The sequence below is a fragment of the Lissotriton vulgaris genome, chromosome 4_1 (genome assembly GCF_964263255.1).
Source record: "Lissotriton vulgaris chromosome 4_1, aLisVul1.2, whole genome shotgun sequence".
Classification (NCBI taxonomy): Eukaryota; Metazoa; Chordata; class Amphibia; order Caudata; family Salamandridae; genus Lissotriton; species Lissotriton vulgaris.
Genome location: NC_141691.1, coordinates 1,531,338,347 through 1,531,626,704, shown reverse-complemented (window position 1 = coordinate 1,531,626,704; position 288,358 = coordinate 1,531,338,347). Strand labels below are relative to the sequence as shown.

At 44.4% G+C, this 288,358-nt stretch overlaps 1 protein-coding gene across 1 annotated transcript; it reads right to left on the bottom strand.

Annotated features, from left to right (window-relative positions):
• Positions 1 to 92,732: 92,732 nt before the first annotated feature.
• LOC147724200 (uncharacterized) lies at positions 92,733 to 239,039 on the bottom strand. The gene is made up of 5 exons (XM_086966971.1): positions 238,503 to 239,039; positions 205,749 to 206,300; positions 204,878 to 205,035; positions 97,817 to 98,057; positions 92,733 to 92,998 (listed from the first exon to the last, which is right to left on the bottom strand). Exons 1-5 carry the CDS (start codon positions 238,735 to 238,737, stop codon positions 92,850 to 92,852), a joined length of 1,335 nt encoding a protein of 444 aa, XP_086823097.1. The 5' UTR covers positions 238,738 to 239,039; the 3' UTR covers positions 92,733 to 92,849.
• Between the last annotated feature and the right edge of the window lie 49,319 nt (positions 239,040 to 288,358).

Below are 288,358 nucleotides of genomic sequence, written 5' to 3'. Positions count from 1 at the left end.
TTTTGAAAAGAGGCCATGCCCCTCAGGAATGGGTCACCGGGGCCAAAAGTGGCTCAGGGAAGGGGGGGCAGGCGGCAATCCCACTATGTGGGGCTTACTAGAGGTAAGAGTTAGGCTAGGTGGCACTTAAGGACCCCAGCATTGAAGGGTACTTCAATCCCCATCGAAAAGCGTGCCAGGGAGCACGTTTGCAGAGTTGTGGACAAAGGGGGGGGTGACCTGTTATGAGAACTTAGCAATCCTACTGTGTGGTACTTACTGGAGGTAATAGGAGGGGTAGTTGGCCACACGGATGTCCTTATGGGCCAAGTACTCCTCTTGTCACCTCCAGTAAGTCCCACACAGTAGAATTGCTGAGACATCTTCGGAGGCCATGCCCCCTTTCTCCACCACTCTATAAATACGCCTCCTGGAAGACTACGTTATGGGGGATGAAGTCCACTTTACTCTTGAGGGACTTTGGGGGCCAAGAAGTCCTCCTGGTACATCCTGTAAATCCTATGCTGCGGAACTACTGAGTGCTGGTCGGAGGACTAGCACCCTTTCTCCACCAATCTGCAAACACGACTACTAGTTAAAGAAGTGTTTGCACTGTAGTAGGTTTCGCATTTGGGAGAGTTAGAGCTATTGGCGTTGTAAATGTAAACGTTTTTTACTACTATTTTTTGGAGTGGAGTGGATGTACGTTGTGTGTAGTGGAATATTTTGGTATGTTGTACAGTGAAATTATGTGGCTAGTAAGTATATGGTATTTAGTGTTTAGGAATTATGTAGAGTGGGATTATGTGTTATGGAGAGTAATTATTTTGTACGGTAATCTGTGTTGTGGAGTGGTAACCTCAGGTTTTGTGTTCCTTGTTTCCAGAGAAGCTCAACTATGAACTCAGTGAGACAAAAAAAGGAGGAGTCACTGAGGAGCACTTGTGGACCTTGTCAGAGGTATGAGCAGGGCCACTGGAATTATTCGACTGTTTGGCTTGCCTGACTTTCCCACAATTATACATTTTCTGCATTAGCCACATAATTCATCATCTGCTCCCTAATCTGCAGATCTGAACCAAAAAAGCCTTGTTTCTAGCTCAAGCGTCTCAAACGTTACCAAAAATGCAGCAACACGTGTTACAGCGTGGTGGAAGGCCCTTTGCAAACCTAGAATGGTCACCTGTTACTTATTGCTAAATGTGGGTGTTAAATTGGTACTAATGGTGTGCATGCCACTCTTGCTTCCTTCTGCGCCTCTCTTGCATCTTTCTGCATTTCTTTTGCTTCTTTTTGCACATTTATTTTTCTGCACTTCTCTTACCTATTTCTGCAAATCTCTTCTACTTTTTGCACCTCTCTTCCCTCTTTCTGCACATCTGTTGCCTCTTTCTGCTCCTCATTTGCCTCTTTCTGTTACCCTCTTGCCTCTTTCTTCCCCCGTTTTCCCTCTTTATGCACCTCTCTTGCCTTTTTCTGTATCCCTCTTACGTCTTTCTGCACCCTTTTTGCCTCTTTCCGCACCTCTGTTACTTCTTTCTGCACTTCTCTTCCTTCTTTCTGCACCTCTCTTGCTTTTTACCACAGATCTCTTGCCTGTTTCTGCAACTCACTTGCCTCGTTCAGCACCTCTGTTGGTTCTTTCTGCACCTTACTTGCTTTTTTCTACACTTCTCTTACTTCTTTCTACACCTCTGTTGCTTCTTTCAGCGATTCTCTGCCTCTTTCTGTACCTCTCTTGCCTCTGTGTGCACCCCTCCTACCTTTTTCTGCACTCCTCTTGCCTCTTTTTGCACCTCTGTTGGTTCATTCTGCACTGTTCTTGCTTCTTTCTGCAACTCACTTGCCTCTTTCTGCACTTCTCTTGCTTCTTTCTATACCTCTGTTGCTTCTTTCAGCAATTCACTTGCCTCTTTCTGCACTTCTCTTCCTTGTTTTTGCTCCCCTCCTGCCTCTTTCTGTACCTCTCTTGTTCATTATGCACCTCTCCTACCACTTTCTGCACCTCTGTGGACTCTTTCTGCACCTCTGTTGGTTCTTTCTGCCCTGCTCTTTCTTCTTTCTGCACCTCACGTGCGTCTTTCTGCACTTCTCTTGCTTCTTTCTAAATCTCTGTTGCTTCTTTCAGCAATTCTCTTGCCTCTTTTTGCACTGCTCTTGCTTGTTACTGCACCTCTCCTGCATCTTTCTGCACCCCTGTTGCCTCTTTCTGCACTTCACTTGCTTATTTCTGCTCCTCTCTTGGCACCTCTGCTGCTTCTTTTTGTACCCCTCCTGCCTCTTTCTGCACCCCTCTTCCCTATTTGTACAACTCTCTTGCCTCTTTCTACACATTTCTTCCCTCTTTCTGCAGCACTCCTGCCTCTTTCTGTACCTCTGTTTCTTCTCTCTGCACTTCTCTTGCCTCTTTCTGCACCCTTCGTGCCTCTTGCAGCCCCTCTGTTGCTTCTTTCTGCACTCATTTCCTTCTTTCTGCACCCCTCAAGCCTCCCTTTACACCTTTGTTGCTTCTTTCTGCATTCATGTTGGTTGATTCTGCATGGCTCTTGTCTATTTCTGCATCCCTCTTGCCTCTCTGAGCACCTCTTTTGCTTCTTTCTGTACTTTTCTCTCCTCTTTCTGCACTTCTATTGCCTCTTTCTCCACCTCTCGCTTCTTTATGTACTTCACTTGCCTCTTGCAGCACCTCAGTTGCTCTTTTCTGCAGACCTCTTGCCTCTTTCTGCACCTCACTTGCGTCGTTCAGCACCTCTGTTGCTTTTTTCTGCATATCTCTTTCCCCTTTCTGCACTGCTCTTTTCTCTTTCTGCACCTCTCTTGTCTCTTTCTGCACCCCTGTTTCCTATTTCTGCACATTTTCTGCCTGTTTCTGCACTTCTCTTGTCTCTTTCTGTGCCTCTGTTACCTTTTTCTGCACTTCTCCTGCTCTTTCTGCACCCTTCGCACCTCTTTCAGCACCTGTTTGTTTTTCTGCACTGCTCTTGCTTTTGTTCTGTACCTCATTTGCCTCTCGCTTCGTTCTACACCTCTGTTGCTTATTTCAGCATTTCTCTTGCCTCTTTCTTAACTTTACTTCCTTCTTTCGGCACCCCTCTGGCCTCTTTCTGTACCTCTCTTGCATCTTTTTGTAGCCCTCCTACCTTTTTCTGCATCCCTCTTGCCTCTTTTTGCACATCTGTCGGTTCTTTCTGCACTGCTCTTGCTTCTTTCTTTACCTCACTTGTCTCTTTCTGCACTTCCCTTCTTATTTCAACACCTCTGCTGCTTCTTTCAGCAATTCTCCTGCCTCTTTCTACACTTCTCTTCCTTCTTTTTGCACCCCTTCTGTCTCTTTGTGTACCTCTCTTGCCTCTTTGTATACTGCTCCTACTTCTTTCTGCACCCCTCTTACCTCTTTTTGCACCTCTGTTGGTTCTTTCTGCACTGCTCTTCCTTCTTTCTGCACCTCACTTGGCTCTTTCTGTACTTCTCTTGCTTCTTTCTAAACCTCTGTTGCTTCTTTCAGCAATTCTCTTAGCTCTTTCTGCACTTCTCCTGCTTGTTTCCGCACCTCTCGCATCGTTCTGCACCTCTGTTGTTTCTTTTGGCTCCTCTGTTAATTCTTTCTGCACCCCTCCTGCCTCTTTCTGCACCCCTCTTTCCTATTTGTGCAACTCTCTTGGCTCTTTCTACACCTCCCTTCCCTCTTTCTGCACCACTCTTGCCTCTTTCTGTACCTCTGTTCCTTCTTTCTGCACTTCTCTTGCTTCTTTCTGCACCATTTGTGCCTCTTTCAGTACCTCTGTTGCTTCTTTCTGTACTTATCTTGGTTGCTTCTGCACTGCTCTTGCCTCTTTCTGCATCCCTCTTGCCTCTCTGTGCACCTCTTTTGCTTCTTTCTGCACTTCTCTCTCCTCTTTCAGCACCCCTCATGCCTCTTTCTGCACCCCTGTTGCTGCGTTCTGCACTTCTATTGCCTCTTTCCACACCTCTCTTGCTTCTTTATGCACCTCACTTGACTCTTTCAGCACATCTGTGGCTTTTTTCTGCAGATCTCTTGCCTCTTTCTGCACCTTGCTTGCGTCTTTCAGCACATCTGTTGGTTTATTCTGCAGATCTCTTGCCCCTTTCTGTACCCCTCTTTTCTCTTTCTGCACACCTTGTGCCTCCTTCTGAAACTCTATTGCTTCTTTCTGCACTTCTCGTGGTTCTTTTTGAACTTTTCTTGCCTCTTTCTGCACCCTTCGTGCCTCTTTCACTACCTCTGTTGCTTCTTTCTGCACTTCTCTACTTTCTTTCTACACCCATCTTGCCTCTTTTTACACCTCTGTTGCTTCTTTCAGTGATTCTATTGCCTCTTTCTGCACCTCACTTGCCTCTTTCAGCACCTCTGTTGCTTTTTTCTGCAGATGTCTTGCCACTTTCTGCACATCAATTGCCTCTTTCAGCATCTCTGTTGCTTTTTTCTGAAGATCTCTTGCCTCTTTCTGCACCCCTCTTTTTTCTTTCTGCACCTGTCTTGGATCTTTCTGCACCCCTGTTTCCTGTTTCAGCACCTTTTGTGCCTGTTTCTGTACCGCTGTTGCATCTTTCTGCACTTCTCTTGCTCTTTCTGCACCGTTCACCCCTGTTTCAGCACCTCTGTTGGTTCTTTCTGCACTGGTCTTTCTTTTTTCTGCAACTCACTTGCCTCTTTATGTAGTTCTCTTGCTTCTTTCTTTACCTCTGTTGCTTCTTTCAGCAATTCTCTTGCCTCTTTCTACACTTCTCTCCCTTCTTTCTGACCCCTCCTGCCTTTTACTGTTACACTCTTGCCTCTTTGTGCACCCCGCCTACCTTTTTCTGTAGCACTTTTGCCTCTTTTTGCACCTCTGTTGGTTCTTTCTGCACTGCTATTACTTCTTTCTGTACCTCACTTGCCTATTTTTGCACCCATGTTCCCTTTTTCTGCACCTTTCCTACCTGTTTATGCACCTCTCTTGCCTCGTTCTCCACCTCTGTGTTAGAGGTAGTTTTAATCCCCCTGCCTTATTAGCTACTAGGGCCTTACAGGAGAGGTCATGCCAATCACAGGAATACCCCAACCCATAGTGTACCCTAGTGTATGTAGGTGTTTTCTCTGTATTCTAAGTGTGTTTCAGCATATCACTGGCTCCAGGCCAGGTTAGTCAGAAGCAGTTACCACCAGCACCAGTCAGTAAAAGGTTGAAGGCACAAGATGACTTTCAAACAAGGCCTCTTTCTGCACCTCTGTTGGTTCTTTCTGCATATCTCTTACTTCTTTCTGCACTTTTCTTCATCTTTCTGGACTTCTGTTGCCTCTTTCTGCATTTCTCTTGCTTCTTTCTGCTCCTTTCTTCCTCTTTCTTCACATGTCCTACCTCTATAAGCATAGTTAGAAATGAGCATTTTAAAAAACCTTAGAAATTCACTGAAAAAAACATAGGTTTCAGGGACGTTATAGTTAGAAATTAGCATTTAAAAAACCATAGAAATTCACTGAAAAAAAACATCGTTTTCAGGGACGGAAAAGTTAGTTGGACATTTCAATCGTACAAAATCTGAGAAGTTCGGCTGTTATAGTTACTTTAGCTAACTATAACTTGCGCCCCCGCAATGCACTGATGATGACGTCACATATTACATCATTCATGACATGGTCATATATAGTATATATATATATATATTACCTACTGGCAGTCGCCAGTAGGTATATATAGTTAGGATTTTTTTCCTATGGGATTTTATTGCACATTTTGTTTCTGAGCAGCCCCAGAAAATTTGGGGGGGTTTCGTCAAGGGGGGGCCGAGAAAAAAGGGGGGACCCAAAACGCGTTTTTAACATTGAGTTTTCCATAGGGCGGTTGGACTCACTTTTAGCTCGAACGGCTGAATGGATTTACACAAAACTTTGCAAAATTGTAGATATGGTTTGCCCGACGTGCCTTTGCTATGTCTCAATATATGTGCTCCAGTGGATTTTGAGAAATTAACATTTTAGAAAACAGATATATCTGTGACAGCGTCCCGGTTAGCGCCCCGGTTCGCGGACCTGACGCGTAACAGAACTTCGCGAAGCGAAGCTGATTGGCCCTCGGGTGTCTGTAAACATTCTAAACAGTCCGGAGCGGCCGCCATCTTGTGTCTTGGTAGGATCGAGACACAAGAGGTGGCCAAAACAAAGTGGGAAATGAGCATAAGGGGGCAGAGTACATCCTCCCTGACCCCCTAGGTTTGATGAGCGGGCTTTAAAAGGGCCTCGCGGGGTTAAAAAATAATAATTTTTATATCGGTTTTTTTGCGGGGCGAGCGCTCGGTACGCGCACCGTGAAGCGGTCCGGGAAGCGTAATATTGGGAAAATAGGATGAAAGAATGTTCAAATATTGTATGTTTATTGATTGTTATTTTTGGTTTTTTTATTTATTTTATTTAACCCCTTTAGCGCGTCGAACATTCCGCCCCAGTGCGGACGTTCGATCGCGCTAACGGGATTCGGACGTCCAACGGTCGTGAGCAGCACCAGCGAGGTAGCGCGTGCGACGACCGTTGGACGTTCGAAGCACGGAAGGGGTTAAGTACCAACATGCAGGTACCAATGCAGAGTCTAAAAATAAAAATACATTGTTTCCTTTGTAGCTATCTTGCATGTTGTTTCAGAAGTTATTGTGGTATATGGAATTCATAGTGTAGTCTGTCAGGAAAGCAGAAACACCATGGAGGCAGGAGATGATAAAGAGATGTTAAATACACATTGGTGATGATATAGTGGAAGAAAGGAAGTAACTATGAGCAAACTTAAAGTTGCACAGTATATTTAAAGTCTGATTTTACATTAAAATCAATTTGCTACTAGTTTTAAAAATACGTATAAAAATGAATAATGTCTCAAACAATTTTTGAATTATTATATCTAAATTTATTATTCTGATTTATTTTCAAAATTAAAAAGAACTTCTAATAATTCTTGGTCAGATTTTGACTCATTTTCAATTAAGAAATCCACAGCTTCAACACATTGCAGAAGTTCTATGTCCATTGATTGATCAAAGAATTCTGAATCATTTTCTTTTTTCTTGGTTGCATTCTGCAATTTCCACGTTATTTTTCTGCTCTCCTTCCATTTCTATGCTGGAAAATGAATTTAAAAAAAATATATCAGTACATATAGGGCACTGTTGGGTTTAAGTACAGACAGGTAGTTTGGTTTTTTAAACAGTGATTTTTTCGTTGGGCAGTGTATGGTATATCAAACTGGAAGTAGAAATATGAAAACATTTATGAAATAAACTCTAAGTCAATTCTTAATTATACAAGACAAGTCTAACTCCATCCATAACTAAAAAAGAGAATTCTATTTCATTCTATAAGTATTACAGAGGGATAGTATATAACTATAAGAAAATGTTTACCTAATTAACTTACAGTACAGAACATACTTCAGTTTTTAAAATACCATCTTACCTTTCAAATAGAACTTTAAGTTATCAGTTGAAATGTACTTGATATGTACTTCAAGAAGTAGTAGTCAAAATGGCTGTGTTTCTCTCTCTTTCTTTATATATATTCAGGTACATAACCAATCAAATGTCATGAAATAATAGAAGATATTGAAAGTACCATTTTGATTGGTTGTCAATTCTAACACTTCATAAGTGTTTTGGTTAGGTAAGTTACCTCAGGATATTTAATCAGGCTTCAGCATAATTTTCACAATGAAATTCCATCAAATTTGGGGAAATGGTAGGGACTGCTATGTAGTAGGGGCTATTCTATATTTGATGAAAGTGTCTGTAGTGGTTTTTCTGTAAATTACTTTCTCACCTTTTTTTATCGAGCGCTTACCGGTGCGCTCCCCGGTACGCGAACCGGCAGCGTTACGGGAGTCCTCCATTTTGTGTATTGGTAGAATTAAGACATAAGATGGAGGACAAACAATGTACAGAATGGGTAGAAGGGGGCACGGTAGACACTTTGTGACCCTCTAGGTTTTCGGAGGGAGGATTAGGATGCTGATACATGCAAAAATTAAGAAAAAAAAAATTCGTGGGGGGAGCGCTCGGTACGCGCACCGGTAAGCTAACCGGGGAGCGTACTTTGGTGAAGAAAAAAAAAAGAATACATTTTACATCTTTTGATATTTGCTATTAAAAAACCATTGAAAGTCACTGAAAAAACCATAGGTTATAGACCATATATAGTTAGGAATTAGCATTTACAAAACCTTGAAAATTCACTGAAAAAACCATAGGTTATAGACCATATATAGTTAGGGATTAGCATTTACAAAACCTTATTTTACTCGCACAAAACCATTGAAATTCACATATATAGTTAGTTGCACTAACTATATATCGCGCACCCGCAATCCACTGCTGATGATGTCACATATTACATCATTCATGACATGGTCAGTGACATCACTGATGGCAACTCAAATGACATCACTGATGACATTATCCAATGACTGTATGTTTCTGTAAAGTTAAAATATGTCTTACATATTGAAGAATGAGTGGATGTATAAGTGTCTGGATGAAGGATTTAGTAGATGAATGACAGACTGTATGAGAGAGTGTTTAAATGTGTCTCACTGAGTGCATGGGTTAGTGACTAAACTGTCTTAATTTGTGCATCATTATGTCTGTTGTTCTGTAAACTGCTGCATGTGTTAATCAGTAGCTATATGAGTAACTATATGGGTTATTCATTGGTTGCCCAAGTATTTGTATGGGAGACTGAGTATGTGTGTGAGTGGCTGGGAGGTGTATGACTCTGTGCATAGATGTGTGAGCAGTTGATTCACTAGATGTATGGGTTCAAAAGTGCATGTGGAAACAGCTGCATGGGCAGTTGACTGTGTGCATGAGTGTATTGGTGAGTGAATGGATATCTCAGTGCTACATATCAAAGTAAGTACATATGTAAAACACAGTACATGTGAGAGTTGACATATATAAATAACTGTGCATAAGAGCCAGTGAAAGTGTGATCATTGTGAACTTGTATCAGGGATTGTATAGGAGAGAAAATATGTGTTAGAATATGTTTGAATTAGTAAGGTGTGTGTAACTGTATAGTTGAGGAAATGGAGGTGTGATTGATTCTTTGCATGACTGACTAGATGTATGAGTAACTCCATGGATGAGTGACAATCTGTGAGTGTCTGTTTACACTGATTGTATCTAAGGTTATATTAGAGTCTGAAGAGGTTCATCGTATTATCACATGAATGACGTCATCAGTGATGTTGTCAGTGATGTCATATATATATATTCGAAGATCCTGCTTTTATTAGCCAGAAGGAAAGAACACTCGCACACCAGGGTTCGTTTTCAAAGGTGTATTAGTGGAGACGCGTTTCGAGCAGAAGCTCTTCTTCACAAGTCAAAGTTGCAAGTTGCAATCAACCATTAAAAGTGTATTGACACAACATAAAAAAGGACCAACAGCGTTCTTAACCTCCAATAGATCTGGAAGACAGACTTTGCCATACAATATGCTTAATGCACGTTTTGAAGAACCAAAATAGCGGTGAATCACATTTCACATTTCCACACAATAATAAATCAATATTTCATCATTGTTGATAATAAATATTGGTGACTCCAATGTAAGATAGACTTTACCATACAATCTGCCTGACGTCAGTGTATGGAACCAAACATCGCGGGGAATCACATTTCATATTTACTGACACTGTGCAGCATGAGAGGATAACAGGGCCAAAGGATCTTGTACAGCAGTAAATATGACTGTTTAACTGCAAGCATGTGAAGCAACAATTTGGGGTTACCAATATTTATTATCAACAATGATGGAATATAAATGTATTTGGTGTAAATATGAAATGTGATTCACCGCGATGCTTGGTTCCATACCATTTACCATTCAGGACTTCCTTGGGGAAAATAAAATGAAAAATTGATAGAAGGGGTCAGGGTAGAGGTACTTTGACCTCTTGGGACTGATGGAGGGGTCTGTGAGAGACCCCTTATGGGCAACAAATTGTCCAAAAATGTTTTTTAGCATGTGAAGGCCTGCAGATTCATCATGGCAGTCAGTGTGGCCCCCTGTGTGCTCTGCAGTGGATCCAGACCAAAATTTAAAAAACTCATACACTCACTCAAAGACCCACATACCTACTCATACACTCACATGCCCACTTACACACCCACACAGCCACTCACGCACCCATGCACACAATCACTCACAAACTCCAAAAACCACTTACACACCCACTCAGAGACCGACACAGCCACTCAAAGGCCTACAAAACCACGAACACCCACTAACAGATCCACACAGCAACTCATACATACTCACACACCCATTAAGCCACCCACATAACCATGCAGCCACTCACACACCCACAAAACCACTTATAAAGCCACTTACAGCCCAACACAGTCACTAACACACACACACACACCAACTTACACACCCACTAAACCACTCATACACCCACTCACATACCCTTACAGCCACTCGCACTCACAGATCCACAAAACCACTCAGAGACCCGCACATCCACTCACACAGTCAGTCACACACCCACCTACACTTCCACACACCCACTCAAACACCCATACAGCCACTCACACACCCGCTCACAGACCCATTAAACCACTTATACACCCAGTCACAAACCCACTAACATAAACCCTACAGCCACGCACATGGCCACACACATGCCCACTCGCAAGCCCACAAAACCACTCACCCACCCACTCACAGACCCACACGGTCGCTCACACACCCATACCCCCACTTCCACACGCACATAACCACTCAAACACCCACTCACATACCATACTGCTACTCACACACCCACTCAGAGACCCACAAAACCACACACACACCCCTATAGCTACTCACACACCCACTCAGAGACTCTCAAAACCACTCACTCACCCACTTACACAATCACTTACACACCCACACAGTGACTAATGCAGCCACTCACACACCCAGATAGCCACTCACATACCCATACATTCACTCACAGCCACTCACACACCAACACACAGGCAGTTATACACTTATATAAACTGCAATAGGATATGTTTGTATTAAATGTGTTGATGTTTTATCGATGTGTTGAATGTGTGCCTTTGGTTTGGAATGAATATGTGAATCCATAAAATGTATACAAATAAAGAAAGACTTGGTGCATTGCATTTATAGAAATACCAAACTTATAGGTCCAACTGAAGTACAATTTATATTAAAAAAACTGTGAAATTCTCTAAAAAACAAAGGTTATAGGGACGTTATAATTAGGAGATGCCATTAAAAAACTGTAGAAATTCACTGAAAAAACAATGGTTAGAGGGATGTTATAGTTAGGTTCAGATTGTACACACAAAAACCATAAAAATTCAGCAGTTATAGTTACCTGAGCTAACTGTAACTTATGCCTCCCTCCGCAATGTACTGCTTATGGCCTCACATATTACATCACTCTTGAAATGGTCATGTCTGTATATACACTGAAAAAGTAAAGACTAGGGTGACATTAAAGTGAGGTATCTTAATAATGTCTTACTTTACATTTCAAAAAACTCTCAGAAATGTACTAATAAACAAAGGTTTTAAATACAACATAGGTGAAAATGTTAGTTAAAACATAAAATGTTTAACAAAAAAATGTTTTAAAACACTGAAATTACAGTTAACTCACGTAATTGTAACATACACTCTTGCCCTTGGGCCTACTCTTACCCCACAAGGTTACACCATTTTGGTTCAGGTGGTAGCCAGCCAATCAGATCACGAGTTCCTGCAGGAGCATTTTGCTCCTTTAGTAGCAAGACAGATTAGCAAAAGAGATCTCTATGCCAAACACAACCCTGTATTTATTTTTAATTTACGTATATGTGAGAGTCCCCATCTGTCTAAATATTTATAGATTTGGAACCTCAATGTCTCCAAAACAACTGTTTTACACTAAATCACAAAAGCACGCTTTCTGGCCAAAGATCAAGCATTCTGCCAGATTTAGTTTAATTCTGTTAAACCATTTTGCCTGTAGCCCTGTTCAAAATTTCCTAGGGAAATTGTGTTTTGACACCCCCCCCCCTTTTTCTCAGGTCCCCCTTTGCTGGATCAGCCTGAAACTTTCCTGAAAGGAGCTTAGGTCTTTGTTTTCTGAATTGTTTTGAAGATTTGTCGAACTATGCCAAAATTATTAGCAAAACATTATGTTCTTTTGGAAAGTCTAGCCTAAATAAGGATACACTGTAGAGACCCTCATATATATAATACAAAACAGGATAGATAGATAGATAGATAGATAGATAGATAGATAGATAGATAGATAGATAGATAGATAGATAGATAGATAGATAGATAGACAGACAGACAGACAGACAGACAGACAGACAGACAGACAGACAGACAGACAGACAGACAGATAGATAGATAGATAGATAGATAGATAGATAGATAGATAGATAGATAGATAGATAGATAGATAGATAGATAGATAGATAGATAGATAGATAGATAGATAGATAGATAGATAGATAGATAGATAGATAGATAGATAGATAGATGGATAGATGGATGGATGGATGGATGGATGGATTTTTTGGGAACACATAAGGCTGGCGTGACCCGCAATATACATACATATAAGCATACAAGCATAGTTAACCTGTTTACCGCTGCGGCAATTCCGCCGCAGTGCGGGCGTTCTAAAGGGTGGGCGGACTGCGTCGGCCAACGGTCATTCGCAGCACCAGGGAGGGAGTGCTTCCGTCGAGCACGGAACGGGTTAAACATATTTATAGATGCTTACATAAATGCAAACATAAAACGTACGCATGCTTGTTTACACCACTGTGGCTTCCATTTTATGGTTCAGGCCACATCCAGGCCACATACGGTAAACATCAAATTTGTAATACCCACATGACACTGGTAAGGCAGTGTCAGCATCTGGGCATACATTCGAAGTCTATGTTCATCTGTTGCTCAGCTCAAAAAGAATCATTGTCTCAAAAAAAGCATTGGAATGCCTGCAGCGACAAGATGGGAATTAGATGTTAACTGGAAGTAATCAAGCGCATAAACAGAGTTTATGCGGCTTGGCAGCTGCTGTCCAGAAAGTGAATAAGGAAGAATTAAGATATATTCCCTGCTGTCTCTTCTAAGGCTGTCTAAAATGCCAGTTTTAAATGATGCTACCGTTCAAACGCGCCAAAAACCCATCAAATATATTTTAGCCATTTTGGAAAAATGACATCTTTTTTAACTAATTTGTTATGTTTAATATACAGGAGATGTATTCTTTTACATTAAACCAACTGCTTACTTAGTACTTTTTATTCAGGAAACGATCCGTTCATTTTTTTAATGCAAATCTTACTCTTAAATTATATTTCTGTATAAAAAGAGGGGGCTCTCATTGGTTAGATTAGAACACGTGATAGGAAAGGGAAAGACGTTCGGTGGAAAGTCATACAATACCATAGGGCCAGGTACATCTAGCTGTTCGTTCACTAAAATGACATAACCAGGCCAATTTAAAATCAAGGGTTAACAGGGGCTCGGGCACTAGAACCTGGGAAATAGAAGTGTAGGAGGCATAGGCATGTTCATATATAATTGTATGGGGATCAAAAACTTAACATTGTAATCTATATTGTATACTACTTACATGAGCTTGGAACAAACTTAATGTCTGGTTATTGCAGTGGAGATATTGCTCCTGTATTAAAGCCAAATGAAGAAAACACAGTACCTGTTCCTGCAGAACAAACTCAAATGTAGGGTGGCTGTGAGAGAACTTAAGGATACAGACATCTGTTGATCTGCCACCTACAAAACATAATTTACAAGGAACATACATGTCAATGTAATGGGTCTTTTCTAGTGTACATTTTGTCCTTGTCCTTTTATCCTTACTATGAATCCTTCAGTTATCTATTAGGTTGATACTTTTGACCGATCATGCCCGAGTAGATAGACAATTTAATGAATTGTAAGGTTTTTTTTTAACATAGGTTAAAATCTTACTACCTTACTTTCGTAAGTATCCACTTTGAATTTCGTTTGCCAGTGAAGATATATCAGACAAGAAACAAAACTTTATTAAGCCACAAATTAGCAATAAACCATAACATACAATAACTAAATACGTTTCATTTAACCATTTGATGATAAAAACATTGATGCACAAAAGTAGGACTTGAGGGGACAGCTTGGGGAACTATTGCTGCCTACATAAAGGATATAGATATGAATGTCCTTTAAACAGATGTGAACAGGAATTAGGCAAACATCCTGTAAGACAAGAAATGAAAGATGCCTTAGAAGCAATAGAAAAAAAGTGAGCAAACATGAAGTAGATGTGGAAAAATGTAATACAAGAAAATTCAACTGAGGAGTCACTATGGGAGCAGAAGGATTTACACCTTCATACGAAAATATGATGCCTTAAGGAACAGAGTCACAATGGAGAAAGTGGTAGAAACTGCAGAAAATCCAGAAGCCGTAGACAGTTCTGACGCAAACTCTGTAGATGAAAATTCAACGACCACTAACTTTGATTTTTCCGGGGAGATGCAGTTAATTCAAGAAGGTACGCGACAAAGAGGCAGAGGAAGAACGCCACCCCTGGGAGAAGCAGTGGCAGAAGAAATACAAAATCCGGAAAAGTAGGGGACAATGGAAGGCCAAAAACCAGAAATGAAAATAAAAAGCATTTGCAATGCAATAGGTCTCGCTTTTTTTTTTGAGTTTGAGCTTTTGGCGTTGTGATGCACATGTTTTTTACTTATGTGAGCGAGTGTGAAAGTGATAGAAAGCAAGAGAGATGGTAGATAGAGATAGAGTAATTTGCGAATAGAGTGAAGAGAGAGAATGAGATAGAGAGTGAAAGATTAAGGGGCATATTATCAAGAACCTCGTTAAAATCATCGCTGTTTTAGCGGCAGGAAACTACCGCTAAAATGGCGATAATGGGCTTGCTAATATGCGTTACAGAATTCCAATAGAAGCCCAGGTTAGATAACCTGTGCATCTAACCTGGGCTTCAATTTGGAATTCTATAACGCATATTAGCAAGCCCATTATCGCCGTTTTAGCGGCAGTTTACAGCCACTTAAACAGCGATAATTTTAACAAGGTTCTTGCTAATATGCCCCTTAGAAAAAGGCAGTGTTAGAGAGAGAGATAGTTTAGAGGTAGGTTGTTAAAGCTGGTGAGATAATTGTGTGGTAGAGAGAAGAGAGAGAAATACATCCTGTGATTGTGGGCAAATCACTTAATCTCTCTGTGCCTACCAAAAAATGAATGTGTACTTTTTGCAATGTAACTGTGCATATTTAAAGCGCTCCAAAACATTTGGGTCGAGTTCGCGTTTCGTAATACTGAAAATAAAAAATGTATTCTGATTTGTTTTACTTTCGAGTGGACAGAAGTAACTTTGCCTCTCGTGATCGGCCTGCTCTTACACCCGTATAACATTGCTTTTCGTTTACGAAAGGTCTCTGCAAGGAAAATTACTAGGGGTGGGCGGAATTTGCGGAATTGTGTTACGCAAATCTCCGTTAACGGTAAAAAATCTCCGCGAACACACAGAAATTTCGTGAACACGCGGAATTGCTTGTTCGCAATGCTTTTTTCCTGTTCACAATCACTGGTTGCGTGCTCTGGGGGAAATAGCTTGTGAACACCCATTTTGAGAACGTGAACAAGCAAAACATTTTGTGAAGTCGCGGGACGCAGAATTTTGGGCAATTTCGCGTTCTCCGCGAACGCAAAATTACCCAAATTCCGCGAGCGGAACGGTATTTACCGCCCAGGCTTAGAAATTACCCATGTCAGGGGCACTTGACGAAAAGCTTGACATCCGTCCATTAAAAAGTTTATCCCCGTCTGCGCCTTCCTTTACAATTTTGAGAGTAAAAGTAATATATTGGATCTTTACTAAAAAGATGGTGTCATCCTAGCGAGCAGAGTCCAAAGTTAAAATGTGCCTAATGCAAGTTAAATGAATGTTAGGGGTCTTAGTAATAAGCACTGGTTAGAGGATGTTAAATGTTCTGACATAATATTGTGCAAGGAGCTCCCTGCTGTGCATGTTGTGCCAGGCACGGGGAAAACACATTCAACCCTCGCAGCCTGGCAGTGGTTCTCACTTTGAAAACCCAATGAAGGTTTGACTGTTTACAGCCGGGCTTGCACGAGCGTGAGCTGGGGTCTGTGAAACGTCAATTTGTGATGTTTATTTGCAGACAGACTGTCTAGGTTTTCCTACAAAAATAGCGAGGAAAAGCCAAGGCCAAGAAGGGCAGAGGACCGCCGTGGTTGTCAACAGTGATGAGTGGGACGTTTCCAAAACTAGCAGCTGTACTGGTGGTGTATTGCAAGTAGCCAATTTCGGATAAGGATGTGTATCTCCTTACTGTAAGGTAACACACAACACGAAAAGCCCAGTACATTTGAAGTTTATAAGCAGCCCGGAATCCAGCGAGCTTCTTCTTCACCATGGCTTATCTGCCTTACATGGACAATACCAGGGCTTTAAGTGAGCCGGGTCCTACCGGTGCTGAAGCAGTAGCAGTTCTTAAAAGCAAGCGCTGAGAAGGGTCTCTATCAGGCTCCCATTTTTCCTTCAGGGTGGGGGGAAAAAAGCTTACCTCTGCGATACCATCCGTCACTGCGTTTGATGTAGCTTCAAAAAGACGAATTTTTCAGTATTATACAGTGCAAACTTGAGCAACTGTTACATTACACAAGCACATATTACCTCCTCATCAGCCCTTCCCGTCCCAGTCCTAACTACATGAGCATAGCTCCTCCCACCAGAAACTCCCAAGCAACTAAAAACCCATCCCTTACCTTCAGGCCACACCTACACCCTGTGGCATATACCATGTGACCCCCCAATCCACATCCTGTTTTGTTTTTTCTGTGTAATGACTTCCTGGCAACTTTGTCGTTGGGGGTGCTGGACCTTTCAGATAAGTGTGAAACGGTCTACTTGGTGGCTGTTTTAAACCCCTAAGGTACCTTTCATTACATGTATGTTTGAGTCCCTGCTTTCGCGGGATGGTGGGGTTGTGGGGTACGTACTGCCTGGTTTTGGGGTGGTGACTCCCTGCTGTGGCTTCGCCTCTTCCGGGTTTGTTCCCTGCTCTAGTGGGAACTTCCGGGGAGGGAGGGGAGTTGTGTTGGGCACAGCTGGCTTCTCTGCACGCCAGAGGAGTGGCGGTTTAGCTCCTCCCTGGAGGTGTGTTGGAGGGGCTTGGTTCTCGTCTCGTTTCGAGCCCGTGTTTCCCTTCTTGTTTTATTTTCTGCTGTTTCTGCATTGATAGGTGGTGGTCTGCGCCTTGTGATACAAGCCCGGGGCCAGTGCTTTGGAAAGTCGGGGCACTGTATACCAAGGCTGCGTAGCCTTGGTTTCACCCCAGGCCTCTTTAAACTGCCACGAGTCGCTCCATGTTCCTTTTAAAGGGCTTCGTGTTTGTTTGGAGCAGTGTGTGCCCGATTGTAGTGAGGGCTGCCTGTACTTTCAAAGAAGCGTTTCTGTTTGTTAATGGGGTTTCCCAGTCATTTGAGTCCATTTTCTCTGACGTGCACTTCCTGGACAATGTGTCATTTGGGCCTTGTGGGTATGGTTTCTGACTCTTGCTCAAAAGGATATGTGTTCAAACCCAGGTGTTTCAATTGTTGTGGTTTCTGAGCTACAATTCTTATAAATGTTATATGGACGTGATCTGCATGGACTGGTTCCGGTAGCTGGGGCTTCTGGGCTCCTTTGGGTTCCTTCCGGTTGGGCCCTTTTTAGTCATTTCTTTTGTGGTTGTGTCCCAGGTGGGCTGGCCTACTGTCCTGTTGGGTTTTGGCGTTCCCTGATTGACCATTATGGATCTTGCATTGCTTGATCTGCGGTAACTTGCTGGGCAATGGTTTCTCTGTTCTGTTCACATCGTGGAGTAGAGTGGTTTGGTCATGAGTGGCCTCCGCTGTATGAAGGAGGTGGTGGTGGCTGGGTCTTCCGATGCTCCTTCCCTAGTGCATGTGCAGGATTCCTCTGTTGATATAGATCTGGACTTGGTTTCAAATTTGGACCAGGGGACGGACCTTCAAGGTGTTCTGCTACATTTTCGGGCTATTTAGGTTTCCCTAGGCTCTTAGTGGGGGGAAAGTCAGTAGACTTTTTTGCTGATCACCAGTTGATGGGGCTTGTAGGCCTCCTTATTCCTAAACTCTGTGAGTAATGTGCTAGAGGGGGGGTGGAAGGATGTTGTCAAACATGCCTTTCCCCAGTTTCTGGCAGTGCGGTATCCTTTACAGTAGTTCACTGTGGTATCATGGCTGTGGTGATGGTGGATCCCTGCTGGCTAGTGTGGCATCTCAGAGCCTGGTGGTGTCCGTGGATACAGTTCCTTCTTTCCTGTGGTCATGCGGGTTGTAGGGGCCTTGAAGCGGGCTTTTGCTGCCTCTGGTCTTGCAGTTTGGTCTGTGATTTGCCCCAGCTTTCGGGTTCAGTCGCTTCTGTATGACTGTCAGGGTATTTCTATGCAGTTCTTGCTGGATGTGGATCCTTCAGAATCTTTTTCAGTGTTGGGACTGCAATTGCGTTTCCTGGCAGATTTGTCATTAGATTCCCTTAGTACGGCAGCGGCCTCTGTGGCTGCTCGGTAGAAGTTGTGACTTTAGCCTTGGAAGGCAGTGCTGCTACGAAGGCTACTGTGATGGAGCTTCCCTTTGCAGTTTCTATACTGTTTGGGGATCCATTGGAGGTCTTGATTGGTATGACGGCTAAGGACAATAATTATTGGCTCAGTCCGATTTCTCGGTATAAGAAGTTTGCAGGCTTTTCGGCAGTGTTTCATTCTAGATTGGCGCCCAGCCCTTTCGTGGTGGAAACGGGGCCGGGGTGTCCTTCCTTCCTCATGTTCCGGAGTCAACGGGGTGCTTCCTCTTTTTCTTGTCCCTCCTTGTCGGGCTGGGATATTGGATGTGTTCTGTGCTGCCCCTTTTCCCAGTTCTCAGACGATGTGTCGCACTCTATTGCACAGAGTTTGGGACTAAGTTTCTGATGGGGCTGTGTTGTGGGTGCCTGTGTGTCAGCAGGGTTGGGGGGGTTTACTCAATCCTGTTACTGTTCCAGAGGCCATATGGGGACTACCGTCCTGTCCTGGTTATGAAGGCTGTACACTTGTGTCTTCCTCACCGTCCTTCATAATGGTATTGCTTCAGTTGTTTCTTCCCTTCCTGTCGGTGGGGGGATGGTTCCTGGCTTCTGCGGTTCTACAGGACACCTTCTTGTATGTGCCGGTACACACAGCTTCACTGTGGTTCCTACGTTTTGGTGTGGGAGTTGTTCATTACTGGTTTTAGGTTTTGCCTTTAGAACTGTCTGCATCTCCTAGGGTGTTTGCTGAGGTTTTAGTGCCCTTGCTGGTTTTGTTGCATACTCAGGGGATCCAGTTGTTTCCTTCCTTGAACGGTTGGTTGATTCTTCCTCTTCTTTCCTACTGGCTCAGACCCTTTCACTGGGTGTTTGCTGGCTCCTTCGTCAGTTTGGGTGGATTCTAAGCTTGGAGAATTCCAATCTTGCACCACTCAGGAACTACTGTTCCTTGGGGGGTTTTCAACGCCACAGTGGGAAAGGTGTTCCCCTAGGTGTCCCGCGGACTGGGTCTGTTGCGCGACCTGAGATGATTGTTGGGGGCTCAGTCTTTCACTGCTCGCTAGCGACTCAGTATTCAGGGGCTGTTGTCTGCTTCTGTGGTGATTGTTCCTTCGGCCCGTTTGCACTTGTTCCCCCTGGTGTATCATGCCCTGGGGGTTTGGGATCCGGCATCACTTGATTGTGAGCTGTTGTTTCCGGGGGATGTGGCCATTGGCCAGGGGTTGTCCTGATGGCTGGTGGTTCAGTGCCTCTTGCAGGGCTCACCCTATATGTCCCGGGAGCGGTTGGTCCTGAGACTGTCTTAAAATTGAAGGGAGTTGAAGGCGGTTCAGTAGTTCTTGATTCTTTTCTGAGGTTTGTGATGGTGCGGTCGGAATGTGCGTTGGTGGTGTGTTATGTCATCTGCCGTTGGAGTGCGTGGATGGCTTCCCTTGACTTGATGGCTCAGCTGTGAGAGGAATCTTACTTGTTGTCCTTTAGGGCTTTACATCTGCCGGGGTTTTGATCTCGGTGGAAGCTCGCCTGCGTGGGGTGTTTCCCTCCCTGTCCGAGTTGTGCCTGATGCAGGTGGTGGTTGGTGGCCTGATGGCCTGGTTTGGGGTCCTGGAGGTGGACCTATTTGCGTCTCTGGGGATTGCCTTGGGGTGAGGTTTGTTCTCTGGTTCGGTTAGAAGCTGTCTGGAGGGTGGTTGCCCTGTCCTTCCGGTAGGAGGGGGTCTACTGTGTGCTTTTCCCGCAATTACTCTGATCCTGCGGGTCCTGCATCAGGTTGGACTGGGTCGGGCCTCGTTTGTCCTGGCGCCTCTGGTATGGTCTGGGAAGCCTTGGTTCCCTCTGTTGTTGAGGTTGGCAGTGGGGCCTTGCTGGAGATTGCCAGTGGTCCATTGTTGTTTCCCCCTCTGTCTCGGCGGTGTTTGGTCCACCTGCGGCTTGCTGGGTGGCTGTGGTTTAGCTGGACCTCGTGGCTTTTGGGTGATTTCCTTCTGTGGCTGAGTTTATTCAGCGGTCCGGACGCCCTTCAACTCTCAGATGTCAGATAGTGGGTTTCTTTTCTGGATTACTGTACGACATGGGGTGGGTCTGCATTGGATTCCGGTGCGTGTCTTGGACTTCTTGGAGCTTGGCTTAAACTTGGGTCGGGCTGTGTCCTCCCTGAGAGCTCTGTGAAGAGCTGTGCGGGCCTTTCGGGTTTCGGACTTTGAGCCAGTGGTCCCCTTGGTCCCCTTTGTGTCCTGGTGGTTGTGGAGTTGTGGGTTCTCATTTGGTTTAGTGCCTGGCATGTGGCTCCTGTTGGGCCTCTGCATGAGGTGTCTTTGCAGTTTTTGACAGTCAGGGTGCTTCCTAGTTGCTCCTACCTCGGCTTGGAGGTTTGGAGACTTGGGCTCCTTGCTTTGTTCTGTGCCCTTGTTGCTTATTTTTTCTGATCAAGCTGTTCTGCGGCCTGGTCCTACCTTTGTTCCCAGGGTTCCTTCCTTGTTTCGCTGCTTGAAGGTTCTGGTTTTGCCTGTTTTCTGTCCTGATCCTCTTTCTGGGGTTTGGGTGCGGCTGCTATGTTTGGAAATTGTGCGGGCTCTGGAGGAGTACTTCCTTCATGCTGTGCCTTTTCGTTGGGTGGTTTCCCTTTTTGTGTCCTTTGGGTGGGCTGTTCAAGGTCTAATGCCTTCTGGGGCTGCTCTCAGTCAGTGGCTGAGTTGGCTATGAGGCCTGCGTTTGAGCTTGTGGTCTGATGGCGCCTCGGTTGGTTCAAGGTTCATTGACTCGGGGGTGGATGCTTCCTGGGCTTGCTTCCTCGTGGCTTCCATGGCCGTGTTCTGCATGGATGCTGCTTGGTGTTCGCCTCACACTTTTATGTCCATAATCGTTGGCTGATGAGTGGGGCTGTGTCTACTGGGTTTGGGGACGTGGTGCTGTGTTCTGCTCAGGTTGTGTGACTTTCTGCGGGTGCTAATTAAGTCTGTTTTTGCTACTGAGTGAAGCCGATTCTTGCTTTGGTATCTGCTTATGTGGTTAGGACTGGGATGGGGAGGGCTGACAAGGAGGTAATGTCCGGTTACTTACGGTAATATTCATTACTCCGAGTCGTAGCCTTCCATATCCCAGTCCAGGTTCCCATCCCTTCCTCTCTTTTCGGCTTCTTGTGCTTGGTGGTACAGGATGTGGATTGGTGGGTCACATGTAACCCTGGGCGTAGTTCGCGAAGTAGCGCTACGTGAAGTGCACTTTGCACTACCCAAGCTATGCGTAGCACTACGCGAACTGTGTAGTACCCTGTTCACGATGATTGCACAGTGCCAGATGCTTGACTGCACTGTGCAATCATTGAAAACAGCATCTTGCACAGTGCGAGCTGTCTTTTACTGCCGCTCGAGTAGATTTTTACTCGAGCGGCAGCTTTCTCAATGCGGACTGGTAGTTTCTCATCGCGAGCGGCCGCAGGCGTATGTGACCACTCGCAATGAGAAACCTGACCTCCCCGTGTTAAGAAGCTCACCGGGAGGTTTATTTTCCACGCTCGCGATTGGCAACTTGATGTTGCAGATCGTGAACAAGGAAAAAATATCGCCGGGATGTCATTTTGCTTGCTCGCGGTCGCCAACTTGACGTTGAGGACCACGAGCAAGCACAAAATGACCGCTGCACTACTCTACGCGTGTTTGCACTGTGCTACGTGCAGTTCACATAGTGCGAAGAAGCGCAAACTTCGCAAACTAACCAAGCGTAGCGTAGTGCTTTGCCCAGGGTTAGTCACATGGTTATATTCCTCAGGGTGTGGGTGTGGCCTGGAGGGAAGGGATGGGGTTTTAGTTGCTTGAGAGTTTCTGGTGGGAGGAGCTATGATCATGTAGTTAGGACTGGGACAGGCAGGCTATGACTCGGAGTAATGAATATTACCAGTACGTAACCGGACATTGATGTTTTCAATCATAGGATGTTGAGTCGATGTCAGACTCTAACCTGCTTTCTTAGCTTAAAAGTCGGCAGCTCTCACCTTACCCCCCACAACCTTGCCCACATGAACGGAAGCATTTTCAATATTATATACAACGACGTAATAGATGTTTAGTTATCTCATGCAACTTACAACCATTGACAATAGTCATGGCTTGTTGTAGGTGTAATATTACTTGTATTATAGATCTGAAGGCAATGACAGAAGAAGCACAATACCAGTGGGGCTGCACACTAGACTAAGTACAGATTTTTAGCTTGTGTTTTAATCCACACCCTTAATTACACAGGCTACGTCCCTATGAGAGACCCCCCCAGTTTTTTTATCCCACTTAAAGCTCTGGGGAATACTAAGCAGTGGGACAGCGCCTACTAGAGGAGAGCTGTAATCAAAAGCGCGATTGTAGTACCAGGAGATGGGAAATCTAAAGTATAGGAAATTTAAATTAATTACAGTGGGGGACAATCACAATTTAATCCAGCAATCTCGCCACATGGGAAGAGGCCGGTACCTGGGAAATATGATATTAAGAGCAAACACAGTCAACGACCAGGTGTGATAACTGCGGGCAGGATTCAAGGTGGGAGGTAAGGAGAATGCATACACATTCAGTATGCGACAATGAAAGGTAGGGTATGTACAAGTTGGGCAAGTTAAATTAAGGCAACATTCACACCAATTGGGGAGAGTTGCTGTGCCCGTTACCTTTGAGTCTAGGTCCGACAATTCGGAGCGTGTCCTCAGTAAAGCACCCGTTACCAGGGGAGTGCAAACCAATATTAGCCTGCCGAAAATCACAGTTGAAAACTGAAGGACACGATGGGGCCATCTGTGCATTTAAATGCTTTACAGTTTGCAAGCGCCAACTGGTTAAGGGAACGGTAATAAAGATAAAGGGAAGACTATTACAAGGGAGCGCTACTATAAGCAAGGTGCTGCTGAATAGCAAGCATTTTAAAACCTTGCTTCTTAATTAAAACAAAACATTACCCAACCTAGTGCAGTGGTCCAGGGAGTACAATTTACACCCGAATACATTTGAAGAATAACACAACCGTAGCTCTCCGACCAGGCAGCGGCATGCCATCCCCAGAGACACCGAGGCCATGGTGTCCTTCGTCCGTGTTGAAGCCTGGGGATGGGGCTAGCTGCTGAATATCCGTGTGCTTTGCCAAAAGGGCATCTCACCCCAATGGACAGCAGGGAAAACGTGAACTGTGCAATCCTTCTTTAACTTGCTTATGCTGCATTTGGAACATATTAAAAGAAGCAGCCATGGGGGCAAATTAGCAGCAGGCAAGTAGTGACCTGGGGGAGGTGGTGAGGGTGGTTTGTGGAGATGGGTGAAGGTGCTGTGCTGGGACTCAGAGGAGCCGCGAGAGCATGCACGTAACTGCCAGTAATAATAATGTACCAGACTATGCTGGCGTTTCAGTTTGTTAGATTTCCATGCGTGTCATTGACTGTGCACCGCTGCTCGTTTCCGAGACAATACTCCATGGGAGTTAACATTGCAAACAAGCAGCGTGCACATCCGTGCTTGGTCCCGAGGCAATACTCCATGGGCACTAAAAGGTGGGACTTACGCCAAGCATCAGCCATTCGCAAACTTTCATTTGTAAATGACACACAAGCAAGCAAATAAAAGCCAATCCTAATCAAAGGAGAAGTCAGACTCCACAAAGTAGATACAACAGATCACCTATAGCGCAAGCGATGTGTAGGCTTGACCTAAAAATGTAAAACAACAGAAATACTCCCTAGAGAAGAAGAAGCTTGTGGTAAATCTGTCTTCAAAAACTTTAACGATGACAAAATAAAAGTACTAACTAAAGGGCTATACTTCTTCCTGGATACAGAATAAGACCTACCAAACATGAGAATAGACCAGTACAAATTTGTACAGAAAGTACAATTTAAAAAATGTTTTATGAAGAATCCACAAGCCCCCAATAAAACTCTTAACTCTCAAATGTAAAACATCAGACATTTCTGGAAATTATATGCCAGGTCTAAGGACATTATTAGATCCGGAAAATGAAATAAGAGGCAAACAGGATGTAACATTAACACAAGAAACCTCGGACATGCAAGTTTGTGAAAGAGCAGGGGTTACAACCTGGAAAGGGGGAAATAGTAGTGTCAAACTAAAATCATAATTTCTTTACACCCAACCCCCTGCAGGCAATAAAATCAACATCTTCCAGGAGATTATGATCAACAATATCAATCATCTGGCCCGCAAAGATAAAGAAAAGAAAAGAACACAGAATTTAACCGATGATGAACACAGACCTATCCAGGAACTAAGAAAGGATGAACAACTTATAATTAAGGCCTCTGACAAGGGAAACAATATCGTCATTCAAGGTCGCTGTAATACATGGCTGAGGAAGAAAAACAACTGAGGAACAAACACATTATACTCAGCTGAAAGAGAACCCTATAAAAGTTATCACTTCTGGGTGATATGGGAATTTACAACAGCGGTTGGAGTTAGAATTTATTGATGACAATGAATACAAATATCTAAATGGAGATTCTCCCCTCATTCAGACATTCTGGCCCTCATTACAATGCAGTTTGGAAAGCAATCCAACGACTCCTTGTTGGAATCGGTTCCAACCGACTCCCGTTCGGCGAGTCCGACCGAGCCATTACGATGGTTCCAAACACCGCTCTGAATGTCTCCCATTGACTTCAATGGGAGCCTGTGGTCTGACCGACAACACAGGCTCTCATTGAAAAAACGGGGTGGTTGTGGAAAACCTTGCATCCTGTGACAGGCACCCATGGTGTCTGCCACACTGTGCATGGTTTTAAAGGGGGGGTCCCTTGAGAAACCCCAATGGGTTCCAACCGGTGCCCTCAGGATGAAGGGGGGACTGCTATGGGCCCCCAAAGTCAGTTTCCGATAGCCGTTCCATGTTGTACAGACCGATTCGGAAAGGCTGTCCAAATCCAACACCGTAATACGTTGTCCGGAAACGCGGTTAGTAGGTCCGTATGATTTGGTTTTGAAAGACTCGTATTCTCCAAATGCCATTAGAACTGAGTCGGACTGACCGAACGATTACCTTTCCATCGTAATTGGCTGGTTGGAAATGTTTCCGAGTCGGTTTGAAACATAGCTTCCAACATGGGTTAGGAGAATCCGTCTGCCGTTGGGAGCATTTCCGACCGACATCGTAATGAGGCCCATTATCTTTTTCCAATAATACATAAGAATCTACAGGAATCTCGTGGTCGCCCCACTGGTAGCTCCATTAGTTCCCTATAAGAAAATAGATCAAGATTCATTCACATCTTTCTCATGGTATATGTAACATTGCTTCCATCTTACATTAGATACTCAATGGATTTTCTTAATAAAATCTGCACAATCCCCTGGCAAGAAAACTACCGATTAGAAAAAATGGATTTCACTTCTCTTTATACATGAATCCATCATGAAGATGACATCACTGCCTGCAAATACTTCCTTCGAGCTAGATCTTTACGTTTTCTAGGACATTCTGAAATGCTTTTCGAAATGTTGAATTTATGCCTTATTGATCCAATCTATATGTTAAAGAACAATGGCACTCCTTAGGTAAAAGTGGTAAACCTGGGTAAAAAAAAGACGAGTAGGTGCAACTTGATTGAGGGTAAAGAATATGCTCAAAACTGCATTATCCCAAACAGTGGACAATGTCACCTAGATGCACTTTGTGAAGAAATGTCAATGATTGTAAACCACAGTTTTAAAATGTTCTTGAGGATTTTGTTTATTTTCTTCAAACTTCTTTTGTCAAAATAATGATTGAATTCATCATATTTCTCAATAGTATGCCCAATCCATTTCGGGCTTTCTGCCCTTCTTCAGGGGATTTAATTTCTGTAAAAAATACACAGGATTTCATTTTTGAATAACAAATCACAACGTCGCTATTGAATGATATTTGTGGCAGTATCTTCATGCGTAAACACCTTATATCCCAAAGTGATGATCACAGATTTGTTCTGACATCTAATATCTTCTCAATAAATGTAGTTTGAAATTAATGCATGCACAACGATTATAAATCATGGTATCACTCTGTAAAGTTTTGTAACAAGTGCGTACATAAAAATGGTGATGTGTGATGGAAAAGAACCCAAATAAAAAAATCGACTTGTGATGAGACAAAAGAAGTTTGAAGAAAATAAACTAAATCATCAAGAAAATTTTAAAACTGTGGTTTACAATTATTGAAATTTCTTCACAGAGTGCATCTTGGTGACATTGTCCACTGTTTGGGATAATGCAGTTTTGAGAATTTATGCCTCACCCATGACATCTTCATATTCAGCAATAACCACTATCTCCAAAATCAGGGCAGAGCTCTGGGTATGTCGAATGCCTCGACTTACGCGAACGTCCTAATAGGATTCTGGGAGGCAGAAACCTTGTGGCCAATGGAAATCAAAAATGTTACAGCATGTGAAACTTTGGACAAGGTTCATAGGAAACCTCTTTGTGTTTTGGGAGGTAGAAAAGGAAGATCTGGAAAAAATCACCCAAAACTACACATACACCATCAGTCCAGATCACATCACCTTTCTGGGTATAGGTATTACCATAAAACAGGGAAGGTTATGTACTAAAATGCACCGTAAGGCACCCTAGTTTAACAGCATTCTCCATGCCAAGAGAGGCCATCCCAAGGCCCTTAAATAGCACATCCCTTTCAGATTGATGCAACGAGCAAAAAGGAATTGCTCTGCGGACTTAGAGGATCAAATACATGAAGTGAAGGAAAAATTCTTACAAATGGGTTACCAAATGCTAGTTCTTACAGATGCAGTTAGACGTATGAAAAGTCGACCCAGAGAAGAACTACTCATAGCTCGCAGGAAATCATCAAAGACAGGGTACCAAATCTGAGTGATTATGGACTTTAATTGCAGACACAAGGAGTTAAGACAAATATTCCAAAGAAATTGGAAAATCCTGAAACTAGATAACACTATGAAAGATGCTCTAATGGAACATCCCAACATAACCCACAAGAAAGTGGCATCTCTGAGAGATCTGCTCACACAAAGCCACCTCAAATCTGAGGGAGAAAACACAATGCAAACCAATTGGCTTAATCAACAGTGTTCCTGGAAATGCACATACAAACTGCACAATGGAAGGCTGGAAAAAATATAAGAGCATATCACATGTGAGAGCAAGTTTGTGCTCTATGTCCTACAATGTCCTTGTGACGAAGTTAGAATGCTACAATATCTGAGAGCTATTAAGAACTTGGACTTCTCGTATCCAATGGCCCAGCACTTTTGGGAACATCATGAAAGTGATTCTAGGGGCCTGAAGTATTACACCATCAGCAAATCAGACCAAATCAAAGAGGTGGCAATCATGAACATACATGACGGAAAATGGAATCAAGAATGATTATTTCATTGGGGACAGAAACACCGGTATACATAATAGCGATGCAGAACTATATGTACACCTCTGATGAAAAAAAAGGAATGTAGTGAACTGTTGGAAAGAAAATTGATTTTTTAATGTGCTTGGACTTATTTGCATATTATTATGAAATCTGTTTCATATAGTTGAATTGATTGGTTTATTTTACATTTCGGTTTGCGCTGATAAGGACAGGAGTTGGATTAGGGCAACCCATGTCAAAAACCTAGGATAGATATGACAAAAACAGAAAAAAGATGTGTGACTACATATCATGGAAGCACCATGCACTTTATTTTACAATGCTATTTATTGTTATCCTTATGTTGTCAATAAGTATATTTCATCAACACTTTGAGTACTTTACTATAAAACTTGTAATTAGCAATCTCGAAACCATCTAAATTACCAACCACATGGGAATTATCTAAATAATACTCTTAAAATATCAACTTGTCACAAAAGAAATAATGCCCATATTTTAATATAAACTAAAAAACCTCTTTTAAGAGTGCTCCTTATAAAAAAGATTTTCTTAACCGCATGCGCGCTAGCGGGTTTTCCCGGTGCGCGCTGAATTTTGAAAATCGCGGCTTTTGTGACAAAGCCAGCTCGTCATCCGCGTAGCGCAGGTAACGCCCATGACGAGCTGGCTTTGTCATCCGCGTCCAAGGGGTTAAGGAATTCCTCATTTTTCTCCTCAGACTTATCTCCTTTTCCTCAAGGAACCATCTGACAGGAGCAATCTGCCAATATAAAGCTCTTTATGTTTAACATCATCACATAGCACTTTAGATTTAATGTCATACTTCTACTCATCAGAAAGTCCAAACCAGTACCATTGTGGGGCATGTGGACTTGATATGGACCAATAAAATCTCCTTAGTTATCTGCATTTTCTTCATAAATGTTCAATATAATAGTATCACGTGATAATTACTGACATCTCAAATATCATAGCGTTAAACCTTATTTATGCACATAGTCACTTTATATGAAATTGATACACACATAATTTGGGACTGTGCAGTATAAAAAAAAGATATAAAAAATACCACACTCAGCAATTTACACTTATGATAAAAGACCCTCTGTGAATTTTTTAAATCACAGAAATTGCCATATTTCCATAAAATATTTATTTTGCAGCTCAAAGTTATAGTTAAAAATGTCAGCCATTACGAAAGTGCCACTTTTGAAGAAAACTAATTGCATTATTATGGTCACTGTCTTTTTAAGAAATAGCAACTCAAATGTGACAAGTTTCGAAGAGACTTCAATACACTCTAGCTGTTTTTAATGTAGAAAGCAATGACAGACTTAATTGGTTTTGGACACTTTAAAAATAATGTCTAGGCATGGGGACTCTATGGCTCAGTTGAAGGCAAATGCCGAAACGCGTTGACCATTTTTGTTCCTGGTTGTCGGTGTAATGAAATAAACTTGGGACTTACATAATTGCTGTGCCGTTTTTCTTCTGCCTCCCACGTGGAAGGCTCGAGTCTTATTGTTTGTGTGTGTATGTACATATACTCACAGCCACTCACTCACCCTTACAGCTACTAATAGAGCTACCACTCGCCCTTTCAGCCACTCACACATCCATGCACTCATCTACAAAACCACTTACATATCCATTCAAATATCAATGCAATCACTCACGCACCCAGTCCCTCATCTATACAGCTGCCACTCACACTATTACTTACTGTGCAAAACAGCCACTCACATACCCACTCACTTATCGATAAATGCAGTCAAACAGCCACTCTCTTACCCATAAATCCACTTACACACCTGTAACTGTCCCAACTTAAAGGATATAAGATGCACCTCTTTACGTCCCTTTTTCAGGTATTTTAGTAACCGGTCCTGCCGGCAGGCAGAGAAGCTTTGCTTCAACCCTGTTGACATTCAGCTTAACTGTCGGCTAACAAAATTCTTTGAGACGGTATCCAAGAGACTCAAAAATTTGTTGTTATCTGAAGTACTTCAAAAATAAGAGTACAAGGGCATCAGAAGGGGGTCGGCAAAAATCAGAAATGAACAATAACACTTTACAGTTGTACTAGCACATTTATTTATTGCTGAAACGTTAAGGAAAACCTTTTTATATGTTAAATGAACTTAATACATTCCTATAGTTGCACTAGCATCTAACCCCTTCCATGCTGATGATGGCCCCCGGCCGTCATGCATCATGGTGGGCGTGTGCTGATGATGGCTGGGGGCCATCATGACCACGCCTGCGATCGGAATGTGCCGCACAGGTGCAGAATTCCGGCCGTGGCGGAGGGGTTAAAATTAATAATGCCCAATAGTTTGAACAATGGACTTGGTTACGCTGCGTCTTGCGGCATGAAAATCAATGGTAGTTATTGCCAGCGTAGCACTATTTGAAGTATAAGAATGTATGTGTATGGTCTTACAGAACAGCCAATTGCGCGAACTGGGAATATTTTACAGATGATGTTGTTGTTTTTAAGCTTAATAATAGGTGTACAATGGGATTCTTTTTGTTATGTAAGTGCAAAGATTTCAATTAATCAAGCAAAAATAATATTACCTTACCTTACCTTACCACGTACACACCCAGTCACCAACCATAGAGACATTTACACAGCCACACAGTCAGCCATGCAGCCACTCACAAAAACACTCATCTATCAATAGAGCTACTCACACAGCCATCTCAGTCACTGATATAACCAATCACATTCACACATTCCCCAACCCATAAAGCCCAGCACAGCCACTAACTCACCCATACAGCTACTCAGACACCCACATATTCACCCATACAACCACTCACCCAGCCACTCAGACAACCACTCCCACACTAGAACAGACAGTCACAGTGCCATTCAGATGACATATATTAGAAACAGTACCACTCATTAGAAGTACAAAAAAATAGTAATTTAACGTATGCCGTAGCTTAGTATATATATCTTTAACTTTCAGAAACTTTTACGAAACACAATCAATGGATGATGTCATCAGTGATGTCATCCTTGATGTCACTGACCATGTCATGAGTGATGTACTACACAAGATCATATGCAGTGCATTGTGGGAGCATACGTTATAGTTAGCTCAGGTAACTATAACTGCTGAATTTCACTGATTTTGTATGAGAGAAATCTGAGCCTAACTATAACGTCTCTGTGACCATTAGCTTTTTCAATGAATTTCTAAGATTTTGTAACTTTCGATTTCTTAACTAGAACGGCCCTGAAACCTTTTGTTTATTCAATGAATTTCTATGTTTTTTTAATTCAATTTACTAACTATAACTGCTCTGTAACCTTTGTTTTATTTAGTGAATTTCTAGGGTTTTTTAAACTCTATTTGCTAACTGTAACCTTTGACTTTTGAGAGTAGATGTGCGAGTGGCTGTATAGGTCAATTACTGGGTGTGTATGTGGCTGTATTGCTCTGCGAGAGGGTGTGTAAGCAGTCGTTTGGATCTGTAAATGAGTGAGTAAATGGTTTAGCAAGGGCATAAGTGGGTGTGTGAGTGGTGTATAGATCTGTCAGTGGATGTTAGTGGCTGTATAGATCTGTGGGTGGGTGTGAGAAGGGCAGAATGGGTATATGAGTGGCTGTGTAAGTGTCTGTGTGGGAGTGTCAGTAGCTGTGTGTGTGACTGGGCCAGAATGGAACTTCATCTGCCCCTTTATCCTACAAGAGAACACAGTTTTCAGCAAAATGTTTATGTAACTAGAGTACTTTCTTCTGGCTAATTACTAAGAAATACCTCATTGGTAAAATGTCCAGTGTGTATTCTACATTACATCTCCATAATGGACCACGAGCAAATTTCTCCAGTGACCATGTGTGTGTTTCTGCAATGTAATTGTTCCTTGTATACCTTTATCCATAAATGTGTGATAATTTGAATTCTCTTACAGAGAAGACAGCAAGCTACAAAAAGGTAAATCTCCACCAAACAGGGATATGTTCTTCTAACCATATGAAGTAAGTGCTTCTTTGTTTGGTAAGATGTCCTCATATACTACGGTATCATGAACGTGCTTTACCAGCACCCAGTTAGTTTTGGCCTGCTGTCGTGTCAAGCCACCCATCTCCTCATCCTCCCTTAATGCCCCTCAAGTGAGGTCACTTGCAAACTTGCACTATTTTGAGGTCAAAGGGTATTATGGCGGGGGCATGAGGAAGGTCTCCAGATCTCAATAAGGTATGGGACATATAGGGTACACTTGGTATACACAATTTTCTATTCCAACTCTTCTGGAACAGCCTCCCAGGGAAAGGAACGGGGTCAATAAATTGAGGGGACCCTGTAATATACTAGCTGATTTGGCAGGTATTGCTTCCATGGTCCACCTTACACAGGCACCCGCTGTCGGTCCTCCACTGAACATCCCAGATCAGAAGGGTACCCAGAAGTAACTGTGGTGTAAACAAATAGAAGAGAAAATGGAACATCTGCTGCTAAAGCCTTCATTTTCCATTAATGGCTCTTACATTCATGGCCTCCTGTTCTGATTGATAGTAGATGCTCTTTTAGCACTGGGTGAAGGCCCTGCTACTTTGTGCTTCGTTCTGTAGACGCGCCTCCTGGCGCGGATCCAGGTGGGAAATGGGGTCACCAGGAACAGTTGAGGTCAAAAGGGGCTAGTGACCCCAAGTCCAGGTAGTGTATTGTTCAGCACAGTGCGCACAGTGCGATAGCAGGGGAGCTTTTAGCGCTGAAGTAATGACCCGCCCCCTTGGACTCTGTTTCATAAGTGCCTTTATATTGACTTGTGAGAATTGGCAGGGTGTTCATGGAGCCTTCTTTAAATCTTATGCACATAATAAGTAGTCATGTTATCATCTGTGCACGCCCCCAGAACCTGCAACACCAAGAGGCTCATGTTCAAACAAGCACAAGTGCGCATGCTTGTTTTTTTTGTTTTTTTTTGCTAGTGTTGCTGATCTGCTCTCATTTTTGGTGAAAATGTTTTTTAAAAAATGATTTTCGCCCTGGCTGGATCCCTCGGGGACCTCACAAGCAGCGCTAAGGGGACAGGGTATTCCTATCCTGCCTCCTTTTCTTCAAGAAAACAGGGGATACTACATGTGAAGAGGTTTGCCTTGGTTAAGAAGTCCCAAATTGTCTCTCCTTCGATCTTGAAGAAATTGAATTGGCTCTGTTACTATCACCATCTAGGAAAGCTCCCTGGCCGGATGGGGTCCCTATGGATATCTTTCTTTCTGATATTCCCATCTGGTCCTCTCTTTTAACAGTGGCGTTTAACGCAATAGCTAAGACTGGTCCTCCTCTATCATGGAAAATGTCTGTCATAATTCCAATCTATAAAAAAGGGGACGACTCTGTGCTACCTAACTACCGTCCCATTTCCCTGCTCGATAGCACAGACAAACTTATGGGCAGGCTTCTGTTAAATATATTGGAAGCATGAGCACAGGAAAAGAAAATCCTTACAGAAGGGCTAGTACAGGTTTAGACAGGGCAAGGCCAGAGTTGATCAGTGACTCAATTTGTCTCTGCAAAACAACAACTAGTGAATGAGGAAATGACCTTGGTACTTGTCCCTTTCACCGGTTATATATAGAAAACAACGTGGACAAGACATTTAGCAGGTTGAGGTTACGGTTGTTCACCTGTACCTTGGTAGAGGAATGCTGATAACAGGTCGTTGTCTTATGAAACCCCTCATCCACCTACCTAGTAGGTGGCATGCTTCATCATTGGGGTCTAGATGGATTGCAGAATGCAATCCAGCTGCGCTTCGAAGCCTGATTATAGCGAAGCGGGTTGATTGTGGTAAGTGAAGTGCTATGTGAAGTGAATTTAAATGATAAAAATCCCTCTAGGAAATTCCCTTGTGAAAGTTTTCATTAAAGGGTCCTAGGGCATGAGTAAAAACATAGGTGGGATATATTTGAGGTGTAAATAAGCCTCAACATCCCTAAAAAAGTGTAGGTCAACTAGTTTCAGCCTTCTGTGCTAATCGTGAGGCTTTCTTCAGGACCATTAGTAGTATAGGTGGCCTAAAAAGGTTATGGAAGGCCACCAAAGTGTATATATCAGCACACACCCTAAAGTGCGCTGTGAGTGTGGTGGATCAGGTTACTTACAGATCCAGCGAGAAGAATATTTTGATTTCTCGTGTGTGAAGATTCATGGATCCAGTCACATGGGGGACTTCCTGTTTTGTGGACCGTTTGCCTCAGGATAGTGCCGCTGTTACCGAGGGTGTGGACCGGATCCCGCAGATATTGAGGCTTATTTACACCTCAGATGGACCCCCATGACGAAGCATGCCACCTACCAGGTAGGTGGGTGAGGGGTTTCATAAGATAATGACCTGTTGTCAGGGTTCCTCTACCAAGGTACAGGTGAACAACCGTGACCTCAATTCGTCTCTGATCATAGGAAAATATTCTACTGTAAAACAACGCCAGTATATATATGTCTTTTATGGACCTGTCAAAGGCTTTCCACTGTGGTACATAATAAACGTTGGCCCATTCTGAAGGACATAGGAGTATATAACACAATTATTAATTTTATAAGAGAGCTTTATAGGAATGCCACCAATATGGTCCGCTATGGAATTCACGGCAAATGCACTAAATGTTTTAAAATAGAAAGGGGTGGCAGACAAGGATGCGTTTTGGCCCCTTTTCTGTTCGCCCTTATACCAATGATTTAAATGATGCCTTGATTAATACCTCGAAAGACACTCCACAATTTTTGATGTCTCCCCCATCCTCCTCTACGTAGCAATGCAGTTTAATTGGCTAAGACTCCCACGGCCCTTTAAAACCTCATCGGACAATATACAGTTTTTATGCATGATTTGGATTTACATGTAAAAAAAGCCAAAACCTTCATTTTGGCAATGGGAGGGGATAAAATATCACTCAGAGGGTGAAATAATTGAGCAAGTAGATAATTTTAATTATTTAGGGATAGTCTTCGATGTTAAACAGAATTGGAAGGCGATGCGTTGAGTAACTGTAATGGCCCAAAGTATTGCTTCAATTTTTAGATTCTCCAAAAAACTGGTCTGTAAGCCAATAGTAGAAATGTCAAATATTTATCTGCCAAAACACTACCAATGGACACTTACGGGGCAGCCATTTGGGGGATAACTGACGTGACAGCACTTCAAGTTCTAGAGGACACATTTATTAAAAGGTTGCTGTCAGTCCCACCTACCTGTAATAATTTTGTTGCACATAAGGAAGCCAGTTTACCATATATCTCTGGTACCATTATATCTGTGCCACTTACTCTTTGGCTATCAGTATGGAAAAGGAGCACAGTCGGTTTGAACCAGAACATCTTGGAAGATATCCTGACCCTGGACCATGTTAATAAAGTCCCCTGACTAGCTTTAGGAAAAATGTAATTATCTTAGGAATAGCCTTTTTCTATGATACACCATCCCTCGGTGAACATTACCCCAAAGCCAGATTGAAGGATATTTATTTAAAGAAAGTGACTCATGATAGGTGGGATTGTTACAGAGAGAAACATTCTGTAAAATATTATGAAAACATACCGCTGATACTCTACCACTCTCTTTCTTATTCAGGGTTTGTTGAGAATAAGTAGCATCATTTCAAATTGACCAGATTTCGATTGAATCAAAAATTTGCTAGCATTCGCGCCAAGAATTTTCAATTCTATTAAGGACACGGAGGCGAGGATTATGCTTCTCAAACTTTACTGCATCAACACAGCAGCCAATGAAAATATATTATTTTCGCAACAAACAATAAATTACTACATGTCCCATGAACACCATGGTTATAGGCACGCCACCATAGTCCATAAGAACCCTCTGCGTGCGTTACACATCCTCTTTCTTTGAGGCGAAAGTCCATTGCATGAACCAACACGAACTCCAACATGGAAGAATAACTTCAGCTCAACAGCTTGACGGCCATCGTCTCTTAATCCGACTTTTTCTCAGCTCCTGGAAAAGACGATAACACCACCGTAATCACTGAAATACAGGGTGGGCAAGCGTATGATATACAGACATTAAGCCGGGTGGGATAATCCTCGCCTCCGTGTCCTTAATAGAATTGAAAATTCTTGGCGCGAATGCTAGCAATTTTTTGATTCTATTACAGGACCGGAGGCTTCAGATTATGCTTGGTTTAAAGCTTGATTAAATACAACAGAAGTAATATCTCCCACCGGCTTATAGTAAAACGTTTTAAAAGTCGATTCAGATGACCAATCTGCACAACGCATGATATCTTGGATACTTGACCCCAACCCAAACGATTTTGACGCCATTGCGCCTCTCACAGAATGAGCACCAAATATTCTAGTATCTACACCAGCTTCGGCCATCACATAACGAAGCCATCTATCAATCGTGGCGGCAGCCACAGGTTTGAAGGGTTTCTGAATGGCAATCAACAATTGTTTACAACCCTGCGGCCGCAAGGCCTTAGTACATTCCTCGTAAGCTTTCAAGCAATGAACCACACACAATTTGTCATTTGAAGGAAAAGCATTATATGAAATGTGACGTGACAAAGTTTTAGTACGACCTGTAATATGAAAGGAAACCCCTTCCGGGGTGAACACTCTACCTGTTACGTCGAGCGCTCTTACATCCGAAGTCCGTCTGCAAGACGATAAACACAATAACATAGCCAGTTTTGCCTATAGCTGCTTTCTGGACAGAAGAGCATCACTCGGCCATGTATTGAATAAAGAGAGCACTAAGGATACATCCCACAAACCTGTATACTTGGGCGCGGGCGGCTTGGCAGCCCTGATGCCCTTTAACAGCTTGCATACCATCGGGTGCATGCCCACCGGTTTCCCGTCTATCTGGGCATGCCCCGCCGAAATTGCCGACCGAAAATTATTAACCGACCGGTACGCTAAACCTGATCCGGCCTTTTCCATCAGGAAATTCAGAACCTGGGACAACTCCGCCCCCACGGGATCCAAACGTCGTCCCACGCACCAATCCACCCAGTTTTTCCAGGCTGAGGAATAACGTTTCCTGGTGGAAGGCGCCCATGCCTGTCTGATAAACTCAGCAGTTTCGTCCGAAATTCCCGGCAACTGCCACTGTTCCCGGAAAGCCTCCATGCCATCAGCGACAGCTTGCCCTCCAGAAGCAACGGGTGCTGTTCCCGCTGAGGGCCCTGCAGCAACCATTTCGAGTCCGGAAGCATCCGTGGGCAATCGCAGCTCCACTGCAAGAGCTTGGGGAACCAAGCCTGAGACGTCCACCACGGAGTCACCATGACTATCTCCGCTCTTTGTCTGATTACCTGTGTCATCACCCTGGGAATCATGAGGAAGGGAGGAAACGCATACTGGGTCCCCTGAGACCAGTCCTGGAGAAAGGCGTCCGTCGCCGCAGCCATTGGATCCGGTCTCCAGCTGAAGAACCGGTGAATCTGAAACGAGAGCCTGGAGGCAAACAGGTCCGTCTGAAACGGGCCCCATGTGGCCTGAAGCCACCGAAAGACACGAGGGAGTAGCTTCCACTCGCTGTAATCCCTGAGATGTCTGGAATTCCAATCCGCTACCTGATTGGCCTGGCCCGGAATATATTCCGCCACCACCGAAATCTGGTTGTGGAGACAATAATGCCTAAAATCTTTGGCTATTTGAACAAGCATCGACGACCTCGTGCCGCCCAACTTGTTGATATACCTCACCGCCGACACATTGTCCAAGCGAGGAGGATGCAACAAGACGTCTGCTTCGGGGACAAAGTGCGAATCGCAAACAACCCCGCTAACAGTTCCAAACAATTTATGTGCATTTCCAGTTCCTGCGCCGACCATCTGCCGCCTGTAGAAACTTCTCCACAGCGCGCGCCCCAGCCCCATCTGCTGACGTCGGACTCGATCACCACCTCCGGTTGTGACCCGAAAATCGCCCTGCCATTCCAGGCGTCTACGTGACTTAACCACCACTGTAATTCCGTCCGAACTTCCTCCGATAGAGGTACCGAGTCTGTGTATGAGAGGCCCCTCCGTAGATGTTGTATCTTGAGTCTTTGAAGGGCTCTGTAATGTAAGGGCCCTGGAAAGATCGCCTGAATGGACGATGCCAGAATGCCCACAACTCTGGCCAGCGTCCTGAGAGTCACTACCTGACTGTCCAACAACTTCCGAATCTCTGATTTCAAATCCCGCAACTTGGCTTGCGGAAGGAATAGTTGAGCCGACAGAGAATCTATTGTGAAACCCAGAAAATCCACCGACTGCGTCGGAACCAGCACAGATTTCTTTGAGTTGACTACAAAACCCAAGCTTTAGAGTAAAGACATGGTCATGCTCAGATGCCGCAGGAGACAAATTCGATCCTGTGCCATAATTAATATATCGTCTAGATAGATGATCAGTCTTACCCCTCTTTCCCTGAGGAAGGCGACCACCGGTTTCATCACTTTCGTGAAGCACCATGGAGCCGAGGAGAGACCGAAGGGAAGTGCCAAGTATTCGTAACATTGGTTGCCCCAAATGAATTGCAGAAACCTGCGATGCGGTGGGAAAATCGGGATAGACAGATAAGCGTCCTTGAGGTCCAGGAGGACAAACCAATCCCTTTCCTGCAGCAAATCTGCCAGGAGGTGGATCCCCTCCATTTTGAAATGGTTGTAGGTAAGGTATTGGTTGAAATCCCTGAGATTGAGAACCAACCTGTTGCCGCCTCCTTTCTTCTGGACAAGGAAGACGTTGCTGAAGAAAGACCGAGGGCCCCTCTGAACCCTTGCCCCTTTCTTCAGCAATTCTTCCACCTCTTCGTTTATAAAATTGTGATCTTGTAGGGAAAAATGGAGAGGCAGAGGGGGAGGACCCTGCTCTGGGTGGGAATAAAATTCCAGGTGAAAACCCTGAATCGTCTGCAGCACCCATGCATCCTGCGTCAAAGCTCGCCACTGCGCCATGCAATGCTGCGTTCGTCCCCCCAACGGAAGAATGGAAAGATCTGGAACACTCACCGGAGTTCTGGCTGGACTTGAAGTTGGCCCTGGTGTTTCCCGACTGGAAACGGCCTTTCGAGAATCTTTGCTTGGAAGGGTAGAAAGTCCCACCGCGGGTGGAGTCCCACTCTCCACGGCCACGGCCAAAGTCTCCACGCTGGGAGCCTTGCTGGAATCCTCGGCCTGACGAGCGGCCCCCGCCTTGTCCGGCCCTGTTGAAAACCCCCTGGCTTAGGGCTCGCTTGATACCGCTCTGGGCTTTGTCAAGGGCGGTGAAGGTGCCGACATATTTAGTAACGTCCTTCACAAACTTGTCGCCAAAGAGGAAACCCCCCGCCAGGGGCCCGGGTTCCGCTTCCGCAAGCTCGGTGAGGTTGCTGTCCATCCGAAGGAGTAGGGATTTCCGCCTCTCGGAAGAGATGGCGCAGTTCGCGTTGCCCACGAGGCAAATGGCGCGCTGGGCCCAGCCCGCCAGAATGTCCGGGTCCACTGCGTCCGGACCCTCCTTGGCCTTTAATGCCATTTCCAGAATTTTCGCTAGGGGCCCCACTACATCCAACATCTTATCCTGGCAGCCTCGCCAGGCCCTATCCAACCCCCTCTTCGGGTCTTTGGAGAATTTACGTAAGAACGTGAGCATGCTCGCGTCTATCTCCGGAGTGTCTGCTACGCCATCTTGAATCTCAGGCCGGGGACACTCCGACCGTAAACGATTGTGGACCTCCCTGCTGAAAGGCTTGCGGAGGTTCTCGTGTAGATATACAGCGACCGCCGGGGGAGGGATCCAGTCCGAGGACCGGGGGTGGATGATATCCGCCGGGTCAAAATTGAATGTCCCGATTTTCTCCTCCGCCGGATTCGGTTCGGTTCTGGTCTTCTTAAAGGGAGGAGGGCGCTCTTCCGAGGTGTCGGTGTCGGCACCCGTGTCCGTATTCGTGTCATCCGTGTCCGTATCCACAGGTATCGGGCGTTTGGACTTGGCCTTTCCGCCTACGTAGTACCGGTCCGATAGCCCTTTCGCCGGCAGGGAAGCCATAGACTGAGCATGCGGCCACTGCTGACCTGCCGAGCACGTCTTGGAAGAAGTGGCTGCGTGTTTCGATTTCTGCTTCTTCTTCTTCCCATAGCCATGTCGTTTGGCAAAACCCTCGAGCTGTTTCCGAATAGGGCGCAGAGCCTCTGCCAGCACTTGATGCACCGTCTGCGGGACTTGCGTCTCCATAGCTTTCGAAACCGAAGCCTGGACCGAGGCATCCAGGGCTTCCACGATATTGTCCTCTAGAACAGCTTCCCGCTGTCCATCCACAATCTCCTCCTCATCCTGATGTTCCTCATCTGGGTAACGAACCCAGCCCTCCATCGTGAAGGAATGTCGGCCGACTGCCGGTACAGAGGGGAGGTAACGGGGGGGGGGGTCAGCCCGGGCACACATGAACAAGTTCGACGGTAACGTTTCCCAAACCCCCTCAGCAGAGCTGTAGTCAAAGGTCAAAGACCTGGGCCCTTGATTCTGGGAGCGTGTGCACACTGTGGGCCTCACAGATTTTCCAACCAACAGGCTCAAGAGCGCTGGCAATCACACAAGGGGACCCGCCGGTGTGTGGAACGCGTGTGCAATGCGTTCGCAGAAAGCCGAGGGATCAGAACGAGGCGCCGCCCAAACGCTACCAAAACCGCCCAATTAGCCCAAATTGGTAAGCGTGAAGGTAGCGCGCGTCGGCCGAGAGCCACCCGGAAAGCGTCAGGGCGTACGAGGGAAGCCTCTGTGCGCCTTGCGGCTGCCGGTATCGGGCTCGTATGTGTTAGCGCGGCGGCCCCTTTGCCGGCCAAAGACCGTTGTCCTGAGCGCTAGAAGCGCGAGGACCGAAAGACTGACGTCCAAAGTCAACGGCTCTGAAGTGGTTCGTAAACGGACAGAGAAAAATGCAACAACAATTCCAACAGAAATAATAAAATAATTCAATTCGGAGCTAAGGCTCAATCAGACAACACATATTAAATCAATACAAATGAACCCCAAAGGAACAACCCAAACACAAGCAGAGTGAGGGGACCCAGGGGAGTGCACTTAACTCTGACTTGAGCAGCAAAGAAAGAGGATGTGTAACGCACGCAGAGGGTTCTTATGGACTATGGGGGCGTGCCTATAACCATGGTGTTCATGGGAAATTTAGTAATTTATTGTTTGTTGCGAAAACAATATATTTTCATTGGCTGCTGTGTTGATGCAGTAAAGTTTGAGAAGCATAATCTGAAGCCTCCGGTCCTGTAATAGAATTTCATCACGTTAATGCTGGGTTACCCTAAAAATACATACTCTGTAAACAATCTACTGCCTTGTCCGTGTGATAGCAAGGTGTTCCAATCTACCTTTTGCATCCTTTTTACTCTCCCCTGTACATAGTAGAGAGGAAGATTTTTATTTTTCCACTTTTAAAGGAATTCTCTCTGCGGACATCAGGCTTAGCATTATCTATATTTTACCAATTAGAAACACCATTAGTTTGGTATGTACTTGCATCCTTTTGATTGGTGGCCCTGAGAACCAGTAAGGCTCACAGTATATTATCTTCCATATTTTCCTTTGTTTTAACCGATGTACCTGTTTTTTGATAGTTATGATTGCTGACAATGGGCCCTATTAGGATGGCGGGCGGACAAAGTCCTCCTGCCACCGCAATGGTGAACGGGACCATCCGCCAGCAGTGCAGCAGTCCTGCTGTGGCCATTAGGATGCCACCGGCATCGTGGTGGCATCCTGCATATATTGCATTGTGGCGGGCGGTGCTGTAAGCAGCACCCGCCACAATGCAATATATGCGCGGTGCCTGCCACATTGTGCATGCAAATGGAGGGGGGTACCATGGGTACTCCCCAAGTGCACCTTGGCACCCCCCAACCCTGGCGGCCCGCAACGGGCCCCCAAAAGTAAACTCTGCCTGCGTTTTCATGGTGGGGTCTCCGTCATTGAAAGCCCTGCACCGCCGCCCTTCCTAATATGGATGGTGGCGTCTTGCAGACAGCGCCACCATATTGAAGCCCTTTTCCGCCCGGTCACCTGTCCAACCGGCGGAAAACCGGCGTACAGTCTTTCCATCCGCCGGGGTCCCCCCGCCATCGTAATATGGTGGGGGAAATGGTAGGCAGGCGTGGAATATGGCAGGCGGATCGCCACCACCAGATGATCCCCCCGCCATTCTAATGGCCACCAATGTTTTCATTTTAATTTGATATCTTAAACCTTCTGGCACTTGTACTGTATTCACTAATCTATAGTTTTTTTTAAATGTAATTACATTTTTCTCTATTGATTGTGTATTTTTACGCATTTCTAAGTGCAAAATAAAGTCTGTTGATTGATTGATTGATTGATTGACTTTCTTCCTGATAGGTCCATGGTAGCTAATTTCAATTGTCTGATCCAGGCCATAGACTATTTCTCGACTACTAAGACTAGAGTGGCTATAATCATGGTCGATGCAGGAAAAGCCTTTGACGTGGTAGTTGGGTGGCTCTTCCAGATCTTGAGGAAGTTTAGCTTTCCTAATCTATTTATAGACCTTTTCAAGAATTTCTATTGAGGTTTAGGAGCAACGATTAGTATGAATTCATGTGATGCAGGTCGAGTTTATATTTCACGTGGAATGCGCCATGGGTGCCCCCTCTCACTGGTTTTAATTACCATTTTTATCAAACCTATGCCTATTGTTTTACAAAACAATGTTTCTACTCTGCCTCCAGTTTTAGACAAGTCGAAAGTAAAACGTTTTGCAGATGAGGTAATCTTGTACAAGGATGCAGGCAAATCCAATTTTCAAAGAGCCCTTGATAGGTTTAATTATTTCACTTTAATCGGAGGCTATAAGATCAATCAAAATAATCAGAAATGATGCTATTCAATGCTTCAAAGGAGGATCTCCCCATTGTAATTAGAGATCAGTGGGAGACTATTTGCACTATTCGGTATCTTGGGGTATATGTAACCTCCAACACTCTCGACTTGTATGAGCTAAATTATCATGCACCTCTTTGTAAAGTCAAGAGATTGTTGGAATCCTGGAGTTTTTTACCTTTGTCAATCATAGGCTGAGTTGCTTTAATTAAAATGTCAATCCAGCCCCACTCTTTGTTTCTGTTTTCCAATGTTACTATTATAGGCTCAGCAAAAATTATGTTATGGAAGTTGATTGTTTAATTAGAAGATTTATATGGAGACAGCAACATGCACATACTAACTTGACAGCTATCCATTTAGGCAAGGACTGTATCATTATTATTATCAGGCAGCCATTGTAGAATATCATGCACGTCTATTTGCTATCCACTCTCACCTGATACATTTTTTTAAAGAAAAATGGTGCAGAAGCTCAGATTGCATTTCTCATTCTTTTTTAAATCGTGGAAATGCCCCAAGAAAACTAGGTATAACATTCTGAAGGAAATAATTTTGCACAAGAATGGATTAGGGGTAAAACACAATATATTTGATTGGCATCCACTTTTTTTTTGTACTAGATTTGAATAGTCTGGGTTTGTGAATACATAATTGCACTGTGGAATAGACTAGGCTTTTGATTTTATTATAAGTAGTAGATGGAAGACCTTACATTAATTAGCTCTCCAAGGCTATGAGAATACTTCCATATTATGGGTTAGTTTTGCACAATGTTTTGCAGAATGTTAATCTTGATATAGACCTATTTATGGCGGATTTCTTGAAATTATTTTATAAATAAAATATGATGGGAGCTGGTATAAAGTACTACACCTGAAAATTCTGCAGAATATTATTAAAAAATGTCTGCATAAGGTAGCATCATCATCATAAAATCTTTATTTCGGTACAGAAAATACCATAAAAGCACAGATTTTAAAAGATATACAACAATGTATAGTAAAAAGTTATTATAAAAACACACAATTAATTATTACGATCACAATAAAATCACAATAAAATTTAAATTTTCTTTTGAGATAGGGGGACGTTATGCACCATTCTAAAAGGCTGAAAAAACCAGGGAGAACCTCCAAGGCAAAGTATTTTGTTTAGCCCTACTTGAGGATCTCCTTATACGCCACATGGCTGCTAGGATATGCGAGACTGCAAAAACAATGGGTCCTGAGGTGTCATTTTGCATTACTCTAAGTGCTTGCATGCACTGCCGGAAACCAAGATTTTTGCAAAGTGGGAACAGCCAGTGTTTCCTTGGTTTGAGGTATGCAGGGCAAAAGAAGCAGGCGTGTTGCTCTGTTTCGCTGTCGCATTGACATGAGGGGCATTTTTTCGGTGCAGACAAGCTCCAATTGCATGTGAAGGCCTGTATAGATAAAACACCATGCCGCCATTGCACGTAGAGCTTTCTTGCCATGACGGGATAGATAACATCCAGAAAGCCTTCAAAATGGTATATATCTTTTACCATAAGAAAGGATACCATTCTGGAGCTGTGCTTAGGATTGCGCATGACCATATCCAAGCTCTCAGCACGATAACCTTTCGAGAGCGTGGTAGCCGAAATCTGATTACATCCCCTCTCAGGGTCAGTCCATAGGTTTGGAAGTCCCAATCTAGTAAATTCCTTCTTAATGAAGGCAAGCCATGGTATTTTACATACACTGCTACTAGTGAGTACTTCTTTGAGCTCTTGCCTATAGTTAACCAGCTCAGGTGTAACCCAGAGATGGCGCCAGTACCTTAGTGGTCTTAAAGCTAGCTCCTCCTCGATTGGGGTAATCCCCAAATCAAGTCTCAGTGGGAGGAGCTGGGTACTGGGCGGAAGAGCCACTCGATTCCTTAAGAACTTGTTCTCAACCCTGGCAATTTTGGATTTGTCACAATGGCCCCACAGCTCACCACCATATATACTAGCACCCCTGGCCTGTGATTTGTAGACCTCCAGTGGAGGACCCAACGGTTTTATTGTGGAGGTGTTGGATAGCCTCAGAATCACCCCGCTAATTGGGCTAGCTTTAGCTGGGATTTAGTTGCCTGGGGACCCCACGTCATGCTCTCATTGATCGTGACCCCAAGGTAAACAAAGGTGCTAACCCTTTTCAATGTTGTTTCACCCAGGGTGGGATTTGGTCTTGTGGTTCTGGGTGGGTTGAATATCATGAATTTTGTTTTCAATGAGTTAATCTCCAAACCATGTTTGTTACAAAATTCTACAAATCCATCCAGTATTCTCTGGATACCCATCGGGGATTTGGAAAGCAATAGGGTGTCGTCGTCGAACATTATCGCCGGTACCCTATTCCCATCTATCTTCGGCGCATCGTTATTCAGCACCCCGTTCAGATGCATAAGGTAGCATCAGTTACAGTGTGTACTATCTGTCAAAATGTGTGGATTTATGTTGCATTTATTCTACTTTGCTTTCTCAATGTATCCTTTCTTCTTTTCCTTTTCCTCATATTTTGTCTTTCCCTGTGGATGGTGTGGGCACTTCTCATGATAACTTTCCTTCTCCATGGGGGTTATATTCCCCGTCCCTCCTAATTGCTGTAATTTCCCGCTCACTACTATGGTGAAACAGGTTGCCCATGACTTTAACCCAATCATGGTTACTGCCCCCTGCTTGAAAATCCTGTCCCTTAACATTAAGGGGCTCAACTCTCCTAATAAACGGCACCAGAAATGGCGCTACGTCTTGCAATTGAACCCAGATATAATCCTCCTACAGGAGACTAACCTGGTAAAAGTTGAAGTCCCCTGCATGGCCCACCCTGATACCCTCATCAAATCTGGCTTCAGCCCCTTCTAAAATAGCTGGAGTGGCGATACTCTGTAGACCTGGCATCCGGCAGGGGAAACTCAAAGTATTTCACAGCGAAAATGGTTGCTTTCTTAAGGTGGGGGTTAGGGTCAGACACTGGACTCTTACTCTGTGCAATATATATGCACCTAGCCAGGCACAAGATTCCTATCTCTGGGCACTCCTGAGGGACCATATACCACAGGTGGATCCTTCACTTATTCAGGATGCTGCTATGTATCGCAGTGATGGCTCCTTCCACCGGGCAGGGGCTATGTCTTCTGCCCTCAAGAGACAACTTTCGGATCTTGGCCTACTAGATTCTTGGCACTAACACTCTCTCGACATACGTGACTATTCCTACTACTCACATGTGCACCGTTCATACTCGCGTATTGACCACATTTTTATCTCCCATGCCCTGATTGGCGAGACGATATTGGCCTCCATGTCCAACATCTTTGTCTTTCACCATGGTCATATCAAACTTCTTCTGCGGGATCAGTCTACACGCATGCCCCAAGCACCCCGCTGGCATCTACCTCCGCATATCCTCCGAGACCCTGTTGACGTAGCAGATCTATGTGCTGCCTATGGGTCTTACTTTGAAACTAATGACTCCTAAAAGCACCTTCCCTGTAGTGTGGGACGCATTCAAGGCTACAATTCGTGGTCATATCACATCTATTGCAATTGCACGGGCGCGACAAGCGAACCTTCTGGAGAATAACCTTTCTAGCTATATAAAGGCTCTTGAAAAACTGGACCAGAAGCGCCCCCATAACCACCCATAAAAAACGCCTGGCAACTATCCGAGGTCAACTGTGCACCCTTAGAACTAATAAAGCTGAACAGGCTCTCTTAGAGCTGAAGCAACGTTACTAGGAAGGGGGGATAAGGTGGGCACAGTCCTGGATAGGCGCCTGCGGTCACGGGCAGCCAAGGTACACATAGCTAACATCCAGTGTGGCGATGGCACGCGGGCTACTACGGAAGTGGCCAAACGCAACGCTTTCCATACATATTACTCGTCGCTCTATGCTAAAGCCACACCCTCTCCAGACCAGGTACAGGCTATCCTGAATGAATGCACCTGGACCCCGATTAGTCAGTATCACACCCAACAACTGGAGGACCTGATCACCCGAGAAGAGCTTGCGAGTGCCCTGAAGGGCCTCCCCCTCGGAAAGTCTCCGGGCCTGGACAGCCTTCTCCTATCCTTTTACTACATCTTCTTGCCACAGCTTCAGATGCACCTATTACGCCTCTTTAACTCTTTCACCAACACTGCCTGTCCATCTTCCTCTATGGGACTGGCGGAAATTGTCCTCATTCCAAAGCCGGGTAAGGATTTCACTCTTTGTTCTTCCTTTCACCCTACAGCTCTCTTAAACACGGACCTTAAAATGTATACTAAAATATTAGCTAAACAACTCAATTCCCACCTACCTGGCCTTATTGAGCCTGATCAGGTTGGCTTCATACGCCACTGCCAGAGGGTGGACAATGTGCGTCTTATTGCCCACCTAGTAGGTAAGGCCCATCACCGGAACATACCTGCATATTTACTCTCACATTGACGCTGAGAAAGCGTTCGATCGGGTGGATTGGACCTTTCTTCCTGCATAAAATCGGGCTGGGCCCATTAATGACAGCTAGGATCATGACTACCTATCATTCTCCACACGCCCGGGTCAATGGTCAACTCACAAATCCAATTTCCATACATAGAGGCACGCAGCAAAGATGCCCTCTTTCTCCCCTGTTGTTCGCCCTTGTGGTGGAACCCCTGGCAGTGTTGATACGATAAGCTCCTGACATCCATGGCATCCCCCTTGGTGGCCAGCAACACAAAGTGGCTCTTTTGCGGACGACCTTCTTCTCACGCTATCCCGCCCGCATACCTCTTTGCCAGCCCTCCTCTCTCTGCAAGGTCATTTGAATTGGCATCCGGCCTCAAAATTAACCACAAGAAGTCCTGGGCACTGAACCGCACGATCCCTAGGGATGAGATCTCTACACTTAAGTCTCTTCTCCCTTACCAGTCGGCGACCAACTCCATTTGTTATGTGGGGCTACAATTAACTCCCACTCTCGCCACATGGTCCCAAATTAATTAGCAGGATTGCAAGAGGGCAGTCCTGGAGGATCTGCGAGTATGGAAGCCCCTTACCCTCTCCTGGTTGGGCCGTTTACATGCCATTAAAATGTCGGTGCTTCCCAAAGTCTTATACTTATTTCAATGTCTCCCTACTCCTATCCCGCAACACCAGATCAAAATTCTCCAACGCACAATCGCTAACTCCATCTGGGGAAGACGTAGGCCACGTTTCTCCAGCAAAATTCTTATGCTCTTATGCTTCCTCTGGATAGAGGTGGGCTAGCATGTTTCAACTTGCTGGAGTACTAGTGGGCCTCCCATCTCCGCTTTATCTCTGAATGGATGGCGTGGGAGAGCGAGAAGGTCTGGTTCCATATGGACAGAGATGTGACTGGGAGATCCATTTGGGACCTCCCATGACTTCCCCGGGCCTCACACTCACGTAGTGCCTGCATTTTCCTTTCTACCAGGACAGTACTTGACATCTGGGACAAAATAGCCATTTCTAAGGGACTTAGGGCCAGATGTATCAAGGCTTTTGCGACTCACAAAGGCCGAAATTCGCAGAATGTCTGCCTTTGCGACTCGCAAACGGCCTTTTAGCATTATTTGGAATGTAACAAAAAATCGCAATTTAAGGAATCGCAAAAAATTGTGATTCCTTATTTTGCCATAGCATTTAAGGGATCGCAATTTTTGTAATTCCTTAAATGATATGTATGTGTAATCCCCCACTTCTCTGGATCGAGGACTAATGGCAGAACAAACCACGGAAACAATCGTTTTTCTATGTTCTTGTTTAATAATCACAAGTATACATAGTATAAGGAAAACAAAAATAGAAAGAGCGATTCAAGTCTCGCAACACAAGGTCTCTCATACGTTACCCATCAGCCGTTGACTCCTAATTATAAGAGCCGAGATCCAACCGTCCTCTCCATGGACACCGGTCCCGGTGTCCGGCCAACAGAGGACACTGTGCAGAGAAACGGCCGAAAATGCCGTTCGAAAACGACTGATGGGGGGGGGGGCACGATGAGGAGTCCTCTGCAATCCTAAAGGCCTCGGGAACACCAGTCCAGGTGCTCTACCGAATGGTTCAGTAACCAACCAAATACCCAAAATAGAGACGCAGCAACCACGTCCTTTGGTGGGCGTCTCTATTCCTGTCCGTCTCGGGAGCGTAGAAACCAACGCTCGACCAAGACTCCACTGCTGCAAAGTACAACGAGCAGCCGCTCGTTTCCTGGAGACTTTACCGTAGTTCCAAACTGCGATACTTACTCCAACGTCGAACTAGACTCAGCTCCTTGTTCCCGTGAACACGGAACAACAGGACACAACGGACAGCCGATCAGGAATCAAAATATTCGACAATGTCCCTTCGGCCCATGCTCCTTAAATACTCATTTCCGGGTGCGTGACGCACACGCTTGGCATGCCGGAACTTGTAGTTCCTGAGCCTTCCGGGCTGTGATCTGTCTTCTGTACTGGGGTAGAGTTCAGCGCTCACCCGCGCCACGTAGATCTTGACAGAATGTAACTTTTAGCAATTGCGATTTTGTGTTAAGAAATCGCACATTACCACCAACTTGTAGTTGGTGGTAATTTGCGATTTCTTTTAAAAATGCCCTATTCGGCATTTGTGAGGGTGGCATGTGACACACATACATTCCCATAGGGCATGTATGTGTGCCACATGCACACACATGTAAATTTCAGGGGTGCAGCAGGGTGTCTTTGAGACACCCCTGCACCCTTGAAATAATTCTCAAATTGCAATTAGCAAATTGCGAATTCGCAATTTGAGAATTATTGCACTATCATTCCTATGGGCCTCCTGGCCCATAGGAATGCATTGGAAATTATTCCTTATTTGCGAATTCGCAAAATGCAAATTCGCAAATAAAGAATTTTAAGAAATCGCTAAAAAATAGCGATTTTGTACATACATTCCATTTTGCGAATTCTAAATAGCGATTCGCAAAAAATCGCTATTTAGAATTCGCAAATCGGAATCTTGATACATCTGCCCCTTACTACTTTCCCGTCTCCCCACACTCCCATCGATGGGAACACACAATTCCCGCCTGCTCTCAATCCCCAAGTGTTCTCTGACTGGCTGGATGGTGGATGTAGAATGATTAGAGATTTGTTTCTGGGTGATGCTTTTAAATCTTTTGATCAGCGCAAGGAAGAGTTCCAACTCTCGGAGGGAGCGAAACTACAATACATACAGCTCCACCATTGGGTACACACCTCTTCTCTGTCACAGGCCGCCATTCGAGCATTCACCCCTTTCGAGCGCTTAGTAAGCCCCTTTGACGACTCTAAGGGGCTAATATCCCAGACTTATCATGCTTTGCAACACTCTCCACTCGATGCTCTTCATCCATATCAGTGTCACTGGCAATCGCACACCTCTTCTGAAATTGGCCCCGCCAAGTGGAACCGCCTGTGGCGAGTCATCCCGAAAGTCTATCGCTGCATCTCCCAGTGGGAAACTGCATATAAGATTATGACTCACTGGTACTGCACCCCCCCTTAGACTGCATAAGATGTTTCCCTCCACTTCTCCTCTCTGTTGGAGATGCTCAAACTCCCTGGGTGACTTTCTTTATATCTGGTGGACTTGTGAGCATTTGACCCTATACTGGAAAGAGGACCTTAGCCATATCAAAATGGTGCTTGGCTTCCCGCTGCCTAACACTCCAGTTACAATACTCCTAGGCCTTAAGAAAGCAGAAACCCCTCCAATTAATGTCTGGTTCACGCGTATGTGGCATACTGGGATCATGGAATTGCTTACCGCGTGCTTGCAGTCTTGCGATACCGAATTCAGCAAACTATGGCAGCCGCTAGTTGTTTACCTCTGTAAAATGGAACATGCTCATCTTTAACCTCCGAAGCTTCGGGTCCTATGCTTTTTTGATGATGCTGTGTGTCCTCCTAACAGTGAGAGATCTTCTGCATCTCCCAACTGAGCCCCCTTTGAAGCATTGTCCACACACTTTGAAGGGGGAGCTGGTCACTCTACACCCTTGATCTCCCCCCCGCCCTCCTCCCCCCTTTCGCTATTGTCCAAGGTCTGGCCTTCAGGACTTGATAGTCACTAAGGCTTTGTCTCCCTATATCTTTCTACTCGCTCTGCATCCCTCCGTCTTGGTGTCTTTCTTTCCTCCCTCCTTTCTCCTCTCTAGGATCTTCTGTCGCCTATCCTTCATCTGTTTATTTCTCTATGTTCACCGTTCTATTTCACTCACGTCGATCCTGTATTTCCTGCTCCTGCTCTTCTTGGTTGAAGGATCCTCATAATTGAGTTTTAATACTGTGTCTGCTTTACTAAGAGGCTGGCCCGCCAAGGGTTGTAGGCGACTTTCTGTGTAACATCTGTATCGGCAAAACCCACTTGCATTTTGCATGCCTATTTAACCCCTTCCACACTGATGACGAGCTCGGCTCGTCATGGCGTAGCCTCCTCGCACGCTGATGACGAGCCCAGCTCGTCACGTAACACTGGTATTTGCATTTTTCAGCACAGGAGGGGAAAACCATTAGCAGCCAAGGTGTTAAACTACTTGGCCGGCCCTCCACAGGGTTGTAGGCGACACGCTGTGTACATGAGGAAAATCCTTCTGGTTCTTTTTCAAAAATAAAAGAACAACTTGTAAAAAAACAAAATGTGTGGATTATTAGATAAAAACTGATTAGAGCAGCTAATTTTAAAATATTTAACTTTTTTCAAGATGTGCACGTTATCACACCTCACAATTTCTAAATAAATGTTTCCCCAATGTTTTAAATAAGTGTTTTAGACACATTACAATGGTGCAGGGAGACTGGGCACTTATGTTTTTACTTGCCCAGCTCTGCAATAATTTTGGCAACAGATATTTATGTTTTTTATCCCAACAATTATCTAAAAGGGTGAACTAGGTTTATTAGAAGTTCTTTATGGGATGCTGGCAAATAATGAGACTTTTGGGAGATCTGAGCAAAAGTTCATCTTCTTAGCAGTCTCAATCAGTAGATCACTCATTTTACTATGATGGAAGACTCCTAAATGTCCATTATTTGGTTAATGACAAATTAAAATGAATAGGATATGGAAATTGGAATACACATATGCCAAGAGGAATAAACAAATTGTTAATTTGAGCAGTGCTTCTTCCCGCCAAATATGGAGGAGGAGGGATAGTGATACATAAGAAAAGTGGGATTATGTCATCCATATTTGCACTTTGAGATTTTGTTTTCTCTTTGTATTTTTTTTTAGAGGTGCAGGTTTGCACAAGCATTTTTGCACATTATAGGTATTATTGCACTACGTCTGATTGCAATTTGCACTTTAAAGAATTTGCTCTGATTATGTTGCTAAACTTATTTTCTCCATATTAGAGTAGATTGGGCCTGAGTTTTAAACTTCTTCTCTAAACCTCTTGGTGAAAATTCCACTCTAATGTCATGTTTGTTTGGTATTATTTATGATAGCACTTGTTCACTTTGCACTTCAAATATGTGCTGCTTCTTAAAATTAGTTAGTTTCATAATTTTTTAGGACTATTGCAACTTAAGATGCGTCCTTTTTTGCACTAGGCATTACTACATTACCTACTGGCGCTCGCCAGTAGGTAGTTATAGTTAGGATCAAGTTTCCATAGGAAGATCATTTTTTGTTTTGCTTATAACTTTTGTGTTGTTTGATGAATCTTCATGACATTTTTCAAACGAATTATTTGTTCATATCAGCTCCTATGTTGAAAGTTTCGGGGTGGTCCGTCAAGGGGGGCTGAGATAAAAGGGGGTCCCAAAATGTGTTTTCCCCATGCAATTTCCATAGGAAACTTTAGACAAGGCTACAGGTCAAACGGGTGAACAGAATTACCTCTGGTCTAGAAAGCACACTTTTGTTTATTTGGTGTAAATCCGTTCAGTAGTTTTGGAAAAATATCAAAATTTACAGATATCGATATTTGGGAATTCTGCCATCAGATTGGCTGGGGCATTACGAGCACAAGCTTGCTGCTTATTGGTTGCGAGCGCTGCAAGCGTTTGCAACAAGGAATGGGTGGCCCCCATTTTGTGATTTTGTTGAAAGAGTAAGGGAAATAAGGGCAAAAAGAGTAGGAAAGAGGAGGATAGGAGCACTGTAACCTCTGTAGGGGAGTGCGAAGTGAAGTAGTCACTCCTACAGGTCTGAATGTGCGGTGTTGGTCAGAGTGAAATGGTGATGAGATGAGATGCTGCTACACTCTGGTATGAAACCGAGAGCCTAAACCGTGAGCTCATTGCTGTAAAGTGATGTGCTCTGGTCTTTGTAGCATATATGTGCAAGTAGTGTTAGTAGGTGTTTATACCATACAGGGAGTGGGAAGCGAACTACTGACCGCTACCGTGCGTTTACACTATACTGGAAGTGGGAAGCAAAGTACTCACGCCTACCGGTGTGAAGACTCGGGGATCAAGCCGGGCTGATTGCTGTAAAGTGATGGGTTTTGGGCGCTATAGCATACTGGCCGCTGTACACTGATCCAAACCAAACTTTAATAAAGATCAAGCCGAGATTTGGCCTACAAGAGCAGAAACATGTCGACCTAATGATTAGGATAATCTGACTCAAATTTAAAGTCTATATTGTCTTTCTCATCCTCTTTTATATATATATGCTCACATTGATTTTTATTAAAGTTTGGTTTGGATCAGTGTCCGCACCTTTTTAACTTTATCACGTTCACTATCTTCACTGGTTTTTATTCATATCCAGCTCCACTGCAACTGCAGGTGTCGCAGCACACCAGACAGATCTTTTACCTATCAGGTGAAAAATACCCAATGATGAAGCATGTCACCCAATAGTTGGGTGAGTGAGGGTAATATAAAAAACTATTGTTTCTTTTTTCCACGTTTCACTTCACTTTAGACACTCTTTTTCATTTGTTTTCTTAGTCACTCCTTTGTTGTTAGTTATATTCAGAATGGGGTACAGGAGTGTCCTTTGAGCCCTTCCTCTCTTGTTGTTGTTATATAGCACAATAATGTGAACACACACACACACCTGGGGCATCGTGTAACACACATTTGTTTTTTGATGTAATGTTTCAGATGCAAGGCCATCACACGTGGAAGGCTAATGTACAGACCATGAATATTGACAAGATGATCGTTGCATGTTGTGTGTAGTGTAATATATGTTTGCACAGCAAAAAAACTTTTCAGAAAAGCTCTCTAAGCATAAGGGGTGTGTCTAATAAAACGCTGTACAGAAAATGACGAAAATGGGTGGAGTCCTCAAACTGTTACAATGGGAAATGTTATGAACTAATCGAATGCTTTTTTTAAGGTCACATGGCATTCTCCGGTTGAGGGCGCAAGGAGGCTGCACCGGACGCGATTTTGAGAAAACATATTTATCATAATATAAGTTTATTACAGTTAGAAATATATAAATGTTTAAAATATTTTTGATTATTGCTTGCTCTCATATTCAGTTTAAAGTTATTTAGATATAGTTCTGAGACTTAAAAAAAATAAGGGAATGGCGTACCGGGCGCGGCACCATTCGTCTATGACGTAACACAGGGCCTGGCAGAGTGTATTCATTGCATACGTAACACGCAGCGGGCGCGACCCCATACGTACATGACGTAATGCGTGGCTTGGTACTGCGTACTCGTCGGATACCAAAGTAGCAGCTGGGGCGGCCTCATACGTATATGATGTTATGTGGGACGCGATGCTATGACCCGTCGGATACGAAATGTGCATCATTTACGAGTTTAGCAATATGCCCATTTGACTCATATAAAACCAGAGAAATTCGCCTGTTATAGTTAGTTGTTCTGGTGAGTTGAACTATAACTCGCGCGCCCGCAATGCACTGCTGATGATGTCACATAAAACATCACTCATGACATGGTCAGTGACATCACTGATGACATCACTGATGACATCTCAAATGACATCACTGATGACATCACTCATTACATCATCCACGTGATAATCTGATGCACATACTGATGCCCTTATATAAACTTTGATACACCCATTCTAAAATGCAGGCTACTATTTTTGAAACCATACACACAAAAATGCCATATACTACATACCACTCACTATTTCCTAGGTCTACACACACATCCAGTCACTTATACATGTAGTTACTCATCAATACAGGACTATAATATGCACTCATACATCTATACATGCAGTCACACTCTGCCACTCATCCATAGAGTTACTCACACACCTAGTCAGTAATGCAAAGAATCAATCACATATCCATTTACTCATGTATGTAAATGTAAATGTACAGGAATTTATATAGCGCAAATCACTGAGCGGTTTCTAAGCGCTTGCTTAGGGAACCCGTCCTGGTATTCCCCTGTGAGATAACCCCGGCAGGGTATCCGCAAGGTGAAAGCCAGGCATCCCGCCACGAGGGGCCGTTGTGGAGATTAAGCAAGCTATTGCCCAGAGTCGCAGAGTGTGAACCCGTGAATCAAGTAGGCACCGGAGCGAGAATTGTCGAGTCCATGGACAATTTAGGACTCAAGACCCCGTCGAGCCGGGAATCGAACCCTGGTCCCGGGCTGACCTCTGCTTTCAGGTCTGCCTCCTCTAACCAGTGAGCCACACTTCTCCACAGTTATACACACCAACTCCGTTATTTATAGACATACCACATCACTTATTTATACAGATACTAACACATATTTACCGTCCTATACAATCCCTGATAAAAGCAGACACTTATTCATATACCCACCGTTCAAATAACTTAGTCTCATGTATACTCATGTATATACACCAACACTCACATATGGTGCCTTAAAGCATATGTAGAGACATTCATTCACTCACCAATACATCCATACACATACTAACTCACCCATACAGGCCTTCCCAGGTACACTTTTTAATCCATACAACCAGTGAATAACCCACTCAGACATCTATGCACAGACTCATACAACAACCCACCCACCCATACAGACACTCAGAGACCCATACAGATACTCAGACTACAAATCAATAACCCATATAGACATTCATGTAGCTATTCAGCAACCCATGCAGTCGCTTACATACCAACTGAGAGACTAATACAGACTTTCACACAGTTTAGTCACTAACCCATGGATTCAGTAAGACACGTTCAATCACTCACTTATACAGTCAGTCACGCACCTACTGAATAACCCCTTTAGGCACTTGTAAATCCTTTAATTCTTCAATACACCTTGGCATAGATATATATGAAAAATATTTAAACTTTACAGAAACACACATTCACTGGATGATGTCATGAGTGATGTCATTTGAGATGTCATCAGTGATGTCACTGACCATGTCATAAGTGATGTAATATGTGACATCATCAGCAGTGTATTGCGGGCGCACGAGTTATAGTTAGCTCAACTAACTATAACAGGAGAATTTCTCTGGTTTTATATGAGCCAAATGTCCAACTAACTATAATGTCCCCGAAACCTATTTTTTTTTGTGAATTTCAAAGGTTTTTTAAATGCTAATTCCTAACTATAACATCTGTAATACCTATGTTTTTTCAATGAATATGTTTATGTATATGAACAGCTTGGGTTGTTAGTCGTATACCCAGAGTTTGTAAATATTCAGGATTGTTTGATTTACCCATGGCACTTTTGCAAATGTTGATTAGTATATATTGGGAAAAGAGGCAGTATCTGTGAGGCCTGCACAAATAACATGACTACATTTGTCCTTCACTGGGAAGCAAACACCCAATTGTAGCGCCTGACTCTCAGAGTGTACCGTTGCAGAGCTGTCTAGGGCTTACTCAAGGGAGGTGGGGTTGGCTAGTAATCGCCATTTACCAGTACGCAGAAATAACACTCAATAATTGATTATCCAGTCTGTACCTTGCTTTATAAAAGTAAGAGTACATTTATTAAACACACACACTACTCAATACTATGCAACAATTTACAAATATACATGAGCTGTTGGAATTACTTTGTGACATTGTATAACATTTCCATCCCTCCAAAGTGGGGTGGGGTGTAGTACCACCACTCCCATGTATGCAGATCATCTCGCCCCCTAATGCAGTTAGTTGAACATTACCTTGGAGCTAGGGCCCTGTGCACTGGCACCAACCCAGTGGCGACCCACCCCATAATCTCAACAAACATTTAAAATAGACACACCCGCCCTGGTGACACATAAACCTGACTGAACATGTCATACTGATGACCATATAGTATACACCTCTACATCTTAGTGGCTAACAGTCTGGGTTTCTCTTCACCTAACGCAGCAGCAAGAATATATGTCCAAGCATCACTTAAAATGATAGTACTTATCACAGTTGTTAACCATTATACTGCATTGCAGTACAACCCCCCTAAAAGGCATCACAGTTATAATCACAGGATTAAGCATATACAGCCAGACACCCTAGCAAGAGTGTCCAACAACTATAAATAAATAAATAACAACTCTTTACCTATGATTCTACCTTACACGGGTACTTCTCATTACTCATGTGCCTTTCAGTCCCTCTAAAAAGGAATAACATGGGTAAACACCTCTTCACCTCCAGGGGATGCCCTTCCCCAGACATCCCCAACTCAGCCCTTCACACCTTGAGGCAGTCCTGAAGGCACCCCCAGCTGCAGAACAAAAGTTCCAGCCATGGGGATGCTGACGAAGCCCGGCTGAGCCCTTGAGGGGTTATTTCTTTTAAGTCCCCCAGAGTCTAAGGGGGACTGGACTCTTTGTGCTTGGGAGGCTGCGTTGCTCCTGCAGCTCCGCCTGCTCCTCTTTCCGCAAGTGGGGGCTACCAGGCACCAAAACAGTTGATTTCCCTATGCCTTGCAAGGCATTCTGGGGAGCTTCGTGGTCAGGCCCATGCATATTCTAGCAGCGGCTTTCCTGCTGCTCCCGGGACAATCGTGCATACCCCTGCAGCCTCACACCAGATCTTCAGGCTTTGGTGGGGGGCCCGGTCACACCCGGACCCCCAGGTGAGTAACAGCAACTCGGGGAGCCCACCCCTTGCTGCTCCTGCTGTTTTTCGGAGGCCTTGTCCCACCTGGGCCACTGCAACCTCCTCCTCTTCTTCAGGAACTCGGTCCCACCCGAGCTCCCTGCATTGCCTCATCATTGGAGAGCCGGCACGTGGAGCTCACTCCCTGCAGCTCCTGCCGGCTCCCCAACTGCCCAGCACCCTCATGTGCTGCCACAGGAGCTGGCACCTCTCTTCTGCTCTGCCCGCGCTGGCAGGCAGTCACGGAGACCAGTACTGGTCTGCTGGACCTCAGGGGAGTGCGGCGGCACTCCCCACTCCTTCCTCAACATGTCAGGGTCCGGAGATGGGGTCCCAGGCCCCTTCGATTTGTCCCATGGGGGCGGGACGGCACTCCCCCGCCTCCGTTCTCTTTTGGGGGCCAGGGTGGGCTCCTGGCACCCCCCACCTGCCTAACTTCATGGGGACCGCACAGGTGCTCCCTGACTTTGGCAGGGCCAGGAGTTGGGGTCCCATGCCCCCGTGGTCTTCAGGGGGAGCACAACGGTGCTCCCCTGCATCATTTTCGGTGAGGCCCGGGGTTGGGCCGGGCCTCTGGAGCTCTGTTTGTCGGGGTCCAGGGTGGGCTCCTGGCACCCCCTCGGGCACTTTCAATGGGAGCGTGATGGCACTCCCTAACTTTTCTTCTTAGAGGGCCCCACAGATGTCGGTGCCCTGTAGGCACCTTTACGGGGGTGCAACGGTGCTTTGCGGCTCTCACTAGGCTGAATAATTTTTGGTTCCCACCAAGTGGGAACAAATGCCAAGTCTGCTCCTTGTCAGCAGCAGCTTTGACATGCTCCCAACTACTGGGAGTGGATTTTTTATCAGTTTCCCTGCCTGCATTAAAGCATAATCAGATCAAAATATTGCACTCGCCCTGAGGGATCAACTTTAGAAGCTGCTCCCTGTGGTTGAGAGCAATGCCAACACCCGCTGTATGCAGGCAGCCGACTGGGGCCACAGGGGCCTTGAGGCTCCTCAATGGCTCCCAACAAGACTATGGTGGGTGCCCTGGGAGGGCACTAGAGCACCCAACTTTAAGTAATGGAAGCTCCAAAAATGGGGTTCCTGGGGCCGAAAACGGTTTGGGAGCAGGTCCACCTCTAAACAAATTACACAGCCCTCCCGAAGAGGTTTGGGGAGGGGGGCTGCATGGTCACCCTACCCTTTTTTAGATATATGTGCTGTCCTGAGGGATGGGGTCCCCAGAACCTAAAGAGGCACGGGGAGGGTGCTGTCCTCCCCGTGCCTCCACTTTTATTTAAAGTATTGTTGGGGGTGCATATATGTATGGTAATTAAATATTACATTATGTTTAAAGAAATCTTAGAGATTCACTGAAAAAAATAAAGGTTAAAGTAATTGTTAGACCTGGTATCATTGGCGTGAGTCTCCCTTCCATTTTTTCTGATTGCCTCCTCTGTTTTTGATCTGTTTGCTGGTTTTAGATGATTTAGGCACTGTGCTACTGCTATTCAGTGCCACAGTGCAAGTGCTCCCTATGTTAAATTGCTGTACTCTTTAGTGACTCCATGATTGAGTTATTTAATTTACTTGTCAGACCCTAGTGCAGTGCAACATGTGTGCCCAGGGCTTGTTAATCAAATACTGCTGGTGGGCTTGCAGCACTGGTTGTACCACCCACAGAAGCAGCTTGTAAAGTGTGTCTCAGGCCTGCCATTGCAGAGCCTGTGTGCAGTCTTTGACTGCCATGCCAACTTGGCAAGTGCACCCACTTGCCAGTCCCTAAACCTTCCCTTTTCTTCAAATCAGACACCCCAAAGGTAGGCTGAAGGGCAAGGTGTAACCCTAGGCGTAGTTTGCGTGCTCGTGCTATGCGTAGCTATGTGAAGTGCACTACGCACGCTACGCTTACCTACGCGAACTGCGTAGAGCAGTAGGGAAATGCTGTTCACACTGATTGCACAGTGCCGGATGCTTGTCCGCATTGTGCAGTCATTGCAAAAGGCATCTTGCACAGTGCAAGCAATCGTTTTCTGCCACTCAAGTAGATTTGTACTTGAGCAGCAGCTTTCTCAACCCAGACTGGTAGTTTCTCATCGCGAGCGGTCGCAAGCATGCGCGTCCAGTCGCAATGAGAAACCTGACCTCCCCAGGCTCAGAACCCCGCCGGGTGGTTTATTTTCCATGCTCGCGATCGGCAACTTGATGTTGCTGATCGCGAACAAGGAAAGAGTCTCCCCGGGATGTTGATTTTGCTCACTCGTGGTCGCCAACTTGACTTTAAAGACCGCGAGCAAGCAAAAAGTGCCCTCTATGTTTTTATGCACAGTGCTACGTGCAATTCGCATAGTGCGTAGTAGCGCAAACTATGCACACTCTGCTGCATAGCATAGTACTACGCCCAGGGTTAGCAGGGTAAGTATAAGGTAGGACATGCCCTGGTGTGTGTGGCATGTCCAAATAGTGAATTACAGCCATTTTTGTTTCTCACTATTGTAAGGCTATCTGTTCCCCATAGGCCAGAATGGGCAATTTGATTATAACATTGTTTAATCCTAACTGACTCATGGAACATAACATGATAGAAATTCGAATTTAGTAGGCCTGAACCCAGAATGATAAGATACATATTTCAGTGAAGTTGGTTTCAACATTCTGTGTTTGAAAATACCACTTTTAGAAAGTGTATATTTTCTTGCCTAACTATCAGGGCCTGCATCTGCTAGGTGGCCTATTCTTTGTCTGGAGTTTGAGTGAAAGGGGCTAGGGGATTCCAGGAGACAGGGTGAGTCAGCACAGGGCTGAATAGAGAGATCTGCATGTAGATGGGTGGGAGGAGTTGCACCTGGGACCAGAATAGGGATGTGCCTTCCCTCCACAATGCTGGCTCCATCTCCTGTGGCTAATGTCCATGGCCTACACTGTGAAAGGAAAGAGGGAGCCTTGTCAACAAAGGGCTCCAGGACTGACCGGGAGTGGTTTGGACTAGACAAAGGCCTCTCTGCCTCCAGAGAACAAAGAGAATATGAGTATAAATATGGGGACCTAAACCCCAAGACTTTAGATCACTTCTGGAACAAAAAGACAAACCTCTGCCAAGGAGAAGAACCAAAGGAAGTTGTAGGAGTTGTACTGCCCCCCTGCCAGTGTGCTGTGTTGCTGGGTTGGCCTACAGTGGTGTCTTCAGTGCCAAGGAGAGGAGAAGGAACGTCTAAAGGACTTTCATCATCTTGCAGATTGTTACTCCAAGGGCTTGATTTGAGCTTGCCTCCTGACCGAAGTCTCAGGGATAAAAAGACTTCACCCCCTTCTGTTTGCCTGCATTTGACATTTGCCGTCTAGTGCTACAGGAGGAATCTGCAATACCGATGCCGGCGAGCGACGCCGTAATCTGCAAAGAAGTCGTGAGCACTGCTCCGACTTGCAACATAGACCCCATGCCGGCCGCCGAACCAAATCGACGCCAGCAAACAACATAATAAGCCTGCCATAGCCGTGAGCGCTGCTCCAACTTGTGACGCCGACCCAACGCCTGCTGCTGTGCCACATCGTCTCCGAAGCCGACATCATTGCGGAGCCGATCGTCGCCGTGGGTGGTCAAGAATCTATCGACATCGTGACTTCGTATGGAACCGTGGTTTCGGCGTCATCGTGACGTCACCTCCTCTCTCGACAGGAACCAATGCCTCCCCTGCCTGCGCAAGCATCCAGGTCCTGATGCATCATCTCCCCCGAAGCAAGGAACCGACGCTGCAAAGCGCCAATGGTGCCACATCTCCCAGACACCATGAGCTGTCTTTGTTTTGGCTTTTCCAAGGTACTGTTCTATGTGGGTCAGTTTGACTCCGGGCCCGACGCTGTGCATCTCGCGGTCAACGCCGTACTTTGGGATTTCTTTGACCTTCACGTCATTATGACTCCAGTTGGGGTGATTAAAGACTGCTTTTAAGTGAATAACCTACTTTTGCACTATTTCTACCATCTTTAAGTCTATTTTAAGTTCAGTATTGTGGATTTTTGTTGTTTGTGGTATCGTGTTAAGTCTATATAAAGAATACTTATTATTATAAAACCTGTGTTGTGTCCATCCATAGTGTTTTCACAGTATTACTGTATGTGCTCACAAGTGCTTAACACACTGCCTCGGAGATAAGCCTGTCTGCTCGTGCCAAGCTACCAAGTGGGTGAGCAGGGGTTATCCAGTAGTATAATCCCCTTTCCTTGACTTCGAAGCAAGGGTCTCTATTTGGTCAAAGGTGTATACCATTGCCAACTAGAAACCCCCAGTTCTAACAGTAATGTTATAATATAGTGAATATGTCATTTACATCATTAGTATTTTGAGCTCAATAAAAGGAATCCACTAGTAAATTGCGCCCGCCATGCAATTCTTCTGACATCACATATTACATCACTCATGACATGTTCAATGACACCATTTATGACATCACTGAAGACATGTATAACATAAGAAACACAGGGGGTCTATTAGCTAACTATTAAAGCTACACTATCAATACTGAGTCGACTAGATCTCAACGTGTGTAAATCACGAAGATAGTGAAAAAATGAAAAAATATATAAAGAGGAGTGGACTCAAACTGCAAAGAAGATCGATACATTATAGAATATTCATAAGTGGCTGACCAGTCCAAAACCGGTGACATAGGGTTTCCATCAAAAGAGACTTAATGATCAGTCATATCATCTGGCCAAACCCTGGTGTGTGGAAGGCTACTCCCCTGATCATAGGGACTGAACCGCACAGTGTTGATATCTTAGGATTTGGTCCACCAACATTAATGAAACATCCGTAATGACTGATCTTTGATGGTTTGAAAAAAGGTGCAACAAAACAGAAAATGTGACTTAAAATAGGATGGAATGCCCTCCATTGTACAACTTTATTTTATGGACGTGACATGCCTCCTAATTAAAAACAGAACAGTGCAAGAAGACAGTAACAAATATCTGCCTGTAAATGGGCCAACATGTTTCTGCCTAATGGGTATCCAATCCCTCGGCATTCATCAGGGCCTCTGCTCTTATACTAGTTGCACTCTTACTAGTGATAAAAGGTTCACCACCTTCACCATAAAACCAAAAATGTTAATAAACTTAAATGGAATGGTTCAATACGGTACAATCTGTAATAACCATGTATTGTCACCCTCCGACTCACTTGCGCTATAGTGAATCCTGCGAAGGAAAACACGACAAAATTAACAATATATTTAATTGTATCAATTCTCAATACAATGTGTCCACCCAAATCCACCAACAATGTGTGTAAGAGTAATATATTCAATGCTCACCCTGACTGATGGGTGAAGCTACCTCACCTCACCTGGACTCTGCTCAGGTATAGGAGGCCCGCACTGGTATAGGGAAGAAAAGAGGAATGTTGCATAATAAAACTAAGAGTTATTAGCCTATCACTATGCATCAGACTCATTTCTATATGTATTGCCCTATTTCCCAGACTCTAATACTGAAGTGACTCAATTTTAGACCCAGTGGGCCAAGCACCGTAGTACCCCAAAAATTATGACTCTGACATCAACTGGTAGGTATCCCAGAAATACTCTTATTCAAAGATGATGTTATGCTCATTATCAAACCACCCATATAGTATAATGGCAGTCAGTATTCTCATGCTCACTCACCTATCCGTCGGTGCCTCAAGCTGTCATCTGAAGCTTGGGGGAGGCACCGACCGAAGTGTGGACTCAGTATAAATAGGCTATAGAGGATGATTTGTGTAGTAACCCTCCGTCTCACTAGTATGCTGCTTCTATAACCCCAATTTCGTTGTGAGTTGTCTTGTGCTTTGTTGAGCATTCCCATGATGTGTGGAACAGTACATTCTTTGATGTTAGATTATAAGCAATGTTTGTATTATTGTATATTTTAGCTTTTGCCTCGCGCACTACTTCACGTTCAAAATAGCGATCGATATAACGCGTGAACACGCGTAAAAACTACCAGACTGCGTCATCGCGGCCATCTTAGTAGTTTGTACATGATCGTCCTCCATTCGAAATAACGCGCGAACACGCGTAAAAACTACCAGACTGCATCATCGCGGCCATCTTAGTAGTTTATGCACAATCGTCCTACGAGGTGCGGGCTCAAGTACTAGTTTCAGATGACATCACTGATTACATCATCCAAACTTCTTTTGTGAACACATTAACAATCAACCACAGATACATGAGAAACCCTCATTGCATACAGTGTTCAATCTTTATACAACAGTTCAGAGAAAGCCAAGTTCCTAAAAATACTGAACTTCTGTTTCAAAAGGAATGCCTTACTATGGGCAGCTTTTGTCTGTATCAAACTTCTGACACTGCGCCGACAATTGCGAAATGAAGTTGAAATGAGTAGATAAGTGGGTACTGTACACAATATTCACTCTACGGAGAGAGTTTACCCTGTACCAGACTCTTTGCAGATACAGAAGCTCTCATGAGAAATGCCCTACGAGTATTAAAAAGAATCTACTAGGAACAGTGTATACTTTATGCAACACTTGGCAAAGGAAGACACCATTCACATAAAATAGGCAACACAGTTGTGTGGTTGCCCAAAGCACAGAGAATACGATCTGTATCTACAAAGCCTAGCCACCTGTGGTCTATACCACCCCAAAATGAATGTTTGTTTTATATGTTGTTGAGCTAATGACTCTAGTAATGTATGTGAATTTATTTTTATTACTTGTATTGGTATATTGGTTGTGATGTTATTGTTCCGTCACTATGAATGTTAATGTCAGATTTTTCTTAAATGTGTATGAATAAAATTTATTGTTTTTAACAGCTCTATGGTAGTACACTGAGCCTGTATTTATCATTCAGTATGTATAGGACCTGACTTTTGCTAGGTCTTTAGTTGCCTAGGAATGTTATTATTATAAGAGTTGCTCAAAGCAGTGTCAGCCTAAAAACGTATTTTAAAAAAACTGCCCTTCTGGATCCACCTTGGTTCCCCCTCAGTTTTAATTTGATATGTTTTTAGGTTCTCTGCTTTGGGAACCCACACAAGTGAGGTATAATTTTTTTCAGGAGACTGAGGGAAACGCTGAGTGGTGGGAAATTTGTTCCAGTGCAGTGATCTGACAAATTTTACACCGAAATGTGAGGATAGTGTGAATTGTTAGCTACATTTGATGTTTGCACGGGATTGTGGGTAATAAAATGCTGGAGGATCCATGCAAGCCACACCGTCAGCCAAGCACCATACAAGCATCCGAATAGGTAAGAGCCATCCACACACACCGCCATCCAAGCACCATCTAAGCACATCGCCAACCAAGTGACTTTCCACGCACACCGCCATCCAAGTGACAGTCCACACACACCGCCAGACATGTACCATCCACGCAGACTGCTAGCCAAGCAACAGTCCACGCACACTGCCAGCTAAGCCCTAGACCACACACCCTTCTAGCTAAGCACAAGTCCACACACTCCACCAGCAAAATGCAGGATCGCACACAGCCAGCCAAATTTCAGTAAACACAGACCATTAGCCGAACTCCAGATCACTCACAAAGAGGAACTTTTTCTAATGTCTAGTGATTTTCTGCCCCACTTGGGAGCCGGTGTGCCTAAATATATCACTGTTTTGTCCCAACTGGAGCAGAAGCAGCCAAAATGTGTTCACAAACAAAATGGAGCAACCCTTGCCTAAGGGTCCGCTCTCTGAAATGCCCATAAACATATCTCTGGTGCCTCATGGGCTTTCTGCCATCTACCTCAGTGGTGGGGGGGGGGGGGTGGCTGTGATAGCTCCGGGAGCTTATAGACGTTGAAAGTAAAATGAGCCGATCAGCTCATTTCACTTTCATTTTCAGTGTAATGACGTCAGTGCGCCATGCGCGCTGATCGTCACCAAGCTGAAAAAAGAAATGCCTCAGGCAGCTGAGGAAGCTCTTCCCCAGCTCCCAAGGCTGAAAAAGAAAAAAAGAAACAGCAGAGGGATTTCTGACTCCTGTGCCATGGACGTAATGGTTACGTCCTTGGTACAGCAGCACTGCAGCCAAGGATGTAACCATTACGTCCTCGGCATAAAAAGGGGTTAATACCTGGTTAACAAAGTCTTCTATGTTAAGTAGAAATTGTCATGCTGGGATCATTCTGTCTGGATAATTCAAAGTTGCTTACAATACTTAGTATGTAGTACGCAGATATTTTCCCTGCTGGAAACCTTTTCTGCAGTACCAACAAAATCTTTGTGGAACATAATGAACACAAATAATCAACTGTCACCTACATACAGAGTTCCTCTTAAATACAGTGATTTATAACATGTTCGATACCTCTACACACCTATGATGCATTAGAAGCAGATGCATTTTGTGAGCTGTTACACCAATTAGCTGGACACAGAAACATAATATAGTACTTACCTGCCACTAGCACGCTCATTGGATGATGTCATCAATTATGTCATTTGAAATGTCATCAGTGATGTCATAGAACACATCATGAGTGACATAATATATGTGGGGTTATAGTTACCTGAAGTAACTATAACTAATGGCCCCCAATGTACTGTTTACGACCTCACATATTACATCACTCATGCATGAACTGTGACATCACTGATGACATCTCAAATGATATCACTGAGGACATCACCACGCAGTCCCCCCTTCCAGAACCAATTTTAGCCTCGGGATTCCATATCCCGGGTCTGGCCTTTTTTTTAAATTCATTTTTGTTGTTAGAGGAGGGGGATGGTGCAGCCCTAGTAGCGCACCAGGGGGCACGTTTGCAGAATGATGAAGAAAGGGGAAGGGGCCACTGAAAACTTCTCAGCATTCAGTGGGACTTACTGGAGGTAACAGGAGGGGTAGTTGTCCCCAAAGGACGTCTTTGGGGGCCAACTACACCCCGTTACCTCCTGCCCTTTTTTGTTTGCTTTTTAAAAAAGGGAGGTGCCCACGTGGCCCCCCTCTTGGGCAGATTTTGGCCCCTGGGACCCCACCTCCAGAAGTCTGCCCCATTTGTTTTGTTTTCTTTTTTATATAAAAGGATAGGGTGGTGTGGCCCCCCCTCCCAGGCCGAAGTTTGGCACGGGACCCCATCCCCAATGCCCCAGGGCCTGGCCTCTCTACTGGATCCCCTGATCCCACACAGGGCACCCGTTTTCATTGGGGAAAGTAGCGGGATCCTGAAGGCCTCTGTGGTCCCTGCCAGCTCCCTACGTCCTGCAGGAGCCAGCATTGCTTTTGGACAGAGGGAGCCTTTAATGTGGAGCTCTCTCTGTCCTAAAGCAATTCTGCTCTGTTTCGTGCAAGCGCTTCTGTTCTCACTTACATGAAGCGAGAAGTGTTTGCTATCCCTTGGCGAGAACCGTGCTCCCACCAAGCCATAGCAAGCTGCAATGTCCCGGGGTGGGCACCCCAGGACATTGCTGAAGCCAGCCCTTGGGGGGGGGGGGGGGGGGGGGGGGACGGTCCCCAGGGCAATCTATGGCCCCCCTCCTTTGTTTATATTTGCCCTGGGGTTGCAGGGGCTCTGGTGCTTTGGGGGCATCCATGTGACCCCCTGCATTTTTTAAAATTAAAGTCGAGAGGAGGTGTGGCCCCTGAGGCTGTGGGGTGGGGGGGGGTCATGCTGCCCCGCTTTCTTAAGACATAAAGTCCCAGGGAGGTGGTGGTCCCAGGGGCTGGGGGGTCTAAGAGCCCCTATGTATAAAAATATAAGCACTGGGGAGGTGATGGTCCCTAGGGTTGCGGGGGAGAATGTGAAAAAAGCTGTAAGGAGGTTGTGTTCCCCAGCTAATAGGCGGGGAAGGGGGGCATGCGTCCCACTCCATTATTAAAACAATGGGAACTGGCCCATCCGGGGGGGCGATAGCTTAACTTTTTTGTAATTTTCAAGGCGGGGAAGGAGGGCATGCGTCCCACTCCATTATTAAAACAATGGGAACTGGCCCATCCGAGGGGGCGATAGCTTAACTTTTTTGTAATTTTCAGCCGCATCCCTGAATCCTGCTAAAAACATTTTTAAATACGTTTTGGGGGCCTGGGTTGTTTCTACCCTGCCCCATTTTCTTTTTCTTAAACCTTTTGTGGAATTTGGGACTAGATGGCTGGTTGAAGTGGTGCCAGCCAATCAAATTTCAGTAGGGTTTCAGTAGGCGGTCCCAGATATCTATATTTTTTTTAACTCTGAAACTACTGAACCGACAGCAAAAAATATGACCAATCAGATTGCTGAGCTGGAGGTATTTCTTCTATTTTAATGCACTTGAAAGTTTATAGGTTGTGGTCTAGAGGGCAATCAGTTGGATTGAAAAAGGCTGGAAGTCAGCCGAAACGCGTTGCCATATTACCCACATCAAACAATTTAATTGCTGCCAGAATGTTTGAACCTTTTGTGCTGTTGGAATATTAAATAAGTTAATTCAACCGAACCTTTGAGTGCAGGCTTTTCCTATGAATTGGAGGAGTGTTATTTGTAATTTCAAAGGTGCAGGCAGCAGTACCTTTACTTGAACCACCTGTGGACCAACACGTCACTTATGAATTCTAGGACATATTGCATTTGCGCCTGTACATGCCTTCGGATGTCACATTCATAGTCTGTATACGTCCAGTAAGCTGCTGAATAATTTTCCAAGCTTCTTGAAGTTGAAACTTAAGCTAGTACATTGGGAGGATATAGAGAAATAATTGAAACTCTCAAAAGAGAAGAACCTTTATTTTCAAGAAACACAAATTTAGTTCAGATTTAGATCGGATGTAATGGTTTCTGTGTTGACATATTTAGGGATAATCAGCCCAGGCAGTAGCCCAGTTATGTTAAGTGTATAATTAATTTATTTTTCAAGAAACAATGGCATCCTTATCAATGATAACAAAAAATTCAAGAATATTACACTATTACCAACATTATTATACTTATAATGGCTCTTCCTGTCAATGCCATGGCCAAGATCCTTCATGCACTGATCACTTATTTCTTGTGGAAGGTCTGACAGCCATGCAGAGGATAGATTTAACTGAGGTTACTATGCCATTGATTTGTATACTTTCTCACTTGAGAAGGTACTTCTGGTCTTCTAGGAAGGAGTGTCTAAATTTTCTGATGAGCCTATCTACATTTAATTAAATCTATATATGTTAACTGCCTACTGATTGGATTGGCCATTGAATGTTTCCTTTCACATAAAACTGTCATCAGTGTTGTGACTAATGTCATGTTAACTCCTCTCTTGCACCCTTCCACCACCACTAAAGACAGCAGTTTACCAGACAAAAATCCCAATGTTGACATTTAAGTTGATTTATTGATTATTCCCTACACATTTTTTAAATTCCTTCCTATTACTCTCTGTCCTGTAATTTAGTCTCTACTAACCACCACAAGCTCACTATTCATAAGACTTTTGTGGACAATCTTGGATTCCCCATTTACACTTTTGTGCACTGTTTCAATAGAGTAACCTTCCTGACACTCATGCTATGCCCCCCACTTAACTTTAAATTTGCCCTTAACATTCACTCCCCCCCCCCCCACTGGGAGTCAAGGTTACACTGACATGGCTAACTCAGTATTACTCCCAGGTCCTCGCCCTTTCTTCCCTACAGCCTTTTCTCTGTAAACCTCCCCACTTTATATATAACATCTGCTGTATGCACCTTATTTATTTATTCTCAACACTATCAATCTTATGTAATACTGAGTTATTCTTGTCCTCATGTGCCATTGGATACGTTGTCCAGCAATTGATCACAAAAAATAAACCATACAAATTGAAATTGAACTGGAAAAACCTAAACTGAAGCTTCTCCTAAAGTTTGTGCATCCAGTGTATTCAAGAAGTTGAGAAAGAAAGCCCTCCATTCTTTAATTATGAATGATACTGGAATGGCTACAAAACTCTCACCCAATGAGACTTGGACTCTATCAATGAGAAATTAATATCTCATTTGATAAAGTAATCCGGATCCCAACTGCCCATTTATTCCATTAGGCCTTTCCACAGTGGGCTAGAACAACTGGAGGTCAGTGTTTGAACACAGGCGGCTGTTGATGGCTCCTCCATCACTTTCTGCTACTACCACAGGTATTTAAAGCAGGCAGGGGAGAGAGGTGAAAGTCAAAAAAGGGTGAGGAGAGAGTGAGAAGAGGAGAGAGAGTGAGAGAGGAAGAGAGAGAGAGTGAGGGGGGATAGAGAGAGAGAGAGAGAGATGAGCCCTGTGTCTGCGTTACAAGCCGAGCTAAAAGGCAGGAGAGGACATTTAACAACCAGTATAGACTGAGGCAGGACTACAAGTCAATTAGAACATTTCTCACACTGAGGGAAGAATGTTCTAAATTAAATAGGGAGAAACTAAAAGACAAACATTGAAATGCTGGACCAGAAGGCCCATACCAACGATTATAAGACTTAAGCACTTCATTGTCCTATATGGAGCTCCCAACATTCCAAAGTTCCAATGTCAGTTAAGAGGCAAATTTGTATTTCTTCTGCAGCAGATGCCACCAAGGGTTCTTACCTAGGTTAAGTCCCACTTGCACGCTCACAGGGTTATTTGCAGTGTTACTAACATTGTTAAGGCACTGCATTGCAGAATGATAAATGAGTCCTAATCCTAAATGTATTAAGGCCACTACCTAGTCAACAGCTCTTCCACATTCCTCCGGACTAAAAATATCTAGAGCTAAGTAATATATGATACTTGAGCAGTCACTTGTGCTAAAGGTACTTGTGGCTATCGTATCTGGTAGTTTTGTGTCACTTACATTTGCAAGACCATAAGAAAGTAATATTTCAGCAATCAAAGTATAGCATTGTCCATTAGGATTATTAGAGATAATTTCAGGTATTACCCAGGCACCCTCTTTACACTTGTCAATATCATCCTACCATTAGCCTTACCCGATTGTGGTGCTAAAGTTGTAACCTAGTAAAAGTTAGGTTTTAACAGAATGCTGTTTACTTCACCCGTATGTAAGATTTTCAGATAAACTAGACACATGTAGACATTCACCTCTATCAGTGTTTAATTTCTCCCCAGATGCAAACATTCACCAGATTAACAAAAAAGTTTGATGAGATTGCCTTCACCTTGTTCTTCAAACAATACGAAGTCTTAGACACCCAAATAAGTAAAGCACCAGCATTTGTACCTATTTTATGTCTGGGATTATTCAAATCCTCTTGATGTTACAAACCTATATGTATAATATACTTGCTTATATTGGCTTTCAAACAGATCTCGTCACCACTGGTCTGTTATTAAGCCCTCCACATTTTTCTTCGTCCACTGCAGCAAACAGCATGGTGCAGGGGGTCAGCCCACTTCAGCCATTAGCTAAAATCAATGTACATGATGCCATTCTGCTTTTTGACAATGAGGACAAACACACCCATAGTAGTTCCTTAACATACTAGGAACTACTATGGATGAGTGTGTATTTTTTGGGTCAAAAACATTTTTACTTTTCGTCTAATTCTTTTTTTATATTGATGACAGCCCAGCAGTTTGCCAAACAATGTTTTGCAAAAAGAATGCCAAAACAAAATAAAGATTAACAAAGCCAAAGGGTTCGTGGTCAATGGAAGACCCATAGGCTGTGTCAAAGCTTGTTTAAATTGTGTTAAGAAGGGACTACCATTAGTTTTGTGTTCAGGCAAACACAAAACTAATACATGTAAAATGTCATACACATCTGTTCTCTCATTTTACACAGCTCGGGCATGACTTTTTAAACTTCTCTTTTAAACTTCTCTTCTTCAAGTGACAGATAATGTTTAATAATGATGCAGAGGAACATTTACCAATTTTTAGTCTTTACAAACATTATTCAGTTTGCAATTAGTAAATTGGCCTAGAGATGAATTGTTACTGATTGAAGCAGTCACACAAGTGGGTGTGTTGCCTCAATTACTAACCGGTAATTGCATTACTTTGAGTCCTACGCCCTCGCTTCCATTACTTACACTATGAGGCACCCCTGCCTCACCAGACACCCATACCATGTGATTCTTCACGTGGAGACTATAAGTTGCCCCCACCCCACTCTAACCTCCTGTAATACCACATAGACCGAAACCATACCAAAAGGTTGGAGGGATGTAAGTAATGGAAGCAAAACAATCAAAGAAGGTATTCACAAAACAGGTTTATTAAAAAACACAGACAACAAGGAAATCCCACTATTCAGGAACCATAGAGGAAAGAACTTTGTACCCAAAAACATCAGAACGGTCAACCTCCGGCCAATCCTGTAATGAGAGGCAAAGGTCAATTGCGAAGCCCAGGTGACAGCCCGGCAAATCTCAGAAATGAAAGCCTCAGCACAAGATGCCGCTATGGACTGAGTGGAACGACCTTGAACCCCCAAAGGAGAAAGGTGCCCTGCCGCATTGTAAGCCAAAGAAATCAGAGACCTAACCCAACGACTCAAAGTAGGAGTGGAAGGACCCAACCCCCGATTCACCAGCCCAAAATTCACAAAAAGCGAACCAGAAAGACGTAAAGGAGCGACCTGCTCCAAATAGACCAGGACAGCCCTCCGGACATCCAAAGAGTGCAGCCGCACCTCAGACGCTGAGGAAGGGAAAAACAAAAAAGGAAGGAAGGACTAATTCCTGATCTCTATGGAACCACTTTAGGACGAAAGGAAAGAACCGGCCTCAAAACGATCCTGTCCTCAAAAATCCTACAAAAGGGGGGTTTGGAAGTTAAAGCACCCAGTTCACCCAGGCAGTGAGCAGAGGTAATGGCCACCAAAAATAAGGTCTTCAAGGACAAAAGACGCAGGTCCACAGAAAGCAAAGGTTCAAAGGAAGGTCACATCAAAGCATCCACAACAAGGGACAGATCCCAGTGGGGAAAATGCCGCAGAGGGGCAGGAAGAACATTACCTAGACCCTTAAAAAGGTTACCAACCAACCCATCAGGATCCGAGGGATTACCCGAAGACCTCTGGAAAGCCATAATCGCAGCCCACTGCAAACAAAGGGAAGAAACCTTCAAGCCTAACGCAGCACCCACCTGGAGAAACAACAGCACCTCAAACCAAAATGAGGAAGCAAGATCCAAACCCTTGTCACAACACCACTGACTGAAAGAATGCCAGTGCCTCAGATAAGACTTGTTGGTCGAAGGGCGCCTAGCCACCTGCAGAGTAGAGGTCAAACCAGCCGGAACTCCTTCACGCAGCAGACCTAAGCGTCCAACCTCCAGGCCGCCAAGCGCATCCAGGCCAGAACATTCTGCTGCAACACAGGGGCCTCATCTCCACCAGGAGAGGAAACCAGGAGGCACGAGGCCAAGCCGGAGCCACCGGAACCGCCGGTGCCCCCAAGCACCGGACCCTCAGAAGGAATCAGAGAAGAAGGGGGAAAGGAGGAAAAGCGTGACATAGTCCGTCCTGACTAAAACAGAACCCTGCATAAACTGGGAGAAGGCCCTCAGAGCTAAACAGACCGCCTCCAACTGGGGGGGCTAGAGGGCGCACAGCGGAATGGCTGCAATGTGACGCAGCTCTGCCGGTTGGGGGAAAGATCTGACGAATTCCAGCGACAAGCGGACGATTCGTGGACCACAAAGGTCGAGTCTGTGCATCAGAAGATGCCTGGAGCGATAAAAAGTGAAACAACAGGCTCTGGCATTGGAGTGAACAGCCAAAATTCTGTGACAAAGAACTGCCTCGGTATGAAGCTCCGGGCACGCTAAGATGGCGTGGCCCCATAGTGACTGAATATCGGACTGAACGAAGTGGCATAAAAACAAAAGAGCAGCGCATACGAGTAAGGTGGCAATTAAACTGGCATGAATGTGGGGCAAATGAGCTAACGAACAGTGGAACAGAGGCACGGGCGCTATCGTGGGGAGACACTGGGCTACGGCGGCAAAATACATTGGCTACTAACGTAAAATGGCGGGCGGCGCCAAAGCGATCAGCGGCTAAGACGAGCCACGAACAAGATGGGGAAGCAATGAGCAGAATCGTATAATGCACCAAAGTGAATTTAAAATATATAACGATTGACTCAATGCAGTGCACTCTACATAGCGCCGCTATTAACTCAGAGGCCGTGTGACATGCTCATAGTGTGTGTCTGGTGGTGGCCGGTATTGTGAATTGCCAGCCTTATAAGAAGTCCCCATATACGGAAGACGAAGGAGCGCAGTGAAACAAAAACAAAAGAGGGGTGCATACTGGTAAGGAGATAATAAAACTGGCCTGCATGAGAGGTTGCTGAGTTACCGAGCAGTGGAACATAGGCACAGGCACTATTGCCGCGAGAGGCCGGGGTACGGCAGCAAAATACACTTGCAAAATGGCGGGCAGCTGTGAAACAGTCGGCGGCTAAGATGGGCCGTGAACAAGATGAGAATGCCAAGAGCAGGATTGTGTCATGCGCCACAGTGCTTATAAAATATATAGCAATTGTCTCCGTACAGGTCAACCCTCACAGAAATGTTATTGACTGGGGGGCCGTGTGACCTGCCCATTGTATGTGTATACTGGCTACCGGTGTTGTGAATTGTGTGCATTTGAAGGAATCCTCATTCACGGAACCCCAGAATGGCTGGTGTGATGGAAGGGTATCGACTGTGGAGGGAGATGACAAACCTTCCGACTCAATTGCGTAGAAGACTAGCAGTCGCCTATAAATCGAGCAAATTGTGGATCTAGAGCAACTTACGAGGAAGTTGAGCATTACACCTTAGTATCAGTGGCTGTGGCGCTGTGCACAGGAAAACAACTTAAGGATGGCGCTGTGACCTTCAGTGACTGTAGTGACTGCGCATTGCTGTTGATGAACATTTCCACACGGGAAAATTGTCGACTACCAACAGAGACATATTGGCATACTGGTTGTCTGGTAAGGGGCTAGGGAAGTGAAATATTACACACGCAATGGGCTGAACTGCAGCGCTGCGAATTCCAGAATAAGAAGGGTGACCTCAGCGAAAATGGGGAAACCTTACAAGCAACAATACAAATTACCATTTGAAGCCAAAAAGAGCTGTAAAGGGGCAACGGCGCACTCAGATACTGAACTAGACACTGAACAGACCCCTAGTGAGAACATTGAAGGAGTATTGCAAGCAATCCAACAGAGCCTACAGGACATAAGCGGGAAATTAGATACCATCACTTTACGAGTAGATAAAATGGCAGCTAAATTGGATAAACACGAGAGAGGTTAGTTGAGGCAGAAACACGACTATCAGCAGTGGAAGATGAATCGAATGACACACCGGGGAAATGCGCTGAGATGGACAAGCTATTGGACACCATCAGGAATATAGCAGAGGATTTGAAAGCGAGATCTCGCCGCAATAATATTAGAATCGCAGGAATTCGGAGTTAACGAATACCGGGAAGATGGAAACGTATGTAGAGGAACTGATTCGAAACGTCTTTGGTGCGGAGCATCTGTCTACAGTCTTTTTGGTGGAGAGGGCAAATCGATCTTTAGCTCCACGACGGAAACCAGGCGCCACTCCCCATATCATAATAGCCTGAGTCCTCAATTATAGAGATTGTGATGTGATTCTACGAATGGCTCAAGAAAAGCAAAAGATTTGTTATCAGGGGAATGAGTTGGAGTTCTATCCGGACTTCACAATGTCGGTACAGCTTGCACGAAAAGAATTCACTCCAGCGAAGAAGAAACTACGTGAATTAGGGATCGACTACGCCATGTTATACCCGGCTCGACTAAGGGTCACGCACGAGGGCCGAGCTACAGTCCTTCAGACAACGGCAGCAGCACAAGATTTTTTAAAGAAGCTCACTCTGAGGCAAAAGGAGCAGCGAAGAAAATAGCGTAATAAGGACTCGGACTAAATAGTTGCAGAGACGTTAACTTTCGCTGGTCTACCATGGTGGAAGTTGGTAAAGTATAAGATTGTACTATGGTGACAGATAGAAATGCCACATGAAAAGTGGGGTAGCAAGAACATTGAGCCTGAACATACTGCACGGTTAATGGCAAGTGACTGAGGATAGATTGGGGGGTAGACTGAGTTAATACTAGATAGAGCATCCTTATGAGTACAATTGCCAGTGAATGTCTGCCGTACCTCTAAATATGAACGGAACAGACATTTCATATGAGAGAGTATTATGATGGTTAATGGAGTCATGCACCAAAATGTACTACAGCTGTGGATGGATTTAGGAGAACTATATGTGAGATATGACACTGTGAGCGTGAAACATTTGCTGGCAAGTAACTTAACGTATCGGTGCATTTACAAATGTTTCAACTGAGGTGCTCACCACGGTATGTAGTGTGGAAAATGGGGGGCTAACAAGAATATCGGAAATCACCATCCGAGACAGGACTCAGGGCCCGATTTAGGTAGCCCTTTACCGATCCGAATCGGCCGAAAATACCGATTTTCGGCCGTTTCCGATCGGTAAAGGGCTACCGAGATGTAGGGGCACATTTTCGGTAATTTTACCGAATCGGTATCATTACCGAATGGGTAAATATACCGAATCGGTAATATGTACCGAATCGGTAAAATATTTACCGATTCGGTAATATTTACCGATTCGGTAAAATTACCGAAAATGCAATGTAGGTAGGCAATGTACCTTCTGCACATGGCTTACAGAATCGGTATTTTACCATGGAATACAAATCCATGGTAAAATACCGATTGCACAGCACACCTATGTCATGTGACAGGCAGACCTGCCCTTAGGGCAGGTATGCCTGCCACATGGCACCTGTGCCTGTTTTGGGGGTGCCAGAGGGTGTCAAAGTGACACCCCCTGCACCCTTGTGAATTCTTTAATTACCGATTCGGTAAATACCGAATCGGTAATGCCTAATCATTCCTATGGGCTTCAAAGCCCATAGGAATGAATGGGCATTACCGATTCGGTATTTATAGAATCGGTAATTAAAGAATTGTTAAGGATTCAGTAACGAATCCAGATGTTGGGACCTACATACCATTTACCGATTTTGAAATACCGAATCGGTAGGATTCGGTATTTTAAAATCGGTAAATGGCATTTACCTACATCGGGCCCTCAATGCCTAATGGTTACTATGCAAAATGTATATAATGGTCAATGCAGAGTCAGCAATTCTAAAGTATACCTGACCACATCCATTAAGTTGGATGGAGTTGTGTGCATATGGTGGACCCCCTAGGTGGGTGTTCCCCACTGAAAAGTTGGGTTATGATGTTTGTTGATATAAGGGATTGTCTTTGGCATAATTGGGATGCTGAAGTGGGGGGAGGGGGAGGGGAGTTGTGAACTGTTTAGCAGACCAATGCACTTAAGAGAGATCGCTGAAATCCAGAAAATATTGAGGCGTATTCCACTAATAAGATATTGTTGCAAAATGACAAGGCTATAAGATGTACAATATATAGGACACTGATTCTGAATTAGAACGATGGAAATGTAAAATGAGAAATTACAATCTGCACAATTGAATCTCTTAACTTGGAAAGTAAGAGGGTTGAACAACCCGTAAAAAGATCAGGCAGGTTTTTGCTTATTTTGACAGATTGCAGGTAGATATCGCTCTTCTTCAAGAGACGCACATAGCATCGCACTCTCCCATGCACATTGGGAAACGTTGGGCAGAGTCAATATATCACTCACCTTACTCATCATACTCTCGGGTGTTATGATATTAATAAGGAAAGGTTTAAACTACCATATAGACACTTACATGAATGATGAACGAAGGCGCTATGTTCTACTGACGGGCACATTGAGGGGGCAAAAACTGGCCATACTAAATACGTATGGACCAAATGTGGTCGAGCCTGATTTTTACCACACAATATGGCTCAAAATGTATGACCTACCAGACATTCCCTTATTATGGGGGGGAGATTTTAACATGGCACTACACGATGATTTTGACAGATCTGGAGCGTCCACATAACAACACAAGCGGGCGAGGGGTAAATTACACGATATTATGGCGGATATGCCTCTTACTGACATTCGGAGAGCACAAAATCTTGACCGTCTAGAGGCAACGCATGTTTCATCAGCAAACCAAAGCTGGTCTCGCATAGATCACTGGTTAGGGTCGGATGATATACTACTTTGGACACGTTCAGTGACGCATATGCACAGGACTTTGTCCGATCATAACCCTGTGTTCATGTCCCTAACCATGCCACACTATATACCACCACCATATAACTGGAGGTTCAATGCAAAAGCATTATTAGACACAGTGTATGCTGACACTATCCATCATGATATCACAGATTACTTTGCTTTGAACAAACCAACTACTGAAGATCTAAGCCTCCTATGGAAAGCATTCAAGGCTACTATTCGAGGTATTTGTATCATTACCACGGCAAGTATTCTTAAAGACATTAGAAGCCAGATCTCTGCACAAGAGACTAAATTACGCACACTGGAGCAGGAATATGACAGTACACAGAATACAAGGATATTAGGTGAAATCAGAACTGTATTATCGGAATGCTAAAGTTTTTTTTTTTTTTTGAAGACCTTTATTAACATTTGTTAGTTGTACACAGCCAAGAGCCTACAACCCTGGGGCCGGCTGCAAAGTAAAACACAAAACCTGTCATTGATGTATACATATATTTCTTAGTGTAATAACGATAGGTCCGGCGTATCAACGCAGAGGTTGAGGTCTCACAGTTTTTTGATTTTGTAGATGCATAACTGTAAACGAAAAACAAATAGTAGAACAGAAAATAGGAGACCATTACATGCCTAACAATATACCATAACGATAAGTGCGAAGCAAGGAATGCTAGGGGCATACAGGGCCGAGGGGGTGAGCCGGTTCCGCACAGCAGTACGGATTAATGAAGCATTAATTCACTTCTTCATCTAGTGTTAGCACATAGTCAGTGAAGTAGCACCAAAAGTCTTTAGGCCTAGTTTTTGCAGGCAGTTCTTCCTCATAAGTTTGTAGTTTGTCCCTACAGCTAGTGATATCACGCATCCAATCTGATAATTTGGGCACTTGCTTGCTGTGCCAGCACTTAGCTATCAGTCTCTTAGCCAGCAATAGAGCTATGACACAGAACTTACGTCGGGTAGCTTTAAGCTGTGGCACAACACCAAGCAGGCAGGTGCGTATAGTACATTCCAGCTCTGCTTCTATCATCACGGACACCTTTGCTATCACTGCCGTCCAGTAATCGTGTATCTTGGGACAGGACCACGCTAGATGTATAAACTCCGCGCCCTCTTCATTACATCTTTTGCATCTGTCGTTGTCTTGCAGGCCAAACCTGTGCATACGCGCTGGTGTGTAGTATGCCTGATGCACAAACTTGTAATGAATGATTCGTAGATTCCCATTGGGGGTAAGTATTTGCGTCAATGCGCAAGTCTGCTGCCATTCCTTCTCAGAGAGCGGTTCCACCAGCACTGCGTCCCACCGAGCTTTGGCCCTGTCAGTGGTATGTGTTATCTCTGCTTGTGCTGTGGTGTACAGTCTTGACACCAGGTGTGTTAAGTCTTGGGTGGTAATGAGCATTTGCAGCGTTTCTAGGCTATCAGGTTCGGTGGGGAATGTTGGATAGTGTCCTTGCATTGCCCTCTTCAGTCTGTAATGTGTGAAGGCAAACAGAGGTGTCTTGTTGTGGATATATGTTAAGTCTTCCAAGTTTACAAACCTTCCCTCTTGAAACAGATCACCCATCCGCACAAGGCCCACTTGTTGTAAGAGGGACATGCCTACTTTTTCACCCGTGACCGAAAGTGCCTGGTGATAATGTAAGTGCATTGCCGGTGCATATAAAGGTGTCTTATGGGCTAGTTGGCTTAATTTCCCCCAAGCCTTAACGGTCGTGTCAATGGTGTTAATATCTTGAGCATGTAGTGGCTGCCGAGTATGTGAAATGATCGCTGTGAGCGGTATCGGTGATGCATCCCCCTCCTCTATAGCAGTGTGTGTGAGGTACGGTATGTTGTGGTACCAGTATGCAGCATATTGTGCCTGAGCGCATAGATAATATAGGAGGAAGTCCGGTACCCCGAAACCACCTCTAATGTATGGGAGTGTTAGTGTTTGGAGGTCCACCTGTGCTTGCTTGCCGGCCCAGAGAAGTTTTAACACAAGAGATTTTATACGGCGGAATACTTCTCCGGGCGGAGTGATCGGTATGTTAGTAAAAAGATACAATAGTTTAGGCAGTATGTTCATTTTCACTATCGCTATACGATCCGCTAAGGATAGTGGTAGTTGTATCCAACGGTGTATCTTTTCTTCCAATTTAGAAATGGTTGCTCCATAGTTGGACCGTATAACCACTTCTGGGTCTCTATGGTACAGCACACCCAAATATCTTATTGGCTCTGATTGCCACTCCAATGGGTAGTCAGTTTCCTGAGGAGTTGTCGCGTCCGTTAGAGGAATAATGGAAGATTTGGACCAGTTTATGGCCAACCCTGAATGACCGCCAAACCTGATATACTCGCGCAAAATGTGGTTCAAATGTGTGTTTGGGTCACGGACGTACAGCAGCATATCATCCGCGTACAAAGAGATATGTAATGGTCTGGACGGAAACTGCAATGCCGACGATTTATAATTTTGACGAATGATACAGGCTAGAGGTTCGAGAGCTAAGGCGAACAATAAAGGTGAAAGCGGGCACCCTTGTCTGGTTCCACGCTGTACGTGGAATAGGTCCGATACGTACCCATTGACACGAACCCGTGCGCATGGATTGGTGTAAATTAGGGATACCCACTGGACGAAGCACTTTGGGAAGCCCATTCTTTGTAAAATAGCAATCAAGTAGGTCCACTCAATAGAGTCGAAAGCCTTGGCGGCATCCAGCATCACTGCCACCGCCCTAGTAGATGGTTGGAGGTAGTGCGACAGGGCAAACAGCGATCTGGTATTGTGAGAAGTGGAGCGTGTAGGAATAAACCCGGCCTGGTCCGGTAGAACCAGGTTAGTCATCAGTGGCTTCAACCGTATCGCCAATAATTTTGCCAATATTTTGGAGTCTGTGTTTATAAGAGAAAGCGGCCTATAAGAGTCACACAGTTCTGAATCTTTGGCAGGTTTAAGTAAAGCGATTATGACCGCTTCACGCAATGTGGGGGGTAGTTCTGCCTTGTCAAATGCTGCGCCGTACATGCCCACCAAGTGGGGGGCAAGGATATCCACATACCGTTTATAAAATTCATTAGTGTAACCATCGGGACCCGGTGCCTTCCCGTTTGGGAGAGTTCCAATCACCTCAGTTACCTCCTCCACCGTGATGGGGGACGCCAAGAATTCCCTCTGCCCATCTGATAGCCAACCTATTGCCACATTTTCCAGATATCGAAAAATCTCATCTTTTTCTGCTACCGGACGTGATCTGTATAGATCCTCATACGTGTTCGCAAAGCATCGTAATATTTCTGTGGCGTGCGTGTGTATCGTGCCCCCTTCGGATTTCACGCGAAGTATAGCTGTGTGTCCTTTACCCTCGCATATCTTGGCCGCTAGTACACTGCCTGGTCTGCCCCCTTCCCCATAAGATCTGGCTACATGTTTTTTGTCCAGGTACTTAATTTCGTCTTCTATGAACGTTTGGTGTTCAGAGTGTAAGTTACGTAGCTCACCCAACAGTGTGATATCCTGAGTCGTCTATCGTGGTGGTCATGCACACACCCCGCAACGTGGCCTTGAATGCCTCCCACAATACACCCGGATCCTCAACAACAGGTTCATTGAATTGAAAGTATTCTTTGATTGCTTTGTGTATGGTATCCGCATAAATCACATCGGTTAGAGCACGAGAGTTAAATCGCCAATGGAAAGGAGGCGGGGTATAGTTAGGGATCGTTAGAGTTAGCAATACAGGGTTATGATCTGACAAGGACCTTGGCAGGACCTGTAACTCTCGTGTCCACAGGGTGATATTATCTGAGCCAAGCCAGTAATCCAGACGCGACCAGCTGTGGTGTAGTGCCGTAATGTGTGTTGCTCCCGGGGCATCGGGGAATCTGTGTCTCCAAATGTCAGTTAGTGACAAATCGGCAAGCATGTGTAGTAGTTTCGCCCTAGAGTGTTTGTGAGGTTCTGAAGAATGTGCGGAGCGATCCACCCCCTCCTCAAGGGTCACATTCCAGTCCCCCCCACATATAATATGCGTATTTGCGAGTGATCTCAGATGACCCCACAGTTCCTGGAAAAATTCAGGTGCCTCCAGGTTTGGGCCATAAACATTCAGAAGTGTCAGTCTATGACCACGTAGGATGCCAGTCACTATCACATATCTACCCCCAGGGTCGCTAATGACTTGATGTACTGTGAAATTCAACCCCCTGCGAACTAGCGTAATCACCCCTCTGGAGTACGATGAGTAGGTGGCCATATATGAGGACTCGGACCAGCGGCCACCTATGTGTTTGTGTGTGTTGGGCGCGATGTGTGTCTCTTGTAGCACAGCAATATCAATTTCCCATCTATTCAAATAGGCAAACACCTGTCGTATTTTTTTCGGCTGCGTGAAGCCACGAACATTCCACGTGAGGAAATTAACATGTGCTCTTCCAGTGCCTCTAGTTACCCGGGCCATACAGTAAACCAATGGATTATCTGTGTCAACCAATCACAATCAGAAACAGTGCTAAACATTGTCATCTCAGATGCAGGTAGAAGTTCCCGATCAGCCCACCGCCCCACATTCCCCATTAAAGAAACATGCAGTAGCTGCCTTGGTCTCATAACATGAACAATGTCCCAACTTTCCCTACCCTTTCCCACTCCAACAATTCTCCCCTTCCCTCCGCCCCCACCCACTCCAGCATCCCAATTCTGCCAAAGCCAATGTCCCATTGTAACCAATCCCTCAAAAAAACCAGTTGAATATATATAAACAACTTTGTTGGGGATCACCCTTTCGGAGGTCCGCCTGGGGCACAACTCTACACCCAACTGAATGAGTGCGGACTACTCATACATTCGCGATTCATACATGTGTATTGAGTCTGTCCCTCCCGGTTCCACCCACAGACCCCGGTATTCTGGTGAGCGAGCATAGATCACAATAGTAGGTCAATGTACATGAATATCGTAGGAACAGTGCACCACTCTATGTGGGGGTTGGACCCGACGTACCAAATTGATGGCGTGACACAGTGTTTTATAGGTGCGCAATGTGGATTCCCCCATTCGTGGCCATCCGCTCAGGAGAGCGACAGTGCGCTGAGTCATACTTTCCAGGACACCAGTGTAAGCTAACGGTACTTGCAGATCACAAGTTCGAAACAGAAAGTGGCCCTTATCGGTACTTTGACAACAGGCTGTGCGTTCCATGGCCACTACCAGTTATCGCCTGGCACTATGCGTAGTCAGAATCGTTAGCGTCTCTGTAGTGAACCTCGAAGGGAGCCTATGGGCAAAGCAATCTGCGCCATTATGCCATTCATGCATGCTGAACTTTGATATATGTCTTGATGCAGATTTGCTTTCAGCCCCATGTAATTGAGATTTGAAAATCCGGCCAGTGTCAATGCCTGTGAGCAACGAGCCCGTAGATCTGGGACTCCCGTGTCTATGCAAAGAGGCCTCTCGTGAGAATAGTAAAAAGGAGTCTTACCATAAATTTGCAGCTTACCACCCTCATTCTTTCTCTGCTTCGTCCGAGTCCGTGTGCTGAGCCTCTCGCGCTTGCTGCTTGTGTTGCTGTACCACCTTTTTAACGAATTCTTGGGCTGCCCTTGGGGTCGGTAACACCACTGCCTTGTCATTCCACGTCACCCTCAGCCGCGCTGGATACAGCATGGAATATCCTACGTTTAAGTCTCTGAGTTTGGCCTTGACGGACGCGAATTCCTTCCTCGCCTGCTGTACCACCATGGTGTGGTCCGGGTAGAACTCCAGGGTGTTTCCTTGGTGTGTGATCTTCCCCTTCTCGCGTGCCATTCGGAGGATGGTGTCTCTGTCGCGATAATTTAGGATCCTCGCAACAATCGGCCTCGGTGTCGCTCCCGGTTTCGGCTTGGGCGCCAAGGACCTGTGGGCTCTCTCCACTATGAAAATTTGAGACAGTGCCTCAGTCCCAAAAATGTCCCGGCATAGTTGTTCTATGTAGACCTCCATCTTGCCCGTGTTGGTAGATTCCGGCAGGCCCGCTATGCGTACATTATTGCGTCTGGAGCGGGCTTCCAAATCCTCCTCCCTTGCTTTAATGACCTCCAGGACTCGCTCCATTCCGGTACACTTGCTAGTCGTGGCACGCGATTCATCCTCCACTGTCGATATTCTGGATTCGGCGGTGTCCAACCTTTCGCCATGTTTCTCAAGTTTGTCTGACATCCCATCCATCCGACACGTCAGGTTATCTAGTTTCCCGTTGATATCCTGTACATTAGCTTATATGGACAGCAATATCTTCTCCATATTGGACGTGGGCTCCATAATCGGCGCTTCTTCCCCCTCCGTTACCTGTTCTGTGACTTTTGGCGCCTTCTTGCTCTCAAAGGAGATTTTTTGTTGATGCTTATCCGGCTTCCCCATCTTGGATGATCCAGGAGGCCCACTGATCGTTGTTCGTCTTGTTGTTCTGGTGGTCCCGGCCGCTGCCGCCGCGGTCGTACTTCTGGTCGCGATCCCGGGGGGCACCCCAGTACAGCGGTCCCCCAGCTTCCTTTGCTGTATGTCCTCGCTTCATATCTAGCAAGAGCCACAGGGGAGTACACCCGAGTGCATGCGTGATTCACTCCCCAATGGTGGGTGCTTGTGCAGGACAGGTCTGTCTGTTCGGGGCCACCCACCTCTTGTCGCCTTCGACCCTCGTTCACCTGGTCGCCATCAGATGGGTCGCGCTGACGCCCTTCACGTAGTGCATTTGCGGTTGAGGACCTGTGATCGCTTAATGCCTTGGAGACACTGAAGCGTTCCTTGCACTAGACCTTCCGTGCGTTCTGGTAATCTTACACTGACGTGGCGCAAGTCCTGTTATGCTGCGCTGCCGCGGCTCTCGCCCAGCGAGAAAACGGCGCCTCACGGGAACAGACGAGCAGCGGCTGCCCTCTCCCGGCGGCGCCGGTGCTCCGCTACCTGCACGAAGCGCTGTGCGGATCTGGGACCTCACGTGAATCGATGGGTTGCAGTGGGAAGGTGCTGTAGCTGCCCGCGTGCCCCAGCCCAGCCGGAGCACTGATGCCCGCCGTCGAGTGGCATATGTTTCAATCACTCGCGCTCAGGAGCCCGCACAGTGGCTGGAAGCCAGCGACACCCTCAATGAAACGCACAATGCACTCCGCCGTCCAGGGGATGATGGTGCATTAGTTTATAGTGGCACTCCTCCCTCTGCGCTCCGCTTCACCGATGTTCCACCACAGCCGCGATGCTTGCTTACCGCCGGGTTAAACAGCCACAGTCCGCGTTGCGACCATGGGCGCCGCCATCTTGTGGATCACCGGTCAGAAGCCCTTAAAGGGGCCGTTCGCGAATGCCTCCCAACATCCACTGGTCACCCAGCCGTTGTACACCCATGAGTTCCGTGATCCTGCGATTGGCAGTCGCAACGCACCTCAGGTTCAGGCGCTGGGGCCAAAGGTTTCTCCGTGATTCTTGGCTCCGCAGATGACCGCGGCTCCAGCCGCCATCTTGACACCTCGCGCTGGTCACTCAAGTGTTCGCCGCTGTTTTATAGCGACAGAACGCTATTTAGACTCCCGCATTCGTCGTTGTCAGGGCCAGAGGCATTCATAACCCCTAATCTTTGATTTCCGACATCGGTGGGGGCCAGGATAGACCGCTCAAGCCATGTTTTTCGAGTCGTCCGGCGGAGCTGTGTAGTCACCCAGCCATTCCGCCGTGCGCCCCCTAGCGCCTCCGGAATACTAAAGTTATGCAGAAGATGATCTCAAATATGTGGCGAGGCGTCAGAGGGTGATATCCTATGGTGAAGGTGGTAGACCAGGGAGATCACTGGCCGCTAAAATATGTTCAGGGCGTGCGCAGTAGTCTGTAAGGGTGATAAGGGATAATACTGGGACACTACACCAAGACACACCGGGAATACTAAGGGAATTTATGGACACATATGGGGAACTATATGCCTCAAAGTGTACACTCTCCGGGGAAAGCATTATGAAATACTTGGAGGACGTGGAACTGGCTTGGTTGTCAGACGGGCAGCAACAATGTTTATCTTTACCGATTATAGTTGAGAAATAACAGAAGTTATCAAATCATTACCAAATTGCAAAGCACCGGGCCCTGATGGGTTCACAGGTGAGTTTTAGAAGGCCTTCGTAAACCACCTGGTGCCCCATTTGGTAGAACTGTATGGCGATGCCTATGATAAAAACATTTTGCCACCGACGATGCAAGAGGCACAGCTAATTGCTCTCTTGAAACCTAATAAGGACCCGGAGTATTGCGATCCATATAGACCACTGTCTTTGATTAAAGTGGACACTAAAATATTGGCAAAGTTGCCTGCTGTTCGGCTGAAACCTCTGACAAATTTGATACGACCGGACCAATCGGGGTTTATTCCCTCAAGATCAACAGCACATAACACCAGAACACTCTTTGCACTATCCCACTACCTAGTCCCTAATACAAAAGCTGCAGCGATCCTTCTAGATGCTGCTAAGGCATTTGATTCCCTTGAATGGACATATTTGCATACTGTGCTACAGCGGATGGGATTCCCACCTAGTTTTACACAGTGAATACGATTGTTTTATGCAGCCCCAACAGCACGTATAAGAATTAACAAATATATATCGGAGGCCATCCTAATTGCCAGGGGGAGGAGACAAGGTTGTCCTCTGTCCCCATTATTATTCGCGATAGCACTGGAACCCTTAGCGTGTAAGATTAGACAGGGAAATCACTACTCAGCACTTTAATTTCCGCAACGGCCGCTGCATATTTCATTATATGCGGATGATATAATGTTATATGTAAGAGACCCGGAACAATATCTAAACCCCTTACTTAGAGAATATATTAATTTCGGACAACAATCTGGGTTAACAATAAATTGAGCTAAATCAATAATTATTCTCTTAACAGACACTACATGTCCTTACACTACTGACTATCCGCTGGAATGGCAATCAGAGCCTGTAAGATATTTGGGTGTTAGGTTCCACTGGGACCCAGAAGTAGTAATTCACACTAATTATGGCAGAGCAATTGATGTTCTGGAAGATAAAATTGGGAGATGGATACAGGTACCATTATCATTGGCAGACAGACTGGCCATTGTGAAGATGGCCATATAACCAAAATTGCTTTATTTATTTAATAATACCCAGCAGAGGTATTCCGCAGGATATCAACTATGGTGCTCCGGTTGATATGGGCTGGTAAACAAGCTTGCATCCAATTGCGTATTCCTACCCTGCCATATTCGAAGGGCGGTTTTTAAAGTTCAAGATTTCTTCCTGTATTATTTATGTGTGCAGGCACAATATGCACACTTTTGGTATCACAAAATACCGTATTTGACTCGTGTGGCGATTGAAGAGGGAAATGCCATGCCAATTCCACTAGATGCCATTCTACTTCACAGTAGGCCACCGCTACATAATCGAGACCTAAACACAATAGATACGACAAACAAAGCCTAGCGGATAATGGGTCGAAAAGTTAACAAATTGCAACTTTATGTGCCTGCACTACCACTGCATTATCATCCTGAACTATCAGTCACACAGGAGGAGGTGGGAATGGGACTCCTGCGTCAAGCGGGGATGGATACCATGGGAGACTTGTATTGCGATGGGGCTTTTTGGCCACTTACTGAACTTTCATATATAAGTAATCAGACGTTACTGTTCCGCTTCACGTATCATCGCTTACAGGGGGCGATACAGAAGCAATACACGTCTTATCCTGCGGAACCACCGCAGCTATCAACACTACAGCTTTTACTCACCGCTCCTACAGCTGCACACATGGTATCTAGGCTTTATGCTACACTGCAGGAAGCAACAGGGGACACGGCACAGGAAGCATGGGGTAAATGGAATGACGGCCTGGATGTGCCACTGACGGAGAAGGAATGAGCCAATACCTGTTCATTAAAAGAGTTATTGACACCAAACGGTAATTTGCATATGTTGCACTATAAATATTTACATCAAACCTATTATACCCAGAAAAAGGCTGTGTAGGTACGGATTGCGTACAGATGTAGGTGCAAGAGGTGTGGTGTAGAAGTAGCAGATTTTTTGCACCTTGCATGGCATTGTGAGGCTGTGGCAAAATATTGGAAAGAAGTCGCAGAGATGGTGGGTGATATGCTGGGTGTTTTTGTGACCTGCTCAATCCGAACATGCTTATTAGGACTTGTACCTGAACTAAGGGCCACTAAAGCAAATTTTGTGTGGTTGCATTACTTATGGCAAAACGAAGAGTATCACTATGTTGGGGGAGTAGAAAGATTCCGAAAGTAAAACAATGGATTATTGATCTAACTTATTGTAAAGAATCCTTACAAACGTATGAAGAAGAACTGCCCTCAGGTTCAAAATCCAAGAGACTATTGGAAATATTTGGGCACATATCTAGACCTACAACAAATTTACTAAAAATATGATGTATAGCTGTAATGTAATTCTGTCATAGTGGCCAATACTGTCATGATGTACTTGTTGGATGATGGATGTTGTAGTGCAACGGTCTGTAAGTTATATACAAGTTGGACATTGTATGTCTTTTTCTTCAAAATGCTAATAAATACTTTTTTTTTTAAAGGACTGCCTCCAACTCCCTCAAATTCAATGACTTCCTGCTCTGTGAGGGTTATCAGAAGCCCCTGGTCTGATGAACCCTCAGCCTGGCTCCCCACCCGAGAGTCCTTGGTGAAGACCCGAGGAGAGGACTTCAGCCTGAAAGTGGCAGTCGCCTATCGCAAAACACAGATATTTCTGATGCTCCTGAGCCACTGGAACATGCAGATAAGCGTCCTGTAGATTGATAGATGTCATGAAGTCCCCAACCCCATCCAGTACGGACGGTGCCCCCGCCTGGAGGAAGCACGACAAAGTCAATAGGATAACCGCTTCTGATAATTCTCAAAGCCCAGCGATCCCTCACATCCAGACTCCAAGCCTCTTGAAAAAACAACAGCCTGCTGCCCAGAGGCCTTGAAGCCACCTCCTCATCATTGTCAGGACTTCCATTTGAAGGCATCTGACTGATCTTTGTGACCTGCCATGTTAGATGCCTTCCTGGGCTGGAACTTGCGCCTTCGGTCTGAAAAGCGTTTCGAGGACGGTCGGGAAGACTGGAAAGAAGGAGTGGAGGAAGGAGACGGATTCCAGGAGCGACAAGCCAACGCCTTGTCCTTGTAAGGCAGAGCATGTTTACGGTCTTTAAAGGCCTTTGTGATCATACTTTCCAGCTGCTCACCAAACAGCATTTTGCCATCAAAGGGGATCTTAAGGAGAGAAGACTTCTGCGAAGAATCAGCCTTCCAGTCACTCATCCACAGATTCCTACAAGCCAGGACCAAGGAACCAGAAGCCATGGCAGACGACCTTAGCACACCCGAAGAGACGTCAGCCAAGAGCTTGGCCTGCTGCTCCATGTAGACAAGCAAGCCAGAGCGGTCTGTCTTCTCCCGAATAGCCGTGGCCAGCTTCTCAAAGTCAGACACCAATGACTGCGCCGCATAAGCAGAGTAAATGCCAAGACACATGGACAAGCTCCCAGCAGAGAAGGCTTTCTTCATCCACCTTCTTAGTTGGATCAGTTACATCAGTAGGAGAACAATCCTCTGGATTGATCGCCGTACGACCAATCACAGTGGCCAACATACTTTGACAGAGTGAGGAAGAGAGACCTCCCCCTCCTCCAGTGTGTACACCTTTTGCAAAAAGCGAGGAACCGATGAGCGCTCCAGATGGTGCCTTTACCCGGAAATCAAGTCCTTGATGCGACCATAAAAGGCATAGCGAGCACAGGGGGTTTAACATACTGTGAAACATATCATCTGACCCCTCGGGAGCCAAGAAAGGTGAAAACCCCAAGTTCTCCCTAATGTGCTGAAGAATCGCAGGAACATCCTCTCTACGAACAAACTTCCCTTTAGAGGTAGAAGGCCGGGCAGCCCCGAAGCCGAAGAGTCCTCAGAGGGCGAGTCCACTGGACCCACCACAGAATGAGAAACCTTGCCTTTGGCTGGAACCCTGGCGGCCAGAGCGTGATCCACAGGAGCCTCAATCATGACCTGCACCCTAGAAGCCGACAGCAGGGCAGAAGAATCCCTTGGATCCTTGGAACTACTCCGGCGAGCCAGTATTGGCTTATCATCTTCAGAAGAGGAGGACAACACATGTCTGCACTTGGAACCATGCTTCGCCATAATGACACATCAAAAGAAGAACAGCAGGCAGAAGTTTAAATAGGGAGGCGCCAAAACCATGGCACAAACCAAAATAGGGCAAAAACTGGGAGGAAAATACACAACCCAATCAGCAAAGAACATGAGTGAAACAGAAAATATAAAAGAAAACGGCCTCACACGAGGCACTTACTGAAAGCAGGAGCAGAAACAGCCAGCGAGGAATTCTGCCATCCCCACTGCTGCCGCTTCCCCTTCCGGCCTCCAACCCGAAAAGACAGCCCCAGCCACACAGGGCCGGTCACTCCGTCAGCCGGACCCCACCCGCTCTGCCGCCAAGAGTGAACCAGGACTCCAGACGCAGTGAGGGAAGGCACTGCGCTGGCCACGCTGGCACTGCCAGGCCTCGCAGGCAGAAAACAATGGGGAGAAGACCCCTACAAAGACATCCGACGATGAAGAAGACCGCAGCACCGCAAACGTCCAGCGCGTGGTACGCGCGTCTCAACAGGTGAGACAAAGAAAAAACAGGAGGTTAGAGAGGGGTGGGGGCTACTTATAGTTCCCACGTGAATAATCACGTTGTATGGGAGTCTGGTGAGGCAGAGATGTCTCATAGTGTAAGTAATGGAAGCGTGGGAGGGGTGAGGAGGTAATGAACGTTCGCTTCATGCATAGACTCAACCCATATGCCATGCGTCTTATCAGCTACAATGATCCAATTAATTCAATGTTAAATCATGCTGTGTTCTGTACAGACCGTTGCTAAAGTGGTTTGAGGATAAGTTCCCTTAGCCACAGTTTCGAGATAAGCTGCAATTACAGACGTACATTTTTTTTTACCAATGCGAATGTTTGATTGATAACAATGCAGGATCGGCTCCTCTGTGAGAGCGAGGAGCGCTGCCCGGCTAAATAGATGCCCAAAGCAGCTAAAAAATAAAATGGTAAAAAAAGTTTATTATTCACCATTTTCTTTTTCAGCAACCAGTCCTGAACGGAGTGTGCGGACGGGTCAGGGCAATAGCTGCTTAGCGGCAGCTTGGAGCTGTGCACTTATGTTTAAATTGTGCATGTCCCTGTGGCCAGCTGTCTTGTGAAGACCAGCCAGACATAGCATTTTAAACTTCTGTAGCCTAGTTGTCTTAGACAGCTGGGTTAGAGAAAGCACAGGCCTCCTGTGCTCTTAATAGTGCTGAGAGGGGCCACTCCCTCCAAACCTGATGCTTCTCTCATGTTGTGAGAGCAGTGGCAGGATTGAGTAGTGCAGTTTCCATGGTCCGGAGATTCAAGGAGTTATGACAACCGAGGGAGGACAACTGAGGGAGAACAACGTTGCGTGGTAAGTGCAAAAAAGGTAAGTGGCTTTTTTAAAATACATATTTTAATATCACCCGTATTTTTTCCCACCCGCCTCTGTAATTACATGGCAGCCGCCACTGTAACAAAGAGAAAATGTATTGCTGTTTCATTAAGGTAATTTTGAGGCAATTATTCCCTTCAACGCATAAGAAAGGAAAGCTCGGTGTTAAGGAGATTATGTCACGAGGTGGCAATTTTAGGTCTGGCCTTTGAGAAAACCATAAGCAGGAGATATGGGTGGAACAAGGAATGATGCAAAAAGGTTGGAATGTAGCGAAAGACCTGAGTAGAAAGAAGTTAACCGATCAACATCAGAAAGATGACAGACCAAGTCAGCCATGCTGGGAAGCAATTGCAGGAATTGCAGGCAAGGATTACCAATGGCTGATGAGTGAAGGAGAGAGAATTAGTGAGAGAGAAGAATGGCAGGAGGAAGAGAGGCAAGGAATGACAGAGGTGACATGAAGTAGGATTTAGGGATTGAGGGGGAGCATGGTGGAGAGGAAGGGCAAAGGAGGGTATATAAGAGAGCCCTGATGTGGGGAGAAAAGAAATCAGTGAGGAGTGATTGGAGGTGACTCAGAGGCAGTAAAGGACTAATTTGTGGTGGGCGGAAGAAAGAAAAAGGCCTGAGGGGAAGATAAGGGAGTAAAAACAGAATGAGAGGCTGTTGATATTGTAACAACAGTGAAGAATACTAGCTGTAGAGTCAATAATTTCCATTGCACATCAAGACTGTGATAATTTAAGGGTTGAAAAATCGATCAGGCTTTTAGTAATGGTGAGACTAGTGGGGAACTTGAGCACAATAGTCTGATTTGAAGATAACTTTGCGCTAGGGAGACACGCGTTGTCCAAGTGAATCTGGACACCTTCGTATATTTTCCAAAACTCTTTTTACTTCAATTTTTATTAACAATTTGTTATAATATAAGCTTTAAGTTGTATATTTTAGTGAAACTGTTGATGCAATTTTATTTACTTTGTATTTTAGTGACATTTGTGTAATACCTTTCCTCTTGTACTACTTGCTCTTTTGATACCTCTCATGAGGTTGTTTCTTATGATGTACGCTGTGTTAAAGGTTATGCCACATCACTTCCTTTGACATCAAGGGATTAGAGGTCGTATGATGTCACTTCCTGTGAATAAATGCCATCTATTCTTTTTCCAGGAACGGTTAGGTACCCTGGGAACAGATGATGTTTTGTAAAAATAAAAAAAAGTAATAAAGACCTTGACAAAGTCATGATATTAAGTTGAGCAATGCTGCTTTATTTACATTTGAATAATATAAAGAGGGACCGCATTCCTGTATACACTTCTGTAAAACTATCATGTTACAAACAAGACTATAAAACATATATATTATTATTCATTCAGATGTTCATCGGGGGAGAGCTGTGCCCTTAGCTTTATTTCCCTTCTTGCATTCGATACCTTATTGGAAAAACGCTTCCTAAATCCAGCTTCTGTTGGTTCCTCCCAGTTGTTTTCATTGCATATGGACCGAACAAATTCTGAAATAGAAACAAGAGTTTCGTTGAGCGTGTTGCTATCTGTGGAAAACAGCATTCACTGGCATTCAAAAACAGCATTCACTGGCATTCAAAAACAGCCTTCACTGGCATTCAAAAACAGCATTCACTGGCATTCAAAAACAGCATTCACCGGCATTCAAAAACAGCATTCACTGGCATTCAAAAACAGCATTCACTGGCATTTAAAAACAGCATTCACTGGCATTCAAAAACAGCATTCACTTGCATTCAAAAACAGCATTCACTTGCATTCAAAAACAGCATTCACCGGCATTCAAAAACAGCATTCCCCAGCATTCAAAAACAGCATTCACCGGCATTCAAAAACAGCATTCACTGGCATTCAAAAACAGCATTCACCGGCATTCAAAAACAGCATTCACTGGCATTCAAAAACAGCATTCACCGGCATTCAAAAACAGCATTCACTGGCATTCAAAAACAGCATTCACCAGCATTCAAAAACAGCATTCACCGGCATTCAAAAACAGCGTTCACCGGCATTCAAAAACAGCATTCACCGGCATTCAAAAACAGCATTCACTGGCATTCAAAAACAGCATTCACTGGCATTCAAAAACAGCATTCACTGGCATTAAAAAAAACAGCATTCACTGGCATTAAAAAAACAGCATTCACTGGCATTCATTGGCAGAGCTGCTATTTCGTACCAATGGCAGCAACACTGCAAAGTGGGTTCTAGAGCAATTTCCAACAATCAGCTTCATACATTTTTTTTTCACATTTTCACTTGTGCCCTAGTTACTAGTTTCTGGGTGAAAATCTGGGCCCAATTGCAGATCTGCCGGGAGATTGGCACCCACAATTACTGATTCCTTCGGAAATCCCCCATTGACCCCACTAATAATACTCTGGATTTTCCGTGCCTCAGAGTTACCAGTACCCCATTAGTGGTGGCTTCCGGCGTGGGAAAATAACGGCTCATCTCCTGATAATGGGGGCCAGACATGCAAGGCACATCATGACCACGAGATGATGAATCCATGGAGAAACACTTAAAAGTCGATTGCTCTTCTTAGACAGGGCCCTGTGATTCATTCAATGTGGCTTGTACCCTATGCACTCATCTCACTTTATTTACTGATGTATTCATTTTATATTTCTTGAAGTTTCTTTGAACACCAACAAGTAGTTTTTTGGCAATTTATGGGCTCTGATGGATTAGTTTGTGCCACTGTGGAATCGTTTGGCCTTCAAGATGTAGTGATGAATGCTTTGAGGCAGGCAGTGGTCTTTAAGTTAAGGGGAGGACTCGTTACAGTGACTACACAGTATTGCCTGAAAGGTGTTGTTTTCAGACTGTTACTGCAATATCGATGATTCTGTTGGGCCCCTAGTGATGAATGTCGGCCATTCCAAAGTTTTGGCGTGATTACTCTAAGAGGTCTATTCCTACGTTTTCCCAGTTTATGTTGGAAAAGCAGAGTGCAAAGATGTAGATTGAATACCAGAATCCTGGTAGTGTGTAGCATGGACTGCAAAGTTCTTGCTCTGTTGAATGATCCATTGTGATAGGAAAGATCATTCGCTATTATAATACAGGTAGCCTCTCCTTCATATCCTTAATCAGATTACTATATTGAGCCAGGCAGCAAGCCCGGAAACTACAAGATACAGATTATTAAAAATCTTGAAATAGAAACTTGTTGAGGCTCAGTCCTTCTGGACTGGACCAAAGTCTACGAGTGAGGGCCGCAAGAGGTTTACAGAGATACAAGGTGTTTTAACAAATGGCATGGTTGTAAAATGTATCTGTTGCATCCCCTTTGGTTCCTTTTAATTTCCACTTCTCTTCGGTCTTTAGATGTAGCTTCTCATAGGGTGGCTCTAGAACTCTGACGTCACCTCCCACATCTATCAAAGACATTAATATAACTCCCTTCACTGCAACCCAGGCTTGGGAATCTTGCAGGATAAGATGTGGAAGAGAAGATTGGCAATGGATGGCATGAGAACCATTACATTGGACAATAGCAACATCTGTTATTTATAGCTTTTGGAAATAACATATTTGTGGTATGAGGCCCAGGAATAGGCTCTTTAATATTACATTACTTATTATAGATACATTAAAAAAATATTTTACACAAATTCATTTATGTTTATGTTTGCTTAAGGGTCGTAGTTCTAGGCTAATTGTATGTGCTTTGCTGGAAACTGTTAAAAGCATGACAGAGGCAAGCAGTATCCCTGCATTCACATAAAGATGGTTCTTTAAGGCTGTGCAGCATCTAAGAATATTGTTCACTGGCCGAAGTTTAGAAGAAGTAGATGACAACACAAACGGCATGAAGCATGAGCCACAAAGCTTCGGCTGTCAAACTGAAATTTAACAAAACATGCTACTGGAATCAAATAGTTGTTGGTGAAACAATCAATTCTTCCTGGTTTGTATCCGCACTGGGCTTTGCAGACAGACAGGGCATTGACGTCAAATGTGTTTTGTAAGTATTGTTTTGAAATGGCATTTATCTAGCGTTTACTACCTTATGAATGGATAAAGTGCTTTGTGAACTGATATCTTACAACATTGGAGACTTTGCCATGTCTATGGAGTTAGTTTGCCATGCTATCACACGATTTGTGAGCAGTCTGACATACAATTTGTTATGTAATCACTCACATTAAGGTTGCCACAAAGTCGCAGGCACCCTGCCATGCAAACTGTCATATATCTTACAACATTGGAGACTTTGCCATGTCTATGGAGTTAGTTTGCCATGCTATCACACGATTTGTGAGCAGTCTGACATACAATTTGTTATGTAATCACTCACATTAAGGTTGCCACAAAGTCGCAGGCACCCTGCCATGCAAACTGTCATGTGAGTGGTCATGTTTCCTGTCACGCAGCTGGTGGGTGATTAAGGAGACTGCACATGACGGGGTGCAGGTGGTCATGCGGGAGACGGGCCTGTGGTCAAGCCAGCACTCATGTCTGAAGTCATGCAGGTTCATGAATGAGCACATAGAAGAAGGAGCCGCAATTCACAAGTTAGCAAGTCGGCTGGTTGAAGGAAACCCATTGAATGCAGTACTAATACCAGAGTGGGGCAGTCATGACAATATGATACTCTAATACGTCCTCTTTCAGGAGACCATTCATTTTGATGCAATCCCTTAAGTCCGATAATTACATTCATTGAGACTGTGTTTCAGTCACATCAAGATTTGCACTTTGAGCGACCTTTGTGGATGAATGTATCTTGTATTTATCTACAGCTTTTTCTGATGCCTGTGGTTTGATGATTTTAGTGCAGCTGAATCAAGCGTGCTGCACATTCTGGCTAGGACAGAGGATGGGCACTGCCGTTTTTGTGCTTAATTCTATGGACTGTGGAGGTCTGCGCAGGCTCAAGCCTCATCTAGGGAAGAGTCAGGTCTTCACCATACTCCTAACTTTCACCTTTACCTACTGGAAGCCACAGAAGGACAAGAAGGCTGCTGGATATGGTCCAGGTGCTAACTTCCCCCCTGGATGTTCATTTTGTGGAAGTATTCACCAAAACCTTTGAGCAGGGTGCTGTGTCCTGGTAGTGACAAACAGCTAAATTTGTTTTTCACTACTGGGATGCCTATTCCTCTCATAGGGTAGCATTGCGAATTCCTTGAAATATTTTTAAGCTGTAATTTCTGATGATAAAGAAGTAGCTACAACATGTTTCATTTCTTTGGAATGGTAAAAATACATTCTCTTTACTGGTAAAGTTGGATTTAACACCACTATCTTAGAAATGTCACTTTAAAAAGTGGACATTTCTCTGCTCTTGCTGCTCTATGTGCCTTGCAGCCATGCTCCAATACTCACCAAGGGGTGGATGATAGCTACATTTTGTTAATTCTGCTCCAAGGGGGCTAGATAGATAGACAGACAGGTAGACAGATAGACCGATAGACAGATCGATAGATAGATAGATAGATAGACAGATAGATAGATAGATAGATAGATAGATAGATAGATAGATAGATAGATAGATAGATAGATAGATAGATAGATAGATAGATAGATTGATTGATTGATTGATTGATTGGTTGATTGATTGCCAATTGGACCATAGAATCAGTTGTAAGATTGACTTCTGACAAAGATGGAGGTGGATGTGTTTTCCAAGTTGGGAAGAAAACATGCCCAAATTTCATGTGAATGCGGGAAAATAGATTTAATCACAGAGAAAAATCGTTTACCTGTGGAAAGAAAAGGAAACAACAATGTCTGACTTAATAGTGAAGATTTTCCACACAGTGTAAATATGCATGGTTAAACACTGCCCAATATGAGTGGGACAGCAAATATAAGCCTGTTGTAGATTTCCAAGACTACTACAGAGGATGAATGTGAATTCTCAAAAGATAGATACCTACTCCAGGCAATGAGGGAAGCCTACTGAAGGGAAATCATGACTTTATAAAGCTCAGTTTGTCAATTTGGCACTTCAGTAGAAGAGATGATGAGACCAGCTGCCAGAGACTGGTGGGGAATCATGGTGAGAGACAGTGCACAAAGCAACCTACCCATTTCTTCCAATGTCATTGTCATGGCTTCGAAATTTTGACAGCTATTGGAGTCTAGGTTGGGCACATCTGCAATAAACCCTCTGTCGAGATAACGCTCCCAAGAAATCAAATGAGGTTCCATAAAAACGGTCTTTCCCATTACCCAGGAATAATTAGGATTTCTGCATACATACTGCCTCTACCTCTCATACAGTCCCCTACCAATACATTCAAAATGAAGCTTCGAAAAATCAACATTGCTATACAAATGGGATAGGTTACCTCTGCAGGCTTGTATTCGTACAGGATCAAGTGCGTCATCCTTTCGATTTCCTCTCATACCGAGCCCTGATGACTGGGCAAGCTCTGCCGTTGAAAACACCAAATCAATTGTTTGGTTCAGAAGAGTAATGCCATGGTCCTTCGCAGCACGTGCTTTGGAAATGCAGTCGCCCACCTTAAACGAGTCAACCAAAATATGACTGTATCGGTGTGGATCCTTGGGATGCAATACAAGGGGAACCTAAGAACACACATTGTCAAAGTTGTTACAAAGAGGCATGAGATCTGACCAAAGCAATCAATTATTTGGCTCTTTTTTAAATGCTGGTGACAAGATTGTACTTAGTCATCCTATCTGAAAGATCTAAGGCCACATTCTGGAAATTAATAAAGGCACTGTTCTGATTTCCATTACCTTGTTTTCAATCAAATTGTATACAGTGAGTAATCAGACATGAAAATCTGCTGAATATCCATTCAGTAACATAGGACTCTGCAACCAACATTTTCTGTAACACGAGCTACCTCTGATCAATGTAAAGAAGCATGGAACAAGTGAACAGGTTGGCCTTGGGAGGTGAATCAACTTGATCCCTTTTGGCAGCAGCAGCAGCAGTTCTTGAAAGAACCTAGCGCCTCCCGCTTCGCGGGAGACGCGTCGCGCTCACCTGGTACGTGGACCATCAGCGGGGGCTAACAGGACCACAAGCCCCATAGTGCACCGGGCCACTCGACCAGGAAGTGACGGCCCCAGCCCCTCCTTACCGACCCAGCCACAAAAGACCTCACGCCTCCCGCTTCGCGGGAGATGCAGCGTGGAACAAGTGAACAGGTTGGCCGTGGGAGCTGAATCAACGTTATCGCTTTTGGCAGCAGCAGCAGCAGTTCTTGAAAGAACCTAGCGCCTCCCGCTTTGCGGGAGACGAGTCGAGCTCACCTGGACCATCAGCGGGGGCTAACAGGACCACAAACCTCATAGTGCACCGGGCAACTCGACCAGAAAGTGACGGCCCCAGCCCCTCCTTACCGACCCAGCCACAAAAGACCTAGCGCCTCCGGCTTCGCAGGAGGCGCAGCGTGGAACAAGTGAACAGGTTGGCCGTGGGAGCTGAATCAACTTTATCCCTTTTGGCAGCAGCAGCAGCATTTCTTGAAAGAACTTAGCGCCTCCCGTTCCGTGGGAGACGCGTCGCGTTCACCTGGTACCTGGACCATCAGCCGGGGATAAGAAGACCACAAGCCCCATAGTGCACCGGGCCACTCAACCAGGAAGTGACGGCCCCAGCCCCTCCTTACCGACTCAGCCACAGCCACAAAAGACCTTGCGCCTTCCGCTTCGTGGCCGACGCAGCGTGGAACAAGTGAACAGGTTGGCCGTGGGAGCTGAATCAACGTTATCCCTTTTGGCAGCAGCAGCAGCAGTTCTAGAAAGAACCTAGCGCCTCCCGCTTCGTGGGGGACGAGTCGTGCTCACCTGGTATATGGACCATCAGCAGGGGCTAACAGGACCACAAGCCCCATAGTGCACCGGGCCACTCGACCCGGAAGTGATGGCCCCAGCCCCTCCTTACCGACCCAGCCACAGCCACAAAAGACCTCGCGAATCCCGCTTTGTGGGCGCGCGCCGGGCAAAGCCCGGGCCAAGGGCGGGCCCGTCTGAGCCCATCCGAGCCCGTCCGAGACAGGCAGGAATAGACTGGACTGGGCCACGTCTCGAATAACTGCTGTAAGAATTTAAATTGGTTAGAAATTTAATATTGAATTGACTTATTTATTGTTACGTTTTCTGTATTGCGCACTGAACAAGATGTCGAGCAAAAATAAAAAAGTAAACAAACATGCAAACAACTGGAGGGGATGTGGGGTTACAGGAACTCTAGATGCTTTCATAACCAGGGCGGTTTCCATCCTGGAGCATGAAATTGAATTAACAGAACGCAGTTTGTCCCAGGAGCCTATGTACCTAAAGCGATCATCGTTGGGAAGTTTAGCCTTAGTTCCTTCCCCTGACCAGAAATCCATCCTTAATCCTCTTATAGAGGGAAATAGTGAGCAATCGCCCGAACATTCTTAAGGTTCAAGCATAGTAGGTCTGTCTACTACCGCTGTGCTTATTGATACATCAGTAGATAAAACTGGGGATGATTCAGACTTATGTATATCTCCCATTCCAGTACCAACACGTTGCCCAAACCCGCAATTATCTAAGGGATCAATGGTTATGGGCTCGAACGCTAAAAGGAAACGGGGAGGGAAAACGCACAAGGGAGGCTGTGCAAAGAGAACTAAAGTCACTAAAACGCCTAAAGCTGTGGTTAAATGAATGCCAAACATTACCACAACTACAGTCCAACCCGAGAAGACTGGTCCCCCAATCGAAGCCACATTAGTAAGTGTAGGAGAATCCTGGACTACTCAGGCACATCGCCTGGATGGCCTATTAGATAAAATGGAAATATTGGTTAGATCATTGATTCTCTCACTGATGGAAAGAACAAAGAGAATTGGTGAAAAATTAGAGCAACTTGAAAAAGTAATTCAAGCCAACTCTGAAGCCTTAGGGAGACTAGTTAAATCGGGATTGAAATATCAAGATTTGGCAACTGCCCCTAGCGAAGAACAATGGCCTTTACCCAGTGTTACACAGGTGTCACCTATGGTAGTACAGCTCCAGGTAGCGAAAGGCACTTCGGGACATGACTTACCCAAGGGTGCATTAAAGAATCAATATAGGGGGTTGAGCGCAGAGAGCGCAGAGTCAACTACTGGAAGGGGTTCAGGGTCTACAGATAAGAAAGGCAAGGAAATGACAGGGGATAAAGACATCCAATACGGGGGTAATGGTAAGGGCAAATATGTGAGATTAGACCTACCTCCGGATTCATACCCGTATGTAATTGTACTATCTGGTGTTCCTGTTCTGAATCATGAGTATAGTGAATCTATCCATGTTTTAAAAAAACAAAGTAACGTTCTGGTTGAACAGGAACAGACCTCTTAGACCAGATTTACATGGAGAAATCCTAAATGTTCGCAGAGTAGGCTGGGTTGGCCATAGGGCTAGGGATAGGGAGGGGGGTTGCATTATTATTAATTTTAGAGATCCAGGAGTGGTCCAATACATAAGTGACTTTTATTGTGACAGAAGTTCGGGGGGTATTTGCGCCTCTGATTTAAGTCATTTTTACCCGCCCTCTTCCCTTAAGCATAACTGCCCTAGTTTCTTGGAGAGACAGCGAGGAAGTTATATTCTTCAGTTTGGAAATTACCCTGAGACTTTTTTAATGTACCAATAGGGAACCGTTAGGATTTATTGTCCGGGCATTGGGACGTAGACTGACCAGCACTGGAGGAAGTCATTCATAAATCCTCAGTAACTGACTCATTAGGAATTGTAGGGAAAGCCCATATAATACCGACTCCCATGTATTCGATGACAACAACTAGTGTCGATACTGGGCCATCCTGCACTGATACAATTGGTGAAATACCTAGTATTGATAAAGGGGCGCATGAAGAAATTAAACAGGACTATATAGTTGAAGTCGAGGCTTCCGGGAACCTAAAAAATGATTTGCCTAAGGGTTCTTGGCTTATTTTGTACTGGAACATCGCTGGACTAAGAGCAAAAATTGATAATCCGAATTGGGTAAATGTAATTAACGATTATGATATTATATGTCTTGAAGAAACTTGGGCAGTGGAAGAATTACATCTGAATGGTTTTTTACCCTAGCTATAGGTTCACTGCGTGGCAGAGCAAAAGGCGGGTTATGCACTTTTGTGTCTAACCATTTTAATTGTGAGAAAATAGATATTGTGTGTAACAATAGATTTTATCATTTGGTTAGGATACAAATGAACAAAACATTTTGTCTGTTTATTGAGAATTTCTATAATAATGTATCATTGAATGAGATTCCGGTTGTGCTAAAATCCCTACAAACTGATATCAATAGTGTGTAAAATAGTACGAACAAAGAGACCTTGGTGGTTTGGGGTGGTGATTTTAATAGTCCACCATGTATGAGGGGAGAGCACGGTACGTGTGGACTAACATTGTAGAAAGGAATTGATCTTATGCATTTTGATCACTCTTCTAGTGGTGAACTCTTGAATGAAATTTTATTTGCTTGTGACTTGGGTTTTGCGAGCAACATGTGTCAACCCGAGAGCCCCCTTGCCCCAACGTTTAATGGAAGAGGGGTGTTTTCAATAATTGATTTTATCACAGTATCTGCACGTTCTAAGGACAATGTCTTAAATTTCAAAACACTTGGGAATTCTTTAAGTGATCATTTCCCCATTATGGTGGAAATTATCAACCCACATTCGGTCCCAGAGCGTTTAGATAAACCTGTGCAATATCAGAGCAATGTTGCATTAACGAAATTTAACGGTTATGCTCTGAAATGGACAAATGTAGTCCCTGACGATTTCTTAAGTAAATTAGTTAAAAACTGTGAACCCAGCTTCAATGTTTGTTTGGGAGAGGGAGTAGAAAATGCAGAAATAATTAAAAACTTTAAGATAATCACCACCCAAATAAAGGATAGCCTGTGGGTAGAAGTAAGAAATCCCAAACCAAAAAAATCTAGGTGGTTTGATACGATATGTTCTAAATCTTACTCTAACCTAAAATGGACCGGGCCCTAAACATCACTATTAAAGATCGGATTTTGATAAGGGATTTGCGTAAGGTCTATAAGGCTGCATTAAATAAAAGAAAAAATGTCTTGAAGAAGGCGGCATGGGAAGCCTCCCAGTTACGAGACATGACAGCCTTTTGGAAGGCGGTAAATGTGCCGTTTTTTTAATGATAATTCTCGGGCTAGAATTGAGATCGCCATCGCTGAGACGGAATGGATTAGGTTCTTTGAATCTTTGTATAGTGTGACAACCATGACTGAAGGAATATCTGCCGAGGTAGTGAATTGGGGTATGGTTAGTGCGGCCAGCCCGCATATTAATAGGATAAACTTGAATATTACCTTGGAGGAAGTGATTGTGAGCATCAAAGCTAGTATGGGGAGTAAAGCACCAGGCCCTGATGGTGTCCCGGTGGATATTTTTAAGAATAATATACCTTTATGGGCACCACTACTCACAAAAGTCTTCAATGCTTCCTGTACTGATGGATTGGTATTGACCTGGTATGAGCCGATTATAGTTCTGATTTTTAAAAAGGGCAATAGGACTAGTTGTGCGTGCTATCGTCCCATATTGTTACTCGACTCAACAGTCAAAATAATTGGCAGAGTAATTTTAAATAGACTGCAAATTTGGGCGGTCGAGCACAGGATACTTAGCGATCTTCAGTATGGTTTCAGGGAAGGTGTTAGTACTGTAGATCAGGGCCTTAATTTGTATATACTCCTAGAAAATTACACCAAGGCTAAGGGTGGAAGATTATTTTTAACTTTTGTGGATTTAACTTCCGCATTTGACTGTGTTACCATAGTACGCTATGGGCAATCATGGATCGCCTTGGTGTAGAGAAAAATATTATCGAATTTCTAAGGGACCTGTATAATGGTGCCTCGGCTACGATTAGATTCGGTAAGAACGGGGAGTGTATAAAGCAATTTAGTATTGCAAGAGGAGTACCAAAACGTTCTGTATGAACTGTGGCCCAGGGGCTGAGAAGTCGAAGAAAGCTATCTTTATCGATTCAAACCCCCTGGATTTTACCCAAACATTCTCATAATTGGGAATTTTATTTGATAGATCTGGACAGTGGGTAACTGCAATAAAAACCAGAAGTTTGCTGTTTGCAAAATCAATTATGGCCCTTCAAGCATTTAGTAGGAAAATGGGAAAGAAACCCATTAAAGAGCTCATTTGTATCTATAAGGCAAAATGTCTTGCGATTGACACTTATGGTGCAGGAATTTGGGGGCATTCCGTTAAAAAAAATCTACAGGTGACCGAAAACAAATTTCTAAGATATCTTTTATCCGTACCAGAAAGTGTGTCAACCCATAATTGTCATGCAGAACATGGACTGGGGTACTTGGAAGATACTATCAGGGTACAACCAGTTCTCCTGTGGCACCGGGTATGGACCACAGAGGAATGTTCTTTTAACCGATTGATTCTCTCTGATGTAGACAAACTCGATCATGCTCAGAGGATAAACTGGCTACAGTACGTTAAGACATTTCTCACACAAATAGGTCACCTTGATTATTATGAAGAGCCACTTTCAATAACCCAGATTCCTCGAAAGGATTTGAAAAAATTGTGTATTTCTTATTTGGAGGATCACAGGATTACTATAGAACTTAGAAAAAATCAGTGATCTCAAACCAACTGATTATGACCAGGAATGTCATACAACCTATCTTGTGCTACAAATGAGAGACTTTGAAAGATTCCTTCTAATTCGTTTTAGATTCGGTATTTTGTATAGGCTATTAAGTTTTCCTTATGTAAATAACTTGTCTTCGCAACTGATTAAGTGTCCTTGTGACGATCTGTCCATTCAATCAGACATTCATATTTTATTTTTTTGTAAATTTTATACCATTCCTAGGAATAGATGGATTAAGCCCATTTTAAAATACATGGATTTGAGACAATGTAGACCTGCCTTTTTAGCTATTCAATTGCTTGATAATTTGTTCGGTGTTGCATCCATTGCTACTTTTCTTAAAAATGTTTTTATCTCAAGGAAATCGATGAACTTTTAAACGGTTATGAAGTTTTAGATATAAATTTGTTTCTGTAAGTTTTTGTGATATTTCTCTTGTATGTTTTTACTGTACTTTTATGGTTATCTATGTGTTATAACCGAATAAAGTAACTTGAACTGAAAAGAAGCATTTGCTACTAATGATGACTTTGACACCTGTTACAATAGTAACCACATCAGAGACATATGTGAACTTGGTCTGCACCATTTCTTAACCCACCTCTGCCTGAACAGTCTCCAAGGGTAAGGAATGGGGTCAATAAATTGAGGTGACCCTGTGATGAATTGGCAAATGTGGCATCCCTGTATGGCATCTCTAGTCCACCTTACATGGGTACTCACTGTATGTCCTCCACTGAGCACCCCAGAACAGAAGGGTACCTAGAAGTAACTGTGGTGTACACAAATATCAGAGAAATTGGAACATAGGGGTGCCAAAGCCTACATTTTCCATTAATTGCTCTTACATTTGTAGCCTTCACTTCTGACTGACAGTGGATAGCAGATGCACTTTTAACACTGGGGGGATGGCAACACCACCTTGGGTTCCATTCTGCAGTTGCTCCTCCTATTACATATCCAGGTGGGAAATAGGGTCCCCAAGCACAGTTGAGGTGAATATGAGCTAGTGATCCCAAGTCTAGGTAGTGTATTGTCCCGGATGGCGGGATAGCAGAGGCACTTTTAGTGCTGGGGTGATGGCCCGCCCCCTTGGACTCCATACATCTCCATACATCTCCTGGTGCATATCCAGGTGGGAAATGGGGCCCAGAAGCACAGGCGAGGTCGAAATGGGCTAGTGAACCCAAATCCAGGTAGTGTATTGTCCCACACAGCGGGATACCAGAGGCACTTTTAGTGTCGAGGTGATGGCCCCACCCCCCTTGGACTCGGTTTCAGAAGCACATTCAAATTGACTAGCGAGAATTGGCAGGCTCTTAATGGAGCCTTCTTTTAAAAATTGTGCACATAATAAGTAGTCAGGTTGTCATCTGGAGGTGCAGGCATGCCCCAGGACCGGCCCCACGACCGGGCCCATCCAGGGGCCCATGTTTAAACAAGCGCGGGAGACTGTGCATGTTTTTTGTTTTTTTTCGCCAGTGTCGCGGATCCGCTGTGATTTTTGGTGATATTGTTTTTAATGCTTTTTTGTGTGCTCTTCATTTTTTTTAATGTTTTTTTCTGGGACTCGGCTGACTTCCTGCTTGAAGTGTTGACAGCCAATCAGATCTCAGCAAGAGATCAAAAGGGATGAGAGCCTTCGCATCCCTAGAAATACAAATGTGTTTTTTCTTTAATAGTTCCCAAACTACTGAACAGATTTACACCAAATGACAAAAAGGTTCTTTCTGGACCAAGAGCTACCTTTCTGCCAAATTTGATGTAATTCCATCCAGCAGTTTCGGCTGTAGTCGTGTCTATATTGAAAAAATGTGACCCCCCCTCCACTTTTTCTCAGCCCACGTTCAATGGATTGCCTTGAAACCTTCCAGGTACAACAAGATTCACTGGAGCACGTTTTGTTTAGTAAATTTTGTGAAGATTTGTGAAACAGGGCGAAAGATATAGGCAAGTTTAAAAATGCATGTTCTATGAAAACATGATCTGAACTATAACTACCTATTGCCGATCACCATTAGGTATATATTGATAAAAGCCTGCTGCGCAAGCGAAACGTGTCTCTCTTCCAATGGTCGTGGAAGACCAGACTTTGAATAAATGAGCCCTATTCCTACATACCTGATGTACGTGCCTCTTCTTTGTTGGAGCATGATTCTTCTTTGATATATAAGAAATGCCCAGGAGTCTGACATCCAGTGGTGACCGGGCACTGCTGACGCCTATGCCGAAGCGTTGAGGTTGATTTGGCATATCTGCAACTGTTTGAGCATTGGTCCCCTTCCACCTTGAGAGGATGTTTGTTTTACTACATGGTTTTCATGCTGCCTATCGCTTTAAGACATTGAGATTCAGGTGCACTTTACGAACTGCATATCTGACCCTATCATGATGATTTTCCTTGGACTGCTTTCTGGATCCGATAAAATGTTTTTTAGTGATGCTGACTCTTACAAATGACATTTGTCTTACTTTGCTGGCATGCTTGTGATCGCCCGGATATATTATGGGAGGGTTAGTTCTGATACGGACATATGCATATGTTAGGTCGCAGACTCCCATGAAAGTAATTACCTTAGTAAAATGCTTATTAGGGCTTGAATTAGTGTTTGGTGCATTCTCATCTGGCTTTGTTAGACACTATGGCTGCAGTGTGAGTCAACATTTAATTATCGGCAGAGCGTCTTTACTTCGAAATGCATCCCAGGTTTGAGGGGAGACAGATGTGCTTTTTATCTTTATTACAATACAATTGTAGCGTGTTTTAAAAGTCAAATAATTTGTTAAAGACTTTATATTTAAATAAATGTTAGTTATACAGGCAACATATTTAGAGTATTTGCTGTCTCATGTGTAATATATGAAGTTTCTCACTTAGGCTGGCAACATAGAGATCTTTTGGTTTTGATGCTTAGACTCTTCGCCCATACAACATATATCCATGTGACTATGTATATTTTGTATGTGCACTGCGCAGCATTTTATTCATTATCATAGCACTTGTGAAATGTAGAGGGTTTAAGTGAGGGAAGTAGTATGTTGTCTCTGTTTATTAATGGTTTAAGTGGGAGTGACAATTTAATGTGAAAATGAACTGGCACCAAATAGATTGACAAAGGCTTCTTTGAAGCCGAAACCTGTCTCTTTGGTCTGGGGGTTGAGGTTGACCTGATACAATAAAAGAAGCTGTATACCATCAACCTACAGTACATGCCTTCTTCATTTGGAATTTCCTGTTGAAGTTGATTGTTCTGTTCATACATATATTCACTGAAAGAACCATAGGTTTTAGGGGTGTTATAGTTAGCTGGACATTTCACACGTACAAAACCATTGAAATTCCTCTGTTATAGTTAGTTGTACTAACTATAACTCGTGCGCCCGCAATCCACTGCTGATGATGTCACATATTACATCATCCATGACATGGTCAGTGACATCACTGATGACCTCATCCATGTGTCAATCTGATACCCCTCATCATACAGTAGCATACCCTTTCAACACATATTAAAAAATATGGAATACCATGTTTGAAACCATTGACACACCAATACAAGTTTCTAAAAACCCACACAGTGATTCCTACATCTACATACACATCTAAACACTAACCTATAGATTCACTCACACATACTAACAAAGATCAATAAAATACTGTTAAATATACCTATACACCTACATCAACCTTACACACCACCACACATCCTATTCACTTATGCAGTCATCCTACTCACTTATGCAAACAAATATTCATACTTACATTTACTAAGGTACACAGTTATACAAACACCACTTTATTTATTCATATAGATATTAACTCATACTTACTGTGTTATAAAATGACTATTACAAGTATACAGTTTTCGATACACTCATACAATCACTGAGTTTTGTATACTTATTTATGTGCAACAACTGTCACATACACTGCCTTTTCTATTTCAACTTTGTTGGACATGTATGTAGGAGAGTAGGGTCTGCTTCCTATGGTTACCCCCACTTTGTGCTGTGATTCTCTGGTTTGTCGACTTTAGTCTAGCTGGGGCCCTGCTAATCAGGCCCACAGCCTAGCTTTTCTCTATCTAAATTGATACCATGTACTTTAGGTACATACCAGATTGATTACTGGATCACCTTTGTGAGCCCCTGTATAGTGTACCCTCAGTACCCAGGGCATAGGTGCACCCTAGGCCTGCCAGGGGCTGCAGCATGTATTGTGCCACCCCTCGTTTGCCTTCCAAACTGACACCACAGGTCTGTTCACACAGCCTGGGTAAGGTGGTGTAATCACTCCTTACTTAGATATAGTATACCTATATCTATATATATAGATATAGACACATATACACCTATAAGTCAAATCCTATGGCAGGCCTTAACAGTCCTGGAGGCAGAGTGCTTGGTTTTATGTGAGAGGGTGCCCTAGCATGAGCTCAGCCTATCTGCAGCTTTCAGAACCTTCTCCTTATTGCTGTTCTATGATATAGCCATACCTTATACTCTTAAGTGCTTTATAATCCTCGCGGTTAATGCTAACTTTGGTTTGGCTTTATCAAAACATGCCGTGTAAGGTGTCATACACTTTGGAATACTACGGCGGGGGTAGCATTCCACCCTTCTAGAGGGGGAAGACATATAGCTACTGGTTTCCCGGGTTAAAGTTAAGCAGAGCCTCAGCATCACAAAATGGATGCTGCTGCCAGACACAAGTCTGCCCTCCTGCTGCTGGACGAAACTCCGGCAGGGGAGGCCTGGGCAATAGGTTTCCTGTCCAGGGAGGTGCTGGCACCTCCCCAGACAGGTTTTAGTGTATTGGGGCAGGGAGGGCTGCATTCAGTGAATGCTTTCCAGACACTGCCTGGGGCAAACAAGGTGCTCCATCCATTCCCCTGTTCAAAACGGTTGCTGGGGCACTCTGCCCCAGCTCTGGTGCAAAACTGGACAAATGGAAAGGGGTGTAACCACCCCCTTCCCAGGTCCACCCAATGGAGGGACCTTAAAGGTAATCCAGCCCCTAAACTATAAGTATAGGAACCCAGTCCCTAGGACTTTAGAGTACCCTGGATGAAACTCTGAATCATATATCCTGGACCTTCAACATTCCATTTTGACTGGAAGACAGAAGATATCTCCCTTGTGGTCAAGGAGTGACCACCCTGTTCAAACGTGCACCAACAGCAACTTTGCCGGTCTGCATTTTCGAGGCTCCCGACGGATCTCTAAGGATCTGCAACACAGGACACAGACTTCCAGACATCTCTGACCCAACCTTCGCTCACCGCAAAGCTGAGACCCCTGGCGGGCACGAGAGACGTGGGATCGGAACTCCTGGAGATCCTGCATTTTGCAAGCTGCACCTAGTTCACGAGGTATCTCAAAGTTGTGCATTGGGGTGCTTGAAGCCCCAGACCAGAGCACCATTTGCACTGAAGTTCAGAGGCCTCCACTCCACGAGTGTCCCGTGGGCCCCGCTTTTGCATTCAGCTCAACGTATCTTTGCGGTTCCTAGCCATTTGGCTAGAGAGCCCCCGAACACTTTTCTTTGAATCTAAATTGCTTTCCTGGTTGCTCCAACTTCCCTGCAAAGGAGAAGTTCCTCAGACCTTGCTGGTCTGCACTCAGCCCATCTCGACTTCCTGCATGGGTTGCTGTTGCCAAGGCTTGTTGGGTCCAATCCGGATACCGACGCCACAGTCAACTAGATCCTTCATGGGACTGCTCGAATCCGGCTCCTGGTAGTCGTCGACACCTCCTGGTCCTCGTGGCTGAAGAGACAAGCTTCACCTCCTCACCTGAAATCACTGACATCTGGTGGCATCTTCCTATTGCCGCCCTGGTCACTGGCAAGTGACTCAGACTCTGTCCCTTCTGCTTTCAGGTTCTACAGATCTTCGATCCACCCTTGGATCCACCCGGACACTTTTCCTCTGGTTGCCTGCAGCACTTCTTTGCAGATCTCCATTGAAATCGACAACGAAACCCGACACCAAAAGAGACCTATGCGCCCAGCTTCCGTGGGTGAGGTAACACGAGTACTCTGGTAGTCTCGAGAGTATTAGCCCTCCTAGTGTCTAAGTCCAAAAGTGTTTCATTGTAGTTTATTTAGAAGTGTCCTTAAATTGTAAATTTGTAACTTGTTCGTTTCCCATAGAAAGTCAATGGTAACCCGCGGATAATTAAACCAAATACATTCTATTTTATTTTCAATGTATAAAAGATGTTGATATATGAAATGATGGTAATCATCGAAGAATGAAATGTATTATGTCTGATGATGATGAAATAAAAAAAATTAAAAAAAAAAAAAAGGAATTCGTTGTTCGGATGATTTTAGGTGAATATTATAAAGTTCCAAAACTTCACACTAAGAAGAATTTCCAAGAATTTCCAAGTGAAACCAGTCAATGTTAGCCTATGGAAGAAAATTCAAGTTACTGGTAAGTACGGTTAGAATTACTTTTCAGGATCAGTATTGTGTTCAAAGATGCAGTACTGAGTTCTCTTCTGATAACAGGTAAGTAAATCGTAATTTGTAGTACATCCAGTAAGCGCCACACAGCTGCGTAGCAGAGAGATGTAAAAAGGGGCATGGCCTGCACCACCTCTCTGCAACGCAGCGCAGTGGCGCTTCCTGGAAGCACCTGGTGGGCTACTTGGCCCCCATGGTCCCTCAGGTTTGAAGTGGAATTTTTTCCCCAACTTAAAACGTGCCACAGGGCGTGTTTGCACACATCACGTCAGGCACCGTCCCTTCCCTTCATCACTGTGTAAACGGGCCCCTGTCACAACATACACAACAGGACATGGTCACAGCCTCAATTAAATTTTTCCCTTGCAACCATTGTAAGGCCTGTAGGAACAGACATCTCATCAATAAGGTCAGCTACAATAGCATCAACAGGGAGATCAACCAATTCCTTACTCGCACCACCACCTTTGCAATTTATGGTATTGAATGCACGTGTGGGTTGTGGTACATTGGCAGTACCAACCTGCTAGCCAAAAAACGGGTGTTGGAACACTACCTGGCCATTGTACACAATGATGAAAAATACCTGGTTGCAAGACACTTCAAAGATAGACATTTATCGAACCCCTCTGACACAGATCATTAGGGATCCCAGGGGAGGCGATAGGGAGCTCAAATTGAGACAAAGGGAATCAAAATACATCGTAGATTTCCAGACCAAGGTTCCAGGGGGTCTTAATCAAGAGGAAGAGCTAGCAATACACCTCAGAGAGTAGCATTTGCTTTTTGAATGCAAGATACTTTATGCTGTTTATTTGTTTTTATCTGACTGTATTATACTCTACTTTCATCTTTCCCCGTCCCAGCTCCTCCTCTTTCCTTTCTCCTCTCTCACATGCCCCCACCTGTGCTCTATTTTCCTCTCCCTCCATACGTGCAACATTAAATTAAAAACATAGGAGGCTTATGTAACTAAGTTCTAAGATTTTAAACTTCACCACACTAATTTTATTTTGTATTTTGTTCTTCTTACACAGTCGAAAAGGAAGGAGCCCAACCACTTCATTCACTGTTCACGGGCATCCTACCCTTTTCACCGTCATTTCACCGAGCATGAGTTCACTGATGGGCATTCTCAGCACTCTGGTACCACATATTTGGACATTGGCTATTTGAGCTGAATTCAACACCACGGTCAGTGACGTGCTGTAAATGGACAGACTAGGTGTGTGTATTTTAGTCACTTGATGTGGACTGTTGTTACACGATTCAGACTTGTATTCACATGTTATCGATCAATTGGGGTGGCATTTTCTCAGAACATTCGGGCCACTGGTGTTGTTGATATAGACTTTTACACCACCCTGGTAGGGAGCCAGGTTTCAACCGGAATGTGTATTTCACATGATAACTGACTTCGAACCCATTGATTCACTTTGCAGGAGGTGACATTGATCGCTCTACGGGCAGTCAAGGCCGTATAGCACGACTCGGATGTTATATTACTGCTTGCAGTTTATGCACCCATAGGACACAAGGGGCAGCACAAGTGCATTGGCAGCACCGTTGCTTTGCCACGCCTCTCAGAGCTCCACGTTGGGACTGGCACGCAAGGCCATCGCGCATGCGCAGATATGCATATACAGTTTACAGCGCCGGCAGTCTCTTGCAGTCAATTATATATTTACACAAGGCAGCAAGTGCGATTACACAGCTTTTGGCCCTTGATATGGGGTACACAGAAAATATAGATTTAGCACTTGCTATTTCCATATTGAGCATTAAAGGGATAATTATATGTATACAAAATGTTTTACTTACACCTATATTGTTTTCACTCATTATGTATGATTTTTGTGCACTGACATTATTATTATGTACATTTTGGTCATGTGAGGGCCACGCATTAAACTGATATCGAGCTTGTAACAACATCACAACATGGCCACCACCAAATTTGCACGTTTGTGTACTGTGGTGTTGTACTATGCTTATGTTTATCACAGTGGAAGAGCTGAATGCTTTATCAGTTGGTTTAGAGCACATTTTCTTTGACGTGAGCAAGGCTTCGTGCCGAAACATGTTGTCACAAGAATAAACACCCTTGGAAGCATTTCTCGTTGGCGTCTGAGTTTCTGAGAGCGTATAAGTATTTTGGACTTTGTGATATATATATATATATATATATATATGTATATATATCGAAAACACTCCTGACCGCTTACGAAGCGGCAATGCAGCAGGCGCGGACCTCTTCTCTGGCAAGCTGTTTCAGCTCGAAGTTAAAACGCCATCACACCGTCTTAACAAGTGGTAAATTTATTAAAACAAAAAAGATATAGAGCTAATGCTCTTCCCTGACGCGTTTCGCTCCTGCAAAGGAGCTTGGTCACATGACGCGCCCACAGCAAATAGGACAATAAATAGTGAAGAGCCAGCTCAACCACCCATAGAAACCGGATAAAGTGCATAATGACATCGATTAGCATAAGAAAAATAACATGTTTCAAATAACGTAAATACACAAGGATATTGAATGCATTTGATGGAAGCAAAACAATTAAAGCATAGTGCTTGAATCAAAGTATGCTGGGTATATGTTTTTTGTATGGGCTAAAAATAAAATCAGACCCCACACAAAAAAGACAGCAAAATAGATGATTCAATAAGTCCATGCATAGTGCATGAATAATCTCTACAGTTGGTTGAAACATATTGTTAAAAATTGATAAGTTGGAATCTCCTATAGATCACAATTAATCCAAAATAATGCAGAAGAATCAATTATATAATCATATGTAAAATCATTTCAGGAATTACCAACTGACAGGTGATAAACAAATTTCAACCAAACTACAATGTAATCATGTCTAACCCAGGATAAAATTTTCCCCAAACAATATCCAACAAAATTCATCGAATGCCAACCAACTAAAAAACGTGCTTATAATGATTTGAGTGAAAAACTTGAAAATCAATAACAATGAATTATATATAACGGTTAAAGCTGAAGCACAATGATTGAAAATTTACATAGTTCATGATTGAAAACAGTTAAATTTATTATACATCTGCACATAAATTACTCATTTAATTATGGGTAATTAAATCAAGAAACCCAAAGATTCAAATTCAGATCAGAATTACAAGAAATTATGCAATTCATCCGTGGCATTTAAGCCATTTGGTGCCTTAGAATCAAGTAACAAGATGAAATAAGTTTCCTTTTGTCTTAGGAGTTTCTCCCTATCTCCTCCCCGTCCGGGGTTTGGAACAGAACCTAGAAGCGTGTATTGTAAATCCTTCAATTTATTGTAATGCCAGCCTTAAAGTTGCGAGCCACCAGGTAATTGCTGTCTGAATTTACGATTGCTCGTATGTGTTGCAAAATACGTAGGTTGGGGGGTAGCTTGGTGCTGCCAATATAGGAAAGATTACAAGTACACTTAAGTTGATAAATGACATGGTCACTCATCCAAGTTAGGTATTCTGAAATAGGGATGGATTTGTCATCGAACGCTGACTTGTAATGGCTACCATTTACAGCAAACTTGCAAGCACGACAAGTCGTACATTTGAAAAAGCCAGTTTTAGCTAACCAGGTACGCTTGGATGTCAATTCTGGTTGAGCATGATCTAAAGCATCCTTCATGGAGGGAGCTCTCCTGAAGGTGATATCTGGTTTACTAGGTAAAATGGGACCTAAAATGATGTCCGTCAAAATAATAGGCCATTCGGAGTTAATAATATGTCTAAGTTTGTGTTGTTGCGAGCAAAAAGTAGTGATAAGACGTACTACCAGAGTGTCATTTCCTTCAGCTAGAGTTATAGGTTTGGGAGTCAGTAAATCATCCCTTGAAAGTAAGGATACTTTCGAAAGAGCGTGCTGTAGTAGATCTGTGCTGTAACCACGCTCTTGAAATCTTAGGATAGATTCTTTAAGGCATTGATCTGTGAAGATCGGATCACTACAAATTCTCTTAATTCGGACAAACTCACCGAAAGGTATACTGTTAATTGTGTGTGTGGGATGGGCGCTACGGGCATGCAAAATTGCATGGCCCGCTGTTGTTTTTCTGTGAAGTTTGGTGTGGAGCTTACCCTGTTTGATATACATCTGAACATCCAAAAACTCAGCAGAATCTGTTGAGATAGTGGCAGTGAATTTCAGATTGCGATTGTTAATGTTAATTTCATCAACAAATTGTTGGGCCTCTGTTTGTGTCCCTTTCCAAATAATGCAGATGTCGTCGATGAAGCGCCAGTAGTAGGCAAGATGTGAAAGCCAATGTCCATGGGTTTTACCCAGCACGTGCTCCTCCCACCAGCCAACATGTAGACATGAGTAGCTGGGGGAGAAGCATGAACCCATGGCGACGCCTCTCTCTTGGTGGTAAAATTCATATTCAAATTGGAAATAGTTATTGGACAAACAGATATTCATCATTTCAACTAGCATGATATTATGATTACGTAGAATGGAATTACGAAAATCTAAGAAATATTTGGCTGCCTCCAAACCTTCCACATGATTAATGCTAGTATATAATGATTCAATGTCCATCACCAAAAAACAAAATTCAGAACACCAATTAACAGTTTTGATTTTAACCAAAAAATCTGTAGTGTTTTTGAGATAAGATGGAAGTGAAATCATATGTGGTTGGAGAAAATAATCAATATATTTAGAAAGATTTTCATTCATACTCCCACATGCCGAAATAATAGAATGACCAGGAACGGGGGTGATACATTTGTGCACTTTGGGAAGGAGATAGAAAACAGGAGTGATTGGATGTGAAACGCTGAGAAATTTAGCCTCTTCTTTAGTTATGAGGCTTTGTTTTTGCCAGTGATTGATCTTTTTTCTAGTAATATCATTGCTCTTTAACATGGCAAACTTGGTTGTCTTGGTGTAACATAGAGGATTATTCAATTGTCTTTGGGCTTCTTTGATATAGTCCACTTTTGCCCATAGTACTGTGTTGCCACCTTTATCAGCGTTTTTGACAATTATTGATTGATCGTTTTGAATTTTTTTCATCAATTACCAATATTGTTCATTATGATGGTTATACTGTTTCTTCTTTCCCAAAGTAGTTCTGTTCAGTTGTTTTAGTTCTGATATCACTCGGTCACTGAAAACATGGACCGCGTCCTTTGGCATGAGAGGTAGAAAGGTTGATTTGCTTCGAAATGGACTAGGAGCAGACTTATTGACAGGGATCACTTGACTTACAGAAGGTGTATCGTCCTCATTATCATTGTGTCCCAAGGACAATAAAGTCTGTAGGCCCTCTAGATTTCTCACTTGCAGAGAAGCATCAGTAGAGTCTGATGTTGTATTGATGTTAGTTATTGCCGGCACATCAGGCTTTGGATGTAATTGAAAATACTTCATCAACTTGATTTTTCTGATGAATTTAAAAACGTCTATGCGCGCCTGAGTGTAAGAAAAATCAGATTTAGGGCAAAATGAAAGTCCTAACATCAGCAATTGTTCCTCTGCTTTAGATAAGACAAAGTCAGTCAAGTTGATCACTGTATTGTTCTCCCTTATTGGGGTTTTCTCCAATTCCTCCGGTTACCCCTTGCAGCACCTCGCTTTGGAATTGCGCCTCCTGTTGCGGAGTTTTTGACAGATGCTCTGCTCTGGTTTTGTTGCTGAGGGTTGCGGAGGCGCAGGGAGTATCTCCGGTCCTCGCTGACAAAATTCAGCTCATCTACCACAGAGAAGTCGGTTAATTCTGGAGCATCCATAGAAGCTAAAGAAATATTGTCCTCAGAACCACTGCCAGAAGTCAAGGATGCACTATCTAATTCTATGGCATCGTTACTAGCACTGTTTGGTGGAACTGTGGACTGCCCGGTTTTCTGCAGTCCAGACATAGCCTTTCTTTTGTAGGAGTCATATTTACGAGCAAAGGTGAAAATGCGACCTGTTGCATAGTCGCGCTGGTCTCTCGCAAATTTCTGAATTTTGCATTCCTGAATGGACTCCTCATATTTTTTCAGGCGAATTTCAATTTCTTTCCTGGATTTGGCAATTAAATCTGCTTCACCAGTAGCTTCTATTAACCCATTAATTCTTTCAATTTCCAACAACAATGTTTCTCTGTCAGATTGGGCATATTTAATAAGAATGTGCAGCATATTTCTGGAGGCTTGTAGATTATTGTCTGCCCATTCTTGCAGCATTTTGGGGTCCGGATTATCATAGGTGGGAACTATCAATACTCACAAGCCTCTAGGAACGCGGTTTGCGTCAATGTACTTCTCTAAAGACTTTTTTTCCCACCATTTTGAGATTTCCTTTCGAAGTAGTTTCTCCAACTGCTTCAATAAGTCTTTCACATTAGTGCTTGTGGCAGTACCCTGATTGGGTCTAGGCGGAGCTTCGTTAACCGCCGGTAAATTTTCATATAGCGCTTCAGCTGCCGTTTCTCTGCTCTTGAGCGCGTCGCTGGAAAACATAATTGAATGAATAAAATGTGTTGGCTATTTAAATCAATGTAGCCACTTCACTAGGTAAAGGCGGTGAAATATCAAATTTGTAGTGTGTCTATCTCGTGAGAATTATCCCACCAATATCCCGCTTTCATGTACTAGACTGCAGATGCTGCGGCAGGCAATGTCTTACCGATGTCGGCGTTCTCGGCTCACACAGGTCGGCCGACCTCACTGACTCCTTAAACGCCACGCCGATTAGCACAGCACTGTCATTTTCTGTGCAGGAAATCACTGGAAGGCGGGGGGCTCAGCACAAAACTCATCCGAGTTTAATTCCAATACTCCAAAGGGTAGTTGGCTGTATATATACTCCTCTGCAATCTCTCCCGTGAAAATCTGCTGCCTCCAGAACAAAGGTCGCGTCGCCTGAAGGTACTCCACGAGAGAGGGTCTGTAAAATTGTAGCACTCCCTTTAACAAGGATGACAACGACGCGTGCAGTTGCTTGTGAAGGCTTTTAATCACCAATGCCAATACTTAACATCAATCACCATTTTAAACTTTTTCTCATGCATAATCACGTGACAACTACCAACAAAACAATAGTGAAGACAGACTCGTAGTTTGTACGTATTTTCCAAATCAGTCTTGATCTTATTGATTCTACTTGTTTTCGATTTGTGCCCCTACTCAATGCGAATGGATGCATTTCCATAATTCTTATAATTAACAGAATATTATGCTACTGCTGCTGCTAAAACATTTCTTGATGTCAATTCATTTATACATCACAACTAATGGTGTTATTACTGAGACAAGTATCCGGACCACCTGCTCCTCCCACCAACCCATATGTAGATTTGCATAGCTGGGGGCAAAGCAGGTGCCTATTGCAGTTCTGCATTCTTGCTGGAAGAGCTCCTCATTAAACAAGAAGTTACTTGTTAGATACTTCTCAACCATACGGAGTAGCATTTGGGTATGTGCCCATAACCTCAAAGGTCTTGCTCCTAAGAAATGTTCTATGGCTCGAAGGCCATCCTTATGCCTAATGCTGGTATACAACGTAGATATGTCTATGGTAATTAACAGGAAATCCTCCTCCCACAGCAGATCATAAATCCTTCGGAGAAAATCTCCAGTGTCCTGTATATAGGAAGGCAGTGATTTTACCAGATTCCATAAAATGGAATCCATGTATTTGGAAGTGTGTTCAAAAGCGCTCCCTATAGCTGAAATAATGGGGCGCCCTCGTGGGGTTTCTAAGTCCTTATGTACTTTTGGTATTAAAGACTATTGAATTGTTTATTAGGAAGATTGACACCAAACCCTGTGACTGTGCAATCCTGTATAGAGACCAGGAGAAGGAGAAACCAGTCCAGGAGAAAAAGGAGGAAAATCAGGAAACAACAGCAGAGGTAGGGGCAGAAAAGTGAAGAAATGCCCTTAACAAAAAACATAGAGGACAGTACAGTTATCAATCTATCAGACACTGTACTAACTATCGCTGAGCCATAACTATTGGCGCTTGGACTACCTTTCTGCCCTTCTAATCGCTTCAAATATACTCAAACTAGGGTGGATGTTTATAAGTGCATCCGGAAATTAAAGCTACAAAAACATTTTCAACTCAACAAGGTGTCTGAGTCTGCATCAATGCGTTTGCATAGTGGGAACAAATTCCGCTTGAAAACTGGGGGTCCTTGGGGGTCAACTAGCCCACCAGAAACCTCCAGTATGCGCCAGGGGGCTGCGTTGCAGAGAGGTGTTTTGAGACCACGCCCCTTTTTACACCTCTCTGCAACGCAGCTCTGTGGCGCTTACTGGAGGTAGCTAGTGGTCTAGTTGCACCCCAGGGACTCTCATTATTCAAGGGGAGTTCATCCCCCAACTTAAAAAGTGCCACGGGGCGTGTTTGCACAGTGGTGAAGGGAGGGGGCGGGGCCTGAGTTCACATGTGTGCAAACACACCCTGTGGCGCAGTTTAAGTTGGGGAATTAATTCCTTGTCAATCCTGGGGATCCCTATGGGCCAACTAGCCCACCAGTTACCGCCAGTAAGCGCCACTGAGCTGTGTTGCAGAGAGTTGTAAAAAGGGCCGTGGCCTCTGAACACCTCTCTGCAATGTAGCCCCCTGGCGCATACTGGAGGAAACTGGTGGGCTAGTTGGCCTACAGGGACCCACAGGATTGAGGAGGAATTAATTCTCTAACTTAAAACGTGCAGCAGACATGTCACCTCAGGCCACACCACCTTCTTCACCACTGTACAAACGGGCTTTATGGTGGGTTTTAGGTTGGGTTATTAATTTTCTTTCAATACTGAGGGTCCCTGAGGCCAAATAGCCCAACAGGTATCTCCAGTATGTGCCAGGGAGCTGCGTTGCAGACAGGTGTTCAGAGGCAAAGCCCCTTTTCACACCTCTCTGCAACGTAGCTCTGTGGCGCTTATTGGAGGCACCTAGTGGGCTAGTTTGACCTTAGGGACACTTTGAAGCGGACTTAATATCTCAACTTAGAATGGCCACAGGGTGCGTTTACACAGTGGTGAAGGGAGGGGACGGGGCCTGACGTGATGTGTGCAAACACGCCCTGTGGCACGTTTTAAATTGGGATAAAAATTCCACTTAAAACCTGAGGGACCATGGGGGCCAAGTAGCCCACCAGGTGCTTCCAGGAAGCGTCACTGCATTTCGTTGCAGAGAGGTGGTGCTAAATTCTCCATCCAGACACTTATACATTCACTCAGTCTTCAATGCAGATTCATATATATATATATATATATATATATATATATATGTATATATATATATATATATATATATATATATATATATAATAGGTATTTAAATATGGAAGCAAACCACATTCACTGGATGATGTAATCAGTGATGTCATTTGAGATGTCATCAGTGATGTCACTGACCAAGTCATGAATGATGTAATATGTGACATCATCAGCAGTGCATTGCGGGTGCGCAAGTTATAGTTGGCACAACTAACTATAACGGAGGAAGTTCCATGGTTTTGTACGAGTGAAATGTCCAGCTAACTATAACATTTATGAAACCTATGGTTTTTAGAGTGAATTTCAAAGGTTTTTTAAATGCTAATTTCTAACTATAACGTCTCTGAAACGTATGTTTTTTTCAGTGAATTTCAAAAGTTTTTTAAATGCTAATTTTTAAGTGCAATAGTAGTCATACCTATTTTTTTGTACTGAATTTCTACAGTTTTTTAACTGTTTATTCATAAATATTTTATTTATTAAACAGCATTATATATTTTTCTGAAAATTGCAAAAAAACATTAAATTAAATTTAAAACTGAAATATTTTTAATTATTTAGTTTTTTTGTATTTTAATATATTTATATAATTATCTTTTTCTTTCAAAATTTTTTGGGGAGTTGAGCACCCAAAGCGTACCTACCGCAGCGGGTCCGCATATTCTAGCTGTCATTTTGGAAAAGTCATGAAGGATCCGGGTATGGTGAGCGACGAGTGTTTTTTTTTTTTCAGTTACGTCATATACGTACAATGTTACGTGGTGTGCGCGTATGCCACCGGGCCACGACTCCTGCTCCCACGTATTCGTGACACATGCGTATTACAGTACGCGATGCTTGCGCGGTGGCGGGTCCCATGTGTCGTCATATACGTGCTGGGGCGCTTTAGGTGCGTGACTTCTTCGAAAATGTTTATGTTAAAAAATTATATGTATGTATGTTTTATGTACATATTAGGGCAAAAGATTATCTAAGGTATTCATAAAAATAATATATTTCTATTGTAATAAACGTATATTATTTTTAAATATATTTTCGCTTAGTCGTGTCGGGAGCGTGCTCCGTGTGCGCACAGTGCGCGGATCCCATGTGACCTCAAAAAAAAATTTGATTGGTTCATAACATGTCTCACTGTAACTATTGAATGACCCCACCCATTTTAAATATTCTGTTTGGAGCAGTTGATAAGAGACATCTCTTCTTCTTTCAGAGCTGGTTTTTAAAAAAAAATGTTGGTGTTTTTAAAAAATTGCATTGGAGAAATGGCATCTGGTTCGCAAGCTCCTCATCATTCTTCAGATGAATATATCTTTGAGGAAGATCCACCCAAGCAGAGGCCTGAATCATTGGTATGGAAATTTTTCAGCTTTCCTGCTGGAGAAAAAAGTTCAATGCAAGATAAGTCACATGCTTGCTGTGTGACAGGGTCCTGTCGCCTGTCGTGAGGCAGTGACAAGAAATACTCCTGTGGAACAGTAAGTATGTATGAACATCTGTGAACCATTCACCCGAAGAATCTGGCACGAGAAGAAATGAGGCGTGCAGCAAAAAATCCACCAGCAGCCATTGCTAGCACCTCCGGAGCATCCACTTCAGCACCACCAGTAGACATTCGCCCAGAATTTGCTTTTCTGCAGCAGCACTGCTTTAAGTGCAAAACCATCACATGTTATGGTGAACAGTCAGTGAACACTATTTGTGCAGCTCAACGGAACCACAAATACATTTTTTTTTATTTTTTGTTTTTTTTAAATGATGTTGAATACCTAAAGCTAACTGTTTACTTAGTTACTTTTTTGTTCAATTAAAAAAAAAAAGTACAAAATTGTAAAAAAAAACTACAATAAAATAGAAAACAAAAAACAGAAGAAAAAAAGTTCAGAACTACCTTATCTGGTTTAAAAAAAAAAGAACTATAATTGCATGATTATATCTGAAAGTTTGGTTGAATGTAGCTGTAGAGCATGATTGACTGATGTGAATGCATTAGTACTATATGGTGAATTTATAGGGGCAGATCTATGAGGAAGTGCTGCAGCGTGACACTGCAAGCCTTTTAGCTGCACCGCGCTGAAGCACTTCTGAAGCACAGGGATGTGACATATTTACATGAATATGTCGCAATTCTATGCTCTCTCTGCCCTACCACACAAACTGCAGCCATGCAGTGAAGCAGGCACCCTTACACCATGGTGCAAGGACATCTGTGTCGTGGAGAGATTGTTTTTGTGCAGGAAGGGACTACTTCCTGCACAAAAACAAACCCTAAAGGCATTTTCCTCCTTCAATGTGTGCTGTGGAATGCAGCATGCATTGAAAGAGGAAATAACGAGGAGAAATTAAAACATTTCTCCTTGTTGTGCCTCGCTACACCAACTCTAGGGTGGGGCACCATTCACACGTATCTAAAGATTAACACATTCTTGTAAGTCTTGAAATGTGTTATTCCATGGGTCTTGTGTGGGAACAGACACAGCAACACCCATGGAATGCCCCTTAAACGCAAAGTGCTGCATTTGAATGGGTCGTATTTTCAAGGCGAGGAAAAGCTACGCAGGGTGGCTTTTCCTCTCCTTGTAAATATGGAGGAGTCCCCAGCACCATCACTATGTTACGAAAAAGTGACGTACTGGTGGCGCAGGGGGCTTGTAAATCTGCCCCACAAGTGCTTAGGTATTGGCAGAGTGATACAATAAGAACATAGTGCTGGATGGCCTATTGACGAACTGCATGAGACTGACAGGAGGTATCCTAGGCTGCATGAGTACTATTTCAATATTTAGTGGAGTGTACCAATAGTATGTATCTGCTTAGAGGTTCGTAGGGATTGTGCACAGAACATTGTACATGTACTTGTGTTGGTGCCTAGGTCATTCTATAAGAACATCACTAGTAACTAGAATGATGACAGTGCTGCAAACAGAGTGCTCAGTTAATTTATAAGTGCTTAGGTATTGTCTAAATGCCTGAGTCATTCTGCAAGTGCATAGACAGTGACTAGGTTCATAGAGTGCTAGTAGTTGACAGCAGGATAAGTTTATAATGACTTATATTTCAGCAGAGTGATTAGATAAGGACATACTTCTGTCAAGATGGTTGTAGGAGTGGACACAGACTCACAGTGTGATTCCAGACAAGCATGACTGTACCACTGCTTGTCTCAATGCCGGAGTTATTCTGCAAGTGCATAGACAGTGACTGGGTTCCTAGAGTGCTAGCAATTTACAGCAGAATAAGGTTGTAAGCACTTATTTTTCAGCAGAGTGATTAGATAAGGACATGCTTCTATCAGGATGATTGTAGGAGTGGACACAGACTCACAGTGTGATTCCAGACAATTATGACTATTACCTGGACTTTCTGCGTGTCTCAATGCCTGAGTCATTCAAGTCCATAGACAGTGACTATGTTCCTAGCGTGCTAGTAGTTGACAGCAGGATACGTTTATACAGGCTTATGTTTTAGCAGAGTGATTAGATAAGGACATGCTTCCATCAGGATGATTGTAGGAGTGGACACAGACTCGCAATGTGATTCCAGACAAGAATGGAAATTACCTGGACTTTTGCAGGACTGATTCAGTAGTCTACAAGGGGTTCAGGGACCGCATACATTGTGCACATTTCACTGTACCACTGCTTGTCTCAATGCCTGAGTCATTCTGCAAGTGCATACACAGTGACTGGGTTCCTAGAGTGCTAGTAGTTGACAACACAATAAGTTTATAAGCGCTTATGTTTCAGCAGAGTGATAAGATAAGAACAAGCTTCTGTGGGGGTGATTGTAGGAGTGGACACACACTCACAGTGTGATTCCAGCCAAGCATAACTATTACCTGGACTTTTGCAGGACTTACTCAGTAGTCTGCAAGGGGTTAAGGCACCGCATACATTGTGCACATTTGACTGTACCACTGTTTGTCTCAATGACTGAGTCATTCTGGAAGTGCATAGACAGTGACTGGGTTCCTAGAGTGCTATTAGTTGACAGCAGGATAAGTTTATAAGCGCTTATTTATTTATTTATAACGTTTTACATAGCGCGAACATGATCCCGAGGGATATCAGATCACTTTACAATTGGAGGGAGAGGAAGGTAAAAGCTGCAGTACATGTGTCAAATCGGGATACCAAACAGAGTACATATCAAAATAGAACTCACAGAACAAGAACGGATACAAATGAACGGGTCGGCAAAGAGTAAGATAACAACTGGTACATAGCGAACTAGGAAGGAAGCAAATAATTCGAAAAGTAGGCAGGCGCGACTTCCAACTTCCTTGATCTGTCTGCCACTTACAGTTTCCAGTATCTTGCTCACTGTGGCAGGCTCAGACTGATTGCATGTGCCATTTCTGACAGCTCTCAACGTATCCCCAGTAAGTGTCCTCAATTATTTAGACTTTCCTTGCTTTTGGTCCATCTGACCTGCCTCACTTGGACTGCTTCTCATTCTCTTTTGCCAACCATGAAACGTTGATGATTGTGACAAGCGCCAACACAGGTTGTATTTCTATTGCACTAATAAAATTTGTTGGCAATATAATTTCCAGCATTCAGGTACACATATTTTACCAGTGCCCAGCCCTAACGAACTTTTGGGAGGAACTTGGTAAGATAATTGAAACCTTGTGGGGGGCCAACATCAAGGTACCTAGCAAATATTTTGCCTTAATTGGTGGCCGGTTAATAACTGAATACATAAATCAATAATTTGAAATGTGGGATGGTAACCTTTCCTACTGCCCCCTTGTGCACAATACACTTCTTGGCAAAACTTTAGAAAACAAAATCTGGCAATTATAGAGCAATTGGTATATTAATTAGTGGCAAATCTCTCATAATTTGGAAAACGCTGCAGTTACATAGTTGCGTAATTTTAGTGGCCCTTCTCATAGCACAGTCAGACGCACAGACAGACATTCACTTTCAGATACAGGATGCCTGGAAATTTCGTATTGACTCTTATATGATGGGGAATATCTGAGCAAATTACAGCATTGATGAGCATCAGAGGAGTAGAGGACTGGAGGGTACCTAATGGCTTATGATGACAAAGAGTTGGATTGAGTTTCACATAGGATAATGGCATAATGATCTTTGTAAAAATTGTGTTTGCTTACTAAAATCGAGGCTGGCATTTGGTGATGATGAATGGATTTCAGAAACTGACAAGCTTGACCTGTGAACCACTGACAAATTCAGTTAAATTACTGAAAATCAGCAGTGGAATTGCAAAACGTTTCACCTTCATACCATAAAGTTAATACATGCTTATTTTGATAAAATTATTGGTTATTTTATGGTAATGTTTCAGCAGAGTGATTAGATAAGGACATTCTTCTGTCAGGATGATTGTAGGAGTGGACACAGACTCACAGTGTGATTCCAGACAAGCATGACTATTACCTGGACTTTTGCTGGACTGACTCAGTAGTCTACAAGGGGTTTAGGGGCTGCATATATTTTGCACATTTGACTGTACCACTGCTTGTCTAAATGCCTGAGTCATTCTGCAAGTGCATTGATAGTGACTGAGTTCCTAGAGTGCTAGTAGTTGACAGCAGGATACGTTTATAAGTGCTTATGTTTCAGCAGAGTGATTAGATAAGGACATGCTTCTGTCAGGATGATTGTATGAGAGGACACAGACTCACTGTGTGATTCCAGACAAGCATGACTATTACCTGGACTTTTGCAGGACTGATTCAGTATTCTGCAAGGGGTTAAGGGACCGCATACATTGTGCACATTTGACTGTACCACTGATTGTCTCAATGCCTGAGTCATTCTGCAAGAGCATAGACAGTGACTGGGTTCCTAGAGTGCTAGTAGTTGACAGCAGGATACATTTATAAGCACTTATGTTTCAGCAGGGTGATTAGATAGGGACATACTTCTGTCAGGATGTTTGTAGGAGTGAACAGAGCTGCTTTAGAGCCATAGAACAGGTCAGCAGAGCTGCTTTAGAGCCAGAGAACCAGGTCAGCAGAGCCATTGTAGAGCCAGAGACCCAGGTCAGCAGAGCTGCTGTAGAGCTAGAGAACCAGGTCAGCAGAGCTGCTTTAGAGCCATAGAACCAAGTCAGCAGAACTGCTGTAAAGCCAGAGAAACCAGATCAGCAGAGCTGCTTTACAGCCAGAGAACCAGGTCAGCAGAGCCGTTGCAGAGCCAGAGAACCAGGTCAGCAGAGCTGCTCTAGAGCCTATGAAACAGGTCAGCAAAGCTGCTCTAGAGCCAGAGACCCAGGTCAGCAGAGCTGCTCTAGAGGTCGAGAACCAGGTCAGAAGAGCTGCTGTAGAGCCAGAGAAACAAGGCCAGCAGAGCTGCTTTAGAGGGAGAGAACCAGATCAGCAGAGCTCTTTAGAGGGAGAGAACCAGGTCAGCAGAGCTGCTTTAGAGCCAGAGAACAAGGTCAGCAGAGCTGCTCTAGAGCCAGAGATCCAGGTCAGCAGAACTGCTCTAGAGGCAGACAACCAGATCAGCAGAGCTGCTTTAGAGGGAGAGAACCAGGTCAGCAGAGCTGCTTTAGAGCCAGAGAACCAGGTCAGCAGAGCTGCTCTAGAGCCAGAGAACCAGGTTAGCAGAGCTGCTTTAAAGCCATAGAGCCAGGTCAGCAGAGCTGCTCTAGAGGCAGAGAACCAGATCAGCAGAGCTGATTTAGAGGGACAGAACCAGGTCAGCAGAGCTGCTTTAGAGCCAGAAAACCAGGTTAGCAGAGCTGCTTTAGAGCCATAGAACCAGGTCAGCAGAGCTGCTTTAGAACCAGAGAAACCATGTCAGTAGAGCTGCTTTAGAGCGAGAGAACCAGGTCAGCAGAACTGCTTTAGAGGGAGAGAACCGGGGCAGCAGAGCTGCTTTAAAGCCAAAGGACCAAGTCAGCAGAGTTGCTCTAGAGCCAGACAACCAGGTCAGCAGAGCTGCTGTAGAGCCAGAGAAACCAGGTCAGCAGAGCTGCTTTAGAGCCAGAGAACCAGGCCAGCAGAGGTGCTCTAGAGCCTAAGAACCAGGTCAGCAGAGCTGCTGTAGAGCCAGAGAACCAGGTCAGCAGAGCTGCTGTAGAGCCAGATAAACCATGTCAGTAGAGCTGCTTTGGAGTAAGAGAACCAGGTCAGCAGAGCTGCTCTAGAGGGAGAGAACCAGGTCAGCAGAGCTCCTCTAGAGCCAAAGAACCATGTCAGCAGAACTGCTTTAAAGCCATAGAACCGGGTCAACAGATCTGCTTTAGAGCCAGAAAACGAGGTCAGCAGAGCTGCTCTGTAGCCTAAGAACTAGGTCAGCAGAGCTGCTCTAGAGCCAGAAAACCAGGTCAGCAGACCTTCTGTAGAGCCAGAGAAACCAGGTCAGCAGAGCTGCTTTAGAGGGAGAGAACCAGGTCAGCAGAGCTGCTTTAGAGCCATATAACCAGGTTAGCAGAGCTGCTTTAGAGCCAGAGAACCAGGTCAGCAGAGCTGCTCTAGCTGACACTGACTGACTGACACTGATTGACTGACACTGACTGACTGACACTGATTGATGACACTGACTGACTGGCTGACTGACACGGATTGACTGACACTGACTGACTGACACTGACTGACTACTCTCTACTACTCTACTAACTCTCTACTACTCTCTCTACTACTCACTCTCTACTACTCTCTACTGCTCACTCTCTACTACTTTCTACTACTATCTCTCTACTACTCACTCTCTACTATTCACTCTATACTACTCACTCTCCACTACTCTCTCTCTACTACTCACTCTCTACTACTCTCTACTACTCACTCTCTACTACTCACTGTCTTCTAAAAAGTCTGGTTCTAGGAGATTGTAACATACATTTTGAACAAAAGGAGGACCCGGAGACAAGGAAATTGTATGAGTGTCTGGAGATTCTCAGTTTTACCCCTTGTGTGACATCCCCCACCCATGAAAAGGGCCACATTCTAGACCAGATTTTCGCTACGTGCGATATTGAACTTGATGACCCTATGCCAATGGTACGGTCTGACCATTTTATGTTGACTTTTAAATTAAATATAGACCTGAGGACTAAATCGAAGCCTTTACCTCAGGCATTGAATATAGATCTTTTAAACAGATAACGCCGGATTCCTTGGCTGAAATACTGATCCTTCATCCTATCCAGGTGAAGGGCTCCCTGGCGGAGGGTTTGCTTGCTCTGGAGAATTGGCTCAAAAAATGGGCACTACAGCTTCCCCCCCCCGCCCCCAATGTGCGTATCGCGGACAAGGTGAAACTTCGGCTCTGTGGTTTTCAGGGACACTAGGAGACAGCAAAAAGGTGTGTAAATGTCTCAAACGATCAAACGAATGAAAGATTTTGACCCCATAAAGAAAAATATATATATATAAACTGGCACTTAAAGAACACTATGCCAAAGTTCGGGAGGAGAAAAAGAACTTTCTGACGAATGAAATTTAGTTAACCAGAAATAGAAGCCACAAATTGTTTAAAATTGTGAAGGACTTTGTTTCTCCTAATGTCACTAAGAGCCCTTTTATTCCCTCACTCGAATTGCCTTGCAGGTGGCGAAATTTTTCTTTGAGAAAATAAAATTGATACAAGACTCATTTGTGAATCACACTGATTTAAACCATGATATGCAGCCAGCACTGACTGTTGACTTAAAAGAGGAAATACTGGCGGACTTCCCCTCTATACACATGGAGGCCTCTCTTAGTATTATGAAAGCGCTTAAATCTGGGTCACCATCTGACCCATGTCCTGCGAAAAAAATGGCGTCAGTTGCGGAGGTTCTGAACCCTGCGGCAAATCAAGTTTTGAATACGTCTCTGTTAGAGGGCAGGGTTCCAGGGGGCTGGAAACAGGGTAAGATCCTCCCTCTTTTTAAGAAACCTTCAGCTGATCCCACAGTAGTAAGTAACCAAAGGCCCATAACACTGCTTCAGTTTTTTGCTAAAACATCGGAATAATATGTGAATTCAGTCCTTATTGATTTTATTGAATCCACTAAGGCTCTTCATCCCAGTCAATCGAATTTTAGAACTAACTACAGTACTCTTTTTAATATCTATATGGCCCCTTTGGCACCCATGGCGGAGGAATATGAAGCGAAAATTATAACCTACTCGGACGACTCACAGCTGCTGTTTACGGCTGAGAAAAATGAGCAGCTAGATGAGCATGCGATCCATTTATGCCTGACCAAGTTATTTGATTGGTTGCGTCAGAACCAATTATCCTGCAACTCAGCTAAAACAGAAATAATGTTTTTTGGACCTACGCTCGAAGATAAATGGCGGAATTGGTGGCCCCAGACTCAGCCACCTCCTGCATGCCCAGTCACTACTGTAAAGAATCTAGGAGTCAGGCTGGACTCACTTCTGTCCATGAATGCGCAGGTACAAACTGTGGCAGGCACATGTTTTGGACTACTGAAGATGATGAGAAATTTACTTCCTCTGTTTCCTCAGTCCCATAGGCAAACCGTGGTCCAAGCCCTCATTTTATCTAGCCTGGACCACGCAAATGTTCTGTATTTGGGAACCCCTAATAACCTGCTAAACCGTCTTCAGGTGGTCCAACATGCGGCCGCTAGAGCTATTATGCTGGTAGGACCTAGAACCCACATGACGAGCCATTTGAAAACTCTCCACTGGCTCAACAATGAAAAACAGGATACTCTTCAAGGCCCTTGTGTTGGCCTTTAAGACCCTACATAATAGTGGGGCCCAGTGCATTCGAAAGATATGCACATATATATGCATATATATGCATTTATATATATGTATGTGTACAAATATATATATATATATATATATATATATATATACATACATATATAAATATATATATATATATATATATATATATATATATAATCTGCATATCTATATAAATAAATAAATAAATAAATGCATGCATACATATACATATATGCATACAAATGCATATTATGTACATGAAAGTTTGAAAAACACTAATAAAAGCAAAGCTAAAAAGACACCTAATTACATAGAGAATTGCTTTAACTTAAACAAGGGTGAGACCTATTGCATTTTCAATGCTTGTTTACTTTGGTTCCATCAAGAGGGCATTCAGATGTGTCACACATTTGCCATAAATTCTGAATGTTAGTACTCTAGTTGCTGATTAGATCACTGTAGTAAAGCTACTGCTCACTAACTTCCTGGTTGAAGTGTTGACAGCCAATCAGATTACAGCTTGGGACAGTTGGATCCGTATATAATGCGCAACCCCAGATATACAAATTTGTTTTCCAGTTAATATTGCCAAAACTACTGAATAGATTTACACCAAATCACACAAAGCACCATATGCATACCAAGATCTAGCTTCCAGACAAATTTGGAGTAATTACATACAGCGGTTTGGGCTGTAGGCTTGTTCAAAGGTCCCATGGGAATTAATATGGGGAAAATGTGTTTTGGGACCCCCCTTTTTTCTTAGCCCCTGCTACATCAAACACCCCAAACTTCTCCAGACCCTATCTGAAGTAGAGGGCACATTTTTTGGAATAGTTCATGGAGATTCATTAACCCCTTCCATGCTCATGACAAGGTCAGCTCGTCATGCAGTACACTGGAGCTGTGCTTATGACGAGCTGACCTTGTTATGAACAATGGTGATTGAGTAAATGCAGCACAGGAGGGGAATTACCCTTAGCAGTCAAGGTGGTAAATGGTGCCAAAGATATAGGCACCTGAAAATGACCTCTTTCTATGGAAACAAAGTTCTAACTGCTGATCATAAAAATGTCTAGCCATCGAGTAGGTAAAATCGTGATTTCTGATTGCCCGTTAGTGCTCCAAAATTGGCTTCTTCAATGGGAATATGGTACTCCCAACATACATTAGGGGCCGGGACATGATAAAACATATACACAGTGATTGATGTGTGTTACAATTATAAAACCTATTACCCCTTCTTTTTTGTCCGTCTGAAGTCTGGAACACTGATACATTCTTGATCATCCTACAGGCTTTGCAATGATTGCATTTAAAAAAACCTTAGTAGTAGATAGCCAGGCATCTGATTTACATCTTCTTGCAAAGTAACTATGTGTCAGGGTGTCTCCCAACGTCCTACCTTTCCTGTCTGTCACTGGAGGTACTGATGTTAAGTCTTTCCCTATCACTGTATCACTTTTCACTAGCTTCCAGTGATATCTCATTATGTGGTATACCTTAGCGGACACAAAATTAAACGTTGTGATATCTAGTGATGGAATCGCCTTTCTCCATTATGGTATCTGGATAAAGTAGCTGATTTCTAGTAATATTACTTGATGTAGATTTTGCAATATTCTATATTTTCAAACAATAACAATAACCTTTCTTTCAAAATCAGCTGTTCAGTTTCATCACTTGTTTCTCAAATTCTTGCTACTGACTGCAAGTCCTTTTCAGTCTAAAGGTTTTGCCATAGGGAATACGATCTTTCAGATTCTTTGGGTGCTGACTTTCAAAGTGTAGAGTGCATTTCCTGCTGTCAGTTTATAACAGACTGTAGTGTTAATGCTCCCATCCTTCACATGCAGCAAAATGTCTCACTTGAACTAATATGTGATGTAAAGTGCAGATTGAAGGTATAATCATTGAGATTCCTTATATACTCCTAAGCCTTTGACCTGGACCAATTTCATAATAAAAATAAATCGTCAACGTATTGGGTCCAGATTAAGGTATTCTGAACATTTTCAGAGTTAGTATCCGCCCAGGCTACCTGAAGATGTTATCCTTTAAGCATATGCTAATCATCTTTAAGAGCATATGATTATGTTCCAAGAAGCAAGCCTGCCTCTTTTTAAGAAAATATTTAGACCTTTACCCCAAAGTCATGGCCGGTCACTAGAAGTGTATAGGGCAGTTGCATCTAGTGAAATCATGATGTGTGAATCTGCCCTGACAAGATTGTTAATCTTTTTAAGGAAGTCACTGCTATCCTTGCAATACGAAGGAAGTGTTTTCATGAATGGAAACAGGAAAGAATTGATATATAAGCAGTATTTTCCAGAAAGCTCACATTGGATGAGACAATAGGTTTCCCTGGTGGATTCTGCAAACCCTTGTGCAACGTAAGTAATAAATAGAATGAGGGGATTCTCGGATATTCAGATTTAAAACAATTACATTTATCCTGTTCCAAGATCGTTTCATCATACCATATTCTAAGTTGCACCTGATAAATATCTACACTAGTCCTATACTCATCCATAGAAATCACCTCATAACAATTCACATCTCTAAATTGTCTCAAAGCTTCCTGGTGATATAAATCTGCATCCATAACAACCACATTAACTCCTTTATCACTTTTCTTGATAATGATGGAACTATGATCTATTAAGGATTCTAACACTTTCCTTTATTCTACAGTGAGATTATCGGTAAAGGCCTCCACAACGTTTCTCAGCCTCATCAGATCTTTGATTACCATTTTATGAAAAACATTCACATTGTCTTGGGCAGTTAGGGGAATGGAGCGTGATTTTAAGTTAACACCACTCGCACTGGCTGATATAAATCCCCATATTTTCCATGAGATGTCCCATGTCAATATGAGGATACCCTCCCTCAGTTTCACGGTACAAAGTTTCCAGAGAGCGCCAATCCCTCTGTTTCCCCAGTCAACAAATCCCAAGATGGTACATTTTTCATAGGAATACTGGATTGGCTTTCAGTTTTATGTATTTTGGTCAATTTAAAATTTTCTAATAAACAGAGCGAGGTCAATCCTGAACTGCGCATAGTCAAAACAGTTAGTTTCTCTTCTAAACGTTTTTTTTCTGGTGTAAATTCTGCATGTCCGGCATTGATACTCATACTCCCTCGTCCGGTCCTGCATCACTGTTGGGGTCTTTTTGCATGTATATATATATATATATATATATATATATATATATATATATATATATATATATATATATATATATATATATATATATATATATATATAAATATATATATATATATATATTCACTGAAAAAACCATAGGTTATACACACGTTATAGTTAGGAAGTAGCATTTACAAAACCTATGAAATTCACTGAAAAAAACATAGGTTTGACACATGTTATAGTTAGCTGGATATTTTACTCAAATAAAACCAATGAAATTCCCCCGTTATAGTTACTTCAGCTAACTATAACTCGCGCGCCCGCAATGCACTGCTGATGACTTCACATATTACATCACTCATGACATGGTCAGTGACATCACTCATGACATCACTGAAGACATCATCCAGTGAATGGGTTAGTTCTGAAAATTAAATATGTTTTATATATGTTTATCTGAAGGTTGATGTATTGAGTATATAAGTGTATAAATGGCTGCTTTTTAGGTGAAAAATAGATTGTATAACTGACTGATTAAGTATATCTTAATGAGTACATGGGTTAGTGAGTAATGTTTAAATATATACATATCTGTATCAGTCTCTCAGTCTCTGTGTAAGTGGCTGCATGTGTTGGTGAGTAGCTATATGAGTGATACATAATGTCTATATAGGTTATTGTTTGTTTGATTATTAGTTGGAGTGTCTGAGTGTCTAAGTGTCAATATGCTTCGTTGGGAGATCTTACGTAGTGCATAGATGCATGAATGAGTGACTTACTGTTTGTATGTGTTGTAGGCAGCATATATGCTGGACTGTATGGGTGAGTGAGTGCGTGTGGTGAGTAGGTATATAGGTTATTATTTGTTTTTTTTCTGTATGAGTGTATATATGACTGTCTAAGTGAATGAATAACTGTTTTAATAGTGTATTTCTGAGTAAGTACATATGTTTTAAACTAGTACATATAAGTTATGTTTGAGTAACTCTATGGTTGAGTGTCGGTGTGTAACAGGATGATCAGGATGTATTAGTGTAGAAGAACATATGGTGACTGAATACATATATGAGTGACTGTATATAATATATAGTGACTGTATATGTCTGTTGATGAATAAGTGGTTGTGTATATAGATCTTCAAATTACTAAATAGGTGTGTTCTAAGTGGCATTGGTATGGCTATTGTATTGAAAATGTTATTTTCTATTTTTGAGTGTGTGTAATAAAGGTTATATTAGGGTGAGTGAAGGTCTGCCACTCTTCCACAAGGATGATGTCATCAGTGATGTCATTTGAGATGTCATCAGTGATGTCATGAGTGATGTCACTGACCATGTCATGAGTGATGTAATATGTGAAGTCATCAGCAGTGCATTGCGGGCGCGCAAGTATTAGTTGGCTGAAGTAACTATAACGGGGGAATTTCATTGGTTTTATATGAGTAAAATATCCAGCTAACTATAACATGTGTCAAACCTATGTTTTTTTCAGTGAATTTCATAGGTTTTGTAAATGCTACTTCCTAACTATAACGTGTGTAAAACCTATGGTTTTTTCAGTGAATTTCAAGGGTTTTTAAATGCAACTTCCTAACTATAACGTGTTTAAAACCTATGGTTTTTTCAGTGAATTTCATAGGTTTTTTGAATGCTACTTCCTAACTATAACGGGTTTAAAACCTATGGTTTTTTCAGTGAATTTCAAAGGTTTTGTAAATGCTAATTCCTAACTATACCGTGTGTTGTACAATTGAGGTCGAATGTGTGCATGGTTTCATCTCTCTTGATATACGATGGACGTCGGCTGTTTGATGTACAACAATCCTTTAACCCCTCCCACGCTTATGACGGAACCGCTCCGTCATAGCCCTCGGGTGGGCTGCGCTGGTGACGGAGTGGTTCCGTAATGGCCCGCCCGGCACGCCTGTGCGGAGCTGATTTCGCGCCTGCGCTGACGTTCTGAAGAACGGGCGGGACCATGACGGAACCAGATGCGTCACGTTGTAAATAGCCCACACCATGGCGCATCTTTTGCACCGCCGCTGCGTTACAAAAGTGACGCAACGGCGGCGCAAAACAGGTGTAAGGGGCTTGTAAATCTGCCCCAAGGTGTCTAAAGGTAGGGTAGTGAGTTAAGGGAAATTAAAAATTATGGGAAGAGCAGTATGGAAAAGAAAGTAAAGGAGGAGGAGTGACAGAAGGGGAGTGAGGGATGGACATAAGGAAGGAGAGTAAGGGACAAAGAGATTCGCGCCTGCGCTGATGATCTGAAGAACAGGCGGGGCCATGACGGAACCAGATGCGTCACGTTGTAAATAGCCCGCACCATGGTGCATCTTTTGCACCGACGCTGCGTCACAAAAGTGATGCAACGGCAGTGCAAAACAGGTGTAAGGGGCTTGTAAATCTGCCCCAAGGTGTCTAAAGGTAGGGTAGTGAGTTAAGGGAAATTAAAAATATGGGAAGAGCAGTATGGAAAAGAAAGTAAAGGAGGAGGAGTGCCAGAAGGGGAGTGAGGATGGACATATGTAAGGAGAGTAGGGGACAAAGAGTAGGGTAAGGGGAATGAAGGTAAAAGAAATGGAAAGATGGTGAGGGAAGGGGATTTGAGGATGATAAAAGGGAGGTAAGTGACGCCTAAGGCAAAAAAAATTTTTGGGGGGGGACAATCATGGGGTGCGCGCACGGTGCGCGCACGGTGCGCGCACCCCGCGATTTTTTTTTTAAAAAAACAATTTTTTTTTGCCTTGGGGGTCCCTGTGGGACCCCCTGAGCAGGCCTAGGGGGTCAGGGTGCTTCTACCCTGCCCCCTTTTTGAGTTCTACACCTTGGTTTTTCTGCTTTCCTGTGCCTCAGTCTACCGAGGCACAAGATGGCTGCCAACAATTTCTGTTTTAGAGTGTTGACAGACAGTGGCAGCCAATCAGCATGAAGCTCGTGCACGGCAAGGTGCGCGCACGGTGCGCGCACCCGTGCGCGCTTATAGATATATAATTGATTTTAACTTTAATTTTCTCAGCAACTACTGGAGGGATTTAAACCATTTAAACAAAAGCGTGCTCTGCGTACCAGACCCTACCATTTTCCCAAATTTGGTGTAATTCCGTTCAGCGGTTCGGGCTGTAGCCGTGTCTAAACGTCCTATAGAAATTACCATGGGGAAAACACGTTTTGGGACCCCCTTTTTTCTCGGCCCCCGCTTGACGAATCTTCCTGAGATTTTCACGGAAGGAGCGAGCCATCTTCTTTGAGAAATTCGCGGAGATTCATCAACCGGTGCCAAAGTTATTCCCAATAGAATGTTGCGGATTTCCTATGGAAACTAGGTCCTAACTATAACTACCTACTATATATATATTGCTAGGTAATATATATATATATATATATATATATATATATATATATATATATTCAATGAAAAAACCATAGGTTATAGACCATATATAGTTAGGAATTTGCATTTAAAAAACCTTATTTTACTCACACAAAACCATTGAAATTCCATATATAGTTAGTTGTACTAACTATATATCGCGCACCCGCAATCCACTGCTGATGATGTCACATATTACATCATTCATGACATGGTCAGTGACATCACTGATGACATCACTGATGACAACATCCAGTGACTGTATGTTTCTGTAAAGTTAAAATATGTCTTACATATTGAAGAATGAGTGGATGTATAAGTGTCTGGATGAAGGATTTAGTAGGTGCATGACTGACTGTATGAGAGAATGATTAAATGTGTCTCACTAAGTGCATGGGTTAGTGACTAAACTGTCTTAATTTGTGCATCATTATATCTGTTGTTCTGTAAACTGCTGCATGTGTTGATCAGTAGCTATATGAGTAACTATATGGGTTATTGATTGGTTGCCCAAGTATTTGTATGTGAGAGTGAGTGTGTGTGTGGGGGTGGCTGGGAGGTGTGTGACTCTGTGCATAGATGTGTGAGCAGTTGATTCACTAGATGTATGGGTTCAAAAGTGCATGTGGAAACAGCTGCATGGGCGGTTGACTGTCTGCATGAGTGTATTGGTGAGTGATTGGATTTCTCAGTGCTACATGTCAAAGTAAGTACATATGTAAAACACAGTACATGTAAGAGTTGACATTTATAAATAACTGTGCATAAGAGCCAGTGAATGTGTGAGTGGCTGTATGGATCATTGTGAACTTGTATCAGTGATTGTATAAGAGAGTAAATATGTGTTAGTATATTTTTGATTAAGTCAGGTGTGTATAACTGTATAGTTGAGGAAATGGAGGTGTGATTGATTCTTTGCATGACTGACTAGGTGTGTGAGTAACTCCATGGATGAGTGACAGTCTGTGAGTGTCTGTTTACACTGATTGTATCTAAGGTTATATTAGAGTCTGAAGAGGTTCATCGTATTATCACATGAATGATATCATCAGTGATGTGGTCAGTAATGTCAACTGAGATGTTATCAGTGATTTCATCAGTGATGTCATTTGAGATGTCATCAGTGATGTCATCAGTGATGTCATTTGAGATGTCATCAGTGATGTCACTGACCATGTCATGAATGATGTAATATGTGACATCATCAGCAGTGGATTGCGGGTGCGCGATATATAGTTAGTGCAACTAACTATATATGGAATTTCAATGGTTTTGTGTGAGTAAAATAAGGTTTTTTAAATGCAAATTCCTAACTATATATGGTCTATAACCTATGGTTTTTTCATTGAATATATATATATATATATATATATATATATATATATATATATATATATATATATATATATATATATATCTCAAAGGTATCAAGGCTTGTGAGAAGCCGAAACATGTAGCAGGTGATTAAACACCCTTGGACTATTCCTGTTTGGCGTATCTTTGGCTGCCACTGAGAGTGTGTTGATGTTGTACTTCTGCTATATATAGCGAGAAAGTAGTCTACGCCAAGGGACCTATGGGCGACAGTATTTTCAGCCGGACTGCACACCGACCCACTGAGGAGTTTAAAATTTGAAAATATTGCAGGGAATGCAGACGAACTCACTTGAGATTCAATGAGGAGCGACCACAAGTACCAGGAGGCCTGGGGAGAGGCCACGCCCACTGGGGAGGTATTTGATGAAAATGCGCGCTCCACGCAGTCTGCATTTCTTGCCCAGCTGCCATTGACAAAGGGATATGAAGACCCAAAACGCGTCTGGCGATTGCTGCTATTGCTGGTGACTTTCATGTTGATTCCTGTTTGTACCCGAAAGTGATTGAATAAAAAGATGTTAATCACCTACCTTACGTGGCTCCTTCTACATGAAGCAATTCTTGTATGTTGGGACATTAGCGGTCTGCCTCGGCCGCAGAAGGAGCCCTGCTGCTAGAGCGGCGTCCCCGCGGTGAGACCAGTTGGTGTTCACCATTGCGGGAAGGTAGTCTACGCCAAGGGACCTACGGGCGACAGTGTTTTCAGCCGGACTGCACACCGACCCACTGAGGAATTTAAAATGGGAAAATATTGCAAGGAATGCAGACAAACTCACTTGAGATTCAATGAGGAGCTACCACAAGTACCAGGAGGCCTGGGGAGAGGCCACGTCCACTGGGGAGGTATTTGATGAAAATGCGTGCTCCACGCAGTCTGCATTTCTTGCCCAGCTGCCATTGACAAAGGGATATGAAGACCCGAAACGCGTCTGGCGATTGCTGCTATTGCTGGTGACTTTCATGCTGATTCCTGTTTGCACCCGAAAGCGATTGAATAAAAAGATGTTAATCACCTACCTTACGTGGCTCCTTCTACTTGAAGCAATTCTAGTATGTTGGGACATTAGCGGTCTGCCTCGGCCGCAGAAGGAGCCCTGCTGCTAGAGCGGCGTCCCCGCGGTGAGACCAGGTGGTGTTCACCATTGCGGGAAGGTAGTCTACGCCAAGGGACCTATGGGCAACAGTGTTTTCAGCCGGACTGCACACCGACCCACTGAGGAGTTTAAAATTTGAAAATATTGCAGGGAATGCAGACAAACTCACTTGAGATTCAATGAGGAGCGACCACAAGTACCAGGAGGCCTGGGGAGAGGCCCCACCCACTGGGGAGGTATTTGATGAAAATGCATGCTCCACGCAGTCTGCATTTCTTGCCCAGCTGCCATTGACAAAGGGATATGAAGACCCGAAACGCGTCTGGCGTTTGCTGCTATTGCTGGTGACTTTCATGCTGATTCTTGTTTGCACCCGAAAGCGATTAAATAAAAAGATGTTAATCACCTACCTTACGTGGCTCCTTCTACATGAAGCAATTCTTGTATGTTGGGACATTAGCGGTCTGCCTCGGCCGCAGAAGGAGCCCTGCTGCTAGAGCGCCGTCCCCGCGGTGAGACCAGGTGGTGTTCACCATTGCGGGAAGGTAGTCTACGCCAAGGGACCTATGGGCAACAGTGTTTTCAGCCGGACTGCACACCGACCCACTGAGGAGATTAAAATGTGAAAATATTGCAGGGAATGCAGACGAACTCACTTGAGATTCAATGAGGAGCGACCACAAGTACCAGGAGGCCTGGGGAGAGGCCACGCCCACTGGGGAGGTATTTGATGAAAATGCGTGCTCCGCGCAGTCTGCATTTCTTGCCCAGCTGCCATTGACAAAGGGATATGAAGACCGGAAACGCGCCTGGCGATTGCTGCTATTGCTGGTGACTTTCATGCTGATTCCTGTTTGCACCAGAAAGTGATTGAATAAAAAGATGTTGATCACCTACCTTACGTGGCTCCTTCTACATGAAGCAATTCTTGTATGTTGGGACATTAGCGGTCTGCCTCGGCCGCAGAAGGAGCCCTGCTGCTAGAGCGGCGTCCCCGCGGTGAGACCAGTTGGTGTTCACCATTGCGGGAAGGTAGTCTACGCCAAGGGACCTATGGGCGACAGTGTTTTCAGCCGGACTGCACACGGACCCACTAAGGAGTTTAAAATGGGAAAATATTGCAAGGAATGCAGACAAACTCACTTGAGATTCAATGAGGAGCTACCACAAGTACCAGGAGGCCTGGGGAGAGGCCACGTCCACTGGGGAGGTATTTGATGAAAATGCGTGCTCCACGCAGTCTGCATTTCTTGCCCAGCTGCCATTGACAAAGGGATATGAAGACCCGAAACGCGTCTGGCGATTGCTGCTATTGCTGGTGACTTTCATGCTGATTCTTGTTTGCACCCGAAAGCGATTGAATAAAAAGATGTTAATCACCTACCTTACGTGGCTCCTTCTACTTGAAGCAATTCTAGTATGTTGGGACATTAGCGGTCTGCCTCGGCCGCAGAAGGAGCCCTGCTGCTAGAGCAGCGTCCCCGCGGTGAGACCAGGTGGTGTTCACCATTGCGGGAAGGTAGTCTACGCCAAGGGACCTATGGGCAACAGTGTTTTCAGCCGGACTGCACACCGACCCACTGAGGAGTTTAAAATTTGAAAATATTGCAGGGAATGCAGACTAACTCACTTGAGATTCAATGAGGAGCGACCACAAGTACCAGGAGGCCTGGGGAGAGGCCCCACCCACTGGTGAGGTATTTGATGAAAATGCATGCTCCACGCAGTCTGCATTTCTTGCCCAGCTGCCATTGACAAAGGGATATGAAGACCCGAAACGCGTCTGGCGATTGCTGCTATTGCTGGTGACTTTCATGCTGATTCCTGTTTGCACCCGAAAGCGATTGAATAAAAAGATGTTAATCACCTACCTTACGTGGCTCCTTCTACATGAAGCAATTCTTGTATGTTGGGACATTAGCGGTCTGCCTCGGCCGCAGAAGGAGCCCTGCTGCTAGAGCGCCGTCCCCGCGGTGAGACCAGGTGGTGTTCACCATTGCGGGAAGGTAGTCTACGCCAAGGGACCTATGGGCAACAGTGTTTTCAGCCGGACTGCACACCGACCCACTGAGGAGTTTAAAATGTGAAAATATTGCAGAGAATGCAGACGAACTCACTTGAGATTCAATGAGGAGCGACCACAAGTACCAGGAGGCCTGGGGAGAGGCCACGCCCACTGGGGAGGTATTTGATGAAAATGCGTGCTCCACGCAGTCTGCATTTCCTGCCCAGCTGCCATTGACAAAGGGATATGAAGACCCGAAACGCGTCTGGCGATTGCTGCTATTGCTGGTGACTTTCATGTTGATTCCTGTTTGCACCCGAAAGTGATTGAATAAAAAGATGTTAATCACCTACCTTACGTGGCTCCTTCTACATGTAGCAATTCTTGTATGTTGGGACATTAGCGGTCTGCCTCGGCCGCAGAAGGAGCCCTGCTGCTAGAGCGGCGTCCCCGCGGTGAGACCAGTTGGTGTTCACCATTGCGGGAAGGTAGTCTACGCCAAGGGACCTATGGGCGACAGTGTTTTCAGCCGGACTGCACACCGACCCACTGAGGAATTTAAAATGGGAAAATATTGCAAGGAATGCAGACAAACTCACTTGAGATTCAATGAGGAGCTACCACAAGTACCAGGAGGCCTGGGGAGAGGCCACGTCCACTGGGGAGGTATTTGATGAAAATGCGTGCTCCACGCAGTCCAGCTGGCATTGACAAAGGGATATGAAGACCCGAAACGCGTCTGGCGATTGCTGCTATTGCTGGTGACTTTCATGCTGATTCCTGTTTGCACCCGAAAGCGATTGAATAAAAAGATGTTAATCACCTACCTTACGTGGCTCCTTCTACTTGAAGCAATTCTAGTATGTTGGGACATTAGCGGTCTGCCTCAGCTGCAGAAGGAGCCCTGCTGCTAGAGCGGCGTCCCCGCGTTGAGTCCAGGTGGTGTTTACCATTGCGGGAAGGTAGTCTACGCCAAGGGACCTATGGGCAACAGTGTTTTCAGCCGGACTGCACACCGACCCACTGAGGAGTTTAAAATGTGAAAATATTGCAGGGAATGCAGACGAACTCACTTGAGATTCAATGAGGAGCGACCACAAGTACCAGGAGGCCTGGGGAGAGGCCCCACCCACTGGGGAGGTATTTGATGAAAATGCATGCTCCACGCAGTCTGCATTTCTTGCCCAGCTGCCATTGACAAAGGGATATGAAGACCCGAAACGCGTCTGGCGATTGCTGCTATTGCTGGTGACTTTCATGTTGATTCCTGTTTGCACCCGAAAGTGATTGAATAAAAAGATGTTAATCACCTACCTTACGTGGCTCCTTCTACATGAAGCAATTCTTGTATGTTCGGACATTAGCGGTCTGCCTCGGCCGCAGAAGGAGCCCTGCTGCTAGAGCGGCGTCCCCGCGGTGAGACCAGTTGGTGTTCACCATTGCGGGAAGGTAGTCTACGCCAAGGGACCTATGGGCGACAGTGTTTTCAGCCGGACTGCACACCGACCCACTGAGGAGTTTAAAATGTGAAAATATTGCAGGGAATGCAGACGAACTCACTTGAGATTCAATGAGGAGCGACCACAAGTACCAGGAGGCCTGGGGAGAGGCCCCACCCACTGGGGAGGTATTTGATGAAAATGCATGCTCCACGCAGTCTGCATTTCTTGCCCAGCTGCCATTGACAAAGGGATATGAAGACCCGAAACGCGTCTGGCGATTGCTGCTATTGCTGGTGACTTTCATGTTGATTCCTGTTTGCACCCGAAAGTGATTGAATAAAAAGATGTTAATCACCTACCTTACGTGGCTCCTTCTACATGAAGCAATTCTTGTATGTTCGGACATTAGCGGTCTGCCTCGGCCGCAGAAGGAGCCCTGCTGCTAGAGCGGCGTCCCCGCGGTGAGACCAGTTGGTGTTCACCATTGCGGGAAGGTAGTCTACGCCAAGGGACCTATGGGCGACAGTGTTTTCAGCCGGACTGCACACCGACCCACTGAGGAATTTAAAATGGGAAAATATTGCAAGGAATGCAGACAAACTCACTTGAGATTCAATGAGGAGCTACCACAAGTACCAGGAGGCCTGGGGAGAGGCCACGCCCACTGGGGAGGTATTTGATGAAAATGCGTGCTCCACGCAGTCTGCATTTCTTGCCCAGCTGCCATTGACAAAGGGATATGAAGACCTGAAACGCGTCTGGCGATTGCTGCTATTGCTGGTGACTTTCATGCTGATTCCTGTTTGCACCCGAAAGCGATTGAATAAAAAGATGTTAATCACCTACCTTACGTGGCTCCTTCTACTTGAAGCAATTCTAGTATGTTGGGACATTAGCGGTCTGCCTCGGCCGCAGAAGGAGCCCTGCTGCTAGAGCGGCGTCCCCGCGGTGAGACCAGGTGGTGTTCACCATTGCGGGAAGGTAGTCTACGCCAAGGGACCTATGGGCAACAGTGTTTTCAGCCGGACTGCACACCGACCCACTGAGGAGTTTAAAATTTGAAAATATTGCAGGGAATGCAGACGAACTCACTTGAGATTCAATGAGGAGCGACCACAAGTACCAGGAGGCCTGGGGAGAGGCCCCACCCACTGGGGAGGTATTTGATGAAAATGCATGCTCCACGCAGTCTGCATTTCTTGCCCAGCTGCCATTGACAAAGGGATATGAAGACCCGAAACGCGTCTGGCGATTGCTGCTATTGCTGGTGACTTTCATGCTGATTCCTGTTTGCACCCGAAAGCGATTGAATAAAAAGATGTTAATCACCTACCTTACGTGGCTCCTTCTACATGAAGCAATTCTTGTATGTTGGGACATTAGCGGTCTGCCTCGGCCGCAGAAGGAGCCCTGCTGCTAGAGCGCCGTCCCTGCGGTGAGACCAGGTGGTGTTCCCCATTGCGGGAAGGTAGTCTACGCCAAGGGACCTATGGGCAACAGTGTTTTCAGCCGGACTGCACACCGACCCACTGAGGAGTTTAAAATGTGAAAATATTGCAGAGAATGCAGACGAACTCACTTGAGATTCAATGAGGAGCGACCGCAAGTACCAGGAGGCCTGGGGAGAGGCCACGCCCACTGGGGAGGTATTTGATGAAAATGCGTGCTCCACGCAGTCTGCATTTCTTGCCCAGCTGCCATTGACAAAGGGATATGAAGACCCGAAACGCGTCTGGAGATTGCTGCTATTGCTGGTGACTTTCATGCTGATTCCTGTTTGCACCCGAAAGTGATTGAATAAAAAGATGTTAATCACCTACCTTACGTGGCTCCTTCTACATGAAGCAATTCTTGTATGTTGGGACATTAGCGGTCTGCCTCGGCCGCAGAAGGAGCCCTGCTGCTAGAGCGGCGTCCCCGCTGTGAGACCAGGTGGTGTTCACCTTTGCGGGAAGGTAGTCTACGCCAAGGGACCTATGGGCGATAGTGTTTTCAGCCGGACTGCACTCCGACCCACTGAGGAGTTTAAAATTTGAAAATATTGCAGGGAATGCAGACGAACTCACTTGAGATTCAATGAGGAGCGACCACAAGTACCAGGAGGCCTGGGGAGAGGCCACGCCCACTGGGGAGGTATTTGATGAAAATGCGTGCTCCATGCAGTTATGCATTTCTTGCCCAGCTGCCATTGACAAAGGGATATGAAGACCCGAAACGCGTCTGGCGATTGCTGCTATTGCTGGTGACTTTCATGCTGATTCCTGTTTGCACCCGAAAGCGATTGAATAAAAAGATGTTAATCACCCACCTTACGTGGCTCCTTCTACATGAAGCAATTCCTGTATGTTGGGATATATATATATATATATATATATATATATATATATATATATATATATATATATATATATATATATATATATATATATATATTCACTGAAAAAACCATAGGTTAGAGACCATATATAGTTAGCTGGACATTTTATTGACATAAAACCAATGAAATTCCATATATAGTTAGTTGCACTAACTATATATCGCGCACCCGCAATCCACTGCTGATGATGTCACATATTACATCATTCATGACATGGTCAGTGACATCACTGATGACATCACTGATGACATCTCAAATGACATCACTGATGACATCACTGATGACATCTCAAATGACATCACTGATGACATCATCTAGTGTCTGTGTGTTTTTGTAAAGTTTAAATATGTTTTACATATTGAAGAATGAGTGGATGTATGGAAGACTGAGTGTGTGTGTGGCTGGCTGGGAGGTGTGTGACTCTGTGCATATCAATGTGTACTTGTATCAGTGATTGTATAAGAGAGTACGTATGTGTTAGTATATGTGTGAAAAGTATGGTGTTCTGTGTTTAACTGTATAGATGAGGAAATCGAAGTGTGATTGATTCTTCACAGGACTGACTAGGTGTATGAGTGCATATGATAGTCTTGTAATAATGAGTGACTGTATGTATGAGTGATTGTATGGGTGAATGAGTGAATGTGTGTGTAGACGTAGGAATCAGTGAGTGCGTATGTAGTAACTGGTATTGGTGTGTCATGATGTCATCAGTGATGTCATTTGAGATGTCATCAGTGATGTCATTTGAGATGTCATCAGTGATGTCATCAGTGATGTCACTGAAGTATGGTGTTCTGTGTTTAACTGTATAGATGAGGAAATGGAAGTGTGATTGATTCTTTACAGGACTGACTAGATGTGTGAGTAACTCCATGGATGAGTGGCAGTGTGTGAGTGTCTGCATAGGTGTATGAGTGCATATGATAGTGTTGTAATAATGAGTGACTGTATGTATGAGTGATTGTATGGGTGAATGAGTGAATGTGTGTGTAGACGTAGGAATCAGTGAGTGCGTATGTAGTAACTGGTATTGGTGTGTCATGATGTCATCAGTGATGTCATTTGAGATGTCATCAGTGATGTCATTTGAGATGTCATCAGTGATGTCATCAGTGATGTCACTGACCATGTCATGAATGATGTAATATGTGACATCATCAGCAGTGGATTGCGGGTGCGCGATATATAGTTAGTGCAACTAACTATATATGGAATTTCATTGGTTTTATGTCAATAAAATGTCCAGCTAACTATATATGGTCTCTAACCTATGGTTTTTTCAGTGAATTTTCAAGGTTTTGTAAATGCAAATTCCTAACTATATATGGTCTATAACCTATGGTTTTTTCAGTGAATTTCATTGTTTTTTAAAAGCTAATATCTATAGCTGTAAAATATATTCTTTATTACGTGACGTATCACGTAGCCACGTGAGACGCCTCACGACGCGTCGCATAACCGTGACGTATCGGCTCTGCAGCGCAAACAAAACCCGTAACGTAAGCGTGCCGGAGCACGCTTACAGATATATATATTTTTTTTAACCTTAATTAGACAAAATCCACACGTGCACATATCTTGAGGCCTTGCAAAGGCACATCAAACAAACAGTCCCTACAATTTTGTCAAGTTTGCTGGAAATCTATTCCCTTAATTTTTTTTTTACTGTTTCTCTTGTTTTTCCCCTTGTTACGCTTACCGGAACGCTACCCGGTACGCGAACCGGACGCTCCAAAAACACAAGATGGCGGACTCCCGTTACGCTGCCGGTTAGCTGCCCGGTTCGCGTACCGGGAAGCGCCTCTACCGCGAAAAATCGCGGGGGACTTTAATATCCCCCTCATCAATCCTAGGGGGTCAGGAGGGGTTTACCTTGCCCCCTTTCCTTCATTTCCCCCTTCTTTTTTCACCACATCTTGTCTCTCGAACCTACCGAGAGACAAGATGGCGGCCGCTCCGGACTGTTTACAATGTTGACAGCTACGCTGCCGGTTAGCTGCCCGGTTAGCTGCCCGGTGAGCTGCCCGGTTCGCGTACCGGGACGCGCCTCTACGGCATCGATCGTACCGAGAGACAAGATGGCGGCCACTCCGGACTGTTTAGAATGTTGACAGACACCGGAGAGCCAATCAGCTTCGCTTCGCGAAGTTCCGTTACGCGTCAGGTACGCAAACCGGGGCGCTAACCGGAGCGCTGTCACAGATATATATTTTTTTTTAAACGTTAATTTCTCAAAATCCACTGGAGCACATATATTGAGACATAGCAAAGGCACGTCGGGCAAACCATATCTACAATTTTGCCAAGTTTCATGTAAATCTATTCAGCCGTTCGAGCTAAAAGTGAGTCCAACCGCCCTATGGAAAAATGAATGGGAAAAACGTGTTTTGGGACCCCCCTTGTTTTTCGGCCCCCCCCTTGACGAAACCCCCCCAAATTTTCAGGGGCTGCTCAGAAACGAAATGTGCAATTGTCCTGAAAATTTCAGCCAATTCCGTCCACAAACGCCAAAGTTATTAGACATAGAATTTTCAGAAATCCCATAGAGAAAAAATCCTAACTATATATACCCACTGGCTATCGCCAGTAGGTAATATACATATATAAACATATATAATCTGCATATCTATATAAATATAAATGCATGCATACATATACATATATGCATACATATGCATGTTATTTACATGAAAGTTTTAAAAACACTAATAAAAGCAAAGCTAAAAAGCCACCTCATTACAAACAGAATGGCTTTAACTTAAACGAGGGCGAGATCTATTGCATTTTCAATGCTTGTTTACTTTGGTTCTATCAAGAAGGCATTCAGATGTTTCACACATTTGCCATAAATTCTGAATGTTAGCACTCTAGTTGCTCATTAGATCACTGTAGTAAAGCTAGTGCTCACCAGGGAAGTCTGCTGCTAATCATGGTTTGCAGCCATTTTCCCGCATTTTTTATCCCGCAGACTTTCAGTCCGCATACCATTATCCCGCAAGGTCATTGACCTCGCATACCATTATCCCGCATTTTTTCAAAACGCATGTGCATTTATCGCGCATGTCTTTACAAAGAATTACGTTTTAAAGGCATGTATGGTAAATGCATTTGCGTTGTGAAAACCACGATGACGAGAGAGGTAAGTGGGTTTGTGTTAATTTTTTCATGGGTTAGTGATTGTGTAGTGTAGTGTAGTGTTGTGTAGTGTAGTGTTGTGTTAGTGTAGTGTAGAGTTGTGGTGGTTGTTTAGTGTAGGGTCATGCTGGGGGTAGTGTTTTAGGGTTTAGGGTTGTGTTGTAGTGTTTGCGTAGTGTAGGGTCATGCTGAGGGTAGTGTTTTAGGGTTTAGGGTAGTGTTGTAGTGTTTGCGTAGTGTAGGGTCATGCTGGGGGTAGTGTTTTAGGGTTTAGGGTTGTGTTGTAGTGTTTGCGTTGTGTAGGGTCATGCTGGGGCTAGTGTTTTAGGGTTTAGGGTAGTGTTGTAGTGTTTGCGTAGTGTAGGGTCATGCTGGGCGTAGTGTTTTAGGGTTTAGGATAGTGTTGTAGTGTTTGCGTAGTGTAGGGTCATGCTGGGGGTAGTGTTTTAGGGTTTTGGGTAGTGTTGTAGTGTTTGCGTAGTGTAGGGTCATGCTGGGGTGTAGTATTTTAGGGTTTAGGGTAGTGTTGTAGTGTTTGTGTAGTGTAGGGTCATGCTGGGGGTAGTGTTTTAGGGTTTTGGGTAGTGTTGTAGTGTTTGCGTAGTGTAGGGTCATGCTGGGGGTAGTGTTTTAGGGTTTTGGGTAGTGTTGTAGTGTTTGCGTAGTGTAGTGTCATGCTGGGGTGTAGTGTTTTAGGGTTTTGGGTAGTGTTGTAGTGTTTGCGTAGTGTAGGGTCATGCTGGGGTGTAGTGTTTTAGGGTTTTGGGTAGTGTTGTAGTGTTTGCGTAGTGAAGGGTCATGCTGGGGGTAGTGTTTTAGGGTTTTGGGTAGTGTTGTAGTGTTTGCGTAGTGTAGGGTCATGCTGGGGATAGTGTTTTAGGGTTTTGGGTAGTGTTGTAGTGTTTGCGTAGTGTAGGGTCATGCTGGGGGGTAGTGTTTTCGGGTTTTGGGTAGTGTTGTAGTGTTTGCGTAGTGTAGGGTCATGCTGGGGGTAGTGTTTTAGGGTTTTGGGTAGTGTTGTAGTGTTTGCGTAGTGTAGGGTCATGCTGGGGGTAGTGTTTTAGGGTTTAGGGTAGTGTTGTAGTGTTTGCGTAGTGTAGGGTCATGCTGGGGGTAGTGTTTTAGGGTTTAGGGTAGTGTTGTAGTGTTTGCGTAGTGTAGGGTCATGCTGGGGGTAGTGTTTTAGGGTTTAGGGTAGTGTTGTAGTGTTTGCGTAGTGTAGGGTCATGCTGGGGGTAGTGTTTTAGGGTTTTGGGTAGTGTTGTAGTGTTTGCGTAGTGTAGGGTCATGCTGGGGGTAGTGTTTTAGGGTTTAGGGTAGTGTTGCAGTGTTTGCGTAGTGTAGGGTCATGCTGGGGTGTAGTGTTTTAGGGTTTTGGGTAGTGTTGTGGTGTTTGCGTAGTGTAGGGTCATGCTGGGGGTAGTGTTTTAGGGTTTAGGGTAGTGTTGTAGTGTTTGCGTAGTGTAGGGTCATGCTGGGGGTAGTGTTTTAGGGTTTAGGGTTGTGTTGTAGTGTTTGCGTAGTGTAGGGTCATGCTGGGGGTAGTGTTTTAGGGTTTAGGGTTGTGTTGTAGTGTTTGTGTAGTGTAGGGTCATGCTGGGGGTAGTGGTGTTTGCGTAGTGTAGGGTCATGCTGGGGGTAGTGTTTTAGGGTTTAGGGTTGTGTTGTAGTGTTTGTGTAGTGTAGGGTCATGCTGGGGGTAGTGTTTTAGGGTTTAGGGTAGTGTTGTAGTGTTTGCGTAGTGTAGGGTCATGCTGGGGTGTAGTGTTTTAGGGTTTTGGGTAGTGTTGTAGTGTTTGCGTAGTGTAGGGTCATGCTGGGCGTAGTGTTTTAGGGTTTAGGGTAGTGTTGTACTGTTTGTGTAGTGTAGGGTCATGCTGGGGGTAGTGTTTTAGGGTTTAGGGTAGTTTAGTTGTTTAGTGTATGCTAAAGGCATATTCGTTCTAAAAGTTTTCGTTATTTTAATTTGCGGCCTAATAGTACATGCGGGATTTTTTTTGCGGACTGATGGTATGCGGGATTTCGTCATATATTCGCTAATCATACTTTCTATGGCAAAATGAACCCCCTCATTTTGTTCCTTTTTAAATTAAATGTTTTAAGAGTTACCACTTTATTCCAATCAAGATGGCTTCAGGTGTGCCATACCTTTGTAATAAGTAGGACTGTTAGCACTCTAGTTGTTCTTTAGAACACTCTGGGACATTCTGTCATTGGGCTATAGTTGGGCTACATCTGGCTGATATTTGGGCTACATTTGTTTTTTTTGTCTCTGGTGGCCATCTTTGGGCTACATTGGGCTACATTGGGCTGCATTGGGCTACATTTGGGCTCCAACATATATATAGCCCAATGTAGCCCAATATATATTTTTCAAAGTTAATTTTCGTAAAAACCACTGGAGCCTATATCTTGAGACATAGCAAAGGCACATCGGGCTACCAGTCCCTACAATTTTGCCAAGTTTGGTGTAAATCCATTCAGCCGTTCAGGCTAAAAGTGAGGCCAACCGCCCTATGGAAAATTGCATGGGAAAAACACGTTTTGGGACCCCCCTTTTTTCTCGGCCCCCCCTTGACGAAACCCCCCCAAATTTTCAGGGGCTGCTCAGAAACAAAATGTTCCATTTTCCTGAAAACTTCAGCCAATTCTGTCCTCAAACGCCAAAGTTATTCGACATAGAATTTTCAAAAATCCCATAGGAAAAAAATCCTAACTATATATACCTACTGGCTATCGCCAGTAGGTAATATATATATATATATATATATATATATATATATATATATATATATATATATATATATATATATATATATATATATATATATATATATATATACATATATATATATATATATATATATATATATCGGGAACACTCCAAACTTCAGCATGCAAGTAAGGCACTGACTGCGTGAAATTGATAATCCCAAACAAGTTTTATTCACTCATTAGGCTGCTTGACGCGTTTCGGCGGTAAGCACCCGCCTTGTTCACAACATCTTAACAGACTGTGGTTACATTCATACCCCTCTGTCATTGCATTACATCATGCGTGTTTCACTCTTGTTTTGTGGCACATTTTAGCTTGTTTTTTCATTTTTGAGCATGGTCCCCATGGTTACATTAGGTGACGTATTAGTCAGATTGACATAGAAAACATACTTTCACTTTCACATTCCTGGGTTACGTCCCCCTCCCTTTCACGTTTACGTGTTTCTATAGAAACCTTCCGGCAATCTCAACCCAGTGATTTTCCTCCCTTTCGCTCCGCGTGTTGCCCCCGTACTGATGTCAGCCGACCGCGCGCTCCTATCTTCCCAAACTCAAAAGTGCTGGTGAGTGTGCGTCTGACTTGTTATCGGTTAGTTTGTTATTGCACTGTGTCGGGGACAGGGTACTTACGATGGCGGTGTGGGCATAGTCATTACTAAAAAATACTAGTAATTGCTCGCTGCGTTAATTCGTATTCTGTCTGCTTCGCGCTTTGTCAGGGAGGACAAATGTAATAAATGCACTCTGGTGGCTTTAACTGCCTTATCACCTAGTGTCGGTTTGAGCATAGTTGTTAACGTGATCACTGGGGAAACCTGGGGAAACTATCTGTTATTTCCTTATAAATCCATTAGTGGTGCACACATATGCTAGCGCTGTGTCATGCGCCTAGGTCTGATAATTGACATTCATCATGCAATTTCTATACTGATATATATTATTATCAATACCATATCGCCTTTTCGCTACTCTTGTCGTCTCCAAGTGGACAGGCGTTGTTATCGTGTTTTGTTGCCACTCTCTGCGTTGCTTTTACCACTATTCATGCGTATATCTTACAACATGCCATATTGAAAATGTTTTCACAGATGACATCCTTACTCACAGTAATCAAACACGCAAATTTATGGATAGTTCACATACACATTATGATTAATATTCCAAAACATTTCTTTGTGTATGTGTAACAGTTGCTCATAGCTAAAGAAGCTGCCACTCAAGCTGAAACTGCTCTGGGGGTAGTGATTGTGCTCCTATATACAGTGATACTTGAATTAAAATTGAACAAAAGATGTTTTTTCGGATGGGAGAGAGACTTCTAATATATATATATATATATATATATATATATATATATATATATATATATATATATATATATATATATATATATATATATAGAGAGAGAGAGATAGATAGATAGATAGATACATGCAAAAAGACCCCAACAGTGATGCAGGACCGGACGAGGGAGTATGAGTATCAATGCAGGACATGCAGAATATAATATATATATATTTAAATAGATACATGCATGGTAAAGTAGTAAGGGCATACATCCTGATAAAGGCATGTGTGAAAAAGGCTGCAGGTGTAAGACATTGCATGGTACAGGCCTCATTATAAAAGCTATTTCTCTTGTGAATTCTCCATGTGTAATAATGTTGGAGGACAATACATGTTTAAAGATGCATTTACTGTAAAACAAAGACATGGGTAAGTGAATGAGCTTATTTAGAAATATCAATGTGTCCATATGTGTTGAAAGTATTCAAAGTAGACTGTTCTTGAGTTGACGCCAATATTATCGAGGATACTCTGTATAGATAAATTAAGTCCCAAAAGGAAATGTGCAGTTTTGGGGAAAAAGGAACTGGCAGGTAGCTCTCACTCTTCTTCAGATAAAGAGAAATAAAAGTTCAGGCATCCTGTAAGGGAATCTCTAATCAGCAGGTGAGGCTAAAGAAGAGTTTCTTCCTTTCACACCAAATCAATATGTATATGCAGTGATTGGTATTTCACAATTATATGTGTATTTATTATGCAGTACCTTTCTAAATACTGCATCAGAAAATGATTATTATAAGCAACTCAGCAGATAATATGCAAATTTAAAGTGAAGGTTAAACAAAAACAAATCATATTTCCCCACACATCCCTAACTTATTAGTCTGCTCCCCATCCAATGTTCCTAATATATTTTCAACCATCAAAATGAAATGGTGAAACAATTCACTAAGAGTTATCATGCCAAGTCATGTAACCTTTCCCTGCATACCTTATGCTGACATCGAGTCAGAAGTCAGAATTTAGCCCTTCAGCATCACCCTCAGAAACTGGCTCATGAGCCTAGCCCTCTCCTGCACCATTTCCTTATGTACCTTTATTGGTAATGTTGTGTGAAGGAGTGTGAAGGAGTCACTCGTGCTCAGCTCCTCCGCAAAAAATGCTCCTTCACAGACCCATACAGAAACTAAGGAAGCTAACCTTTTTCCTCCTTTCTTCCAAAACTTGGACCCTGCAAGGTCATTTTCCAATGCAGCCAAAGTTAGAAAGCATGCATCAGAGAAGCAGAAAGATTTCCTTCTCTGTCTTGATAGTTTTAATGGCATCAGAAAAACATGGAATTTATCAATTGAAAACATTATGGCTGAACACACATTTGTTGGCATTACCAAGTCTGCCTTTCTAAGCCTCATGTTTATACACACATTTTCCAGTGTCAAAGGTAGTCATACTTACGTGCAATAGGCCTGTCTTGCGTGTAACATGCATTATTAACGTTCCAAAGCAAAAACACATGGGACACTGTCTTTGATTTCATTTAACTAAAAACTAGATCATTCTATAGGACATGTGTTTAGGTTCCTTCTTAAATCATCGGACTCAGCACTGCTAGAACATTTGTATTCTTAATACCAAAGAAGTGCTCCAATAAGCACATTCAGATTGGGACTACATTTTTTATCAGATAACTTAATGTAGCTGGTTATCCTTTATATTCATAAACATTACTCTGAACCCAAACACACACAGTACTGAATTTGGCTCTCAAAAATGGTCCAACTCAAATCCAGAGCCACACTTGTTTGAAAGGTCACCTTATCAGATAGCTTACAATCATCTACACTCAAAAAGGGGGAGTTACAAAATATTAACTAGGAATTTAATGTGAAGCTAATGTACTCAGAGATACGTAATTGAGGGATGATGAGGCTCTTTTGCAGGTATGACATACAGACCTAAATAAATGGAGGACCAATCTCAAGAAACCTGCTGTGGATACAAAAGAAAAAACTGGGTTTTGAGGTCTCATCGGGAAAACAATCAAAACTTTATTACCCTTTTATTATTAAGAAATTTGCATGACAAAAAGACAACACTGGCCAACATGTGTTTCACGACACATGTCTCTTTATCGGGTCTATTTTTAACAATATCAAAAGAATCATTGAAATGTGCAAACTATGCAATGATATACAAAGAGGATCCAGGGTAAAAAGAGTATTTCATATGGATAATGAATTACATACAGACTTGTTGAAGTACAGAAGTTTGTGTAGCCAAATAACAATCAGAAGATGCAGTTGTCATGAAAATGGATTGATCCATTCGACACAGCTTGATAACCGCTGGGTTCTAAATGCGAAAACTGACTTATCTGGAATTGTTTATTTTCACCTTTAGAACGCTGCGGTTAGCATGCTGTATGTAATGCATTATCCTTGTGAAATACTCTTGTCACACTGTATCATCTTCGGACATCATTTGATTGTTTGTGCACTTCAATGATTCTTTCGATATTGTTAAAATTGGCCCTGATGCAGGGACCGGGGTTGTCAAATACATGTTGGCCTGGGTTGCTTTTTTCCCCGTAAATTTCATAATATGAAATAGTAATAAACATTTTGAAAAGTTCACTCAGACAGTCCTATGTTTTGATTATTTGCCTTACAAGACCTCAAAACCCAGTCTTTCTTAGAAATACTTAGTGTTAAACTACGTACAATTAGGAATGCAGAGTATGGATTTGCATTGCATAAAACACCAAAATAGTGTTGTAATAACCAAAAATATAAACTTTTCAATTATGGCCCCTGAATACAAATGACATAGTGATTCCTGGCATTTCCAGAGCTGATGCTACCATTATAGTTGGTTCTGGATATGTGACAAGCGATAGTGTCTTGCAGTTATTAAACTAAAGAAATACGGGCCCAATTTTGAGTTTGGCAGACGGAGAACGCTGTCAGCCAAACCCTCAGTCTGCCGCCTCATTCAGAGATGGGTGGAAGTAACACATCCCATCATTGAACCACATGTTGACTCAATCAATGGAAACCTTCCTCTGATGGTCTCTACTCCATCAGACATTACACTACCCATCCTTTTTGGGTGGATAGTGTAATGATGATTTTTCTTGGCAATTACTGCCATTAGTGTTTAGTTTCTCAAAGACAAAATCCCACTTTATGACGGGATCATCTTTCATAGAAGCGTTCAAGGAGGTCATACAAAACATAGAATTGTAGATGAAGCAGCAGCCAAAAGAACAGTTTGTCACCCTGGGGTTCCAATTGAAATCCTAGACAACTTGACCTTTGCTCCTATTCTATATGTCTCTTGGAACTTTGGTTGCAAACAACCCTTTATTGACCCCTGACCCCTACCCATCTATCATAAATATTCTGTTTATTAACCCCAAATATAATCATTATAAACGGTTCACTGAAAAAACATCAACACCCAAAACATCCCCATACCACAATAGCGAGTCATAAATGTAGATGTCAAAAATATCGACATCCTACATTTATAAAGCTAAAATATAAAAATATCAAAACAAAAATATCAATGACATAAATATAGATGTAAAAATATTGTTATATATATGTATATATATAAAATAAATGTTAAATATATTAAATAATAAACTTAATTTAAAATATAAATAAATGTAATATAAATTTAACAAAAATAACACATGAACTTAACATAAAAAAGTTAAACACACACATATAATTATTATATATATTTACTGTTAAACAATTAATAAACTACATATTTAAATTTTTTTTAGAATGTAAAAAATATATACAAATGTAAGAAATAAAAAAAATATATATATATACCAATAACATAAACTGCATGTTAAAACATTCTATTAATAATTAAAACATGAAACTATTAATTATTATTAATTTCATTTCAACTTAATTTTCCCACTCCAATCAATGCAACAGTAAGGAAAGTGTTGGATAGCGGAGGGATAAAATTTACTATTCCCATTCCAGTCAGTGCAACAGTAGGGAAAGTGTTGGATAGTGGAGGGGTACAAATTACTATTCCCACTCCAGTCAATTCAAAATTAAAAACACACAAAATATTACCAACAAAAAATATTTATAACCCCCAAACAAATCTAAATATGTAAAGAATGAAAATACAAATATATGTATTAATTATACATTAAAAAAATAAAACATATTATAATGTTAAATACATATCACTACAAATATTTTTCAAAGAAATATTTTTAGTTACAAATTATATATAAACAAAAACATTATTACATACATTTATTTTATTTACATCCTACACTATGCCACCACACAATTCCCAACCCACATCTAAATTAAAAATAAAATGTACTTCCATAAATAACTTAATCAATTCTAAATATTATCCATTAAAAAACAAATTAAAACATGTATAAATTAAATACATCTTACCCTTTACCCCAATAAATACCACAACCGCACCTAAAATTAAACAGATTTCATATTTATTTTCAATTAATTCATTAATAATTAACAAGTAATAATTAATTAAAAATAAATTACTTCCCACAACTAATACAATAAAATATTAATTAAATAATATTAACCCCCTTCCATGCTTATGACGGAATGGTTCCGTCATGAGCACAAGTTCATGTGTGCTCATGACAGAACCATTCCGTCATGAGCACACTTTCAAAAAATCCCTCTGCTGTAAACAGCAGAGGGATTTCCCATCAGGTGGGAAAGAGCTTCCCCAACCTCCCAAAGAATGTTTAGGGTTTTCATTGCAATGACAATCACGCACATGGCACGCTGTTGTCATTACAATGAAAACGAAACTGAAACTTAGTTTCACTTTCACAGTTTTGGTGCTTTTGGGGCTATCTCAGCCCTCAAGCCCCAAAAAACATGGGAGAGGTATCGTTGGAAAGTGGGAGAATCTCTCCTTTCCAATGGTACCCTTCCCTAGTAGATCCCTGCTTGGGGATCGCCCCAGGAGGGCGATCCCCAAGCAGGGATTCACCCACTAGCCACCAGGGAGCGACCCCTTGGGCAAGGGTCGTTACTCCCCCATTCAATTTTGCCATACAGCCTTTATGCCCCCTGAGGGGCAGATGGGGTAGTAGCCCCCAATATGCCCCCTGGGGCAGAAAGCACCCTAGATGCCAGGGATTCTTTATAGGCCAGGGGTGGGGGTTGCCAGAATGGGCATGCCAATGCCCCCACCCTACCCCCCGAAGTAGGCATAACATTTTCTGCCCCCCCCCCCCCCCAGGAGGCATATGGGGCAATAGCCCCTTATCTGCCCCGCTGGGGGCAGAACCCCACTAGGCACCAGGGGTATACTTTTTCAAGATTCAGGGATGGGTCCGTCCAGAATGGGTATGCCATTGACCCCACCCCCTAAAAAGATACCACAGTCTTTCTGCCCTGTCAGGAGGCAGATGAGGCAGTAGCCCCTGATTTCCCACTGGGGGGGGGCAGAGAGCCCACTAGGCGCCAGCGTTTATGCTGGCTTTTTGTATAGCATAGGGTGGGGGCTGCCCAGAATGGGCATCCCAATGTTTCCATCCATCTAAAAAAATATCCACAGTCTTTCTGCCCCTTGGGGGCATATCGGGCAATAGCCCCCGATTTCCCACCTCACCAGGGTGGCAGGAAGCCCACTTTGGCATACTTAAAGATCTTAAACGGGTGGGGTTACCCCCAACGCCTCTTTTAACATCGGATGAGCAATGCGAGGCTCTTGCCACTTTCTTTGTGAAGAAGGTGGAGAATATTTATAACTCCTTCTCTCTAGCTGTTCCATCTTCAGGCTCTGTTCTCAGTCCCTGTATCTACCACACTCACGCGACCCTGCCATCAATTTCCCAGGGTTAGCTGTGTGTGCAATGTAGCAAGGTTAAATCAGGCTCTCCTGTTGAGCCCCTTAAAACCGGAACAATTCTTTAATTCGTTACCTGTGCTCCTCTCTCCATTGGGGCAAGTGATTAATATGTCCTTGTCCATGGCAGTTGTCCCTAGGACCTGGTAGCAAGCTAGGGTGGTTCCCTTTTTAAAAAAAGCTTTCCTACACATAGCCAAACTGGAGCACTTCCGTCCAATATCTCTCCTGCCATGGGTATCCAAAATTGTTGAGCCCCATGTCAATTCCGTTTTGCCAGGCTTCTTGGAAAACAACATCTTAGACCCCTCCCCGAATGGCTTTTGTCCAGGCCACAGTACAGAGTCGGGCCTCTTAGCAGTGACTGAACATCTGAGGGTCGCACTGGATGAGCGATGTACTTCGTACTGATTCTATCAAACCTCAGTGCAGCGTTTGATATGGTGTCTCATTAGATCCTGCTGCATCGGCTGGAGGAGGCGGGTATAGTGGGGTCTGCCCTGGATTGGTTTGCCTCTTTCCTTTCTGAAACGACCTTCCAGGTGACGGTCTCCCCTTTCCTCAAGGATCCATACGATCAAACAAGGGGTGCCACAAGGCTCAGCATTGAGCCCTGTACTGTTCAATCTTTACGTTCAACCACTACCAGCTGTGGCTAGGAGAAGAGGGCTGATGATAGTATCGTACGCCAACGACACACAGTTGGTAGTTGCACTCTCTGGTAGTTCTGTACAGGTTGCCTCCATGTTTCGGAGTGATCATGCAGCTAATGCTGAATGGATGTCTGCCAACTGTCTGTAGCCTATGCGAGAGAGTCTGAAGTCCTGTTGGTTGGGAGGGATGTAGAGCTATGGAGTGAGCATTGGTGGCCTACAACCTTGGGAGCAAAGGCCCCCAAATGTTTGCATACCCAGAATCTCATGCAAACCTCATATTTTCCTGATAAAAATCAACTTTTTCTCAAACTTCTGTGAGGTATCATTTTACTCGGGAGACTGAGGAGAACACTGTGGGGTAAGACATATGTGCTGACATAGTGATCCAATACATAAATATGTGAAAAATGTCTTTTTTCCCGCTAAATGTGAGGTTTGCAGGGGATTCTGGGTAGGCCATACCTCGCTGGACTCCCCTGGGTGTCTAGTTTTCAGACATGTGTGGGTTTGGTAGTTTCCCAAGATGACCACCAAGCCCAGGGCCTAAAACCGAGGTTGCCCCCCTTGCAAAATCAGGTTGGTTGTGATACGTAATTTTGATGTCTCCTCAATACGTTTTTTGGCCCTTGCCTGTCGCGGGTACATGACCTACCCATGGAGTGAGTTACCATTTTTATTGCGAGACCTGGGGGAACGCTGGGTGGTGGGAACTTTGTGTCAGCCCAGTGATCCTACAACTTTCCCACACAGAAATTTGAGAAAAAATAGACTTTTCATCAAAATGTGAGGTTTGCCGAGGATTCTGGGTAGAGAATCGTTGGGGGACCCACGCAAGCCATACTTCCCTGGACTCATCCGGGTCTCTAGGTTTCAGAAACGTGTGGTTTTGGTATGTTTCCCTAGATGGCTGCCGACCCCAGACCAAAAACGGAGATGTCCCCTATAAGGGACTGAAAATGACCTGATTTTGCAAGGGGGGGGAGTCACATACGTTTTTGGTTCCGGGCTTGGCGGCCATCTAGGAAAACCTACCAGACCCACACATTTCTGAAAACTAGAGACCCGGGGGAGTCCACCGAGGTATGGATGGGTCGATCCTCTAAAGTTTCCGTACCCAAAATCCCCTGAAAACCTCAAATTCTGAGAAAAAATCTAATTTTTCTTAAATTTCTGTGAGGGAAAGTTGTAGGGTCTGAAAAGAAGAAGAGTAAAAATGGGTGTCTAAGGGGATTAGTTTACCGACCCTGACATCTCAATACCCCTACTCAATTATAGCAACAACAGAAGAGGAGATGTCCGGTCCAAAGAGAAAATATCTGTGTGTCCTGTACTGGATACTAGAGAAAATTAGGAATCATACAGCAACCAAGAGAGGTAACACCTGGCTGAGAAACTCCCATCAGCCCACCCTTCTGGCGGAGCATCATCATGTGGGATTTAGATAGTGGATTCAAACCTCGCCCACTCCATCAGTTGATGGTGCGGAGATGGATATCAAAGGTAAGCTCAACCCAAGGTGTTCATCAAATGATGCTGATGAGGTGCAGTGCTTTGGTATGAAAATGTGAGTGAACATTTAAAAATGACTACTAGGTCAAAAATAAAGTTTAATCAGGATTGTCCAAGTGTCAAGATTAAAATAACGCCTAATAGTCTGAAATTATAACTAAACAATGGCGCTGTGCAAGAAGGTCAACATGTTTCAGCCGAGCGGAGAATACTGTCCGGCTTTCTTCAGGACCAAAGAGATGAAAAAAGCTACTGCAAAAGTGAAAACCTGTGTACAAAACTAGTGTGACTGTGCATTAATAAAGTTAATTTCATCCTACCAGGAACTTGGATCCCCAATGTATTCTAGTGGTGATGAATATGTTGTCCTTTCCTAAAGAGGAAAAAGAAGAAAGTGCACAAGTACATAATATATATGGTTGCCTGCATGTATCCCCATGATCATAAAGAAACAGTACAGAAAACACACCAACGAAGAGGAAATCCACTTCGCTAGACAAAAGTATATTTAACTTTCGTTCTATTCAATCCTTTCGATTGGAGTAAGTTGTGAAATGTATTACTCACCCAGCTTTTTGTGGGAGATAGCCTCACGTCACCCGGCAACCGCTCGGGAATATGAGGCCCGCTCTATTTTGTAAAAAAAAGATATGGACATAATCAATATGTCTTGTTATTGTGCCCAGCATAATTGCTATATAAGGGCCTGAAAATGACCTGGTTTTGCAAGGGTGTGGGGTCACATACGTTTTTGGTTCCGGGCTTGGCGGCCATCTAGGGAAACCTACCAAACCCACACATTTCTGAAAACTAGTGACCCGGGGGAGTCCACCGAGGTATGGATGGGTGGATCCTCTAAAGTTTCCGTACCCAAAATCCCCTGCAAACCTCAAATTATGAGGAAAAAATCCAATTTTTCTCAAATTTCTATGTGGGAAAGTTATAGGGTCACCTGGCTTACACATATTTCCTACAGTTATTAATGAATCTGTAAATGACTGATCAGAGAACCTAAACAAAGGAAAGGGCTTCCGCTAAATGTGTGAAACAACGCCTCATAACTAAAAAGAGAAAAATTCTCTTCTTGAGTCCCCTCACTCATCCCAATACCACCTCCGGGACTGTTTTATTTACATCTCAGATGAGAGGACAGGGCAGTACTCAAATCACCTCCAAGAAAAGGTCCCACGTACAGACTCCCACGTGAGACCCCAAATTGCTTTTGTAATTACATTGGCATGATGCAAGGTACTTGCAATTACTAAACGACCGCATCCACAACCACAAAAAGCAACAGTCTAAATCCTACTGCCTCAAACATAAGCTTTATAGCAGTTTATCCTCTCAGGCTGACACCACACTAACCGCACCTCAATTGATAATCTTTTAACTAAATTTGGAGGTGGACCAATTCAGGCCTTTACATTCAATATGGCGCACGAACCGTGCCAATAATGAAATGGCCATTAACCTTGGTTCATAGTCTTTTTTCATGTTCCCCTTTTGTCATAGTCTTTTTTCTGTTGCGTAATCTCCTCGAAAAAAACGGGCAAAAATGTTTTATGTACTCATCCCCCAGTTTTACAATGCCACAAATTTAATTTAAAAAAAAGTTTCAACCGTGAAAATTATCCTCGCAAAATGGTGCAGACAAGTTTCCGAAACTAGGTGGCCATTTTCTCTTAACAGCAGTCTAGTCTTTACTCGCATATGAGCTTGATTGGGCTTTTCCTGTCTGTATTTAAACAACATTGGGCTGAAGAAAGGTTAATATGCGGTCTGTCTGGGTACGAGTAGGTGTCATTGACGGAGGAGTGCTCAGCCAAGTAAGATTTTTTTCTTCCCTAAGAAGAACCCAAGATCCCTTATAAAGGCTCTTCCTTTTTCCTTTTTCCTTCAGGCCACACCATGGGGAATAACTAACCAGTATTTTGCATTTACCCAAGGCCCTTCTCTTGACTCAAATACTTTATATACATTCTTCTAGGGTTACTACAAGCCCCTCCACCCTGGCAGTTCATGAGGCACAGCATTGCCAGAACAGAAGTATGTTATTACAAATTGTGAACAGTATGTTTATATGTTTGTTTTGCCTTTAATGTTTGCTCACTAGTGTTTTTTTCTTTTTACCAATGTTTTTAACGATTAACCATGCTTTCACACAATAGAGCAGTCCTATGTGTTCCAAGGTGTCACATTGGATACAAGCACTAATTAAATATTTTTACTACTAAGGGCACTGACACAATCTATAGAGGAACGCATTGATTTAGGCACTGGATATGGTTTGGACCTGGCCACGTGAGAGGTGGGCAGGCAATTGTACCAATCTCTTTGTCACCTTATCTCCTTGAACAGATACTATAAGTCTGATTTCAGCCCTATGTATTAAATTTGGTGCGCACACATTAGGTATGCATCTGTTCTTTATTATATTATTTATTTAGTATAGGATAGTTTTTCTCATGGATTGGTTCACACGGGGCTGGTCCCCATGTGGTCCTGAAGAAGAGGTTTAGGGGACACCTCGAAACATCTCGACCAAATACTAGAGAAAGTATACACATACCAGGTACACTTCCTCCCTACTAGTAACCCCTTTTTATATATGATACCAGAGAAGAGGGTTTTAAGTTTTCGGGATCTACAGGCGCTCAAGCAAAGTAACTGTAATACGTTTTTATCAGGAGTAATGGTGCAAGCAGGGAGGGGAGACCCTCTTATTAGAGCGTAACAAATACACCCTTACAAACATAAACACAAAATCCTGCGAACTCATAAAGAGTCTCAACAACAATGTGACAATTAATTCGACCCCGGAAGGGTACCCCTTATGGTGTAAAACACGAGAGAAGTCGTCACCGCTATATCTCAGAAACCTCAATCCAATGCGTCAATATTAATCCTTATAGTTTCAAAGCTCAGCTTAAGTCTGATCGTATCCAATAGGTCAAATTCCAAAGAACAACAGACCGTAACCCATGGGTACGTGTGGTACGAAATCCTGTGGCACAATCGCCCTCGCTCTACTGGCGTCCAACAGCCGGAAGTTTACACCATAAGGGGTACCCTTCCGGGTTGGAAATATCACCGGAATTGGGCCCTGAAGAGTTGTAGTCTCTGTGTATGTACAGTCCTACAACAAAACACGTGTCGGCTGGCTGTATATAATTTTACCTATTTGATGACCTAATAAAAAGGAGAGACACATGAACCTCCATGAAAACGACGCTGGACAGAAATTTCTCTTTGTGCTAATTCGAATTTATTGTCACATTGTTGTTGAGACTCTTTATGAGTGCGCAGGATTTTGTGTTTACCCTTTTTATACATACCAACTAGGACCAGGAATAAATGAATCGCTCACTAGCTAGGTGTTTTTAGTATCACCACTCCCCCAAACACTGCACTACACATTTTTTCACAAAAAGTGCTCCTACGTAGTTCCGAAAGTTGCAGCACGCCACAGAAATATGAGGAAAATTGTGTTTTTTTTACAAAGTGTGTGGTTTGTAAGGGATTCTGGATAACAGAACCTGGTGAGAGCCAGACAAGTCACCCCATCCTGGATTCTCCTGGGAGTCTAGGTTGTAAAAATGTATAAGTTTGCTAGGTTTCCCTAGGTGCCGGCTGAGCTAGCGCTCAAAATCTACAGCTAGGCACTTTGCAAAAAAAGGGTCAGTTTTCACTGTGAAAATGTGGTGTGTCAAAGTTGCGTTTTTGGCCCATTTCCTGTTGCGGGCACTAGGCCTACCCACATAAGTGAGGTAGCATTTTTTGGGGAATACTTTGGGTAATGCAGGGTGGGTAGAATTTTGTGGATCCACGCAGTATCCAGAACTTTCCACCACAGAATTTTGAGGAATATGTAGTTTTATTACAAAGTTTGAGGTTTGCAAGGAGTTCTGGGTAACAGAACCTGGTGAGAGCAAGACAAGTCACCCCATCCTGGTTTCCCCTGTATATCTAGATTTAAAAAAAATTATAGGTTTGCTAGGTTTCCCTAAGTGTCGGCGGAGCGAGGGTTCAAAACCTACAGCTAGGCACTTTGAAAAAAAAGGTCAGTTTTCACTGTAAAAATGAAACGTGTCCACGTTGTGTTTTGAGCCTTTACTGTCGCGGGCACTAGGCCTACCCACACAAGTGAGGTACCATTTTTATCAGGAGACTTAGGGGAACACAGAATTGTAGAGCAACTGTTATTACCTATTGACTTCTGATGCATTTCTGGTCTCCAAATATAGGACAATGTTTAAAAAAGAAGTCACTTTGAAAAATATCATATAATTCTCATGCTAGTATGGGTACTCACAATTTTGGAAATGTGCAAATAGCTACTGTTTCTAAACTCTATATTCTGTTCCAATTTCAGAAATACATAGGTGTCTTTGATCCTGATTTTTCGCTATATATATTTTCCTAAATTAATTGCAATATACCCGGTGCATAGTAACAAATCATTGCAAGACGCTGCTAAGTTATTGGCTCTGGGTTCGTCGGGTCCTTGGTGAACTTACAAGTCATATATATCCCCAAGCCAGAAAGGTCCAGCGGACGTAACAGTAAATTGCTTTCAAACATTTGTCATAATTAGAAGAATTTACAGGTGATGCCATTGGCACACATGGCTGTTTTTTCAACTCATTTTCAATTTTTACAATTTTTAACTGTTAGTTTCTATAAAGAAACCTTGAAGGATCTACACAAATGACCCCCTGCTGAATTCAGAATTGTGTCTACTTTTTAAAAGGCGAAGCCTTCTTTTCAAGATGACTGATCTGTTCATCAAATAGTCCTTGCCATCTGCTATGTCATACATTGCAATGGAAGCACTCCCTAGGAGACATAATGATTCACCAAATAGGGAATAGCATGTCAGTGAAAAAAAAAACTCTAAACCCCACTCTATAAATATATTGCTTACAAGAAGGCTAGCAAACAGCTACAGATGGTAAGTAAACCCAAATCACAAGCTTTAGAAAATGACCAGTATTGCTCCATCCACTTAAAGACTATTGTGAGACCAAGACTCAGGGTTGTTGCATAATAGGAGTACAAATGATGGTCTTAGAGCAACGTCTATGCTTTCTTTTAAAGCAAAATGATGTTACAATGCACTAGAGCTATAGCTCTAAAGTAAATTATAATCTATAAACTTTTCAAAAACTAGATGGATCTTCAAAAGAATGTCATTTTCTTGTTCAGAGAACTGAGTCACAGCTCTTCTGTGTGGGCACAGGCAAGAGGATATGAATCTGGCTCAGATGTCAGCACAGGAATAATGACAAACCCGATACTTGAGTGGTTTCCACAGTAAGCAGAATAATGAGCACGGTTTTCAACATTAGGAACAGAAACCTCGTAGAGCACAAAAGAACAATTGATTTTTTATTGCCTTTCAAAGGAGCAGCAAGTATTTGTCAATTGCTTTGACACTGAGCAGACAGGCTGGGGCTCTCTAAATGCCAAACTGCTAGCTTTCTGAGAAACACTGGTAATTTATAACTATGTGCTTATTATAATTTTTTACCAAGTTTGCATTTGTTCAGCAGACTTAGCAAAACATTCTCAATAGAAATGTGTTTACTGGACAGATTTTGGGGAGACTGACATACTAAATTAAAACGAAAACTAAGGCCCATATTTATCAAGGTTTTGCTTTGCCCTTGCACCACGCAAGGGGGCACAAGGGCGATGCAAAACCTAAGTTAGATTTATCAAGTCATGCAAGGCCACCTAGAGAGGCCCTGCATGACTTGATAAATCTAGAGTAACGTAAGGCAGCGCAAATTCCTGCCTTGAGCTGCTCTGCCCGGTCCAGGAGGATTTCCAGTCCCGGGTGACCGGAGATGAGCAGAGCAGGTGGGCGGACGAGTAAATGGACAGGCGGACAGTGAGTAAGCGGATAGGCAGAGAAAGAGTGGCATTCTTTCGGAGGAATTGAAGTCAGCATGTGGCATGCAGCAGTAACGGAGAGCAGTGAGTAGCGGGCGTGTGTGCACCACCGACCTGCCAGCGCCTGCCATCACCGCATTGCACGTCATTGTCCTGTCCCGTCCTCTCCTGCTATTCCTGCGCTTTCCCAGTCTGGGCATTGTACCATGCTCTGTCAGCCAGCTTCGCCCCTCATGCCCAGATGGAAAGGAAATACATTTGTGGACTAGGCATTTGTGCCAAACGTTTTATTCGGCACTCTTTGGCCCCAGCCATCTTTTTAAAAATACTTAAAACTCTAAAAAACTTTCCCCTCTGTTTGTCTCCTAGCAACAAAAAAAGAAAAGAAAAAAAAAATAAAATATATATATATATATATATATATATATATAGATATATATATATATATATATATATATATATATATATATATATATATATATATATATATATATATATATATATATTACCTACTGGCGGTCGCCAGTAGGTATATATAGTTAGGATTTTTTCCCTATGGGATTTTTGAAAATTCTATGTCTAATAACTTTGGCGTTTGTGGACGGAATCGGCTGAAATTTTCAGGAAAATGGCACATTTTGTTTCTGAGCAGCCCCTGAAAATTTGGGGGGGTTTGGCAAGGGGGGCCCGAGAAAAAAGGGGGGTCCCAAAACGCGTTCTTCCCATGTTAATTTCCATAGGGCGGTTGGCCTCACTTTTAGCCCGAACAGCTGAATGGATTTGCACGAAACTTGGCAAAATTGTAGGGACTGGTAGCCCGATGTGCCTTTGCTAGGTCTCAATATATGTGCTCCAGTGGATTTTGAGAAATTAACGTTTAAAATAAGATATATATCTGTAACAGCGCTCCGGGTAGCGTTCCGGTTTGCGTACTTTTCGCGTAACGGAACTTTGCGATGCGAAGCTGATTGGCTCTTCGGTGTCTGTCAACATTCTAAACAGTCCGGTGCGGCCGCCATCTTGTCTCTCGGTAGGATCGAGAGACAAGAGGAGGCCAAAACAAAGGGGGAAATTACCATAAGGGGGCATAGTAGATCCTCGTTGACCCCCTAGGTTTTATGTGGAGGTTGTAAAAGGTCCCAGCAGGGCAAAAAAAAAAATATTTTTTTTTTTGCGTGGTGAGCGCCTAGTACGCGAACCGGAAAGCGTTCTGGGCAGCGTACTATAAGGATAATAGAATGATAGACTTTTCTAATACTGTATGTTAATTGTTTGTTGTTTTTGTTGTTTTTTTTTGTTTTCTTTATTTTTAAAGTATTTTTTTTTATTTTGATTGTGTTTCATAATTCATTAAACTTTCTAACATTTCAGTGTCAGAAATTTCAAAATTGAATATAGGGTGTAACATGTTCTCATTTTGAAGCAGGTTATCCACTGCTTCAACACATTGTAGTAGTTCCTGGTCTCTACTTTGATCCATAAAATCATCAATTTTTTCTTGGCTGCTCTCCTCCAGTACAATTGTAAATTTAACTTGTGGCTCGCCTTCCATTTTGCCTGAAATTATGATTAAAAAAATATATATTAGTAGAGATAGGGCACTGTTGGGATTAATTTTAGATAGGCAGTTTTTATCAGTGAATTTTTCTTTTGGCAGTGTATAGTATCAGAGTGGAAATAGGACTATAAAAAAATTTATGTAATTTAACCAAGAGAAGCCTAACTCCATTCATAACTATAACAGAGAAGTCTATCTAAATCCATAACTACTACAGAGGGATAGTATATATCTATGAGAAAAAGTCTACCATATTAAGTTATAGTGCACAATATACTTCAGTTTAAAAAATAACAACTTACCTTCACAAACAAGTTGAAGTGTTTGGTAGCTATTCAAATGTGATGTACAATAAGAAGTAGTAGTCAAAATGGCTGTGTTTTCTTCTCTTCCTTTATATATATTCAGGTATATAACCAATCAAATGTCAGGTAATATAAGTAGAAAATGAAAGTAAGATTTTCATTGGTTGTCAATTCCAACACTTCAGATGTGTTTTGTGAAGTAATTTACCTCACGGTATTTAGAGAGGTCTACAGGCTTAATGGCTAAATGGAATTTCAATCAAATTTGTGAAAATGAAAGGGATTGTTATGTAGTATAAGCTAATCTATATTTGGTGAGAGTGTCTCCAGTCGTTTTTCTGTTAATTACTTTCCCACCTTTTTTTTTGGACCGCTTCCCGGGAAGCGGTCCGGTCCGCGAACTAGGAGCGTAACGGGAGTCCACCATTTTGTGTTTCGGTCAAATTAAGATATAAAATGGAGGGTAAATAATGTTCAGAATGGGTAGAAGGGGGCACGGTACAAGTATTTTGATCCCCTAGGTTTTCTGAGGGTGGCTCAGGAGGACCATATGTGCGGAGAAAAAACATTTTTTTTGAAATTTTGCACGGTTAGCTTCCAGTTCGCGTACCGGGTAGCGCTCTTTGAGCGTAGTTTGTTGAAAATTACAGAAAAAAGTTAGAGAAAAATAATAATTGTGAGTGATCAGATGAAGGGTAGCTCTGAGAAGAGCTTTTGGGTTTATTGTACATTTAGGTACTTATAAGTAGGTACCAATGCACAGTCTTAAATTCAGAATGAAAATTCTGTTGCCCTCATCTGAGAAGTGAACTCCATCTCCTCTGTAGATATCTTGCATGTAGTAACGCAAGTTATTGTTGTACAAGGAGCCCATTCCATGGTCTCTCATGTAAGCTGAAACAGATTTGTTTACATGCTTCCTCGCTTTCTCAATTTGTGGACAAAATTGGTTGGACCAGCTCCATTTCTGTCTTTGGCATATATTGGAATATACCAAGGCAGTTTGAGGAAAAAGTGCCATTAATTGCTCAAAGGTGTCCTTTAAAAGCATTTCCAGACCTACCCCAGTCAAAGTGCCCAAATCATTACCTCCACAGTGCACTATTAACAGGTCAGGTTTTGGCAAATGCATAAAGGTTTTCACCAATGGTATCAATTGGTGACATTTTAATCCTCTTTGGCCCAACCACTTAATTTCCACATCTTGTAAATTGAGGTTGTGTAAATTTCTGTTCTCAGCATACCTTTGAGCCCAGTGGATGTAACTATGTCCAACAATCCAGACCTTAAACATGGTGGGAGAAGGTTGAGCTGCAGTCAGATGAAGTGTGGTAATGAAAGGGCAGTTGAAACTGTAGGAGTTTGTAAAGAAAAAAAACTGTGGATTTCCAATGCTAATGATTCATTAGCAGTGATTGGTGCATTTCCATTTCTGAAAACAGAAAGTTAGGGTGCATGGATGTGTTCTTTGAAAGATGTAATTTGAATGGTCAAGGAAGAAACATTTAATGAAAGATTGCACTGGATACGCAGGTGCACTGAGAGTTCAGAGTTCAATTGAAACATTGTTGTGTGAATTTGCAAACATGAGAGGTCTTCCAGGAGGTGGTTGCTATGGAACAAAGGCAGAGAGGGCAGAGGGGGGAAGGGTTTTGATTTGAAAAAAGTGAGGGAAGAGTTATGATTGGCTAATTTGAGAGATATGTGAAATGAATATCTGTATTTCTGTGCTTTCAATAGCTGCAGCCTCTGGAGTGCATCCTTTTTCTTCTGCTGAAGACAATTTGGTGTATTTCTGAGACTGTTTTCAAAACTCAAAAAGTATTTGCTAAGGTGAGAAAAGATTTATTTAATTTAGATAGAGAATAGTATGATTTAAGGAGAAAATGATGAAGAAAGCTGTGTTTTTAAAATGTGGCTTTGTCTCTAGTGATATACAAATAGATTTTGGTTTTAAATTTTAATTGCATATTCGGTGTAGCATTCTGGCATGCAGTAACACAAGTTATTGTTGTACATGGAGCCCATTCCATGGTCTCTTATGTAAGCTGAAACAGATATGTTGTTTTTTAAAACGATTTTTGAAATCAATTACATTTCTGGATATGTACTGCTAGAGCTTCATAGGTTGTTTTGGGTCATAATTATAAGGCATTTAAGTGTCTATGATGTTATTTTTCCCTTTTTAAATGGAAAGCGTTCCTCATGGGGCAAGTTTCTTGTAAATACGCTCCCACCTGTGCTTGGCAAATTTAGATTTTGATTATGGGAGTTACATAGCCATGTTAATAATGTCCAAAAAATGGTGCTAGGGCATTCCAAAAAACGCTTTCATGTGTCTCAAGGACATTTTCAGTCATTTCCTCTTGAATGCAGGTATACAATTGATTTATATGCTGTGTTTAAAAACGATTTTTTGAAATCAATTACATTTCTGGATATGTACTGCTAGAGCTTCATAGGTTGTTTTGGGTCATATTTATAAGGCATATGAGTGTCTATGATGTTATTTTACCCTTTTTAAATGGAAAGCGTTCCTCATGGTGCAAGTTTCTTGTAAATACGCTCCCACTTGCGGTTGGCAAATTTAGATTTTGATTATGGGAGTTACATAGGCATGTTAATAATGTTCCAAAAATGGTGCTAGGGCATTCCAAAAAACGCTTTCATGTGTCTCAAGGACATTTTCAGTCATTTCCTCTTGAATGCAGGTATACAATTGATTTATATGCTGTGTTTAAAAACGATTATTTGAAATCAATTACATTTCTGGATATGTACTGCTAGAGCTTCATAGGTTGTTTTGGGTCATATTTATAAGGCATATGAGTGTCTATGATGTTATTTTACCCTTTTTAAATGGAAAGCGTTCCTCATGGGGCAACTTTCTTGTAAATACGCTCCCACCTGCGGTTCGCAAATTTAGATTTTGATTATGGGCGTTACATAGGCATGTTAATAATGTCCCAAAAATGGTGTAAGGGCATTCTAAAAAACGCGTTCATGTGTCTCAAGGACATTTTCAGTCATTTCCTCTTGAAAGCAGGTATACAATTGATTTATATGCTGTGTTTAAAAACGATTATTTGAAATCAATTACATTTCTGGATATGTACTGCTAGAGCTTCATAGGTTGTTTTGGGTTATATTTATAAGGCATATGAGTGTCTATGATGTTATTTTACCCTTTTTAAATGGAAAGCGTTCCTCATGGGGCAAGTTTCTTGTAAATACGCTCCCACCTGTGGTTGGCAAATTTAGATTTTGATTATGGGAGTGTTTCCTAAGTTTATGAATGACATTGTGCAGATGAAGTTTAGGTGTGACCACAGATTCAAAAGAGGTCTGCCCTTTGTTCAAGAGTAAAGAGGACATGACTTACTTCATTGGTAGGCCTTGGAAACACTAGTGATGTAATTAAAAAATGTGGAGTTTCTTTTCCTCATTTCAGAATTACATCACCTGTGTTTCCTCATTGACTTAAAATATCCTTAATACACATGAAAACATTTTTTGGAATGCCCTAGCACCATTTTTGGGACATTATTAAAAAGGCTATGTAACTCTCATAATCAAAATCTAAATTTGCCAACCACAGGTGGGAGCGTATTTACAAGAAACTTGCCCCATGAGGTACGCTTTCCATTTAAAAAGGGTAAAATAACATAATAGACACTCAAATGCCTTATAAATATGACCCAAAACAACCTATGAAGCTCTAGCAGTACATATCCAGAAATGTAATTGATTTCAAATAATCATTTTTAAACACAGCATATAAATCAATTGTATACCTGCATTCAAGAGGAAATGACTGAAAATGTCCTTGAGACACATGAAAGCGTTTTTTGGAATGCCCTAGCACCATTTTTTGGACATTATTAACATGGCTATGTAACTCCCATAATCAAAATCTAAATTTGCCAACCACAGGTGGGAGCGTATTTACAAGAAACTTGCCCCATGAGGTACGCTTTCCATTTAAAAAGGGTAAAATAACATAATAGACACTCAAATGCCTTATAAATATGACCCAAAACAACCTATGAAGCTCTAGCAGTACATATCCAGAAATGTAATTGATTTCAAATAATCGTTTTTAAACACAGCATATAAATCAATTGTATACCTGCATTCAAGAGGAAATGACTGAAAATGTCCTTGAGACACATGAAAGCGTTTTTTGGAATGCCCTAGCACCATTTTTTGGACATTATTAACATGGCTATGTAACTCCCATAATCAAAATCTAAATTTGCCAAGCACAGGTGGGAGCGTATTTACAAGAAACTTGCCCCATGAGGAACGCTTTCCATTTAAAAAGGGAAAACTAACATCATAGACACTCATATGCCTTATAAATATGACCCAAAACAACCTATGAAGCTCTACCAGTACATATCCAAAAATGTAATTGATTTCAAATAATGACTTACTTCATTGGTAGGCCTTCACATCTATTATCTCCTTTGTTTTCTTCAGTGAAAATCTTATCTGCAACCATGTGTTGGCCTCACCTCAAACAAATAAAACAGGTGATGGACCGAATGTGGATCAATGACACACATTCACCCCAGTCCAAAGATCTGGGCTTAAACAAACCTTTAGATAGGCCACACCTTATCGTCATCCTGAATTAATCATTTAAAATTTTAGGGAGAGATTTATGATTGTTTTATGCCTGTCTTGTACCACTGTGTGACATTTTTGTGATGCAGTGCTGGTGCAAAAGATTTGCTATGTTAAATAATAAGCAGGGCGTTAAGTTTTTGATGACTGTTATTCATTTACTGTTTGGTAATAGTGGTTAATAACATTTTTTATTATATTTTTCCACAGATTCAACTGCAGATCTTTTCCAAATTTGAAAAATGCCAACGAAAAATCGAATTAGAAAGGCTAGAAAACGTCAAAGACAGCAGGATGATCTTTTATTGCAGCAGTCCTCTTCCCAAAATACTTTTCAAAACACCAAGAAAGCTCCGGGTAAGAGCACAAAATCATTCTTAAGAAATATTTGTAGTAAAAAAAGTATTTATCCCCAAAATGTTTCAGTTCAGAAAAAGAAAAGCAATTTAAATGGAAAGGAAAGACCCATCAAAAATGTTACTGGTAGAGCAAGAGATAACTCTGTGCATGATAGTAGAAGGAAACAACAGTTTAGGGACATTCGAAAACGAATGTTCCGCAATAGGATAATAGTTAATTTATTAAAAAATATTAAGAAAGGCCAACAGAAAGTGGCATTTTATAAGAAGAAGAAAAATGTAGAGAAAATTATTGATCATGCTTTTGAAATTAAGCGAAAGTTGTTTATTTTGGTAATCAATAGAATTAGGAAACTAAGCAAGGTAATTTCTGATTTCAAAACAAAAAGTAGATGGAAGAGAGTAGTTAATCGTAGTAACTTTTGTGAAGTTTTTTCCGGAGAATGGATGCATAGTTCAAGTTGTGAGGCATTTTTTAATGAGGAGAGTTATTTTCAGGATAATGATTTGGTGTTTGCAGTTGACACCAGTGGTCGAGCTTATGAAGTGAAGGATGGTTGTCCAGTTGAAAAAGAAAAACTTGTGACAACAGAGACAGAAGAGGCGCTAAGTGATGAGGTTTTAGGAAGACGTCCTAAGGGTCCTGTGTACATTTGGAAGTGTAGTTCTATTTGCAGTGTGCGACAGGTTTCCATCAATTTGCTTTGTGATTTTATACGGACATTTAATAAGAAAAGTTTGAAGCAGAAAATGAAGTTGTTGCAAGATTTAGATCCTTGCAGAGTGAGACAAATGACAGGTTTGCGTGGTCATTCACTGGCTTGTCTTTCCAGGAGAGTATGCCAGAGTGTTTTTCATCATTTCAGGATGCTAGCAGTGCATCATAATAAAGTGAGAAAATTAGTGAGAATGTTGTATTATGCTAAGAGTCCAGCAATTATGCTTAAACAATTATGTGCTGCTCTTTTGCATGGTTCTGAAATAGATGTGAAGAATATTTGTGAAGAAATTGAGTTTTGTTACTTTGGTAGTAAAGATGAGAATGTTCAAATTGACCCAGAAGTAGAGGGTAATGTTGAAGATAATGTACAGGTTTCCAGTACAGATAATTTTCAGAAGGAAATTGCCACGTTTCAGATGAAATCAAGTGAGAGGCCTAATTTCACTTGTGTATGTTGTCGACGCACTTATTATAAGAATCAGACTAAGTTAGTGGATTTATATGCAAAGAGTGAAAGGGAAAATAATAGTGAATGGAAGGATTTTGCTACATACTTGTTGGTAGAAAATTCTTTTAATTTGGGATCGGATCAACGTGTGTGTACTTATTGTTGTAACAAATTAAACAATAACCAGATGCCTGCTAGGGCGGTTCATAATAATCTTGAATTGGTTGAGATTCCTTCTGAATTGAAGGATTTAAATACTTATGAATCTATTTTGATTCAAAGTATCCATCCCTTTCAGGCTATTGTAAGAATGGAGCCAAAGACAGGGAAGTTGCCTCCAGCAGATTTACAGAGAGGATTAAAGGGAAGAGTTGTTTATTTGCCTCTAGATTTGAACAAAAACATTAACACAATTGGAGTAGAAAAAGTGGAAGAGGAACCTTTGGTTATCTTGGTTAATGGTGTTCCGACAAAGAATAAGAAAATATGGCAAGATTTAGTGGATGTTAGGAAAGTCAAAAAAGCAACATTGTATTTGAAGAAAAATAATAAGTACTATATAAATGTATATGTTGCAGAAGAGGAAGTAAGTGATGAAGAGGATAGCGATTTGTGTGTTGGCCAAATTGAGAAAGTAGAGGCCTCTAAAAGTGAAGAAATATATGAACATTATAGTGTTCATACTTTGCATTCCAAGGAAGTCATGGGGAATGCAATTGAGTTATTTCAAATGAAACAAGCCAAAGGGAGTCCCATTAGTGTTTGGGAGGAAAGTTTGGAAGCTCGGTGTTTCCCACAGCTATTTCCCACAGGTCGAGGAGGAAGATATGATGAGCGACCTCATCAAATTCCTGCGTCTGAATACCGGACTTTACGATTGTATGCAGAAGATCCTTGGTTTCGTCAATGCATTCCCTATTTGTTTCATCTCCTGTTTGAAAGCGATCTGTCTGGACTGTCATATGCAGTGAACCACATCTTAAAAAGTGGTATACAGATGCGAAACATCTCGGCAAGTGATTTTATGCATAAAGTCAATGTCCAAGACAGTATTTTGGATTCTCACTTAATTAATCTCATGGCGTGTCAGCGTGGTACTAATGAGTACTGGTACCGTCGTCATGGTGATTTAAAATGTATGCTGAGGAACTTAGGAACTCCGACATGGTTCCTCACTCTGAGCTGTGCCGAGTATGGCTGGGAAGACTTACTTGAATTTCTACGAGAGGCAAATGGAAATATTGAAAACATTGAATTCAAGACACCTGGAGAACTGTGTTCTTTGGATCCAGTGAATGTATGCAGGTACTTCAATCATAGATTTGAAGCTATGATGTCTTTCATCACAAATAAGAAGAATCCACCTCTTGGAGAGGTGTTGGATTTCTTCTGGAGAAAGGAGTACCAAGCAAGAGGTGCTCCTCATATACATATGTTGGTGTGGATCAAGGATGCACCTAAATTTGGAACAGATCCGTATGACTTAGTGATGAATTTCATAGAACAGTATTCTACGTGTGCTGTTCCAAACGCAACGGAGAAGAAAAGCCTAAGAGAACAAGTTCTACGTTTCCAAAGCCATCGTTGTGGAAAGTACTGTCGTCGTAAATTCAGAAACAAGGACAAGTTCTACACCAAATGTCGTTTCAACTTTCCACGACCGGTGATTTCTAAAGGAAGAGTGAACAGTTTGATGTCTTCTCTGCGACATAATGTGACGAGGAAATCACCCAAAAATACATACAATTTGAAAAGGAACGAAGAGTCCAAGTACATCAACGACTACAACCCAGTGATTTTGTCCATGTGGAATGCTAACATGGATATACAGTTTGTGGCTGACAACTGTATGGCTGTGGCTCGGTATGTGACATCTTACATCACCAAAAAAGAAAAGACAGAATTGAAGGATATGTGGGAGGACATTTCCCATGAACAGAGCCTCAGCAAGAAGTTGTACAGTTTCAGTCTGAAGATGTTGTTGCATCGAGAAATCGGAGCTTACGAATGTTCTGACCGGTTGTCTTCAGCAAGTCTCTATGCCAAATCCAGGAGTATCGTTTGGGCGAGTCTTGCTCTTGCTGCAACGCGAAATCGAGTTCTAAAACCTGTCCGGGAAATTGAGTATTTGGCAGAAAAGGAGCCAAACAGTACCGACATTTTGAAGACCAACATGTTGGACACATATTATCCAAATCGAAGCAGTCACCTTGAGAATGTTTGTCTATATGAGGTTCTACAAAATTATATATTCAAGAGGAACATCAAAGAAGATATTGAGAAAGGAGTGTATGCTGTAATTGGAAGTGAGGGATGTCTGGTCAAGCAAAGAAAATGCCAATTAGTAAACCATCGAAAATTGAGTGGCGAATCTCCAGAAAAAAAGGAGTTTTTCTATTTAGCACTTTTGCAACTTTTCAAGCCTTGGCGTGCAGAAGAGGAACTGCTTGGAGATTTCCTCTGTTACGAAGACTCTTTCACTGCTGCTAAGGAGACCATAGAATGTCCTGCTTTTCCCAAATATCAAGAAATGTTGACTTTGGAAATTGAGCAGGAAGCGACGATTGCAGCTGAGATTGCCAGAGACAGTTCTCAGGATAGTCAGAGTTCTGTTTCATTGAGTCAGGATCCACTAGGAGGACCTGTTATCGAAAATGAAGCTGCCACTGCTATGAATGAAGTGGAAAGAGCCATGGCACATGCTCAGGAGGATTCAGTTAACTTAGAAGACTTGGAAAAACAACTCAACGTTGAGCAGAGGAAAATATATGATGAAGTTACCAAGCAAATTGAGCATGGATTAAGTCATGAGAAGAAAGAGTGCTCATGTACATCGTTGAAGCATGTCCGACTGTACGTGAGTGGAGAAGCGGGAACTGGAAAAAGTTTCCTTATTAAAGCAATTTCTTGTTATTTGCAGGAAAGGACTGAGACATCGTTGTCTTGTGTTGTTACCGCTCCTACTGGACTGGCAGCACATAACATTAAAGGTATTACTTTGCATCGTCTACTGATGCTGCCAGTGGAGCATGACAACAAATTACAATACCACAAGTTATCTGGGGATGCTTGTTGTGAAGTTTCAAGAGTCTTGAGGAAAATGAAACTTCTTATCATTGATGAAGTAAGCATGGTTTACAATGTCATGCTTGCCTTTGTGTATTTGAGAATGCAAGAAGTTCTTAAAACTGAGTATGATGTGTTATTTGGTGGCAAACACATCATTGTTTTCGGAGATCTTCTGCAGCTGACACCAGTAAAAGGTCAACCTGTGTTCAAAATACTCACGCATGAAGATACCAGGAAGTGCCTAGGGAGCATTGGCAACGTCAATATATGGTTAAACTTCAATTATGCTGAACTGCATGAAAATATGCGTCAGGCGAAGGATGAAGATTACAAGAATATTCTACAAGATATTAGAATTGGAAAAGTGACCGAGCATGGGAAAGAAGCTTTAAATGCACGATTACTTTCAAATTTATATCCCGAACAAGACATTGTGCCTGAGAATATTTTTCAGAAAATTACTGAGAAGAAATCCGGAATATGTTTGATGCCAACTCTTGCAGAATGTGCCATCTTCAACAACAAAATGTTGAATTTAGAAAAGCAAGAGATTGTGAAACTTGAAGCTATTGACAGAATAGAGCATATGGGATCAACAATTATTTTGTCTGAGAATTTGAAATCAAAATTGGATTCATTAGAGAAGACTATATCTAAAACAGCGGGTTTTGAAAAGACTTTGAATGTGTGTTTAAATTGCCGAATCATTTTGAGAAGGAATTTGCATGTTGAAAGAGGTCTGGTAAATGGATCAATGGGTAATGTTGTGGATTTTGAGAAATACCGAAATAGAGATGGAATTGAATTTTTTAAAATTAAATTTGATGGCATTGAGGAAGTACAGCTAATTGGTCGTTGTTCGGCTAGGTTTTTGCTTGTTAAAGACTTATATGTTCGCCGTAAACAGTTTCCTGTTTGCTTGGCATATGCGGTGACAATCCATAAATCGCAAGGTTTAAGTGTAGATAGTGCATTGGTGAATATTGGCAGTTCTGTGTTCAAGGAGGGTATGGCATATGTGGCATTGTCACGAGTTAGAACTTTATCGGGATTGTACTTGATTGACTGTGATGTCACAAACATTTGTGCGGATCTAGATTGTGTTAAGGAATACAATAGGTTAAGAAAAGAGTATGCGCCACATTTGCCTCAATATCCTTTGTTTGAGAAACGTATGGTAGGCCGGAAACGAAGAAATATCAGTAACAGTAGGGAGGTTGTAGCAAAAAGACCAAAAGTCGATGAACCGAAAATTGTAAGCAGAAAGAAAGTGGATTCTGTTGAAGATGTTGTCGGTTTTCAATTTGAAAACAGTTCTGGTGTCAACTGCTATGCAAATGTAGTGGTTAATGTTCTCTTTTCACTAGAGAGTTTAAAAGAACAGATTGTGTTCAATTCGGAACAAAGTTTATGCTGCTTGTTGAATTCTGTATTAGAGAAATGTAGCACTGATCGAACAAAAGTAGAAAGTGTGTCTGAAGTTCGTTATCTGTAAGATGAATGTTCAGGTCAAACAGACTTCTCTGAAAATAATCAGCAGGATTGTCAGGAGTTTTTAATGTATATGCTTGATGTATTACAAGATGAGGGTGTAGATGTAGATCACCTGTTTGGGCTTTCTTATCAATGGCAGCATGACTGCGAGAACTGTATGGTATCAAGTACTACTAGTGTAGACTCAGAAAGATTTATATATTTAACTTTGCCAGATAGTAAATCAGTCTCCTTTAATAAGCTAGTAAATGCAGCGGATCACAACATGGAGTGTAGCCAATGTAAATCTAAAATGATGTCAACATTATTTATTCGAAGATATGGCCAGTATGTCATTTTAATGATCCAACGATGTAGGCCTGATGGATCAAAATTGTCAACTTTAATAAAAAAATGTGTTGCTTCTCAGCTGAAGGAAGTCAGGAAGGACTTTTGTAACTGTAGCAATTATCTATCACGATGGTCCTTCAACAACATCAGGACATTACACAGCTTATTTAAAGTCTCGAAACGGCTGGTCATTCTGCAACGATTCTGTTGTAAGTTTAAAAAAAAAATTGCCGTTTGACCTTAAAAATTCTTACCTGGTGTTTTTAAAACCAAAATTTTAAGGGAAGAATCTCGGAATTTCCTTTGAGGAATTGCAAAAGGTTCATGAAGTAGAGGGAATGTAAGTCTGCAATGCTGTCTAGATTATTGGTCCAAAACTTTTAATTATAATGTCATTTTAAAAATCCAACTATATAAACCTGATGCAAGTAAGTCTGCTTCATAGTAAGCAGTATCAGTGTCATAGGAAAAGTAGAACGTGAGTGAGCAAGAAGGGTAAGATATTAGTAGTCCAGGATTGTGAAAGTAATCTTAAATGTTTTCTTTTTGAAAGTTGCGAAAATAGAAAATGACGGGATTTCATTAGAAGAATTACAAGAGTTGAAAAACCCTGCAACATGATTTGGCCAAGTGGAAACATGTGGTAGAATGTGAGAAGTATTTTATTATATGTAACATATTTTTCAAAACGATGGAGGTTTTCTTTCAGAAAGTGGCGGGCAGAAAATATTTATAGCACAACAGAGTGGATGCTGTTCATAGGACATCCTTCGACGTTATGGAAAGTAAGTTAATTTTAAGGAGTTTTGAATTCAGATTTCTTAGGTTGTATGGGTTTTTTAAACACAATCATTTTGATTGTGTTTTTTTTCCCCGCTGTTACATGATGAATACCTTCAAGTCACTGATTTAAGTGAAATTTGATACATTCTGAGAACAGCAAAAATAAACCATTTAACATGTATAATTAATGTTCTACTTTTTGTACTTATGATATACATTTAGAAATGTGAGGTAGATATGGAGAAACTGAGGCTTCTATAAGTGTCAAAGTTAATGCTTACAGTGCTGCATTTCTGGGTACTGTTTTTTTTTAAAAAACTGAATAGACCTCACCTTAAAGAAACCTCTTGAAAGGACATATCTTATTTGTATCCTGAAAGAATCATTTAAAATGTTAGACACAATTTTATGATGGCTTTACATCTTTTTTGCGCTGCTATTGCATCACTATTGTGAGACATCAGCAGTGCAAAAGATGCACCATGTTCCAAAATAGGCCTCACTTCATCAGCATCAAGATACTGTTTGTTTAAAATATATATCTTTAAGATTGTGTAGGGGACGTATAGCAGCAGAGGCTTCTTTAAATGTCAAAGTTATTGAAAAACTGTTTCTTCTTGAACCTTTTCCCTTGTTTTTTCACATTTTTAAATACATGTTTTAATATTTTTGAAATGTTTCATCTCTCTTTTACAGATTGAAAGTATGAAAAAATATTTGAAAAAATTAACAAGAATTATAAGGTAAATGTTTTCTACTCTTTTAACCCGCAATCCACTCCTGATGATGTCACTGACTATGTCATGAATGATGTAATAAGTGGACATGACTTACTTCATTGGTAGGCCTTCACATGTATTAATGCATACACTGCTGCACTTCTGCGTACTGTTTCATATGCTGAACTACATCTGCACTATGAGATACCTAAGCAAAGGCAACACAGGTGATGTGATTGTGAAATGAGCAAAAGTAACTCCACGTTTTTCAAATTACATTACTTGTGTTTTCTAAGTTTACGAATGACATTGTGCAGATGAACTTTAGGTCTGTCTATGGACACAGAAGAGGTCTGGCCGTTGTTCAAGAGTGAAGTAGACATGTTTTACTTCAATGGTAGGCCTTCACATGTATTATCTCCTCTGTATTCTTCAACAAGCATAAATTTGATATGCAACCCTGAGTAGGCCTCACCGTAAACAAACTTTTGGAGAGGACACACCTTATCGTCATCCTGAATCAATCATTTAATCTATCACATTTAACATCTATTAGTTCTACTGCTTCATTTCTTTAATCCTTACGTTCCTGCGTTTGCTACTTCCCTTATTCCTTTCTCTATTACTTAATTATTCTACTCCTTCCAGTATTTTTCTCAGTCCCTCTCTTCTCATACTTCTTCATTATTATTCACTCATTCTGTCTCTATTAATGTTACTGTTTCTGAATTATCTCAAAAAAATGTTAAAACAAGAACAGTAAGTATAAGGATAGGAAACAGACATTTATGTTACAAGAAAGACAGCTATAGGAAGTAAACAAAACATACTGTTACTCGCAATCCACTGCTGATGATGTCACTGACCATGTCAAGAATGATGTAATATGTGACATGATCAGCAGTGGATTGCGAGTAACAGTATCTTTTCTTTACTCCCTATAGCTGTCTTTCTTGTAACATAACTGTCTGTTTCCTTTCCTTATACTTACTGTTCTTTTTAAAAAAAAAAAATGTTTGGTTCGCTCCTGGTTCGCGTACCGGAGTGCGAACTGGGAGCGAACTAAAAGAAATAGAGGTTGGCAGAGTTTCAAAAATTCTACCAATTTTTTTTATAATGGGGAGGTAGTTCTGAAAAGAACTTTTTTTTTGGTTTTTGTTGTTTTAAATTTTTTTTATTATTTTTCTGAACATTTTTTATATTTTTTTGTTTTTTTCTGAACATTTTGTAATTTTTTTGTTTTTTGGGGGGGAGGGGGGAAACAAAAATGATTCATTGAAGAGGGCTCAACAGGAGCAACGAAAAAAAGAAGAATTTATTTCTTGGGGCGTTTCGGGCAAACATGATTTTTGATAGCTTTTATTATAAGTGTAATGCTACTTTCTCGGTAGCATATCAATTGGTTGCACCACACGCACACTTGTTTTACTTCCCCCATGTCCATTTGAATATTCGGGATGACCTCCCTCGCCTCTGGTCCCGATACTTCTGGGAGGACAGATCTTCTCGCCATTGCCGGGGGATTTTGCTGCTCATCACGAATTTGGGCAGCACTATAATTATTTGGGTGCCACCTACTCATGTGCCTGTGCATCGTATAATTTCCAAAACTATATTTTTTGTCCGTCCCCCTTGAAAGTCGATCGTTGCAAATACGGCAAAAGACATATCTAGCATTGACTTTCTTTTGCCCTTCTGGAAATTTAAAAAATTGCCAGATGAAGTTTTCCTTTCTGTTGTACCTCCTGGGCTCCTCTGGTAAAAACTCAGGCTCTTCCTCCTCTTCCTCCTCTTCTTGATCTTCCTCTTCTTCAAAGATTGGTTGAGCAGGTGGTCCTTTCTTCCCATGAGGAGGTGGAGGTGGTGGTGGGGGGGGAACACTAGCAGAAGCAACAATTGAAGCCATCTCTCTAGAATGTAAAAGGGTCTTTCTCTCACCAAGATGAAAGTCAGAGTGAGGAAAGAAGGAGGGGTTTTCATCATTTGGGAAAAGCAAAAGTTCTAAACCAATGAAAAGTGTTAATTTTAGATCACATGACCTAGTATTACATCATTAGGAAACCAAAAGTGAAATGAACCAATGAAAAGTGTTATTACCAAGTCACATGACCTGCTGTGTTTACGTTTCGCGATTTGCTCCGCTTTCCGGTCCGCTTCCGGGTCCGCTAACATGGCGCGTCCAATGACGTATTACGCGACAACGCAAAACGTCATGCTAACGTAACAGTTACGCTAAAGGAACGTTTACCGGTTCGCGGACCGAGCCGCGGCTTTAAATTGAGCTAACGGGAAGCTGACCGGTTCGCGGACTGGGAGCGAAACAAAAAATATTTTTTAAAAAAATGTATAAAAAACATGTAAAATATATTTTAAGATTTAAAGAAGAATACATTTTACAGCTACAGATATTAGCTTTAAAAAAACCATTGAAATTCAATGAAAAAACCATAGGTTATAGAGAATATATAGTTAGGAATTAGCATTTACAAAACCTTGAAAATTCAGTGAAAAAACCATAGGTTATAGACCATATATAGTTAGGGATTAGCATTTACAAAACCTTATTTTACTCGCATAAAACCATTGAAATTCCATATATAGTTAGTTGCACTAACTATATATCGCGCACCCGCAATCCACTGCTGATGATGTCACATATTACATCATTCATGACATGGTCAGTGACATCACTGATGACATCACTGATGACATCTCAAATGACATCACTGATGACATCACTGATGACATCTCAAATTACATCACTGATGACATCTTAAATTACATCACTGATGACATCTCATTTGACATTACTGATCACATCACTGATGATATCATTCATGTGATAATACGATGAACCTCTTCAGACTCTAATATAACCTTAGATACAATCAGTGTAAACAGACACTCACAGACTGTCACTCATCCATGGAGTTACTCACACACCTAGTCAGTCATGCAAAGAATCAATCACACCTCCATTTCCTCAACTATACAGTTATACACACCTTACTTATTCAAACATATACTAACACACATTTACTCTCTTATACAATCCCTGATACAAGTTCACAATGATCCATACAGTCACTCACACATTCACTGGCTCTTATGCACAGTTATTTATATATGTCAACTCTCACATGTACTGTGTTTTACATATGTACTTACTTTGACATGTAGCACTGAGATATCCATTCACTCACCAATACACTCATGCACACAATCAACCGCCCATACAGCTGTTTCCACATGCACTTTTGAACCCATACATCTAGTGAATCAACTGCTCACACATCTATGCACAGTCACACACCTCCCAGCCACCCACACACACACTCAGTCTCCCATACAAATACTTGGGCAACCAATCAATAACCCATATAGTTACTCATATAGCTACTGATCAACACATGCAGCAGTTTACAGAACAGACATAATGATGCACAAATTAAGACAGTTTAGTCACTAACCAATGCACTCAGTGAGACACATTTAATCACTCATACAGTCAGTCATGCACCTACTAAATCCTTCATCCAGACACTTATACATCCACTCATTCTTCAATTTGTAAGACATATTTTAACTTTACAGAAACATACAGTCACTGGATGTTGTCATCAGTGATGTCATCAGTGATGTCATTTGAGATGTCATCAGTGATGTCATCAGTGATGTCACTGACCATGTCATGAATGATGTAATGTGTGACATCATCAGCAGTGGATTGCGGTTGCGCGATATATAGTTAGTGCAACTAACTATATATGGAATTTCAATGGTTTTATGCGAGTAAAATAAGGTTTTGTAGATGCTAATCCCTAACTATATATGGTCTATAACCTATGGTTTTTTCACTGAATATATATATATATATATATATATATATATATATGGAAAGAAAGAGTTGCCGCTAGGTGGGTATGCACTTACAGGTAGGAATTGATGCCAGCGCAAGGGCGCGAGCTGCGAACAGAGTCCCTTTCCAGCCAGACGCGTTTTGGGCCAACGCCCTCTTTAGTGGCAGCACATGTGACATGACGGCAAGCTGCAGGCACCAGTAAATACCGTCAGTAATTATGCACAGGTGTAAAACCTGAAGCAATGCTCTCTGGGACTGGTGGTTCCGTAAAACTTAAGTGGGTCGCCGCTGCCATTCGAATGCAAAAAACGTATTAAAGGGATTGCCAATGTCCCCGCAAGCACCCCGCAAGTAAAGGCACCTCCTGTACCACAGAAAGCTGCCCAAGTAAGGCAGCTGTGGACCCGCAGTTGTAAGCGGTAGTGCAACCCCGCGACCGGGCAGGCCGCAAAAAATGGAAAGAAAGAGTTGCCGCTAGGTGGGGATGCACTTACAGGTAGGAATTGATGCCAGTGCAAGGGCGCCAGCTGCGAACAGAGTTCCTTTCCTGCGAATGGCGGCGGCGACCCACTTGGGTTTTACGGAACCACCAGTCCCAGAGAGCATTGCTTCAGGTTTTACACTACACCTGTGCATAATTACTGACGGTATTTACTGGTGCCTGCAGCTTGCCGTCATGTCACATGTGCTGCCACTGAAGAGGGCGTTGGCCGAAACGCATCTGGCAGGAAAGGGACTCTGTTCGCAGCTCGCGCCCTTGAGCTGGCATCAATTCCTACCTGTAAGTGCATCCCCACCTAGCGGCAACTCTTTCTTTCCATTTTTGCGGCCTGCCCGGTCGTGGGGTTGCACTACCGCTTACAACTGCGGGTCCACAGCTGCCTTACTTGGGCAGCTTTCTGTGGTACATCATGTTAAAGGAGCCCTGCACCAAACAGCAAAATGCATTGACAGCCAGTGCTTTACAAATTACTGGCAACTTAATGGTCATTTATGAATCTAGCAGTTGGGACCTCTGCCACAGTGACAGAGGTACTTGCTCCATCGTCCGGTGAAACAACGGCTCAACTACCAATGACTAAATTGGGCCCCAATTTTCCAGCGCTCAGACTTTAAAAAGAGAAACAACATGTCTGAGATTTTCTGTAGTCTGAGCACAATCTTGATATATCCTATCTGCTCATCTGAACAAAAACTTGCAGAAATATTGAAACAAGGAGTCATCATTTTCCCTCTGTTTTAGTTACATTGAAATATGTGAGGATGTATTTCATTGTACAGGCAAAAACCCATTCCCTAGTCCATCATTTGGGTATGATAGTACTCCCTGGCAAAAATATATATCTATATATATATTTTTTTTAATTTTATTTCTTAGTCCTCATTCACAATCAGACTGCAGTACACCCATCCTTCGCCCATTAACCAAGTGGATATGATAAAACAACCCACACAACATCGGGCGAAGGGTAGGATAGCCACTGCCCCACAAGGGGTAAGTCTTTCTCAACATTCTCCAATTAACCGGGAGCTGCATATGCCAGATGCAAAACAAGGAGGGTGACCCACGCTACTTTTTAGGTGTAATCATAGGACCCTCGAATGCTGTGACCACCTTGATAGGAAGCTCCAAAGCTTCCCCTTGCTATTGCTTGTAGGAACCCTTAATAAATCCATTTTAGATACATAGAACACGGAGTCAAGCCACTCAAGATGAGATGGAGGAGTATCCCCTACACACTTACGGCAGATTTCTCTTCTAGAAAGTAAGATAGCATAACACAAGAACTTTCTTGCCGGACCCTGCATGGCCTCTTCTATTCCACAGATAACCAAAAAGAGGCTTACCTTGATGTTGGCCCCCAACAACTGAACCAACTTACCAGAGGGAGACTGTCAAGATTTAAATACATACAGTTGAAAAGTTGGGAGTATAGTTGCAGGTTCCCATTGGGCAATAGACATACCTTGGAAGATCAGTTGCTGAGAAATCCTCAAGGGAATAAGGAAGTCTCCACGTGGTATTGGGCTGTTCTGGATGCTATTGACAGAGAATTTACCCTGGCAGAGGATCTGTGGGGCGACTACTTGCCGAGGGAGCAACAGCAGCATTTATGGCATGTATCAATGCGCACTTTATTCTCGACAGTAAAACCTGCTTGGTTAAGACAGAACCATTTTTTCTCACTCCACAGAGCCTACATAACCCCTGAAAAATTGTCCAAAATCGTGAAAGATTACGTCAAATGCAAGAAGAGTGGTCCAGCACGTGCCTTAAATGTTCACATTTATTTATTTATAAAGTTTTATATAGCGTGAACATGGTTTTATACACAAACAAGAGCGAGCGTGTGAGCCAAAATGACAAGTAACATCAGATTAAATGGCTACATTTTTTATTCAAAACATATCCCACATGTGCTTTTGTTCAAAAATAGTATTTCATTCATGTTAAAAGTGACAAGCTTACATGATGTCTTACTCCTTCACAAATGTGCATGTAAGCCAGTCTGTTGTTAGGGAAAATAATTGCGATAGGCTTACAATATTTGGGAGTAACAAATACCCAAATCCAATTTTCAATGTCCTTTGTTATGTCCAGATGATAAATCAACAATGGAGAAAAAGAGGATTCTTAAAGGGATTTTTGCGGTTGGGATTTTCCATCACATATTTGTTGGAGTATCCCATCTGGAAATCTCAAAATCAGGCACTACCCATGACTTATTAGGCAAATGTAGAAATGCATCAAGGTGTAATCTGTTGCATATTGTGAATTAAATTTGAATCTTTGATGTAAAAATTATATATGAATGAGTGTATGTAATGTTTACTGTAATGCTGTCCAAATTTTTGCCTAAAGTGAAAGTCATCATATTTTGTAAAAGCAATTCACAATGGTAAAATAAACTTGAAATAACTTGAGATATTTAGGAGTCAAGTGTGAAAATGTTCTCGCTCTGTACTAAAGTGGATTGCAATGTATCAAGCCCTACATCTTTACTTATGCTGTTGAAGTCATTAGTCAAACCACCCCAAAATATTTCTTAATTTCCTCTACAGCATAGGTATTTAGATTGATAAGCTATTTTGGCACTGAATCCATATAATATTTTTTTACATTTGAAATATACTTTAGTTACTTGAAGTGTTACCATTGTGAAATGCCCAAACAAAGGAAACAGACTTTACGTTTATACAAATATTAGGGGCGCTAGAGGGCGCGCACACGGAATGGCCGCCTACTTACGTGGCTCCCGTTCCCTGGAACAGTAATTCTGCTATTATCCTGTACTACTGAGGAGTAGTGTCCCACTAACATAGCCTAATTGGAGCGTGGGAAGACCCTCTACAATCGACCCGAACCTCGGAACTCTAACGGCGCCTGGTGCGGAGAGATCGGACCTGAGGATTTGGCCGGTGGTGCCCTTGGAGCTCACGAGATGAGGAGGCCGGCTGCGGGCTGGCACGCAAGACCGGTGCATGCCACGAGGCGGCAGGCCTCTCCTGCGCCGCACGATTACGGCGCCCGGAGTGACACCGTCCCCTGGCCCAATTATCGGCCCAATGGACCTGGCTCCCTGACGTCGATACCACTCTCCTGCCCGCTGCATAATTGCTGCTACCGACCAACTTGTGCAGTTTCTGCGGCCAGACAAGGAGACTGCTGCTGAGCCCCGCGCGAGGCGCTTTGAGTTGCGGCCCCCGGGAGAGAGGCTGACTCGACTGCCCGGACCACCGGTGCCCCTGGTGTTATTGCGACTGACGGCGGGGGAGTGGCGGAGGGCGCTCGTCCTTTCCTACGGCCGCGACTTGGTGCCCTGCCGAGTGGCGGGTGGGGGGGCCGAGGTTGCGCCTGTCGCCCTTCGGCCCGCTGTGCCTCCACTGGGGTGCGTGCACTATCCTTGGCCTACATAGCTGCTGACGGTCGGGAGAGCTGAGAAGACAGCGCTGGGTGCTGTTCCGCCCTGGTGCACTGCCTCTGCCTGGCTGCCTGAGCTTGGAGCTTGTGATCCCATAGGCCGCATCCCTGTCCCCGAGCAGAGACTGAACCCACCACAGACTAACCTGTATGTTGCTGCCTGCCTCTGCAGTCCCACATATCTTCTAAGGTATTGCCTATGCGTGTTGCTGCTGGCGGTAAGCTGTGTGAGAATCGCCTACTCCAGGTGCCAACAAAAGCTGCATACTTTTGACAATACCTCGCAGGTGACCTCTGCTTGCTGCCGTTAGTTTGCTATTTACTGCTGGGGTGGACATATTACACTGTGAAATAGTGAAGATCTTCCCCGCTGTTGGGGGACACCCGGCGTGACACATAAAAGGAGTCCGGCGTGCAGTAGATCGAATTACGACGCAACGCCCTACCTGGCTGGGAGGTGCCCGTACTAGATTCGGCAGGCGATTAACACGAGGAGCGGATCTCTGACAATGACGACCTCACCGCTTCTCATACCTCACAACTTGCCCGTATGGATAACCTCCTACGAATCATAGCAGCCAAGAACGAGGACTTGGAAGCCCGTAGTCGACGCAACAACATCCGCGTCACGGGAATTCCGGAGTCCACAGACACGGGCAAGATGGAACTATATGTGGAAAAGCTCCTCAAGGGGTCGTTGGGTGAAGATGCATTCTCTCCACAATTCATCGTCGGGCGGGCGCACAGATCTCTGGCCCCCGTCCCCAAACCCGGCCTGCCGCCTAGGCCGATCATTGCTCGATTGTTGAATTATCGCGACCGCGATGTAGCCTTAAGAGCAGCTCGGACACAACAGAATCTGCACTATAACGGAATTGTATTTTCCATTTATCCTGACTTCACTCCAATGGTACAGGAGGAGAGACGCAAATTCATCACGGTAAAAAAGAAACTACGGGAAGCCCAGCTCGAATTTGCCCTTCTCTACCCTGCGAAGCTACGGGTGACACACCAGGGAAAAAATCGTTTTTTTACGAATCCGCAAAAGGCAGAGAACTTCTTAAAGACGATCCGCAGGGCACAGAGGAATGGCCGGGATGCTGAAGCGGACCCCGAAGATAATCCAGCCGCGGCAGCCGATGAGCACTAATCAGTAGGTGCCTATATGACCCAGTCTGCTATACTCCTGAACTGATGGGCTCTGCCCATACTACGCAATCTCAGAGGGCTCGGGCAATATGATACAGAATGGGACTACATGAACACTTCAGTGGTAACGTATTCCAGGGACCACAACTCCTGTCCTGGCCTACACTGAGGGCGGTACAGTTTTGGAGGCCACCGGAGGGAGAAGTGGCTGTGTGCCCTCGATGTTATTTCCCCCACGGGTATACCCCATTCATGTCACTAAGTTGTGGAGGGAGAGGGGGGTGTGGGAGGGATTGGCGGCTGCTGTCATGATTAGGATGCAGTGGTGGGAGGGGGGTTGAGTTCTGTTGGGAAGGAAAGTTTGATGCATGGAACGGACAGAGGAGTGACTGAGAGTTATGACAATCTGTATAATTTGCTCCGGAAAGGTGTTGCTGCATTCGGAGGGGTGGGCATCAAGGGTATGCTGTGTCACAGATTATGGCTGATCTAAGAACCAATACACAATTGAACTGTATGTCGTGGAATATCAGAGGGCTCAGTAATGCTAAAAAATGTCGGAATGTGCTTGCTTATTTAAACCGCCATCAAGTTCATATTGTCATGTTACAGGAAACCCATTTATCTCCGCAAACGCGAGTTGCCTTTGCCGGTAAATGGGCTAGCGCCCGTGTATTTTCCTCCTACTCTACCTCTGCGAGGGGGGCTGCAATCCTCATTAGACGCACTGTACCATTCCAAATGTATGGCGAGTTAATAGATAAGGAGGGGCGCTTCGCCCTGCTGTGGGGGCGGCTGGGCCGCGATACTGTCACTTTAGCTAACTGCTATGCACCTAACATTGATATGCCTTCCTTTTTCACTACACTTTGGGGTAAAATTGTAGATGTAGGGTCCCGACACGTTATTTGGGGGGGTGACTTTAACTTAGTTCTGCAACCGCACCTAGATAGAGCGGATGGAGTGATGCATTACAAGCCCAGATCCAGGGAAACACTAGGATATGTGATTCTGGAGGGCGGGTTGGTGGACATATGGAGGTCTCTACATCACTCTCGGAGGGAGGGCACACATTTCACCTCACAGACAGGCACGTGGGCACGACTCGATTACTTCCTTACGACCAGGGAGTTATCTACAGGAGTGGAAAAAATACAACACTTACCGAGGACATATTCCGATCACAGACCTGTCCTGATGCGCATACGAGTGCCAGGTTGGGACACCCCTAGGCCGCGATGGCGGTTACAAACTACTGCCGTACTGGACGCTGTGTTTCGCACAGAACTCGGAGAGGAGATAGCTGCTTTCTTCCCTAGAAACAAGGGGTCTGTAGATTCGGTCGAGTGTATATGGGAGGCATTTTAAAGTTACGATCAGGGGATATTGCCTGTCCAAAAGCTTTGGGGTCCTTCGGGACATTCAGCACACTATCAGCACGCTCGATGGCGAGCTAAGGGCCTTAGAAACCCAAATGGTGGAGGAGGACAGTGCCACTATCCATGCAGAGTTCAGAGATAAGCTGACAAGGGGGCGCTAGAGGGCGCACGAGTGGAATGGCTGCATAGTCTCGCAGCTCCCGCTCCTTGGGACACTATCCTGACAATATCCTTCACCACGGGATCAATATTAGCCTGAATTCCTGACGATCTGCAGCGGGGCTTCTGTCCCTGTACTCGGTCCAAGTTTGGAGGCGCTGGGAGGCTCGGGGCCGGAGCTGTGCCGCCGTGAATATTTGCCGGCACCTGACCTGGTGCGGAGGAGTGCGCGCGGCCGGCTGTGACAAGCTACGGCAGGCCAGGGACGACCACGAGGGAATAGGCCTCTCCTCGGTGCGGCTGGCAAACCCCTGGACAGGACGTCGCCGGCGGACCCACGGCAGAGGTGAGAGGCGGACTGCCCGGCAGAGCGGGGGCCCCCCCCCCCCACTGTCCTCGCTGCCCACCCTAAGGAAGGGTCGTTACTGCTGGCCATTATCCTCCTGTGTTGCGGGCTGCCGGGGGGCGGGTGCCGCGCTGCCTGCTCGATCCCCGGGGAGCGCTGGCCTGGCTGGAGAGTGGCGGCGCAGGTAATTGAACTGCTCGGCGGGAGGGCTGCCTGTCGGACCTGAGCCCTCGAGCCTGTAGCTGCTGCTGATTCGGGCTCTGGCCGGCCCCGGCCGTCTGCATTGTGCCTGCCATCGGGACGCTATCCCTTGCTGTTGGCTGGCCGCACTTCCTAGATAGGAGGAGCTGGGACCCTCATTGCTCCCCATTGACTCACCTGGCATCACTCCACTCATGAATAGCTGTGCTGAGCGGGACGGACATGCTGTGCCTACCCCGGATTGACCACCAAACCTGTGGGGCACACCATCTTTGAAGCTCAGCTGCCCTACCGCTTACACTAGTCTGGGCTTGTTGTGCAGCTACCTTACACTGCAGGGGTACAAGGCAGGGCCTCGCCATTATTGCTACCTGAGCTTTGCTGCCCCCCTCCCGGCCGCCAAGCCGCACAGACCCTGCATAGGCTCACCAAGACCCCACGCCTTTATCGCCTAGATCCTCGCTGGGCTACTCACACGCTACCCTGCTAAGCTCCCGCTGTGGCCCTACCTCCTGGCGAAAGTATCTTTGCCTGACGCCCCGCAGAGCCTCTCCAGCTCACGATCCTGGGGTTTCGCGCCTCGGCGCCATCATGGTGCGGCCGGAGAACCGCCAAACCAAGCTCAGCTTCGATGCCGCGAAGAAAGGCGCAAAGTCGACGCAGCCGGACCCTGACCCTAGCACATCGTCCCCGAAGGCCACCGTCTCCTCAGCTAAGGATGCTGACTTGACCAGCCTGATACAGGAGGTACGGCAGGGCTTTGCCACTGTTGTGGAGAAAGTTGATGGTGTCACCGCTCGGCTGGACGCACTGGTACACAAGGTAGACCGCCACGCGGAGCGCATCACGGCTGCGGAGCAACGTATCTCTGACACCTCAGACGTTGCCGCGTCTCACACCACCCAACTGTCCAGGATGGACAACCTCCTCTGGATCATAGCAGCACAAAATGAGGATTTGGAGGCCCGTAGTCGCCGGAACAACATACGGGTCACCAATGTGCCGGAATCCACAGATACGGGCAGAATGGAGCTGTACATCGAGAAGCTGCTTAAGGGTTCCATCGGCGAGGACGCTTTCTCACCTCAGTTCATCGTGGAGAGGGCGCACCACTCCTTGGCGCCTATGCCCAAACCTAGACTGCCACCGCGCCCCATAATTGCTCGGCTGCTGAACTACCGCGACCGGGACACTGCACTCCGAGCGGCCCGGTCTCAAAGATCGCTGCAATATAATGGAGTCACCTTCTCCATCTTCCCAGACTTCACGCCAATGGTGCAGGAGGAGTGGCGCAAGTTTCTTCCTGTGAAGAAAAAGCTACGAGAGGCCCAGATCGATTATGCACTTCTGTATCCTGCAAAGCTGCGAATCACCCACCAGGGCAAGCGACGGTTCTTCACCAATCCACAGAAAGTAGAAGACTTTCTCAAATCGCTCCGGAGAGCGCGCAGGGAGGACCGAGACGCAGAGGAGGACCAGGACGATGCAGACTTGTCCCCGGCACCACATGAAGACTGACTGCTGCCAACCACTGCACTTTGCACCCTGCTTGCCTTAGAATGTGGGTTTCCCAAACATTGGTGCACAGACACGTGAGACCGGATGGGCAGTGACCCCGCATGGACTCTTCATCCCTGTGGTAATGTAACCCAAGGACCACTTTCCTGGCCTTAGTCTCCTCCGAGGGCGGTACAGATACGGAGCTGGGGTCTAGGAAGTGGCTGTGCGTACTCTATGTCTTACCCCCACTGGGAGATCCCCTTTGACTTGCTGGCGTTTCAGCTGTTCGTGTTGCTCAAGTTGGGGAGGGAGGGAGGGGGGTGGGTTACTGGGTGGGAACACTTGGCTGCTGGCATGATTGGGATGCTGGGGTGGGTGGGGGGGAGGGTTGGGTCTTTTTCTTGTTCTTCGAGGCAATCATTTCTTGGACTGTATGCTTGGACTCTACCTTGGTGTGAGCGCCGGTGCTGGTGGTGCGGAGGTGGTTTATTCATGCTGCCTATGATGGCACTGTTATGGTTCTTGTTGTGCTGTCCATGGCCACTCCTGCAGTTAACACGCAATTAACTTGTTTATCCTGGAATATAAGAGGGTTGAATGATGCCAGAAAATGTCGAAATGTCATTGCCTATCTCGATAGACACCACGTGCAGGTCGCAATGTTGCAGGAAACACATCTGTCACCACAGGGCGGGACATCTTTCGCGAGTAGGTTGGCCGGAGAACGTGTTTTCTCCTCCTATTCCACCTATTCGAGGGGAGTCGCCATCCTCATAGCCCGCAAGATCCCATTTCAAATGTATGGGGACTTCCTTGACGGGGAGGGCAGATATGCGCTGCTATGGGGCAGAATAGGCCGCGACACCTTCACATTTGTAACCATGTACGCGCCTAATGTCGACACCCCAGCTTTTTTCACTACTCTATGGGGCAAAATCCTCTCTATCGCATCCAGACACGTAGTATGGGGAGGGGACTTTAACCTGGCGATGCAACCACATCTAGATAGAGCGGACGGGGTCTGTACCTACAAGTCCAGGGCACGAGAGGCGCTGGAGGGCATCGTCGAGGAGGGCGGACTGTTGGATGCCTGGCGACACTTGCACCCCCTGGGACGGGAGGGCACACACTTTACATCATATACCGGGACCTGGGCACGCCTAGATTATTTTCTCATCACAAGGGATGTTGCTGTCGAACTGGTGGGGGTTCGTCACCTACAGCGGACATACTCTGATCACAGCCCTGTATTGCTTCATTTTCGCACACCAGGTTGGGACAGCCCTCGCCCGCAATGGCGCCTTCGCCCCGATATCCTCCTAGATAACCTATTTCACACTGAACTGGGGGAGGAGATTGCAGATTTCTTCACTAGAAATAAGGGGTCGGTGGACTCTGTTGAACATATATGGGAGGCATTCAAGGTAACGATCAGGGGATATTGCATTTCTAAAGGCCATGGTGTACTACGCGCTATCCTTGCATCCCTTAGCACATTGGAGACAGAACTGCAGGATTTAGAACTAAGGATGGTGTCCAGTCGCAGCCCCGACCTGCAGGCCACATTTAGGGAAAAGCTGTCACAATATGAGGAGGAGGCTGCGCAAGAAGCAAAATTCAGGGGTAAACACTGGCAGGCCCGCAAATATTGTGAAGGGGACAGACCGGGAGGGCACTTGCTGCGATTACACAACCACTGCGAGCCCACAACACTGTTTTGGAACTCACCGACGCCACTGGCACTACTGTTAGGGACTCAGATGCGATCCTCGCTACCTTCGTGGCACATTACCATTCACTCTATACCTCCACGGTGGGGCCCGATGTATCCTATACTGACTATCTCGGCGACGTCGCACTATGTTGGCTTAGTGACGGCGATAGGGCGTTCCTTGCAGCGCCATTTGAGCTGGATGAGGTGTGTGCGGCCATTATGTCCCTCAAGAATGGCAAAGCCCCAGGACTTGATGGCATACCAGCCGAATTCTACAAAGCTTACATTGACATTATGGCCCCGGTACTCAGCAAAGTTTTCTCGGAATCCCTGTGCGATGGGGTGCTCCCCTGTTCCATGCGCGAAGTGGTGATTACATCTCTCCTTAAACCCGATAAGGACCCCACATCCTGTAACTCTTATCGCCCGCTCTCCCTCCTAAATTGTGACGTAAAGATACTTGCCAAAGTCTTGGCCACCCGGCTGTCGCTATTAATGACCAGACTTGTACTGCCTGACCAATCAGGCTTTGTGACGGGTAGGTCCACCTCCCACAACCTTCGTACGCTCTTTTCCCTGCTCCGCACAGTGCACCCCGACACACCCGTGGCGGCCATTTTCCTTGACGCTACCAAGGCATTCGACTCTGTTGAATGGCCATACCTGTTCTCAGTGCTGGCTGGTATGGGATTTCCCAAACTGTTTATTTCTTGGGTCCACCTGCTGTATACTCGCCCTATGGCACGAGTATTGGTCAATGGCCATTTATCTCAGCCCATTGCACTGACCAGGGGTACGAGGCAGGGGTGCACTCTCTCCCCCTTATTGTTCGCCATAGCTGTTGAGCCTCTCGCCTGTCGATTACGCCAGCTACATCGCGGCGGCGCAGTGCAATGCTTGCAGCGCCAGATTGATGTGTCCCTCTACGCGGATGACATCACACTGTATGTCAAACATCCCGATATATATCTTAATCCGTTACTCAGGGAATTTGTACTGTTCGGCGGGATGTCAGGTGTCCATATCAACTGGTCCAAGTCGCAGCTCTTCCCCCTGACCGATGCGGTGGCTGAATTCCCCCTCGATTACCCCCTCGAGTGGTGTCGGTCTGACCTCCGATATCTCGGGGTCTGCATTTCGCGAGACAGAGATGAGACGCTACGGTCCAACTACGGGGTGGCGGTGACCAAATTGATTGCTTCAGTGGACCGCTGGATCACCCTGCCGCTATCCATGGCCGGGAGAGCGTCGCTCATAAAAATGGTGGTGCTCCCCCGCTTTCTTTACCTATTCCTCAATATACCTTATTTCCCTGGCGCTCATTTCTTTCGAACATTGCAGTCGGAGCTGCGACGGCTTTTTTGGGGCGGCAAGAATCCCCGACTCAAGTGGTCCGTCCTTACCCTCCCATACGAGAAGGGTGGCTTCGATGTCCCTGATTTCGAGGCCTACTATCAGTGTGCGCAGGCACATTTTGCTTACCACTGGATGGCCCCTACTCCCTTTATGCCGCATGTAGCGGTGGAGGATTGGATCGCTCATCCTCTCCCGCTTAATGGCTTACTTCACTGTCCTGAATCTGCCATTACCACACCAAATACGTCGGTCTCCTGCACATTAGATGCATGGCGCCGCATCACCAAGAGCTTGGCTTGCTCGCTCCTTTACTCGCCCAAGTTACCGCTCGTACACCACCCTAATCTCACCCTTTTGGGGGAACTGGGCTTTCGCAACCTCTGTGCGAAGCTGCGGGTTTCTTGCTGGGGAGACCTATTCTCCAGTGGCACTTTCAAGTCAGCGGACCTGTTCTTTGCTGAACATGACCGCACTCCCCTTGACCTCTTCTATTATGTACGGCTGCGGGCGGGGATGAGAGACATCCTGCCAGACTTTCCCAGCGAGCCCGACACCCTGCCACCTCTACACTTTTTATTGAATTCACAGGATGGGGCCCACCTGGTCTCCGGCCTTTATCGTCAACTCATGGGCGCTACCCCGGTACCTGAATCCAATGCGCGGCTGCGTTGGTCTACCGAACTCGATATCGACATATCTGACGAGCAGTGGCACCGCTGCTGCGCACTCACCTCTCGCATATCTGCCAGCAGCAGACTAAAGATCATTCATTATAAATTCTTGCAGCGCGTGTATTACACGCCGGTGAGGAAGAAGCGATTCGGCTTGGCGGATGACGACCGCTGTGACCGCTGCCGTGTCGCTGGTGCCGACTTCCTTCACTTGGCGTGGGCATGCCCTCAGGTGGCGAATTACTGGCAACAAGTACTGGACGCTCTTGCGGAGATGGTTGAGGACACCGTGCCCTTTGACCCACTGGTGGCCCTACTCGGAGACACTATACTGTTTCCCAGATCCTGTCGGAAATTCGTTGACACTGCGCTTCTGCTGGCCAGGAGACGTGTGGCGTGCCGGTGGGGAAGGGGCAGAGCGCCCAAATTTAAGGACTGGCTGGGTGACTTAACTTACTGCCAAGACCAGCATACAACATTTGCTGAACTATTGCCCATTTCGAGTCGCCACGGAGACATTTGGGATCCACTGGTGCGTTATCTACTTGCGCGTTCAGATGATGTAGACCCAACAGATATACAACCCATCATAGATTAGTACACTGCTCCAATGCTGGACCTGGCTGGGGACCCTGTTTCTGTGCGCATGCCTCCTCCTTGTGCTATTCAGATGGGCCCCCCCCCCTAGTTTCGAACACTGTACACTCGCCGAACCCCCCACATTCCCCCATACCCCAAGCGGTACCCGCACCATGGCACTATTCTCTTAGATTACCACATCACTTTCTTACTTGCACGCGGTCTATCTATGCCCTACCTGCAGTATGTCACAGCGCCCTCTGATGGCTGTCTCTCTGGGGCTCCATACCTGACCTGGCCTCTGGCTTATGGGGGCCCTCTTGCTGGGACGGCTATGACTCGTACACATACTTATGCACATCTCCGCTCACGCGGGGCGCCACACCAACTCACTAACGCTTCATTTGCCATGTAGTCATGATTTGCCTCTTCGTTATTACACTATTGGGTTGTTTTGTTAAGTTGTTTTGAACACCAAAAATGGAGAAGGATGGGCTTCCTTTTTTTCTCCAATGGAAAACATTGTTCTGCTGCTGTTCATCCTCCCCTACTGTGCACCATCGGTGGCGCTACCCCCACTTCATTTCCCCCGTACATTGCCACCGGGCCCCCGGGATGCCGGTAACAAGGCTGTGTTCATTTTCGTTTCTTATTGCTGCCGGCCTCCGGGTTGTGGGCACGACAAGCTGTGTGACATGTCTCCAATTACACAATAAAGCAGATTTGAACACCAAAAAAAAAAAAAAAGAAATAAGCTGACAAAATGTGAAGAAGAGGCCGATAGGGAAGCTAAATTCAGGGGGAAGCACTGGCAGGCTAGGAAATACTGCGAGGGGGACAGACCTGGTAGGGCACTAGCTGTGATGACACGCACCCCGCATGATCCCAACACGATTTTAGAGCTTGCAGATGACCAGGGACACACTGTTAGAGATGCGGTCGATATACTCTCTGCCTTCAACACTCATTACAGTATGCTTTACACCACAGCCACGACTGCCGATGTGCCTTATAGTGATTTCTTAGGTGACGTAGCCCTTTGCTGGCTTAGTGACGGCGATAGGGCCTTCCTAGCTGCCCCTTTTGAATTGGATGAGGTCCGTGAGGCCATTATGTCCCTCAAAAATGGGAAGGCACCCGGACTGGACGGGATCCCGACAGAATTTTATAAAACGTACATTGAAATCATGGCCCCTGTTCTACGCGAGGTCTTCGAGGAATCGCTGGCTGACGGTGTCCTCCCCTGTTTCATGCGAGAGGTCGTTATCACCTCGCTCCTGAAACCCGGCAAAACCCCCAGCTCCTGCGACTCCTACCGCCCGCTTTCCCTCTTGAACTGCAATGTCAAAATACTTGCGAAGATACTGGCAATCAGATTATCCCTTTTAATGACCAGAATTGTCCTACCTGATCAATCTGGATTTGTCTCGGGCCGCTCCACTTCTCACAATCTACGTACTTTGTTTTCCTTACTCCGCACGGTGCACCCTGACCTCCCAGTGGCAGCGGTTTTCCTCGATGCCACCAAAGCCTTCGACTCGGTCGAATGGCCTTATCTCTTCCCTGTCCTGGCGCCCATGGGATTTCCCAAGTTGTTTATTTCATGGGTCCAGTTGCTCTATACGCAACCTGCGGCGAGGGTCCTCATCAACGGTCGCCTTTCGCACTCCATTGCCATCACCAGGGGTACCCGCCAGGGTGCCCGCTGTCTCCACTCCTATTCGCGATCGCTGTGGAGCCTCTTGCCTGCAGGCTCCGACAGCTGCATCGCGATGGTGCGATCCGATGTTTCCAGCACCAGATTGATGTGTCCTTATACGCCGATGATATGACACTCTTTGTCAAACATCCAGCCTTGAACCTCAATCCTTTACTTCGAGAGTTCGTCCTATTCGGCAGGAGGTCTGGAGTGCACATAAACTGGGCCAAGCCACAATTTTATCCGCTCACGGATGCAGTTACCGACTTTCCCCTCGATTACCCCCTCGAGTGGTGCAGGTCGGAATTACGATATTTTGGGATACAGATCTCGCACGACAAAGATGAAATGCTACGTTCCAACTATGGCGTGGCAATCACGAAACTTACCTCGTCGGTGGACCGCTGATGAGCGTCCCTCATCAAAATGATTGTCCTACCTCGAATCCTTTACCTCTTTCTCAACATACCTTACTATCCAGGTGGCTTTTTTTTTAAAAACATTAAAGTCGGAGCTGTGTCGCTTGTTCTGGGGGGGGACAGACTCCGAGGCTTAAATGGTCCATACTGACACAGCCATACGACAAAGGAGGCTTCGATGTCCCTGACTTTGAGGCCTACTACCTCAGCGCGCAAGCACACTATGCTTATCATTGAATGGTTCCCACCCCCTTCATGCCACAATTGGCAGTGGAAGACTGGATTGTTCATCCCCTCCCACTCAATGGACTGCTCTATTGCTCGAAATCATCTATTATGACACCGCTTACCTCTGTCTCATGCACTCTGGATGCCTGGCGCCGCATAGCTAAGCAACTCTCTTGCCGCCTACTGTACTCCTCACAGTTGCCACTGACATATCATCCTAACCTTGCACTCCTACAGGAACGTGGCTTCCAGGTACTTTGCGACCGAGTAAAGGTCACCTGTTGGGGCGACCTCTTTTCAAACGGGATGTTCAAGACTGCTGAGCTATTCTTTTCCCACCATGCCCGCACTCCACTTGATGTATTCTACTATCTGCGCTTACGGCAAGGGATGAAGGACATCCTACCTGAATTCCCTAGTGAACCTGCAAACACACCTCCACTGCACTACATGCTCTGCTCACAAGACGGTTCGCACCTAGTATCTGGGTTGTATCGACTTCTCAGGGCGAATATCCCGGTGTCTGGAACTAGGGCCCGGCTACACTGGGACGCAGACTTAGCGATTGAACTCAGCGATGAACAATAGCAATATTGCTGTGCCCTCACGGCTCAAATATCGGGCAGCAGTAGACTTAAGATAATACATTATAAGTTTCTTCAACGGCTATACTGCACCCCGGTTAAGAAACATAAGTTCCGACTGACCGATGACAGATGCGAGCGTTGCCACGCAGAACACGCAGGCTTCCTGCATCTTGCTTGGGAGTGCCCTCCTATTCGCCTCTATTGGCAACAGGTGCATGACGCCCTGGTGGCTATGACAGGGGAGTCCATATCTCTTGACCCACTGCTTATGCTTCTCGGCTACACGCCGCATATCCCTAAATCCTGCAGGAAATTTTTAGATATTGCACTGCTCTTGGCAAAGCGGCGCATAGCGTGTCGCTGGGGGCGTGGCAGAGCCCCTAAATTCAAGGAGTGGCTAGCTGACATGACATATAGTCAGGAACAACACGTAACTTTCACTGAACTATTACCGATTGAAAGTCAACCCAAGGACATATGGGGTCCTTTAGTCAGCTATTTACTGGCCCAGACTGACGAGGAGGACAGCACAGGGGGGGAGACACCTGTACTTCCACTGATGCTAGAGAATGTCTGGTATCGCCTACCAATGAATGCTCCACTAGGGTTCATCTACAATAGTGCATCGGCCCCATGCCTTAATATATGTCCCATCAGGTAACACACCCTACTGAGGTTGGCTGTCAGCCCACACTGCATCTGCGATTACTCACGGTATGCTTTCGCCCCCTATGGGAAACTCTGGCTCCACCCGAAATGTGCATGTTTACCTTTTGATAATGTGCCTTATTACCATGCAATGTACCTACCCTGATGACGAAATGTTATTGTTACTTACGCTTGCTAATTGAAGTATACACCACTATATTTGTCTGTCATTATGATTTTCCAGACTCGAAGCTCCATTCCATGTATGTCTTTGTTTCTTTTTCTCCCTTTAATGTTTTTTATGTTTAAAAAACTAATAAACAGAATTTTAAAAAAAAAAGTTTATACAAATATTGGCACAATATTTAAGTATTTCTTAACACACGTTGATACATAATCTACTTTTTGTGAATGAAAATAATGCAACTTTTTTGTCCTTGTACAAAAAGTGTACAAAGGTAGTTTTAGTTTATATCCTTTTTGGTTACATAAATCCATTTAACAACAAAGCCCAACCTTTTAGACGGGTTAAACGGTTCCTGGAGATAATTAGAAATGGATGAGAGAAGACCATAAATGATATAGGAGCTATCCTGGGGCATTCCAAAACTGTGATCAAATGGTTTCTGAAGATGTTCTCTACATGAATGAGATAATGATAATAAAGAACCAAAGTTTGACAGCCATGAAGCAGGTGAAATATGGAAACTTAGAAAATGTTTTGTAGTCAGAGCTTATAATCAGTTCTATTTACACAGATACAATAATCCAATCTGTTGTCTTTTCAGCATCTACAGGAGAACGTGAAGGAGAAATTGGTGACGTAGGCAGGAAAGCAGCTGGCCACTCGGTTTCAACTGGTGACTGGCATGGAGGTGACCAGCTCAACATCATCTTCAGAGGGCTCCACCAGCGACCAGTCCCTAGTGGTGGCAAACCCTAAAACAACTGTTCCACCTGCATCCTTGTCTGCCACCAGAGAGCCATCTCAACCGTCCCTCATGTTACCTGCCCAGTTGGCCAAACCCACTGCCTCCTTCTTAAAAGGGCTGGGGTCTCCTTCACTGCAGGCAACTCACCCCCTGAGCCCTCAGTTGTGCTGAGTCAGAAAGCTGTTGACCTCCTATGCAGATTTCTGTAGGCCAGACTGCACCCATGAATGCCATCCAGGGCCTCAGTTGCCAAATGCAACAAACGGTAGCATACTTGGAAGACCTTCATAGTACGATGTCTGGCCTGCAGTGATCATTTACATGACTAGCCTCCTCACTGACCACAGCCTCCCAACCAGCCTAACTTTGTGCTCCAACTTAGGCCCCTTCCCCATCATAATTCCCTATTACCAGCCCTGTCTCAAGCACACTCACTCATTTGCAGCACCCACTCCAACAGATATAAGCAAAAACACACCAAGAAACACAAGCACACCCCCAAATAGCAGATATCACACCCACACCCACCACCACATCCACCACACCCACCACCAGCACACCCACAAGCATCACACCCACACCCACCACAATTACCACCATATCCACCAACACCACCACCACACACACAAGCACCAGCCCACCCACAAGCACCACAACTATCAGCACACCACAAGCACCAGAATTCCCACAATCACCACAATCACACCCACAAGCACCACAACCAGACCAACCACCTCAACAGCACACCCATCTAAACATACACACTCACACAAAACCACACCTACACCCACACCAGCTAACACCAAACACACACACTCACCCAAACACTACACAGCTACCAAGAAACACACACACAAATGTCCAAAACATATACCAGACCCACATGCAACTTCACAACAGGCAGACACACTCACATCACCCACATCAGCTCTCTCTACCTCCCAATCCTCTTCCACCCATCCTGCTCCCCATTCTGATTATTTATGTGGTCTGGCCTTGACCCCTTCCAAACCTAAACCCACCCCTCCGAAACCCAAACTCACCCCTCCCAAGCCCATCCCTCCCAAGAAAGATCATTGAGGTGCCTCTTCTGTGCCCACTTAGATGCCCATTCCTTATGAGGTTGCCCTTAGCAGTTATATAGGAGGCACGTTACCAACAAGAGCACATGAGAGCAATCTGACTATTGTAAATTGTAATAATATTATTTAAATAAATCAAGATTTTTCATTTCATCAAGCTTGTTGTGACATTGGTTTTAATTTGCAATTGTTTGCTTCCTAGAAATGTTTATGAGTAAAATGTGAAGTACATATTTTTATATACCATAATGGCAGGAAATACCACAGATCTTTTTAATATCTACTAAGTTAAGTGCACACACTGATTAAAATAGTGTGTGATGATGGTAAGTTGAATTTAGGTGCAAACATCCATCAGGATAAAGGACACTTACACCAAAAAATAGATGTTTTTTTAAAAGTCTTAATACAGGTGTGTTTATTTCAACTTGATAAGAATAAACACATATGCATTAAACCTTAAAAAAATTACGTGACAAGTGAAATTTGACAAAATACATGAATTGCACTAGACAAGGGGAAATATTATATGAATACAAATGTTAACTGCAACGAGTTCGGAACTGCCATTAGTTTTACAGTTATTTAAAAAGTAAACGTTACACTGTATCTAGTGCAATTTCGACATTATGTTACATTTCACTTATCCCAATGATGTGTTATGCATATGTTGTTCATTTGACAATGTGTGCACTTTATTTAAACACACCTGCATGGTCACTTTTTGATTTTTTGACTGATGTCCTTTTTTGTATGTGTCCATTTGTTAAAGCAGCTTGCTCCAAATTTAGAAATATAATGTAACCATGCAGGTGTGTTTCTTTACATTTCTTAAACATCAACATTGCACACATATGCACTACACATTGGTATGCCATTACTTGTGAGATTGATTTAGAAACTGAATGAATCCAGAGCTAAGGTAATTAGACAAGTCAAACAGTAACAAGCAAAAGAGGGGTATATTTTCTTTGTCGTCAAGCATCAGCAGCGGCGCAGGACTTGGAAGATCGGGTCCATGGTGGAAAAAGAAGTGTGAAAGTGAGAAAAGTTGAGTTTCTGCCTTATATCCCTTCCAATCTGCTAACACAGGTGTGGAGGTTTTGCCACCACAGTTGCATCAGCGGGAAGGGACAATGTCATTGGCCCAGTGGACAAAGTGGCTGTACTTCCTCTGACAGCAGCTTTTCCCTATGGTGCCGTTGACGTAGGTGAAAAATTCTAATGGAGACGGTGGCACTCTGATTTTGTTCATGGACCCACCAGCATCTAAATAGAGGGGGTGGACCAACTAGTAGACGGACAGGGAATCCAATGGAAAAGCGACAGTGTGACCACTACCACCAAGATCTAAACCAAGACCTAAAGTTCTTGTTTATTTGTCATGTCTGCAGCCATACTACCTCTTTCATATACAAGTGTAAGACACCAAGAATTTAAGTGGGTTTCGGTAAGGGTGATAGTAACTATGTATTATAATGAATAAAATACCCTCTTCCATACATTATAAGGATATTGCAAGCCACTTTGGAGTTCCATGACCTTAAAAAGAAACTTGGCATTTGGCCTTCTATAGGATCATGGAACTCCTTGCTGACTTGCAATATTCTAATGATGTAGGGCCGGGTCTTTATCCCATATTTATCATATAAGTGTGAAATTACATGTGACTAAATAGATTTGTAGGAGTAAATTTACATTTTGTGAAATGCAGAAGTAAATTACACTAGTAAATCACGCCTTTCTGAAACATATGTTTAACTTTGGTGAGCATATGGCTTAGTGTATTGGTCCTCAGTGTTCTCTTATAACTAGAACTGTAACAGTTGCAAAGTGCCATGTCTGGAACTAAATAAACCACATTTAATTTAGAAAATGAAAGATGGGTAACAGAGAATTACTGGGATGCTTTTCACCAAATGGTGATAGCAAACAGACAAGAGCGAAGCTCTAGTTCTCTATGATGTCAGTCAAAACCTTGAGGTGTAACATCCCCGTAATACACTTTTTACACAAGTATTATTTTATGTCATATATGGCCCTCATAACCATCTGCCCCTCTGTTCAACTGCTACACAGAGGCAGCAGAGACATGGGGAAGCCATATATAACATAGCCTCTCCTCACTGTCCCAAATTTAAAACAAAAATGCATGGCCTCCTACCAACAGACCGCCAAAAATTCTTGTTCTTCCCTTCCCGCTCTTCCAGATGCACTGCTCTCAGAGAGCCCAGCCATAGTAGCCTGGAGAAACTTTATGGCTTAGCAATGGTGATTAAGTTGTTCTGTTACCCACCGCTGTTACGCCTTAGCAGACAATTTTTGATTTGAGTGTCTTGTCATTCACACTAAAAGCTTTCCATGAGAGCTATGCACAACAAACACAATTGCTTCTTGACATCACTAACATTTCGACAAATGCAATTTGGTCACATAATGTAATTATTGAGTAAGATATAATATGACTATGTGTGACAACGGGATAAACCTCTGGCACATCTTGCTTTATAAGCAATAAGCACTCCAGATGATGTTACTTGGAATGGATTACCTGTACGTTTGTGGCATGTGGTACCGAAATGTGGTTCATTACATCGAAGGCAGATGGTGAAGGAGCTGTAGCATTTGTTCCTTCTAAATGTTCCAAAACAAGTCGCAGATAATGTACAGCTGAGTCACGTGTTTCTCTGGAGAGCAACCTAAACGGTGCTGAAGAAAACCAAAAACAGAATTACTCATTTTTATGAAACACAGACACCAACACACACATTCCAAAACGGGGCCTAGACTGCTTGCCTGGAAGGCAAATTAGTTTGTGCCTCAGACTCAAATGTGCTTCAGGTATAGACACTCAGGACTAGCTGCACAAAGCTGCTTGTACACCTAAATATATCTTCAAGGTGCACATAGCAATATACACCAAGATAAAAAAAACTGTTCCTGGTTCACTGAATCAATGAAATAGGATTTGACCTCATAATCCAAGTGTGACAGAATACTAAGTGAGAGTAAACCAATTCACAGTTTCAGTTTTGGTGTGTTCCATGGTGAAGACACTACCTAAAGTTGATAAGGACCCATAAACTTTAAGGTTTGGGGATTTTCACAAAGCTTTAAAATGGAAGCATATGTACTCCTAACAACTGCAGGAATTAATTCCTTTCCAGGTTAGGGGTGAGGATGTAGCACCACCAAATTAGTAAGTGAAGATGTTTCTCCATCAAGAAAAATTATTTTCTACACAGGGAAACAAAAAAAGTAAAATGTAAATACTAATGTGTAACATTTACACATGAAAATGCAAAATTTCTACATTTCTTTATCAGTGTATTGCCATTGTGAGTACTTATGATATCTGTCCCATAATTTATTACAACTCTAGAAGTAAACATGAGGCAAGCAGTCCTACCACACAAAAGTACCTGTATTCTGTGCTGCCAGTAGCCTCTTTTTTAAACGTGCATTTTCTTTCTTTAAGCTCTGGTTTTCTTTGATCAGGTTTTCCAAAACAGCGAATGGGTTACTCTTGTCACTTTCCTCCTCTTCCTTGCTTTCATCTTCGGTATCATCTATAGTCTCAAATTCCACCGATGTTGACTGAAAGCTGTTCTCGTCAAGCGAGGATTCCAATCTTGAGGCACCAGTCTGTTCTGACTTCACGGACACGGTTGGCAGGCTAAATGTGCTGTAAAGCCCTGGAGGCGCTATGAACTCTAGAAACTCATTGACGTCAGAACCGCGGAACTGGCGAGGTGCGTCACTAGTCTTTATTTTCTTGCAGGGCGAGCCCACGCTATGTTCCGTTGCATGGCTGGCCAATGCAGCTGTCTTAACACCAGCTGCGCAAGGCTTCACAGAAACGTGTTCGTTGGTCAGCTCTAGCAGTAAGTCGCGAATCTCAGACCCTGGCATGCCTTTCTTCTCAGCAATAAATCCTTGCAGTGCCTGTTGTCTTTCCACACAAGGCATTAGACCTATGAAAACAAAGCCATTGTGAATTTAAAAATGAAATAAGATAATTGTTATGGGAACTGCAGAGAGCATCCTCACTTATCTACAACACAGGACAGAATATAAAAGAGACATTTTGAATTTTAAGACATACATCTTCATAAACAGACTTTTTCATAAACAGACTTTATAGGCTTCACTGCATTGTGGTCTAATTATGGAAATGAATTTCCTCCCCAAGGTCGTGTTCACCTTGTTCTATGTCAAAGGCCTGGCTTTGAACCATAATAGTATCATTAAATGAAAAAAATAGCTGCTCTGCCTAGCTGAAAGTCACGCATCCCTACATTGCAATTTAGAGAAACAAGACGGTAAAATGGATTTGTCTTCTTGTAGCTGCACTAATCACTGTGAAGATAAAACAACAGGGCAAATATCTGTTCCAAGACACCAACTAAGCCACATTCAGAGATCAGTTTCGAATAACATAAACGGCCAAAGAAGGGGGAGATTAGCTCAAACAAAAATAGTATATATATATTTTGATTTACTAGTCCCTAATACAGTGCACTGGGTGTGCCGAGGGCCTGTAAATCAAATAATGCTGGTGGCCTGCAACACTGATTGTGCCAACCACATAAGGAGCCTGTAAATGTAACTCAGGCCTGCCATTGCAGAGCCTGTGTGTAGTCTGGCACTGCCATGTCGACCTGGCAAGTGCACCCACTTGCCAGGCCCTAACCTTCCCCTTTCTCACATGTGAGTCACCACTAAGGTAGGCCCAAGGTAACCCTGCGGGCAGGATGCAGTGTATGTGAAAGGTAGGACATGCCCTGTGTGTCTGGCATGTCCTAATAGTGAAATGCTGCCAATTTCGTTTTTCACTATTGCAAGGCTATCTGTTCCCTTAGGATAGAATGAAGAGTTTGCTTATAACATTTTAAAAACATAACTACCCCAGGGAACAAGATAGGAAAATAAAGTTTGATATGACTGAACTCAGAATGTTAAGATGCATCTTTTAGTGAGGGTGATTTTCACATTCTGTGTTTGAAAATACCACTTTTAGAAAGTAGGTATTTTCTTGAGTAGCCAGCCAGTGTGCTTCTGCCAGGATGTGTATTTACGGTCTGGCTTTAGTGTGACAGGGGCTAGGGAGGTACATTGGCTCCAAAGAGTCTGGATTAGTCAGGGCTGGGCTGAATAGACCTGGGCTGCATTTAGAGTACGTGAAGGAGATGTACTGGGCCTGGGCTGCGTTCCATAATGCTGTCTCCACCTCTTTCCAGGAATCTGAACCAGTGATGACATAACTCGTTTTGGCTGGGCACAGACACCCTCTGCCTTCACAGAACATAGGATTTTGCTGTATAAAAATTGGCCCAGGACATTAAACAGATATCCAAAATAAATCTGGACAGAGTACATAAGGAGGACATTAAACAGATATCCAAAATAAATCTGGACAGAGTACATAAGGAGGTTTGTGGTCTCTTACAACGTTGGTCTGGACTCCCACTGAATATATTCGGGAGAGTAAATTTGATAAAAATGGTTATCTTTTCTAAAATCACTTTCCTGTTCAATTCAATCCCGTTAACCTTCAGCCCAAAAGATATAGCTAAAATACAGGGGAAAATAGGCTCATTCATATGGAATACAAAGTCACCAATAATATCTTGGAAGAAACTGAGAAGAAAACTAAAATCAGGAGGCCTAGCTCTGCCAGATGTACTCATCTATTGCCACTCATTCCAGCTGAAAAAACTTCAGGCAATTGGCTGATAAGGCTGACACATCCTCTTTGGGCCGTCTGTTTCAGGCACTGTTACATGGTATACCCCAAGGACATGAATATTTCTTGTTCAAATTCGGGGATCCCAGGTTTTACAAGAAAGTAAGGCTAAAGATTCTAGGTGCTGCCTTGAAAAACTGGGTGTTTTTTTAGAAAAAAGCTGGGAATTCCTTACTATGCTCCCTAGGCCCGTTTTGGGATTCTCCGGGGACACCCGAATGCTCTAAGGACCAACTAGCACATCCCCTGAGATTGGCGGGTATAAAACATTGGAGAGATATACAAAATGATTCACAGCTTATTGATTGGGAATCACTTTCTAGATTGACTGGGAGAACTCTCACCAGGTTTAAATATTATCAACTTTCGGGCTGGTGGGCCACTAGGCCAGGAGTTCTCAGTTCGTTAAATCCAATGTTTGACTCAGTAAACAGAAAGGGGCCATGGAAGAAGGAGATATCCTTTTGGTATTGGGCCATGGTGGAGGCGGAGGGAGTGGCAGAACCTGAACTTCAAAAGATATGGTGCGATGATTTGGACTTGGAACACAATAATCTCAATAATCTCAAGGACTTGTGGGTGGACTCTTTTATAATGTTGCATGCCGTGTTTAATTCAGCTCCACTTAAGAGGAATCATCTGTTCACTCTATATAGAGTATATATTTCACCCAAAAAACTAGTCAAAATTACTAATACAGAATATCGATGCCCTAGGTGTAGACTCCCTTCCGCTGATGATTTACACATGTTTGTAGATTGCCCAATGCTTGAAAATTACTGGTTAAAAATAGGTGAGTTTATCCCTGGGGTCTTGAATATTCAATTAGTGATCTCTCCCAGGACAATCATGTTTGGGTTAGTTAAGGAATACCATCTTGATGACATGGCATCTAAATTCATCTTTTATGTGATGCTATTGGCAAGGCAAGAAATCTGCAGGGTCTGGAAGAACGAGAAAGCACCTACTTTCCCAGACTGTCTGAAACATGTTATATATGTAAGCGAGTCTGACATGGCTTGTGATATCTCGAGTGGCGATAGGATCTGGGCGGCCCTGGTGGCATGGCGGAACAGATGAATGTATTCCAATGATTTCACCTGGGCACTGTTGGGGCTCAACTTCCAATCTACCCAAGGGCCTCTCAGTGAGATAAGATTGGAGCGGGTCGAGCGAACAGTGGAGCCTAGAGGGGTCTCGTCTCCCTCTCTCTCTTAGGGTCTCAAAACATTGAAGCCGGAAAAACACAGAGATGGGAGAGAGGGGGGGATTCCCCATCTAGAACGCCCTGTTTTTATTTGGTATATGAGGAATACAAAAATAAAAAAATAAAAAAATAAACAATATTGGACCCCAGAACTTTAGATCACTTTTGGACTTTAAGAGGAACTTCTGCCAAAGTGAAGAGCTGGAGAAAGATACTGTCCCTTAGCTGTGTGCTGTGTCTGCCAAGGAGAGGAACTGTTTGCGCCACCTCACCCTGCAACGCAAGCCTTGGTCTCACGACTCCGTCAACGAGCCATGTGGACACCACCTACTGCAACGCTTCCATCTCACATCGCAACCGCAACGGTTGCCCCTGACCGGCTCGTACCATCGTGTCGGCCGCAACAAGAAAGGTACTGTCTCCGAGTCTGTCGACGATTTCGCTAACCCGTACCGACGCAGTTGGCTGGAATTGTTAGACTCTGTTGTGTTCAGAAACACGGTGGCCCCCAAAGGAGCTACCGAGTCGGAGGAACTGTGCTTTTCAATTTGTTCCTGCAATTTAATGTTTATTTTTCACATTAACTTTTTTTTCAGTATTGTATGTTGGACTTTTGTTATTTTTGGTCTTGTTGGTTTAGATAAAGTTTTACTCATTTTTCTAAACTGGCGTGGTGTCCATTTGTAGTGTTTTCACTGTGTTACTGTATGCATGCACAAAAGCTTTACACACTACCTCTGAGATAAGCCTGTCTGCTTGTGCCAAGCTACCAAGGGGGTGAGCAAGGGTATTTTAGTAGTATATCGCCCTTACCCTGACTAGGAAGAAGGGTTCCTACTTGGACAAAGGTGCAAAACCTTGCCAACTAGAGACCCCATTTTCTAACAGGAGTTCATACACGCAAATATTTTTTATAGTTTGGGTTTGACCTTCTAACAATGCCACGGATTCCACTATTTCTATTGTGGCATATTTGGAACGCTTGTCCATCCGAACTAGAAGTTGTTATCCATCCATTATGCTGCAGGTATCAATGTTTACCCTAGTCTATGGTTCTTTCCATGTCCCTTCTGTGTTGACCAGTGCCAGGGAGCTCTGCACTTTTGCAGCTTGTCAGAAGAGATATTCCATGATCATGGAATCTGTGAGTTTATCCATAAATGGGAACCACACCTTCTCTCTTAGCCAATTTTTTGTTTTTGCAATGCCTTGATGCCCTTTGTGCGCCAGTGATATTGTAGGATCCTGTAGACTTTTGGGAATGACGATCTTGTCTCCTCTCAGAAACATTGCCTCTCCCATTACTCTTATCTTGTTCCTGACCTTCCAAAACTCTGTCAAAGTCTAGTGAGTTTCCTAGTTTCTCCACTCCTGGCCTCTGCAAAATGTGTTCCACTTTTTCTTCAGCAGTACAGTTCTTATTAGCTGCATCCAAAAGTCTGTGCTGGTGGCTTGATTGATCTACTATGCTGAGATTGGTCTGGGGCAGGCAATCCAAGGGACTAGTCGCACAAAGTGTTCTGTGGCAAGCAATTGTACAGATGTCTTCAACGGTATTTCCTATGGGGTGTCTGGAGAGGTATTCTGTGGTAAAGCCAGCCCCTGGTCTGTATGTCACATCAAAACTATAGGAGATGACAGCTGAAAGGGGACCCTCCTGGACCTTAGGGTGACTGGATTGATGGTTTTGTCAATGTGGAGCGTGATTGGTTTCCCTTTCACTTAGCTTAGTCACACAAATAGGTCTTGAAAGTCAAAAACAATGGCATTGACATTGGTCTTGTGTTCCAGACCTATACATGCCATACCCATACCACATAAGGCGACAATTTTAACTGGTGCAGAATCGGATTACCCATGTATGGGCTTAGTCATGCATCCGACAATTAACGTATGACAAGTCAGCCAATCAGTGAAATCGGGCCTATATAGGACAGGGCGCTCTCTCATAACCATTACCAGCGGAGCAGCGTAAGGGGTAACACGGAGGTAATCTCGTCCTGATTCTGTGAGTATTGAGTAGACAAACAAAATCACCAATTTCCACCAAAACAGTGAGTAAAAAATACTGAAACCATCTCTTTGTCCATATAGATCACGAATCTAGCAACCAACCCCGATGTTCTTGAAATGCGCATGAAGCCAGAAAACATTGCATAATGAGTATGTCCATAGGGCTATCTTGACCTAATGTGTGTCTTTTTTGTTGTGTGTAGTGTATGTCTTTTCTTTTCCCTTACAGGATCAATGCATCTTTGGGGCTCCAGGTGACTGCACCTGTCTGAGCCAGCCCACTGGGGCAACCAAATGTACTCTTTATTTTTTGTCCTTTCAGGTCATGCAACTGCATTGACCAATACCGCTGTAGGCACATTATAGCCTTAGTTTATCACTGTAAATAATCTTTTACTTTTAGTTATTTACACTTTTTCATAGAGAAACGTGAGTAAGGTGGGGAAGTTGTGCCCCCGTCCTGAAGAAGGAGCACAAGCTCCGAAACATGTTGACGCACACCAGAGGTAATGTCCATAATTACGACAACTAACCTCACACTGCACTTCTTTTAATAGTACCAGCCCGAGGTTGTGACTAAAGTTTTTTTCCTGACACCTACGAGCCAGGTACTTTTTAAACCTTCACCATACCCCACCACTCACATCCATAATACCCTATCACTTTCATCACACGCACCACACATAGTCTACCCTTTCAGTGCTCCTGCGTAGTCGCAGGTCGCAGTACGCCACATCCCGTTAGAGGGGTGCGAAGACCCAGATGATGAAGCATGACACCAAGGGGCCTGTTGGTGTGTGAGGGGTATTTTACAAAACACTGAGTGTCCCCCACATCTGTGGTCTACACTCTCCCTGTCCACTGTGAGTAGGATTCTTTTTGTTTGTGTAACAGTGCCCGTGGAGTAAGAATCCTATCTCTATACTCTACCTCCCTCCTGTTGTTATTCGATATTTGGAGCTAACCAGATCATGGCACATGTCTCTGTGGTAGTAAAGCTAATAAGGGTGCCAGTGACATCATCGACTAGAAAGAACTTTTTATTGCTCTACGATCCTCATACTGAATCGGGATGCTGAAAACACAAATGACTGGTGGTTGCTTAAGGCAAAAAGTGCAGGTTCTGGTCACGTGAAGTGAGGGCCGGGGACTGAGCTGGTGGAATGAAGGCTTGTCCATCACATTGACTGATGCACCTGTGTCGATGAGGGCTGTGATCTTTGTTTCATGGACAACACCTTTGCACTTGAGGGGTGGTGTTACTGATTGACATGGGGTGTGAGCCCTGGTCAAGTAGCAACCACAATCCTAGTCAGGGTAAGGCATACGCGAACCCCAAATTAACCTGTACTGTCCCCCTTCCTAGCTTGGCACAGAGAAGTCAGATAAAAAAAAATCCAATCAGCACAACCAGAGTTATACATTTTTAAAGAATAAACTGTAAAATAGTGCCTAAAAGCATAAAGTACCAACAGCAACTATCTGGTTGAGCTGGACAGGCTCAGAGTCAAAAGTTCAGACCAACCGTGATGGAGCGTAGGTCGGATACAGTCCTAGATTAGTCTCGCTGAAGGTTTACCTTCTAAAGTATATTGCCAAGAGTCCCATTCTCGCTGGAGAAGGTCACGAAGAGCAAGGAGAGCATGGCGGAAGGTGGTCAGTGTGGCGCAAGGAGCAGGCCGGGCGGAGTGGACGGGCAGGGTAGTGCTTCGCATTGGCGGTCCTCCATGGGGGATCAACGCTTGCTGTGTGAAGAGACAGGCAGGCGGCGGCTCGTGCTGGAATTTGGTGTGAGCGGCTTGGTCTCAGTGCAAAAGGCATGTTTGCAGTCGCGCAGAGCAAAAAAGCGTGACTTAAAGAGACTGCAAGCCACACCAACGGTCGAGGACCTGAAATGTACCACTTGGAGGTTCAGAAACTCAATGAAGACGGGTTTACGAGCTGTTAGGGAGTCTTTGATGTCCTGAGGCTCAGATCAGGAGGCAGGCAGACTAGCCCTTGGAGACACTCTGGGGTCTGGGTTCAATATGAAGTTGCAGATCCAGTTCTTTCTCACCATGCAAGAGGGCAGCAGGTCAGTACAGCAGGGCAGTAGCTCCTTCAGAGTACCAGATCAGCAGAGTGGCAGTCCTCGTAGCAGGACAGTAGACTTTTTTTTTTAGTCAGAGTATCCACAGGTTCAGAGGTGTAAAGAAGAATTGGTGTACGAGGTCCTTTTTTTATACACAGTTGTGTATTTGAAGTGGGGAAAAGCTTCTAGAGGTATGCCTTTGAAATGCACTGATGCCCTGTCTACCTGGCCCCAGCTCTAGACTAATTGTAGGGGATATGCAGCCCTTTGTGAGCAGGCAGGCTACAGCCTATTCAAGTGCAAATGGGGCTGTGCACAGCAACTCCCTCCCACCGTGCCAGTGATAGCCCATCCAGTCACACCTAAGATCATATTGTGTGTCGCTGTCTAGGAGCAATAAACAAAGCCCCACTGTCACCCACACCAATTTGTGTTACCCAGAGACAGGCTTCCGGCACTAAATGGCTATGATAGCACCAAGAGGAGTAGAGAGAAGAAAAGAAAAAGAAACTGAGATAGGGTGATGTGTCAGGGACTAGCAAGGCGCCTACCTAAAACTTTATTAAACTACATCTCCCAGAAGTCTTGGTAGTGGGAGTGGTGTTATAAAGGAGGGGTGGGACCACCTGACCTTGTTCGTGATTTGTTTTCCCCCAGTGTTTGTTTGGTTTTTCCCGTAGCTGATGGCGGCACTCGTCTGCTTTAGGATTCTAGCAGAGAGAGGCCGGTTATGCAATTGAACCTTGTTGACTCGGCGAGTGGAAAAAAAAGACGGAAACGCGCATTTTGTATCTGTCTCGGTGTTCCCGAGTTGTGCGCGTAAGACGATTCCGTTCTCAAGATCCAGAGAGTTATATTTTCAGCCAAATATCTTCGAAGCTGGAAGGAAAGGATTGTTAATAAGGAAGAAGAATCGTGGCAAGTACTGTGAGTAAAAAAAAGGCCGCGTGACGATCAACGCGGAGCTTTAGATGAGATGTAATGTACTAATTTTTGCCTGCCAAATAGACAACTCGGTGATTTATTAGGCGCGGCGGCGTCCTGGAACAGAGTTCAATTTGGGAGTAAAGAGAGCGGAGTGTGTTGGGGCTGGCCGTTCTGCGCACCACCGCTACGAAGAACGGCACTAGTGTCTAGCAAGTCAAGTGCCAAAGCGGAAGGACGTGGGTTCTCTACTCCTTGCCGTGTTTGGAGTTATTGTTATTGAGAACTTGGTGCAGGTGCTGGTTGAGAGCGGAAGACAGTGGCAGAACGCTACGTCTTTCCGTGTCTAAAAAGGATTATTCTGGATATTTTATTTTGGAACATTTCACCGTTAAATAACTGGTTTTGTTTTGAACTCAAGGGTGGAAGTTACTCAGTTCAACACGATTATAATTTGGGCACTGATCTATCACAAGGCAGGGTACGTGCAACCATAAAAGAGAGAAATTGCAAGTTGCTAACAGTGGAATATGAAAGTAACTATTGTTGTTATTCCATAGGGACTAGCTGTTTGGTTATTCCTGGGCTATACACAGGGAGGAAGTGGAATACCTGGCACTCAGAAAGGTGAACTTTTTAGTATACTTAGTGAGAATGAAATGAGAGTAGTTTTTTTATGTGATCATTGTTAACCAGTATACGTGTTTTCTTGTCTTTCAGCCATCCCTTCCCAGCTGCCCCCTTCCTTTCCCTTCCTTGTTCAGTTATTTTCCCTCGCCCTATCGCTCGAACCCACTGTGTTTTTTGTTACCAGTGTGTTGGTGAGATCGGGAGGTGGAGTTGTATGTACATCAGCCGGATCCTGCAGCGTGGAGTCTGACAGAATCACGAACCCACGAATTGCATTCTGCCTGATCCGGTTGGGGTACATATGGCCACCTTGGATGATGTGTTGAGGGCCCTGGTTTTGGTCCAACAAGAATTGGCAGCGTCCAAGGCAGAGGCGGTACTTCTTAAGGATAGGGTTGAACAGTTATCAAAAAATCCTTTTTCTTCAGGATCTTCTCAGATTCAGGTTACCGTTCCTCCCCCTATTCCTTTAGCTACCCCAGAACGATATGGGGGGGACCCTCGTAAAACCCAAGCTTTTATGACTCAAATCATGCTCCATTTTTCCTGTAAACCAGCCTCCTTCCCTACGAACCATTCCAGGGTGGCGTTTGCTATCTCTTATCTAGTGGGGGACGCGGCCAATTGGGCTGTCCCTCTGGTAAAAAGAGATGACGCCATGTTGTCCAACTGGACCGCGTTCAGGAACGAATTTGAGAAAGTATTTGACAGGAGGGCCACTAATTTCAGCGCAGATAAGGAGTTATTATCCCTGCGTCAGGGTAGGAGTGACTTAATTACTTATCTAACCACATTCAATCGTTTGATTGCGGAAACTGATTGGCCGGAAGGTAAAAGAATGTCCCTATTTTATCAGGGTTTGAGGGATGAATTGAAGAACGCGGTGGCCTACATAGATCCTCAACCCACCACTTGTGTGGATATGGTGAACTTGGTCCTGAGATTGGATGGAAGGCTGACTGAGCTGAGTGGGGATAAGAGAAAATGGGACAGAGGTTACAATAGTATAGGGAGTTCCCCTCCTAGAGCTCTAGAGACATCAGCAGAAGGGGCAGAACCTATGGAAATAGGAGCTATTAGATCCCCTCTGTCCAATGAGGAGAAAGAAAGCAGAAGAGTACACGGTCTTTGTATGTACTGTGGCAAAAAAGGGCATTACGTGCGTGAATGCCCTTTTAAGCCCCAAAACCCCTCTAGTTGGAACAAGAATAAAAGAATAGCTGCTTCCACTATGGGAAGGGAGACAGACAACTTGGTAACACCTTCATCCCGAGAGAAGGTGATACCTGATTGGAGACTCACTTCACTATTATCACCTGGTATAGGAGTGAATGAGTCGCACCTGGTTCTTAATATGTCCTTAGAATATGAGCAAACAAGTCACCAAGTCAGGGTTATGCTGGACTCGGGAGCCACGGGTAATTTTATTGATAATGGGTTAGTGTCTCGCTTAGCTATACCCAGAGTACCTAGAGATATACCAGAGGAGGTGTTGGCAGTAGATGGACAGCCTATAAAATCGGGTCTAATAGTTGAGAAGACAGCTGAGGTAATGTTGTCAATAGAGGGGTCAGAAGGGAGACATGTGGAAACGCTAACGTTGAACATCATAGAAGCTCCCCAATACGAAATCATATTGGGGATGCCGTGGTTTACGTACCACAACCCTTCTATAGACTGGAGGACTCGAACAGTACATTTTTTATCTGGGTATTGTCAGAAACATCTGGTGTCTTATGCATCCTCACCTTTAGCGGGGGTCGCATGTCAGTTCAGAGTGGCCACATTGGCCAAGAAAGAGAGGTCTAGTAAGAAGGTGGGTTATAGTCCCCCAGGAATGTTCCCCTTCCTAGTTAATTCTGGAATTGAGGCCTGTACTTTACCGGATGATATTCCTTCTGATCTTCAATTTCAGCCATCAGTTAAGGAAAAGGTATTAATACTGCAGAGGGCTCACAATGGGGTGCAGGAATGCTGGTACAAGGTTAAGGAGGAATACATGCAAAGGGTGGGCTGTTCCGAGGTGCCTGCTCCTGGGAAGGTGCTGTCTTTTCGTCAAGGGTTTCCTGTTAAGCCTGGCCCTAGAAGGCGCTAGGGACGGGGACATACTGTCAGGGACTAGCAAGGCGCCTACCTAAAACTTTATTAAACTACATCTCCCAGAAGTCTTGGTAGTGGGAGTGGTGTTATAAAGGAGGGGTGGGACCACCTGACCTTGTTCGTGATTTGTTTTCCCCCAGTGTTTGTTTGGTTTTTCCCGTAGCTGATGGCGGCACTCGTCTGCTTTAGGATTCTAGCAGAGAGAGGCCGGTTATGCAATTGAACCTTGTTGACTCGGCGAGTGGAAAAAAAAGACGGAAACGCGCATTTTGTATCTGTCTCGGTGTTCCCGAGTTGTGCGCGTAAGACGATTCCGTTCTCAAGATCCAGAGAGTTATATTTTCAGCCAAATATCTTCGAGGCTGGAAGGAAAGGATTGTTAATAAGGAAGAAGAATCGTGGCAAGTACTGTGAGTAAAAAAAAGGCCGCGTGACGATCAACGCGGAGCTTTAGATGAGATGTAATGTACTAATTTTTGCCTGCCAAATAGACAACTCGGTGATTTATTAGGCGCGGCGGCGTCCTGGAACAGAGTTCAATTTGGGAGTAAAGAGAGCGGAGTGTGTTGGGGCTGGCCGTTCTGCGCACCACCGCTACGAAGAACGGCACTAGTGTCTAGCAAGTAAAGTGCCAAAGCGGAAGGACGTGGGTTCTCTACTCCTTGCCGTGTTTGGAGTTATTGTTATTGAGAACTTGGTGCAGGTGCTGGTTGAGAGCGGAAGACAGTGGCAGAACGCTACGTCTTTCCGTGTCTAAAAAGGATTATTCTGGATATTTTATTTTGGAACATTTCACCGTTAAATAACTGGTTTTGTTTTGAACTCAAGGGTGGAAGTTACTCAGTTCAACACGATTATAATTTGGGCACTGATCTATCACAAGGCAGGGTACGTGCAACCATAAAAGAGAGAAATTGCAAGTTGCTAACAGTGGAATATGAAAGTAACTATTGTTGTTATTCCATAGGGACTAGCTGTTTGGTTATTCCTGGGCTATACACAGGGAGGAAGTGGAATACCTGGCACTCAGAAAGGTGAACTTTTTAGTATACTTAGTGAGAATGAAATGAGAGTAGTTTTTTTATGTGATCATTGTTAACCAGTATACGTGTTTTCTTGTCTTTCAGCCATCCCTTCCCAGCTGCCCCCTTCCTTTCCCTTCCTTGTTCAGTTATTTTCCCTCGCCCTATCGCTCGAACCCACTGTGTTTTTTGTTACCAGTGTGTTGGTGAGATCGGGAGGTGGAGTTGTATGTACATCAGCCGGATCCTGCAGCGTGGAGTCTGACATGATGGGCATGCAGTGGCACAAATTGTGTTTTTGAAAACTGCCCTCAGTCACTCACAAATATGAAAACTATTTTTCAAATATATTGCACCCTGCCCTCTGGCCTGTCCAGGTCCGACCCTAGGCGTGACTTATGTGTATTAAAAAGAATGGTTTGGTCTTGGCAAAAGGTTTACTTTTCTAGGTAGAAATGGCAGTTTAAAACTGCATGCACAGGCTCCTATAATGTCAGGCCTCAGACAAGTTTAGAGTGCTACTTAAGTAGGTGGCACAACCAGTGCTGCATGTACACTAGTAGCATTTAATTTACAGGAGCTGGGCAAATGTAGTGCTACCTTACTAGGAACAAATAAATTAAATATGCCAATTGGGTAAAATCCAAATCCAAATATTACCCTTCCTGCTACTTGGAAGAAAGGAGATCGAGGAGAGGTTCACTCTCCTCTTCCACTCCATCGTCTGTGACCAGAAGCATGGTCAATTCAGACCTGTTGAAGTGGGGCTTGAGGTAATTGACATGCAGAACCTGGGAGTCTTGAGGTCCACCAAGTAGGTGACATCACTCTTGCACTCTTTAACCTCATAGGGCCAGACCAGCGGTCTTGTAGAGCCCTGGGCCCCACAGTCTCCATAAGCCACACTTTTTTGCCAGGCTGAAACTCGACCGGAGTGGTCATTGAATGTCCTCCTGTCTGGCTTCTAGATTTTCCTGTGCTTTGCTTCCAGAAGCGCTTCATCTGAAGATGGAGTGCCAACATGTAGCTGACCAGATCCTACGGGGCCTTCCTGGGAGGTTGCTCCCAGCCCTCCTTCACCAGACTGAGAGGTCCTCTCACAGTGTGCCCGTACAGAAGTTCAAAAGGGCTGAAGCGAACCCCCTATTACGGTACCTCCCAGTAGACAAATAAAATAAAGGCATGGCAGGAGGACATCCCACTTCCACCTCATGGGATCTGACACGCCCATTATCATGCTTTTTACGTTCCCTTTGAACCTTTAAACAAGTCCATAAATTTAAGGGTGGTATGAAGTGGAGAACATGTAGGTTACCACACACTCCTTCCACATGGCCTTAATGTACCCCAATATGGAATTGATACCACAGTCTGACACCACCTCCTTGGGGAATCCAACACAGGTAAAGGTCTCTGCTCAGCGCCTGGTCACTGCAGGCGCAGTCACTGTTCTCAGAGGGATAGCCTCCAGGTACCGGATGGCATGGTCTACTAAGACCAGGATAGACCTATTTCCCATGGCTGTCTTGGGGTCCAGGGGCCTAACAATGTTGATGGCCAGTTTTTCAAACGGGGGCCAACAACAGGCAAAGGTTGCAGGGGAGCTTTGAACTTCCCTCCTGACTTGCCACTGGCCTGACATATATAGCAGGACCTGCAGAAAGCATCTGGAACCCTTTTAATTTGAGACCAATAAAAGCGGGTGAAAAGCCTGTCAAATGTCACCAGAGGTGTCGCCAGCTGCCTGGGCCTCAACCTGCTGCTATAGGCCCAACACAAGAGTATGACATTCCCTGTGCGCCTTGCAGTACTCCTCCCAGGTGGGACCTCCTTCCTGTTGCCAGTTGGCCAGCTCAGGTAGGTTCTCCAGGGTGGCATCTTCCTCCCCTGTAGGCTCTAGGGTGCCCCCCATCAGGTTCAGCCTTGCCTGGACAGTGGAAGTTTCAGGACATGGTTTTCCGCACCCCTTGCTCTTCCTTTTCTTGGCAGGCACCTGCACCATTCTTCCGGGGGCCTTATCCTTCCAATATAGTCGCAGCCCTTAAAAACAATCAAGTTGTAGAAATGAGGAAACCCAGATGATGAAGCAGGTCACCAAGGTTGGTGACTGATGGTTATCCGATAAAAAAAAATTGTATTTGTTTTTGAATCTCAGTTGGGTAATTCATGGATCTTTGCAGGTCACACAATAATGATTTAGACCCATGGATACTATTTGTGTGGTACAGGTTTATTGATACCCTCAAGGAACCTGAGCCCCCGACCCCCCCTAAAATGGAATCAGAGCCACTGGATAGTGAGTCTCGTGGTTGTGAGCTGCAATAACTTAGTGGAATGCATTAGCAATTATGTGATCTAGGTGACCAGATGAAATCTGACAGTTATCATGCTGGCTCCAATGTCTTTCATAGCCATCCTCTGCTCATTATGGTAGCCCACTGCCTGCATTTCCTAGAGTTACTAAGCATGTGAGCTCTCTGCATGATATCACAGCCACCCAGGGACACTAGGGTAACCTCTACACTGGCCCCCCAACTAACTGGGACAATTTAGTCCCAACGCGCTACATTAGCCATCTCCTGTGACTGCCCATCAGTGGGGTGCTGTGCCTGCTTGGGACACTTGGAATCCCCCTTGAAGTGCCCTTTCTTTTGGCACTCCTAACAATTGGGGAGTGCCTTCCCTACAGACTTACTGTCATGGAACCATTTCTTCTTTTTCTCAGTTGGGGGCTGGGAGCCCTGACCTGTGGAACTCGTTTGAAGACCTTTAGAGAGCTCCTTGTTTTTAAGTTTGTCTTCCCCCTCTTTCTTCTGATAGGGACCCTGTCCCCCTTGTGGTGACCCCCCCCCCCACCAGATACCTTTTTATGGACCCTTGCACTGAGCCAGGGGGTTCACCTCCTTAACAAGCTACCTGGGGGTCAGTGAGCTTACTATTAATCAAGTGTTGGCACAACTCTGGAAAACAATTACTGAACATGTGTTCTTTTGCAAACAGATCATACAGCCCTTTGTAATCATTCACCTCACTGTCCTTTCCTAACCATCTAGTGCATTGTAAAAGGAATCCATGAAATCCACCAACAACTGCCTGTACTTCTCCGGGCTAAGTCCATATATCCTGGCAAGGGCTTTCTTCATGGGGGTGGGAGGGGGAATACCAATTTGTGTCCCCCTTCTCTTGGACCAGTAGGGTGACCCTCCCTTTTCTAGGGATATCCATACACAGACTCTCCCCCAATCCTCCTCAGGGATCTTCAGAATCTGTAAGGCAATATCATAAACCTCAAAACACTTGCCAATATTGTCTCCCACAATAAAGTCAGGAACCAGACCTTTAGGAATATGGACCCACTTGTCTCCAGAGGGTACTGCAGTTATCCTGCCACCATCACTGCTAGACTCTGCCTGTTTGGTTTTGATGCCCAGTTCCTTAAGGCGCCTCTCATGAGCCAAAAGCTCTAAAGTAATTCTCTCCTACATGGTCAGTTTCAACTCCTCTGGGGTCAAGCCGCTGGAAGAAATACTGAATCCTGTATGGGGAGGGATTTCCATTGCTGGGAGTAGGTTACCCCCTCCTCAACAAGCTGCATTCAAAGACTCTCCTGTAGATCCTGGTCTGATCCTTCCTCATCTTCCTCTCCCACCTTATCATCTGTTGGTAACTACTGGGCCTCTTCCTATGAGCTCAAGGTCTGCTGTGGCTCTGCCTTCTTGGTACTCCTTTCAGCAGGCAGCCCCTCTCCTGGCAAAACTCCTTGGGCAGAGCCACAGTGTAACTCTCCAGGGTGACAAGCTCAATCTCCATCATTGCAGGTGGGGACACAGGCACAAAAGTCAGATAGAGTATAAATGAATTTAAAAACAAGAAGGGCAATCAGAGAGAAAAAATTCTAATTGGTTTTAGATATATATAAGATGGTTGTGTTAACCAAATCACAGTATAGCGCTGCACAAACACAAATACTATGCCACCTCTGCCACGAATGTTAGAAATTGGGTAACTAGTTGACTGGGGTGTGAGCCCTGATCAACATTAACCGCAATCCTCTTCAGGGTAAGACACAAGCAAGCCCCAAATTAACCTGTACTCACCCCTGGTAGCTTGGCACAGAGCAGTCAGGCTTAACTTAGAGGCAATGTGTAAAGTATTTGTGTCATATAACTAACAATGGAGGGAGAGAGAGAGTTGAAAATGGATTCGTTTTCCCTGGGCATATACGTTTAAACAAAAGGAATCCACTCCTTTGGAGATGGTGTTACATACAATTGTGGGGAACACCCTGGTGTTTTTGGTACCCCTCACACACGAACAGGCCCCTTGGTGTCATGCTTCATCGTACTACGGGGTACGGCGTGCTAATACCTATTGCCTATTGTGTCCTTTTTTCACAATAGGCACAATATTCGTGAATAGCATGATGAACTGACCTGATATTTGAACCGCACAGAGATGACCACGTCCTTAGGTTCTTTTTCCTTTGGTTTTTATTAAAGAAGTGGACCACCACAAAAGATTTTTTGTCCCCTTCTCTTACAGGTCATCACACCAGCGGCTATTGGCTAGGTACATTGTAATACCTGCACTATTGACCTCACTTTTTACAATTTAGTTGGAAAGTAAGGAAACATGAGTAAGGTGGGGATTTGTGTACCCCAGTCCTGAAGAAGGTGCTTGGCACCGAAACATGTTGACGCACACAAGTAGGAGTTAATGCACATTGTTTTGCATAATCTATCTCCTCATCTGTTTTTGAATAATACCAGCACGGGGGTCCATTAAAAAATTTTTGTTACCCCACGAGCCACGTATTTTTTAACATCACTTTTTATATACCCCACTACTTTCACTCACATAACCATAAAAATAAACCCCTCACCTGCACCACACATAGTCTGCATTAGTTCTCCCACTTAGTCGTAGGTAGTAGCACACCGTACCCCGTAGAGGGGTACGAGGACCCCAATGATGAAGCATGACACCAAGGGGCCTGTTGGTGTGTGAGGGGTACCAAAAACACTAGGGTGTTCCCCACAATTGTAGGTAACACCATCTCTCAAGGAGTGGATTCCTAAAGTATTTGTGTAACACTTCAAACAGTGAAACAGTCAAAACACCGCACAAAAAGTTTCCCACCCCAGTTTAGAGAAACATAGCAGAATTTAATAAATCCAAAATGACAAAAATCCAGAATGTGGAACCGGAGTTATGATTTTTTAAAGAATAAACTGCAAAATAGCACCTAATAGCATAAAGCTCCAACCGCTGCTATCTGGTCGTGTTGGGCCCGGTCAGAGTCAAAGATTCATGTCGACCACAATGGAGTGCAGTTTGGATACAGTCCCACATTAGTGCCCCTGCAGGTTTCTTTTCTCAAGTTTTGTGCCAAGAGTTCCATTTTTGTTGCAGAGGGTTGCAAGGGTCAATGAGAGCGTTGTGGGCGGAGTGGCACAAGGAGCAGCCTGGACGTTGTGGATGGGCGGTTTGGAATTTCGCGTTGGCTGTCCTCCACTATCATTCAATACTTCCTGGGCAAAGAGACAGGCTGGTTATGGCTCACACTGTACTTTGGTGCGAACGACACTGTACCAGTGCGAACGTCACACCTATTTGAAGATCACGTCAGCCACACTAAGGGGCTACCACCACACTAAGAGGTCAGGATCTGAGAGGTACCACTTGAGGGTCATGAACTTGCAAAAAACAGGTTGAGGAACCTTTTAAGTCTCCGATGCTCAGATTAGATGGCCATTAAATTAACCTTTGGAGTCATTCTCTAGATGAAGATGCAGGTCCAGTTCTTCCTCCCCAAGCAAGAAGGCAGCAGGTAAGCATTTAATTTACAGGCCCTAGGCACATGTAGTGGCACTTTACTAGGAACTTTCAAGTAAATTAAATGTGCCAATTGGGTATAAGCCAATGTTACAATGTGTTAGGGAAAGAGCACCAAAACTTTAGCACTGGTCAGCAATGGTAAAGTGCACTGCAAAAAATGAAATCTGTATAAACAGGTCTGAAGCAAAAAGTTAGGGGGAAACTCCGCCAAGGATGCCAGGGACAACTATGCTTCTTGACATATGGCCTACCGTTAAGATGAGGAATAAGTCTTCATCATCATCATTTACTTCTTCTAGAGAATGATATCATGTACCCAGCACTTGGATGCAACCACGGTGGCATGGCGTCTTGCTCCAAATCTATCTTCCTCACAGTTGCTGGGAATTACCCTCTCCTGCCATCTCATCTTCTACACCCACCTCTACATACTTGTGCAAAATGACTTTGCTGCCTGCATGCAGAGCACGTTTTGCCTTGGTCTGGGTAGTCAGGTGCAGGGTGGTCTCCCCTTCAACATCCACATGAACATTGGTTCCATCATCTTCGAGCAGCAGAGGCCGCAGGTGGTGGTTTAGTATAGACTGCATCATCTGTTTCTGTCTTGATGGATCTGGTGATGTCCTCACACTCACCAACCTCCATTTTCCACCATCACTGTTTCCATTGTGATGTTGCAGAGGACTGCTAGTTTGTGTTACCAACACAGTGTGAGACTCTCATTATGTTTATTCTTGGCTTGCAGAGGGTCCAACATTGTAAGCCTACTGAGCAGCATCCTTGAATCATTTGAGCACATACTTCTTTGTTGGCATCATCATCAGTGCATGTGCTTGCCAGCACTCTTAGTCATGCATAGAAAGTGTCAATTGGTGTTCTTTTTGTTTTCCTTGCCTGCGGACAAAGCACTCATTATCTGAGTTTAGCTGCGCATTAATGTGTGCCTCTAGCACTGACACTGCTTGTATATTAAAAACAGAGCTTTGGACTATACTATTTCCCGCTGAAAGGCAATATTTCTCTCCATGTGTTCCCATACCTGGCGTGTCACACAGTTTGGTGCTTACTTCCCCTCCATGTTAAAGACAGTAGTTATTTCAGCACAATTAATGATTGTACCGTAAACGCGCAATCTGATGGTCTCGCAACTGCAATTGTATTCATGTATGTATGATTTGTATGTCACAACATGTCCACTGCTGATGTCTCTTTTTTTGTTTATTTAGGTTTGTCCACGTCACTTATGAGTAAATGATTCACCCACCATTTTCCTTCTTTTATACTTTGCCTGTTCAGGCCTTGAATATGTTGAATCATTGTAATTTCCTTTTTTACCTCTTTGATCCTTATTGTACTGTATTGTCTTGTACTTGTTTTGTTCCTGATTTGAAATAAAAATGATTTGAAATAAAATTAAAAAAAATAAAAACAACACGTCTTCTTGAAGCAGGCACTAACAAGGAGATTGATTTTTTTCATTTCTCCAAACATTCCAGATATTGCACGTGTGTCGCACTGCACAGCACACATAAAATGCGTTGCATGCTTCCAGTACAAATCCTATGCTTGACAGCAAGCATAGACGTCTGCACCATGGCGCATTATAGTGCATGAGTGTAGGGAATGATTGCAGAAGAAGGCAATTTTTATAATAAATATTGCTCTGAAATGATTTCTCCCCCGTGTGCATCACAGCAAAGAAACTTGGGCTGCTGTGCGGCATTACAGGAGCTTAAGTAAACAAGGCTTGCCGTGCTTCTCTGAACTAAACACTAATAAATCATTTAAAAAATCAATGCTCTCCTAAGTCTCTCATAATGCAACACATGCCTGTAAGGTCCTATTAAATAAGTGCCCAATTGCCAGGGTCGCATTTTTTTTATCTTCGTTCTCATCAACACAAGCCCCACGACAGAACGAAACAGGATCTGACATAAAAACAAGTTTATATGTAAAACAAACCGATTATTCCTTCATAGGATTCAATCAATGACCTCCTTCATGGAGACATTAGAAAACTATCTCATGCGGTGCAACTGAAAGATTTGACTTACATTCCAATCTTAAATTGTTTGAGTATATACAATAAAAGCTAATATTCCTGCATGTTTCTCTCCTGCCATCTAGTGCAGAGCTGTGCAAGTGACGCAGCTTCGTGTTTACATCCCAGGTCCCTGGTCCATAGCGTGGCACAAATGGACCAAGGACAATGCACTGAAAAGACGATCTTAGGACACACACTAGTAACACGTGTCGCCATTCAAAACAAAATAAAGTGAGAGAACTACATCCATAATGCGAAAATTGTGCAGCACAGAGGACTCTGCAACAAACAAGTATTTGCAATGCAATAGGTCTCGCATTAGGAAAGTGTGAGCTATTGGTATTGTAAATGGCAATTTTTTTTAATATGTGTTGGCTTGGAAAATATATAAATTAATAGCATTGTTATTCACAAAGCCAATAGCTTACACTTTCCTAATGCGAGTCCTATTGGCTATGGCAATGCTTGTTGGTAGCAAACAAGGACAGTGCTGTTGTGGTGCTGAGTGATGGTGTGGTTGGGCTGAGTGATATGGTGGTGTATTAGAGTGATGTGGTGGTGTATTAGAGTGATGTGATGGTGTCCCAGAGTGATGTGGTGGTGGCCCAGAGTGAGGTGGTAGTGTCCCAGAGTGATGTGGTGGTGTCCCGTAGTGATGTGGTGGTGCCCCTGAGTGATGTGGTGGTGTTCCTGAGTGATGTGATGGTGTTCCTGAGTGATGTGGTGGTGTCCATGAGTGATGTGGTGGTGTCCCTGAGTGATGTGGTGGTGTCCCCGAGTGATGTGGTGGTGTCCCCGAGTGATGTGGTGGTGTCCCCGAGTGATGTGGTGGTGACCCCGAGTGATGTGGTGGTGTCCCCTGAGTGATGTGGTGGTGCCCCTGAGTGATGTGGTGATGCCCCCGAGTGATGTGGTGGTGTCCCCGAGTGATGTGGTGGTGTCCCCGAGTGATGTGGTGGTGTCCCCGAGTGATGTGGTGGTGTACCGGAGTGATGTGGTGGTGTCCCTGAGTGATGTGGTGGTGTCCCCGAGTGATGTGGTGGTGTCCCCGAGTGATGTGGTGGTGGTGTCCCTGAGTGATGTGGTGGTGTCCCCGAGTGATGTGGTGGTGTCCCCGAGTGATGTGGTGGTGTCCCTGAGTGATGTGGTGGTGTTCCTGAGTGATGTGGTGATGATGTGGTGGTTTCCCTAAGTGATGTGGTGCTGTCCCTGAGTGATGTGGTGGTGTCCCTGAGTGGTGCCACTTGGTGATGTGGTGGTGTCCATGAGTGATGTGGTGGTGTCCCTGATTGATGTAGTGGTGTTCCTGAGTGATGTGATGGTGTCTCTGAGTGATGTGGTGGTGTCCCTGAGTGATGTGGTGGTGTCCCTGAGTGATGTGGTGGTGCCCCTGAGTGATGTGGTGGTGTTCCTGAGTGACGTGGTGGTGTTCCTGAGTGATGTGGTGGTGTTCCAGAGTGATGTGGTGGTGTTCCAGAGTGATGTGGTGGTGTTCCAGAGTGATGTGGTGGTGTTCCTGAGTGATGTGTTGGTGTCCCTGAGTGATGTGGTGGTGTCCCCGAGTGATGTGGTGGTGTCCCCGCATGATGTGGTGGTGTCCCCGCATGATGTGGTGGTGTCCCCTAGTGATGTGGTGGTGTCCCTGAGTGATGTGGTGGTGTCCCTGAGTGATGTGGTGGTCTTCCTGAGTGATGTGGTGGTGTCCCTGAGTGATGTGGTGGTCTTCCTGAGTGATGTGGTGGTGTCCCCGAGTGATGTGGTGGTGTCCCCGCATGATGTGGTGGTGTCCCCTAGTGATGTGGTGGTGTCCCTGAGTGATGTGGTGGTGTCCCTGAGTGATGTGGTGGTCTTCCTGAGTGATGTGGTGGTGTCCCTGAGTGATGTGGTGGTCTTCCTGAGTGATGTGGTGGTGTCCCTGAGTGATGTGGTGGTGTCCCTGAGTGATGTGGTGGTGTACATGAGTGATGTGGTGGTGCCCCTGAGTGGTGCCCCTGAGTTATGTGGTGGTGTCCCTGAGTGATGTGGTGGTGTTCCTGAGTAATGTGGTGGTGTCCCGGAGTGATGTGGTGGTGTCCCTGAGTGATGTGGTGGTGCCCCTGAGTGGTGCCACTGAGTGATGTGGTGGTGTTCCTGAGTGATGTGGTGTGTGAGGGTGAGGGTGTGTGGGGGTGTGAGGGGGTGAGGGTGAGTGACGGAGAGAGGGTTGGTAGGGTGAGGGGTGTGAGGGTGAGTGAGGGTGTGTGAGGGTGGGTGGAGGTGTGAGGGTGAATGAGGGTGTGTGAGGGTGAGGGGATGTGAGGGTGAGGGAGGGTGAGGGTGACGGGGGTGAGGGTGATGGGGGTGAGGGTGTGTGAGGGTGAGGGTGTGTGAGGATGAGGGTGTGTGAGAGTGAGGAGGTGTGAGGGTGAGGATGAGGGTCCAAAGTAAATGGTGGCAGGGATGACATCATAAGACAGAGTGAAGTCTGGTAGCGCTGGCAAGCGGCTCTACTGCAGCCCAATAGCTAAGTCCTGTCTGGGAGGTGGTCACGCCTCTCTGTGAAAGGAAACCTATTGCTTTACCTTCCCCTGATCGAGCATGGTTCAGCAGCAGGTGAGCAGAATCATGTCTGTGATTTGCAAAAGCATTAGCTTGCTGTCAGACCCTGAAAGGCTGTTACTGGAATACAGGGGTGCCCCAAGGTGGCCTCCCAGTACATGGGATCATACTTCCAACACAGGAATCGGTGTTAGGGTATGATTCCAACATGTTTAATACCAAACCTGACCAAGTTTGGCACAGCCACTATATAGTTAGACATCTCGTAATGACTGATGTCCACTATATGTATTAAAATGGCTAACCACACTTACATAGCCTCGAGAATCGACTCCGGGGTTTGAAGCGGTGCCCTGCTCATGCAGTCAATCATGGCATTTCAATCATGACATTTGTAAAGCGCGCTACTCACCCGGACGGGTCTCAAGGCGCTGGGGGAGAGGGGTCCGTTACTGCTCGAAAAGCCAGGTCTTGAGTTGTTTCCAGAAGGAGAGATGGTCCTGGGTCAGCCGAAGGTGGATGGGGAGGGTGTTCCATGTCTTGGCTGCTTGGTAGGAGAAGGATCTTCCTCCGGTGGTGGCTCTGAGGATACGTGGAACGGCGGCGAGGGCGAGGCTGGTCAACCGTAGCTCGCGGGTGGGCGTGTAAAAGGTCAGGCGGTTGTTGAGGTACTTAGGGACCAGGTCCTGGAAAGCCTTGTGTGCGTGGGTGAGGAGTCTGAACGTGATCCTCTTGCTCACGGGGAGCCAGTGCAGGCCTCTCAGGTGGCCGGAGATGTGGCTGTGTCGGGGGATGTCCAGGACGGGTCGTGCGGAGGCGTTCTGGATGCGTTGGAGTCTTTTCTGGAGTTTGGCTGTGGTTACGGCTTAGAGGGTGTTTCCGAAGTCCAGTCGGCTGGTGACGAGTGCCTGGGTGACCGTCTTCCTGGTTTCGGTGGGGATCCATCGGAAGATCTTTCGGAGCATGCGCAGGGTGTTGAAGCACGATGATGAGACGGCGTTGACTTGTCTGGTCATCGAGAGGGAGGAGTCCAGGATGAAGCCCAGGTTACGTGCGTGGTCCGTTGGCTTGGGAGTGGTGCCTAGGGCAGGGGGCCACCAGGAGTCGTCCCAGGCGGAGGGAGATGATCCCAGGATGTTGACTTCCGTCTTGTCTGAGTTCAGTTTCAGGCGGCTGTTCTTCATCCACTCGGCGACGTCTTTCATCCCTTCGTGTAGGCTGGTTCTGGCGGTGGCTGGGTCGTTGGTGAGGGAGAGAATCAGCTGGGTGTCATCGCCATAGGAGATGATGTTGAGGTTGTGTTGGCGTGCGATGGCTTCGAGGGGGCTCATGTAGATGTTGAAGAGGGTGGGGCTGAGTGATGATCCCTGTGGTACGCCGCAGATGACTTCGGTGGCCTCGGATCTGAACGGGGGAGGGGGACTCTCTGGGTTCTACCGGCAAGGAGCGAGATGATCCACTCCAGTGCCTTCTCTTGGATTCCGATGTTGCTGAGGCGCTGCACTAGGGTGCGGTGGCAGACCGTGTTGAATGCTGAGTAGAGGTCCAGGATGAGGGTGGTCTCGGTGCGGTGGTTGGCTCGGAAGCCGGACTGCGAGTGGTCGAGGGATCCATTCATCTCGAGGAAGGCGGCCAGCTGTCTGTTGACGGTCTTCTCGATGACTTTGGCAGGAAAAGGGAGGAGCGAGATGGGGCGGAAGTTCTTGAGGTCGGTGGGGTCCGCTGTAGGTTTCTTCAGGAGGGCGCTGATCTCTGCGTGCTTTCAGCTTTCCGGGAAGGTGGCGGTGAAAAAGGAGTCGTTACTGATGTCCCGAAGTTGGGGTGCGATGATGGAGTCGGCCTTGTTGAAGACGTGGTGGGGGCATGGGTCGGTTGGGGATCCGGAGTGGATGGTGTTCATCGTCCGGGTGGTGTCTTCGGTGCTGACCGGGGTCCAGGCGCAGAGGGTGGTGGTGGGGTCGTTGGTTCGGTGGTTGGGTTCGTGGTTGGTGCGCCGAAGCTTTTGTGTATTTTGGCGATCTTGCGGTGGAAGAACGAGGCGAGGGAGTCGCAGAGGTCTTGCGAGGGAGTGATGTTGTTGCACACTCCCTCGCAAGCACCCTGCCCTCAGGACCGAAGAGCCTGCCATAGGGTTGCTGTTAGAACTGGAGGTCTCTAGTTGGCAGAGGTAGGTACCACTGTCCAAATAGGGACCCTTGCTTCTAATCAGGGTAAGAAGGAAACACTCTTAGATAACCTCTACTCACTCTCTGCGTAGCTTGGCAAGAGCAGTCAAGGATTATCGAAGGCAATGTGTACGGCAATGTGTAAAGTATGTGTACCAACACTCACAGTAACACAGTGAAAACACCACAAACTGACTCCACAACAGTTTAGAAAAATAAAGGTATTTTAATCTAAACTACACAAGACAAAAATCCAACATACACAGTTCAAGAATATGGTTTCAAAAGTGTTCTCAAAGTTATGTTAAAATAATCCACAGTTGCGTCACCTTTTAGCCAACAGTACCTTTAGGTGCGACAAAAGTTCCAAGTGAAAGCTGCAGCGTTCAAAAGTAAGTGATGCGTCACTCCTGAGACCCTGGGGAGGCGATGCGACAACCCGCTGGATGTAGCGGGTGTGTTGCGGTGACTCCGGTCTGTATGTGGAGGGATGCAATACCTTGCGTGGATTCCGGTGCACAGGTTTCAGTGGAAGCGGCTCGCAATAGGTACGATGCGACGATCTTCGGGGCGGCGACGATCTCCGGTGCGGGGACGATACGCGACTCAGCGTCGATCTTCTCCTCTCGCGGCCCCTCGATGCGATGGCTCTGCGACGACTCTTGCAGTGATGTGATCCGCAAGCAAGCGGTGCGGCGATCTCACCGAGTGACGACAGGCTCTGCGACGATACTTGCAGCGATGGTAATCTTCCCCCACCGGACTGGTGCGTCCCGCGAACGAAGGATGCGATGACTCTGGCATCGGCAACAGGCGCTACGATGATCTCGACCTTCGTGGCGGCGGGAATTTCCTCACACTGAGGGGGTGCGCTCCACAAGCGAGCGATGCGATAAAACTTGCAGAAAGTCTTTAAAATCTTGGTTTACAGCTTCCCAACACAGATACAACTTCCAGAGGCACCACAACTGGCCCAAGCACTCTAGGAAGGACAAAGCTCTCTCAGCAGAGTTCAGGGAAGCTGGAGGACTTCTTAACAGGGAGCCAGCTCTTCTCAGGCCCTTGGAGATTCCTTCAAGCAAGGGGACACAGCACAAAGCAAAGTCCTTCGCCTCTCCTTGGCAGCAAAGCAACTGCAGGTCAATCCATCAAAGCAACAGCAGGACAGTCTTCCTTCTTTAGTCTTCCAGCTCTCTCCTTGGCAGAGTTCCTTCTTGATTCCAGGATGATCTAATTGTCTGTAGTCTGGAGTCCTGTACTTATATCCCTAAAAGTCTTTGTTCTCTTTGTGCAGGAGGGCTCTGAGCCCGGCCTGAACCAGTTCTGGGAGTTCCTTGAGTACTTTTTTTCCTGGCTTCTCCTTTCTTTTCAGAGAGAGGGGCAGGGTCGTCAGCCGCACAGCAGGAGGTGGAGCCAGCATTGTGGAAGGCAGGCACAGCCCTATTCAGGCCCAGGTGGACCCCCTCACACCACTCTAGATGCAGATGGAGGTAATTAGCCCAGGGATGGCCAACTCAAACTCTGGGAGCCACTCAGTCCCTTCCACTCACAAACGAGACAGTCAATTCACAAACAGGCCAAGGCACACAGAAAGGTCATACAAGAGAACAGCAACTTTCTAAAAGTGCTGTTCTCAAACACATGATTTAAAAACCACATTTTCTAAAAGATGTGTTATTAAATTCTGAGTTCAGGGATACCACACTTTTATGTCCTACCTTGCTCCTATGGGAAGATATGCTGGTAGCCACTGTAGCCAGCATTCCCCATGATAGACTATGGGCAAGGTAGCCTTACAATAGTGAAAAACGAAAATGGCTGTCATTCACTACCAGAGCATGTCACCTGCACTAGTACATGCTCTACCTTTCACTTACACTGCACCCTACCCAAGGGGGTACCTTGGGCCTTCCACAGGGGTGACCAATGTGCACAGAAAGAGAAGGGTTAGGCATGGTCAGTGAGGACACTGACCAGCGGGACATGGCATTTCACAGACTGCACACAGGCACTGCGGTGGCAGGCCTGAGACAACATTTTAGGGCTACTCATGTGGGTGGCACAATCAGTGCTGCCGGCCCACTAGTTGCATTTGTAACTCCAGCCCTGGCACTCTCAGTGCACTTTACTAGGGACTTCTAGGGGATACAAATATGCCAATCATGGATTACCAATTACAATCACAATTTACACAGGGAGCACTTGCACTTTGACACTGATCAGCAGTGACAAAGGGCCCAAAGCATCTAAACCAGCAAAAACGAATCCAGCACAGCGTCAAAAATGCAGGAGGCAGAGGCAAAAAGACAGGGGAAACCACGCCAAAGATGCCAGGTCTAACAGCTGCCTTATAGGTTTGAAGTGTGGTGACCTCAGATATAAGGGAACCTATCTGTCATGAGAGATGCAAGCACCAACTTACACAGGCTGCAATGGCAGGCCTGTAGTCACAGTTTAAGTGGATTCCCATGAGTGGCACAAGAAATGCTGCAGCCCATGGGAGACTCTTGTTGTACCTATGCCCTGGGCACATAAGTAGCATATACTGGGTAATTACAAGGGTACACCAGTGGCCAATTGTGGATGTCATAAGTACTTACCATGGTCAATTTAGGGAGAAAGCACAGTGACTGGAGTCCTAATTAGCAGGATCCCAGTAAGACTAGGTCAAAAACATTCTGGCACCAAGCAAAAAGGGGGAGTAACCAGGAAAGCAGATCCTACCCTCCTACAATAGCCTTATAGGAGAGTTAAATAAAACAATTGGTGATTAGTCAATATCTACATGTTTCATGGATCAGAGCATATACACTGGGCACTGGTTACCACTGCCCTAGTGTGTAGAGTCTACCAACTAGCAATAGAATTCAGCAAAAAATGGGGGTGACCACGCACGAAGGGCATTTTATCATGCTCACACTATGGATTTTTTCTACAGCTGCTAAAATATCACCTGCTTTGGTGTAATGCAAGTCTTGGTTAAATCCCAAAACCGACTGGAGGCCCAATAAACTAGTTAAAATCGCCCAACTAAAATCAGCTAAACGTTGTCATGAGATGGAAGAAAATATGGAACATGATTTTACTTGCAAATTTGTCAAGCTAATCTGGAGGTATATCCAAATGCTAAATAATAAAATATTCCCAGTAAACATGTCCCTAAACATTAGAAATATATCTCTGGGTGCATGGAGTCTAAACCTAATTCTACACATTAATAGCCCTGACCGTCTCCTATTAGACCCACTTCTAACATTAGGTATTACAACAACACTTGTCTTCAGATCAAGCTGTATTGTTTACATGTCTGTTATGCAGTATTTTAGAAAAAAGGTATTACAGCGACACAATGTGATTGGAAAAGTACCAATAATTAATCTTGTGTAACTTGGCGGGCAAGGGTTTGCTTCACAAGTGCAGATAATATCATATATACTAATACACATAGACTAAAATCTGAAAGTTGATTATAGTCTGAATTTGACTCATATACAAAGCAGCAAACCTCAATGAATAAATATTTTTATAGAGAACATAAATGCCAAATGCATCTTAGCGTAAGCGAACTGTCATGAACGAGCTATAACTCAGCTGGAACTATTAGTTGGAGAAGAGCCAAGTTTTGAGTAATTTCCTAAAATGCGCCAAGTTGGTCTGAGATTTTAGGAACAGAGGAAGATTATTTCCTAATTTTCTAGTGGTGGTTATGGAGTTTCTACCTCCCCAAGATAGCCCTTTGATTTAGGAGCCACCAGATTTTTCGAGAAAGTGGATCATAGCATTCTATTAAGGAAATACCATTGGAAACTGGGCTTCAAATATGCCGGGCCACAGTCATGAAGCACATTATGGACAATGCAAAGGGCCTTAAAATCAATCCGTTTTTTACCAGTAGACAGTAAAGTTGAAATAGAACCTGAGAAAGCAACTGAAACTTTGGAAGGCCGAAGAGAAGGCAGGCAGCTGCATTTTGAAGGATCGGGAGTTTATTTAGTAGTCGCTGTTAAATGCTGAGATAGAGCGCATTGCAATAGTCAAATTTTGATAGCACCAAGGCAACTATTACAGAGTTCTGCAGCTCAAAAGGGATACAGGGAAAGATTTTCTTCAGTATTCTCAGAAGATAGAAGCAATTATTATTATTATTATTATGTTTCTTATATAGCGCCAGAATCGACCCCCGAAGGGGTATCTCCGCACTTGCCTTGGGAACCCGTCCTGGCTTTTTCCCTGTGAGATAGCCCCTACAGGGCATCCCCAAGGTGAAAGCCAGGCATCCCGCCGCGGGGGCCGTTGTCGAGATTAAGCAAGCTTAATGCCCAGAGTTGCAGAGTGTGAACCCATGATTAGGTCAGGCACCGAAGCGAGAATTATCGAGTCCATGGACATTTGAGCTCAAGACCCTGCCACGTCCGGAATCGAACCCTGGTCCTGGGTCTGACCTCTGCTTCAGGGTCTGCCTGCTCTAACCAGTGAGCCACACTTCAAGTAACTTGATTAATTTGGCTTGAGAAGGTCAGCCTACCATCATTTTTAATAGATCAGACACAACTTTAATCTATGCCACACACACTTCAACTGATACACAACCACATCCGTGAATACACAGTCCAAACCAAAGTAACTCTACTCATACATCTCAGGCCCTAAGAGGTGAGGCCAGACTTTCCCATCTTTCCCTAGCTAAACTCTCTCTCCATTGGTACACTTTTTGTTATCCTTTCCTATTCTAATTCTACTAATGCATATTGCGTAGTTTGTGTCTACTGGATTATAGTGAGTCATGTATAGTGAAGAACATATTCCCATGCTTAAAGCAACAGGCTCTCCAAATATACAATCAAAGTTAGCATAGTATACAAAACCGACTTTCCCTCGCTGAAGAAAGATACAAGACAACTCTGATTATTTAGGCCTGGAAACTGTGCTGTGTGTGCATGTTATTTTGTTCCTATTTCTCCATGTTCTTTATAACATTCTTTCGACATTTTTTAACCAAAATACTTTCTTTTAAAACAAAAATACACCGAAAGATGTAATTGTATAAAACCATATATGCTGATGTGCAGATTAAAATATTCCATGTATTACCATGGGAGGGAGGGGCATCATGACCTAATCACGACTTCACCCCCTCTTGTCATTCATGACCCCACCCCACTGGGGTGAATGTTTGACAGTGATCAGCATCCTGTCCATCAATTGTTCTTTTATAATTTGTCACCCCAACGGTAATGCACATACGTGGGTCCCGTGCTCTCCATGCTACTGGCGTCAAGGTAGTCTGGCTGCTTCTTTCAGGTCCAGAAAGGACCTGGCCTTGCAGTTCAGGTTGGACTGTTCACATGGGGAGCAGGGTCAAGACTGATTTGCATATGGCTGAGTTTAAACTGGAATGGCATTGGAGCAAAAAAACATGGATTTAGGCCCTGATCTCTGTACTGAGATGAATGTTTGACAGTGATCAGCACTCTGTCCATCAAGTGTTCTTTTTGCATACCTTCACAATGTAGCAGTTGTCGTAATGACAATATTATCTCTATATTTTGATACACCATCCGCTGGGACCTGTAACAGCCATAGGTAGACCTCTGACTCCCACAGCATCAAGGAAAAATGTTGTGTACGATTTATTCAATAAAAGCAGACTCAACTTACGGGGTAGTTCAAAATATATCCATAAACTATTAATCTTTTTTACCTCAACTTAAACTACTCCACATGCCTTGCAGAAGATTTATTGTTTGTTATTGCTAGCGGGCCTGCTTTGAGACACACTGGTCACATAAAACTTAGCTAGTCCTTCATGTTTATGTGCTCCATGACACATCCTCTGGTAGCACATATGTAGTTAACGTTAGTAAATATCCATTGTAAGCAGGACTTGACTAAGTCACTTGTTTTTTTTTTTTAAATAGTCCACTTCCACTAAGAAGCTACTTTTTAGCAGTAGACTCATCCCAAACATTAGATTTCAGCCAGAAGCAGGATGGCAAGCGATCCCCTGGTGGTTCCTACCACAGGCAACTGGAGGTGTGACAACAGATTCCACTGCTGGAGAGCAGGGAATTCACAGGACTGGTTGGTTGGTGCAGGCGCTTTCAATAATGCTTCTGCAGGGCACAGTAATATTCCAGTCAAACTTTTCAAGCCATGTCCAGTATCAGCAGGCAGCCAACAACTTCCAGTGGAAAGTGCAAGTATGTATAGAAATGTCAGCAAAGTTCCAAATTTTGCAAACTTTATGTAGTTTCTACTGTTTTCATGATATCTCTCCCACATAACTTTATTAAGAGGGAACTTCGACTAGATGAACAGTTATGTGAGTTTACAAAATCCACAAATGTATTGAATTTCAAAAATTGCAGTCAGTGACTGGTAGAATGGCAGAGGAACCTCATTATTTACCCATTCACCAGCTAAACAGCATCTGTAGTATTTGGATGGCAGCCTGGTTTATGACAGAGAAACGCCACTGTTTAAGTGGTGGCTAGCTAAACGGTATAGAATCTCTGCTATTGATCCAACGCTCAACAGGTAAATAATTACGTTTCTTTGATATCTGGCTTGCCGAACAAGGCAAATAGTAAATAATCATTGCTAATTAACATGTGGTTACAATCTAAGCCTTTTAGACAGCGGCCTCATAAATAGTGAGTGACGTTTCCTTGCTATTTGCACGGCTGAAAACATCATCATTCCTGTTTATTCAGACCCTGGGCACATAGGCATAGATTCATCAAGCAAAAATACGCTCGCAAAAGGGCAGATTCTCAGAATCTGCCCCTTAGCGACCGGTATTTTTGCATTTGGGATGCATCATCCCAAATACAAAAATCGCAATTTAAGAAATTTTGCTAATAGGGAACGCAAATTACAATGTAGTTGAACTTCATGGTAATTTGTAAAAACTTTGAAAAATGCACTAAAGTGCATTTTTCAAAGTTTTATGTTGCGCACACACATGCCCTAAGGGCATGTGTTTGGGCAACATATGTGCACAGATCAATTTCAGGGGTGCAACAGGGTGTCCTTTGGACACCCCTGCACCCTTGAAATCGCATTCTCAATTTGCGCTTCGCTAATTGCAATTCGCAAATTAAGAATGTCTTCCCATTCATTCCTATGGGCCTAGAGGGGAGGTATTCCTTAATTGTGACTCGCAATTTGCAAGTCGCAATTAAGGAATTTTTAAAAATCGCTATTTTTTTGTGATTTCTTCATGCATTGCATTTTGCTATTCCTTAATAGCGAATCGTTATTTTTCGCTATTAAGGAATTGCAAAATGAGTTCTTGATGCATCAGGGAGATAGTGAACTTCCTTTGCTTTTTGCACAGCAGATAACAGCGAATTGCATTGTGTGATCAAATTGTGCATATTTTCTGCTGTTTAACTAGCTAACTTTAAACAAAATCTGATCCAATTATACATACTGTTTTCTCTTTAACCAGTAGCTGGGTAAAAGGTGAAGCTTTCTTGTTTGCATGATGACGGCTAAATAGAATGCAATCTCTGCTATTTGCCTATAAATTAGTGCATAGAAGAGAATATTCATATTTTCCATCGGCAGGCTAAATAGTTGACACTAAAACGATTCTGTATTGGTGACTATTCATGCAGATGTACAGGCAGCACAACACATCGCTAAACCCTAGAAGGCAAGCAGCCGAAAAACGGCGCGCGGCTCAAGTGTGTCCAAAAAGCGAGATCTAGTTTTCAGAGCCGCAACTAGGACCGTACGACCGCTCTAGCAATGCTTGCTGGTCTCAACCTATCCTGCTGCTTCTCTTCATGCAGACTGCTGTGTCTGAAGCAGCCACAGGGCTGCGCTGTGCACTGTTTATCTCTCGTTTAAACGGAAACGGAAACAACTTACCGTGCGCGTGAAAGAGCACCGTGCCTTCGTAGTCCTGCTGCCCGGAGAGCAGCGGCTCGCCCTGCTGAGTGACGTACTGCACGGCCGGCAGCGTGAAGGTGACCGCACTTCCAGCACGAACGTCTTTGCTTCCCTGCTTCAGCTCGGTCAGCTTCTTTGTCCACAACGAACTATCTGACGTGACAAAAACACAGGCGTAGTCCGGCTCGTCGTCAAAGTCATTTTCCACTTGCATTTCACTGTAAAAGGCCGTGGCAAAGCCAAGTTGTTAGAAATGCAGAAAGCAGAGCAGTCGACGGCTAGAGGGAACTGCTTACTGCAGTCCTTCGTCACTTCTGCTTCGCCTTCAGGAAGCATTTACTTAGCCATCCGCCAATAGTCGGTGTTTTCACACGATCCTGCAGTCTCCTGACTATAAACACAGAAGTGGTTTGTCATAAATAATTGCAGGGATGGGAAGTGTTTTCCTGTCTGCTTCTGATTACAATGTAGAGTAGGCCTCACACCCTGTCTGCTTTCTTTTAACCTAATGATGTCATCCAAAAGTGAAAAGAGAAAGGGGGCGCTGCAACTCAGCAACATTTGTTTTTCGTGGGACTGAACAGGCCCTCTGCTGGTCAGAAAGGTTTATACGTGGTGTCTCATTTGCTTTCGTATGCGTAATGCAGGTTGTCCACTCAGTTGCAACAAAGTATGTTCAAATGTATAAAATCTGCTAAAAGGATTTTAATGATCTCACAGTGAAACGTTTATTAAAGCATAGAAAACGTTGTTTGCATACATTGAATGAGATTTCTTTTCCAAATAAAAGTTAAACGATCCAGTTCTTTTATCAGAAGGCCAGGCAGCAACTTAGAGAATACCCACATTTAGTCACATACGCTGCCCAAGTGCAAATAGCTTATAATTCAATTAAATAATTGTAATACCATTCCTAATGGATTCCTGTTGAACTCATATGGACCAACTCCGAGCTCCTATACTTTTTGTTGGAGACTATGTGACAATGATAAATAACAGTCAATAAGGAAAAAGACACAGAGTTATACTTAATACTTCACAAACTCCATATCATTATTCTGATTGAGTGACTGGAAGGAGAGAAAGGGAGCACTTGGGTTAAGAAACGTACCCCGGTGTGTGCCGCAGGCAAAAAAAAACATTCTGAATGGCTGCAGTAAAGAAGCATTTGCAATGCAATAGGTCTCGCGTTGGTGAGAGTTAGAGCTATTGGCGTTGTACATGACAGTTTTTTACCCATGTGTTTTGGTTTGGAGTGGACTTATAAACAAACAATTGCAATGCAATCGGTTTCATATTTGTGAAAGTTACAGCTCTTTGTGTTGAAAGGAAAGTATTTTTTTATTTTTTATTTTTTGTATACAGTGGAATGATGATACTTACACAGTGCTGTTGTCATTCATATGATCTTACGGCACTGGAGATCCAGAAAATGAGAAATAAGTTATAAGGGAGGGGAGATAAAAGTAAAATGCTGGTTGGGAAAAAAAGTAACAACATTCTGGAAATAGCAAGCACTCACAGGGAATGCAAGATTAAGTAAAGCATGTAAAATGTAAGCAGGAACAAGATAGTTACCATTAATGCTTTTAAACTAATTATTCAGAAATCATTGAGTGTTTTTGCCTGAAAAGTTAAGAACCTGACTACGGGGCTGGAATGGACCTGTTTCAATGTCCATTGCTTATATCCTGAGAAAACATAAGCAGCATGTGTTTAAAAAGACCCCACCCCTAAACACAAAGCCGCAGTTCTGGCTTTGTAACTAATTTTCGTTAAGAATGTGTAAGTTTCAATGTCCTTTGCTTATAGCCTAACAAAACATAAGCAGTATGGTTTAAAAAGACCACGTCCTTAAACACAGAGCTGTGGTACTGGCTTTGTAACTAATTTCCGTAAAGAATTTGTAAGACTTAATACTGTGTATAGGAAGCTAGAGAACGGTCCCTGAGTTCCCTACATGAGGGGGAGACTATGTTGTCAATTACTTTATGCAGGTGGGGTGGCGCTAGAGGGCGCACTGCGGAATGGCTGGCTAGCTTGTCAGCTCCGCCGGACGGTCGCGTAACTAGCGGCCTTTAGCCCCTTGAAACCCCACAAAAATAAGCGGCGATTGTGAATATGGGCATCGGAAGGTGAGGCCGCCATCCCGAGTTAATCCTGAAAGGCGATTTCTGCGGGGAAAGGAAGAATCAGCCCAAAACTCGGACTCCAGGCTACAGCATCGCCAAAATGGCCGCTCCGGACACCTGGTGGACCGGCGCTTACCGAGGCTCCTGATGCAGTGGGACAACGGTGCACACCCAGCGCCACTTGGTGAGTGGCCACTGACCACCAGCGCGACGACTGCGAGGCTCGAGTAAGCCCCCAAGACACAGCGCCGCCACAAGCAGGCGTGCGTTCCACCGCGGACAAGATGGCGGCGCCCGTGAAACGCACCAGACTGGAGGCGGCGGCGGACGCTCCCGCCGGTCGACTTCCCACCGTAAGCTGCCTGTGCAGAACACACATGTGAACCGGCGACAGAGGGAGGCTCCCGACGCTTACCAAAGTGCATGCCTTGCATCGGCGCTGACAGCGGGACAACGCAGGGGGCCGCAAGTGTGACAGCCTCGGAGGTGAGCAGCCAGTCCGGATAATACGCGGGGCGCCTGAAATCTGTACACAGTAGCGCATAGACATCGGCAAAGCGCGGGCTCCACCAACTACACGGGGACTGCCCCCCTCCACACAGCGAGATGTGTGACTATGCAATACTGCCCCTGTAGTGCCTCAACTGCCCGGATAACGACACCGCCTCCAGTGCATGGCGGAGGTGACTTGGTTGGGCGCCAACTTGCATCCAGGCGCTAGGTGGCCGATAGATGACCACTCGAACGACCAGGGGGGGGGGCGGCAGTGTCAGTGCCGCGTGCTATCTCCTCAGCCAGCGCAACATCGGGCAGCAGCCCGAAATCAACTGAACTACACCCGTCCAAACAGCACCCTGAAATGGGGAAACCTGACCGGAATCAAACCAAGCTCCAGTTTGAAAAGCGGAACCAGGGCAAAAGTAACGCGACTGACCTGGAGGTGGAAGGGGGCCAGGACTCAACAGAGGGGGCAGGCATGGAGTCCGTTCTGCGGGCAATACAGCAAAGTTTGCAAGAGATGCACGGGAAACTCGACAATGTGGTGCAAAGGGTCGACGACATGGCGGCGAAAATCGAACAACACGACGGACGCCTCACGGAGGCAGAGCAGCGGATCTCAAGGCTGGAGGATAACCAGAAAACCACAACCAAGACCTGTGATAGCCTGGAAAAGACAGCGGAACACCTACGAGCGAGGGTTGAAGACCAGGAAGCCAGGTCCAGGCGGAACAACGTACGGATTTCGGGCCTGCCGGAATCCACAAACACGGGGAAGATGGAGACCTATGTAGAAACCCTGCTGACAGAAATCTTTGGTGCCGACAAACTATCTTCTGTGTTCCTGGTGGAACGCGCGCATCGATCACTGGCGCCTGTGCCGAAACCAGGAGCTACCCCGCGCATGATCATTGCCCGCATGCTTAATTACAGGGACAGAGACACGGTACTAAGGCTGGCACGAGAGATGGGGAAAATAACGCACCAGGGGAACACGCTAGAGTTTTACCCAGACCACACTATGGCGGTGCAACTAGCTAGGAAGGAATTCGCCCCTGTCAAAAAGAAGCTCAGGGAACTTGGCCTGGAATACGCCATGCTATATCCGGCGAAGCTCAAAGTCATAACCGGCGGGAAACCAGTCATACTACAAACGGTGCAGGCAGCACAGGACTATGTCAAGCAACAAGGCAAGAGGAGAAAACAGCACGACAGAACTGAACCAACCAGTGACGTGGAATGAGCGGGAAAGAACACTAACCAGCAAAACGGAATTATGGACTTCGCCAATGAGTTGCGACTAACTAAAGACAGTTTGGCCTGCAGACAATCACATGGACCATATTGGCCGCAATGGTGGCACCGGTTGTACGGGATTGGCACTTACGGACATATTGTAAGTGTGGCCCCGGTGGCTGTAAACCCGAGGAAGTGTCACGTCAACTGTGAGTATGCGAAACGATGTTATAATCCTGGAGGGACAGGGTGGCCGGCTGCCAGGATGTGGGGCAGCGAACAAGTAGCCATGACCATAGCCGGCCTGGTGGCACAACTGATCTCCATACAGGGGTCGTTACACACGTTACGTGGCGTAGCCCACGTGCACGCTGGAACTAGAAACGTGGGGGAGTCAGGAATCATTGAGATGTATCACTGCAGAGATGCCATTATGATTAGTGGGTGACGGGGGGTTGGGGGATGTCACAATCACGCTATACTCTAACACACACTTGCGACCGTCCACATCCACTACGTGGGTGGAGATGTGTGAACCTGGTGACACCCCCAGGCGGGTGTACCCCGTACTCTGTTGGACACAGAAGTTACTGTTAAAGTTAAAGTTGACTCAGGGATGGCTTTGGCAAAGTTTGGGCGCTAAAGTGGGTGGGGGGAGGGTGGGGGGTTCAGAAGCTAACCGACTGCAACCTCTGTATCTGAGAAGCATGGCGAACTCCTTGGGTCTGTGCTGGCATGTACTTACTGTTCGCAAGCAGCGACAAATGTTGTCAATGTTACGAGATGCACACCATGGCACCACACATGCAGGATATAACAAGCAGACTGACCAACTGAAGTGTGCACATCATCACCGAATACACGCTCATGTCACGTAGTAACACGCTGAAAATTCTAACGTGGAATGTAAGGGGCCTGGGAAACCCAAAGAAGATCCGACGACTATTTGCATATTTTGATAGATTGCACATTAACATTGTTTTCTTGCAGGAAACGCACCTAGACCGGAACAGCACCTCCACGCTGGGGGATAGATGGGCTGAGACAGTGGTTCACTCTAGCTACTCCACATATTCACGGGGAGTGAGCATACTGATCAGGAGGGGTACAGGCTTTGAAGTCACAGACGTGCACAGGGACACGGAAGGGCGAAGCATTATGCTAGCAGGCAGACTTAGAAAACAGCAGATTTTATTGGTGAACACATATGGCCCGAATATGGATGACCCGGGGTTTTTTAGCAAGGTCTGGCACAACATTGCAAACATGCAGGCACCTCATGTACTGTGGGGAGGGGATTTTAATGTAACATTGCAGGACACTCTAGACAGAGCGGCTCACACTTTAGAACAACATGGAAATGCCAGGGCTATGGTGAAAGACGTGATGGAGGATCTACGGTTGGTAGATCTCTGGCGGGTTCGCAACCCGGGAGTGGCAACAGCGACGCACATAAACGCAGCAAACAACAGTTGGTCCAGGATAGATTACTGGTTGGGCACACGAGAAGTACTCACTTGGGTTGTGGATACCACACACTTGCCACGTACGCTGTCAGACCACAGTCCGGTACTTTTGGAAGTAAATATCCCACACTACGACCCACCACCCTTCACCTGGCGATTTAACGCAGCCTCATTGAAAGACCCAGTGTACGCCTCCACTATACACAAGGCGATAGGGGACTACTTCGATCTAAACGGCCCAACCACGGAGGACCCAGGTCTGCTGTGGGAGGCTTTCAAGGCTACCATCCGGGGAGTCTGCCTCAGTACGGCCTCGGGCATCCTAAAGGATATCAGACACCAGTTGCACACAAGGGAACAAGCCATTCAAGCGCTAGAACAATCCTATACACAGACGGGAGACACCAAACTATTAGGGGATATCCAGTCACTATTGACGGAACATGCTAAATTTGCGACGGACGAACTTAACTACGTCACTAAACGAGCCACAGCGAGAAGGTATGGAGAGGGAGGTAGACCCGGCAGGGAGCTGGCCGCAAAGATATGCGCAGGCAAAACACCACAAGCTGTCACATCCATAACCACTAGCACCGGGGAGATGATCACGGACACCAAGGGTATACTGCGAGCATTCATGGACACATATGGCACACTATACGAAGCACGCCCCTCGCCGTCACAACCTGACTTACTGACATACATGGAGGATATTGAAATGGCGTGGTTAGCAGATGGACATAGGAAATACCTAGAACGCCCCATAACTGTAGAGGAAGTCGCGGACACCATTAGGCGCCTACCCAACAACAAAGCACCGGGTCCGGATAGCTTTGTAGCGGAATTCTATAAGGCGTACGTGGACCTCCTTGCGCCGCACTTAGTACGAATGTACGGGATGGCACATGAGGCCCAGAAACTGCCAGCTTCACTAAGGGAAGCCCTGCTCATCACGCTACTAAAACCGGGCAAAGACGCTACTAAATGCGACTCCTACCGTCCGTTATCTTTGTTAAATGTGGATACCAAAATCATAGCCAGTCTGCTGGCAGACAGGCTGAAGCCACTCATGCCACTGTTAATTAGACTCGACCAGTCAGGATTCATTCCAGACAGGGCCACCACACACAACACCCGGACGCTGTTCGCATTGGCGCATTATCTGGCTCCGGAGACGAAAGCTGTGGCAGTGCTCCTAGACGCTGCTAAGGCATTCGACACAATAGGCTGGCCCTTCATACACGCGGTGCTGGTGCGCATGGGGTTCCCCTGGATATTTCGAGGGTGGATAGCGATGCTCTACACAGACTTGACGGCACGCATCAGAGTGAACCGATACATATCAGAACCCATACAAATCTGCAGAGGTACTAGACAGGGGTGTCCACTCTCACCGATGCTTTTCGCTTTAGTGCTAGAACCTCTAGCCTGCAAAATCCGACAACATTATCACCACTCAGCGATTCAGATGCCCTCCAGACCCATACACATCTCATTGTACGCAGATGACATGGTGTTGTATGTTAAACACCCGGAACAACACCTAAATCCCCTACTGAGGGAATATATTAAATTTGGTCGCCAAGCAGGCTTACAGATAAACTGGGATAAGTCTCTGGTGTTGGCACTAACTGACAGCACGAAACCAACCAAACTGGACTATCCATTGGAATGGCAAGACGAACCCACTAAATATTTGGGTATATGGTTCCACAGAGACCCAGAGGTGGTCATTAGGACGAACTACGGGAGGGCGATTGCAACCCTGGAGGATAAAATCAAGAAATGGAACAGACTGCCACTTTCGTTGGCGGACAGGGCAGCGATAATAAAAATGGTGCTCTTGCCAAAGTTTCTTTATTTATTTAACAACATCCCAATAAAACCCCCCGCCGCTGTCTTCCGCAATATCAAAACGCTAGTGCTTAATTTACTATGGGCGGGCAAGCAGGCACGGATGGACCTGCGCACCATGACATTGCCATATGCCAGGGGGGGGGTTCAGGGTACCAGACTTCTACCTCTATTACTTATGCGCGCAAGCGCAATACGCACACTTTTGGTATCATGAAGTACCCTTCCTGACTCATGTAGCGGTGGAGGCGGGCGACACGGACCCGATTCCATTGGCCAATATACTCACACACAAACGTACCAGACTACACGATCGGGATATTAACACAGTCAACGCGACCACTGAGGCTTGGCGGCTAATAGGCAAGGAAGCAAGTTGCCTGCCACTGTACGCACCCGCGCTCCCACTAGCACATCACCCAGCCCTCTCGGTGACACAGGAAAGGGTCGGCATGGATCTGCTCCGGCAGGCCGGAATAGACACAGTAGGGGACCTATACAAGGATGGTGAATTCCAGACGCTAGATAAATTACATTACATCGTAAATCCATCTCCGCTGTTTACTTTTAACTTCTACAGGCTGCAGCGAGCAATACGAGAACACTACCCAACATATCCAGAGGAGCCAACAACCCTGGTGCCCCTACAGCTGCTCTTGACTACACCCAAAGCATCACACATGGTGTCCAAACTGTATGCGAGTACACAAGGGGCGGTGGGAAACAACACACACAAGGCCAGGGACAGATGGAGTGCTGGGCTAGCAGAACCCCTGACAGAAGTAGAATGGGACTCCGCATGCATGCTTACGGGTATGCTGACACCCAACGGGAATTTGAAAATTATACATTACAAGTACTTACACCAGGTCTACCACACCCCCCAGAGGCTACACAAGCATGGCTTGCGGGAAGATTCCAACTGCTGCCGGTGTAAACAAGCAGATGCGGACTTCATGCATCTAGCATGGCACTGCAGAAAGGTGGCGGGATATTGGGAACAAGTCATGCAGGTGTTGAATGAAATGTTGGGGGTTAGCATGCCGTGCGAAGCAAAAATTTGTTTATTGGGTATAACTCCTCACTTGAGAGCCCTGAAACGTAAATTCTGTGCTGTTGCCCTCCTGTTAGCTAAAAGGAGGGTGTCCATCCATTGGAATAGTAAAAGGGCACCAGAGGTGAAACGCTGGATGGAAGACATGGTATATTGCCGAGACACGCTCAACACATACGAGGAGGAACTACCAATTGGCTCTAGGCCCAGAGACTACTGGGGGTACCTACGTGACTATTTACTTGAGCATGGTAAGTCAGATTCAGAATCGGAAGCGATGTAATTGGTCTTCTGATGGGGACAACACAGGACGAACAAATGTAAAGTGCTGGCACCTAGGAGGGAGGATGCTGTGATGCAGAGGGGAGGATGCAGGGAGGGAACTACAAGTTGGGGAATGTACGGTTAAGTTACATTTAAGTTAAAAGGAACAAAAACTGAAAAAAGTAAGATTATTGATGTATCAGACAGCGGACATGGCACTGAAGTGCGACTGGACTCTAGCTGACAAAGCGCCGCCGGTCCTCTGGATGTCGGCTGATGGGCTGTGTGCATCTCACAATGTTGCTGATAACAATAGTTGCTGGACGCCGGCCCATGAGGTTGTAGGCAAGCAAGCTATTGATGATTATTGATTTGTCTTGTATGTAATGAACAAAAGTGCAATAAAATTCTTACACCAAAAAAAAAAAAAAAAATTACTTTATGCAGGTGAGGGCTTGGTCTCCACTTTCTCAAGTAGGGTAAAGGGGCCACTGTTTGATTTCTCTAAGGAACGCGAGGGTCCACCCCTTACTTCTATATAGAAGGTAAAGGCTCTGACCATGGGTTCTCAATAGGATTTATTGGGTTTATGCAAGGTCTCATTATAGGAGATGAGGCTGTGCTCTGATAGCAAGGGCTGCAATAGGAGTTGATTCTATACCTGATTATAGAGATAGGCCATATGTGGTGGAGGGTTGAATAGAGAAGCATCATAACAGGTTACAATGGGAAAACACGAAATTCAAGGTAGTAAGATTTTAAGTTGGGTAAAAAAGAACTAGAAATGCATTGAAAACCCTGAAGGTTAAAGTGCAGTTATACATAGGTCTTGTAATAATAAGAAAACTACAGTTTTAAAACAAACAAAAAATTTGAAATTCACCAGTAATATGTAATTGACTTAAGCATAACTTGCACCTCTGTGATGACCTGCTTATGACATCACATATTACATCACTGCCAGCATCTGAAATCTAAAGGGTGCATGTTATTTTCAGGTCTGTTGTGTATAACTGGTGAATTTATTGTTTTTCTATTACTAAAAGATCTATGTGTAACTCCACTTTAAGCTTTGTTTTTTTCTCCAAAATGAAGCTTTGTTTATTCAGTGTGCATGTATATATATATATATATATATATATATATATATATATATCTCTGAATACAGAAATAGATATTGTTACAAACTACGAGAGTGGATTTCCCCTTGAAGATTAAAGACATGTTCTGCATGACAGGTGCTCCATAATCAAACCGAAAGGTGGCATTGATGAAAATAACTTTGTTTTAAATGGAGGATTTTAGTGAGTGTTAATTGGTTGATGTACACAACTTTTAAATGCCACCTTCACTGCTGAGGACTTAAAGGATATTCCAGTCCGGTTTTTCCAAGCACTAATCTGATGCATGTAGGGACTACGGAATTAAATGGAAGTTAGCTTCAGAAATAACGCTCAGGTGGACTGATTGAAAGGTTCATAGGAGCTCACTTTCAACTCACTTTAAGCTTTATTTATATTATCAGTATTAACACTGGGTAGTTGTAAAAACAATGTTTTATTACTGAAAAGCTCCATGTATGTCCTGATTTGGTAATTTACCTTGCTGCCTAAGGAAGTGCATTTTTTATGTTCATGGTTGTGAATGTTTAAATTGAGCAACAATATGGCACACTTTAGATTGATAAAGGCAGTTTAACTGCTGAAACGCGTCTCTCTTTGTTGTTCCAGCACCTGGGGTGAACTGATTCAATAAACAGGTTCCAAGCCCCTGACATTGAGTTCCGGTTCCCTTTCTTGTAATGAAGGTTGGGAGGTAGTCTTATAATATTTCTAGTGCTACCGTAGGTGCTATTTTTCAGGCACCACCAGCGATCAGGAAGCACGCCAGTATACCGCAACCCTTTGAACTATATACATATGTGTATATATATATATATATTCACTGAAAAAACCATAGGTTTCACACCAGTTATAGTTAGCTGGAAATTTTACTGACATAAAACCATTGAAATTCCCACGTTATAGTTAGTTGGACTCACTATAACTTGCGCGCCTGCAATGCACTGCTGATTACGTCACATATTACATCACTCATGACATGGTCAGTGACATCACTGATGACACCATCCAGTGAATGTGTGTCTTTCTGAAAAATCAATATATTTTATATATGTATTTGTAAAGGTCGATGGACGAATAAATGTTTAAATAAGTGTGTAAATGGATGTTTATTTTTAATAAAATATTGATTGGTAAACTGGCTTATAAAGTGTATCTTAGTGAATACATATATCAGCGAGTAATTTTAAAATATTTAAATATATGTATCAGTGTTTCACTTTGTGTATAAGTGGCTGCATGGGTTGGTGACTGACTCACTGTTTGTATGTGTTTTGAAGACAGCATATGTGCAGGACTGTATGGGTGGATGAGTGTGTATATGTGTGTGTTAGTGAGTGAATGCCTGCCTCACTAGTGTCTTTATGAGTAACTACATATGTTTTAATCTAGTATATGTGAGTATTGATGTGAGAGTGAGAGATTGAAAGAGTCCCTGTTTAAATAAGTATGTGTTTCTATAAGTGATTGTTTAAGTTTCCTTAGAAGTAATGTGCTAGTGTGTGTATAGCTGTATATGCAAATAAATGGATGTTCAATAGTTTATTTGCATGTGTGAGTATGTGTGTGAGTAACTTTTGGATGACTGTCGGTGTGTAACAGGACGTATATGTGTATCACTACATATGATGAGTGAGTATATACTATGAGTGACTATAGAACTGTTGCTGAATGAGAGGATGTGTATATAGATGGTGGAATTACTGAATTGGTTGTTGTAACTGGTATGGGTATCTCCATTTTTTTGAAAATGTTAGTTTCTATTTTTTAATATGTGTTTCAAGGGTTACATTACACTGAAAGGAGGTCTGTCAGTCTGTCACAAGGATGGTGTCATCAGTGATGTCATGAGTGATGTCACTGACCATGTCATGAGGGATGTATTATGTGACCTCATCAGCAGTGCATTGCAGGCGCGCAAGTTATAGTGAGTCCAACTAACTATAACGTGGGAATTTCAATGGTTTTATGTCAGTAAAATTTCCACCTAACTATAACTGGTGTGAAACCTATGGTTTTTTCAGTGAATTTAATAGGTGTTTTAAATGCTAATTCCTAACTATAACTGGTGTGAAACCTATGGTTTTTTCAGTGCATTTCATAGGTTTTTTAAATGCTAATACCTAACTATAACTGGTGTGAAACCTTTGGTTTTTTCAGTGAATTTCAAAGGTTTTTTAATAGCAAATTTCCATAGCTATGAAATGTAATATTTTTTATAATGAATCTATCTATACTACTATTATAAAGAGAGAACTTGCACCTTATGGCCAGGTAAACTCAGGAACCACAGCGCCAATCTACACACCCGATACATCTATGAAAATGTCAGGGTGTGTAGATGGACATAGGCTATATAAATTTAAAAAAAATGTCAATTATAAAAATGAAGTTTGTAAACAAAGTAGTCCCCTGAAAGTAGCGCCGGCCGGGACCTAGCACTGGCCGTGACTCGACGTGCGTGATGACGACGTGTTGGAGCGGCACACATGGAGCTGCGTGAAGTGAGGAGCGCGGGCGCGTCATGGCGAAAAGGAGTGGAGCGGCAGCTGAGGTAAGTAAACCTTGAAATCAGGGCGGGAGGGAGTCGGAGCGGGAGGGAGTGGGGGCGGGAGGGGAGCGGGTATGTACAGAGGGGCAGGCGGGAGGAGTGGGGGAGGGAGGAAGTCGGGACGGGAGGGGGTCGGGGCGGGAGCAGGTGTACTGCTCCCAGCCCCTTTCTGCCCCAGGCAACGCTGAGGAAACCTGAGTTTCCTTCAACAGGAACCCATAAGGCCCTTGATTTCATCGACAGCTTCCAGATTATTGTTTTACGCCTCATCTTTTGTGCATATGTTTTATTCACATGGTGTGCACAGGCTTCAAAAAGGTAGCCGTCATCCAGAAGGCTGGGGTGTGTAGTTGTCGGAGCGCTAGCAAACTCACTCCAAACAATGTTTTTTGTACTGCATGAATGTCAATATAATTATTACAAATAAAACATGTAGCATAATTCTCAATGGTTGCCTTGCATGTGTAGAGGAGCGGAGCGGCAGCTGACGTAAGTAAACATTGAAATCAGGGCGGGAGGGAGTCGGGGCGGGAGGGGAGCGGGTGTGTACTGAGGGGCAGGCGGGAGGAGTGAGGGCGGGAGGGAGTCAGGACGGGAGGGGGTCAGGGCGGGAGCGGGTGTACTGCCCCCAGCCCCTTTCTGCCCCAGGCAATGCTGGGGCGGGCTGCTAGTATTGTATATTTATGTAATATTCTTTTTTTATGTATAATGTTCATGTTTTTTTGTTTTTTTTATTTTTTTGCCCTGGAGCGCTCCCGGTGCGAGTCCCGGTGAGCGCACCGGTAAGCGCAGTCTTGCGGCGCGCCCCAGGGCGCGTACCGGTGAGGGTCCCGTTAGCGCTTTTGCCGCGAACGAAAACATCGTGACGTATCGCGTAGCCGCGTCTGCGTAAACGCACCCGGAAGCACTCGAGCGCATACAATCGCGCAACGTAAGCATCCGACGCGCTTACGCAACGCGCCCAGGGGCGCGTAGCGTAAGCGCGTCGGGTCATGTGACCTAAAAATAACACTTTTTATTGGTTCAGGACAGTTTTGGTTTCCAAATGATGAAAGCCCTGGTCATGTGACCTGAAAATAACACTTTTCATTGGTTCAGGACAGTTTTTTTTTCCTAATGATGAAAGCCCCCACCTTTTTTCCTCATTCTTACTTTGTACTTTGAGTGAAGAAGACCTGTTGAAAGACCTCTCTGTACCTTTTTGGACTGAAAAATGGCTTTAGTAGCAGCAGCAGCAGGAGCATCTCAGCCACCACCACCACCAAGAGGACCACCACAACACCACAGTGGTGGAGATGAAGAAGAGGAGGAGGAGGAGGACATTCCTGCCAAAAGATAATACCCCATATAGGCCAAAGCAGCACATTATATGGGAGTTTTTTTCCATCCCAAAGGACCTCAAAAAAGTGAATGCGCCAAGGGTTACTTGCCTAATCTGTGGCACTGAACTTTCAAGGCGGAACCCTAACAAGAAATACTCATTTGGCAATAACACCATGATTCGCCACATGCAGCACAGGCATCCTAACAACTATGCTGCGGCAGAGGTCCGAGAACTGGCCAGAAACCCTCCCCAATCTTCACCCAGCACCTCCAAAAGAAAGCAACCCACTCCATCGGGACCAGAGACAAGGGAGATGGTCCCAAACATACAACCCCAGTTTGGGCAATACAAGATCACTTGTATATTTTGTGGTAAAACAAACACCTATGGTGAGCAAAGCATAAAGCTCATCAACCGTGCTGGTGACAACCACAATTGCCCCAAAAAACCATAATATTTTCCAGATTTTATTTTGCTCCAGTTGAGCCGTTTACAAGTCCCTGTTTTTTGTTTCTCCGCATAAAAATAACAAAACAAATATAAAATTGTTCATAAAAGCCAAAAAAAGTACAAAATGTTCAAAAAAACATAAAAAAAATATAAAACAACAAAAAGAAGAAAAAAACCAGTTCTTTTTAGAACTACCTCCAATTTATAAAAAAAGGCTACATTTTTTAAAAAGTCTGTCATTCTTTTTCCCCCATGGTACGCTCCCCGGTCCGCTCCCCGGTGCGCGTACTGGGCGCTCCTCCCGCGCAAATCGAAAAAAAAAAAAGAAATTGCCCCGCGGGGCCCTTTTATGGCCCCCACATCAAACCTAGGGGGTCAGGGGGGGTCTACTCTGCCCCCTTTTGGTCATTTCCCCCTTTGTTTTTGCCACCTCTTGTGTCTTGATCCTACCGGGACACAAGATGGTGGCCGCTCCGGACTGTTTGGAATGTTGACAGACACCCGAGAGCCAATCAGCTTTCCGCGAGCGAACTCGCGTAGCGCGCTGGTTCGCGCCCCGGTGCGCGTACCGGGGCGCGCTTATAGATATATATTTTTTTTTAACGTAAATTACTCAAAATCCACTGGAGCACATATCTTGAGACATAGCAAAGGCACATCGGGCTACCAGTCCCTACAATTTTGCCAAGTTTGGTGGAAATCCATTCAGCCGTTCGGGCTAAAAGTGAGTTCGACCGCCCTATGGAAATTAACATGGGGAAAACACGTTTTGGGACCCCGCTTTTATCTCGGCCCCCGCTTGACGAACCCCCCTAAACTTTCAGGGAAGGAGCGGAGCGCCGCAAGGCAAATTTGAGGAAAATGTCAGGCAGATTCCTCAACCGGCGCCAAAGTTATTCCCAATAGAATGTTGCGATTTCCCTATACAAAAAATCCTAACTATAACTACCTACTGGCGACCGCCAGTAGGTAATATATATATATATATAAATATATATATATCTCATTTGACATCAGTGATGTCAAATGAGATGTCATCAGTGATGTCATTTGAGATGTCATTTGAGATGTCTTCAGTGATGTCACTGACCATGTCATGAATGATGTAATATGTGACATCATCATCAGTGGATTGCGGGTGCGCGATATATAGTTAGTGCAACTTACTATATATGGGAATTTCAATGGTTTTGTGCGAGTAAAATAAGGTTTTGTAAATGCTAAATCCCTAACTATATATGGTCTATAACCTATGTTTTTTTCAGTGAATTTCAATGGTTTTTAATAGCAAATATCAAAAGCTGTAAAATGTATTCTTCTTTTAAATGACACTTTTTCCCCAAACTGCCTTGGTATATTCCAGTATATGTCAAAGACAAAAATTTAAGTGGTCCAATCAATTTTTTCCACAATTTGAGGAAGCACAGAAACATGTGAATAAATCTGTTTCTGCTTACATGAGAGACTATGGAATGGGTTTAATATACAACAATAACTTGCGTTCCAACATTCAACACATCTACAGAAGAGATGGTGTGCACTTCTCTGATGAAGGGAATAGAATATTCGTCCTTTATTTAAAAGTGTACATTGGAACCTACTTGTAGGTACCTAAATTAGCCACAGAACACAATAGCTCTTTTCAGAGCTACCCTACCTCTGATCATTCAAAACGCGTATCTTTTTCTAATTTTTTTTCTTCACCAAAGTACGCTCCCCGGTTCGCTTACCGCTGCGCGTACCGGGCGCTCCCCCGGCGAAATTTTCAAAAATTTAATTTTTGTATTTTTCCATATATCAGCGTCCTAATCCCCCCTCAGATAACCTAGAGGGTCATAAACTGTCTACCGTGCCCCCTTCTACCTATTCCGTACATTGTTTGTCCTCCATCTTATGTATCAATTCTACCGATACACAAAATGGAGGACTCCCGTAACGCTGCCGGTTCGCGTACCGGGGAGCGCACCGGTAAGCGCTCGATAAAAAAAGGTGGGAAAGGTGGGAAAGTAATTTACAGAAAAACTACTACAGACACTTTCACCAAATTTGGAATAGTCCCTACTACATACCAGTCCCTACCATTTTCCATAATTTGATGGAATTCCATAGAGCCATTCAAGTTGTAGCCCTGTCTAAATAACCTCAAGGTAAATTACATGGCAAAAACACATTAGAAAGAGTTGACATTTTCAACCAATGATAACATTACTTTCAAGTTGTATTTTTATGTGCTGACATTTGATTGGTTTGGTAAATGAATATATATGAAAAATAAGAGGGAAAGACAGCCATTTTGACTGGAACTCCCTGAGGCACATTTACAGAGCATTTCCTGGGAAACCTAAGACACTTTTCCAAAGGTAAGTTAATAGTTTTGCAGGAGAAATATGTTGTGCACCTAAAGTTATTTTTATAAAAACGTTTCCTGTTAGATATTTACTGTCCCTCAGTTATAGTTATAGATTGAGTAAGGCTTCTCTGTTGTAGTCATAGATTGAGTTAGACTTGATCACATGCAGTACTTTATATTTCTACTTCCTGCCTTGTAGAATACACTGCCCAAACATAAATTCACTCTTAAAACTCAGAACTATGTTGTACACGTTAAGTTAAAAATAAAAATGTTGAAGTTTCTTACTGAAACTCTATTTGTCTCTCTCTTTTTATTCTACCTTAACAGCAATTATGGATAAAGAAGCACAGGAACCCAAAGTACAACCTGAAATACAGGACAATAATGACGATTTTTTTAATGTGACAGTAGACGAACAACTGTTGGAATTTATGGACAATTTTGATAAACAAGAGACAATTTATGAAAATAAAGATCATGAAATTTCAGATGAAGTACTACTTGAAATTTCCATAGATTTTTAAAATTAATATCAATAAAATTTTATTTATAAATTAAAAATTGTTTAAGACATTATTCATTTTTTTTCAAAATTTAAGATATAATAGTAGAGTAATTATAAAAAAAAGTCAGACTAATGGTAAAGAGTACAAAATTTATATATTACTATGTGCTCAGGGAGTGCTCAAAGGATCTGTTTCTACTTTCCCATGAATCTAGGAGAATAATTTACTTACTTGATGTGTTTTAAAATTTTGTTTTTTTGACTTAAAATGGCTCAAAGGCTTTGTAAATATGCCCCATGCTGACTATGAATCTCTAGCAGTATATATCAAGAAAACTAAATGACTTCAATAAACGTTTTTAAACACATCAAGTAAGCAAATTATTCTCCCCCATTCATGGGGAATTTACTTAAAATGCCCTAACACACATGAGGGCGTATTTACAAGGCCCTTGCACCACTTTTGCATCACTTTTAACATGGGGAAAATAACTTGAAAGTGGCTCAAAGGCCTTGTAAATATGCCCCATGCTGGCTATAAAACTCTAGCAGTACATATCAAGAAACCTAAATGACTTCAAGAAACGTTTTTATACACATCAAGTAAGCAGATTATTCTCCCTGAATCATGGGGCAAGTGAAATATTTGTTTAAAGAAGCAGACACCATTTTTTCCTTCTCTGGGGTAGGTCTGGAAATGCTTTTTAAAGGACACCTTTGAGCAATTGATGGCACTTTTTCCTCAAACTGCCTTGGTATATTCCAAAATATGCCAAAGACAGAAATGGAAGTGGTCCAATCAATTTTATCCACAAATTGAGAAAGCGAGGAAGCATGTAAATAAGTCTGTTTCAGCTTACATAACAAACCATGGAATGGGCTCCATCTACAACAATTACTTGCGTTACTACATGCAAGATATCTACAGAGGAGATGGTGTGCACTTCTCAGATGAGGGAAACAGAGTTTTCATACAAAATTTAAGACTGTGTATTGATACCTACTTAGAACTTACACAGAACCCAAAAGCTCTTTTCAGAGCTACCTTAACTATAATTACAAAATGGCGAACTCCCGTTACGCTACCGGTAAGCTACCCGGTTCGCGTACCGGGACGCGCCTCTACTACGAAAAATCGCAAACATTTTATTTTTTGCCCCACGGGGCACTTTAATATCCCCCTCATCACAAGCTTGCGCTACACGGAGAAGACCTCGGCTGGACAACGCTGCTTTTAGCAGTTTTTAAAACTCCCGTTTTTTATCCTTATAATTTTCTCTTCTGTTGCAAATGTAACCTTGTTTTTAATTGTGTAAAATTGTGTAAACTGGCCTACAGCTTACCGCAGTCTCCCCCGCTCACTGCACATAATTGTATACAGCACCGCACTTTGCGGGTCCCTGCCCACGTCTCGGATTAGTGGCCATCTTAGGTGGGGCTGACGACGCCAGGCGTTCTGCGCGGTCTAGTCTCGGAGGCTGGACGCGCATTTAAGTGAGGCAAACCTTCGGTGGGCGCTTTGACAAGCTTGCGCTACACGGAGAAGACCTCGGCTGGACAACGCTGCTTTTAGCAGTTTTTAAAACTCCTGTTTTTTATCCTTATAATTTTCTCTTCTGTTGCAAATTTAACCTTGTTTTTAATTGTGTAAAATTGTGTAAACTGGCCTACAGCTTACCGCACTCTCCCCCGCTCACTGCACATAATTGTATACAGCACCGCGCTTTGCGGGTCCCTGCCCACGTCTCCGATTAGTGGCCATCTTAGGTGGGGCTGACGACGCCAGGCGTTCTGCGCGGTCTAGTCTCAGAGGCTGGACGCACTTTTAAACGAGCCATGCTGACGCGCAGCGTCATCGCCGGATTTCCGCCGGAGTTACGCCTGAGTTCAGCCCGTCTGCGCCCGTCCGCGCTCAGGACGGGCTGCAGGACGGGCTGCCCTCTGCCAACATGTCCTCAGGTACATTAACTCTGGATGGCCGCTTACATTACACCTCCATGTCACTTTATTCATTGGGACCCTCCACCCCCACTTCTTGCACTTTATGCATCTTGCCTCTTCATTATTTTACATGTGCTCTCTGCGGCTTTTCTACTGGCAAAATGCAGCTTTCTAAGACACAACACAACATAAAGCATTATAGGGGAAAAAGGAATCCTACCAAGGGTCGTACTCCATCCCCTTCTCCGCTGCATTTTTGGAGCTTAAACTGTAGATCGCTTCCTAAGAACAAATTAAACATCTTCGATTTCATAATTGAGGAATCTCCTGACGCTCTGTTCCTGACCGAGACCTGGCTACATGCCAGCTCGGGTCCGGACATTGCTGCAGCTATTCCTTCCAACTATGTTGTGCTGCATCAGGATAGACCCTCAGGTAAAGGTGGTGGAATTGCAATCATCTTTAAATCCATCTATCAATGCAAACTGGAATTATTACATCTTCCAGGTAGTGAGGCTGCATTGTTTAAACTAATGATTAATCCCCGACTGACGCTTTCCGGCCTGCTAATTTATCGGCCGCCCGGAAATGCTGCTTCATGGATCTCCTCACTTGTTGATTGCCTATCAGCAACACTACTGAAATCGAATCATTTCACTATTCTTGGTGATTTAAACATCCATTTAGATGATGTTAACAATCCCCTCAATAAATCTTTTCTCTCTGATCTTGAGGTTTTCAATCTCAAACTCTGCAATTTTGGGGCTACTCATCTTGCTGGTCATCTCCTGGACCCAATCATTTCTACTCTTTCGTTTGATTGTACTCACTCGGCGCGTCCGCTTGTTTGGTCTGATCATTATGCGATACATTTCACCTGGTCTTTACTCGGCCAGTGTTTATGTGGAGGAAATTAAATCATCCTACCGCTGGGACAGGCTCGATGTGGCTGCTTTTAATCAGCGTCTAACTGAGACAATTCCATCCTCTATCAACACAGAGCAGGATTTGAATGCTCCCATTTCTTGTTGGCTGACAGATGCAGTGACTGCTCTCGTCCCTCGGTCTAGTGGTAAATGTAGATCCTTGCGCCCCCCAGCACTGGTTCTCTGATGAGTTGAAAATTCAACGTGCCAAATGTAAAGCCCTGGAGAGGAAGTGGAGGATGTCCTACTCCGCTCCTTCTAAAGTAACTTACAAAGAAGAGCTGAAAATCTATCATGCAAACTGCAAACGCGCCAAGGCCTCCTACATTGCCTCTACAATTACTCTAGTGCAAAATTGTCCTCGGACTCTCTTTGCCACTGTAAAGAAACTCACAGGAGCTGATACCACTCCCGCGCTGCTGGCTTTAGATGGTATACAATGCAATGCCATTGCAGACTTCTTTATATCCAAGGTTGAGGGCATTTATCAATCTTTGGCCTCCCTTCCACCACCAACTGATTCCCCCCAACCTGGCTTTCCCTGCAATGTTTCTTTTTCTCCTACTGAGTTTATTCACAACTGGATACCATTTGATGATTCCTCCTTCCTGTCATGTCTAAACAGCATCAGGTCAGGCTCCCCACGGGACCCAGTCCCTATGAAGATATTAAAACAACTTGACCTTGAACCACGGAGATTCCTAATGAGGCTACTAAACATCTCTCTTACCGAATCTCGGGTGGCACAGGAATGGAAACATGCCATGGTCGTTCCCCTGCTTAAAGAATCTGGTGCTGACATCACAAATCTTGCTAACTTTAGGCCTATATCCCTGCTGCCAGCCTGTTCCAAAATATTGGAACGCCACGTCAACACCCAGCTTAATGAGTTTGTTGAAAACGTGGGATATCTTCATCCATCCCAATCAGGCTTTCGCGCTAACTATTCCACCGAATCCGCACTCCTTGGGGTGACCGAGCGACTCCGACACGGTATCGATAGCGGTGAGACCTTTGCGCTTATTCTTCTTGATTTAAGCGCTGCTTTCGATACCGTGTCTCATTCCACTCTATTGGAGTCCCTCCGCTCCCTTGGTGTTGATGGATCAGTGCTTGCCTGGGTGGCCTCATTTCTCAATGAGCGCACCTTTCAGGTTTTCTCAAACAAAGCTGAATCTGCGATTCATTCCTCAGCTTACGGCGTCCCTCAAGGGTCTATATTGAGCCCTTTGTTGTTCAATATCTACATAAGACCACTTGCTTCCATCGTAGAGAACGCCGGTCTGTCTATATATTCATATGCAGACGACACGCAGATTGTGTTTTCTCTATCTAGCAGCAGGGTTCAGGAAACTTCTGCCCTCAAAATTGGCCTTTCTCGTGTTGCAGCTTGGATGCAAGCCCATCTGCTGAAGCTCAACGGAGAAAAGACCGAGGTGATCATACTAGGCAAACATAAAGATCTATGGGGCTCTAGACACTGGCCCTGTGATATGGGCCCGCTGCCTACCCCCGTGCCTGTTGCCCGTAACCTCGGTTTCCTGATCGACGATAAACTTTCGATGAGGCAGCAGGCAACTAAGGTTGCTGCAATCTGTTTCAATACCTTACGCTGGTTGCAGAAGATCATATGGATGTTGCCTGAATCCACTCGAACAACTGTCGTACAGGCCCTTGTGATGTCTTGCATCGACTATGGCAATGTGCTTTATCTAGAAGTGGATAAAGCAACAATTAATAAACTCCAAGTGGTACAGAACTCAGCCGCTCGCCTTTTGCGCAATGTTCCACGGAGAACGTCCGCAATGCAAGCTTTGCGTGACCTACACTGGTTAAAAATTTCAGATCGTGTGGTCTTTAAAACTTTGTGTTTCCTATTTAAGATCCGTCAGGGTTCTGCCCCCATCTACCTGCACAACCTTGCCCAGCCATATCTACCTGGCCGTTCCCTTAGGTCATCTAACAATGGCAATCTCTTGATTCCAAGAATCCGATTGGCAAAAATGGGAGGCCGCTCATTCGCATATCTTGGACCAAAGATGTGGAATGCTCTCCCGCTGGTGCTAAAAACAGAAACTAATCTTCTGGCTTTTCGCAAAAAATTGAAGACCTTTCTGTTTTGAGTTCCCCTGCTATGATCTTTTCCTCAGCACCTGCTTGTTTTCTTTTCAGTCTGTCCCTGGCGCCGGGAAACCCATTGCGGGTAGCTGTGCGCAATACAAATTCAATAAATAAATAATAAATAAATAAATAATCAATCCTAGGGGGTCAGGAGGGGTCTACCTTGCCCCCTTTCCTTCTTTTCCCCCTTCGTTTTTCACCACATCTTGTCTCTCGATCCTACCGAGAGACAAGATGGCGGCCGGCCTAAACTGTTTAGAATGTTGACAGACAACGGAGAGCCAATCAGCTTCGCTTCGCGAAGTTCCGTTACGCATCAGGTACGCGAACCGGAGCGCTAACCGGAGCGCTGTCGCAGATATATCTGTTTTTTAAAACGTTAATTTCTCAAAATCCACTGGAGCACATATATTGAGACATAGCAAAGGCACGTCGGGCAAACCATATCTACAATTCTGCCAAGTTTCGTGTAAATCCATTCAGCCGTTCGACCTAAAAGTGATTCCAACCGCCCTATGGAAAAATGAATGGGAAAAACACGTTTTGGGACTCCCCTTTTTTCTCAGCCCCCCTTGACAAAACCCCCCCAAATTTTCAGGGGCTGCTCAGAAACAAAATGTGCCTTTTATTCGACATAGAATTTTCAGAAATCCCATAGGAAAAAAATCCTAACTATATATACCTACTGGCGACCGCCAGTAGGGGATATATATATATATATATATATATATATATATATATATATATATATATATATATATATATATATATATATATATATATATATATATATATATATATATATATATATATATATATATACCTACCTTCCTGCATACCTTTCTCCTCAAACACAATTCCCTGAGGCATATTCTATGCGTGCTGCAGAATGCCCGGATACTTACAGGTAATCTTCATTACTCCGAGTCCTGTTCTTCCCATTCCATTCCTTTACAATGAGCAGCTTCTCCTTACGCCTCACCTGGGAAGGCGCATTCCGAGGTCTATCAGTAATGGTGAATCTGGGAATGCGTCAAAATCCAAGGGTGTTGCATGGGAACACCCACAAAACACCCATGCAATGCCTCCCTGGGCAGATTAATGCAAAACAAATGTTTTCGCTGAATGTGTTACTCCAGATTTGTCAAGCTACTAGGCCATACAAAGTGGCCTTGCGTGGGATGATAAATCGCAGTTTAGCATTGCATCGCGCATGCACCATGTTGCGTGGTGCAAAGTGATGGAACGCTTCAATAAATGTGGCCCTATATTTCACCCTGAAGTCCATGACTCACAGTAAGCCTTGTGTAAACTATATTTCGTACTTTTCATTCTGGAAGTGAAAAATATTGTTTACACCACATTTAGTCGGTGTACTGGGTTTTAAGTGGAAATATAATCTAGTACAGTATACTTACAAAAACTTAAAAACACAATCTACAACACTATATTAAAAATTAAAAATCAGAATGCACACAAGGTGCAGTCTACGGAATATGGAAATACCACAGTTCTCTGAAAACTTTGGTAAAAATATATAAAGTATTCAAACAAATTTTACTTACCTTTAAACATTTATATATACTGACTCATCCCTCCCAACACACTAACAAAAAATTCAGACACTAGGTGCCACATGTACGTAGGTTTTGTTTCGCAAGTTCCTAATAGCGAATATTTGCAATCTGCTGTTAGGAAATCGCAAACACCTATGTACCAATGTGTCCTTGGCATATTTAACCATTCCTAATAGTGGAGAAGTGTGGCTCAGGGGTTAGAGGCGGCAGACCTGGAGCTTGAGTTCGGCCCGGGACCAGGGTTCAATTCCCCGCCTCGGCGGGTCTTGGCCTCAAAATTCCACGGACTCGTTAATTCTCGCTCCGGTGCCTTCTCAACTCACGGGTTCACACTCTGCGATTCTGGGCAATAGCTTGCTTAATCTCCACAACGGCCCCTCGCGGTGGGATGCCTGGCTTTCACCTTGTGGATACCCTGCCAGGGTTATCTCACAGGGGAATACCAGGAGGGGTTCCCTAAGCAAGCGCTGAGATGCCCCAGGGTAAGTCGTGCGCTATATAAGTTTCATTCATTTCATTTCATTTCATAATAGGGTTGTAATGGACCTACCTCATTAATATTCATGATGTAGTTCGGAATTTGGAATCCATTGGGAATCACTAAAAACACAGGGATTTTGGCCTGCTGGGGACAGCAGACCCCCATGTCTGTGTTTGCTTTTAAATAAAGTAACATTTTGTTGAGGAAAGGCATTCCGTTTTCCTTAAAGGGAAATGGGAACTGTTTCAAAAAGAAAAATGAAATGATTTAGTTTCACTTTTTAAGAGTAGGCAGTGGTCCCTTCGACCAATGTTTGCTCTTAAAAATCGTTTGTCCATGCATTCTCAATCAGAAAGCGGTCCCCTGGGTACCCCTTCCTATTACCAACTGGGTTACCACCTACTTGAATCAGGCAGTAAAATGTGAATGTTTTGCGACTGCATTTCAGTTGCAAAATATTCATACATAGCACTGCGAGTCAGTATTAGGAAGGGACGCAAGTAACACGTCCCTTTCTAACACAGAATAGCTATCCCATTTTGCGATTCAGTAATATGTTACTGAATCGTTTGATACCTCCTAAAATCGGTATATGATTCATGGATCTAACCTTTCAGCCTTTGATAGATTACCTGGGTGGGATATTGCACCATCTAGACACCACAGAATTAGGAGGGTAGATACATTGGGACAGCTTACTCCTGTGGAGGTCACAAACAGATTCAATGCCCTTTCAGGCATTGATGATTGTGACTGACAGACGGGGGATGTCATTAGTCATTCGCCTTCTACTGAAAAATCTAATGTATATGTAAACGCCACCTCTTATGTAAAAAATCTGATGCTGGATCAGGCAACCCAACCTTTAGTCTCCACTCTATTAGCTAATAGACACACAACAAATATTGAGATAGAGGAAAGGGTGGACGTAAGTTCCTATCTCACTGCTGGGCCCATCAGCCCATAGAGCTGTGCACCGATCAAGCTAGGTTTAGCCGATGCACAAATTAAGATTCTTTCATGGAATGTAGCGGGTGTGAAGAGTAAATTGCCCATCCCAGAATGGGGCACTTTTATGGCTTCACATGATATTTGTATGCTACAGGAAACCTGGGCGTTAAAAGAAAGTATAGTGCCGGGTTTTGCTACATTTGACATTTTGGCAACTAAGGGAGGAAGGGGAAGGCCCTCGGGTGGGCACCCATTTGGGAGTTCAGGCTACACAAATCCCAACTAATTCATCAGACGTGCAGTGTGTACTACTCACCCCGCAAAGCAGGCAAAACATAGCATTGATAAATGTATATTCAAGGCCAGTTAGGCGGGCCTGGAGTCCGAGGCAATTGAAACTTTACTAAATTTTATCCAGTCGATGGATTCTTCCACAGCGTTAATTCTGTGTGGAGACCTCAATTGCCACTTTGAGCCGCTAATGGATTCGAATCTGGGCGACCAGGATGAAGTTGACCAGCTTTGGCACATCCCGGATCCGCTGATCCCCAAGGTCAAGGTGTGGACCCCTCTCGTATTTTAAATACAGTCATTTGTGTTAGCTACATCACTGAGAGCATGTAATGGGAGGGTGGAGCCCGATAGGCCAGGGAGAGAGACGTTCAATAGACCAAACCAATCTTCAGTGATTGATTACATATTCATTGAAGCTAGGCACTGGGATAGGCTGTTCGAATTTAGGGTCCTTGATAGGCACGACAGTGATCACAATGCTCTAGTTCTGTCCCTCAAACCGGGGAGTTTTGGGCTGACAAATCCACCGCTAGCCCCAAAAAGTGCCTCGCAACCACTAATAATAACTAACTGTAGGAGAAGGGTGAAATGGCCAGATTTCCAAGACTCCCCATCCAAACTTGTTGAATTATATGAGCTCATTATTCCATTTATTGTAGAAATGGGAAATCTTGGTTCCAGGGGAAGGGCCACTGATATACATAACCATTTGGTTGCCATTTATCCTCTGAGAAGGGTAAATTTGCCCCGGATGAAGATGCATCCATGGTACAATGCCGCCTGCCGAAAGTCTAATAAAGCCTTGTTGTCAGCAGTAAAAATAAAGGATACTGGAGCTATAAGGATCCAACGCTCTCTATATAAAAAGGCAATCTATGACGCTAAGAAGGAATGGGAGGTCATGTTGTGGGAGGAGTTAGGAACTGCATTAAGGTGTAGGGATTCCAAACAATTCTGGTCCATTGTTGCAACTGGCCTCAGTGGGCTTACCCCTGTGCATGCCCCTAATATTGCTCCTGCAGTATGGGAAAAGCACTTTGGTGCATTATACGGCATTCCTGAGATTGACATCTTAACCCATGAAACCCTTGGACCCCAACAAACCCAGAGTGTCCCCGGGGTTGCAGATTGTGAAAAAATTATCGTAGTTCCCATCTGTCTACCCCAGGTTGAATCTATCACACTGAGAGAGGTCCAGGTAGCAATAGGTAAATTGCTCCCCAATAAAGCCCCCGGACTGGATAAAATGCCAGGGGATCTGTTTCGTACACAACCCAAAATTTGGGCACCTTACCTGGCCGTTTTATTCAATGAGATCTTGCGGGGAGCCGATCTGCCCCAAACTTGTCTGGGAGCTGAGATTTTGCCAATTTTTAAAAAGGGCTGCCCACTTACCCCCTCAAATTACAGACTCATTAGCTTAATAGACGCATCACAAAAGCTAATGGGGAGGATCGTTCTTGATAGGATTCCTGGGTGGATTGATGAGAACGAGATTTTAACCCCCCTCCAGACAGGCTTTAGGTCTGGCACCTCTACCCTAGATCAAATATTTCGCTTGCAGGTCCTGTACTGGAAAATAGCAAGTGTAGAGGGTGGCAGCCTCTACCTTGTGTTTGTGGACCTGCGGGCAGCATTTGACCTATTCCTTTGAGCAAAATTGTGGAAGGTGTTGGCAGACTTGGTACTCCCGCCCTATCTACTGGCCATTCTATCCAGGCTCCACACAAATAATTATGCGCAGGCCAGGTGTGGAAGGTATGGTGACCTCACGGATCAATTTTCTGGCCAGAAAGGTGTGCGCCAAGGGTGCGTCTTGGCGCTCACACTATTCAGCCTCTATATTAATGGACTTGTGGATTATCTGAATGGTGTGGTGGATAACGATGCCCCAAAATTGGCAACAGGGAGAGTGCCCGCTCTGATGTTCGCAGATGACACTCTCCTGTTGTCTAGAACATCAACGGGCATTCAAAAAACACTCAACGGATTTGTAGCGTTTTGCGCGCTGCGGGGATTGGAAATCAGCTTGGAAAAAACAAAGTTCATGATTCTCAACCCCCCGAAGCGGACACGCCCAAACCCGGTTTTAAACGGTATTTCCCTAGAGAGGGTCAAGACTTTTTTATATTTGGGTGTTACCCTGACAGAGAGCCTTGAGTGAAACACGCAGATTGCCAAGTCGGCACTCAAATTATTGCAGATACCGGGGGTATAAGTAAAGTATTTAGGGGGTCAGTCTTTAAGCCGGTGTCTCCGGCTTTGGAAATATATCGTCATCAGGCCAGAACTGCTGCAATTTATGGTGCCGATCTTTGGGGGCATAAACAGATATTGAACCTCAAAAGGGTGGAACAAAGCTTCATGCGGAATCTAGTTAGGCTACCGACAAATACTCCATTGATCCCACTTAGACTAGACCTTGGGATGGAGCCTATAGAGGAGATTACAAGCGCAAGGCCAATTATGTATTGAAAGAGGTTCTGGTCAGTCCCAGAACTGGCAGATTACAGAGCAGAATTATCTGAGGTTTGGACTTCCCGTAAATGTAAAAAGATCCATGGCTGCAGCACATAAGGGCTGTTAGTACCCGGATAGGCCTTCCGGAACTTTGGGAAATACCCAAGACCTATTGCCCTGGGATATGAAAAAGGGAACTCCATACTCAGATTCAGAGGCAGAATTTTCTAACACTACAGAGCTCTGCAACCATGAGCAGGCTAACAACAGAGTTCCTCTTAGTTAAATTGGAATCTAAAATTGAGGAATTCCTGGATGTAATTGAACCTCCGCTTGCTAGAAAGTTGTATCTTCAGCTAAGGCATGGCACTTTACCCATTAGGTCATTTACATGTAAATGGTTAAAATCTAACAATGAAGCTTGCCCTACATGTGATTCTAAAATCGAAAATGTACCACATGTACTGTTTTTTTGTCCTGCCTATTCCACAATTAGAAACTGTTGGCTGACTCCAATTTGCAAGAACCTCAAACTTCTGAACTTCAATCAAGCTTGCAGGATACTAACCTATAATACCCATCCCCCTATTGTGTTTGCCGTATCCCGTTACTTATTTAGTATGTGGCGTAGAAGACAAACTTTTTTAACCTAACTACAGAAAATATGACCCCGTCTATTTTCCAGCTCTTGATAACTAATTTTTTAATTTTCTTCTTAATATTTGATGATTGTTCATTGTTTTAATATTTTATGCTTGTGTGTATTTTATGTGCACTTTTATGGTCTTTGACCGAAATAAAGTTATCGATTGAATTGTTACTGAATAGCAAACTAGGGTTCAGTACTTAAAAAAGGCTTTTTTGCAGTTGCAAAATTCTCTGCTGGCGACAACAAAAAAGCTGCGTACATGTGGCCGCATATTTAGACTTTAATGCCAGGTACAGCCGAAGTGTGATTTAAACAATATGTCTGCCTTTTACTTTTGAGAGGACAGTCATAAGTTAATCATATACTGTTTTGTAGTCTGCGTGTACTGGAGTATACCGCAAAATTACAGCTGCCCAATATAACACTATGTTTTTATGCCTTATGGGCCTTACGAAGGTAAACTTATACTTTTGTGTTAGTTTACCATTGTTTGGTCTTCAGAAAGGCATTTCACTGGTAGGATGTTTACAGCTGCCCAGTCTTCACACATACAAAAATAGGACTGTACTATCTGTTTAGGTGCGGAGAATCCACAGTTTTGAAGACACTACTCGTAAAACACCATTCTGAATAGCATGCAATCATTACCTTACACAGAAGTGTAAGTTTACCTTTGTGAATCAATCCTAAAATTTGTTATAATGATTGTGACAATTCACAGGACTTTGACTGTTGTTGTGACAGCAGAGGTTCTCTAAGCACAAAAGTGCTTCAAGAACCTCCACTTCAAAGAATAAAAGATTGGATCAAGTTTACTGTCGGTGTAGTATATCCACTTATTGGCAGCAGGACACCCATGTTCTTTTCGATCTGGTAAGTACTGGCTGTTGGTCTCCTCTGTCACTCAATACAGTCAACTCACTCTCCTCAGTGACAGTCAGCAGAATGTGTTTAATCGACCGGACCTCACTCAGTCTCTCTTACCTCTTTGCCCTTTCATCTCGTCTGCCTTCACTCCTGGTCACATTCCTCGGTCCTTCGCCGGGGCCAGTGTCATCAATCACCTGCGCATGAAGCTAATTCACCGTGACTACGCCTGATTTGCTCACCACAATCTCAGGACTTGCCTCAGTTCAACGTGTGTCAGGTCTGAAACTTGGTATTCAGGTTTGGGGAGACCACAGGATAGTGGTGGCAAACCAGTGACAGGCGTTACCAAGCCGAGAGTTGTGGAATTAAAAAGTGGTGGGGTGTAAAAGGGATTTTGTCGCATGAACTTGTTGAATGCTTTTAACATGTGAGAGCATTTCAACTTAGTACATCAGTTCATATCACTATATTGAGATGCATTTAATATTAGTTTTCATAAATGCCTCTCAATATAGTGGTAGGAATGGATGTTCTAAAGTGAAAAACTCCTGCATGTTAAAACCATACAAGAGAGCTCAGGACATGTGCTCTACAAAAAGATAAAAGCAAACAGTGCCCGCCTACAGTTAGTTTTCATTGTTTCAAAAACAGTCAAAGTAAACAACAGGCTGGCAGGCATGATGAAAGGCCTCCGTCCCCCACTCCCACTTACCTGGTATTTCTTCTATATTCATGCTGGCCTGCAACAGGATGTGCTGCAGCTGTTCCGGTCCAGAAGAGGATGCGTGAGCAAGCCAAGCATGCCCTCTGAGGCTCCAATTCAAATACATATTATAAACAGATACTCTGAGGATGCTAAAGCATGCACAGTGTATTGTATTGTATTTTATTGAACAGATCGCTAAACCCTTAACAAACAAACAGATGAGAAATAAGCAACCAGAGCAGCAATTTAAACAAAAAAAACATTATAAAATCATACAGGACAATGTTAAGTGCCAGGTACGGAGCAGCATTTTTAAAAATAAATGTAAGAAGTGTATCAAGACAGTCATTTTAGTGCACAGAGGGAGAACAATGTACTAAGAGAAGTGGGGGATATCCCAAAGTTGTTTCAAATACTATATCCTGTCGTTTCACACAGTGCATTTTGCAGCACCAATCAAAGAAATAACTTTGAAAATTGATTCAGAGGCTGTCACAAAGTGCTTTGTGGAGTGCGTTTTAGGCACTATAAGCAAGCGTAGAGAGTTCTAATGCAAGAGACATTGGTATTGTGACATGCATCTGAATACAGTATCAGACTACAGGAAGTAGCCCATAAGCCCTATAGAGACCAGGGCCAACATGTGTAACATAGAACACTGTTCTAGGAATAGCCTATCATGGCTACTCCTAGCGCTTCCCCACCGCCAATAGGTTTCCTTATTACCTTCAGCTTGTCAGTCATCTTCCTGCGCTATCCAAACCACCAGCAGGGACCACACGTCCGACACCCAGCCACCTTTCTCTCTGAGCCTAGACTCGGGGTATTCATCCACTTAACGCCCCTTATACACCGCGCTTTAGCTGTCAGTGATCTCTTTTTGAGCTCATCTCAAATCCTCTTGCAAGCTTTTCTTTTCTCTTGGTCCACCATTGAGTGTTTTTATTCTTACCTACATCAATGTTATGTAAATACTTGTAACCTGGTCCTGATGATGGCCTAATATCCCTACAGGCCGCAACTCCGTCGACTCACATCGAAACTTACGGCACCAATCTTTCGAGGATACCCATCTAAACTTTTCTGTGTATATTTACATGTATTGTTTGGGTATCTCTACGCAGAAATTCTTTACATTAATTGTTTTGTTTTTGCGCCCCTCCCTGTCGCTGTATATTCTTCCTCACGGATCACTTGCGTCCTTCACTATTTCGCGAGCACTTGTACACAGTATTCCACAGGTTACATGTCATGGAATGTAACGCAGTGTTTTTTTCATGTCTTTCTAAATATATGAAGTAATATATCCAACAAATTTGCAATGTCATTCCGAATCATTTTTTTCCCTGTTCACCCTTGTACTCCTAGCAATAAATTGTGCTCCTGATAAAATGTACCTTTAACTTACACCTTTAGATGCATCTGAATACAGCATCCATGTGAATTGAGGTGACAGAGTCTCATGACTCTCTGTCAGGTCACATGCCCTCAATCCTTCACAGACTGCAAGCAACACCCTTTCCAAATGCTAAATAGGTGACGAGTTGGGAAAGGGTGTTGCCTATCGCCTGTGAAGTGAATGACAGGCAGTGCCGGGAATACAAGGCTTATGACCTAGATGCCCGGGATTGCTTGAAAATATGACCCTGTTGCGCATCATGAATGGGAGGTGTCTCTATTGCAGGCCAAGGCCGGCGCTAGGTCGATCCTTAGCCTGCTTAGGTTATTTAAATAAAAGAGAAAATGTTGTGTGGCACATGCTCACTAGAGCGTGTGTCCTTCTCAATAGTGCCTGGCTGCCTGACTCGCATGTCAGCAAGGCCAGCACCCAGCACTGACTTAAAGCCCTAATTTTAATTAAAAAACAACTTATGTGGATGGTAAATGCTCTTGACAATTGTCATCCACATAATTTGGAAATTGAGGTGGGCAGCACCCTGACACCCTCTACTGGCAGATGCTGCAGTTGCTACTACTTCTTCATTCAGACACCTAACTACTTGGGTGTGGGAGGCATGTACCCTGTTCGTCAGTCCACCACACTTGAGAGCTGTATTAGTCACTAAAATAATATTAAAGGGTCCTTCCCAATGAGGTTTGAAGCAGGACTTCCAAATGCTTTTATCATCAAGACCTGGTGCCCCAGATTGAGGTAATGGCACTGCTCACTGCTCCCGATGCTGGAAGACGAATGCAGCTTCAATATAGTGAGAAACAGAATGCACCACACCAGCCAGTTTTTTTAAGTAGTCCAGAATCATATTGTCTGAGATATTCAGAAGTGTATTTGAGACACAGCAGGCAATCACATGACTCTCCCCCATGAGAATCTTATTGGGTGGCAGTCCTGTTCCCTGATCAGGGCTACTTCAGAGACTCACCAACACCAAAAGCAAGGCAGAGAGGTACATGGACTGACTTTTGCCAGCTGTGATTTCAACAATCTATTCACCTGTTCCACTATGCCAGACGCCTCAGGGCGGTAACTACAGTACAGTTGCTGTTCCCCCTGCAGAGCAACATACAGCATTCTCAGGACCTCATTATTGGAATGAGTTCCTCGGTCTGACTCCGGAGAAAACAGGAATCCAGTGAGGTTGTTATTCCTCCTAGTTGTGTAAGCTTCTACCCAACGGGAGAAGATACACACCATATCAAAGACACATCACAGGCATACCAAAGAAGTCCCAAAGCATTCTGTGAAAAGGGACCTCCTGATCTTCCTATGTGACTCATGGTTAGTGGGGTCCATCTCCCTACATTCAGCTACTGAAAGGTTACACATCAATGACAAAGGTTCTCGACCATTAATCTGAAATGGGGGTTAAATCAGTTCTGTCTAAACAATGTAAGCATTGTTTAGACAGAACAGATACAGATACCAGTGTCCAGGGGCGTAAGACAGGGCTGCGTCTTGGCGCCCACCCTATTCTCACTATATCTGAATGGGGTGGTAAAACATCTTCAACAAGAACCAGCCGACGCCCCCTGTCTTGGAGGTGTCCGCATCCCAACCCTGCTTTTTGCGGATGACACGCTCCTGATCTCGAAGACCCCACAAGGCCTGCAGAAATTACTAACACGATTCCAGGAGTTCTGTGCTGCAAAAGGGTTAATAATAAATGTGGACAAAACGAAATACTTAGTTGTAAATCCACCTAAAAAATTGGGCCGCCCACCTACACTTAATTCTATCCCCCTAGAAAAAGTAGCCGAATTCGACTACCTTGGTATCCGGATTACGGATAGGATGACTTGGGCAAACCATATTGATAAAATGGTTCTTAATCATAGGAGAGTAGGAGGAGCTCTCATGAGGGAATACAGGGCCTCAACTAGGAGATCACTTACCCCAGTACTCGACATCTACAAGGCCAAAGTAGCGACGTCAGCCTTGTATGGGGCAGAACTGTGGGGCCACTGCCGATTGGATGCCCTAGTGACAGCGGAGAGCAAGCTTTTAAAATCTTTCATCTCTGTTCCACTGAGCACACCATCAGTACCAGTGTGGATGGACACTGGATGTAAAAACATCAAAGACCAGGCCCAGCTTCGCCCGCTCCTGTTGTGGACACGGATTTGGAGGAGCGAAGAATTAAAATCCTATGCTGATGCCCTGGGAGATATAATGAGCCAGGGGGGTTGGGCTAAGATAAGATGGTTAACCAACACCAAAAAGCTTTTGGAGAATATCGGCCTAGGAGATTGCTGGTCATCTCGTTCAGCCCCTCCAAAAGAAGTTGTCAAGGCGCTTTATTGGAAATGGTCTGCGGAGCGTCTAATTACAAACTCCAACCACTGCAGGTCCACGGCCGCCTTTCTACAAATTAAAGACACTGTGGCCTTTGAACCCTACCTGGACTTGATCACTCTCCCCTTTGACCGAGCTCTTTATTTTAAATTTAGAGTTGGTTCCCTCCCGCTAGGTGCTCTGGTATCGAAATGGTCACTAGCGGCCCGTACTTCTCCTAACTGTGCATGTTGCCCGAGTAAGGTTGAGTCCATTGCGCATGTCTTATTTGAATGCCCGGATTACGCAAGGCCTAGGAGTCTCTGGCTGAAACCACTCTGCCGAAACATGGGCACTCGTAGTTATTTAGTAGCCTTGCGTATCCTAAGCACGGACACTTCCCCCCCTATTGTGTGCGGAACAGCTAAATTTTTAAAGCAGTTTTGGCTTATTCGATGTAAGAGATTGTCAGTAGCTGTTTAATTCTCTTTTTAGTTAATTTATCAACGGTCTTTTACGTCCTTTTATCTCTTTTAATATTTTATACTGACTTCTTGTGGCAATGATTTTTTTTGTACATTATATTGATTGTATTATAAATGTGCTTATAAGATATCTTGCATATCGAATAAAAGCTTATGACTGACTGACTGTAAGCATTTCTCCCTATGTGTGCGAGTCCATGAAAGTGTTGACCCATCGGTGATAACAAACTGCTTGCCAGCACAGGATTTCCTTCTGCAAAAACCCAAATCTCATTCTCATCCTTCACACAACCTGCTTTGACCCAATCTCTTGCTGTTCAGTATCCGTTTCTCCTTCCTGCAAAATTTTATGTACCTTTAATATATCTGCAAAGTCAACATCATGTTGATATTGATTTCGCATTCAAGTTCATTTGTATATTCCCCATTGAATGCACAGGGCCCATGTCTGCAGTACCAGATGATCTCATCTGCCACCTTTTTTTAGCTGTCATGTAAGCATTTCCGCTCCTGTGTGTTGTGCATTTAACAACAGCAATTTCTTGAGGCATCTATAATGCCTCAAGCAATTTCATAACATAATCCCTATTTTTAATGGGGGATCCAGATGATATCTCAAATCCCCTTTGTGACCACAACTGTATGAAATCGTGGATGACACCAAAGCCATACTGACTATCTGTGAAGATGGTAACCTTCAATTGGTCAGAAAGCTGCAAGTGCTATTAAGAGTGACCAATTCAGTCATTTGAACAGAGACTACACCACAGAGACAAGAAGACTTCAATACACCCTCTACTGTGCAAACAGCATAGGCAGCACTACAATTTCCCCCATCATCCCTCAAGCAGGAGCAGTCCACCAATAATACAAAATCAGGCTCTGAAAGGGGTTCATCTTTTTTGTTTTTTTAACTTTATTTTTCACTTTATACATTATAAACAATAACACACAACTAGCATTCAATCAGTGTATGTACGCAGATCGACGACCTCATTAGTGGCACTTAGGACTACAGGCGGCATTAGGGAGGGAACGGACTCATGGGAAGGGATACAAAAGCATACTATAATAGTACCGTGAGAAAGGAACCAGGAATGGCGCTGATACAGGTGAAGAATATCACTGGGGTCCTCCCCCTGTTCCCCATCAGACCCAAATCCAACGGGTGTGTCCAGCCCACTGCTTCCACTTTCAGTTGTGCCATGTGAGGAGATCTCCTCTGCTGCCAGTCCTGACGCACACATTACGCGCCAGGCCATTAAATCGTCATGCAGCTTCTCATCCCTCCGAGTGAGTTGCATGTGAGTTTCCTCGGCCAGGGACCACTACTGTACGTCTCTGAGCCAAGTGGACACCTCTAGGGCCCTCTGCCCCATCCGAGTTATCGCCACTCTGCGCCTGGCTAGCACCAACATTAATTGCAGGAATTTATACATAAGTTTCTTTTCCTTGGGCTTCCGGACCAGTGCAAGCAGACAATGTAGGGGTTTGAGTGCATTCGAAGGCCCGTGGCTGTGACTATTCATTCCACCACCCCACCCAGAATTGCTGAACCAGAGGGCAGTCCCAGGGTAAGTGCAGGAAGCCAGCTATCTCAGCATTACATCTAGGGCATCCGTCTCCCCTATCCTCAGAGATGCGTTTCAGTGATACTGGGGTTAGGTAGGTGCGGTGTAGAAAATTGAAGTGCATCAGTTTAAACCTTGCATTGCATGAGACCTTGCGCGTGAGGGACCCTAGGCACGTCCACTGTCCCTGGTCCAGCGGGGCGCCGAGATCCGCCTCCCAGTCTGCCCGGGACGGTGGCATCGGGGGGGGTTGAGTCCTGTTTCATGGTCTTATAGAGGAGTGAAATCAGCCTATGCCCCTTGCCACAGGAGAGGAGGATGTCCAAGGTGTGCGTCAGTGGTGGCGCGTCTGGGTACTGGGGCCAGGTGACCTTCGCCACCTCCCGGAGTCTCCAAAGGCCTCTTCTGCCTGCTCATGAGTAAGAAAGGTCTCGTTAGGGTAAAGGTCAGCTAGAAGCTCGCAGCCACCCTCCTTCCAGGAATGAAAAGACATGTGCTGCTCCATATCAAGAAAGGGGGCCAGTATCCAAATAGGGAGCTCCCTGTGAAAGGGTGCCCTCCGTAATACTCTCTCAACACACCACTGCCATGTAGCGGCAGTGTGTCGCACAACATAAGAAAGGGATGTATCCGCCCCCCTACCTTGCATTAAGGCAATCTGCAGCATCTGGGCATCTACCCTACCCGAGAGGAGGCGTGTCTCCCAATTGTCAGCGTCTGTAAACCAATGGGCCGCATATTGCAACTGGGCCACATAATAATATAGATCGAAGCGCTGGGCTTCAAGGCCCCCCTTCATAGCTGCGTACCACTGTGTGAAGAGCAACCCTACTGCGCCGGCCCGCCCAGAGCAGAGACGTGAGAATCGTGTTAAGAGTGCGAAAGACACGCGGTGGGAGCGAGTTCTGGAGGACATATAACGTCCTAGGAAGCATCACCATCTTGGCGACGGCTAGCCATCCCATCAACGAGATTGGTAAAGAATTCCAGAAAGACACTGACTGCTGTAAGGACGCGATTATACGATCCACGTTTTGAGCTAACGCCTGTGCGTCTGTCGGAGCTACCCGTATGCCAAGATAACGGAACCCCTCCCACTCCCAGCGCAGCCCGAGATCTCATAGGTCTCCCAAGGTCACCAAATCCAACCCTGCCAGTGGAAAGATCAGGGATTTATGGCGGTTGAGTCGTAGACCCGACACTTCCCCAAAGCAGTCTAAGTGTTGCAGTAGTATCGGCAATGCGTCCCGGGAGCAGTCAAGTAGAACAAAGCATCGTCCGCATACAGGGAAATGACATTGCACGTGTCCCCCACCCTGATACCCCACTGCTCCATGTCCGCTCTGACCCGAACAGCAAGGGGCTCTATCGCTAGTGCAAAAAGTAGCAGCAAGAGGGGACTCCCTTGGTGTGTACTCCATTCCAGCGCCATTCCTCGGATCGCGTGCCCCCAAGTTTCACCCTGGCACGAGGGGCCGTATACAAGATGCAAATCCAGCGACAAAAATTGGGGCCTAGCCCCATGGCACAGAGGACCTCGAGTAGATAACTCAACCAACTGTGTCGAACGCCTTGGCGAGGTCAACGGATACCAACACCATCTGCTCTTCCCAACCACAGACCTCATGCAGAATGTGATTCAACCGCCGCAGATTCATAGCCGTATTCCGTCCCGGTATAAAACTGAACTGATCCTCGTGGACCACGTGGGTCATGTACGGCGCCAAGCGCATAGCCAGCAGCTTGCACAAGATCTTAACGTCCATATTGATCATCGTAATCAGGCGATATGATGAAGGCTCGTGGGCGTCCCCATCCGGCTTCAGGATCATACATATTTCCCCCAGAATCATGCTCGGCGGGAGAATCCCGCTCTCAAACGCCTCAAGGTAAACCTGCAATAGGAGGTGGGGAGTACACCCGCAAAGGCCTGCTTAAACTCAGGAAGGAATCCGTCACTCCCCGGGGACTTGGCTCTTAGCAGGCGCTGCAGAGCGGCGCGTACCTCACCCAGAGTTAGAGCTTTGTCAAGGTCCTCCTGTGCCAACTTAGGGAGAGACCTGAGAGTCAATTCCCGAAGGTAAGGTAGATAAGACGTCTCAGTAACAGTGGGGTCTGCAGCGTACTCCTGCTGGAGATGAGACCGAAGGACCTGCAGCAGTCTCACTTCAGAATGGACCAAGCCCCCGTAGGCCCCCCAGGGCCACGATCCTCTCCGAGGCCCTCTCCCGTCGAAGAATCCAGGCCAAAAGCTGACCCAATTTATCTCCATCCCGATGGAGAGGCTGCCTATATTGTGTAAGGGTATATTTATTAAGCCTATCTAAAATATTGAGGATGCGTGTCTGAGTGTCATGCTCCCCCTCTCTCGTCACAATGTCATGGGCCTCCGAGGTCTGTAATTCCAAGAGGCAGCTTTCCGCCTCCTGCAGCTCTCGCTGGAGCTGCTTCCGGACCCCATAGGTTAGGCTCATGCACGCGCCCCTCACCACCGCTTTCAGGGCGTCCTATTTCGTGGCCAGTGAGAGATCCCGCCCCCCCAGTTAAGATCCACGTAGTCAGCAATGGCAGTTTCTATGTGGTGTTTCCCCACCTGGTCCTCGAGAATCTCCGTTGGTAACCTCCAGGTCTGGAGCCGACACACCGGGCCCCCCAATTTACCATACACGACACGGGGGAGTGATCCGAGAGGAACCGCACCTGATGGGTAACCTCAAGGGACATGGTGGCCTCCGGGTTTGCAACTGAGACCCTGTCCAGACGACTATGTGTATTGTGAGTGGAGGAAAAACAGGTGTATACTTTCTGAGTCGGAGGTCTCTGGTGCCAGATATCCTGAGGCCCTATATTCCCCATGACCTCTCAGAGTTTCACTGTCATTCGTGGCTTCGTACCCACCCGGGGTGGGAACCTATCAAGAATGGGGTCCAGGACGCAATTAAAGTCCCCAAACCAAAACGGCGGTACCTCCAGTTCCGGGACCAGTACCTCCTGCAGGGACTGAAAAAATCTGGGTCATCAGTATTCAAGGTATAGGTGTTCAGTATAGCAACATCCCTGCTATCCAGTTTAGCCCTAAGGAGCAGATACCTCCCATGGATGTCAGCCTCCACATACTGGACAGCAAACAGGACTCCAGGGGCCACCCACACCAGAACCCCCCTGGCATACGTAGAGATTGAAGAGTGGAAAACCTGTCCCCGCCATTTTTCCCCAGTTGTTGAGCCCCTTCATCCGTGAGGTTAGTTTCCTGGAGGCACGCTATCAAGACCTTGTGCTACGAAGGGAGGACAGGATCCTATATCTCTTGGTGCACGTACCCAGCCCTCTCACGATCCAACTCAGGAATTTATGCCCCATGCAAGGTGAAGTAATCAATCATGCCGCAGTCCACATCCCATGTAGCCACCCCAATCCCATGCCCGAAATGCAATACATATGATGCCTGGAAACTCCCTCTCAACATCCCCCCGAACACCCTCCCACGAGCAGTTCACTGACATCAACAAAACATGCAGAAATGCCCTTCCCATGCTGGTGCTAGGACATGCACAGCCAACCCATGAGCCCAACCGGGCCAAACTACCCAACAAGTGGAGAAGAAAGCCCCCTTCCCCCAAGTCCAGTGCCCGACCCATGCCAGTTGCCCCAAGTCATTATGCAGAGTCTCGGGCCAACTGAGTGAACTACTACGACCCCCCCCCGCCCAGGACCAATGCCCAACTCAATGCAGTCACTCCAATACATATCTCGCTGCCTCGAAAATCCCAGGGGTAGGCACCCAGAGCCCCCAGGACAGTGTACTGACGGTTATCTATCCCCGACCAGGTATTAAAGGATCTCACCTCTCTATGCGTTATTCCCCCCTCTGACTATGCGTGCTGGTGTGACTAGCCGGAACCCTCCAAAGGTAGCAGTCCCCAGTCCCGGACTGGCAGGTCTTCCCCCCACCACAGCAGTATGAGTAAGAAAACAATGGAAGGATATCAACCTCAAAGCGGGACCGAGGAGGTTGTAAGTGAGCCAGTAACAGTCTCAGGGACAATATCAGTAGTCATGTTATGTTATGTTAGGAAATACTTGTATAGCGCCTATCACCGCCGGCTAGTTGGCTGTAGGGTTTCCAGCACCAGTTCCCCATCCCGAGGCGCTGCTTCAGAGAGCGCGGGGGGGTCATCAGACTCCAGGTGGAGGTTACCGTCGTCTCCCCCGTGATTCGCTGTCTTTCTTCCTGGGTGGCATCCACTGATCGATTCCTGCACCTGTTTCCTCGCCTCCTCGATTGTCTGGACCCCCAAGCGCTCCGGGCTCCCCCACGTTTAGCCTGCGGGAGAGCATCTCCCCGGATCTCAAGCAACTCCTACACCTCCTCCGGGGCATCAAAGAAATGCGCCTGGCCCTGGATTAGGACCTTGAGCTTGGCAGGGTAGAGTAACATGTATTGCATGCTGAGGTCTCAGAGCTTCTGCTTAACAGCGAGGAAGGACTTCCTCTGCTCCTGCACCTGGTGGGTGTAGTCCGGGTAGATAGATACCTTGGCGTTATGAAAGGTGTGGTTTGCGGTTTCTCTGGCCACTTTCAGGATACAGTTCCTATCCCGATAATTCAGGATTTTAGCAATAAGAGCCCTTGGGGGAGCGGCCGGCCGCGGCGGCAGGACCAGCGCCCTGTGGGCTCGCTCTATCACGAAGACCTCAGACCCGTGGGGCAGAGTGTCATGAGTATCCAGGTCTCAAATAATTGTTCCGCATTGCCCCCTTCCGAGCGTTCAGGAATACCGAGGACCGTGATGTTACTGCGGCGGGCCCTTCCTTCCGCCTCCTCCACTCTGCGCTCCAGTTCCTCCATCGTGAAGGTGGGCTGCGAGACCGTTTTCTTCAGGGAAGCTACCTCCCCCTGCAGCTGGACGATGTCCCCCTCTGCGGTAGAAACCTTATCCGCTACTTTCCTTAGATCCGCCTGCAACAGGTTCACATCAATGGAGACCGTCTCTATCTGCTTCTCCAGGGCGGTGCAGGATCCCTGTATTGCCTGCAGGAGCTCCGCCCGAGAGGGCTCGTCAGCCACCTCACTCTCCTCATCCAGACCTGTCTTACCCGTAATCCGCTACGAGGGAAGGCGTTGTGTGGTGTACTGCGTTATGGTGTTGGGCTGAGAGGCACGGGACAGTCTGTCCTTGCCCATCGCGCTGGCCTGTGGGGGTCACTCCAGGATTTGCAAGGTTCAGCATCTTAGGTCTACTCCTCACAATATGTACACCTTGGAGGTGAGCAAGGGAAGGCACTGCAGGGGTTCTTTTGGGGAAGAGCCCGGGCCCGACCACGGCACGCCGTCCTCTCTCGCCTCTAACTCTGGCAGCGCAGAGGAAGGGAAACCACAGACTCCATGGGGGGCTCCGCCGCAGTCCACCTCCACCCCCAGTGCAATGTCACAGACCTCGGAGCCTCAGGGCGAAGCAGGAGTCAGCAGCGGGCACCACTTCCACTCCAACAAGTTCGCAAGAGCCGCCACCAGGTGGGCGCCAGCCCCGGCCCACGCGTCTCACCTCTTGTTATGCAGGCCGCATCCCCAGCCTCATGTATCTATGGCCCCAGGTGTTTGTCTGTTATGCGGCCACCTCCAGACAGGGCCGCGCCACTGCACACCCACCGCCGCAGCTCAGGTGGGCCCCAGGAGCACTTGAAGGAAGGTTCACCCGCATCGGGCTGTCAAAGCTTAACCACCGGCCCCCACGCGGTCCCTCGCGTGAGCCACCATCCGCACATGGGGGCCGAGGCAACACTGAGGCCCAGCCCCACGCGGCAATCCTCAGACGACTGTGGGCACCCCCCCCCCAGCAACAGCGAGTCACCCAGTCCGGTCTTCCAGGTGCGTGACAGTCTCATGTAGCAGGTCTCACGCGCGCTGATGCATCCCCGGCCTCTCGTAGGTATGGGCCCAGGTTTCCAGCCGCCAGTCAGTCTGCCTCCCAATAGGGCGCCACCACCACCCGCACTCGGCCGCACCACCGGAGGAACCAGAGGAACTAAGGAGGAGCAGATGGGTTGCTCCAGGCAATAGAGGCTCCGCTGCCGTTTCCAGGCCCCTCGCAGCACCCCACAAAATCCGATCTTCACTCCAGGGGCACAGAGGCGATGCAGAGGTCCAGCTCCCCGTGGGAGGCCCCCGATGATAGTGGGCGCCTCCCCCGCAGTGGCAAGGCGCCCTGATCAGTCCATCGGACACTCGGCAGGCGCCACCACCGAGTCACCCTCACGCATGCATAGGCCACATCCCCGGCCTCAGTTAGTTCCGGCCCGGCATTCTCTCAAGCCCAGCGCTGCAATGTCTGTTTTCGGGCCGCGGACCAGCCTTGCCTCTCAACCGGGTGCTTCCCCCGCCTGTAGGGTTCCGAACAGACCCACGGGTCCGATCCGATCTCTGCCATAAGGATTATTTCAGGATGTATGAGGCTGACCGGCTGGGAGCCGAAGGAGCTCAGGTCCTGTTGGCCATTCTGCTTTGCCACGCCCCCCGAAAGGGGTTCATCTTTAATAATAATTATTGACTTGTTGCATAGTTCAATGACATCAAGACAGTCATGCTCAACGTCCCCCTCATCAGTTTCAGGAAGAGGTGTCAGTGTGACAGGATTGAGGCTACACAGGCGCTTCAAGGTAATGGTTTCAACAGCCAGTATGACCTGGTCATACCACATGAGCCTACTACTGGTCAAATGTTAGATCTTAATAGGAGTGAGAAGCATTTCAACTGAGTACAGAGCCATCACTATAAGAGGATAACCGATAACTGTGTTTTCACTTTGCTCTATGCAGCCAGATTCCGCCATAACACCTTTAGGGCAGCTTGGCAGTCCTGTGGCCATGGGACGGTGTCAAGTGTAGCCACAAAATAAGCAATGGGTCTCCAGGTCTCTCCATGTGTCTGGGTAAGCACTGAGTGAGCACAGCACTCACTCTCACTGCAATATAATGCAAATGATGTGCTGTAATCTGACATTCCTAGGGCCAGGGCTTGGAAGCGAAATTTTCTCAGCCCCATGGTATTAGATCAGGCACATCCTTGTGCATCAACCTCTGTAGAAGCTTTTCCCCTAGGGAAACGTTGGGTATCCACTGACGGCAGTAGCCCACTATTCCCAGAAACATCCTGACTTCTCTCTCCATAGTTGGAGGGTTCATTTTCAAATTGGCAGAGATACTCCTTTTTAACATCTTCCTTGCTCTTTTCTCAGTGAGATGTCCCAGATACAGGACCATCTTCTGCAAATACTGCAACTCGCTCAGGAACACTTTGTGACCATTTTCGGCCAGATGATTCAACAGGGGCATAGTATTTTATCTGCATGCCTCTTGTGAAGCTAACAGCAGATCATCAATGTACTGCACAAGGACTGAATTACATATTAAGTTCAGACGCTCCAGATTCGTTTTCAAGGTATATTGAAAATTGAACAGCTTTCAGTGTACCCTTGTGCCAAGGCAGAATTCTATGTGGAATTAGAACACAAAGAGAAACTGTCTCTCTTGGTGCATTGGAATGGCAAAGAACTCTTGATACAAATCAAAAACTGTGAACCATTCATCTTCACATGGAATCTGAAACAATATCACTGCAGGATTCCGTACTACAGGACAACAAAGGACATTGATGTTATTAATCTTTCTAAGATTTTGTACTATGACGTACTTACTGCTAGGCTTTTGCAAGCCCATTCATCAGAGAGATTCCAGTTATAATTTCTTGTGTAGTATCTTTCAAGTTAGGTGGTAATGCATCTATAGTCATTAAGTGGAACTGCCCAACAGAGATCCCTTGCTTAGTTATTGTAAAATCAACATCTTCATCATCAGTATGAAACTCAACACCCTCCGGTGTACAGTAAATAGTGCAATTTAACCTGCACAACAGGCATGTCCTAGTAAATTGACAGGACTGGAATCACATCTGTTCTGACCGACTTTTTCGGCCCTTCCTTGAGGGAAGGTGATTGGAGCAGACTTCAGTCTACTATCATTCTAGAGAAAGGATTAGAACCGTAAATAGAGCCTATTCACAAGGCGTGCCGATTAGTTCTGTACCCTTTTCCTTAGATCAGGCCTTATAAACTTATATTAGGGGAAAGATTCATTAATACTAGTGATAATCCGTCCTTCTGTAAGAATGTTAGTATACCTTCCATGGAGTTATGCTTATTTCGGGCCTTGTAGGCCTCAAACGGGAGAGACTCCATCTTTCTTTCTGCCCCGGCAGCTTGAGATGCTTCTAGGTCAAATGTAATGTTTTTGTTATGAAGTGTTGTTCGCTTGGAGAGAACCGGCTCAGGCTGGCCCTTATCGAAAGACTGTATTTTTCTCCATTCCGAAGACACAACATCAGGTCGGCCGGATGGGAACGTGTCCTTGGTACGGGGAGGTACAAGAATTTGGTGGGCGGCAGGTTACTGACCGTAACTTTCCATGAAGGGACAAGCTTCCATATTAGTGAAAGCATGAGGCAGTGAGTTAGTCAGTCTGTAGGCGGCAGCTAGCCGTTAGCATCAATGCCATTAATTATTTCAGGGCAGACAGTCGCCATTTTAAAGTCTGAGACAGATCAAGAAGCTGATACTCTCTTAAAAAGATTGAAGTTATTTTAGCTGGAGCAGCTGGCGAGCTTTGACCTTTAAGATCAGAGCATTCCGAGTGAAGCAGTTAGTTAAGAGAACGAATACCAGAGCGGTTGAAACTGAATTATAAGATTGAAGATGAGAGGTGAAGATGGTCCGTGATTGAGAGGAGAGAGGAGTAGTGCAGAACAGCCAGAGAGAAAGCAGCTGATGAGAGGAAGGTTCCAGTGACTTGGAGGGAGGCGAAGGAGACAGAGCATAGCGGTGCAGAGGTGTATCCGTGACTGCAGAGGTGTGACCCTAAAGATGAGCCAAGACACAGACGAGAAGGGAACCCAGATGACTGCTGAGTCCAGACTTCCTATTACTAAGGTGATGTCGATCCTTTTCTTTGTAACGTGCACATTCTAACCTTTCATTTTCCTTTGCTGGCTATGTGTTATAGTATAGTGTCATATTGATATTATTGTTATATTGTAATAAAGTACCCCAGTTCTTAGTGAACCGGCATGTGCCTCTTATTCTTATATGAAAAGGTAACCTGTTCTTCTAGTCAGTTACTATTACGCGAACGGACGCAACTCCCGATCGGGTAAGCAGTGACCGAATAATGAGGGAGAGAGGAGCCCTTGAAGTAGAGGATAAGTCGCATATCATCTAATTTGGTTATCGTTGTGACTCATAATATCGTAGTATTCTACCCTTAGTAAATAGTAAGAGATTCCCCAATGAGAGCTAATGGTATTCATAGGAAAGTGATCGTCGTTGGGATGCGGCGTTATACCCACAGGATTGTGGCTTGTTTGGCGAGCACCAGGGAGGATACTGGTGTGTATACCCACCGGATTGTGGCTAGTTAAGCGAGTACCAGGGAGGATACTGGTATTTATACCCACCGGATTGTGGCTTGAGAGAGCACTGGTTGTGGCCAGTCTGTAATGGTATATAATCAGGACTGCCCCAGGGTAGAATGGTCTGGGCCTGAGTTGCCGCAAGACTAATTGGTATGAGTGTGATATTATAGAAAACTTAGGCATGTACATTGCTAATTCCCCATCCTTGGGTAGGAGACATAGATACCTGCTGTAAATAGGTCCTAAGGAGGGAGGTGATTACGTTCCGGCTGGGTTGGTGTTGCTCTGATGAGCTGATTCTATCTGGTCCGAGAATCCGGTCGTTACATCTGGCGTCACGAACTGTTTACGAAGCCTGTGTGCGCTGTATTGTTTTTATCTTGTTGGTTTGCGCTCGGCTCGTACGTGGTTTCTTTTGTATATTATTTGTTCATAGTTGTATATTTCTTTTTGGTTTGTTAAAATGTTTTTGCGGAGATCGAAATCTACTTTCAAATTGCCTGTTGAAATTCCCGGCTGGGAATCAACGCCTTACGAGGCCTTGGCCCGTGAGTGGGCCGATTCTACTGGTTTGAGTGAAAATTGGAGTTCTTGTTTGGAACTGGCGGAGCCGGCTAATGTGATTTCTTGTTTGCAAAAAGCGCCGGTAGTGAAGGGTGAGGAACTTCCTATTTTAGGACACAGAGGTTGGATTATTTTAACTGCATACAGGATTGTACATGAGAAATTTTTGAAATTACAAAAGCAATATGTGGATATGGAAGAAAAGTTTGTTGAAGTGCAAAATGCTCATACTCTTTTGTGATGTCAAAATAAATTGCTTGCCGACAAACTTGAAACTTATCAGACTATAGCTGAAAGGGCTGCTGTTCGAATTGCGAAATACAAATATAAGAATCGTCGTGGTCGTGTTTGTAAACGAAAGGTGCGTCTGGTCGTGCTGAAAGCCGGACTGGACTGGAATCCTGATGAATGGGATGGCAATATTTGGGACTCGAATGCTTCTGGTTCCTCGGCTGAGGAGTCTGACAGGCGCGAGTCTTCTTGCTCTGGACGTGACTGTAAATCTGCTACTTGTGATAAACATGATGATCCCGGCGACCGTGGTCGCTCTTCCCATTCTAATGACGTTTTACATTCTGATTCTTCTTTTAAATCTGTGGATCGGGCTTCTTCGGATGCTCGTCCGGAGTTTTCTGCGCATCCGGTCTTTCGTCGTAAATTACAACAGACTCCTGCTAATCCGAATGGTATTGCGATGGATAGTTTGGAGGATTTTACACAACAGGAAGTTAGTGACATTTTGCAACGATTTCGACAATGGCCTGGTGAGGCCTTGCTTACGTGGATGGTGCGCCTTTATGAGCTAGGCGCTGCAGGTATCATGTTAGATGCAGGAGATGCCTTGAAATTTTGCTCTTTGAGTTCTGATTCTACTGTACAAGATCATTTTCGGAATTATAATGTTGCTGGCCAAGTTAGTCTGCTCCAGTTAGCGACTGATGGCTGTAATCACAAGTACCCTACTGAATCTGATTGGCCTGTGACTGACAAGCCGTGGTACACCGTGCGCGATGCGGCGCAGCGGCTGAAAGAGGAGGTGATGAAAACTGCGATTTTTCTGAGTACAGCTGATAGGCTGTTGGATGGTTTGTTAACTTCTTCGGTGCGTAATCGCATCATCCGTTCTTTCCCTGTTGCTTATAAACAGGTTATGATGACTTTGTTGATCAATCAAACTGGCAATGCTTTGTCTATGGTGCTTGAATCTGTTCGTCAGCTTGGTGAGTTGGGTGACTGGTTTAAACCTGAGAGGCAGTCCAGACCCGAAGTTCGCACTCCTGGTGAGCATAAATTCTCTAGACGTGATATGTTTCTTGCACTGTTGGCTGATGGTGTGAAACAGGAAGACATTGACGGTGAGCCTAATAATCGCTTGTGGGACTTGTTTCGCAAGCGTGGTTTGGATCGGAAGGAGGGTGCCCGACGTGTGCGTAAGAATGATTGTGATCGTGGATATTCTGATGACAGTGGGGATGAAAGACATCGTGATGATTCTGATCGTCGTGGTGAACGACGACGTGAGCGTGATGTGTCCCCTCGCCGTGAAAAAGAGAGAGGGCGTGAGGGGGAAAGAGAAAGGGGGAGAGACAATCGTGTTAACAGCAGATATAGAGAGGAAAAGGATCAGTCCCCTGAGTTGAGGAGAAGGGAGGATCGACAGACTTTCCGATCGAAATTCACAATATCATACAGATGACAGGAATCCATTTCGTAATGGAGATGGATATGAACATGATGTTTTGACACCCAAGAAATATGAGAGTCTTTATCCTGATTTGTCCTAGTTGACAGAACGCGGTAAAAATGACTAGGAAATAGGCCAAGCTCCGGTACGTAGGTGGGCTCACAAAGACAATAGACCCTATGTAGATATTGAAATTTTCTGGAAACATCGTAATATCCAAAGGGCCCGAGCATTGGTAGATACGGGAGCGGAGGCCACTCTTATTCATGGAAAATCAAAGAAATTTAAAGGCCAATTTTTCACAATTACTGGTTTAGGTGGAAAGGAAACCCCCGCAGTGCAAACTGCACTTGAAATGAGAATAGGCAGAATTCCCCGAAAAGAATATTCTGTATTAGTTGTGCCACTTTTGGAATACATAATTGGAATTGACATTTTAAAAGGAATGACTTTGCATTTAGATGACGGCTGTTATCAATTTGGAACTAAACATTATTTATCGTCCAGACCTGTACGGGTTGGTCGTTTAAGAATGCCCCTCATAAAAATTCCCCAGGCTACAAAAATTGTTTCTCATAAACAGTACCGTATTCCAGGTGGTCATGAAGAAATTAGTGCTACAATTCAAGATTTGGTGGATGCAGGAGTTATAACTCCGGTTACTTCTGCTTGGAATAATCCCGTTTGGCCCGTACGCAAGAGTGATAATTCTTGGCGCATGACTGTTGATTACCGCGAATTGAACAAACATACACCCTCTCTGACTGTTGCAGTACCAGACATCATTACATTAATTGAACGAATTCAAAAACATTCAGGTACATGGTATGCATCCATTGATATTGCCAATGCTTTCTTTTCAATTCCGATTGCCCCTGAGTGTCAGGAACAATTCAGTTTTACATGGAATGAACGTCAAATGACGTTTAGAAGTCTTCCCCAAGGCTATGTACACAGTCCTACGATCTGTCACCGGCTGGTGGCGGAACATTTGTCTGAAGTACCTGTACACCCACAAATTCAGATATGTCATTATATTGATGACATTTTAATCCAAGGTGAGACACAAGATCAAGTTCAGACCCAGTTAGATCAAATTATTGATTGTTTGCGTGAAAAAGGTTGGGAAATCAATCCCGACAAATTACAAGGTCCATCTCAAAATGTGAAATGTTTAGGTATTAATTGGCACGAGGTTCACAGAGAAGTGATTCCAGAAGTGAAACAGAAAATTCTTGATTTCGCAGTCCCAAGAAACAGGAAAGAAGCCCAAAGCTTCATTGGCTTATTTGGCTTTTGGCGTCAGCATATTCCACATTTGAGTCAGATATTGGCCCCTTTATATCGAGTCACTCGCAAAAAGAATGTATTTGAATGGGGTGAACTACAACAAGATGCATTTAATTTGGCAAAAGAAGCGATTCAGTATGCTTTGGATTTATGGCCTGTGTGCGAGGGAGATGTGGATTTGAATGTGTCCGTGCAAGGTCCTTATGCGAATTGGAGTTTGTGGCAAAAACAGGGCAAATGTAAAGTACCATTAGGTTTTTGGACCAAAAAATTTCCGGATGCTGGTGAGAGCTACACACCTTTTGAGAAACAGTTGCTTGCATGTTATTGGGCTCTGGTGGATACCGAGCAATTGACTTTGGGACATGATGTGATTTTAAGACCTAAAATTCCTATTATGCAGTGGGTTTTGAGTTTGCCAAAAACTCATCGAATTGGACATGCTCAAGAGGCGAGTGTGATTAAATGGAAACGGTACATACAAGACAGGGCACGTGTGGGACCGAAAGGTGTAGCATCCTTACATGAGCAAGTGGCGTGGGCGCCATCGATTGAGACTGGGAGTGATTGCTCCGTACCTGTAGTACAGGAATCTCCTGTTAAATGGGGTAAGCCATTTGATGATTTGTCCGCGGAGAACAGAGACCATGTGCGGTTTACGGATGGTTCAGCGAGGTACATAGGAGAGAAACGGCATTGGAAGGCAGTGTCCTATAATCCCATCACACAAAAATTGCTGAGTACAACTGGTGAGGGAAAGAGTAGTCAATTTGCTGAATTATATGCTGTTTATCAAGTTCTGAAACAAGAGTTACCTGGCACATGTCATATTTTTACTGACTCCTGGTCCACTGCTAATGGACTGGCGGTCTGGTTACTGACTTGGCATTCTCATAATTGGGAATTGCATTCAAAAGAACTGTGGGGAAAAGAATTATGGCAAGAAATTTGGGAAATGCTCCCACAGAGTACTGTCACAATCTTTCATGTGGATGCTCATACCCCGATAGACTCCCTTGACAAATTCTTTCATAACATTGCAGATGAGAAATCTAAAATTGCTGAGGCAGTTGTGGACATGCAAGATTCTGATTTGGCGGGATTGGCGAAGTGGGCCCACCAGAAAGCAGGACATTTTGGAGAGAGAGCCACTAGCAGGTGGGCCGCCGATCGAGGAATTTATATTCCTTTAAATTTGATCAAAGATACCATTTTGCATTGTCCTATTTGTCAACATTCCAGGCAGCGAAAAGTGCCTCAAATTG

Excerpts from the sequence above, each read along its gene's own strand:
- LOC147724200 (XM_086966971.1), bottom strand. The coding sequence starts at position 238,737 with ATGCAAGTGGAAAATGACTTTGACGACGAGCCGGACTACGCCTGTGTT. Across the intron at positions 205,036-205,748 it reads ACTGGCAGCACAGAATACAG|CACCGTTTAGGTTGCTCTCC; the intron begins GTACTTTTGTGT and ends GGTTTTCTTCAG. Across the intron at positions 92,999-97,816 it reads ACGAATACAAGCCTGCAGAG|AATTTGTTCGGTCCATATGC; the intron begins GTAACCTATCCC and ends TTTCTATTTCAG.